Source organism: Pan paniscus, chromosome 1, assembly GCF_029289425.2.
Source record: "Pan paniscus chromosome 1, NHGRI_mPanPan1-v2.0_pri, whole genome shotgun sequence".
Lineage (NCBI taxonomy): Eukaryota > Metazoa > Chordata > Mammalia > Primates > Hominidae > Pan > Pan paniscus.
In genome coordinates this window covers 130,622,062-130,910,419 of record NC_073249.2, presented here as the reverse complement: position 1 = coordinate 130,910,419, position 288,358 = coordinate 130,622,062, and the positions used below count along the sequence as shown (strand labels likewise).

The 288,358-nt window shown below is 36.9% G+C and overlaps 1 long non-coding RNA gene, 1 other non-coding gene and 1 pseudogene across 2 annotated transcripts; 2 read left to right on the top strand and 1 right to left on the bottom strand.

Annotated features, from left to right (window-relative positions):
* The first annotated feature begins 118,140 nt into the window (after positions 1-118,140).
* Positions 118,141-118,300, top strand: LOC112438741 (U1 spliceosomal RNA). The gene has a single exon (XR_003027104.1). It is a non-coding gene; the product is annotated as a U1 spliceosomal RNA (small nuclear RNA).
* A 27,650-nt stretch (positions 118,301-145,950) lies between these two features.
* LOC130541707 (uncharacterized) lies at positions 145,951-265,918 on the bottom strand. The gene is made up of 6 exons (XR_008955800.2): positions 265,875-265,918; positions 247,037-247,078; positions 244,972-245,050; positions 196,190-196,255; positions 195,401-195,481; positions 145,951-147,625 (listed from the first exon to the last, which is right to left on the bottom strand). It is a non-coding gene; the product is annotated as an uncharacterized LOC130541707 (long non-coding RNA).
* Positions 265,919-277,303: 11,385 nt separating this feature from the next.
* LOC100987610 (secretory carrier-associated membrane protein 1-like) lies at positions 277,304-286,818 on the top strand (annotated as a pseudogene).
* The last annotated feature ends 1,540 nt before the right edge of the window (positions 286,819-288,358 follow it).

Sequence of the window (288,358 nt, the reverse complement as noted above, 5' to 3'; positions counted from 1 at the left end):
CCCACTGTTTCCTTATAACTGGCTTTGGGCATTTAGTCTTGCTCCTTGAATTTGGTGACCACAGAAACTTCCTTTGTATGTTTCCCACTCGAATGTGTTTTCTACACACTCTCTGACATTACCATCTACTCTCTGCAAAACTACATTTATCAGACTCAAGCCCACAGAGCTGGGGTCTCTATGCCTTCATGAACAGTTTTTGCTAACGGAGAAAAAATTTAGATGCCATATAAGGATGGTGATAAGGTAGTGGTAAGATTGAAGATAAATTTTCAAAAAAATTTGAGTGTGGGATACAGAATGGATTGTAGGGAGACAAATGTGGGCACAAAGAGACAAATTAAAAGGCTATCGTGGTAATGCAGGTGAAGAAATGGTCTTAGCTTGCGCCAGGGCAGTTCCAGTGAAGGCCATTGACTAAGAACACATACTGGAGCCAGACTGCCCACGTATGATTCCCTGCTTTGCCATTCTCTAACTACGGGACCTTGGGCAAGTTACTTAACTCCTCTGTGTGTCAGTTGTATCACTTGAAAATGGGGTTGATATGTTATAGTAACTGCTTCCTAAGGTTATGAATATTAAATGAATTGATATATTTAAGAGTGGCTAGCCTACAGTGAGTGCAATAAAGGTGTTAGTTATTGAAAGCAGTGGAAATGGAGTAGAGAGAGATAAGCTGTAAAGAGATAGAATATATAAGCCATTTAGTTGATCTGCTTTGGGGAAGAATAAGAGAGGTGTCTAGAATGATCCCTCGGTTTCTGCCTTGAAGCATTGCTTTCTGATGCTTCAGTCCCAATAGGTGCAATTTTGTAAGGCGGGAAGGTGAAGATGTGAAGATCTCTAGGAGTGGGCAGATTGGAAGCATGTGTTTACTCACTGATTAGCTAGACTCACTCACCAGTTAAGGTTCCTACAAGTTAAGACATGCCTGCGACCTTTGAGAGATTTCTCCCTCCTAACAGAGGCCATGAATGTTAAGTTTAAGGATTTTTTGTATTTACTGTATCATTTTCATCCTACAGCTAAGCAAGCTGAGAATAAGAGACATGACTTGCCACATTCAAGAAGCTGAAAGTGAAGTAACACACATTTACCTGATTCCAGAGCCTGTGTTGTTTCGCTGTGGCCCATTGCCCCACAAGCCTCCAGTGACACCCAGACCTAGAACTAGAGGCCTGGGAAAGTACCAGATTAGAATTTAGGGCTACAAGATGATAAATGATGGACTTAGTCCAGAGTGTGCATTTTAATGGGGTAACGCCTAAAGGATGAATTTGGTACTGTGATACTTAGGGTATTTGCTTATTTATTTATTTTGTTCTTACTCTTATGTGGCATAATTGCATTTATGAGATAAGACATTAAAAACTATTCTATCCTCAGAATGGTTTGTGTCATCTGCTCTTTGAGAGTTAATTTTTGTTCATGTGTTTGTTTAACTACATGGAATTTGAAGATAAATGTCAATGGTCAGATTTTCTTTTTTTTTTTTTTGGCAGTCTTACTTTGTCACCCAGGCTGGAGTGCAGTGGCACGATCTCAGCTCACTGCAGCCTCCACCTCCCGGGTTCAAGTGATTCTCCTGCCTCAGCTTCCCAAGTAGCTGGGATTACAGGCGCCCGCCACCATGTGTAGCTAATTTTTTTGTATTTTTAGTAGACACAGGGTTTCACCATGTTGGTTAGGCTGGTGTCAAACTCCTGACCTCAAGTGATTTGCCCACCTTGGCCTTCCAAAGGGTTGGCATTACAGGTGTGAGCCACTGTGGCCAAGGTCATATTTTTTTTCCACAAGTATGTAATAGAGATTTAGGAAAGCCATAGTTGGCTATATTCAAGGAAATTAAATTGTTTTTAAATAAAAATCCATGAAACTACAATGTGCAAAAGTTAGTAAGCATCATAAACATGAAGTAAATTAGAAGTATGTACTAGAGAGCATTATTCCTTATTAGGTGTTAAGAAAAGTTTTATTAATAACCTTAATTCTCTAGATAATCACTTTTTATATCCTTTCAAGATGTCTCTATCTTGAAACATTTATCTGCCACATTATAAAAATAGATATTATTTTATTCATTTATAGAATACTCACTGTGTTTAAGGCACTATTCTGGACATCGAGCTGCAATAGTGAACATAATCAAGTTTCTGCTCTCATTAAGCTTTGCTTCTAGTGAGGACACAAATAACAAATAACTAAACAAATGAGTAATCTAATATTTCTATATGTATTAGTTAGAGCTAAGTACCCCCTGCTCCTCCAAGCCTCCAAGCCTCCAAGCCTCCAAGCCTCCCTCCTCCAAAATGACTAAAATCATGTATTTTTCTTTCCACAGTCTTAAGGTGCCTGGTAGTGAGTAGCTCAATCCCTGTGCACATTAGAAAGAATTAGGATTCCTTCCAGGTATCTGCTGCACCATCTCCTATGGCATTGTTGGCTGATTAAGCTAGGTCACCATTACATACAGGTGACAGCTGCCAGGAGGATCTTAAGCTACCAGTGGCTTCCCCGCAGCACATTGTATTGGAGGGAACTTTGAAATGAAAGGAGGCCAATGAACATGTGGCTAGGTGACCATGTGGTCAGCTTCAATTCCATTACTTTGGAAGGAGAAGAGAGACTATTTTAATGGCTATCTAGTAGTCTCTGCATAATTTTGTACAGTTGTTTAACAACATAGGAGATGATTATGGAGATTATTATGGTAAATTGTCATAAAAATTTCTCTACAAGCATTGATTAACCATTCTGCTGGAGCATATAGTTTGTTTCCATTGTTTTATTACTATGGACAAGTTAAAATATTAGTGGTTCATGATTACATTTTTTATTATCTCCTTAAGGTATATTTATAGAAATAAACTTACTAGTAATATTTGGACAGCTTTACTTGTTGTTAATCATTTTCCAAAAGTATTATATACATTTTCATTTACCTATAGAATTTTTTTCACACTCTTGCTAGAAATGAACATGGATCTTGTTACTTATTAATATGAGAGACAAAACCACTATCTTGTTGAATTAAATATTTCTTTGATTACTATTTGTCTGATTTTTTCTTCAGTATTTTTTAGGTAATTACATTTCTTTCATGTACCTGTTGGGATATTTCAATTACATTGTATAAATTGTTATAGATTAAGTATTAATCCTTTGTTATATTTGTTACCAGTGTGTGTTTTTCTTAAGTACTTTTAAATATTGTACTTTTAAATGTTATATGGAAAATATACTTTTAAAATATACAATTATGTTCTAGTAATAACACTCATTAAAACTTCCAACATCTCCAGTCAATGGTATTCAGCAGTCACCTCTTTCGCTTGCATGTGGATCTTTCAGGCATACGACTCAACACAAACTGAGTATCTTCATAGGAGCCCTTCTCAGACTGAGTCATAGTTTGGAAAAGTGTTATCCAGTTTGGGAGAAGGTGCCTCCTGCTTTTTACTATTTCTTCAGAACATAACCTAAAGTATGTGATCTTAGATGACATTTGTCCATCTTTATTCACTTCATTTGTCCTTTGAGAGAAATTTGAAAGGAGAAGGTACAAGGTAGTGTGAGTTCTCTTCTCACGGTTGAGCTTCCTCCACACATTTGGTTGTCCCATTCATTCTCATCATAATATCCCAGGTGGCTCATTCTCAAACAACTTTCTTTTAACCAGTCCTAAGATTTTAGGATGTATTTTTAAAGAATGAATGACTTTATGAAGTTCACAGTCAACATTTAAGCATGAAAATACACAAAAATTCCCTTTCTCAAAAGTATATAATTGAAGTTTTGTAGGAATATTTTATGATTTCAAAATATACCAGTCAGCTTTTGCTAAGTTAGAAAGTGAAGTAAACATAATTTTAAGCCAGGCGGGGTGGCTCACACCTCTAATCCCAGCACTTTGGGAGGCAGGTGGATTGCTTGAGCCCAAGAGTTGGAGACCAGCCTAAACAACATGGCAAAATCCCATCTCTTAACAAAAATACAAAAAAGCCAGGTATGGTTGTGCATGCCTGCAGTCCCAGCTACTTGAGAGGTAGAGGTGGGAGGATCACTTGAGTCTGGGAGGTCGAGGCTGCAGTGAGCCACGATTGCACCACCGCACTCCAGCCTGGGACAAATTAAAATATTAGTGGTTCATGATTACATTTTTTATTATCTCCTTAAGATATATTTATAGAAATAAACTTACTAGTAATATTTGGAAAGTTATTTGTTGTTAATTATTTTCCAAAGGCATTATATACATTTTCATTTACCTATAGATTTTTTATGAGAAATTTTTATGACAAAATTTATGACAAAAGAAAACCAAAACAAAAACAACAAAAAAGATAATTTTTAAAGTAAGAGCTTTACCTTTCAATGGCACCTACTCTGACCATCCCATTTAAAAATGAAATCCTCATGACTCCATACCCACTGTTCTTTTCTGATTAATTTTTTCCTTATCATATTATTTCTGTCTAATACACTATATTATTTAGTTATGTCATTATCTGTGTCACTCTGATAGAACATAAGTTCCACAGGGGCAAGATTTTTGTCTACTTTGTTAACTGATGTAGCCCCAGAGTCACAGTAGGCACTAGAAAAATAATCATTAAATGAAGGGAAAAAAACTCAGTGGCTTACAATAGCAAATATTTTCCCTACTCATGTCACATGCCTTTCAAGGATTGGAGGCATCCCTGCTCCATGGCCTTCTCATCCTGATATCCAGTTCTCAAAAGAGCCAGAATCTTGGAAACATTGGCCTCATTGCAGAGAGAGAAAGAGATGATGGAACTCATGACAGCTTCAGCTGGAAGCACAGGTCGCTTTCACTCACATTCCCTTGGCCAAGGCAATTAATTTACCCAAACAGTATGTCAAAAGGGTGGTGATGAATAATCCTCTCACAGAGACAGACAATGAATATTTGAAACAATAATACAGGCTTCACACTAGTGTTCTCCTCATTTTCCTTCCTTATAACACATATGAAAAAAGTTAATGGAAAGCAGAGAAAAATCTTCATAGTGTATTTATGTTCTCCAAAAAGACCAAATGCAGTGCAAAACAAAGTGATAATGGGATCTAATCTATAGTGTGGGGGTAACTAGATAAGAATAATTGTTCTAAAAAAGATCCCAATTAGAAGTAAATTTGAGTTCTTATAGCTATGCATTCCCATGTGCTCTCTCTCTCTTCCTCTCATTATTATAAGGCATTCCATTCAAAGGTATTAACTTTTTGAAGATGCAATAACTATGATATTGCCTGTTTTAGATACTAAGCAGAATACTCAATGCAATATTCAAAGTAAGAACTGGTTATACATGTAACCATTCTATGAGTCTTAAGAAACCCCAAACCAAACATACTGCAAAACTTAATTGAAAAAAAAAAAACCAAAAAGTTTCACAGTGACAAAGGAAAAAACTATAAACCTGTGTGAACGTTCAGGGTCTTTACTCAAAATTACTTTAATTTTGAATATCAATAGAGAATACACGGCACAATTTCTCACCAAGTAGTTCAGATAGATTCTCTAGGGACTTTAAGATTTAAGTTAGTTATTGAGAAGAAAAGCAAACACATGTATCCAACCCAAAGCACAGATAGCAAACTCATCTTCACAACTTATTTGCACAAAATTGGTTTTGAGATTGTTGTATGGAAAGACAAAATATATACACATTGTCACTTTGGCCTGAGGGCTTCATATTAATAACAGTGGCTACAAATGCCCTTCCATAAACTTACTCCCTAACAATATTATTTGATAGACCACTTTGCCTTCTGACTTTCTCTTGTATTATTTTTCCTCTTCTTCTTTCCATCCAATTTGCCCTTATACATTAGGAAGTATGATTACTAATGATATATTCCCTGCCCATGAGGACTTCACAGTCTGATAAAACAAACAGGTGAGTAAATGAACAATTGAGATGAGAGTGATAAGAAAAAATGGAGCAATGACAGACACATCATCAAATGTCAAATAAGCATAGGAAAGCAGATATACAGATGTCAAATAAGCATACGAAAAAGATGCTCCACATCTTGTCATATGTCATCAGGAAAATGAAAATTAAAACATCAATAAAATACCACCACACACCTTCTAGAATGGCAAAGTCCAGAACACTGACAACGCCAAATGCTGGTGAGGATGTGAAACTACAGGAATGCTCATTCTTTGCTGGTGGGAATGCAAAATGGTATAGCCACTTTGAAAAACAGACAGTTGGGCAGTTTCTTATAAAACTAAACATATGCTTACCACACCATCCAGCAATCCAAATTCTTGGTATTTTCCCAAAGGATTTGAAAACATCTCTACACAAAAACATTCACACGGGTGTTTACAGCAGCTTTTTTGTGTGGCGTGTGGGGAGGGACAGGGTCTCACTCTGTTGCCCACGCTGGAGTGCAGTGGGATGATCTCAGTTCACCTCAATTTCTGCCTCCCAGGTTCAAGTGATTCTCGTGACTCAGGTTCCCAAGTAGCTGGGATTACAGGCCCCTGCCACCACGCCCAGCTATTTTTTGTATTTTTAGTAGAGACAGTGTTTCACAATGTTGGCCAGGCTGGTCTCAAACTCCTGGCCTCAAGCAATGCACCCACCTCTGCCTCCCAAAGTGTTGGGATTACAGGCATGAGCCACCATGTCTGGCCCTATAGCAGCTTTATTCATAATTGCCCAAACTTGGAAGCAACCAAGATGTCTTTCAGTAGGTAAATGCGTAAATGAACTTTGGTACATCCAGACAATGGAGTTCTGTTCAGCACTAAAAGCAAATGAGCTATCAAGCCAGGAAAAGACAAGGAAGAAACTTAAAGGCATATTACTAAGTGAAAGAAGTCAATCTGAAAAGGCTATATACTGTATGTTTCATACCATATGATATTCTGGAAAAGTCAGAACTATAGAGATAATGAGAAGATCAGTGGTTACTGAGAGGAGGCCAAATGGAGGAATGAATAAGCAGAGCACAAGGATTTTTAGGGTAGTGAAATTATTGCTGTTTCAGTAGTTTATATTTCTTAGTTTCACTACCCTAAAAATTATAGCTATAGATGCCATAATGGTGGATACATGTCATTATGTTTGTTCAAATGCATAGAATGTACCACACCAATAGTGAACACTAATGCAAAATATGGACTTTCAGTGATTATAATGTGTCAGCGTAGCTTCATCAATTTTAACAAATGTACCATGCTGGTGAGGATGTTGATAGTGGGGGAAGCTGTGTTGTGTGGTGGAAGCAGGTGTATGGGAAATCTCTGTACCTTCCACTCAATATTTCTGTGAACCTAAAACCGTTCTAAACATATCTAATTCTATCTAGGAATTTTTTTACTCTACAATGATCTTGACATATATTTGTTATTTATTTGGCTAAGAATTGTTGGGTAATACAATATCTATAATGGATCAAATCACTGATATTCCTCTGAATTTAAAAGATTACTTGAATTGGTTTTTTGGAATTCTAGATGAATAGTGGTGCTCTGTGGTGACACAGAGTAAAGCTACCAGGCTCAGTAGACTCTTTAGATTTTATCCCTCAATCTTCCTTTCCTAGCATTTCAAGTTGAATTCTCTCTTCCTCTCTGAAAGAAAAAAAAAAAGTCTTCTTTCCAGAAATACAAAAAATAGATGTCCACTTGATACGATTTGGCAGTGCCCTCACCCAAATCTCATCTTGAACTGTAGCTCCCACAATCCCCATGTGTCATGGGAGGGACCTGGTGGGAGGTAATTGAATCATGGGGGGGCAGATTTTTCACATACTATTCTCGTGGTAATGAAGAAGTCTCACGAGATGTGATGGTTTGATAAAGGGCAGTTCCCTTGCACATGATCTCTTGTCTGCTGCCATGTAAGAGGTGTCTTTGCTCCTCCTTCACCTTCCATCATGATTATGAGGCCTCCCCATCCATGTGTAACTATGAGTTCATTAAACCTCTTTTTCTTTATAAATTACCCAGTCTCGAGTATTTCTCATAGCAGTATAAAAATGGACTAATACACACTTTAGAGAGTCTTAATATCCCTGATCATTAAACTGCTCCTTGTCTCCCAACTGAAGCAAGTTATTGTTTTACTGTTTCTTTTGTAGGATTTTGTCTAAACTTATGATGCATATTGAACACATAAATTTAATAAATTAATTACATAAAATAATGAAAACCATTCTAATTACACCAGAGTACTGCATAAAACACAGTTGAACCACTCAAGTTTCACATGGTTTGGTCAATAAGTAAAACTAATCCAAGGTTCCCATGGTTACATAGGTCTAAGTTATATTATTATATGCAGGAATTATACTATGGTTATTATCTAATATATGAAACATGCATTATTATATTTAATTATATAATTTTACAACCACAGATTAAAGAAAGAAAGATAGCGAAAAAGGTCTTAGTATTAGAGTCTGCTTTCTGTTCATTGTTAGAACAATGAAGCTGGCATGTTTTAGGTCTTCTGAAATAATTCAATGGGGCCATCAATTTGTACATATGCCCTCTCTCTGCCTCAGCTATGATTTCCTTCTTTCATATTAAAACTCAAGACAGAGTAAGAAATGAACACAATTACATATGCAGCTTTCCAGTGTAATTTTCCCTTTCTAGTATAACGAAAATCCTGTTTTGCCAAACCTCCTATTGGAATGGGTTAAATTTACCCCCAATTGTTGTTTGTGGTTTGCCGATTAGTTTTGCTAATGAATTAACAAGTGCAACCGACCACTTGCAGAGCTATTCTCAGTATAATGAATGTAATTATTTAACACTAAACCAGGACAGCATCTTTCTTCTTCTGTGACAGGCATTATTCTTTATTCTCCCATTAGCCAGGTGCCCTGGTCTCTGTAAACTAGTTATTGACCTGCTCGTTTATGGAGCTTCACTCTAAATGCTCCTTCCCTTATTTAACTCAAGCAAGCTCCTATAATTTCTCCTCCCCATACAGGGTTAGCATGTAAAGAGTTCATTGTTCATTTATTGTAAGTAAAGCAAGGCGTCGGGGAGCTATTCTTAGATAGATGCTCACACTCCTGAGCCCTGCTTACTTGTCCCTGGTTAAAATGGATACAAAACCGTATGGGGCTGAGTGAGCATCATGTAAGCTCCATAGGAAATCTGAGGCAATGAATCATGGAGCTGGACTCCTGCTGAGGACTGTGTGTCTGAACAGACTACAAATAGACAGAAAAGCAGCTTAAGCAAGTAGCTTTCATATGACAGGAATGCATATATTAGACATAAGAGGAAACTATTTGGATAAGGATGTTTATATATAAAGGACAATAATAATTCTTCCAGCCAGACTCTGAGAGAGTAAACCGTTCGTGAAGAACAATGCCTCTTGGGCCCACATTGATGTGTTTCAGGCCTATCTTCTGCCACTACTTAATATCCTTTTTTAAAAAATGTCACACAATATTGGATCACCTTGACCATGATGTATTGTGTCAGGGCACATGCAATGAGACATAGTGAGATGTGACTGACGAAGCCTAAAGTAAAGATTAGATGTCACAAATTAAAGAAAAAGCCATTGCCATCATTCATGATTGAACTTCACTTTGAAACTGTGAAAAATTAAGAGTTTCAAAGTTGTGTGAATTATACAACTTTCTTATGTAATTTTGTAGTAATACATAAGAAATACTACAAAGAATATGTAGTATTCTTTCTCACATATTGCCTTTAAATAGCAAATGCTATATGTTATACTTGACCTCTAGCTGTAGACATGTAATTGTGCTGTTAAGAAAAAAGGAAACAATAAGCACCCCCACCTTGGGGAAACCTTGTTAACATTTTTATTAAATTTTTATGTTTGAATAATGATACTTTAATATCTTTTTCTTGGCTGCAATTCTCAGAGTCCTTTTAAGAGTAACTTGCCTTGACAGCCTAGGAATTTTGAGATAAAGAAAAGACAAATTAGGACTAGTTTTATAGGGGGAAACAAGATTATAGTGAAAAGTTTATGGTGTGATTAGTGCAGAAATGGGAGCTATTGCTTTCCTTTCAAGGCTGCTTATGTATACGTATGGTAAGTGAAAAAAGTCATACAACACATATACATACACAAGTTTACATTTGTCCCTGTGCATGCTCCCTGGGCTATTAAAGCAAAACATACATGTATAATAACCATGGATTGAAATAATCAGCTTCTCTCAGCATAACAAATATGACTTAAGCTGGGAATTCACTTAATGAATGAAATAAACTCTCAATTAAGAATATTACCAAGGAAGAGAATGAGCTAGGCCAAAAAAAAGGGGGTGGGGGTGGGGGAAGGGATAGAATTATAGCAAATTACAGTAGAGGTGTTTTGAATCTTTTGATAGAGCTGTTCTGAGTTTGGTGAGCATGTGACATTACTAGGCATTCAAAATAACACTTCTATCAAATAAAAGCTAGGTAGCATCTCATCACATTCTCAAGTCACAAATTGAACTCCAAAAAGAGCAGGGATCTGAAATCAAACTTTCTTGCTGAAGTCTTTAGAAAAGAATTTAAAGCTTCAAAAATAAAGTACATATCCTTGAGGATGTTAATTGTAACCACCAAAGGCCATGGCCTGGGTGAGGGAGGTACAAATAAGGTTTGTTAGTGCACTGCCATCTATGTGTCTCAGAGCCTTGGGCATAGAGCATGCTCAACAAATAATTTCAAATAGAATTTAAATAAAGTTATACAATGTATTAGCTATGTATGTTGTTGATTTCATAGTGAAAAAAATGAAAGCAGGAAGTTAAGATTTAGAAGTTCTCATGTAAATAGGGCAAACTAAGTATCATATTTTTCACTATGTTTTCAGTATCATATAATACATAGACACTTTTTAGTTTAGATGTGATGAATGTATCATTTATCTCCCTTAAAGGCTTATGCTTTTGTGTTTCATTCAAAGGTCATAAAGTTCTTTTCCTGTATTTTTTTTCTTTTTAAGATTACGCTTTTCACATTTAGACCTTAAATCCAGTTGGAATTACTTTTTTATAAGTTAAGTGAGGTAGGGATATAATTAAAGCATAATCTTCTTATTTGTGAAATTGTTAATTCCCTTCTGTTATGCAATATCATTTCTGGAATACACAGTATAATAACTTGCTATTACTATATTATTATTATAGTAAGTTGCAGTGGTCTGTTTTTAGGTAATCTATTCTTTTCCAAAAATATTTTTCTATACCAATATCATATATCACAATGTTTGATCATTGTAACTCTATGGAGCTTGATACAGCAAATGCTCCCACCTTGTACTTCCTCAAAGATGTTTGGCTAATATTGGTCTTGACATTTCCATATAATTTTAGAATGAGCTTGTCAAATTCCATTAAAAAATCTGTTTTTAAAATTAAGTTCATATTTAACTTATACATTGATTTGGGGAAACTAAATGTTTTAACAATGTTGAAGCTTTCCACCCACAAACACATTGAATTACTTCATTTCTTCGGCCTTCATTATGTCTTTCAATACTCTTTTATTATTTTCTACATAAAAGTTGAACATCTTTTGTGAAATGTGTTACTATGTTCGTTTCGGTTTTTGTGCCCTTTTTAAATGACAATTTTTAGCATTTCTAATTCCAAATTTTAGCATTTTCTAATTCATTTGTTAATATTGAATTTGTGTTCAGAATACCTGCTTAATGATCTTACTGATTGTAATAATTCATCTATACATTATTTTGGGTTTTCTATGCAGATAATCATATTGTCTCTGAAAAATGAAATTTTGATTTCTTCTTTTTCCACCCACATATATTTTATTTCTTTTTCCTATTTCTTTCCGTTAGGCTCTTTCAGACACTCTAATCCTCTAGGATTCAAAGCAATGATATTAAGACTCCTGTCTTGATCCTGACTTTAAAATAAAAAACTGCTTTTTCAGTATTTCACCATTATGTATGTTTGCTATAGTTTTAGTTAAAACCACTTCATTAAGTTAGAAATTATACTTCTATTTCTACTTTGATAATTATTATACTTTCATCATTAGTATATGTTGTATTTTCTGTATCTTGATTTGGCTATTTCTTTTTAAATCTTTCATTGTGAGAAATTGTCTAGTGTTAAACCATTCTTATCTTCCTTGGCACACCAATTTAAGTTAATCACTTGAACTCCTGGGTTCAAGTGGTCCTCCTTCCTCAGCCTCCTGCGCAGCTGGGACTACAAGCACATGCCACTGTGCCCAGCTTTTATTATTTCCTTTGTCATACTTCTGTGATTTACCTTCTCTTTTTATTTTTTAAATTGTTATGCTAATTGATTTTAAGTCAATCTTTTTCTTTTCTAACAAACATTAAAAGACAAAAATCACTCTCTTAATTACTTTAATGGTATCCTATAAGTATTGATATGTAATCTTTTTATTTTCAATCAATTTTAAAAAGGGTGAAAATGTATTATTATTATTATTTTTGGACTCATGGATTACTTAAACATTTGTGTTTGAATTTTCTTGAAATTGCTTCAGTGATCATTTTTATTGATTCAAATGGTGATGCAATGGTTTTGGTTATCTTTTTGTTATTGAGTTCATGGTGATGTAGTGATTCAATTGTGTTTTAATTAGAGAACATGGTCTATATTATATTGATTTTTGCTATCAGTTTGATTTGCTTTAAAGTGTATTACATCAATTTTCATGAATGTTATATTTGTGCTTGAGAATAATGCCCAGGATACATACAAATCTGTCAAGATATACTTGATAACTAGACTAGTCAGATATTCCATATAGTTACATATTTTCTGTGTAATCAACCAATTATTGAGAAAGTTTTGTTACACTCAGCCATTAAGATTGTAGACTAATCATCAATTCCTCCTTATAATTATATCAGTTTGTTTCTTGATATATTTCAAGGCTATCTTATTATGCACTAAAATGTTCAGAATTTCTCTATTTCCTTGGCAAATAATTTTGTTTTTTTTTTCTCATCTTGTGAAATTTTTATCCCAAAAAATGGTTTCAACTCTATTTGATATTAACAGAGCTGCCACAGTTTTTATTTTCATTAGAATTTGCCTGTTGTATTTTTGCCATCTTTTTACTTCAACTGTTTATGCTCATATGTTTTATACATGCCTTATGCAAATAACAAGAAAATATTTTAAACCAATCTCAAAAATCTCTCATTTTTAACTGTTAAATGTAGTTTATTCACATTTATTTGTTTACTGACCTGGTTAGACATATTTCTATTATACTATATTTTGCTTCCTATATATCATGTCTTTTTTAGGGGACAGAGATTGTTTTTTTCTTTCTTGAATTCTAGCTCTATAGATTTATGCTTTTACTTCTCCCTCCTTCCTCTATTGACTTACTGCTCATTTTATTTCTATTCATTGTGTGGCTATCCTTCAAATTTTATTATATCTTGATGAGCAATTATTCTAAATTGTATTATAATCCTTATCGATTCTCAATCAGGTCTTAAGGCATTAACTCTGAAACCCTTCAGTTTGACATGTATTGTTGCTTGAACTTTTATTTCCACAATGAATAGCTGTGCTTAACTTACTAGTTTTACACTATCAGGAATTATTTACATGTGCTTATGTTTTCTCAGTTTATTTACCTGCTATTATTTTCTGTGTGTGTGTCTCACTTCTTTCTTTCTAGAGTTTTTTCATTCTGTTTCTTGCATCTCACCCTTTCCTTTGTTAGTTTCTTCTTCCTGAATTTTTTTCATTTTGGATCTCTTTCTGTGAGGATCTATGAGTGAGATTAAACCTAACAATCTTGGTTCAGAAATATTTTATGCTACACCAATTCTTAGGTGAAAACTTATCTGTGTAAAATTTGTATTGACAGTTACTTCTATTTTTGCTTTTTATTTAATGCATTGCAGTTTTACTATGATGTACCTATAGCTACATGTCAATTTATTTATTCACTTATAAATGTATTTATTTAACTATACTCAGGACTTGTTCATCATATGTTTTACTAAATCTGAAATAGTCTTAGCTACTACCTCTTGTGGTAGGCTGAGTAATGGCCCCTAAAAGGATCCACATCCCTAATCTCTGGAACCTGTAAATGTTATGTTATGTGGCAGAAGGCATTTTCACCAGATCTATTTTCCATTTTTCTGCTCTTGTTCAGCAGTATGTAATATGCTCATTAACTCTCCCATCGAATTTCTGGTTTTACTGACTATATTTTTCTTTTCTAGTGGTTCTATTGGATCTTTTTAATGGTTGTTTTCCTTGTTGATACTGTCTTATTGGATGTTTATAAGTCCTTCTTTTACATTTCAATAAATTTTAAACATACTTACGTTAAAATTTCTTAGTTCTAAATCTGAAATTCATAGGGGTTTGATACTAATGTCTGCTATGCCTGCTGACTCCTCTCATAATGGATTATTTTCTTATATGTTTATAATGTTGAATTGTGAGGTTATATTCAGCTGGACTTTATCTGTGGGAGTCCTGTGTTGCATGGTTGAAATGACTTGAATGTGTGTATTACAGATGCTACAGAAGTGTCACCAGTCTGAAAATAATTTTGTATGACTTTTTTTTTAAGTTTGAAGATTTCTAGACTCCCAGACATAGCCTAAACTTAAATTCCAGACCATAAAGAAGGTAAATGTTCAGGTAAAAATCTCTGAGTAGACATTCTTTCTACCTAGATCCCAGGCCAAAATGGGCAAGTTTCAAGTTGCTTTACAGATTCCTTGTGCTGGCAGCAGATTTTCTTCCCCTTCCCTCCATTTTCTCATATTTTTTCATTAAGTACCTTCCAAGTCCTAAGTTTTAGAGTGGGTCTCAGTCCCCACTCTCCACACTGAATGGGTCCAGAATCTGGTCTCCTATTTCCACCCAGATGCTAACCCAAGAATTTGTAGATTACTCAGTAGAAAAATTCTCTTAGTGTGGCTTCAGCAACAGCTCATTTGCCTTCAGCTCTGGTGCTCATTTTTCTTCATTTCTTGTCCCAGAGATTTTCCCAGCTTTCTGACAAATTTAGCCTTTACAAGGATGATTGTTACATTTTATCATGAATTTGTGGGCTTTTGTGGTAATAAATAAGTTTATTTTATCTTGTTTAAAATTTTCCTAGAACTGAAAAGCCAGCATAAATTGTTAAGGTAATATTTTAAACCATGCACATCTTGAGACAAATCTTTTTTTTCTTGCCTACTTTGTGGGTAATCAAGCAGAGTGGGATGTGCCCTTGATGTCAATGCTTGGAAAGTTTCTCCTTTGGGGGGAAGATGGAGATTTCTTATAAAATCATCTGAAATCAAGCATTCCGTTTTTCATACTCAACCACAAACCCTAAAATTTCAGCTTGCTTTTACAAATGTTCTTGATTTAATTTTAAAGAAAAATTTTCTCTAATGAAAAAGATACCTTTTTTCTTTTCCCTTCTCCAAATTATTGGTAAGAGAAGATGCCTTTTAGCTATAATTTTCCTCTTACAGTGGTGTTAATATTTTGATAAGCATAGGTATATTATTTTAGAAATAACAATCTAAAATCTAGAGTTAGTAGCTCATGGATTGAATATAAATTAGATGATTGAAATATGATATTTAATGAAGCTTGATTCAGTCCGTGAGCTACATAAGCTTATCTTTTCCTCTGTTATTTTTGCTTCCTTTTTCCTAATAAAAGGATTAGAATGTTGATTATCATCCATGTGGATATGAAGGGAAAAGTGATAATAATCATATAATTTGCCACTGCCTATTAAGTGATTACCATGGCTAGACATTGGTATATATATTCCATGTATATTATCTAATTCAATCCTTAGAATATTCCTATAATACAGTATAATTTTACCTTTTTTTTTTAGATAAGATAACCAAGGTTTTATCAGCTGTCCAAGGTCACACTGCAGGTAAGCAATGGATCTAGGATTTGAATAAAGACCTATCTGTCTTTAAAACAGAAGATTTTAAGGTGCTCTGAATCTTCTAGAAACATACAGTATACAGAGAAAAGACATACAAACAAATAATTATTTATAGTAAATATGTAATTTGTATAGTAAAAAATTTAACCTTGTATAAAAGAAATGTGACTTTTGTCCTTGGCTTATGGGAGGTAGTCTCTAAGCCCTTGGAATGTCATGCCTGAGAGAAGTGTCTTTGCCTGAGGTCATACTGGATTGTGTGACAATATGATTTTGGGTAGAGGGTGGCCATACCAGATAGTATTTAGAGTAAGAGTTAACTTTGCCAGAAGAACAGCAATGTGATTTAGGGTAGGAGCTTTGGGTCAAAAGAGTATCAGTAGACCTGGAGACTGAGAGCCACCATAAAATAAATTAATCAATCAATCATGCTTACATTATGGGACTCCATTGAAAACTCTGGATGCCATAGCTCAGGGGAACTTCTTGAGCTGGTGATACTCCGTGCATATTGTCACATATTAATGCCAAGAAAGCAACATGCCCTGACTCCATGAGGAGGCATCACCAGAACCTCTATGTTTAGTACTTTGCTGGACTCTACCCTATACCCTTCTTTCCTTGCCTAATTTTAATCTGAATCTTTTTCTTGCAATAAACCATACTTACCAATGGTTACATTACAGCTTTCAGTGAGCTCTGAGAGTTCTTCTGGAGAATTATTGAAATTGGACCCCCTAGAACTTGCAGTTTGTGTCAGAAATGAGTGTCTTGTGTAGATTGTGTTTCCTCTACCTGAAAAGTTGGCTAACTCCAAGAAAATAGAGAGTTATAAAAAGTGAGCTGTTGAATCACAGGAAAGAGTAGAGGAAAATGCCTGAGAAAATCAGAAAAGCCTAAACTTTACCTAGAAGTTAAGAAAAAGAAGTTATTTTAGGAAAAATTAAAGCATATACAAAGACACGGAATCAGGAAGCAAATATTACATTTGATTTAGTCAAGTTTACCATATTTAAATGATACAAAAAACAAACATACAAACAAAACAAAGCTACAAATTAAACTAAGAAAGGCTATTAATTGTAGGACATATACTCATATTAGAGATGTGAAAAGTATCTTAAAGTCAATAAAAATATAAGGCAGACTAGTTAGGAACTGATGCTAAAACAAGCATGGTCCATATATTTGATACAGGCATTTCTCATTTTATTTTGCCTTGCTTTATTGTGCTTTGCAGATAATTGCATTTTTCACACATTGGAGGTTTTTGGCAATCCTGTCTCCAGCAAGTCTATCCAAGCCATTTTTCCAACAGCATGTGCTCACTTGGTGTGTATGTCACATTTTGGCATTTCTGGCAATACTTCAAATTTTTTCATTATTGTTTTATCTGTTATGATGATCTGTGATCAGTGATCTTCGATGGTACTATTGTAATTGTTTTGGGCCACTACAAACTGTGCCCATATGAGACAGCAAACTTAATAAACGTGTGTTCTGACTGCTCTACCCACCAGCCATTCCCCTGTCTCTTTTCACCTCCTTGGGCCTCTCTATTCCCTGAGATACAAAAATATTGATATTCGATCAGTTAATAAACCCAAAATGGCCTCCAAGTGTTCAAGTGAAAGGAAGTGTCTCATGTCTCTCACTTTAAATCAAAAGCTAGAAATGAGTAAGCTTAGTGAGGAAGGCATGTTGAAAGCTGAGATAAGTCAAAAGCTAGGCCTCTTTTGCCAAATAGTTAGCCAAGCTGTGAAATCAAAGAAAAGTTATTGAAGGAAATTAAAAGCTTTACTCCAGTGAACACACAAATGATATGAAAGCAAAACAGCCTTATTGCTGATATGGAGAAAGGGGTAGTGGTCTGGATAGAAGATCTAACCAACCACAAGATTCATTCTCTTAAACTGAAGCCTAATCCAGAGCAAGGCCATAACTTGTCAATTCTATGAAGTCTGAGAGAGGTGAGAGAAACTGCAGAAGAAAAGTTGGCAGCTAGCAAGTTTGGTTCATGAAGTTTAAGGGAAGAAGCCATCTCCATAATATAAAAGTGGAAGCTAAAGTAGTAAGTGCTGATGTAGAAGCTACAGCAAGTTGGCCAGGCATGGTGACTCATGCCTGTACTCCCAGCACTTTGGGAGGCCAAAGCAGGTGGATCACCTGAGGTCAGGAGATCGAGACCAGCCTGGCAAACATGGTGAAACCCCGTCTCTATTAAAAATACAAAAAATTTGCCGGATATGGTGGCACATGCCTGTAAAATTCCAGCTACTCAGGAGGCTGAGGGAGGAGAATTGCTTGAACCCGGGAGGCGCAGGGTACACTGAGCTGAGATCGCACCATTGCATTCCAGCCTGGGTGGCAAGACCAAGACTCCATCTCAAAAAAAAAAAAAAAAAAAAAACTATAGCAAGTTATCCAGAAGATCTAACTAAGAAATTGGTGCAAGTGGTTACACTAAACCCTCAATTTTCAAAGTAGATTAGACAGTCTTTCACTGGAAGAAGATGTCATCTAGGACTTGCATAGTGACAGAAGAGAAGTCAATTCCTGGTTTCAAAGCTTCAAAGGGCAGGCTGACTCTTTTGTTAGGGGCTAATGACTTTATTTGATCATGTAACATTCTGAAAATTTTAGGGCCCTTTAGAATTATGCTAAATCTACTCTGCCTGTGTTTTATAAATGGAACAACAAAGCCTGGATAACAGTACATCTGTTTAGAGCATGAATTACTAAATACTTTAAGCCCACTGTTGAGACTTATTGCTCAGAAAAAAAGATTCCTTTCAAAATATTACAGTTCATTGACAATTCACCTGATCACCCAAGATCCCTGAAGGAGATGTACAAGGAGATTAATGTTGTTTTCATGCCTGCTAACACAACATCCATTCTGCAGCCCATAAATCAAGGAGTAATTTTGACTTTCGAGTACTGTATTTCAGAAATACATTTAGAAATACATATAGGCTATAGCTGCTGTACATAGTGATTCCTTTGACGAATCTGGGCAAAGTAAACTGAAAATATTCTGGAAAGAATTCACCATTGTAGATGCCATTAAGAACATTTGTGATCCATGGGAGTGAGTCAGAATATCAGCATTAACAAGAGTTTGGAAGGCGTTGATTCCAAACCTCATTGATGATTTTGATAGGTTCAAGATTTTAGTGGAGGAAGTAACTGGTGAAAATAGCAAGTGAACTAGAATGAGGAGTGAAGCCTGAACATGTATTGCTGTAACCTTATAACAAAACTTGAACAGATGAGGAGTTGCTTCTTAAGGATGAGCAAAAAAAAAAAAACAAACTGGTTTTCTGAGATGGAATCTCCTGCTGGGTAAAGGTACTGTAAACATTGTTGAAATGATAAGAAAAGATTTAGACTATTACATAAACATAGATGAATAAGAAGCAGCAGAGTTTGAGAAAATTGACTAAAATTTTGAAAGAAGTTCACTGTGGGCAAAATGCTATAAAACAACATTGCATGCTACAAAGAAATCTTTGATAAAAGAAACTCAACTGATACAGCAAACTTCATAGATGTCTTATTTTCAGAAATTTCAACAGCCACTCTACCCTTCCACCATCTCCACCTTGGCCAGTCAGCTGCCATCAACATCAATGCAAGACCCTCTGCCAGCAAAAAGATTATGAGTCTGAAGCTGAGTGATTTTTCAGGACTCAGTTGGACTTACATGTGCTATTTTTACCCACCTGTCAGTCAGCTTCTGGTATTTTTCTGGCTGTCAGCTAGAGTTACATTGATAGCCTCAGAGGATCGTCAGCATTTTTTAGCAATAAAGTATCTTTAAATTAAAGCATATGCTCTTTTTTAGACATAATACTATTGCATATTTAATAGACTATGGTGTAGTGTAAGCATAACTGTTATATGCACTGAGAAACCAAAAAAATTGTGTGTGATTTGCTTTATTGCAATATTTGCTTTATTGTGTTTGTCTAGAACTGAACCCACAGTATGTCCAAGTTATACCTATATTTCAAGGGCAGGAGTGAAGGAAAAAATATTGATGGGAGGCATTAGCAAGGAATGGTATTGGAGAAGTAACCTAGAGCCAGAATGTGAAATTTAGGTTGAAATATGTTAAATAGCTACTATGTGCCAATGGTCCCTTTGATAAAAACATAAAGCACATCTTTCAACAGTCAGAGTGACTTGAAAGTGCATTATAGATATGGAGAAACTGAGGTTCACAGGGGCTACAAAGTTTCCCAAGGTCAGATACTGATTAATTTAGGAAGCTAAGATGTTAGAGCAGGCTTTTCTGATTTTAAAATCCATATAAAGTGTTTGGACTACCTGTAGCAGAAGCCTTAAGCAGGGAAATGGGGCCGGGCATGGTGACTCATGCCGGCAATCCCAACAGTTTGGGAGGCTGAAGTAAAAGGATTGCTTGAGCCCAGGAGTGTAAGACCAACCTGGGCAGCATAGTGAGATCCCATCTCTAATAAAAATTTAAAAGTAAAATGAAAAAGCATGGGAATGCCATGATAGTATTTCTCTTCAGGAATACAACTCTATTAGGTATGGGAAAACACTGGTAACAAAGAGACTGGTGGGCTTTTGCAATGATCTGAGCTGATGTTTTGTGGTCATAAGTTAAGGAAGGATGTCACTTTGGGTGTGGAAGGGAAGATCTAAAGAAGCAACAAGGATGACTCTGAAGTTCCTCAAATGGAAATTTATGACTATCAAAATTGCAAAACACTTGGAGGACAGGTGAATAGTGACTTAAAACTAAAATGTATTTTAAGTTTTGGGTGCTTGTTAGACATCCTGATTGTGCTGTTCCTTATATCTGATAGGGCTAATGTATACATGTTTAGGTGGCATCAGTATATATACAAAATGAGAAAACACAAGGGGTGGAAACCACTCAAGAACAGCATATAAAAGTAGAGAAAATAATTGAGTCCAGATTTCTAAGAAACTCCAACATCTAAGGACAATCAAAATAAATTATTGCTGTGCTTTAACACAACAACAATTTTGATTACTCACAATTCTGTGGGGTAGTAATTTAGGCCAGGCAGCTGTGTGATTTTTCAGGACTCAGTTGCACTTACACATGCTATTTTTACCCAGCTGTCAGTCAGCTTCTGGTATTTTTCTGGCTGTCGGCTGGAGTGACAGTGGTGACTGGGCCATGTGTCTCAGATCATCCAGCAGGCTAGTCCAAGCTTGCTCAGATGGCAGCTCTGCGGGGATCCAAGGAAGTGAGCAAAGCATGCAAGGACTCTTGAGATCTTGGTGTGGGGCTGGCACACTATCAGCACTGCTCCTCTCTAGTGGTCAAAGCCAATCTCAAGGGCAACAAGATTCAGGTGGAAGGAAAACGGACTTTACTTCTTTTTTTATTGAGACGGACTTTACTTCTTGATGGGAGGAATGGCCAGCATGTTGCAGGAGGATGCAGGAATAAAGAATTGTGACACTTTCACAATCTACCACAGACAAGGAGATGAGGAGGTGAAAACAGGCACTATTCCCTACCATTGTCAACAAAAAGGTGATGAGATGATAATGTTGACCCTCCATGTGAAAGGAAGGGTATGGCAGGCTCTTATTCCCATAAACAGGAGAATAAAGTTCACCTTAAGGTTCTTTGCATCTCCAATGTCTTTTGATGCTCATGCCCAACATCACATCAGCACTCAGCCTGCTTTCAGTTACAAGTCACCACAAACGTGATACATTCCCAAGTTTGGGGATGCCGGAACATGAATACTGATTTGAAGAGATGAATGAGAATACAGCATTTTATCTGATCTGGTAAGGTTTGTCTCTGTCAAATTCCATTTTCCAATTAGCCACTGAAATAATCTTTCTAAACTGCATTTTCTACTGTGTTGGTTCAGGTCCTTAGAGAAGCAGTCACCAAAACAGAATTATAAGTGCAAGATAATTCTCAGAGAAACTCTCACCTAGGATTTTCTACATATAATTTTAATTAATGATCACAGGTGCATAAATGGTGTTTTATCAGCCTTCAGCAACATTTTAATCTGATCAGTGTAGACATGTAAGCTAGCTGAATTGCACCAAAATCATCTAGTACATGTCTTGAATTTTTGAGAACACTATTCTGTGAACTGGCTAGTGATGCCGCATAGGAATCCTACAGCAACAAGGATCCAAGTCTTTTTTCACACCTCTAGTCAACATTCAAGTATAGGGTTGTATTTATGATGCCATTATTAAGCAGCATTTCTTATAGGACAATTTAATGATACTTGTTGGGAAGCAAATTTAATGATACTTACTGAGAACAGAGAAATCCGTATCTTCAAGCAGACAAGATCTCTCACACGGGCCACCACCGTGATCTAGCTAATAATAGTAACAACAAAGGGTAAACAGTTATACGTGAATGTGATGTTCTTTCCTTCAATACATCAAATACAAGGAAGAGTTGGTCTCAGCATGCTGTAAGATGATTATTAATATTTAATAGTGTTAATGTTTGTTAGTAACAGATGATTAGCTTTAAGTGTCTTATGAATAATAAATAAACTAGGTGGGTGTCTTGGTGTCTGTCACGAATGTGTATTCAAAGCCAACCAAGCTGCCCTTTATTTGGCTTTGGAGGCCTTGCATGCACAGGCGATAGCAGAATGTGCCTTCAGGAATTGAGGCCTTTTCACATTTTAGCACTAAAAACAGTAGGGGAATTCTTGGCACTTTCTCAAGCCTCTGAGATTCTACTGAAGTCCTGAGATGAAGGAAAGTTCATCTCAGATGTTTTAGCAAATAGAAAACTGCTGGAAAATGTTTCTCTTGTTCCCTGGCCCTGTTGAATTCATAACACTTAAACACCTGTGTCCATCAAATAGAACACACAGGATCACAGCTAGAGCTGTTCTTGACTTTGCAATTTCATTGACTGACAGTTTAATATCTATTTATTTTCACATCTGACACCAGTAAAGACAGGCTAGCATCATGAATGTCGAGGCATTATGCTGACAACTGTATTTTTTTTTCATCATTCGGGGGGTGGGGGTGGTAAAAGAAGGTTCAACATTCTCAAAAAAAAGTGTTCTTTTCAAGCAGTGCAGCTCCAATAAAGACCAAATTATAGTGCAGATATAATTGGCAGTAACTATTGATAGGTTACCTGTACATATTTATATAGGAACGGGTACATTCAATTTGAGATTTACTAGTAAACTAACTGTTACTGTTATACTCCAGAATGAAATGTGTAATTATACTATTTAAATAGCTGAAACAGCTGCCATTACTGTGGACTGTGTAAACAGTATTTTCCATGCTAAAATTGAATGTTTAGAATATGGTCCCTTATTTTCAGCAGCTCTTGTTTAGTCTCTGAAATACAAACAAGAGGTCTAGCCTTATCCCAGTTCCATAATATCAGAATAACATTCTAGATAAGAAGCATTCACACAGAGAAAGTGAGGTGGATTTTAAAAACCTTTCTCAAGATCACAGTGTTGCTCAAAATTAACCACCAAGATAGAGAACATAACATTCACATTAGGCTTCCTGCAAAATACATTTAGTTTCCATATGCTGAAGCAGATCAGCAGAAAAGTCGTTTGTCTCTCATTTACACCCACTATCTAAACAGAAAATAATTCAATTTTACTGTACCTCTATGTATGGCTGGAGAAATATTATTATGAGGCTGAGATCACTGAACTTTTCAGTCTGCTATCCTGAGAATTTTCTCATGGCTAGAGGTAAGGTCTGATAATTCACAGAACCAGTTTCACTGTGCAACCATTAAGGAGCTGCCTTATAATCAGGCAGCATTGAATGGACTGACTTTATTGCCTTTATAGTTGAGGAATGAAGTATACTATTACATCTTACACTTCTCCTCCCCAATGTCATTTTGCCAAGTACTCTAAGAATAAAATATGCTCTCTAAACTGGAATTTTGTTCAGAGTGCATTCATTCACAGAAATTAGGCCTGAGATTGATTGTGGATTTCTACAAAATCACATTAATTTCAGTTCTTGGCAATTACAGTATAATTAGTGTTATTGATGTAGCAGCCTCATAAATAAATATTTTGTAGCTATATGGGGTTTTTTTGTTTGTTTGTTGTTTTATTTGTTTGTTTAGGCTTCAATTGTGGCTGAAATTAGACCTGGGTGTCTAAGCTCTTTCTGTAGAGGAATCATTCAGCGAGGGAGTAAAGGGAAGAGATGAATCAGGACCCTTCCTGCAATTTACTGAGTCCATCTCAACGGCACACTCCTTCGAGCTGAATCCTGACTCTCCCTGTCTTGAGTTCTCCATCTCCCACACCTCCTCCTCCCTACAGTCAGTTTCCCTGTTTCTATCACCATCGACCTCCACTGTCTCCAGCAAAATGATGACCAAAGATGCAATGCTCTTTTTTTTTTTTTTTTTGGAGACAGAGTCTTGCTCTGTCGCCCAGGCTGGAGTGCAGTGGCACGATCTCCGCTCACTGCAAGCTCCGCCTCTCGGGTTCATGCCATTCTCCTGCCTCAGCCTCCCGAGTAGCTGGGACTACAGGCGCCTGCCACAAAGCCCAGCTAATTTTTTGTATTTTTAGTAGAGACGGGGTTTCACCATGTTAGCCAAGATGGTCTCGATCTCCTGACCTCGTGATCCGCCCGCCTCGGCCTCCCAAAGTGCTGGGATTACAGGCGTGGCGTGAGCCACCGCGCCCGGCCCCAAGATACAATGTTCTTAAGCCTTTCCTCCAATGATTCTAGTCATTTCCTATACGTGCTTTTGTTGTACGTCACCTCTTCTATTTTGCAAATCAAACTCTCTTAATTTGCCAGGTACACTATATTTGGAATTAGAAGCTCTGAGCTTGAATCCAGGCTCTGTCACTCATGTACATGTCGTTGAGCAAATATTCATTTATTCTAAAATGAGGATGGGCTGCGTGCAGTGGCTCATGCCTTGTAATCTCAACACTTTGGGAGGCTAAGGATGGTGGATGGCTTGTGCCCAGGAGTTTGAGACCAGCCTGGGCAACATGGCAAAACCCCATCTCTACAAAAAATAAAAGAATAGCCAGGCACAGTGGTGTGCACCTGTAGACCCAGCTACTCAGGAGGCTGAACTGGGAGGATCGCTTGAGCCTGGGAGGTCAAGGCCACAATGAGCTAAGATCACACCACTGTACTTCAGCCTGAGTGACAGAGTGAGACCCTGTCTCAAAAATTAAGTTAAATTAAATTAAAATTAAATAAAATGAGGATAATGCTAGTTTTTCCATTAGCCAAAGCTTTATTGAACAACTACTGTGTTCCAGGCATGATTTTAGGAACTACAGACAGAGCAATGAAAATAGAATCTCTCAAGGCTCCTCCCTCCTGGGTCTTACATTTTGTAATTACCTACCCTTAAAGGATTTAATAGAAAATATGTGTGAAAACTTGTTATAAACTACAACATGTATCTATAATGTATTTTATACCATTAATAAATCAGAAAACACTTGATTTTAGTTTTGTCTTACCTATTCCAGAAAGAATCAACTTGCCATCTTTCAAAGCCTAGCTTTCTAAAGTTGGTGAAAAGAGGTAAAGAAAATAGAAAATATTTGCAAGAGAGAGAGAGATCATGTAGTAGTGTCTTCATTTATAAATTGATAGAAATTTAATCTATGAATACTCAATTGTTGGATTTTTCTAGAAGGTATGTTTTTAATCTATGTATTTATAGTTTTCAACAACATTAGCTTTAAAGGAAACAACTCAAAACACTAAATTTCTGTAGTCACTAAATGCAATTCAAGATATTTTTATATATTAAACTGAAAGGTATCTTTTTTTTTTTTTTTTTTTTTTTTGAGGCAGAGTCTCTCTCTGTCCGCCAGGCTGGAGTGCAGTGGCGTCATCTTGGCTCACTGCAAGCTCCACCTTCCAGGTTCACGCCATTCTCCTGCCTCAGCCTCCCAGGTAGCTGGGACTACAGGTGCCTGCCACCAAACCCAGCTAATTTTTTTGTATTTTTTGAGTAGAGACGGGGTTTCACCGTGTTAGCCAGGATGGTCTCGATCTCTACTACTTTTGCCCAAGTAGTGAACATAGTAACCAATAGGTATTTTTTCAAGCCTTTCTCCCCTCTCTCACTCCCCACTTTTGGGATCCCCAGTGTCTATTGTTTCCATCTTTATGTACATGTTTACCCAATGTTTTGCTCCCACTTATAAGTGAGGACATGCAGTAGTATTTGGTTTTCTGTTTCTGCATTAGTTTGCTTAGGGCAATGGCCTCCAGCTGCATTCATGTTACTGCAAAGAATATGATTTCATTCTTTTCCATGGTTGTGTAGTGTTCCATGGTGTGTATGTACCACATTTTCTTTTCATTTTTTTGAGATGGAGTTTTGCTGTTGTTGCCCAGGCTGGAGTGCAATGGCTTGATCTCTGCTCACTGCAACCTCCACCTCCTGGGTTCAAGGGATTCTCCTGCAGCCACCTCTTGAGTAGCTGGGATTACAGGTGCCCGCCACCACACCCGGCTAATTTTTGTATTTTTAGTAGAGACAGGGTTTCACCATGTTGGCCAGGCTGGTTTGGAACTCCTGACCTCAGGCCACCCGCCTCGGCCTCCCAAAGTGCTGGGATTACAGGCTTGAGCCACCGCGCCCAGCCGAAAGGTATTCTTGATATATTTTTCCTGTTGTCTGAGAATATATATAACTTTAAGGTAAAGGGTAGTTTTTGATTTTCAGACAAATTTAATGGTGCATTTTTATAAATAAATAGGAAGAAACGGACTTTTATAAACTTAATTCTCTCCTGACTTCATCTTACATATACCCCCAAAAAACCCAAGATGATGAACAATTTTAATCTAATTTTGAATATGAGAAATTCTTGAATATGAGAAAACAACACATTCCATATATTTAAAAAATTAAGTAGATAAGTAACATTTTAAACCCTGTGGGGAAAATTCTTGCTTTTATTGAATGGCAGAGAACAGTCACGTATTTTATCAGTGACATGAAGTAATCAAAAACCAGCCCCACCACTGCTGTCTGCTCTCAGTGAATGGCAGCTGCTCCTGTTCCTTCCTGCAGGCAGTTTCCCAAACTTGCTCCCTTAGGTCACACTCTTGGGCCTCTAAGAGCCCTGAGCCCCGACGTGGTGCTGCCCCCGAGGCCAGCCTGACTCACCAGAGGGTGCCCTTGGTTAGAATGGAGAGACAAATGAGACTGTCACATGATCATAACGTCATTGTTTGTATCCCCATAAAAAGAAGAACAGAGTTTTAAGGGCTAATAAAATGTTCCATTGTAATGTCATCCTTAATAGCAATGCTATTTTGCTGAAGAGAGATAAGCAAACGGAATAGAAAATGATGTAAAGCCAAAAAGCAGGTGCTGTATTTGGGCACTTGGAAATACTACTGGGAAAAATTTACTAACTTTCAACAATTTCTTAAAAGGGCTACTACAAAGGGATGAAAGCTTGTAGAGTTTCTCACATAACTCTTTCTGCCACAATCAATGTCCAATATGAGCCATATAAGAGACAAAACTCAAACAGCAGCAAAAATTAATGAAAGGACCACCTCAGCATATGTTCTATGTGAAAAACCCACATTGCCCTTTTAATCAATAAGTCAGTAGAAATACACTCAAGGCATTCGTAAATTACCACCTCTGGTTTTAATTTGAAGGATGGAAAAGTAGCCACCAGGATTATCATTTTTTAAGTGACAACAATCACTAGGTCATATTTATTTAAGAGTATTTTATTTGTCTATACAAATATGAGTTAGTACTGTAATAATAAAACAACAGTATTTTTTCATTTATGAAGCACGTAAATGTCCAATGTACTTTTACTCATATGATGTATTATACTACATTCTGATGTAATATAACATAACATACTATGAAACTAGCAGTCTAATAATTAATACCTTAAACACAACCATTTGGAATGTGGAACGTTCTGAAATATCCCTATAAATTCAAAGTGGCTGATTTGCTAATCAAATGTCTCCAGTATGATCATTCCCAGAAAAAAGATAATGAAGACACTAGTAACTCTGAAAACCTATAGGAGAGATTCATCAGCTTTTCTTCTGAGAGGCTCCAAATTATTACTATTTAGCTCTCAAAAGTAATTACCAAAACACTGTGCCTCTTAAGTATTTTTACTTGTGATATGTCTCTGAGGGTGGCTTCTGATCTCAGGATTATGGAGTCCATTTGCGCTATTAATATGGTAGACATAGCAACAAATATTCTTTAGAACAAACGGGGTATTTGTCCTGTAATCAGCTTACAGATGACAAGTTCAAATAAAGAGGTAATCTGCTGATGGCTGAGCATCACCTCGACCTCAGTAATTTTTGGTATTAATTAAATTACATATTTAGCATGACTATCTCAAATAGTTTCTTTCTTTTCAGGCAACTTAATTAATATCATCACACTCCTTAGCTATACTGGTTTTTTGGGATCTAGCATTTCAATGCATTTCATTCATCTTCATAGTTACTTTAAAGGAATGTGAAAGGTAAGAAAGCATTTGTGTGTAATTTTAAACTTCCAACATACAGACAAGAATCTAGACTGTGGTGTGGCATCTGCTATTGGGTGTGAAAAGGGCCTGTTAACTACATAGATGTTTCAAAGCCTCCCTCCTGTAAAATATTTCACAAGGGAGAGCGTTTATCTTGGCTGGGTGAGGCAGCTCATGCCTGTAATCCCAGCATTTTGGGAGGCCGAAGCTGGAGGATCACTTGAGTCCAGGAGTTCAGGACTAGCATGAGCAACATAGTGAGACTGTTTCTAAAAAATAAATAAATAAATAAATAAATAAATAAATAAATAAATAAACAGAAAACAAGGAACATTATATTTTGAACTGATTTAAAAAGCAGGCATTTGAGGCCGGGTGCGGTGGCTCACGCCTGTAATCCCAGCACTTTGGGAGGCCGAGGTGGACAGATCATGAGGTCAGGGGATCGAGACCATCCTGGCCAACAAGATGAAACCCCATCTCCGCTAAAAATACAAAAATTAGCAGGGCATGGTGGCGTGTGCCTGTAATCCCAGCTACTTGGGAGGCTGAGGCAGGAGAATCGTTTGAACCTGGGAGGTGGAGGTTGCAGTGAGCTGAGATTGTGCCACTGCACTCCAGCCTGGGTGACAGAGCAAGACTCTGTCTCAAAAAAAGAAAAGAAAAAAAAAAAGCAGGCATTTGAAAATCATTTAAAAAGAAAACATTTAAAAGGAAGCCAGAAAGCAATGAGAATACTTGGCTATACACCAATCTTTGATCCTCTCATATACTACAATCCTTAATTGTTTTTAGGTGGGCACAATGTTGCCTTTGCAGGTTATGATCTCTGGTAGGAGATGTGGGTTGTCTCTTTCTTGGACAGCCAAGTGCAGAATATATGTATGGTGGTATAAAACCAAAGGCAGTTTGCCCCTTACGAAATAAGCAAATATACTTATCAAAATTGACCATCAAAAACATTGTTTGCCTGAGCTAGTGTTTTCATATTTTCACCTCTAAATAATAAAGAATAAAGTTACTTTTCTGAAAAAGAAAAGATAATGAAAGAACTTCAGTGATTTTACTTAAAAAAATGAATTTTTTCTCCAAATTTTACGTTCAGGTATTTGTTGGCTGCTATAAAGGATGTGTCAAAGACTAAGCATGTCTTTCTTTGCAAATGCCAAAGGGCTGAATTTTCAATTTGAGGGTTTCCTTCCGATCGTGTTCATGTATTATGTAGATTCTCAAAGTTGAAGAAGAAGAAGAAAAAAAAATCATAGAATCACAGAAAATAAGAGAGGTGGAAAATGTTCTGCGTCTTTTTTCCAGTTAAAAAAACTGGTCTCACATTGTTTGAATAACTCACCTGTAAGTCACCTAGAAAATTAGCAGCAGAATCACTAAAACATTGAGACCCTGGGCATCCTGAGTGACCGATTTGTATGTTTTCCATATGTCACTCTCTTATTAGAAAAGCTGCTTTAAAATAAAGCTTTATTTTTATGTCTATTAAATTAATACAAATATATCATTTAAAATGCAAGTAGAGGCAGGTAATCATTCCCCTTGCCTCAGTTGTCCTCACACCCAGCTCTGCTTTGCAGTCTCCATATATAACCATTTCTGAGTTTCATTTTGCTGATGTTTACACACTTTTCTCATCCCTCTAAATAGAACACTCATCCTGCCATTTTTTCACTTACCTGCTTTAAACATTGTCTTTTACCTCAGGCTATGATGGATAAGACTTTAATGTATTTATACCACTCCCCACTTTCCCTCTCCTCAATTCTGCAAAATGCTTAAAACATTATTCTGTTTCTCTACTTGCAATTTCAAATAGTATTTTTAACCTCTATTTCTTAACCCATAGCAGTAGCTCTACATTTTTTAATTTTTTTATTTGTATTTTTTTTGAGACGGAGTCTCACTCTGTCGCCCAGGCTGGAGTGCAGTGGCACGATCTGAGCTCACTGCAAGCTCCGCCTCCTGGGTTCATGCCATTCTCCTACCTCAGCCTCCCAATGATTCTACATTTTTAAAACAATGATATTAACCTTCCCACATTTTTCTACACCCCTCCTCCCAACTCCATTCCAAACATCTCTCACAATCTATCTTTACTTTCACAAAGTCTAAGCAGATTTCATTTAGATTCTGTTTTTAACCCATAAGAAAGTCTTTTGTTATTTGTCTGTGGATGGATCCTAATGAAAACCATTAATCACCATTTGTAACATTATAGCTATGTAAATATAGTTTATTTCAGAATCAAGGAGTTTGCAGCAATGATGTGTTCTTCACTACAGATTTAATGACACAACACTCTGTGTGAATTTTTCTGGAATCAAGTTGGAATGAATCCACCTTTTTTCTTTTTCTTTTTCTTTTTTTTAGGCAGGGTTACCCTCTGTCACCCAGGCTGGAGGGCAGTGGAACAATCATGGCTCACTGTAACCTTGAACTCCTGGGCTAAAGGGATCCTTTTGTCATAGCCTCCCAAGTAGCTGGGACTACAGATGTTACATTCAACTAATTATTTATTTATTTATTTATTTTTAATTTTTTTGTAGAAACAGTGTCTCACTATGTTACCCAGACTGGTCTCAAACTCCTGAGCTCAAGTGATCCTCCTGCCTTGGCCTCCTAAAGTGCTGGCATTACCGGTGTGAGCCACCATGCCCAGCCCTGAATTCTCCTTTTCTTACACTTTTGAAATGTCTTTACTTAATCTTTTATTTACTAATTTGATGAATATTTAGTGAGCCTCTGTTATAGGTGCTAGGGTCTCAACAATTAATAAAACAAAAGTCCCTGCTTTCATGGTGTTTATATTGTAGCTGGGGTACGGAAGACAAAAAACAAGTATACCGTAAGTATATCAGTATTAAGTGGTGATAAGTGTTGTGAAGAAAAAGAAAACAAGGATAAGAGAATAAGAACTGCTATTAAAGAGGGAGGTCAGGTAAGGCTTTCATGATAAAGTAATATTTGAAGCTAGATCTGTTGGAAGTGAAGGAAAATGTCATGTGAGTATTGATGGGAAGAGCAAAGGAAACAGCAAGTCCAGTGACCCTGAAATAACAATGTGATTTGTGTGCTCAAGAAACAGCAAGAAAGCCAGTTTGGCTGGAGAAGAATGAAGAGGGTAATAGTTGTAGGAACTGATGTCAGACATGTATCAAGAGGCTAGATCAAGTATTATCTGTGGACTTTGGGTTTCACTCTTAGTGAGATAAACCATGGGAAAATTTTGAACAAATGAGTAACATAATCTGATTTATATTCGGACAATATTGCAAAGGTTCAGGTGGGAGACTATAATGACTTTAATCAAGATAGATGCTGGATTTTTTTATGGTAGGGCCTATAAGATTTTCTGATGTATTAGAAGTGGTACGGAGGAAAAATCAGAGAAGTTGAGGCTAATTACAAAATATATGTGATTTTGGTAGAATACATAGACATGGGAAAGACTAGATAAAAAGCAGTGTTTGCTTTTAGTTGGTTTTTGTTTTGTGCTTGTGTTTCTGGGGCGATCTGCAGAGATCTGTGCTAGTTGATTTCCGCACCTTGTGTATGTTGTCATCTGAAACTTTTCTTCATTGTTTTACTAGATTGAGTTTGTTGTTTCTTACTTTCCATGGATTCTATTTTTTTCTTTTTTCTTTTTTCTTTTTTTGGTTGTATATTTGTAATTTTTGCTCCATCTATCAAGTACATTCCAAAGAATATAAGGGCTCAAATTTTCTATGTTCTTGCATGTTGAAAAATACCTTTATTTTTCTTACACACTTAAGTAATAGCTTGATCAGCTATGTGTAATTCTGGCTTAAGGAGAGGTAAACACAGTGACTCTTGTTTAATCCATTGTTATCTATTTGCTTTTGAGAAGCCTATTACCAATTTGATATTGAGAGGTGAAGCCGGCTGGGCTTCCGGGTCGGCTGGGGACTTGGAGAACTTAGTTCTGTCTATATAAAGGATTGTAAATGCACCAATCAGCACTCTGTGTCTAGCTAAAGGTTTGTAAATGCACCAATCAGCACTCTGTAAAAACGGACCAATCAGCACTCTGTAAAATGGACCAATCAGCGCTCTGTAAAATGGACCAATCAGCAGGACGTGGGCAAGGCCAAATAAGGGAATAAAAGCTGGCCCCCAAGCTAGCAGCGGCAACCGGCTGGGGTCCCCTTCCATGCTGTGGAAGCTTTGTTCTTTTGCTCTTTGCAATGAATCTTGCTGCTGCTCACTTTGGGTCTGCACTACCTTTATGAGCTGTAACGCTCACTGCGAAGGTCTGCGGCTTCACTCCTGAAGTCAGCAAGACCACAAACCCACCAGAAGGAAGAAACTCCAGACACATCTGAACATCTGAAGGAACGAACTCCGGACACACAATCTTTTTTTTTTTTTTTTAAATTATACCTTAAGTTTTAGGGTACATGTGCACAAGTGCAGGTTAGTTACATATGTATACATGTGCCATGCTGGTGCGCTGCACCCACTAACTCATCATCTAGCATTAGGTATATCTCCCAATGCTATCCCTCCCCCCTCCCCCCACCCCACAACAGTCCCCAGAGTGTGATGTTCCCCTTCCTGTGTCCATATGTTCTCATTGTTCGATTCCCACCTATGAGTGAGAATATGTGGTATTTGGTTTTTTGTTCTTGCGATAGTTTACTGAGAATGATGTTTTCCAATTTCATCCATGTCCCTACAAAGGACATGAACTCATCATTTTTCATAGCTGCATAGTATTCCATGGTGTATATGTGCCACATTTTCTTAATCCAGTCTATCATTGTTGGACATTTGGGTTGGTTCCAAGTCTTTGCTATTGTGAATAGTGCCACAATAAACATACGTGTGCATGTGTCTTTATAGCAGCATGATTTATAGTCCTTTGGGTATATACCCAGTAATGGGATGGCTGGGTCAAATGGTATTTCTAGTTCTAGATCCCTGAGGATTCGCCACACTGACTTCCACAATGGTTGAACTAGTTTACAGTCCCACCAACAGTGTAATAGTGTTCCTATTTCTCCACATCCTCTCCAGCACCTGTTGTTTCCTGACTTTTTAATGATTGCCATTCTAACTGGTGTGAGATGGTATCTCATTGTGGTTTTGATTTGCATTTCTCTGATGGCCAGTGATGATGAGCATTTTTTCATGGTTTTTGGCTGCATAAATGTCTTCTTTTCAGAATTGTCTGTTCATGTCCTTTGCCCACTTTTTGATGGGGTTGTTTGTTTTTTTCTTGTAAATTTGTTTGGGTTCATTGTAGATTCTGGATATTAGCCCTTTGTCAGATGAGTAGGTTGCAAAAATTTTCTCCCATTTTGTAGGTTGCCTGTTCACTCTGATGGTAGTTTCTTTTGCTGTGCAGAAGCTCTTTAGTTTAATTAGATCCCGTTTGTCAATTTTGGCTTTTGTTGCCATTGCTTTTGGTGTTTTAGACATGAAGTCCTTGCCCATGCCTATGTCCTGAATGGTAATGCCTAGGTTTTCTTCTAGGGTTTTTATGGTTTTAGGTCTAACATTTAAGTCTTTAATCCATCTTGAATAGATTTTTGTATAAGGTGTAAGGAAGGGATCCAGTTTCAGCTTTCCACATATGGCTACCCAGTTTTCCCAGCACCATTTATTAAATAGGGAATCCTTTCCCCATGGCTTGTTTTTCTCAGGTTTGTCAAAGATCAGATAGTTGTAGATATGCGGCGTTATTTCTGAGGGCTCTGTTCTGTTCCATTGATCTATATCTCTGTTTTGGTACCAGTACCATGCTGTTTTGCTTACGGTAGCCTTGTAGTATAGTTTGAAATCATGTAGTGTGATGCCTCCAGCTTTGTTCTTTTGGCTTAGGATTGACTTGGTGATGTGGGCTCTTTTTTGGTTCCATATGAACTTTGAAGTAGTTTTTTCCAATTCTGTGAAGAAAGTCATTGGTAGCTTGATGGGGATGGCATTGAATCTATAAATTACCTTGAGCAGTATGGCCATTTTCACGATATTGATTCTTCCTACCCATGAGCATGGAATGTTCTTCCATTTGTTTGTATCCTCTTTTATTTCATTGAGCAGTGGTTTGTAGTTATCCTTGAAGAGGTCCTTCACGTCCCTTGTAAGTTGGATTCCTAGGTATTTTATTCTCTTTGAAGCATTTGTGAATGGGAGTTCACTCATGATTTGGCTCTGTGTTTGTCTGTTATTGGTGTATAAGAATGCTTGTGATTTTTGTACATTGATTTTGTATCCTGAGACTTTGCTGAAGTTGCTTATCAGCTTAAGGAGATTTTGGGCTGAGACAATGGGGTTTTCTAGATATACAATCATGTCATCTGCAAACAGGGACAATTTGACTTCCTCTTTCCCTAATTGAATACCCTTTATTTCCTTCTCCTGCCTGATTGCCCTGGCCAGAACTTCCAACACTATGTTGAATAGGAGTGGTGAGAGAGGGCATCCCTGTCTTGTGCCAGTTTTCAAAGGGACACACCATCTTTAAGAGCTGTAACACTCACCACGAGGGTCTGCGGCTTCATTCTTGGTCAGTGAGACCAGGAGCCAACCGGAAGGAACCAATTCCAGACACAACATTATTCTTTGGTAGGTGATCTAATGGTTCCTTTTGGAAACTTTTAGAATCTCCTCTTTTTCATCATTGTTATGGAATTTCACAATGATGTGCTTGAGTGTAGGTCTTTCCACAGGGATTGTGCTGAGTAGTCAGTGTGTCCTTCTATGCTGAAAGCTCGTGGAAGTTTCCCTGTATTCTTGATAATTTTTCGTCCACCAATTACTCCATTCTCTCTGCAACTTCCGTTAATTGGATTGCTAAGCATATTACATTGATCTTCTATGTCTTTTGTCTTTTCACACATGTTTTATACCTCTTTTTTCCCATTCTATTTTCTGGGACAGTGGCATGTATTAAAATCCCAACACTTTCTTTGAATTTTGTATTTCAATGTCATAATTTTGTTTCATAAGAGACCTCTCATTCTTCATTTTTTCACCGACCATTTCATACCTTTTTAGAGAATTTATCAATTTCTTTTAAAATCTCTTTGGGTTCTAATTACAAAGATTATTTTGGGAAAGTTTTATTATCTTTTCTCCCGGAGGCTTTTTTTGTAGGTGTTTATTTTTGTCTTTCACTTTCATGCAACTTGATCTCCTAAAATAATGATCTTTGACTTCATACTGAACAGTGAGATTTTTAAATGCTACTTAAGAGCATGATGCACATGGTCAGGGTCTGATGACTGCCTGGCCCTCAAGTACCCTAGGAATTCCAAGTGCCAGGGCTTTTCTCTAGGATTCTAATGTTCACCTTAGACATACTAGTTCTTCTTAAATACATCATGTAATTTCTTCTCAGAAGAAACCTTCAGTCTTTTCCTTGGGCAAAACATCTAGCTATACCAGGCATTCCATGCATGGACATGGTGCTGGTGATTTCAAATGTTCTGTAGAAAGGCTTTTAATTAACCCACTGCTTTCTTGTTTCTTTCCCCTTCATAACTGGTCTTTCTGATTCTGGGCTCTTTGGGGATTTGTAGGGCAAGTAGGCCCCTCTCTGGACCAGTTGTCTCTCCTGTTATCATTTCTTCAACAGCTTTTGTTCTCCCAGAAATTGTGTTTTAGGCATTGCTCACCTGAGAATCTCTTTACAAATTTCAATGTCTATTATATCTTTTTCTATCATTTAATGAGATTTAACAAGAAAGAGCGACAGGAAGGAGAGGAAAAACTTGTGATAAATCCATCTCCTTGAACAAAAAGCTTTTGAAAATGCATTCTAATCCTAGGTGTCTCTCCCCAGAACACTCTCCCTTAAATAGTAGGCACTATAGACTACATAACTATTAAAGATAAATAAGTATAGGACTCAGCCAGTCATCTAGGATGTACTTCTTAAATGCATATAAACATTGCCATAAAAAGACTAATCTACCCACTAATCCCAATCAGCCACCCACTGCAAAGTGATGGAATAAAATGACAGGTATTTAATGCCACTAAAATAGCTAATCCTACAGTGTCTTGTTGGATAATGCTCTGCTCAAAGTAATTCTGATTATGCCTGTTGTTATTATGCTGTTAACACTACTAAATTTAATATCAATACCCACAGAGAGGCTATGGTTATTTTTCACGGAAACGCCATGGTTCCAATTTGTACCAATTGGATATTAAATAACTCACAAAAATAACTCATAACAAAGGACAGGAAGAAATAATTTCGGTGTCATAAATTGGATAGTATGTTACAATGAAAACTAAAAGCAATTGAATACGTTTAGTATTTATGAAGGAAAGCTGTGTCTTTGAATTCAACAAGTTTGACTAAATTTAGTTAAAAAAAAAAAAACAGAGGTAGAGACAAGGCAATGGGAATAAAACTAAGCACATTTCTAGTTGTCTGTCTCCAAATAGAAAGATTTGACTAAAGTAACTCTTTTCCAGCAGTTGTTTGTGTATCTAAAAATAATCTTACCTTAAAGGAGGCCTCCATCTATAGTTGATCTGTAGGAAGCCCTGGGGGTAAAGAGAAGACTTTTACTTAAGGAAAAGCTAGCCTGAAAATCGCCTCAAGGCAAAAACCATGATACACTCCTCTTCCATCCCTTAGATAAGCAAAAAGCAGAGCTTCCCACTGATACAAATCAGCCCGCAACTTGGCTCTCATTAGCTCTAAGTCTATGGAAATCTTCAGAATCTTGGATCACCCTACCGAGTTCATTAAGTGTTTAAAATTAGGCATTCTTCTCATGAGAAGCAACAGCAGTTCTTCCTGTAGCACAGATATATATATATATATATATATATATATATATATATATGGACCCCCGAGGCTTTGTTAGGTTAACAAAATGCGTTAAAAGTGTTCACTAGGCCTTCTTGGTACTTGTTAGCCCAGATTTCATACACAGCACTGAAATAGAGCAGTGATTGGTGTACCTAAATCCATTTAGATTCTAGAGACTAGATGTCTGGTCTTTTAAAAATATACTTTTAATTCTAAATCTACTTGTTTACTTTCTGTTTTTGAAAATATTTGGGGGGAAGGGCATTTGGTTATCAATGTCAAACATGCTAAAACCATGTTAAAAAAATTTTTTTCCAAGAAGTCAGGGATTCAAGAACACAATTCAGATTGAATTCTACTTTATAACAAGACCTAGATTATTCAACTTCCATGAGCCCAGAAAATAAAATTGCCTGGCTCTCTTTGATATAATTATAGCCACAAAGTGTCCAAAGTCTTTTTATTTATGTCAAATTAAAGCAGATATTCATGGCCCTGAAGCTCACTGAAATGTTTCTATTTAATGTGTTCCATGACTTGTGAGGTTCTGGGAAGCAAAGGGGGCAACTGGGGAGGTAGGTTGCATTCATGTGTAGTAAAAAGTCATTCTAAAGAAAAAATCTAGCTGGCAGACCCACAGCTCTGAATCATAGGTCAGCCAGCATCTGCAACCCAACAACTCTCCACTGCTTTGCTCCCACTATTTCCCAACTTATCAGGACAACATAGGAATGCAGTTCTTATTATAAAACAGTGCTGTGGGACATAAAATCTCAGCCTGCTGCCCCATTACCTCATGCCATACAGGTGTAAATCTTGAAGAGGGCATAAAGTACAACTTGCCTTCAGCATGGAAAAGAAGCAATTACTTAGCGGTTAAGAAAAATCCTAATATCATGATCAGATGACCACAATTACCACCTGATATCTGGCTATTATTTTAAATGGATTTAAAATACATTTTAAAATCTCAAATTCAAATCATATGGAAATAACATAAGTTATCATAAAGGTGTTTTGAGATAATTCTAAATGTCAATTTAGCATATTTTCATATATTGGTTGTCTAAAATGAATGAATAGCTTCTTTTATGAGGTAAATGTCATTTGGTCAAATGAAAAGGACAATCATATTTAAAGGTCAGTTAATATAGTGAGGTAGTTGTAGTTACTAGTGTTAAAAATCTCACTATATTATCTTTAAACAAGAGTACCCCACTATTTTGAGTATAATAAAATTATGTACAGTGGCCTGACTGCTTATCTTCTTTGTTCCCGTTTTTGCTACCATGTTGATCTTCTAGTATTTCTCTTTTAGCTCAAACCATTTTTTTTTCCAGTGGATCTCACTAGATCATTGCCTCTATTTTTGATACAGTAAGGCCTAACACCACATATATTTCAAAGGCATCGTGTGTGTGTGTGTGTGTGTGTGTGTGTGTGTGTGTGTGTGTAATTTGAAAGAACTAAATTACTTACTTGTCAAAAAATAAGAATTTTTTAGAGTCAGGGACTAAGTTTCTAAGAAGAAGCCACAGAGAATCTGAAAATTCAGACCTATGCACCCATTCCTAAGACTAAATTTCTCAAGCCATGTCCTGCGTGGTATGGGGGCCAAGGCCCTCAGTCCCCTAAAGGTTTGCTGAAAACTCACTGAAAGAATGGGGGGCTTAGATCCTGGCAAAACAGGTTATGGGAGAAAGAAAGGTAGACGAATTCTCTTGAGGGCAATAAAGAATTACTAGAGAGAATGAATGGCTCAGGGAACAATTGCTTAACTTGTAAATAGTTATCACTGATAGTGAAACTGATAGTTTGTTGAGATGTGGTTACATTCTTGGTCTTACAGGGAGAGGAAGAAAAAAACAATTGTTCTCCTTGGTGCATCTGGATCTTAGGTAGAGTAGAGCCTGTGCGTTGGGAGATATGATGGTGGCTGGGCAGGGAGATCAGAGAGACCTTGAAGCTTCTTCAGTTCAGCATGTCAAAATACCATGTTTTGGAGTATTGGTTTCTGACCTCCAGCACTGGAAACCCCATAACAACCATTTAACTGAGGAGTTTCTTGCTCACAAAACAATATGTTACTGCAATAAGAAGCAATTTGTCTTTTCTCCCCACTGTTCTCTTTGTGTGTGTGTGTGCACGTGTGTGTGTGTTTCAGACAGGGTCTTGCTGTGTCTCCCAGGCTGAAATGTAGTGGCACGAACTTGGCTCATTGCGAACTCCACCACTTGGACCCAAGGGATTCTCCCACCTCAGCCTCCTGAGCAGCTGGGACTATGAATGTATCCACCACACCTGGCTATTATTTGTATTTTTTTGTAGAGGTAGAGTTTTGCCATGTTGCCCAGGCAGGTCTTGAACTTCTGGTCTTAAGCAATCCTCCTGCCTCAGCCTCTCAAAGTGCTGGGATTATAGGCATGAGCCAGCACATTCAGCAGTCACTGTACTCTTAATACATGTGCAAGCATGTGCACGCACACACACACGCAAACATAGCCTGGACTACTTGACTCACTGTTATTCTCAACTGGCTACAAAACAACTGTGTGTGGATATTAAATTGTCTCTTTTGAAAAAAATTTTTCAATAATTCTAGTTTTTAAACTGGAATAAAAAATAATTATTTTCTACCTATTTTTACAACTAAAACTGAGAGGTGAAGCCAGCTGGACTTCCTGGGTCGAGTGGGGACTTGGAAAACTTTTCTGTTTAGCTAAAGGTTTGTAAATGCACCAATCAGCACTCTGTGTCTAGCTGAAGGTTTGTAAATGCACCAATCAGCACTCTGTAAAAACGCACCAATCAGTACTCTGTGTCTAGCTAAATGTTTGTAAACACACCAATCAGCCCTCTGTAAAAACGCACCAATCAGCACTCTGTAAAATGGACCAATCAGCAGGATGTGGGTGGGGCCAAATAAGGGAATAAAAGCTGGCCACCCCAGCCAGCAGCGGCAACCCTCTTGGGTCCCCTTCCATGCTGTAGAAGCTTTGTTCTTTCTCTCTTCCCAATAAATCTTGCTTCTGCTGACTCTTTGGGTCCACACTACCTTTATGAGCTGTAACACTCACCACGAGGGTCTGTGGCTTCATTTCTGAAGTCAGTGAGACCAAGAACCCACCAGGAGGAACAAACAACTCCGGACACGCCACCTTTAAGAGCTGTAACACTTACTGAGAAGGTCTGAGGCTTCACTCCTGTAGTCAGTGAGACCAGGAACCCACTGGAAGGAAGGAACTCCGAACACATCTGAACATCTGAAGGAACAAACTCCAGACACACTATCTTTAAAAACTGTAACACTCACTGTGAGGGTCCACGGCTTCATTCTTGAAGTCAGCAAGACCAAGAACTCACTGGAAGGAACCAATTTTGGACACATTTTGGCGACCGCAAAGGGACAATCACCAAGTGGTGAGTACCATCGGACCCCTTTTACTTGCTATTCTGTCCTATTTTTCCTTAGAATTCAGGGGCTAAATACCGGGCACCTGTTGGCCAGTTAAAAGCAACTAGTGTGGCTGCTGGACTAAAGACATTGGTGTCAGGCTTTCTGGGAAAGGACTCTCTAACAACCCCCGACTCTTCGGAGTTGGGAGCATTGGTTTGCCTGGAGCCAGCTTCCGCTTTTCCTGTACTTCTGGGCTGAGCTGAGGGTTGACAGAGAGGAAAGCCATTCAGCTCCGGGGTCCCAACAAGTTGGTTGATCCTGTGGCCATGAGTGGAAGTCTCAAAGTCACATTACCCAAGTAAGACTTACCCATCTATCCTACCTATCCTGACGTTACCTCCTGGGTCCTAATGCTTGTCAGACAAACTTCCTCTCACCTCTCTTCTCCGAGGCTAGTCCTGCTTCTAAAAACCACTCCCTGTCTCTGGTGCCTTTCTAGTTTTTCCTATAAGAATGATTTCTAGTATAAACTCCAGGACTCTGTTACCTGCTTTAGGCACCTGGGCTCACCAATCAGAAAGACATAATTTTTGCCCAAAGCCCAGTCATAGTGGGGACTATCTAGAATTTTACGATCCCTCCTCAGACAAGCAGGCCTAACAAAAGCTATTCCTGAAGCTAGGATATGGGGAGCCTCAGAATTTGTATCCTTCCTATTCATATAAGTGAGGACAAAAGGCATCACTCTTCCAACTCTGGAGATCCCTTCCCTCCCTCAGGGTATGGCCCTCCACTTCATTTTTGGGGTATAACATCTTTATAGGACACAAGTAAAGTCCCAATACTAACAGGAGAATGCTTAGGACTCTAACAGATTTTCGAGAATTCATCAGTAAGGGCCACTAAATACGATTTTTCTCAGTCCTCCTTGTGGTCTAGGAGGACAGGCAAGGGTGCAGGTTTTCGAGAACGTGTCGGTAAGGGCCACTAAATCTGATCTTCCTCAGTCCTCCTTGTGGTCTAGAAGGAAAACTAGTGTTTCTGCTGCTGTGTTGGTGAGCACAACTATTCCGATCAGCAGGGTCCAGGGACCGTTGTGAGTTCTTGGGCAAGAGGTGTTTCTGCTGCTGCTTTGGTGAGCGCAACTATTCCTATCAGCAGGGTCCATGGACTGTTGAGGGTTCTTGGGCAGGGTGAGAAACAGACAAACCAAAACCATAGGTGGTTTTACCTTTCAGATGGGAAACACTCAGGCATCAACAGGCTCACCCTTGAAATGCATCTTAAGCCATTGGGACCAATTTGACCTGCAAACCCTGAAAAAGAGGTGGCTCATTTTTTCCTGCACTATGGCCTGGCCCCAATATTCTCTCTCTGACGGGGAAAAATGACCCCCTGAGGGAAGTATAAATTACAATACTATCCTGCAGCTTGACTTTTTCTGTAAGAGGGAAGGCAAATGGAGTGAAATACCTTATGTCCAAACTTTCTTTTCATTGAAGGAGAATACACAACTATGCAAAGCTTGCAATTTACATCCCACAGGAGGACCTCTCAGCTTACCCCCATATCCTAGCCTCCCTATAGCTCCCCTTCCTATTAATGATAAGCCTCTTCTAATCTCCCTTGCCCAGAAGGAAATAAGCAAAGAAATCTCCAAAGGACCACAACAATCCCCTGGCTATAGTTATGTCCCCTTCAAGCTGTAGGGGGAGGGGAATTTGGCCCAACCGGGGAATATGTCCCTTTCTCCCTCTCTGATGTAAAGCAGATCAAGAAAGACCTGGGGAAGTTTTCAGATGATCCTGATAGGTACATAGATGTCCTACAGGGTCTAGGGTAAACCTTCAATCTCACTTGGAGAGATGTCATGCTATTGTTAGATGAAACCCTGGCCTTTAATGAAAAGAATGCGGCTTTAGCTGCAGCCTGAGAGTTTGGAGATAGCTGGTATCTTAGTCAAGTAAATGATAGAATGACAGCCAAAGAAAGGGAAAAATTCCCTACCGGCCAGCAAGCTGTCTCCAGTATAGGATCCCCACTGGGACCTCAACTCAGATCAGGGGCACTGCAGTCACAAACACAGGTTGACCTGTTTTCTAGAAAGACTAAGGAGAATTAGGAAAAAGCCCATGAATTATTCAATGATGTCCACCATAACTCAGGGAAAGGAAGAAAATCCTTCTGCCTTCCTCGAGCAGCTACAGGAGGCCTTAAGAAAATATACTCCCCTGTCACCCAGCTCACTCAAGGGTCAATTGATCCTAAAAGATAAGTTTATTACCCAATCAGCTGCAGATATCAGGAGAAAGCTCCAAAAGCGAGCCCTGGGCCCTGAACAAAATCTGGAGGAATTATTAAACCTGGCAACCTCGGTGTTCTATAATAAGGACCAAGAGGAACAGGCCCAAAAGGAAAAGCAACATCAGAGAAAGGCTGCAGCCTTAGTCATGACCCTCAGACAAACAAACCTTGGTGGTTCAGAGATGACAGAAAATGGAGCCGGCCAATCACCCGGTAGGGCTTTTTATCAGTGTGGTTTGCAAGGACACTTTAAAAAAGATTGTCCAATGAGAAACAAGCCACCCCCCCATCCATGTCCACTATGCCGAGGCAATCCCTGGAAGGCACACTGCCCCAGAGTGCAATGGTTCTCGGGGCCAGAAGCCCCCAACCAGATGATCCAACAACAGGACTGAGGATGCCCGTGGCAAGTGTCAGCTCATGTTGTCACATTCACTGAGCCCTGGGTACGTTTAACCACTGAGGGCCAGGAAATTGACTTCCTCCTGGACATTGGCACGGCCTTCTCAGTGTTAATCTCCTGTCCTGGACGACTGTCCCCGAGGTCCATTACCATCCGAGGAATCCTGGGACAGCCTGTAACCAGGTATTTTTTCCACCTCCTCAATTGTAAATGGGAGACTCTGCTACAGATAGTAAGTATGCTTATCTAATCCTACATGCCCATGCTGCAATATGGTAAAAAAAAGGAGTTTCTAACTTCTGGGTGATCCCCCATTGAATATCACAAGGAAACCATGGAGTTATTACATGCAGTGCAAAATCCCAAAGAGGTGGCAGTCTTACACTGCCAAAGCCATCAAAAAGGGAAGGAGAGCAGAGAACAGCAGCATAAGCGGCTGGCAGAGGCAGGGAAAGACCAGCAGAAAGGAAGGAGAGAAAGAGACAGAAAGTCAGAGAGAGGGAGAGAGAGAGGAAGAGACAGAGAAGGAGAAAGTCAAAGAAGGAAAGAAAGGAAGAGACAGACAAAGGGAGTCAGAGAGAAAGAGGAAGAGACGGAGACAAAGAGGGAGTCAGACAGAGAGAGAGAGAGAGACAAAAAGTCAAAGAGAAAAAAAGAGAAATGGAAGTAGTAAAGAAGAAACAGTGTACCCTATTCCTTTAAAAGCCAGTGTAAACTTAAAACCTATAATTGATAATTGAAGGTCTTCTCTGTAATCCTATAACACTCCAATACCACCTTGTTGTCAGTGTAAACAAGGGCGTGGCCTGAAAGCACTGAGGCCACTGACAACCCATAGCCTTCCTACAAAAATCCTTAACTGAGCAGGTTTCCTTACAGGGGACCTAAATCTTAATTAATTACCATGCAAAGGTCTGACCAGACCTAGGAGGAACTCCCTTAAGGACAAGAAGATAGATGGTTCCTCCCCTGTGATTAAGGGAAAAAGACACAATGGGTATTCAGTAAATGATAAGGAAACTCTTGTAGAAGCAGAGTTAGGAAAATTGCCTAATAATTGGTCTGCTCAAATGTGCAAGCTCTTTGCACTCAGCCAAACCTTAAAGTACTTATAGAATCAGGAAGGAGCCATCTATACCAATTCTAAGTTAATATGGACTGAACGAGGTTTTATTAATAGCAAAGAAAAATTAAAATCCCAAACTTTCAAGGTTTTCAGCAAAAGTAACATTTGCTAAAAAAGTTAACAGTGTATTATCCTACTACCACACACTCTCAAAGGATTTCTCAGTTTGCAAGAAATAACAAAATCTATCCTTACTCTACAATCCCAAATAGACTCTTTGGTAGCAGTGACTCTCCAAAACCACTGAGGCCTAGACCTCCTCACTGCTGAGAAAGGAGGACTCTGCCCCTTCTTAGAGGAAGAGTGTTGTTTTTACACTAACCAGTCAGGGATAGTACAAGATGCTGCCTGGCATTTACAGGAAAAGGCTTCTGAAATCAGACAACGCCTTTCAAATTATTATACCAACCCCTGGAGTTGGGAAACATGGCTTCTCTGCTTTTTAGGTCCTGTAACAGCCATCTTACTATTACTTGCCTTTGGGCCCTGTATTTTTAACCTCCTTGTCAAAATTGTTTCCTCTAGGATCGAGGCCATCAAGCTACAGATGGTCTTACAAATGGAACCCCAAATGAGCTTAACTAAGAACTTCTACCAAGGACCCCTGGACCAACCCACTGGCCTAAAGAGTTCCCCTCTGGTGGACACTACAACTGCAGGGCCCCTTCTTTGCACCTATCCAGCAGGAAGTAGCTAGAGTGGTCATCGCCCAATTCCCAACAGCAGTTGGGGTGTCCTGTTTAGAGGGGGGATTGAGAGGTGAAGCCAGTTGGACTTTCTGGGTTGAGTGGGGACTTGGAGAACTTTTCTGTCTAGCTAAAGCTTTGTAAATGCACCAATCAGCACTCTGTGAAAATGCACCAATCAGCACTCTGTGTCTAGCTAAAGGTCTGTAAATGCACCAGTCAGCACTCTGTAAAAATGCACCAATCAGCACTCTGTGTCTAGCTAAAGGTTTGTAAATGCATCAATCAGCACTCTGTAAAAAGGCACCAATCAGCGCTCTGTGTCTAGCTAAATGTTTGTAAATGCACCAATCAGCACTCTGTAAAAATGGACCAATCAGCACTCTGTAAAATAGACCAATCAGCAGGACATGGGCAGGGCCTAATATGGGAATAAAAGCTGGCCACCTGAGCCAGCAGTGGCAACCCACTTGGGTCCCCTTCCATGCTGTGGAAGCTTTGTTCTTTTGAGTTACCTAGACCTCATTTATGCCATGGATACTTGCATGACCTTTATCCATGAAATGGGAGTCTTGGTTTAATTGACAAGAATTAGTCATGTTCACCTATGCTGCACCTTTTAACTTCCATTATTGTCTGCCTCTGGATCCCTCAGATCCAGATTTCTTTCCTAGGGATTTGACCTGAAGCTTGGAATTGAGTTTGGGACAAAAATGTGTCTCCAGCAGGGGTGAGGGTGGGTTGTTGCATGGATTCCTTATCATAAGCCAAATGCTAAGGTGAAGCTGGAAAATTGAGTCCTCCTCCAACAAGGGAGATAAAAGGATGTCTTGTGACATGCCCAGATAACTGGTGGCTATAGTTGCTAAGCTATGCTAAGATTTGGGTGCATGGGGCTTGGCTTTGATTAGCTCCCTTGGTCTTATTTTTCCAAAAAGGAAACCTCTGGGTGATGGGCACCCAACTTATTCTCATCACCCAGCAGGATTCGCAGGATAATTGCTCAGAAATAGAGTGTTCATCCAGATTTTTACATGCCCATCCCCTTTTGTCCCTGCTGAGCTGCAATTGGAGATCACTGGTTGGTTCACAGAATAAGCAGAGTTAGTCTAAAATACAGGCAAAAGCTTAAAAAAAATAATGAGTCTAGAACTTAATGAGAAATGTATAATACATTTTGAAACATAATTTCTCTCTCTCCAGTCCTCATTTTTTATTAAAAACAAATCATGATAAGACTGCGATGTTTGCAAAATAGACTTTAGTCTTATACTTGGCCTGATTATTTGCATAAAGTGCAGCAAGAATAATTATTTTTAAATAGGCCTTTTAGATTGGCTTTGATGGGACTCTGTTCCACAAGGAATCTCAGGACTTTCCAAAGCTAAGTGCAGCCACTGGTTTGTACCCTTGAATACCTGTGAATTGGGTAAGCACTTCTATTCTTGAGGTCTCAAAGCATGGGCTTCCTCGGCCTGTTAGAAAGTGACATTCTTTACTTACCACCAGTTAAGAACCCTGTACAGGGACTATGTAGACAAAGTATGAAGCCAGTTTTCCCAAGTGGTTTTTATCAGCTCTGTAAGTTGAGCTTGACTCCTTTAAGGGAAGTATACCCAGCCAGTCAAAGCCTTGATAAAACAACCAGTTTCTTCAATTGAATCATGTTGCAAAATAAAATGGATTCTTATTGCACTGATGCAAACAACTATATTGCCATCAGTTAAGGATACTCACAACTAGTTTCCAAATTCTGGGGAAGCCAAGCAGAGAAAGAGAGAGAGATGAATATGCTCAAAATTTTGTTCACAGAAGCATATCTCAATTAATAAAGGCCATAAGTAGCTTAAAATAAGTTTCACTGACTCTGAAAAACAAAACAGAGATCAGCAATGTTCTAAGCAAAAGTCAAAATAATTACTTGTTTTCTATTAGTTCAATCCATTCATTTAACTCTTCTTTTGCTTGATATTCATAAACATTTCTGCTTTTCATGAGTCCTGTATGTTTTTCCTTTATACCAATGTCACAATCTCCAAAGCTATCAGAAACCTGCATTTGAGAACATCTATCAAAATTCTATAGCTGATTATATATCATCTTTCGAAGAGGATCAAAACAAGACAACAATTTTCTGTGAATAACAAAATGTCTAGGGTAGTTACAGTCAGAAACACAACTGATAAAGAAATTTGCTATCTCTGTGGTTTACAATAACTTAAAATAACAACCTTAATTGTGATTGATAGCATATACTCAGATATTAGAATTTTAGAAACCCCATACAATTTTGCAACATATATTCATATTATTCCCTAAAATATAACCTGAAGAAGATTAAACATCATTTTGGCAGTCCTATGTACCTAAACATGTCAAATAATCCTGTTTAATCTCTCTTCTGGGTGCTCCAGAGGTCCTCTGTAGCTTCCAAAAGCTAGGCATCAGCAAAGACAATTTTTGAAACTGAAGTTTGCTTTGGGGAAGCCTGTTAAATATGTTAGATGTTTAAAACACTTGATGTTATGAAATACAATTCCAGATTTCCGTAAGTTATTTGTTTTGCCAAAATGATGACTCAAAAATTTTAAAAAAAGCAAAAACCTTTCCTAACCCTTTACAAACTTTGCTAAAGAGCAGATTAGTGCCTTAGAGTACTTTGTTGCACTTTTATTTCAATGCTTAATTTACAGAAAAGCCATATAATACCCTTTTGAATGTAGTCAATATGTTTACACATGGAATTTCTTTTGCAAGATTAATTTTTACAGTCCTTCCATAACTTGTTTGAACTTTTAGCTTTATCTTACCTAATTCAAAACAATCCTTTAATCCTAGGCAAAAATTTACATTTTGACATCTGCATTTTACCAGTGATCTTTAAGGCTGTTTTTATTTCTCAAAAATTAAAGTCATGTGAACTAAAAGGTACCAGAGCTTTTATTTTTCCTTTAAAAATATTTGATACAAGTCTTTATCCTTCTTTAAGTCAATTAGAGTTCTTTTTTGTAGACCTCACACACACACAACACATATATAATTACACAGACAGACAGAAGATTTTTTGTTTGCCAGTCTTCCAGTTGGATTATTGGTCTCCTGGTGTATAGCCCTTAAGGCCAAGGCTAGGAAAGCATGCAGTTTCTAAGTCCTAATTAATAGGTATTGCTGGAAGACAAAAACAGATTTTGAGAGGGATCCATCCACCTCTAATTCCTGGGGCTCCATGAGGAAAACAGAGGTCTCTCCCAAAATGGCATCCATGGCACCTTTTCTGTTTTTCCCAAGGAGTCCCAGGCCATCAGAAAATATCTCCTATATGCATTAAGAGTGGCAATGCAAAATAGAGAAAAATAATTCAGTCAACTGAGAAGAAAATCTTTTTCCATGAAAACAAAATCCAGGAAGAGAAAAAAACAAAGGCTTTTAAAATATACCCATAATTTGGATACCTGCTTTTAATTAAGCTGAGTGCTCTTTAAGAAAATTCTTTTAAATCCCTTATTACCTGACTTTAGCCATGCCAAGTGGCCAATATTTCTGGCTTTTGAACTTTACCAAAGGTAACCTCTCAAGTGCTCAGAGAAAGGAAAAGTCAAGGTGGTTCTTAGAGGGGAAGATAATCAACAAATGGCAATGGTCATACAGATATCAAACCAGAAAGGACTTATTCCATAAGCCAGGATTGAACCTAGGCTGCCATTGTAAAATGAAGGCTAAAACAAAGCACTGCCATGTGGTTACAGGTCATGCTTCCAAGGATGTAAAATGAGATGGAGGCCTGCAGCAAAATTTTCCACCTACCAGTTTGCTGGGCTGGCTCAAACAGTGGGCTTATGGAGTCCTAGGCCTGCATCTCATCCTAAGATCCTCCTCTTTCTGACAGAACTGTACAGAGAGACATGCAAAGCACACCAGATTGGCTACAGCTTAAGACCAACCTCACAAATTCTTTTTCATAATTAAAACTTTACAGAGAAAATAAACAATGATAGTTGCAGTCCTGGCCTAATAAAACGTCTTTTAAAAGGAAAAAAAAAAGGATTTTGCATAAAAGTTAACTTCTGACCTGGTGGAGAAAAGAAAAAAAGCAGCATAAAGTGCAGGGCTATGTTAACTGCTGACAAGGTGGAGAAAAGAAAAGAAAAAACAGCTTAAAGTGCAGGACTGGAAAGATGCCTTGCAGAAGAACCTGTTATTCTTATGCAAATGGATTCCTCCAACATGGAGAGAAACTTTTAGTTACTGTTGGACAGAGCTGGACCCCTTGGTTGAGGGATGGGAAGACTCCATGGATGTGTGGCCGGGGACACTGGCCAGGCTGCCGCGTGGGGCCCTTGGGCCATGTGCCCCAGCCCCAGCTGGGAGGGGATGAGAGTGTGAAGGCACCACTCACCTGTCTGTCCTGCATGTGCCTGTGGCCATTGGGGTGGGGTAGTGCCATTACAGTCCCAATAAAGGAAGGAAAATTCCATAGAAAAGGCTAGGTTGGACTGATGCCAGTATTCCTCACCCCTGAGAGCAACGAGGGATGGGAGGCACAGTTTTCTCTACTCTCAGAATAAGTCCAAGGACAAAAAGGCTCAGAAGCAAGAGGGAAAAAGATTTTTTGGTCCGCATTTTACTCACTTTTCCTCATGTCCTCATATGAGCCGCCAATATGATGAAGGATCTTTTGCTTCTTAGTTTAGCTAAAATCCAGGTTCTTGTCAAATGACCAGGAAAAATTAGGCATATGGACACATTGAAAGGTGAGGAGAGTGGAATTTATTAGAAGAAAGCTCTCAGCAAAAAATAAATAAATAAAAGAGGAGAGGTCCAGCCAACAGGCTTCCACCTCACAGATTGAAGACCAGGCCACCACACACATGAGCTGAAGAGGCCAGGCTCCAATTATCAACAGTTACAAGCAGGTTTTTAAAGGAAAAGAGGCAGTTCTAAGTTGCTTACCAAGAATTTACATTAAAATAACAGATATTGTTGATTGGCTGTACATTAATCTTTCTTTGTATCACAAGTTCTAGGAACATGAAGATAATGAGTGAGGCAGCTAGTCAGGGACAGGATAACTTGAAACGATTGATCCCAGGCATGCGTGTGGGGGGCATGTCTGAAGACCTATACTCATGTCCCCCTGGGCTGCATTCCTCACAGAGCTCAGGCTTCTCTGAGCCATTTTTCTTCTCTCACACTTTATTCCTACCCTCACTAAAATGTTCACGAAAAAAGATTTCATGGTCAAATATTTTTGATAGATGTCATCTACAGCCCTGTGACCACAAACCACCTTCTCCACCAGCACCACCACTAGTATTGTCATTTTAAAATGTTGACAATATATGCCAAAGTTTCTCAGATACTCTGAAGTCATTAAACATACACACACACACACACACACACACACACACATACATTTGTTCCAAAAATTGGCCATCAAACTGTATCACAGAGATTAGCAGAACACACTTCAGAAAGCACTAGACAGAGGCTGGGCTAACTGGAAACCACTATGACGTAAGTGAGAGTTTTTCAGGAAAGTGGGTGCCTCAGGTGGAAAATGGCTCAAGTAGAGCCTATGATAGGAAATAGAAGGCATTTCATACAGCAGAGGATCTCATGGCCTGACCAGTCAAGTCACCTCCTTCAGAAGGGGTAATTATTTATGTGTAACCATTTCTTTATCTTTTTATTTTTTATTTTTTTCAGTTTCACCTCAGAGTGAGACTAGATGATCTAATGAATGTGAATTGGTACCAAAGAAGAAACCACACCAGTGGGGATGACAATATTGGCTCTTGTTTCAATATTGTTTTATCTTGACCCTGGACTAGCAAATCCATCCCTGAGTATAATAGTGAGATTTTTGACCTTCAGTGTCCTCAGACCTCACTTGTTTTCCACTGTCTCTCCCACCCCAGGTGAATAGTTATTATACTATCTTTAGATGCCATATTCTCCTATAGCTATTCCTATTTTTACAACTACTTTTTCCTTGGTAGGTCTTTTCCTTCATATTCTGTCTTCAACTTCTCTCTGTCCAAACTGGCCTATTATGTACTCCTGCTCTAAGCCAATCATTCTTATTAAAAAGGTGATTAGATATATTTGTTAATAGCCATTAGAAATTACTGTTGGCTACCCAGCCCCAAAGCAATAGTGAAAACAATTACAGTTTAGGTTCAAGTATAAAACCAAAGTAACCTTAGATAAAAAACTTAAATGTCACTATGAAAATGGAGGAAAAATGGACTCTCATAGGCCAAGCATCTCTCTTCCTATTCCTATTTCATTCATGTTTTCTCGTTACCTTCAACTGTTCCTTTTGCTCCACCATAATCATTACAATCAGCCACACCCCATAATGTATGCTCGAATGCAGCATGATCTCTCTGAATTTATCTAATCCCATAGTTTTCTGAGTCAGAGATTGTGGTTACCTAGTAGATTCACACTCATTGCAAGCACTGATGTCATTGTTGTGACCTTTCAGCTGAACAGTGGATAACCAGCCAATATGGATAATTAGTAATGAAAAGATGAAAGTACTCAAGTTCTACAGAGGACAGTTAGTTAAAGGACAGAACTGAACTTAGGCTCTCTGCTTTTGATCTACGTAATGCAGTTTTATTCAGTCAAACTGAATCAGGTGTCACAATATCGAACATCTCTTTAGTAGATACAAGTATTGTGCAATGTCAATAATTCTCTCTGGTTAAAAAGGGAAAGGGGACTTTTTCTGGTTAACTAAATGAATGGGCATTTGTTTGTGGTTAGCTAATCAAGCTTGCAAGCAATTTATTTAGCAAGTTTAGAGTGTAAAGACATTATGTGTAGTTGTCAGCAGGGCTGGGACCCAGGGCAAGGTAAGTGAAGTAAATCTGGCACTTACCTAGTGCAAAATTTAAGGAGGAAGGGTGCCGATAGTATAAACAAATGTATTTTGATGCTATACATTTAAAAATCCACTTTAAGGCAAAAAGTCATGATGAAGTATCAAAATGTTTAATAAAGACAGCATCAGTAACAGTGCTGTGCTGAGCTATGGTGGAGCCCAAGGCAAAAAAATAATTGTAATACTGATTTTGTCTTCATTTAAAATTTTTATATTTTGTTCACTGTGGACTTTTTCATCAATTTTGATTTTTTTAAGACCTAGGGTATCTGTGGAGTGAATTTTTAAATATCGCCTTAAAATAATATTTGTCTTGATTATTGAGTACTTAAATTTTATGCCCAAAGCAAATTCCTTGCTTGCCTCTCCCTAGAGCTGGTGCTGTTTTAGATCTATTGTTTTTTAATGTTCTAGTTATATCTGAAAATTCTTTTTCTTTTTAAAAAAATTATCATAATTTTGGGTCAAAAGCCCATACCATACATTTATGGCCAACTGATTTTCAGCAATGGTGCCAAGAATTTTCAATGGAGAAGAATAGTCTTTTCAACAAATAATGCTAGAACCATCAAATGTCCTCCTGTGAAAGACTAAAGTTGGACATCTTCCTATACCGCATACCAAAGTTAACACAAAATTGATCATAGTCCTAAGTTCAGAGCCAAAACTACAAAATTCTTAAGAAGAAAACATAGAAATAAATGTTTGTCGCCTGGGGTTAGGCAAAGCATTCTTAGATAACACACCAAAAACAAGTTTTGACCAAAAAAAAAAAAAAAAATAGAATAGACTTCATCAGAGTTAAAAATCTTTTGTGTTTCAAAGGACACTATGGAGAAAGTAAAAAAAGCAACCTACAAAATGGGAGAAAACACTTACAAATCATATATATATATATATAAAGGGACTAGCTTCCAGAATATATAAAGAATGTTTTACAACTCAACAATAAAAATATAAGTAATCCAATTAGAAAATCAGCAAAAGATTTGAATAGACATTTCTACAAAAAGGATATATAAACAGCCAATAAGCACATGAAAGAAAAAATGCTCGATACAGTTAGTGGTCAGAAAACTTTAAATTAAATCACAATAGGAGAGCACTTCACATTCACTAGGATTCTATAATTAAAAAGAAAATAAGTGCTGGCTTGGATGTATAGTAATTGAAACTCTCATACCTTGCTGGTGGGAATGTACAATGCTCTAGCCTTGTTGGAAACAGTTTGATAGTTTCTCAAAATGTTAAACGTAGAATTACCATATTACCTCATCAATTCTAAGAGAAATGAAAACATCCACACAAAAAGCTGTACACATATATTTCACAGCAGCACTATTCAAAATAGGCCAAAGATGAAAATAACCCAAATATCTATCAACTGATAAATGAATAAACAAAATGTAATGCTTTCATAAAACTGTACAACATGGATGAACCTTGAAAACAGTAGGTTAAGTGAAAAAAAGCCATTCAAAAAAGTCCACATTGTGTGATGCCCTTTACATAAAATCAAGTATTAATTCATTTACATGAAGTGAACAGAACAGGTAAGTCTAAATCTATTGAGAAAGAAATTAGGTTGGTGGTTGCCAGGTATTGAGATGAGGAAGGAATGGGGAATTACTGTTAATGGATACAAAGTTTCTTTTGGGGGTAATGAAAATTATCTAAAATCGATTGTGTTGAGGGTTGTGCAACTCTGTGAATATATTAAACACTATTGAATTGTATGCCTTACATGAGTAAATAGTACAGTATGTAAATTATATCTCAATAAAAGTCTTTGAATAATTTTTTCCAGAGATTAGGAGACATCCATTCCTGGCCTCCATTTTATTTTCTTTGGTTGCGCTCCCAGTAAAAGCTTTGGCAAAGAACTTTCTTCCCCAGAACAGCCTTTCTCAATGATTCCTCTGTTACTATAAAGTTAAATTTTGTTGCCAAATAGCAAATGAAAAACCATCATTAGGCAAAGTTTTACTTTATTTCAATAGAATTCTTCACACTTCCCCTTTTGCTTTGTTTTAACTGACAAATAAAAATTGTTTATACTTATCATGTACAATATGATGTTTTGAAATATGTATACAAAGAAGAACAGCTAACTGGAGCTAATCAACCTAAGTGTCCAACGAATGGATGAATAAAGACAATGTGGTATATATACACTATGGAATACTATTCAGCCTTTAAAAAGGAGAAAATCCTGTCATTTGCAACAACATGGATGAACCTGGAGGACATTGTAGTAAATGAAATAATCCATTCACATTTCTCTTTTGATTCATTTGACTTGTTGGGGTGATTTGAAGTAACTTGCATTTAGAAGCTCACCTATAACAAAGGGTGGGAGGTGCATAGAGTCCACAGGATTTCCTTGGTCACATGCTACAAACCATCCCATTCGACTTTTTTATATCTTATTTTTTTTAGTTTCAGGAAGTTAAGTATGGTGTTTGAGTAACTAAGGAAAATATTTTGCTTTATGGAAAGATTCTAGCCTCTGCCTTATTCTCAAAGTAGAATCTATTTTCTTAGGAGATCTCTTTTTCTCTTTTGACTTTAAGAAAGCAGACATTTTAATGGGCATGCCAGTCACTATTTCTTCATACATTCCAGCATGATACCCTAGTCCAGTTACAGATACTGAAAAAAAAACAAAAACAAAAACAAAAAAACACACACAAAAAAACCAGGAAGTACCTGATTGGAAGTATAAGGACTCTTCATATCACTCTCCCTGACTTCAGCATTCATTGATAACCATCCAAGACAGTTTACAGCATAAAGTGCTAGTATTACTATGGTAGGAGACCACTAAAGTGGTGTGATTTAAAAGAGACAATGTTCTCTAAACGTTTTCTCTCTTGTACTTCCTGAATATATTCAAGGCATGGAAAGGCTTATAAGCAATATTAAAAGATGAAAGCATTGAAGGAATGGGGAGATTTTGTACTGAAAATTCATTTGGGAAGTGAGCTTGTGGTTACTGCCTTCACAGATTGGAAGGTTGTAGGAGAGGGAGCTGAGTTTTCTTTGCAGCTGTAAAAGGTAAAACTGGCATCAAAGGATAGATATTTCCACTGACAGTTTTGACTTTACCTCATTATAAAGAACTCTTTTAGCAGTCAACACTGAAGGGAATAGAACCTCCTGAGGTTTCATATTCCCAGGCACTGGGATTGTTCACACCGAAACTGATAAACTTCTGTTTCTTAAATTACGTAGATGAACATTAAAATCTATTCCATCTGATATTCTCCAGTGCATTTTATCATGCAGTTTGGAATCACTCATTTAGTTTAATGAATATTCCTTTGTAAAGTACAAATAATTATAACCACCTCCCACTTATTAACACCATAGTATACGTTAGTTTTTGTTTTTTATTATTAATACCCAACTTAAACTACTCTGAAGTGTTAGGGTAGATTTTGTTTTGTTTGGTTTGGTTTGGTTTTCAGAGAATAGAGAAGGCGGCTGAAACATAAATTAGTTTAGATTAAGTTTAGAAGCCTGACTGGAGGAGTCTGGTCAATCAAAAAGCAGCATAAAACAGAGTCCTTAGAGGGTTGCCGAAGAGGGATGGTAACCAATCTTAAAAGTTGCATACCTTTCTCAGAGGGTAGGGATAAGATCCAAAAAAAAAAAAAAAAAAAATACAGAACATTCCTCCTCCCAGGATTATTTAGACTTAATGCATGTCGGCTGTGCCTCTCAGGTCTCAATACAATTTCCCCTAGGCAAGGACAGAGGTGTAGCTAGGCCCCATTAGCTCTATGCTGGAAACCATACACTTTTTAAAAAAGATCTGTATCAATCACTTTTTCAGTTAGGATACTAAGGAAGAAAAAGAATGAGACTTCAACTAATAAATTACACAATACACAATAAGTACCAAATATTATTCTAACTATTCAAATTCATTTTTTAAAATGCCCTCAGTAAGTAAGGAGGTTTTTAAATGGAGAAAGACTCGCCCCCATTCCCATAAGTTATGAAGAAAACAGCTGTGGGCAGGGCTGGGCTTGAATTTGAGACGTCGTTCAGCAAAAAGCAAAGTTCGCACATCAAAGTTCCAACAGGGTTGTTGCTTCTCAGTACGACGCAAGAGAAACAGAACTAAGTATCTGTATTCATTATCCCTTCAATAACTATCATGCCACATATTTCAAAATGGCTCCACAGAAAAGATGCCGAAGAAGACAGCTAAAACGTTCATGGGTAAGTTATTGTCTTTGTATAATATACATTTAAAGGGAGCTACAAATGTAAAGGCAGATGTGTAATATATGGCTGGCACCGTTTTTATTTTCTTATACATCTTGCTACTGTCTGGGGGCAATGCTCTAGCGACTACTGAAATATAATAGCTGCTTTCTCTCTCACTACACAATTTGACAGCATTTATTCTTTCCTTCAGTGAACATAATTACTTCACATATGGAACCTGTGATAGCCTACAGGCATCTGAAAGAAACCAGAATCATGCAATCTGTCCCCTTTGCGAGCTTAATTTACATTCACAAGTGTCATTTTATTAGGGCTGGCATCATGTAGAATAAAAATTACAGGTCAGCTATGGCATGTCACTGGGAAGTGTGCTGAAGTCAATAATGTGGTATTATTACATTTGGGATAATTTTACAAGGGAGATCTCACAGGAGGAATCTGACCCTTATTTCTTAGTTTTCAGCTTTACTATCAACCACAAGGTAATTCATTTAGAAATAAGTATTGTAACAAATAGTTTAGCCTCCTGCAAATATTTGTGCTGTGTCATACCCTTCAATATAACTTTGTAATGATATCTTGAATCTTAATGGACATGGAGAATTTACCTTGCTAGCTATTAAAAGTGGGCATGTTTGAATTTGTGTAATCAAAATGGCATCAGTGAGAGGCTTGTGCCCTTTATTTTGGCCAGGTTGAGAGTAGAATTTAAGAAGATTGTGTTACTGACCCTTTCCATTATAATTAAAACACATTGTTGATTTAGTAGATGTTCCCAGGGAATGGGAGGAGTGAGGGAAGCTTCAGGCATTACAACTCTTGATTGTTTCTCTGTTTGAACAGTGAGGTGATCTTGAAGTAGCCCTTCTTCCTATTTGGCTCCCTTCTCTCTTGATGATGTCAGAAATTATTTTAACATGAAAAGTTAGAGATGGCCAGTAAATTCTAAACCATGATTTCTTCATGATGCCATGTTCTTTAATTAAATATATTACCTAATAAATAATCAAACATAATTCTCAGATGGTAATGATGATGTGCACTGCACCCATCCCTGAAAGCCATGGGCCAAGCCAAGACATGCCTTCAGCACAGTTGATAAACACTCTTGGCTGCATCCCACTGGGGTGGCCACAAGTATGGAGATCACTGAAACAATGGAAAACCAAGCTGAGTCTAGGGAGTGGCAAAGGCAAGGACTAGGGTTCAGATGCTGAACTAAAAGCAGAATCATTGAAGTCTAGGCAGGCAAGAGAGAGAAAACATAGGAAGTATCTGAATAATTTTTAGGCACAGAAAGAGAGCTGTTTTGACTAGCATAAGCATTGGGATTAGATCTGTTTGCCAAATTCTTGTTTGTTTGGTTTTTCTTAAGACTTACTGAATCTTTAGAATTGCCTTACTTTAAGTTTCTTTAATTTTTAGAGTGTTTAAGTTTATCAAATAAGTACATAAACATGGTTAGAAAATCCAATGATAGAAAATAACTTGTTTTGAGAAGCTGTTATTCTATGTACCCTATGCCCACTGTCCCATACTCCAGAAGCAGTTTCTTTTACCCTTCAACTTTAGGTCTAGTCTTACTCTCCATATTACTTAAATTTATGCTTATGCTGACATTGGTAATCTGTCTGCTGTAGGAATTATCTCTTGGCTTACCACTTTGAATGAATATTTAGTTGTTTATAATTTGCTGCTGAAAATAACATACTATGAATGATCTTTATAATCATTAAAATTTCTTGGCCTGCCGTGGTGGCTCACACCTGTAATCCTAACACTTTGGAAGGCTGAGCTGGGAAGACTGCTTGAGCCAGGAGTTCAAGACAAGCCTGGGCAATATATAAGACCTTGTCTCTACAAAAAAATTTTAAAATAAATAAATTTAAAAATTAAAGACATTAAGTAACTAAAAAAATCTGAATCACAAGACAGGAAAAAAATTGTGATACGCTTTTATCAGATATCTCATACTTCTCCATGCAATAATATTTAAGACTTTGCAACCACTGTGCATTAGACTCTGGGAAAGAAGAAAGAGGTGTAGGATTCTTTCTCTCGTATTTTCATCCAAGATATAGACCACATATGCTAATTCTACAAAAATTCCTCCAGTTGCTGAGGAGGGTACCTGATAGTTTTCTTAGTATGATTCCTTCTTCATCCCCTGTAGTCGACCTTGATTAAGGTACTTTCCCTCTGGATTTTTTTCAGTGGCATGACCCAATCAATTCTCTTGAACATTTAAGTCCATTTCTTTGGAGATTTCTGTTGCTTTTAACCAGAGGCGTTTTAACTGATCCAATCAATTAAGAAAAACTATCGCATCCCTTAAGAAAAAGTCTAATTGAAAAAAATGTATATTTGTGGTTCACTATGTGCTACAGCTATTATCCAGATACAAAGAAAACTAAGTCAATACCACCCCTCAAGGGGATCATACTCTGTTTTTAAAAATACAATATAAATAGTTCAACAATGAAGAGACACTAATAAAGTACAGAGGATGGGGAGCAACTAATTCTTTCTGAGAGATAAAAGAATGGGAAGGATTAGAAAGACTTTTTTTTTTTTTGAGACGGAGTTTTGCTCTTGTCGCCCAGGCTGGAGTGCAATGGCGCGATCTCAGCTCACTTCAACCTCCGCCTCCTGTGTTCAAGTGATTCTCCTGCCTCAGCCTCCTGAGTAGTTGGGATTACAGGTGCCCGCCACCATGCCCAGCTAATTTTTGTATTTGTAGTAGAGATGGGGTTTCACCATGTTGGACAGGCTGGTCCTGAACTCCTGACCTCAGGTGATCCACCCACCTCGGCCTCCCAAAGTGCTAGGATTACAGGTGTGAGCCACCGCCCCAGTACAGGAAAGATTTTTAAAAGGAGAGAATATTTCGACTACATTTGAAAGGATGATTGTTTTAATAGGCTCTCATTTGCCTGTAAATGACAGAAACCTTCCTAAAAATGCTTTATACAAAAAAAAAAGTGCATAGTTTCGATGAATCAGAGTCACATTTGATCTAATCACTCAAGCAATGCCATCCAGAATCTAGTTTCCATTCCCATGTCTGATAGTAAGATGGTGCTGCCATATTCAGGCTTTATCCTACCATCTTACCATCCTCAGGAAAAAGAATAGAGGGCTTCTTTCCCGATGGTTTCAGCAACTTTTGCAAATGTTCTCCCACTATCTGCTGGCCTGCATTGTTTCTGATGATTCCTTTGTATCATTTCCTTCTATATACATGTTATTTTTTTCTGTCTTCAATTTAAAAAAAAATTTCAGCTGTTTGACTGTTATGGGCCTATATGAGATTTTCTTTGTATTGATTCTATCTGGGGTCCATTGAGTTTCTTGAATCTGTAAATTTATGTCACTCACTGAATTTGAAAAAAATGTAAGCCACCATTAAAAAAATGTTTGTATAACTCATGTTCTTTCTGCTCTCCCTTTGGGACTCCAATTATATGTACGTTAAATCTTTAAATATTGTCCTACAGCTCTCTGAGGATATTTTAATATTTTTCAATCTTTTCTTTGTTCTTCAGACTGGATAATTTCCATTGATTTATCTTTAAGTTCACTGACTGTGTTTCCTTGGTTATCTTCATTCTGCTATTTGTTCAATTCAACAAATTTGTTATTTTAGATGCTATATTTTTCAGTTCTAGAGTTTACATTTGATTCATTTTTTATAGTTTATTTTTCTCTGAACCAGCAGTGCTACTTAGCTGCTGTGAGGTAGAGGCAAGTCATTTAACTTTTCTGGGCCTTCCTTTCCTCATAAGTGAAAAACAATGATTGCTATTAGGCAAGCTAATTGTTAAGACCAAATGCAAGTAATATTTTCTACAGTGTTTTAAATCAATAGTAGCTATTATTATGGTGGATTATTATTTTGTTTTTTTGTTGTTGTTGTTTTTGTTGGTTTTTTTTTTTTTTTTTTTGCTTTTTAGAGACAAGATTTTGCTCTGTTACCCAGGCTGCAGTGCAGTGGCATGATTTCACTGCGGTCTTGACCTCCCAGACTCAGGTGATGATATTCCATGGTGTATTATTTTAATTGCCTCCTATTTTAATTGTCTTTACAGCCATTCCCATTTTAACCATTCTCCACTTTCATTTTATGTTAGAATCATCCTTACATAACATAAATTAGTTGACTCCCATCATTAAAGGATTTAATGATGGCTCAATACCTATAGTATAGTATTTCAATTTCTTTTCTCTTTCTTTCTTTTTTTAAGATGGAGTCTTGCTGTGTCACCCAGGCTGAAATGCAATGATCTTGGCTCACTGCAACGTCTGCCTCCCAGATTCAAGCAATTTTCCTGTCTCAGCCTCCCATTTTTATTTCTTTATTTGACTTCTATTACTTGTCATTACTTAGCTCCACTGTTTTACCAGACCCATCTCTCACTATTTCTGTGGACTCTGCACTGACATGTCCCATCACCTGCTCTTTCCCATCATGGCTATTACAGTATCAGTTCCACATTTGTACATGCTATTACCTGAGTCTAGCATTTCTCCACAACCTATCCCCTATCCTGCATGTACTTATCATCTTGTACAATCTGGCTTAGATGTATAATCCTTTGTGGATTTTTTTCTTATTTATTTTGAGAAGGATAGTCTCTCCTTCTATTGTGCTCCCATGACACTATATTTATTTCTCTGCTATTGTACTTCAATTTTATTGAAATTATTGTCTACTTATGTATCTCTATCCTTCCCAACCCCTTTCTCCCCTGACCAGACCAGACTATAAGATCCTTGATAGCATTAACTTGTCTTGTTCACTTTTGGCTCTTAAGTTCATAAGCACATAGCTATGACATAGTAAAAAGCTGAAAACAATATTTACATGATGATTAAATATATTCATAGCAAGAATTTATTTTACTTCTAATACTTTTAGATTACCAGGTATATTTTTGAAGGAAAACCAAGTACATTTTTGTGGAGGAACTTGTACACTTTTACAGATCTTAGAATACAAAATAAATGCTCATTTTAAATAATGACAGTATTAGCTAAATGTGGCTGCATAACAAATTACCCCAATATTTAGCAGCTTAAAATAATAATCTTTATTATATCCTAGTTTTTATGAGTCAAGATTCCTGGCAACAGCGAGATGCCATTGTCTCAGGATCTCTCTCAAGGCTGCTGGTCAGGGCTGTAGACATCTCAAGGTTCAAGCAGGGGAGACCCCATTTCCAAACTCGCTCACCATGGGGTCAGGTCCTTGATGGCTATTGTCTGGAGACATCAACTTCTTGCCATGTGGACCACTTCATAAGGAAGCTTTCAACATGGCAGCTGACTTCCTTCAGAGTAAGTGCACAAGAAAGCAGAAATAGGGCACCCTAGATGGAAGACACTGTTTTTTGTAATCTAATCACAGGATAACATTCCATCATTTTTTCCGTATTCTATTTATTATTTGCAAGTCACTAGGTCCAGCCTACACTCCTGGAGTGATTGCTCAAGGGCATGTGTATCAAAAGGTTAGGATTCACTGGATGCCACCTTAGAGGCTGTCTACCGCAACAACAATTAACAGTTTCAAACAAGTTTTTCTCTAATAATAAAAGTAAGAAATCTCATTACTGAAAATTTGGAAACAAATTTGTAAAAAAGAAGAAAAAGACATCTATAGTTCTACTATCTAGGAAACCCAGTTAATATTCTGAAGTATCACACTAATTTTTAAACCAAATTTTTATATAGTTGAAATAATAGCTGCATATCTTGTTTTCAATTATTATTATGTCTCTGAAAATGCCACATTATTGCAATATATGTATCATTGCTTATCCATTCTGTAATTGTTGAATATTTCGAATGTTTACTTTTTTAGAAGCAATACTGCCATTATTTTCTAAGACTGGATTCAGTTTTCTTTCTTTTAAGACAGAGTTTTGTTCTGTCACCCAGGCTGGAGTGCAGTGGCATGATGACAGCTCACTGCAGCCTCTACCTCCTGGGCCCAAGCAATCTTCCCACCTCAGCTTCCCGAGTAGCTGGGACTACAGGTGCACACCACCACACCCGAGTAACTTTTTTTTTTTACTTTTTGTAAAGACATGTCTCCCTGTGTTGCCCAGGATAGTCTTGAACTCCTGAGCCCAAGTGATCTTCCCACCTTGGCCTCCCAAAGTGCTAGGATTACAGGCATGAGCCATTACAGCAGGCCAATAAGCAGTTTTCAAATGAACAAGCATAACTTGAAGTTTTTTGATACTAAAAAAAGAAAATAATTTTTAAAATGGGGGCAGGTTACAGCTCCCATAACAGAAGAAACATATCTGCCCTGTGCCATTGTTAGAGTGCTGCTTTTTTATTTTTACACTGTCTATGTGCTCATTTAGGGGTTTTATTTGATGGTATTTACTTGGAACTAATCAGAAAACTCTTTTGTGTATGCTTCATTTAAATTCTTCCTCAGAGGTGGAAAAGACAGGCTTTATGAATAGATCATACTCCACAGGTTGACAAAATAGCCCTGTTGCAATTATTTTTTATTAGTAACAATAATAACCTTTGTTTAGTGTTTTACCTTGTGAAGAAGGTAAGACAGGTATTATTATCATCTACATATTTTGGAAATGTAGAGGACTTGCAGTCATTTGCCCCAGGTCATCCAACTATTGTGATTAAATATGCAAATTATATAATTGGCCACATTAGGCAAATTATACACAAATACACACACAAGCCAATTGACATACTTAACTATATTTCTAAATCAAGACTTCAAGTTTAAGTAAATTCAGTTTATGAAAAAGCCAACTGACATCCTATTCTATATCTTCAAAAAAGGATTTCAAATATATTTAAATTCAGTTTACTCAAAAGTAAACTAATATGCTGAACTACATCTTCAAATCAAAATTTCAGGTTTATATAATTTCAGGGTAGTTGATTCTACTCAAAGATCTGTAGATAGCACCTTTTGAAATTTTGACAGACTTCCATGGTTACCATGATAACATTTCTAAATGTTAGAAAGATAAATTTCCTAAGAAAAACTGATCTATAAAGTACATACAATATATTTGCTAAGAGAGACTATAATATGTAAAAATAGAAATATAATATCCATAATCTACTAAAAAACATACATTATAAAATTCTTCTAATATTATATTAAAAACCTGGGCAAGGTGCTACATACTTGTAGTCCCAGCTATTCTTGAAGCTGAAGCAGGAGGATTGCTTGAACTCAGAAGTTGGAGGCCAGCCTGGGGAACATAGTAAGATTTCATCTCTTTAAAATAATTGTATTAAAAGCATGCATTATAAAATTGCTAGGGAAAACTAAAGATATATATTTTTAAACCTCAAAAATAAGAATTATGACCATATACTTTTAGAGAAATGGTAAATACTTTGTGCATGCAGTTTTTTGTCTGTTTTGTTTTTATTTTTTAACACAGAATTGTCTTGAAGATTGGTTAAAGTTTGCTCATCTCTGAACCTTCAGAAAGGCTCTCTCCTACCCCCTTCTCCATTTGAGTGGATTTTTTAAAAAAATTTATTTTGAAATGATTATAGATTCACCAAAAGTTGTAAATGTAGTACTACAGAGAGATCTTGTATACCTAACTTTTCCTAATGGTTACATCTTATATTGCTATGATACAATATCAAACACTGATGTTGTTTGATATTGTATTGATATTGTAACATTGGGACAATGTGTGTAAATAGTTTGATGCCATTTCATCACATATGTAGACTCATGTAAACACCACTGCAATAAACATGTAGAGCGATCCCATCACTACAACAATGTGGCTCAAGCTGCCCCTTATAATCCTGTCCACTTCCCTCCCTGCCACCATCCTTGGTGGTAATTTGTTCTCCATCTCCATCTCCTAGCTAATTTGTTCTCCATCTCTATAATGTTTTCATTCCAAACATGATATATCAATGGAATCATATAGATTGTGATTTTTACATTGGCTTCCCCCACTCAGCATAATGCCCTTGAGATCCACTCAAGTTGTATGTATCAATAGGTCATTTTTATTGTTGAGTAGTACTGTCTGGTATAAATGCACCACAGTTTTAAAAAATCATTTGGGATGGATATTTTTAACTAAGAGTCTTAACTAGATTCAAAAGTGATCATGGAGAAGAATCTTATCTACCTAGAAGGCATTCTCCTGGTACTCAGAGATTTTCTTATCAAGGAAGTAATTGAAGAAAGGAAAAAAAATAAGTGTGATTAATGCAATTTTCAGGTTGAATAAAATAAATGCTGTAGAATAGGGATTTTTGGAAGATGGCTTAGGTCTTGATTTTTTGTTTAAATATCTTGTTTCTAGAAGTAAAACTTTACACAAGTACCAGTATGTATAGAGCCATTTAAGTAAACCAAGCAAGCAGAAAGACAAAGCAAAAACCAACTTAAGGATTTAAAGTCAAATCTAGTTTAAAAATCTTGGTAGTTTATCGTCAAATATTATGCTGTAATAAAGCTATCAGAATAATTTATTTTTAATCTATAATTTCTTCCTACCCCAATGTAATCTTGATCAGAAGTTGAAATAAAAACAAAATGAATTCCATCTACACAAATTTCTGGTTTTCACTCTTGTGCATGTCTTCAATGTGCTGTCAGTCATATTTCCCCAGTTTTGTATGAAATTTGGTGTGACAATTAAAAACCTAGTCACTGCTTTCCTGATGAAGCAAAGGCTCATCCTCTGATTTGCATTCTGATTGCTAGCCAGTTTATGGAGTGAATTGTCCTTTTTATTGTTATTTGTAACTTAAAAGACTGATATTAAAATCTCTAGTGGAGCAATTAAGATCTGTTTGTTCATGAGAATCATGAAATATATTTTAGTTTCACGTTGAATTTTTTCTATTCCTATAAATTATTTTAAAAATAATTTACTTGATGCGAATATCAAAATATATCCAGGTTATACTATGTCCATGGTGGGTAGAATTGCATTTTTGTGATTCTAAGTAAGAATTCACATTGACAAACCTGAGAAAAACAAGCCATGGGGAAAGGATTCCCTATTTAATAAATGGTGCTGGGAAAATTGGCTAGCCATATGTAGAAAGCTGAAACTGGATCCCTTCCTTACACCTTATACAAAAATCAATTCAAGATGGATTAAAGACTTAAACGTTAGACCTAAAACCATAAAAACCCTAGAAGAAAACCTAGGCATTACCATTCAGGACATAGGCATGGGCAAGGACTTCATGTCTAAAACACCAAAAGCAATGGCAACAAAAGACAAAATTGACAAATGGGATCTAATTAAACTAAAGAGCTTCTGCACAGCAAAAGAAACTACCATCAGAGTGAACAGGCAACCTACAAAATGGGAGAAAATTTTTGCAACCTACTCATCTGACAAAGGGCTAATATCCAGAATCTACAATGAACTCAAACAAATTTACAAGAAAAAAACAAACAACCCCATCAAAAAGTGGGCAAAGGACACGAACAGACACTTCTCAAAAGAAGACATTTATGCAGCCAAAAAACACATGAAAAAATGCTCATCATCACTGGCCATCGGAGAAATGCAAATCAAAACCACAATGACATACCATCTCACACCAGTTAGAATGGCAATCATTAAAAAGTCAGGAAACAACAGGTGCTGGAGAGGATGTGGAGAAATAGGAACACTTTACACTGTTGGTGGGACTGTAAACTAGTTCAACCATTGTGGAAGTCAGTGTGGCAATTCCACAGGGATCTAGAACTAGAAATACCATTTGACCCAGCCATCCCTTTACTGGGTATATACCCAAAGGACTATATATCATGCTGCTATAAAGACACATGCACACGTATGTTTATTGTGGCACTATTCACACTAGCAAAGACTTGGAACCAACCCAAATGTCCAACAATGATAGACTGGATTAAGAAAATGTGGCACATATACACCATGGAATACTATGCAGCTATGGAAAATGATGAGTTCATGTCCTTTGTAGGGACATGGATGAAGCTGGAAATCATCATTCTCAGTAAACTATCGCAAGAACAAAAAACCAAACACCGCATATTCTCACTCATAGGTGGGAATTGAACAATGAGATCAGATGGACACAGGAAGGGGAACATCACACTCTGGGGACTGTTGTGCGGTGCGGGGAAGGGGGGAGGGATAGCATTGGGAGATATACCTGATGCTAGATGACGAGTTAGTGGGTGCAATGCACCAGCGTGGCACATGTATACATATGTAACTAACCTGCACAATGTGCACATGTACCCTAAAACTTAAAGTATAATAATAAAAGAAAAAAAAAAGAATTCACATATAACGAATAAAGGCTTACTCTTTCTAACATTTAAAGAGCTCTTAGAAATCAATAAAACCCAAGTTCCCAAATAGGCACCTGCTTTACAAATTAAGAAATACAAATGGCTAATAAACATATGAAAAATGTTCAATCTCAGTGGTAATAAAGATGCTAGTCAAGATAACATTAAGATAATACATCACATTTCTTTTTTTCTTTTTTAGTTACTATATCCAGTGTTGGACAGGATTCAGGAAAATAGTCATTCATGCTCAGCTCCAAGGTGATTTAGCAATGTGTGTCAAAACCCTGAACATTTTGCAAACTCTTTACCCTACAATTCTATCATAAGGAAATGATAATGGATATGCTAAATGTTTATGTACAACATATCACTATATTTTTAATATAAAAATAGGAAAAAAATTACATGACCAAAGACTAGAGGTTGGTTACATAAATTATGGTATATTTGTGTATTAAAATTCTATCTGATAATTAACAACTATGTTCTGAAGGAAGCATAATTGATATGAAAATATTTATAATGTATTTTAAGTAAAAATAATTTATACAGGTGTTCAGTTTAGGGTGGCTCTATACGTGTGTGTTTGTTCATGCTGTGATTTCCTGCTGACTGTTCATCATTAGCTGAAAGAAAAAGAGTGATAAAATGACATAGAAAATAATAGCAGCCATGGTATTTCAAGTATTTTATTCTACTTGTTGGTATTTTTACAAATTAATATAGTCATTATGTATTACTATCATAATCAATATTGAAAAAGAGACAAAACAATAAGAGATTTTTTTTTAAAAAGCCAGAGAAAGGTATACCATTTCTCTAGGGAAATTTGGCAAGAATGATAGCTCTAAAATGAGAATTCAGAGACTCGTACTGCATATTATGATTCCTTATAAAGAGCGACTTAATTTTGCTAAAGAAAAATAACACTATTGATTCTGGAGTGGTGACTAGAAACGTAATGATTCATCTTCATTATGTATTCATTACTTCAAGCTCAAATTTGAAGATTTGGAGAATAATAGAGCTCTGTGGTTCTCAGACTTCTCAATTCCATTCGGGATGAACATCTCTCTCTCTCCTTTGTGTTCCATGTTCTACCCCGTGGTTCATTTCATCTGGCAGAGCATTTTACAACCAGTCAGGTCTTTCACTTAATAATTGATAAGCTGACCAACTGTACAGTGCCTTAGCAAATCTGTGTCTATCACTTCTGTTTATGGGAATTCCAAATCTCTTATCCTGCATTCTCTGGTGCTTCCAGAATGCATTTGTTCTCTGTACGCATTTGCCAAAGGGCCTTAGAAAACCTCGGAGTAAGAAGGCAACACAGAGGGAACCTTTCCTAGATAGCATCTCTGAGGCAGATTATTACATAATTTATTCTCAAAAACACTACACATTTATGAAAAGTGACTCCATTTTTAATATACCTGCATCCCTCCACACAAGCTGATCTTGGTTCTTAAATAACTCCATGCACTTTACCCCATCCATGTCTTTGTCCATGCTGGTTCTTCAGTCCACTGCATCCTTGCCTTTCACATCCTTCTGTTAAAATCCAGCTCATCCTAAGTGCTTAAGAAATAGTTCCATTATTTCATTATTGCCTTCTCCATTTTCAATATTACTCTTTCAGGGTAAATTCATTGCTCTTTTAGCCTCCATGAGGAATATGTCTTTTTCATTTTTTTATTCCCCACAGCATTGTAATTAAAGGCCTCTCACTCAGTAAACAGAAAATGTTTAGTGAACTAATACTGCCTAGTAGACTGACCCTACAGACGGTGTGGGGTTTAATAACTCTTTCAGATCTAGAATAGTCAGTCTAGATTGATGAGAGATGTCTGAATTCTAAAACACTTGTAAAAGAAAAGTCCTGTAATGCCGCGGTTCATATATTATCTTTGAGTTATGTTACACACAGATTTTTTTTGGTAACAGGGCATAATAATGTATTCAATGACTTCTAGGTAACTTTTCCCCCACACTCATGATTATTTCTGAAATGTTTGAAAGTAATTTTTGCTGCTATTGATAAACGATCTTCTTTTAGTCTTATTTATATTAATCATTTGCTTAGCAAATGTTCTTAACACAGCACAACAATAATAAATTCCCCAAAAGTGAGATAAACTCATTAAACATATATTCCCTGATCCTTGCTATGTGTGGGAATCAGACATTAAGAAAAATAAGTGAAATATACAGTATGTTAAAAGGTGACAAATAATATGAAGAAAAATAAAACAATGAAGGGGTATCAGAGTTGGGGGGCAAAATAAATCCAAATAAATTAAACTTTATTGTACTTCTCATTTTACAATTCTGTATGTACTTTGGCTCCTGTTTCTTGAGTCATACTAGAACCTCTTCATTTATTAAGTTGTAAGACAAAGCATAATGGACTTAATTGAACTGAAAACACAGGAATATATGTTTTAATGCTGCAATGTGGCCAAGACTATTTGAAGTGCTTGAAGAAATAATGAGGAATGCAGCACATATGTGTAAAGAAGTAAATTCACATAGTTCATTGAAGTCAATAAAGTAAAAGTCAGATAGCAATTATTTTTGTTAGTTTTCTTTTGACATGCCAACATTAAACATTTTAGGAATAGATATTTGAATCCAGTTCCATAACACCTGTATTACAATATCATTGGGATTAAATACTAATGAAATACATTAGTTTTATGGGGACAATTTTTTTCTACCATGGCAATCAGAGTTGCTTCTTTCCCTTTAAACTCTGATCTATCCTGTTATTAGCTGATACTGCATACTAGGTATGTAGAGGCACTCTGAATTTTGGAGTGAAATGCCACTTAAAATTTATTCGAGTAAATTGTGGATTCCTAAGAAATGTGATCCAGGCTTTGAATTAGGCATTTCTGGGGAAAGGAAGCAAGGGAGAAAAGGAAGGAAGGCAGGGAGGGATGGAGGGAGGGAGGAAGGAACGAAGGAAGGGGAAAAAGAAGGGAGAGAGGGAGGAAACGGAGAAAGGAGTGGAGAAGAAGGACAGAGGAGAGGAAGAAGGAGAAAAAAGAGAGGGACAGAAAGAAAAGGAGGAATAAGAAAAGAAAAAATAGGAAGTAGAAAGAGAAACAATGATAATAGAATTATGGCAAATGTTATAAAATAGCATATCTGGAAACAATATTATCAAGTGCTATGTAAATAGCTTGATTTTCTGGGTTTTTGCTTCAAGAAAATGCTTATTTTCTTAGTTACAAAGTTTCTAGTCACTTAAAATGCCCTGGATTTGAGTCTATATTTGATCTCTATAAGCCATCTGCCTCTTTGGCAATAGCTATTATATAAATGTTATCTAGATATTTATTTGTCTTCAAATTATTTTTTAATATACCCTAGCCTCTATAGTCTACTATTGTTTTTAGTTCTCTGGCTCTCATACTTTCTTTATAATAGATAAATATGTGGCATCCACTGAAATTCTTCAGTTCTAAAGGTCCTGAGATTTTATTAGTTTCTACAGCTCTCTGCTGAATATTTCAAAAACATTTACACAATAGTTTCTCCAACAGAGCCATAATATTCACATTTTATTTGTTTAGCAACTGATTATATGTGTGGTGAAACCTTTCTCAGTCAGTTTTGCGATCCATTGATGGCCGATTTATAATAAATAGGTTATTTTAACATTAGTAACTCTTATTTGACTTGTTTGCTCTGGTTTATACCTGTTATTGCAGAGCCCTCAAGTATCATTAACATTTTCCCCACCACCGAAGAATTTCTGGAACTCCCCCAGGGGTACCTCACATGTGCCTAGATATGAGATCCATCAAGTATGAGTTCCACTTGCACGGGTGCTGTCCCGCCCGCCACTATCCAGACCTGTCCAGCGTGGCTGTCTATGCCAGGCTTTCCTGCCTTGTCCTCTGGTACCATTACCACCCGTTTTGCTGGGGCTGCTCATGCATTGGAGTGTTTATGGAGCTGAAGCTCCAATGTATTCTGTGGCAAAATAAAGAATGCTTCTCTCTCTCTGTCTCTCTGTCATGTAATACCTTGTTGAAACAAGCTTCTAAGCTGTGCTGCTTATACCTTAATTTAAGAGTTTCTAGTGAACTACATTTTTCAGTTTTTATTCACAACCCTTCTTCCTCTGGGCCTTAGATATGCAACTAAATGAATGACAGAGACCCTGCTATAGGTAGAATCCCTCTGACAACTGATATACTGGTTATTGGGTAAAATCTAGACTGCTTTCTCTTCCCTAAGGTGGTATTGGTTCCTGACGGTCTCCACAGCCCCTTAAATAGGTAGAATCCTGGTATGCCTAACCCAAGCAGGTCAGGAGACATACCCATCAAGGCCTTGCTCCCAGTACTAGGCACTGTTTAGGCATAAATGAGGAGCACCATTCCACAAGATAAGCCAGGTCACTGTCTTCCCACTTTCTGTCTTTTGACTACTTCACTATTTTAGATTCTGACCACTTTATAAGTTAGATTATCGACTTTTTGTGACTCATATAGAAGATATTTTTTCAATGAAGTAACTTCATCATTTTTATTCAATTCCAAGAAAGATTTTGTTGAGTGAAGGAAAAAGATTATTCGAGGAATATCTACTAACATCAATAGCCCATGCTGCTTATTTCTTCCATTTCAAAGTTAATTGATGATGGATTCATTTGGCAATTAAATATGATTTATACTACTTGTTTACTATTTAATAATACCTTGTTTTGACTAGTTAATGTGTTTCCAAAATAGAGCATGCTATTACACCCAATCAGCTTTATTATTTTCAGACTTAAAAACAAATCATGACTAAGTAGACCATAGCTAAAAATGTGTTCATATGCTGATGTTTTTCTCTACTGATTCCCCATGGTCTAGAAGGGTGCCTAGAGCATGTACAAAACACACTGGATGCTTGAAGGAAGAATGAATGCATCTATCAGTCATTCAATCAAGTTTTTCTGGAGTACAGTATGATCTTGTTAATTCAGTGTTTATTCACCTCCATAATTTATTCAGATCTCTGCTAAGTTAACTAAATTCTACCAAAGGATTTCCCCCAGCAACTCTACCCCTCATTTAGGTATCCTAAGTAGAGATTAGCCTCCCTGGTCCTAGCCCCACTCTATCCTTGAAAGTGTCAGGCAGGCTTGGGGCTGCTTACAAGCCCTTTTGCAACCCACCTTCTCCTTTGCTCCCCTTTGCTCACTTTCCCCTCAACAACCATCACTAGTCTGGCCCTCCACTTCCTTCTTGGCCTCCCATATCCAGTTCTCATGGCCATTTACTGCTGTGGGCCTTCACTCTAGCTCCATTCTTTTGGATTTATCATATACATTCTCTCCTTTTGATGGGCTGTTTCCTCAGACACATCCAAACAAATCAGGTAAGTCTGAGATTGACTCTCTTGATCCACAGCCCCTGCCCAGCCAGCCTAGTCCCAGAAGCAGAGAGACGAAGTCCATGGAGCATTGTTTCTCATCTGGAAACCCATGAGCCTCCTGATTCAGAAATTACCTGCAGTGACTTAAAAATAAAGATTCCCAATTTCCTGCTTTCAAGAAGCACGTAACTGGAAAAATTGCGGACTGCATCTAAATGCATGAGAAAATGTTGTTCTTTATTTGAATTGTGCTTTCTCCCGATGATTCAAGTATAAAAATACCTCCTAAATTCCTTCAGATCTAGTAGTAATGGGGTTAATTTCAATTTTATTAAGAATTTTAACTTGCATGTAAGAAAGCACTCAAGCTGAAATAATTGGCTTACTTCTTTGTAAAATTCATCTTCACATTTGTGAATTCCTCTGAACAAAATGTGAGAATTCTGTATATGTGTTTTGTTGAGCATAGCTATGTATATGAACCATTCTTAAGTGATCAAAGAGCTCTATGGGTCAGAATTTTCTGTTAGGTTTATAAAAGATTCTCCCCTAAATATATTGAGGCAGCTTTTTTGCTAACACATTTTAGGACTCTTGGATTTAGTTTCCGATGTCACTGTATCTTTTAAATCAAGTCTTCCTTGGCATCCCTGATTGGGCATTTTCCAGCTCGAAACTCTGTAGCATCCTGTTTATACATCTCTAAGGGCACTTATCACACTGTATCTTGAATTGCATTTGTTTTCATTTATTTTATCTTGATGGCATTTCAGGGCACACCACTACCACCTGTCAGCACAATGTGAGGGTAATGAAGCTGAAAATCAGGGGAGGGTCACGAATTGGATACTAAAGAATTATCAAAATGCAAAACCACACTCATGCTGGTCGGTGGAAGCAAAGTTGAAGATGTGGCTAATGGAACAAGAAACATTAAATCCATATAGGGCATGTTTGAGCATAAAAGTCCATGGGGAAACATGAGATTGTGGTGAGAGGAATCTAATAAAAAGGCAAACCTGAGAAGTAATGGTAATATGCACTTGTTCTATTCAGATTTGTTTTCATGGCTGTACTCTTGTACCATTTTGAGTTCTCTTTTGAAGGCCCAGAGCTTCTCACATCTTTGTAAGCCTTAAAGAAGCAGTCAGTTCTATGTGACAAGCAAAGAATCCTATTTCCCATACTTCTATAACTTCAGTGACTATTGCTACCTTTTTTTCTCCGTAGCATTTAACAGTGACACAAATGTAAGTAATAAATCAAATTTGAATGAATAAATGAATGAAGTGTATGTGTGTTTTCACTTTTTTTTTTCTTTTTCTGAGACAGAGTCTTGCTCCGTTACCCAGGTTGGAGTGCAATGGCAGCCTCAACTTCCCATGCTCAAGCGACCCTCCCACCTCAGCCTCCAAAGTAGCTGAGACTATGGGGACTCGCTGCCACACCCAGCTAATTTTTGTATTTTCTGGAGAGATGAGGTCTCATCATGTTGCCCAGGCTGGACTCAAACTGTGTTTTTCACTTTTCAGAGTTAACTAAAAATTTTAACAGACACTGGTATTTGTTCGTGCATACTAGTATAATCTTCTGTGGTTGAGGTAGCAAGTTCTCCAATTATACTTTCTATTGCCTCATTAGTCTTCACCTATTAGCAAGTAAGTTTTCTTTAATGGCGTATTTAGGATCATTTTAGTGATGGTCATTTATAATAAAAAACAAAGACTACAGTACACTCATACACTGTGTGCTAATGTATTGTTTAATTCTACTCCATCTGCAAGTGTTTACTTTCTTTTATTAACTGCATTAGAAGAGGCTAATTTGTATAGTGTTTACATGTTATTTTCCCCAGTGAGGTGTCTGCTGTCATGCTTCTATGGCTCTATTATACCAGAAAATGATACCACATTGCTTTCGATTGCTTTAATATAAAAATCAATAAAAAGAATTATATGGGGGGAATCCTCTTATGACTGAAAATATGTAATAAACAAGAGTGAGAGTAAAATAAAAAAACATTCTTGAACAAGTTTGATCTTTTTTCCTCTCATCTCTTGCTTTTCTCCTTAAAAGTAAAAAGTCACCTCCTGTATCTCAGAGGTACAGCTGTATTATCCATTGCCGCTGCTGCATCATCTCTGTAGCAGCCACTGTGTGACAGTTATTTTGCACAGTGCAGGGTAGAAAAAGGAACCAGCAGAAACAGTCTACACCGTAATTAAGAAACACTCTTCTCATTCCACTGCTCCCCATTATCTTTTCTTCTCACCTTGGCCTGCGTTTTTCTTCTTCATGAAATGGTAGTAGTTTTCAGTCTTGTTGAGAAAATAACAATTCAGCGAACCCCAAATGATAGGAAAACTTGTGCACAGAGTCGCAGGTACATGCGGTGTCCAAGTGAGTAAACTAACCTAGTCATTTTCAGGCCAAATTTGAGGCAGATAAAGCAAAAATAGAAATATGGCAGAGGTCAGAAATTGCTAGCTGAATTTGTTAAAGAAACTGGATGTCATTGATTAGTTGGAGGCTTTTTAGTCCAAGAAATTTTTGTCACTGTCCTCAGAGATTTTGTCTTCTTAAGCCATTTTGTGTGTGTGTGTGTGTGTGTGTGTGTGTGTGTGTGTGTGTGTGTAGACAGAGTCTCACTCTGCTACCCTGGCTGTAGTGCAGGGATGTGACCACAGCTCACTGCAGCCTCAATCTCCTGGGCTCAAGGAATCCTTTTGCCTCAGCCTCCTGAAGTGCTGGGATTGCAGGCCTGAGTCACCATACCTGGTCCAAATTTTTGATAAAGCATTTCTGGTAGAGCATTTCTGGGGTAAAACTCACAACAAATAGTGACGACTCAAAGTGAGAACTGACCTAACTCAAACTCCACTTTGCTTCAAGGCCTAAAGACTGGCAATCAGTCAGATTACCACCATATGACAAATACTTTTTTGCTCAGATAGACAGGTGATAGATGATAGATAGATAGATAGATAGATAGATAGATAGATAGATAGATAGATAGATACACAGACTATCATTTAAACTATTCATTTACACAGTATAGGTAGTTTGAAAAATGTCTTCATGGGTATGGCTTCACATTATAGAGATGTCTTATGATAGAATCCCCAAGCATGCACACATCACCAAAATACTTTTCTATTTGTATTCTAGGTTCACTATTTAAAAGGAATCCTATAATATAATCCCCAATATATTACTAAATAGGTTTATTGTGTGTGTGTGTATATATATATGTGTGTGTGTATATATATATGTGTGTGTGTGTATATGTGTGTGTGTGTGTGTGTGTGTATATATATATATATATTTGGATGTGTCATCACAAAGATTCTTAAGACTGATTGATGTGACTTCGTTTGTTGTCCATAATGAATAGAATCATTTTAAAAGATAGATTTGAGGCCAGGCGTGGTGGCTCACACCTATAATCCTAGCATTTTGAAAGGCCAAGGCAGGCGGATTACTTGAGCTCAGGAGTTCAAGACCAGCCTGGACAACATGGTGAAACCCCATCTCTACAAAAAATACAAAAAAATTAGCTGGATGTGGTGGTGTGTACCTGTCATCCCAGATACGTGGGGGCTCTGAGACAGGAAGATCCCTTGAACCCGGGAGGTCAAGGCTTCAGTGAGCTGAGATCCTGCCACCGTACTCCAGCCTGAGTGACAAAGTGAGACACTGTTTCAAAAAAAAAAAAAAAAAAAAGGGGGAGGGCAGGGGGAAGAAGGGGAAGAAAGAGATAGAGAGAAGGTAGTAGAGAGATTTTTGTCTTACTCTAAATAAGGGTAAAATTCATGTTTATTTAAAAAGAATTAGGTTGGCTCAAAAAGAAAGGGTGGGGGAGGGAGTGTATGCTAAGGCCACTTGGGAGCTATTCTTGTGGGTGGTGGCCATTTACTCTTCAATAAAACACGTCTACTTACCATAGCAACCAGAGTAGTAGATAGTATATGTGCTGCCTCTGAGATACAGTGCTTAATAAAGAAATACTTGCAGTGAAGAATGAACAAACACATGGGCACTTTTTTACAATCTCATAATAGAAAACAATATCTTTTTCAAAAGCATTTATATTTTCCCAATTTTTAATACCCAGCTACTGTGTGATAATCAATACAATATGCCACAAGCCATTTGTCTTTCTTTGTGACTGGCTTGCCTTTGAAAGTGAAAATTTTTATTTGGGTGCTTGTTTCAACAGGATGAATGTTGCATTTCAGAAGGCATCAAGCTGTGATGGGGGGAAGGTAGCCTTTACTTTTCTAGAAAGGGGAGCACAAAACGACTCGGAGTCCCTGCCTAGTGAGCACACAGATCCATGTGAGTCTCTGAGGTATGCCCAGGTATATGGCTCGCAAATTATCTACTACTTTCTTTTGCACTTCATCCAGGGAGGAGGGGCTTGATGGTTTTACCGAATGTGAGAGCTAAGACACTGTGGTCTGCTGAAGAGGCTGTTTGTTGCTTTCAGCGGCAACTTATATCCTCCATGCTTTTTTCTAAGCTCATTTATACACTTTGCCTGCTAGGTTACTTTGCAACACCCTGAGCTTTGCATGTGAGGGTCTTGAATTATCTTGTAATACTGCTACTCCCTGTGAGTGGTTTCAAAATTTTACAATAATGTTTATTTTGCATGTGTGGGATTATTCATGTATAATTACTACAAGCAGGTATGTTCCATATGTTATAAAAGTTAAATTTTTACTTGGAAATCGTAGCCAAAGAACACTTTTTTTTCCCAATGAAAGTAATTTAAATTGAAGTAAGACCCTCTAATACCACCATCTGTACAAGTAAATTACTTTCAGAGTAATTAAATATGCATATCTGAGCCATGTACTGTACAGATGAACCAAGTTTTATTGAAGCAATATGCTTATAAATCCCTTAGGTGTTAAAGCTGAAGAACCAATGGCATTTTATATTCATGCAGATACAAACAAGCACAAAGAAATATATTTGACTAGTTTCATCTTTTTAAAAAAATACATTTTATCAACTTTTCCTAGTTAATATTTCTCACCAAATAGTATGATCAACACCTTTATTAGTCTAACATTCTGCATTGATTTAAAGCTTCACCAGTTATTTTCATGTTGTATGTATGTCTGGATTTATGATAGTGCCCAATCACTTATCTTCTGCAGGTTCCTGGGGAGCAGAGCAACGCAGTGAAACTGAAATTATTAAGTTGTCTGAATTCATAATAGTTGGACTTGCCCCTCCATGAAATAGCACTGCACAGCCAATTGGAATTCATGGCCCTAGCCCTTTATTGCATCATCATGGTTTATAGTCCATAACAAATACAAATACAGAAAGGAACCATAACAATATGATACATCTGACCTGCCAGCCTACCTTCTGGGGCTTTGCTTGATGAGCTTGCATTCTCAATGCATGGGACAAAAGCAAAGGGAACACTCTCTGTTTACCCCTTCTAAGGCCTGACCTTGGGCCCCTAGTCCGTATCTTTGACCCTGTCATCACCACCGCAGGCAGCCAGTCTCAACTGGGAAAAGCAGTGATTTATGTAAGTTTTCCCAGAAACAAGGCTTCGTGAAGGCTTCCTGATGTCAGTTTAAAAGTGGTTTCCCACTGTGGTGAGATACCCCAGTTGCTTTTATAAAGCATTAATGTCTTCCTTACTAGAGCTGAAGAGTGACCTGGGCTCTGGAAATGGTCTGATAAATTGAAAGCTACCAAAGGAAGGTTCTTTGTCAGGAACTTTTTCATCTCAGATTCATAAAAATGGAATGTTTTTCTCTGAGATTATTCTTAATCCTCAGGAATATAGTATCAATTTTTATTTCCTTCACATCAATTAATTCCCATGAAGGTAAAATTAAATGTTCATTGGAAAATGTTGGGACTTTTCCTTATTGCTAGCATCCTTTCATCTTTGTAACAAAAGTGGATAAAACCTGCAAGTGATATGAAACTTTAAAAAAAAATGCATACTTACTTGCCCTTTAACAAACAAACCAAATAAATAAATGCTTTCCATTTTGAGACAGGGTCTCACTTTGTTGCCCAGGCTGCAGTGCTGTGGCATGATCTCAGCTCACTGTAGCTTTGATCTCCTGGGCTCAAGTTATCCTTCTTCCTTGGCCTCTTGAGTAGCTGGGACTACAGGCATATACCACCGCACCTGGCTAATTTTTTTTAATATTATTTTTCATAGAGGTGGGGTCTTGTTATGTTTCCCAGGCTGGTCTTGAACTCCTGTGCTCAAGTGATCCTCCCACCTCAGACTTCCAAAGTGCTAGGATTATAGGCATGAGCCACTGCACCCCAAAACTTGCTTAAACAAAGGAAATTCCAAATCATTTTTGGAATAGAAGCACCAAGGAATGCTCTACATATCTTCTTTGGTGCATCTTACGTTTTCATTTGTTTATAATAAGTTAAAGGGAACACACAATGAAATACCTTTAAGAGTCAGATTAAGGTTGCATATCACATTATTGAAAATGCATTTAAGACTAGAAGGCTGGAATTGTCCTCTAAAAGCAATCTATTTTATTCCCCTTTCTTTTGGCAGGAACTTATTTAGACTATCCTATTCAGTGGATCCTCATTGGAAAAGCCACCTTCAAAAAGTGTCTTTCCATTGCTGATCCATGACTAGCCCCTGAACCCAAATTTTTAGCACTCTGCCACTAAAAGAAAAAATGGGAACAAGGTAATACAGGTTTCATAAAGTTAGGAATTTATGAAAATTATGAAAAATTTTCCTCTTTTTGATGGTTAAGAACATGAACTCCAGAATCAGACTATCAGAGTTTGACTACAGGCTGTCCTACTGGTGAGCTACAAAACCAGGACAAGTTAATTAATCTTCATATGCCTTTTAAGATTTTCACACTTTAAAATAGGGGTAATAACATTCCCACTTTCTAGAGTCTCTGTGGGAACCAGATGATGTTTTACATACATGCTTAGAACAGTGCCTGCCACAGAGTAAGTGCTCAATCACTCTTAGCCACGAGGATGTTGTCCATGTTTCTTTCCTTCATATTTAGTTTTTAAATGGCCAAATTAGACTCTTTTTATACAGCTACATATTCTTTATGGCACTAATCACAACTGTAGCTTTATGTTTATTTATGCATTTGGTTGATAATAATCCCCCATCGAAACTATAAGGACACGAGGAAACAGATTTACCACCACAGCCCCACATTTTATTTGGCACAGTGCCGGATTGAGAATAGATTTCCAATGTATATATTTGAATAAATAAATTTTTTTTAATTTAACATACCTACTTGGAAAAAATAAAGAGTTGGCAACTTTATGACAGGCCCCATATTTTCAAAATATTTCCTAGTGAATGAAGCCTGAATTGTTTTGGAAACATCATTGTATTAGAAGCTTTCACCACTGCCTTAAGAAGCCCAATTTAGCATTTGACTGCTTAGTCACAAAGGGTTTCTTTCTAATTCAAACCACTCCTGCTACAGAAGAAGTCCACTGTTTTTACTGTAAAGAGGAGGAAAGCTGCCCACCCATACTTCACAATAATTTTCTACCAGAGACTTAAATAGGATGATTTTCTCCTTCACAAGTGAACTGAAATGCGTTATCCAAAATTGACTACAGATTTCAAAGTCAAATAGTAATAACAAAACAGAGTCCAATATAGCTTAGAGAATTTTAATCACGGAATCTTGTAAAAATTTATACTCTATGACTTGTCTCCTTTCATCTAGTCTGGATAAATATGATTTTTTTTCAGACATGCACTTGGAACTCCAGAAACTGTTCACAAGGATCAAATCTGGTTTTACTAAGGACTGCCAGTGAGGTTCCAGGTTCACCCGGTCTGAAGTTCCAAGTCTCTCACTTCTGTTGAGTAATATTTCATTGCACAGATTCCCTAAAATCTAAAAGACTCCTGGAGAAGGAATAACTGGATAGTCTGTATACTGTTGTCTTAATTGGAAATAGTTGATTAGATGGGACAGGAAGAGGTGACCCTGGATTTTCATGTTTTCTTCATAATGTGCAATGATTGTATATTGCTTTTCAGGTAAAAACAAAATATAGTTTTAAAAATAGTTCACCTTGGCTTTAGTCTGACTCTCTGTGGTACAATTTTAGAACACTTAGGTACACCATAATTCAGATGATTAACTCTTCCTTATCCACCTACGAGTAAAAGATAATCACAGTGACAATCATTTTAATTACACAGTAAGTGGAGCCTCACACAGAGTTGATGTTTAGAGCTGTCTAGCAGTCTAGGACTGGGAGGATTAGTAGGGACTGGTAAGGGGATCGGAATGGAGTATCCGCTAGAAGAGATTATAAGACAAATTATTATAGGAGAGTCAGGGTAGTTGAAAGAAGCAGCAGATAAGCAGCTCTCTTAAAAATGTTTGCTTTTTGAAGGCATTTCAACCAAATATGAAAGCAGCTCATACTGCCTTTAGTCTCTAAATAGAGAGGAGTAAGAGAATGAATATATCTCTAGTTTGCACATTTTCTGCCATCACATTTCAAATTACCTCTCAGTAAAAATCTGACTAGTAGAAACTTTACCTGAAAATTTTGTCCCTTAAGAAAGTACACATTTTGTACACATTTTCTTATTATGGATTTCAAACAATGCACATTTATGTTTGCAAACCTGTATTTCCTTTGAGCACTCCTCTCACTCTACCAATCATTAAAAATAATAGCACGAGCCAAAAACTCATTAGTAATCAATATTACTATGAAACTTAGAATTACTATGGGTATCAAAAACACTTTATAATTTCATGTGGATAATTATCTCAGATTTCTAGACTGCTTATTTTCTCAGTATTCTGTTTTTTGTCTGTTTTGTTATAGTGGGTGGGTTTTTTGTTTTATTTATATCATCATCATCATCATCATCTTCATCATGATATGATGATGCTTTTACTGAGATATTGCTGGACCATGAATTATTGTTACCAAAGGGATCTGAGAGGATGAACCCAAAGGAATACGGGTCCCTTCAATGAGAGTGAACTTATGGTATCAAATCCGAGAAGCAGCCAAAAAATTTGCTTTCATCCTCCAACACAGATAAGGTTTTACATCTTCATTTTTGAATACTATTGATCGAATCTTAATATTTTCTATTTTGTTCAACTCTGGGAAATGAGCAGATATTGGAAATTTTTAGATATACGTTAGTTTTTAGTCTTGGAAAAGGATGGTAAGATGTGGGGGAGATTGAAAGCTTTTCCTTGTACTAAAATGGGTATATTTATACTTGCTCATGACCTTTGAAAGCAAAACTATGTACACTTTCTAAAATTATTTCAGAACCTAAAATAAAGGTTTCAAAAGCAGTACTTTCTAAATGCCAAGGAAAATAACAGAATGTTCTTATGTTTACAATTCTTCCTCAACTGTTTTATAGATAGAATTTTAAAATAGATTTTGTCTATGAAAGATAGTGTTCATTTAAATTGCACTAGCATGCAATTATGTCACAAGATGTTGTCATCTATTTAAAATAGCTTTTTGTCTCCTGAGATGTTTATTTCAAATAGTTACACTAAATTAGAGTTTCTACTAGAGAAAGATTAAAACTCTAGAATTTTTAAAAAATCTACATTCTGCAAGGCAAAAGAAAACTTATAAGTTTTGGGAAATAGCAAAGGCAGCATCTCCTCAGACACTGAGGCACCATTTGGTGCTTAAATTCCAGTACCAACTGTAGAGTTTTAATTGCATTTGCTTTCAGAACACTGGAAGAATACAATGAAGTCCAGATGTAAGATAGTATCTCACTTAATTCTTGAGTTTTTTTCATTCTGGAAGTTAAGAAATCAAGTAAAACTACTTGTAAGACAATATATAGACATCCAATTAAAAGAGAAGCTTAGAAATCAGCTAACACATACTCACATAAACATTATTTAGCTTCCCTAAAGAAAGGCCTTGTTAGCCTTAATCACAAATCCACTCAGGAAAAAAATATCTGGTAGAAACTCATTAGGATTTTCTGGCTGAAACTAAACTCTTTTGTTAAGAATTACCATCTAAACTATGGCTGAGTTGAAGAAACTATATATAAAATATCCATAAGAGCAACATCAATAAAACCAACAAAAATTACTTAAAAACTATACCAGGTGGTCTTCTACTTTTGGCCATGAGAGAATAAATGAGTCCAAACTTACCCTTTCATCATAAATATTTAGAAAATGGAACTAAATATATGATACAATAGATTTTAGAAAATGGACAGTCAGCATCACAGAATTATGATTCCTGAGAAGAAAGAAAAAATAAAAATAAAATGAACCTTGCAATCACTTCATATTTCTGCCTGGAGGCAGTTTCCAGGTTATGGTGCAGGGAGAGAGAACCCAAACAGACTTGTGGTCTTACCCAAATGAGAAAACAAACACCATAAAAGCTAGAATATTCAAGACAGAGTCCAAGAAAGAAGGGAGATGTATAGGAAGAGCTTCAGAAATATGCATAAAGTCTCCTTGAGTTTTTAAATGACTACTAATCTGCATACACCTATGTGGAAACTCCATGAAGTCAGGCAAAAAGCTACCTTTAGAAAAAGAAAAATTACTAGAGAACTACAAAACAAATAATTCCCAGAGCTCACACAAAGCAGGAAATCATTCAAATTCCCACCAGCCAGAGTGGAGAGATCTCATTGACTATATGGGACATTCATAAGAAAATTCAGAAGGGTTACAATTTATTTATAGGGCTAATGTTGGCCTAGAATAAACCTTATTCTAGACTTACCTTAAAATTCCGGAAACAAGCTTTGAAAGGATCAAACTAATTCTCAAGTAATTCAGCTGTTCTTAAAGAAATACAGCAATATCCAACCCTCAAATGTATAAGATTCACAATGTTTGGCATGCAGTCAAATATTCTTATGTGTAACAAATAACAGGAAAGTTTGACTCATAACCAGGAAAGAAATCATTTTATAGAAACATAGTCAAAAATGGCAGAGATAATGGAAGTAAGTAGGTGAGGATGGTAATCAGTATGCTCAAATGGTTAAAGGAAATGTGAATAAATATGGAGAAGAATATTTTTGCAAAGACCCAAATGAAACATCTAGGGATGGAATATAAAATATCTGAAGTGAAAATTTTGCTAAATAGTGTTAACAACATAATAGACATTTCAGGGAAAAAAATGCTAGTGAACTTGACAAAATAGCAATTTAAACCATTCAGAATGAGGCTGACAAAGAAAATATCTAGGAAAAAGCCAATCAAACAAACAAAGCAACATCTCAATAGCCTATATGGTAGTATCAAGTGCTCTAGCATATGTTTGAAAGTCTCTGCAAGAAAAGAAAGAGAATGTGGAAAAAAAATAGAAAAGAAATAATGGCTTTTTTTTTCAAACTTAATGACAAAATAAACCTAAAGATCCAAGAAACATACAGAATTCTAATAAAGATGAAGACAACCAAACACATATTAAGGTACATGTAATAAAATTTCTGAAAAGAATTCATAGGAAGAAACTCTTAATAATGGCCAATAAAAATATACATTATGTACACAGGGAAAAACATGATAAGAATGACAACAGACTTCTTATCAGAATCTTAGCAATCCAGAAGACAATGGAATGCCATCTTTAAAGTGCTTAAAAATGACCTGTAAATGTGTTATTCAATATATATTTAAATATTTCACAAATGAAGATGAAACAAGATTGTTTATTTTCTGGGAAAATAAAAGCAAGCAGAGTGATGTGGTTTGTACCTGTGTCCTTGCCAAAATTTCACGTTAAAATATAATATCCAATGGTGGAGGGGGGTCCTGGTGGGAGGTGATTGGATTATGGTGACAGATTTTCATGGTTTAGCACCATTTCCTCTTGGTACTGCGTAGTGATAGATTTCTCAGAAGATCTGGCTTAAAAGTGTGTAGCACCTCCCTGCTCTCTTCTTGCTGCTCCTGGCCATGTGAAGTGCCAGCTCCCCCTTTGCCTTCAGCCATGATTGTAAATTTCCTGAGGGTTCCCAAGAAGCTGAGCAGGTACACCATGCTTTTTGTACAGCCTCCAGAACTGTGAGCCAATTAAACCTCTTACCTTATAAATTGCCCCATCTCAAGTATTTCTTTATAGCAGTGCAAAACAGACTAATAAAGAAAACTGGTACTGAGAAGTGGGACATTGCTATAAAGATACCTGAAAATGTAGAAGCAGCATTGGAAGTGAGTGATGGGCAGAGGAACAGTTTAGAGGGCTCAGAAGAAGACAAGAAGATGAGGGAAATTTTGGAACTTCCTAGAGACTTGTTAAATTATTGTGACCAAAATGCTGATAATGATATGGACAGTGAAGGCCAGGCTGAGGAGGTCTCAGATGGAAATGAGACTTTCTGGGAACTTTCCAGTCTCTGGGAGACTTTCTGGGAAACTTTCTGGGAACTGAAGCAGTCACTTTTGTTATACTTTAGCAAAGAGCTTGGGTGCATTGTACCTCTGACCTAGGGATCTGTGGAACTTTGAACTTTAGAGTGATGACTTAGGGTATCTGGCAGAAGAATTTCTAAGCAGCAAAGTATTCAAGATGTGGCCAGGCTGCATCTAATGATCTAAGTTCATGTATGCGAGCAAAGAAATGACCTGAAACTGGAACTTATATTTAAAAGGGAAGCAGAGCATAAAAGTTTGAAAAATTTGCAGGCTGCCTACCTGGTAGAAAACAAAAGCCCATTTTCAGGGGAGGAATTCAAGCTGGCTGCAGAAATTTGCCTAACCAAAAGGAAGGCAAGTACGATTAGCCAAGACAACAATGGGAGACCTCCAATGCATTTCAGAGACCTTCACAGCAGCCCCTCCCATCACAGGCCCAGAGGCCTAGGAAGACTGAATGGTTTCATGGGCCAGGCCCAGGGCCCTCCTGCACAGTCTTAGGACACTGCTTTCCCATCCCAGCTGCTCTAGCTCCAGTTGTGGCTCAAAGGAGCTCAGGTTCAGCTCAGGCCAGTGCTTCAGTGGGAACAAACCATAAGGCTTGGCAGTTTCCATGTGGTGTTAAGCCAGTGGATGCAGAGTGCAATAGTTGAGATTTTAGAGGTAGCTAGTATGGAAAAGCCTAGATGTCCAAGAAGAAGCCTGCTTCAGGAGTGAATTCCTAATGGAGAATCTTTACCAGGGCAGTGTGGAAAGGAAATGTGGGGTTGGAGCCCTTACACAGAGTCCCCACTGGGCCACTGCCTAGTGGAGCTGTGAGAAGCCACCATCCTCCAGAACCCAGAACTGTAGATCCACTGACAGCTTGCACCATGCACCTGGAAAAATGGCAGGCACTCAAAGCCAGCCCATGAAAGCAGCAGTGGGGGCTGTACCTGGCAAAACCTCAGGGGCAGAACTGCCCAAGGCTTTGGGAGCCCATCCCTTGCACCAGTGTGCACTAGATGTAAGTCATGGAGTCAAAAGAAATTATTGTGTCACTTTAAGATTTAATGATTGCCCTGCTGGGCTTCAGACTTGTGTGACACCTCTAGCCTCTTTCTTTTGGCTTATTTCTCCCTTTAGGAATGAGAGTTTTTACCCTATGCCTATACCACCATTGAATCCGGGAAGTAACTAACTTGTTTTTTATTTCACAGGCTCCTAGGCAGAAGGGACTTGTCTTATCTCAGATGAGACTTTGGACTGTGGACTTTTGAGTTAATGTTGGAATGGGTTAAGACTATGGAGGACTATTGGGAAGGCATGATTGGATTTTGCAATGTGAGAAAGACAGGAGATTTAGGAGGGGCCAGGGCAAAATAATATGGTTTGTCTCTGTGTCCCCACCCAAATCTCATGTTGAAATATAATTCTTAATGCTGGAGGTGAGGCCTGGTGGGAGGTGATTTGATCATGGGGGCAGTTTCTCATGGTTTATCATCATCCCTCCTTGGTACTGCATAGTGACAGATTTCTCACAAGATTTGGTTGTTTAAAGGTGTGTAGTCCCTTTCTCCCACTTCTTCCTGCTTCTGGCATGTGAAGTGCCATCTCCCCCTTCACCTTCCACCATGACTTTAAGTTTCCTGAGGCCTCCCAAGAAGCTGAGCAGATGCCTCATGCTTTTTGTACAGCCTGCAGAACCATGAGCCAGTTAAACCCCTTATCTTTATAAATTACCCAATCTTTGGTATTTCTTCATAGCAGGGTAAGAACAAACTAATAATACATAGAAAGGATTTATTGCCAGCAGGTCTTCACTTCAAAAAATGTCATACGAGGTTCTTCAGACAGAAATAAATTATTAGCAGATGAAAACTTGGAGCAACACAGCAGAATGAAGAATATCAGAACATAGAAGACTTTATTTCCTCATTTTAAAAATATCTTCAAAAGATAATTGATTACTTAAAGCAGAAAACAATATTGTTATAAAATTTGTAACATGTCAAAAATAATATATGACAACAGCATAATGGATATAATGGGAAAACAATAGCAAACTGTTGTAAGACTTTTATATCCCATGTAATGAGGTGTAACACAATATGAAGGTTAACTGTGACAGGTTAAACATGCACCTTTTAAATCCTAGCACAATCACTGAAAGTATAAATCAAAGAGCAGGAGCTGATAAATCAATAGTGGAGGTAAAAGAAATTTATAAAAGTGCTCAAACCAAAACAAGAAAAGGAAATGAGGAAAACAGAGAAAAATATAGCTAGAACAAATAGAAAATAAGTATAAAGACTTCAGACTTAATACCAGCTGCACCAATCATATATCCACTAAAGGAAAAAGAAAACAATTTAATTAAAAGGAATAGACTGTTAAACTGGATAAAAAGAAAGCAAAATCCAACTATATGCTGTCTACAACAAACAACTTTAAAAATAAGTATAGTTTTATATATATGTGTAGACAGACATTGATGCAAAAAGCTATACTATGAAAATACTCATAATGAGAAAGCTAAAGTAGCTATATTAATATTAGACAAAGTAGCCTTCAGAAAGAGAAATAAAATTAGGAATAAAGAGAGACATTTCATAATCATAAAGAAAATATAACAATCATATATATTATATATACATTATATTATATATATAAATATAAAATATATATGCACCTCCCAATAAAGACCTTCAAATGCCTAAAAGAAAACCTGACAAAATTGAAAGAAGAAATAAATAAATCCACAATTGTAGTTGGACATTTCAACATTCCTCTCCCAAATGTTGATTTTTAAAAAATAGAAAATCAATAGTAATAATGATTTAAAACATTATCACCATCTTACCTAACTAACATTCATAGAACACTGCACCAACAACTGTAAAATACAGGGTTTTATTAAGTGCATGTGGAATATTCCCCAAGATAGGGCATATGCTGGAACATAAAACAAGCCTTAAATTTTAAAGGAATAAACTAATACAGAGTAGGTTCTTTTATCACAATGAAATTAATTTAGAAATTAATAACAGAAAGCTACATCTAAAATCCCCAAATATTTAGAAATTAAATGCCACAGTTGAATATTGTATCAGAAATCCTAGCTTATGAAACAAATAACAAATAATACATGCAGTAGAATAGAAGAAACCAAATTGTCATTATTTGTAAATGACTCCATACATAGCTCATTTGAGATAAATTAAACTAAGAATTTCATTTAAACTAGATAAACAGGAATTTCATGAAGATTCCTGCAAATAAGATCAAAATTCAAAAGCATTCCTATACATAGTCATGACTAATAATAAAAATTACTGGAAATAAAATATTTTATTCCAGTAGTAATAAAAATTATGAAGTATATAGAGATAACTGCAACAAAACCTATACACAGAAAAACATAGTAGACTAGAATAAGCAAAGAGACGTGCTAAGTTCATGAGTGAGATGGCCCAATATCCTAAAAATGTTAATTTAAAATGTTTCTAAAAAGAAGGAGATTCAAGAAGGGAAAGGGGAAGGGGAAAAAGAAGAAGAGGAAAGAGAAGGAGGAGGAAGAGGAAGAGGAGAAAGGAGGAAGAGGAAGAGGAGAGAGGAGGAGAAGGATAAAGAAGAGGAAAAGGAGAAGGAAGAAGAAATCAATACTTTCAAATCAATTTCCTGATAAGGAATCTTATGGAATTTGACAATTTATGCATAAGAGAAAAGGAACAAGAACAGCTAATACAATTTTAAGTAATAACAACTTCTGGGTAATTGCTCACCATAGCAAAACTTATACTTCTATCATAATTAAAACATCATAATACTGATGCAGTGCTAAATAAATAAACAAATTTAAAAAGATTAAAAGCCCAGAAACAGAGCAGTGTACATACAAAATTAATATATATCTCTGGTGACATTATAAGTAACAAAAGCACAGTCTATTAAATAAGTGATATAGGAAACATTGGTCAGATAGGCACAAAATAAAAATTGGATCTCTACATCACATTATACACAAAAAATTTAAGCAGAAATAAATTATTTCCTAATTTGTATTAAAACTGGCAAAATAGTATATATTTAAGAGGAGATAAGATTGGGTAGAATGTCTTTAAAATGATATAAAATCATACAAACCATAAAAAACATGTTACTAAATAGTGTCGGTTTTTAAGATGCTTACATTATAATACAAATTCTCAAGTAAAGTAAAATAAGATAGTAATAGACAAAGATGAAACAATTGAAAAACAAAATAAAGTAGTATCGGATTATAATCTAAAGTATAAAATAAATATTCATGACTCCATATTGATATAATTCAATGATTGAATAAATAAATGACAGAAAATAGACAAATCTCCCATGCAAAATAATTCCAAAAGAGATGGAAAATAATTTAAGTTTGGAATGTCTACTGTGACTTCTTTCCAAAGAGTTCAGTATGAAAAGGGAGGAAAAATGATTTGCTTTAGAGTGGAGAAATCCGACAAACTCAGCCAGGTGAAGGATGTTAATATTAACAGTTACAAGACATGTTGATAATAGGTATCATTCATATGATGTGATAAGAATGGTACTTTTCATCTGTGGCTTTCCTTCCCCAAACCCATAAACCCATTTCACCATGAGATAAATATCATGTGAATTTCAGTAAAAGAGCTTCCTACAAAATATTTGACTAGACTCCTCAAATTTGTTAAGGGCATCAAAAACAAAAACAAAAGAAAAGTCTGAGAAACTCACAGCTAAGAGGAGCCTAAGGAGACATCATGGCTAAATGTAGTGTGAGTGTGATCTATTGGATGGAATCCTGGTACAGAAAAAGAACATTAGGTAAGAAAATTTGAATGAAGTATGGACTTTACTTAATAATAATGTATAATATTTGTTCAATAATTGTGGCAAGTGTACCATACTAATGTAAGATATTAATAATAAGGAAAACTAAGTGTGAGTATGTAGGAATTTTCTGTACTATTGTCTTAGTCTATTCAGGCTGCTATCACAAAAATCATAGCTTTCATAGTTTATAAACAGCAGAAATGTATTCCTTACAGTTCTGGAAGCTGGAAATGTCAAGATCTAGGCACTGGCAGATTTGGTGTTTGGCGAGGGCCTGTTTTCTGGTTCATGGATGGCACATTTTTGCTATGTCCTCATGTAGTGGAAAAGGGACATGGCAGCTCTCTGGAGCCTCTTTTATAAAAACACTAGTTTTATTTATGAAGGCTTTGCCCTCATGACCTAATAAATTCCGAAAGGCCCCAACTCCTAATACCATCACATTGGTGATTAGGTTTCAACATATAAATATGAACACAAACATTCAGACCATAGCAACTATGTTTGTAATTTTTTTTTGTAACTCTAAAATTGTTCTAGCATTAAAGTTTTTCTTAAAAAGAGAAGGTAGCCATAGTGTGGAAGAAATTTTTTGCAATAGGTGTAACAGGTAAAGATTAGCATCTAGGATATGTAAAACAGTATAACAAATCAATAACTAAAAATCACATCATCTGAAAGAAAAATTGGCAAAAGCATATGAACCATCAATTAACAGAATAGGTACTCCTAATAGCAATAAAAATATGAAAAGTGTCTTAATCTCACAATTCATAAAGGCAATACAAATTTATATTACAATGTGATGAAACTACACATACATCATATGATTTAAAAATTTTTAAGTGTGACCATGTAGAAGGAGAGGTAGAACAATTACAATTCTCATGCTCTAATGATAGAATGAAAGGTCAAACATTCTAGAAAGTTGATTATATTTAATAGAGTTGAGGACAAAACACACTTTCAACTCAATAATTCAACCTCAGTGTATGTATATGATAGAGAAGTTTCTGTCCTACTGGTGATTTCATACAACTGAGGAATGTGCATCAACATTCTAGGGGATACACAGGTATGGTTCTATGGAACCATCTGATATAGTTTGGATTTGGGTCTCTGTCCAAATCTTGTGTTGAATAGGAGGAGGGGCTTAGTGGGAGGTGACTGGACCGTAGGTGCAGATTTTCCCCCTTGCTGTTCTCATGATAGTGAGTTCTCAAGAGATCTGATCTTTTAAAAGTGTGTGGCACTTCTCCCTGCTCTTTCTCTGTCTCTCCTGCTCCAACATGGTAAGACATGCTTGTTTCTCCTTTGCCTTCTGCTATAAGTTTCCTGAGGCCTCCCAGTCATGCTTCCTGTTAAGCCTGCAGAACTGTGAGTCAATTAAACCTCTTTTCTTCATAAATTACCCAGTCTCTGTCTCAGGTAGTTCTTCATAGGAGTGGGAGAACAGGCTAATACACTATCCTTTAGATATTCAACTTCATTTTAGAATTTTAGAAATGAGTCTTTAGAAAACAGGTTTGCCTATTTTTTTTCTTTTCTTTTCTTTTTTTTTTTTTTTTTTTTGAGACAGGGTCTTGCTCTGTACCCCAGGCTGTAGTCTCAACCTCCCAGCCTCAATTGATCCTCCCACCTCAGCCTCCCCAGTAGCTGGGACCACAGGCATGTGCCATCATGCCTGGCTAATTTTTTAATTTTTTGTAGAGACAGGGTTTTGCTATGTTGTTCAGGCAGGGTTCGAGCTCTTGGGCTCCAGTGAACCTCCCATCTCAGCCTCCCAAAGTGCTGGGATTATAACCATGAGCCACCATGCTCGACCTACCTATTTTATTTTCTTACCTACCTTACCTTCACAATCATTCTTTTTTTAAAAGAAAGGGAAACAGTTTCCCCCAATGAACCTTACTATGATGGCTTGGCCTAGGTCTAAAAAAATCTCTGCATGCCAAAGAGACATTTCAAGAATACATAGCCCGGCCGGGCGCAGTGGATCACGCCTATAATCCCAGCACTTTGGGAGGCCGAGGCGGGCAGATCACGAGGTCAGGAGATCCAGACCATCTTGGCTAACATGGTGAAACCCCGTCTCTACTAAACTACAATAAGAAATTAGCCAGGCGTGGTGGCAGGTGCCTGTAGTCCCAGCTACTTGGGAGGCTGAGGCAGGAGAATGGCGTGAACCCGGAAGGCAGAGCTTGCAGTGAGCCAAGATCGTGCCCACTGCACTCCAGCCTGGGTGACAGAGCTATACTCCATCTCAAAAAAAAAAAAAGAATACATAGCTCATGAACAAGAGTCCCAGGACGGCAAGCATTAAGCTTGGTTATGAAATATTGAAGGGCGGTGGTTACTTTCATCCAAGTGACTAGAAGAAAGGACCCTGTCTTTATCTTTTTAATTTATCCTTCTTTCTATCTTAGAAATAGAATTTAAAAATGAGATGGTTGTCATGGAGATGAGTATGAAAGCATATTTATTTGAATTGAAACATAAAGTCATATATTTCTGACAGAAAATAAGTCTGATAGCTGTTTGTTTTGACAATGAAGACTGGGTATCCATTTAAGTTAAATGATACATATTTTCTACAAATCAGATTCACCAAATCTGCTCCAAGGTTTTGACCAAAATATATTTAAAGCATGAATACAAAATATAATATGCTGAAACATGTATCTTTTGCAATTCTTAAATTTGAATTAAAAAATAGATGTTAACTTAAAAATGTGTAGGGTGACATATAGTATTCAAATAAACTAAATGTCTACCAAAAGGAAACTGAATTAATGAATTCTGGTATATTCAGAGAATGCAATAATACATATCGTCAGTTAAAATGAATAAATAGATTTACATATATCTTCAAAAACCTCAAAAATAAAGCAAGCTGCAGAATACATTTTTTGAGTATCCTGTCATCTAGTATTTATTGAGAAGCTATTATATACCAAGCATTATGTTAGGTGCTTGGGATACAGTAATCAACAAACAAAAACTTCTGCTCTTATGAGGCTCACATTTTCTCAGAGAAGAGAAACAAGCAATCTACAAACAAAACATCAACAAATACACATGATTCTAGAGCTATTTGTCAAATAATGATAAAAATGGGAAAGAAGATAGGGAATGCTAGCATAGGCAGTGTGGGATGAGGCACCAGGGGAGTTATAGTCTTAAAAAGGCTGGTGAAAGTCTGTCTCACTGAGAAGGCGACAATTGAGGAAAGACCTGAAATACAGGAGCCAGTGATCCATGTGGTCATCTGGAGGAAGTGAGTAATGGGGAAAAGGAACAGGAAGTGGAAAGGCCAAATATGGATGGTCTGAGGAACATTAAGAAGGGTATGTGGCTCATACAGAGTGAGCAAAGGAGGGAAGTAATCAAGGGTCTTGTAGAGGTAAGAGCTTCTAGATTGTGAATGAGATGAGAGTCATTGGAAGGTTAAAAAATTATCTAATTCCAGTTATTAAAAGATGACTTTTCTTTTTAAGTATCTTAAGTTTTTTTTAAAAAGCTGTAGATGTAGGGGTCAAAAGAAGGAGTACAATACTATGATTTGAATATGGCTAATGTGTAATGTACAAAACCTGTCATATGACATTTATTGATTTCCACTATCTAGAGAGACAGCCTTGAGTGGAGAGTGAGGAGATGGGAGTAACATGTCAACTATACCAACATTGAAGTGTATAATCATACCAGGCCAACTATGTGTGTGTGTGCCAGTGAGCTATGAAGACCAACTTTAAAAAGAGTGGCAAACAACACTATCTTACACAAACTCTTTCAGAATACAGAAGATACTCCCAGATAATTTTATGTAATCTTGATAACAAAATCTAGCAATATCATTACAAGAAAGAAAACTGCAGACCAATATCTTTAATAACATACTTGCAAAAAAATTATGAAGTAAATTGTTAGCAAATCAAATTCAATAATTTATTAAAAGGATTATACATCACAACCAGGGCTGTGTGTATTTAATATTAAAAATCCATAGATATAAGTTGCCTTATTAACAGCAAAGACAAAACAATCATGAACATTTTAACAGATACAGAAAAAGTGATAAAATTGAGTATTTATGGTTAAAAACAAAAACTTATTAAATTAAATAAATTCAAAATAGAATGGTACTCTTTTAGTCTAATAAATAGTATCTACAAAAACATCCTACATAAAACATTATATTTAATAATGAATTATTGGAAACTTTTCTCTTGAGAATAGTCATAAGGAAAAGAGGCTGAATATCATCATTCCTTTTCGATATCACACTGGAGACCCTAGTCAGTGAAATAAGACAAGAAAATTAAATAAAAGCCATTTAATTTAGAAAATAAAAAATAAAATTTTGTTGCTATTGGAGGATATGCTTGTGTATAAAGAAGATCCAAAAGAGTCTACAAACTGTAAGAAATGAATTCAACAATATCACTGGGCACAAGGCCAATAGACAAAAATTGTATCTCTATATGCTAGCCACTAGCAACAAACAATCATAAAATTAAGAAATTTAAATAATATAATTTTCAAAAGCACTGAAAGTCAGAAATGTAGAAATCAATCTAATAATTGATGTGCCAGACCTCTGCATATAGCACCATAAAATATTACTGAGGAAGGGTAAAGAAGACCTAAACATATAAAAGATAAAGCATATTCATGAAATGGATAACTGTTTTAGAGACAAGAGTTCTCTATTTAGTCAGTAGATTCATGACAAACCCAACCAAAATTTCAAAAGGTTGGTTTGTGAAAGTTGACAAGATGATTCTAATATTTATATGGACATACAAAGGTCTAAGAATAGCCAAGACATCTTGAAGAAGAGAAATGAAGGTGGAGAAGTTACGCTGTAAGATATCAAAACCAGCTGGGCATTGTGGCTCACGCCTGTAATCCCAGCACTTTGGGAGGCCACGGCGGGCAGATCACGAGGTCAGGAGATCAAGACCATCCTGGCTAACACAGTGAAACCCCGTCTCTACTAAAAATATTAGCCAGGCATGGTGGCGTGCACCTGTAGTTCCAGCTACTCAGGAGGCTGAGGCAGGAGAATGGCGTGAACCCGGGAGGTGGAGCTTGTAGTGAGCAGAGATCATGCCACTGCACTCCAGCCTGGGTGACAGAGTAAGACTCCGTCTCAAAACAAATAATAATAATAATAATAAAATAAAGATATCAAAACCATGAAGTTTTGGCATAAAAACAAACAAAAAAGCAGACAAAAATAACGGAATACAAATTCCAAAAAGAGATTTACACTGAATAGTAATAAAAGTGAAATAAAAATGATGTTACATTGCAGTGGGGATAGACATTGATAATTTTATAAATGATGGGCCAACTGGATATTCATTTGCGGCCCCTTCCTCACACCATACATAAAACCAAATCCAGTATGATTATAGATATAAGTAGGACAGGTAAAAATAAATTTAAAATAAATAAATAAGCTTTGAGAAGAAAATATAAAAGAACATCATAATGAGTTGGGTTAGCAAAATTTTCTTATACAGGATACAAAAATACGAAGTCAAAGTGGACAACATTAGAATTGAGAACTTTAAATGATCAAAAAATACTCCTAAGGAAAATAAAACAACAACCCACAAAATAGTAATAGTTATTTTCAATACATATACCCAACAAGGGAGTCCTATTCAGAACATATAAAGATCTTCTACAAATCAATAAAATAGAAATAGTCATTTTGTTAAATGTAGAAAACTTAAACATGCATGTCCCAAAATAAAATGACAAACTGAAACATGTTCAATTTTGATGACGGTCATCAGACAAATGCAAATTCAAACCACACTTAATACAGCTGTACAAACTAAGAATGGTTAAAATAAAAACGACTGTCAGTACCAAGTATTGGAGAGTTGGTATCATCTAGAACTTTCATACAATGTTAGTATAATTGTAAACTGGTAAAAACACTTTGGAAAACTGTTTAGAATAATTAACTAAAACTGAATATACATAGCTAATGACTCAGTAATTTTTGTGGCAGTGCTATTCAGACTATCTCTATAAATTGAAAGTAATCCCAAAGCCTATCAACTGTAGAATGAATAAATTAAGAAGTATTAATAAAATGAAATACTGTACTCCAATGAGAATAAATGAACTGGAGCCATATGCAATGTTATGCATATCTCACCGACACAATGCTGACCAAAAAATCTACACATAGGAGTACACACTCTGTGGTCCCACTCGTATAAAGTTCAAAAGTAGACAAATCTAACCTGTGGTATTAGAAATCAGATAATGATTATTTGCAGAAAAGAGGTCACAAGGAAGGCTCCTGAGTTCCTGAAGATATTCTGTTTCTGAATCCAGGTACTTGTTATTTAGACGTGTAGACTATTAAACTTCATTGAGCTGGTATATTCATGATCTGTACACTTTTCTATAGGTATGTAACACTTAAATATTATTACAAAAATGCCATGTACTTGAGGAAACTAGAGAAAAAAGGTTAAAAATGAATTTTTTATTTTCAAACTCTAATAAATAGAAAATAAAAATTTTAAGCAAATTTTTAAAAACTTAACAGCAGAGCCCCACACATAAAATGTACCAGAAAGAAGGAATTCAGTAAGAAAACTCAGAGCAGATCCAGTCCTGATTGTAAGTAGTGAGTAAAGCCCAGTACAGTAGGTTCAAAGAAACCTGTTCTATATTAACTCCCTGGCTGTGATATATCCCTTGTATTAGTCTGCTCCAGCTACCATTACAAAATATCACAGACTGGGTGGCTTAAACAACAGAAATTTATTTCTCACAGTTCTGTGGGCTGGAGGTCCAATATCAAATTGTCAACAGGTTTGTTTTCTTCAGAGGTTTCTCTCTTTGGCTTGCTGAAGGCCTCCTCCTCCTGAGTCCTCACATGGTTTTTCCTGTGTGTGTGTGCATCACAGGTGTCTGTGTGTCCAAATTTCCTTTGTTTCACAAGGGCACCAGTCAGATTGGATCAGAGCCCACCATAATAGCTTAATCTCCTCTTCAAAGGCCCTATCTCCAAATATCGTCACATTCTGAAGTAGTTAGGGGTTAGGGCTTTCATGTTTGAATTGTGGAAAGGGCCACAATTCAGCCCAATCACCCCATTGAAGTTGGAAAAATAGTTAATAATGGGACTAGAAAGAGCTACTGCAATCTACTCTATACTCTATTTTGGGGGCTCCAGGTACGTCACACTATGGGACTTCCCTCTGAGCATTATACATAGAGATAAAGCACTCCCCTCCCCCTCTTTAAAACTGACTTTGGCACTATAGTGATTTGGTGAGAATTGAAAGCATCAAAGATCAGCAGAGACAGTAGTAACATGACCTTATTGAGGGGTTTTGATCACAGGAGTTTTGAGAGGAAAAAAAGGACAGTCGGAAAAAGTTCCACACAGAACATGAATCTTGAATTGTGCGACTGGGGAAAGTTGGATTGGGCCAGGACAGAAGGGACAGTATTATAGGATACAGGTAAAAATAGGAGGAGGAGGAGAGGAGTGTGAGCAAAAATTAGTGTGTGTTTAATATCATGCTCTGGACAATTAAATTAAAACTATTTGTGGAGTTTAATGATTGTTCTTCAGTGATGCCTTGGACAATATTTTTGACTATATTAAATATTTGTTGAACAATGAATATTTGTTGAATAAATGAATTGAGCCATGAACATGTTAGTAATTAATTTTTGTTGCCAACAAATATCAGTAATAATTCTCAGGCTGTTGTTTATGTTCCTTGATTGGACATCATTCAAAAAGATCATTATTTTTCTGTCCCAATTGAAGAACTGTAAATAGGGTTGGACTAGCAATTTAGCATTTAGAAGACAGTTAATGAGAAAAGTTAACTACTACCAGAAATACAATGTACAGAACACAGAAGCTCTAACCAGATCAGTTCATATAAAACTAGAAATTGTCCCCTGGAGCTACTTTATATTTTTCAGTGTCCCATTTCCTTATTCCATGTCCGTATCTCTTTCCTTCTATTTCTGCTCCTTTCCTATCTGTACTGCCAATTACTTTCTTCTTCATTTTATATCTCTCATTGAGTGTCCTCATTGCTGTGGGGACATTTCTTCTTTCACTATTTCTTCCCCTTCCCTGGCTCTTTTCCTTTCTTTACTATTTTTCTACTTCATCATTTTTCAAAATCCACACCTTTTCCTATTTAAATCAGTCATTTGAAATCAGGTGTATTTAAAAACCATTATGCTATGTTTGTCAAATAAAATGTTAATTTTAAAACCAGTCCAAATATCACTTCATATGACCGATATGGTTAGGCTTTGTGTCTTCACCCAAATCTCATCCTGAATTGTAATTCCCATAATCCTTACGTGTCAAGGGAGATACCAGGTGGAGGTAATTGAATCATGGGGGTAGTTTCCCCCATGCTGTTCTCACGATAGTGAGTGAGTTCTCACAAGATCTGCTGGTTTATAAGTTCTTGGCAAGTTCCTCCTTCAGCCATTCTCTCTCCTCCCACCTTATGAAGACGGTGCCTGTCTCCATTTCGACTTCCACCATGATTGTAAGTTTCCTGAGGCCTCCCCAGCCATATCAAACCGTGGGTCAATTAAACCTCTTTTTGTTATAAATTACCCAGTCTTGGAAGGTTCTTTATAACAGTGTGATAACGGACTAATGCAATGACTCTAAGGGAAAGTACAAATCAGTTGTATTCCAATGGCAGAGGAAGGGCCTCCTCAATGTCTTAGAGTTTCTTCAGGAAATTCCCTGACCCCTAGATTGAGTTAACATTCTCTCCTCGCCTAGTATGTCCTTAAAAACATAATAAAATTCAACTATTGCTACTTTTGTTACACTGAATGACTTTTGTTTGGAAATGTCTAAAATCTGTGAAGTCAGAGATTAGTCAGTTTTGTCCATCCTGTAAGCCCTAGCACCTATGAGTGCCTGGAACATTCATTATTAAATGAATAAAGTAATGAGTAAAAAGTTTCAGTCTATTCTTGTTTTTATCTTGTCAAAAATAACTCTCCTTCCTCAGTCCATGTAAGCCATCTAAAACTTTTCTACTCATTCCACAGTTGCCTGAAAATGTGAAGACCAGAAATGGACTGAGGCAAAAGTGATAATGAAGACATTCTCATAGGCATTGGGTTCTGAGATCAATTCCTTAAATTTTAAAAGATTCTTGCTATGATCTCATCTTTAATCCATAATGTGCTATTCATTTCTCTATTTTTCCTTGATGCTCCAGAAGTATATTCTTTAATGTGGCTTTACACACCAAAGTAGACTAGATTTTCTGCCTGTTAATGATGATGGGCCTCTTACTTACAGTATAGTACTGAGTTGTGTTTCTTATTCCCATCCTGCAATGTGTGTATGTGTGTGTTTCCTGATAACACAGGTAAAGCACTGATAAATGAAGATAAATTGTTGGCTTTGTTCCAAAACAAGCTTGTTGTTCTAGGACCCCAAACTGTCTCAAACATCATTAAGAAGCAGCAGGCCACCTAAGGTTGTGCATCAATTAGCAATTAGGTCACACATTGGGTGGTTGCAGGCACTCAGCCTTTGGCCTTGTTCCTCGCAGCACACTCAAGCAGGGCACCAGTATCCAAACAATGCCCACCCTGTTGTATCTTGTTCCTTAATTGGGACAACTTAGAGATGCTAATGTGCACAGGCAGACTCTGTCCTCCAATTAGGCCTCATTAGTGACTCCGACAGTGGTGACCACTGCAAAGTGATATTTGCTCTTGGGAAGGCTTTGTGAGGTATTTTGAGATCCTGCAGGGGAGAAACAAGGCTGCATTTTACACTCTGCCCAGCAGCCAGCTCCTTCTCTCAATTTTCTACAGCTGCTGTCAGTTGGGGCTGGCTTTACCTTCCATGGCTCAGATACTATAACATGACTCCTGCTACCTGGGGTGGTCGTTTGGACATTCTTACAGATAGCCACATATAGAGGACTGGTTTCTGTCTCCCACTTTGGCCCTATCTCTCCCCTTTCTCTAATTTTACTTGAAATACAGAAAATGTTTTCAGAGACAGGCCTGTGGCACCGAAAGTTAATACCACCCTGAATTCTGTAGTGTCCCACAGTAATTTTCATCTAAAAGGCAACAAATTGATAGTAATAAACTTGAGAAATGCACAAGAAATAAAGAATGCAGTTATTTTTAATTTTTAAAACATGTTTCAAGGATACTTCAAAAAAACAAATTGAGAAGCCTGCTGTTGACTCTTCACAGTGAGAAACTGGTTGTTGTTCTAACTAAATTGTGAGAAAGGCACATATCCACACTAACAGAGCACTTTTTGTAGATATTCTAGTCTGTGTACACTTAGTTTAAAAGGAGACACAATGTAATGCATCATTACACTTCCTAACACAAATCCATCTGGGTTATACCACTGTTAGAATTTACCCCCACAGTCCTGGTGGAAAGAGCTCCTCCTTAGGCCAGGCTGGCATGGCAACATTTTCTTACATTGGGATGGGGCAGGACTGGAGGAATGTGATTAGAGCCTACTGCTGCTATTCTCTCTGTTCACTCAAAAGTCATAATCTTTGCCTTAATATTTTTATTTTTTTTCTTAAGCGTTGAGGGAGTTGAATAAATGTACTTTAATAAATAAGACTGGGGACAAATTGGGTGATCCATAATAGGGGACATTCAAAAATGGCAGATCTGAGTGTCATTTGCTTGTAATTGCTTTTCAAATTAGTTTGTTGTTTTTGTTTCATTTTTTTGTCATCATCCACATTCCAACAGCTGCCTAAACTACTGGCATTGCAGGATGTATCAAGACATTTGCCATTAGGAGAATAATAAGGGTAGGACTTTGTTGGCCATTTCCATCATGTGATTTTTTTTCCCCTAGTTACTTGCATCCTTCTTCCTACCCCCTTGACTTGTATGAGCAGTTGCTGCAGAGATGGCAGGATGTCAATGCCCCCAAAATTGAACCTGTGATTTGTTTTTCTTTGATTTATGTGCTTGTAGTCAATAAACTTTATAAAGGAAAGTATCAGACTGAACAATCAATCAAAGATAAACAGATTCCTGTCCTTTAAAAGCATTTCAGCCCAGTAGGTGAGTGTCTCATTCATCTTTTGCAGGCATGCTTTCGGCCTTTCCACTGAGACACAACCGACTGCTCACTACAGGCAGCTTTTCTACCAAAGGGCTGCTGCAGTTGAGCTGAGATTTATCAATTTCATGGCACCAGTGGTCCTGACATGGTATCATTTTCAGGATCTAAATGGTTAAGCATGCTGTTTGTATGCTGAGACCTGGGCTTTCCATATACCTGAAAAGAGAGAAAGGTGACTAGTTTTAAACACTTTATACTGTATAATTCTATAAAAATTCATATTGTCCATTTTTTTTTCTATTCTAAAAAGCCAAATCCCTTCCCTGCGAAAGAGAATTCCCTCTTCGTTCTATTAGTGGTTTCTGAATCTGCCTTCGAATAAGGCAAATGTCATCCTGCGTGTTTTGCTTCTCTGCAGCACAGATGGTGTGCATATGCAGATTGGTGATTTTCTAATCAATACAGTGGCACTTGGGAATATCTGTAAGTATTGTAATAATGCATTAGTCAGGAGTGATGTTGTAACACACTGAGATCATACACATAAATCTAAGACACCATGTCTAGACACTCCAGGGAAGATGGTATGGCATGGGTTAGAGCAGGCATTAAAGGAGGGCAATATTTCAAATATGACGGGAAAATAATGCAATTTGCAGACTTTAATAAAACCATTGGGGAATTAATTTCAGTAGGGGCACATTCTCTCCCCAAACATTCGCGTTCTTATGTTTGCTTCATGGACATTTGTAATGAGATACTTTTCACCTGTTATCTCAGGCATAAACACAGAATGGGATCTGTGAATTGAGCTGGTTTTTTAATGTGCTGAATATGAAAATAATCCCTTCATAGGTAGTGCTTTAGCTGTACAAAAGTGCATTATGCAAACAACACATAGACAGAATAAACCTTGGAGATTCAGAGTCAGAAGAGCTTATAAATTAATCTCCTAAGTACACCTTGAGCATGCTTAGAGAGTACGTTCAGTCATAAAAACTTGACCAACTGAACCTGCAAAGTTTTAATAGGGGCGAGTTTGATGATGAAAAATGAAAATGATGTTAAATGTATGCCCATTTTAACACTGCCCAAAGTTTCAGACTGGTTTCACTGTCTGCTGACTCCAATGCCATTTGCTGTCTAGCCCTTCATTTTCAATCAACCAAGCTTTCCTTAAATTCTGCAGGCTAAAAACTGTCCCAAAGTTAGGTATTCACTCTGACCCAAATGCTTTGATAAAAATGTTAAATTAAATGTAGCCAGAAATGAAACCTGGATTTCCTCGCAGGAAACAGATATAGAATGTATGGCTTCCTCCGTCAGTCCCTTTCCCAGTAAGTTTCAAGCATTTACACAACAGGCTCCTGGTCCAACAGACCGCTTAGTCTGTCTTCTGGTTGTCATTTTAGTCCACCTCTGCCTAACTGAAGTCTCCTCAAGTCTCAGGCCAGCTCTGTGCTTCCAACACTCTGGAGGCTTTTCAATTAAAATGTGAGAGAAGCAAAGGCTAGATGGAATCAACCCAATTATCTTTGTAGCCATAGAAATGCACATGATAAATGAACTCCAACCTTTTCCTTTCTGATGACAACTTGAGCTCTGAATAGAGGTGTGATTTATTTTTTTCATTTTTTGGTGAGTGTGAGAAAGAATGCGGTTTTCTATAGTGTAGAGTGAAACACCACTTACTTGGCAAAATATCTCAAGGCATAATGCTTCCGGCACCTGAACAATTTGGTTCCATGAAGGCTTAAGCTTAGATATATTTTTTTTTCCTCAGACTGCTGGTCCAGAGGGGAAATACATTGCAGCATCTCATTTGTCGATGTCTTTTCTTGCAATTGTAGTGATTCATTTCCTATTTTGATTTTTAAATTTGTGTTTCTAGATATTTTGCTCTGCATCTTTCCTTCAAATGTTGCTTTTAAAGGGGGAATAAGTACACATACCGAAATTTATTTAACCGTTTAAGCCCTTGACCGACTTCCCTGTTGGTGGAAGTTCATTTGATCTGCATTACTAACACTGGACACGCATTTTGAGAGAAAGGATAGGAAGCTCAGCAAGAGTAAAGATCAATCCACAATTTTCCATATCCCTCAGTTCTTAGATCATTGACACACACCCAGTGGTCACTTCGTAAATGCGTTTGTTTCAGGAAATGACCATGGACAGCCTCAAGAGCAGTAGCGTCCACTTAAAACAAGAAATAATTGCCTTCCCTTTCAAACTGAGGAAATACATAATATTTCAGTCCTATATTTCTTCTAGAGGTCTTATTCTACTCCATTATTTTCTTTTTAACTTCAACAATCTTTTTTGCCAAATGCAGAGTACATGAGTCAGTGTGTCCTTTTTTCTTCATTAGCCGGCCTACAGTTTGCAATATTGCTGGAGTTTATTCCAGCTGAAGTTTTAGTCACATAATAATCAAAACTTAAGCTGCATATTCCTTTTAAGTTTTATCCCTGTCCTATTTTAGGGTCATTTTAAGTTATTAGTTAGAAGTTTAAACATTTAATGACAGCTATCAAAGTATAGGTTTAAGAATATGTCCCTGCAAATACTAACAAACTCTTTCATTTGACTCACTTTTAATAATCCAATCCATGAAAATCTGATTACCCAATGTCAGTTTCTCCTGACTCCATAAAAGTTTGAAATGATAATGTAACCACAGAGATCATGTATATTCACTTTTGTTTAGCACTTTATAGTTTACAAAATGCATTTGGGAATATGAGAAAGAGTCTTGGTTGGGGATGAAGGAGAGAAAAAGCAGTGATTATCAAATAGCATTTATGCATGATACTTCTAATGGGACCATGCTCTGGGCCCCAGCTTGGAGAGGGAGGATGAGAGATCTTTGTGAAGGGTTGAGAATCGCATTATGAGAAGGAAGAGATCTCAAAAAAGAAACTTCCCCTCTGGGTTGGGGGCCAGTGAGGAAATTGTAACCATTTCAAGCAGATCACAAAAATAGAGAGTTCCTTATACTGTAGGCAAACAGAAAAAAAAATTATTTTTCACGGGACAAAATTTATTTCTACATTTAAAACTAGATGCATTATTGTGGGTAGTTGATCCCCAAACGCATCAAAGCTGCTTGACTTACATAATGACAACCTTTGAAGATTACACTTAACTATCTTTCTCAGCATAGGAAGATTAGTGTGATAAAAGTACAAAGGGAACAAAATAAACAAAAGACCCTGATTATTTTGGCTTAAGGCTTTGTCCCTGTTAAAATGCAAATGTCTCTATGGAAGATAACAGTTTATTAGTCATTTACACTTCAATAATAATGATATTATCAGATTCTCACCAGACAGATTTTAATCCACGTCTTAAGAGACCAATGACAGAGGGTACCTCAGAAGAATGAAGAGTGTGTCAACTAATTGGGGAGGGTGGGTAGGAAGCCCAGGCAGGGGAGTTATAATACAGGAAGCTGAATAAACTGAAAATTTGATTCTTTGCTTACCAATTATGCCCTGAGCTACCCTGCTTTTGCCATTGCATCCCCAGAAGTTGAGACTACAACACAGGTACTTCTAAAATAAATCTTTCTTTGTATACACTCCACTAAATTCAAAACTGAAAAAAAGCACTAACAGCTATTTTCCCAGGGTGGGACAATATGCACAGAAGGTATTGAGTCACACAGTGAAAATACAGATTTCCCATCTTGTGGTGCTTAACAGGAATGCTGGGTTCCCTCTGTCTCCTAGTTCTTATTTACCTCATGTGTTCTTCAGAAGAGCAATGCATCATCAGATGGCAGATTACTGATTAGATCAGTCTTAGACTCAGGAATATCCACACTAGGCCCTCTACATACAGAATCTGCGATTTCAAAGTCTATGTCTTTCTCTCCCCACCTCCCAAATCATTTTAAACAACTGACAATATAAAATGCTTAGAACAATGCTGAAATTCACTTGAATTACTCACAAAATGTCTCTATGTTGTTTTTCTGTTTTTATGCAACTCCCTTTTTTCACTAATTATGTATGCTAAATAAAAGGATAATTTTCTCCTTTATTTCTTTTCTAATATTTTGGAAGAGATAATGATTGTATACTATTCTATATCAATAATGCCACGCAAAAAGAAAATGTCGTTCAAAAGTATCTGTGTGAAATTAAATTGCCTAAACAGCTTGGTGAAGTGGATGTACAATGGACTTGTAAACCAAATCCGACCCAGTGAGGCTTCCTCTCCTGTAAGATAAAGGGGTTGAGCTATCAGCAACAACAAACTGATTCCGTCTTGCAGGTCAACTCAGACCAATTGCTAGTGCTACCTGAACTCCTGTGTCTTTTTGGGTTGGTTTGTTTTTGTTTTTGAGATGGGGTCTTGCTCTGTCTCCCAGCCTGGAGTTCAGTGGTGTGATCATGCTCACTGCAGCCTTGAACTCCTGGGCTCTAGCCATCCTCCCACCTCACCTTCCTGAGTAGCTACAGGCACATCCCCCACACCCAGCTAGTTTTTAAATTTTTTGTAGAGACAGGGTCTCACTATGTTGCCCAGGTTTGCACTGCTGTTTTAAAATGGACTGTGATTCTCAGTCTGTGCTCTGCAGAAAAAAATTTCCATTATTCAGCAACATCTGCCAGAGGCAAGGACCTGGACCAGCAGGACGTGGACCAGATTCTGCCACCCTAGAATGAGATGATGTTAAAATGCTCCTTTGAGTTTTGGAATCTTAATTCTCAGCCACAGAATAATTTGCATATATTATAAACACACACACACACACAACACTGAAAATTATCAATATATTTTAAGGAAAGCTGAAAATTATCAAGACTTATTTATATATTCAAAGTAAAATGAGTTAATAATGGGATCAGGTGAGGTTTACTGTGGCCTGTAGCACCTAGTTTATTTTATGTATTTTTAAATATCTGCAAGTTTTGCCCCATCATCTAAAACAAACATTTTGCCAATTCCTAGTGCTTGAAATCAAAAGCCACATAGTTCATTTCTATTTCTATGTGCTGATAGCACTTCGATGAAGTAATTCCACTCAAATAAAGATATTTATGAAGTTTTGGATAAACTCATGTGTTTTCAGATGAGCCATACTTTTCGCCTATATATTCACACCTATCGTCAGCAATTGTGACAACCAGTGTGTAAGTTCATTTTATACCAGCCCATTCAAATGTGTGATTGGTATTAAATTAGGAAATCCCATGTGATCACACTATATCACAAGTTGGGAATGACTTTGTGTTTGAGAGCTTAATTATCATTTTGTCACTTTTTAAAAGAAAAAGAAATCTTAATCAGCAATATACCCTGTAAATAACGTTGTTCTCTTCACACTGAAAACCATTTAATTCCCCATTATCTCACTTCATTAGCCAAATGTCCTGTTTAGGCAAACTCTGAATAAGAAGCATATTATAATGAAGTAGGAAAATAATATTTAGAAATAGCCTTGAACAGAAAAGAAAAACCCAGCAAAACAGAAGTCCATGTAGATCTATGTATTTGTCATACTCCAGGCTATTTCAGGAATCTAATTCTATTATGATTGACCTTGGAAATGCGAACAATTTTCACCCTTTGTACTAAGTAAATAATGAATTCTTGCAGACACAAAAGAATAAAGAAAGTTAGCAATTAGTTTTTTATGAAAGAATTTGAATATATGTAAGACTTTGGGCCAAACAAAGAAGGCTGTGGGAACCAGGAAAATCCTGTGTGTCACCAGCTCATCTCTCTATCTACCATCACCCTTTCCCCTAGAAAAATATCCTTTGACATGCAGTGAAACATGAACAAGGAGTGCATTTAATTGGAAAAATAGTTACAAAGAAGAGCCAGCTAATGAGTGTGTAAAGAAGGAAGGTGGCCCCCAAGGAGGAGGTCTGGAAGATGCCATGGGCCACAGGCAAACATGAACCCTTCAGAAATGGGTTAGCCTCTGCTAGCAAACTACTTTCTTCTCCCACTCAGATTTGCTTTCTCGGTCACTGCTCGCTCACCAGTATCAAGAGACTTGCCCTAAAATAATGAGACCTAAGGCAATCACTCTAACAGAAATGACCCCTCACTGTCAAACTAAAGTGGTCCCCTCAACTAGAACAGAGTTTCAGGAACTGCTGTTCCCTTGACAGCTCAGAGAATGAGAGGGTATAGATGTCAAGCGGCCCTTCCTGCTCCTGCTACTTCTTAACCCTAGTGGAAGGAGTTATTGTAGCTCCTTGATAGAGATGAAAGCAACCCCACCCCAATGTGTGCACGTGCACACACACTTACACACACATAGTATAAATGAGTGATATCCTTTGATATGGCTCCTCTTTTCCAGGCCTATCTCCAAGGGAGGATGATGCCTCTTACCCCAATAATACTAGTTTAATCATGTGCCTTGTTTGGCCAATGAGTGAGAAGAGTGGAAGTGTCAAATGCCACTTTTTTTTTTTGAGACAGGGTCTCACTCTGTCACCCAGGCTGGAGTGCAGTGGCACTATCTCGACTCACTGCAGCCTCTACCTCCCAGGTTTAAGTGATTCTCGTGCCTCAGCCTCCCGAGTAACTGGGATTACAGGCGTGCCACCACGCCTGGCTAATTTTTGTAATTTTTGTTAGAGATGGGATTTCACCATGTTGGCTAGGCTGGTCTCAAACTCCTGACCTCAAGTGACCTGCCCACCTTGGCCTCCCTAAAGTGCTGAGATTACAGGCAAGAGCCACTGCACCCACCAAATGACACTTCTGAGTAAAAGGCGTAAAAGCCTTCATGAGGTCACGTTTTTCATCTTTCATGAATCTGGCAAACGGTTGCCAGGAAAAAAAAAATACAGGGCACATGATTAAATCAGAATCAGATAAACAACAAATATTTTTTGGCATAAGTCTATCCCAAATATTGCAACGGCCATATTTCTGTACCCAAAAATCATTCACTATTTATCTCAAATCCAAATTTAATTGGATGTTTTGTATTTTCATATGCTAAATTTGGCAATCCAAGTTTGGCAGGATCCCAGATAATAGCTGCTGTATTGGCCAGTGTTCTAGAATAAAGAGAAAGTAAACAGGGCTTCAGCAGACCTACAGCCAACGTAAAATGTGATCAAGCCACTTAGAGTTGAGGGTCATTTGTTTCTGAAGTAAAATCTAGAAAAAGCTTACTGATAAAACTATCATTTTTCTTCATTAAGATTCTATTAAAGCCCATAGTAGGAGAAGTTAGGGAACACTCCTCTTTGGTACTAGTTTGAGTCTCTTCTACGTCCACTCTTCACATCAGTTTCTATGTCCTCTGCTCATCTACATTGGTCTAGTTCTATGTTGTTCAATGTTGCTTTGATCATTCCTTTTATTATCAGAGCCCCTCTGTTAATGACAGCTCTCAGTCTTCCAGCCTGCAACTAATGTGGCTTTAGCCTCCTTGGTACAGAGGTTTTTTCCCTGACTATACAAATTTCATCAGTAGTGTTTTTAATACTTTGCTTGTGTCAGTCAGTCCCTAGATGCCACTGCAGGAATTGGGTGCAAATTCTGCACTGCACCATCAAGTGCCTGTCACCTCTATAGACATACTTACTTTAAAATGTATTCTGGTTGTACAACCGTGGTTTATCATTCCAGAAGTGCTTACTGGATCCCTCTCGACTGAGAGTCAGGTATTGGCTTTACTGTGATGAGCAACGCAGATGGGATAATTGGCCTCATGGAGTTTACAGTCTACAAGGGGAGGGGATGCACAGACTTTACTTGATTTTTAAAAAAATAAGTATATTACAGGATTTGTATGTTTTCTCCTCTTTCACCATCATCCCTTCCAATTTACTCATGAGCTCTTTTCCTTTAAGTTATATTTCTGTTTTTCATTATCAAATGTCCCTCTATCAGCAGCAGCTGGTGGTTAAAACTTTTTTATCTTCTGCCAATGTGAGCTTTTTAATTTAACTTTTTAATTCTCCTTTAAACAAAATTTATAATTGGTTCCCTTAGGGAATATGCTATATTTTACTCTTGTATGTGTTAATTCAAATAAAATACACTCTACCAAATGCTCACTTTCAGTGGATTCGGGGAAGGGAGGAAGTGTTGTAAAAAGAAAGGCATGGTCTCTGCCCTCAAAGAGCTTAGGTATAATTTCCCAGCAGGGATTAAAACCAAGACCACTGAAATAGTTGACTAATTATATATGGTACAAGTAGTAAATGTTAAAGAAGTGGTTAAAATAACACGAGTTCTAAGATTTCAGAGAATGGAGATCCTTCTGTAGACTCAAGAACTCAAGAGGTAGAAACGAAAAAATGTGGCCCAGAAGAATGACAAATAAGAGTTTTATTGGGCATAGGGGAAGAGGCAGTCCTCTCAGTCAGGAAGCATGGCAAAAGAACTTAGCTGAGAACAGGTAGGGAGGAATTGTGTAGAAATGATGGCAAGTACTGCCACAGGTGGCTTAGAGGCTTCTGTTCAGAGACTTTGAACCCCAGACTCAAGAGTTTGCACTCTAATGATAATGGGATACAAGTAAATGTTTTGAACCAGATAATGACATGGCGAACTCTAATTTGCTTCTTCTTAATTATGCTGCTACTGTAGCCTTCATTTTTTGTAAGACAGAATCTAAACTTATATAGGCCTAGCTTTTAGCGTGTGTGTGCGTGTGCATCTGTGTTTGTATATGTGACTGTTTATTCATGGCCTTTAGACTGGTTTCTATTCAAAACTACAACATTTTCCTCTAATGGACTTGCAGGAGGCAAAATGTATTCATGATACATATTTTAGTTACAGGTGGCAGGAATCCAGCTTGAAAAGCTTTACTGAAATAGGAAAATTTATTGGGAGAATAATGAGATATCCCCGAGAATCCAGGGGAAATCTAAGCTATGGAAATGTCAATGATACAATTGGGCTCAGGAACTATCCGGGAATAGAAGAATGTCAGGATTCTCTTTATCTCTAGTCATTGTACCTTTTTATTCATCTGCTCCATTTTTCTTTCTCCTTGTGTAAATTAGTTGATTTACATTCTACGGCACAAAATTAATGTGAGGAACTCTCAGATTAATTTACAATTAACACCTTTAGTTTCAGGAGACAATGCCAGAACTCTCACTCTAAAATTCACAATCCCAGAGAAGGGGTTCAGTGGCCCAGATTGATTCAGGTTCTAACTTCTTAGAAGTCAACTGTGACCCTCTGTAGGGCAGAGTCATATTGTATAAAATCATTGCTCCTATGTTAAAAATGTGAATGCCAAGGGGAGATATTTCTAGAAAAGTTGAGGATGGACCACCAGAGAAGAAATGTGTCTTACACACAGAAGTGACCATCTCAACCATCTTTTAATAAGGCAATATATAATTTTTACTAGAAGGGCACTTATTACACATGAATGCTAAATCACCATCCAAAGCTTAGGCCACACTGAGGCCGCTTAGATAGGGTCTCAGAGCCTCACTGTTTCCTATATTTCTGCTCTATTATCTTACAAGTAAGTGTCTGGGTTCCATCTTTAACAGGAAGACAGAAAATGGCAACCAAGAAGATAGAACCCCGATGGAGAGGTGACTTGTGAATAAATATCCCTGAATAAAGAGACCACTCGGCCAATAGTTTCTACATTGCTGGAAGGTTCCTCCCAAAACTGCCTTAGCCAAGGATTCATTGGTCAGCTTGAGCATGTGATACAATGATTTATTTAATTGAAAGCAAGCAGAAACAGATGGGGACATCAGCTGCTACTGCACATTGGTTGCTACCACTGGAAAAATTGGTTGCTGTAACAAGCACACATGGGGAAAGAACAAAGTGTTGAGATTATCACAAATGGGATTATAAAGGTTAATACATGTGTATAGTTATTACTTTTCAAGCTATCATTAAGATTCATCTTTGAACTGGAAATCAGGATAAACATCTTAGAAATTTGAAATGGCAAGTGTCAAGTTTCTGTATTTACCTATTTGCATGTAAGTGTGCTCTTGCATTAAGCCTCTTAGTTTACTGCAATATGCATTTCAACTGAAATATAAACTCATAGAAGCAGGAAGCTCGTTTAAAATTTTTTTGGCTACAAATCCTCCTCTCCCCACCACTTCTACCCATCTTTTGTGTCTAAAGCATTAACTGGACCCAGGAATTGTTCAATGAATATTTACTTATTGGTGGATTTATGACATAAATATTTTAGTAAGAATCCTCAGATGGTGATATGCAAAGTGAGTTGGGTAGTAGATGGAGAAAAGACTAAATATGGCAAAATACATTTGTCTCAGCTTACTAGTCTGTAGACATACTGATAAGGATCTCTACAGTCCGATGGCAATGGAGCTGAAAAGAAATAATTGTTTTTCAAAAAAACAATGAATAAAAGGAATAATGGGATTTAGAAATTGTTTGGCTATTGTGTGTTCAGAAAAAAAAATTAGTAAAAGGCAATGTGAATTTTTAAACTAGGAGAATAATAGAGTTAGGGAAAACTAGAGGGAGATTTGAAGGAAGAATAAGTTTTAGGAGATTCAGAAATATTTAAGTGGAAATACCTAATAATATTTTATTATTATGACATAACATTTTCCAAAAGAAAGTGCCAAGATGCTTTAAAATGGATCTCAAGATGAACATGCCTACTACTAAATAAAAGCTGATGTCTGGAAAATTATTATCTGAGATGATAATGACAGCCATAATATTTGATTCTTAAAAATTTGAAGCAAATTTTAACTAGACTATTACCATGCTTTAAATTTACGTATATGAATGGGGCTGGAAAACATTCAATGAAAAACTTCAGTAAACTACCATACTAAATAGACCTATACTTTGATGTAGAAGAGAGAATCTGGATTTGGATTTCAAAGATTTGGATTCTTATCTCACCACTGCCACTAACTAGCTATGTAATGTTGGATAAGTCAGATACGCTGACTAGACTCAGTGGCCACCAGTAAAAACACAATGTTTGTATAGATGTTCTCCAAGATGCCTTCCAGCTCTGAAATTCTCAGATTCTACTCTCTGTATGGACTTGCAGACTTGACTTTCAAAGATGCTGTTCTGTGTTTTCACTTAATACAAGGCTAGTGATTCTGTTTGACACCCAGAGGTCTTATGGAACTAGGACTCAATTCATAAGAATAAACACATTTGATGAGATGATGCAGTAATTGTGTTTTTTGTTTTGTTTTGTTTTGTCTACAGTAATTCACAATGGCTACCTCAATTTAACCAGTCCCTCGTGGTTATAGTAATCGATGATTTTGCAATATTTTTGATGCTTTACTTACATATATTATAAGAATGTATCTTGGTATGAAAGTTTTGTCACCAATGGAACACTTGGCAATGTCGGGAGACACTTTCTGTTGTCACATCTACTAGGGTGGTATTACTGGCATTTTGTGGTCAGAGATCTGAAATGCTGTTAAACATTCTTCAATGCACAGGACAATTCCTCTCTCTTCTAACAAAGAATTCTCCGCTCAAGATATCAATAGTGTCGAGTTTGAAAAACAATTTTCCTTCCTCACCTTTCTTAAGTCCATAACAAATTAGCCTTAAAAACACCATACAATATAGCCATTTCATTACTGTCCTGCTCACTTAGTCTTCTCACATGTCCATCCTTGCAAAGTTGAATGGAGGGCACATGACCCTAGTTCTCCTGATTTCTGTGGGGAGAGGGGAGGAAAAAATGAGAACTGATTCTGCAGGATGACCTTAGAGTTGGGTCTAAACTCACAAACTAAGTGATTAAGTTTTCAAAAGGAATTCAGAGTCAGTAAAATAACAGGCTTTATTTTTTCTCCCTACTGTATTTTTCACTTTTGAGCAGGCAATTTTGGTGAATAGAAACTAAGACTTACAGGGGAAGCTAATGAGTTTATTCAGGAAGCACAATGTGAAATTAGTGACACAGTTTTGAAAAATTAACTCTCTCAGACAAAGCTTGTAAAAATTGATTAACAAGCTAGTAGTGGCTATTGACAGGACATGCTTTCACATCTTTTAGAAAACAACTTTCAATTATTATGAAAGTATATACATATTTGGAATTAACACACATTTATGTACTTAAGTGTTCTTTTTTCTCCTAATGTTCCATTTTCAGTTTCTGTAAATTTGTTTGCAATTATATTATCTGGAAAATAGGACTATGCAGAAGCAAACCTGGGCTAGTGATAAAGTGATCTGTGTCACCTGGCTCTATTAGTCTTTTCTTTTCTTCCCTTTTTGTTATTATTTATTGGCATTTCGCCTGCAGCAAAACATAAGTTTTAACTGTGGACTTTATGGTGTGTGTGAGTCAGTCTAGAGAGGGTAAAGTATTTCAAGAGCAGTACAAAATATAAGTATTCTTGAATTTTAATTTTAAGCAGTTTAACATAGGTATGTAATGAAGGTTTATTTATTGAATTTGAGAAATTAATTTCTTACAGCCTTGAGTGTATTTTGCTTTGTCTGCCCCTGGGTTTGTACATATTGGTGTTTTATTCTTCCTTTTTAATATTTCAACAGGTGAGGCTGGCAAGAAGGCTGATGATGCTGTTTTACACCTAGAGGTCTTATGGAACCAGGACTGCATTTGTACGCGGAACAAACAACTTTGGGGGATGGTTTAGTAATTGCCTTTGGTAGGGCTTGTCTCACATTCATTAAAAACTCCAGGCAAGGCTGCTTCCTTGATCTTCATTTCTTTTCAGTTGCCAAGCAAACAAACAAAACTCCCTTCCTGATAGTTACTTAGTTATCTAACCTAGAATGTCTTTGACTAAAGTCAACATTTAGAGGTTAGAGGTTGGCAGACATTTGGGTAATTGCTGGAATGGGTAACTAGTCTGCTTTTCTTGTTTTTAAAAACATTTGAGATACTATAGAATTTTAACCTTATACCACATTAAGGTTTCGTTGTTAAAAATATTTATTGTGTTCTCTCTTTGGTGAATGAAAAATATCATGTTGCCTAATTATCTTTGATGTAGGAAATGACTAGAGCATAATTAATATAAAAGATCATGATTTTATTATTTAGGAAATTATAAGGGAATACTAAATGTCTGTCTAGTTCATAATTACAGATATTGGAAACCATCTATCTTTTTTCCTCCTTTAGTTTTATAACTAGATCTGAATTAAGGCTTATAAAAGTGACATTATATATGAAGCCCACAGATATACACCTTGTATAGAATGTAGATGGCCAGTATTCACTTTTCTGTGTCAAAGGAATGCCCGTAAGAATTGTTGGTAGGCGTCTAAATGTGGAGGTAAGTAATAAGCAGGTATTGACTTCTGTTGAGATCAATATCAAGATTTGTTGACCCAAAGAGGTTAAAATTGACTGAAGAGTGGGACAATAAATCTTGTTATTGACTAGAAAGCAGAAGTCAATATATGTATTATTATAAACATTTTTCCTTTGGTGTAGATGATAGGAGTGGAGTCATTTTTAAGACCTTAAATGCATATGGCCATATGTTTTTTATATCATGGTGGTGGCCAATACAGGCTCCTTGGCTTATTAAAACAGTGGCTATTCACATGACATCAATCACATACCCGGTTCATCATTCGCCATTTCAACCATCTTTCTCCCTGCACTTTAGGCCCTCTTATCCTGATTAATTTCAAATTCAAATGTGGAATACACAAGCTTGTATGATAAAATTTTGTTTAAAAAAATAGAAAACACACTCATCATTTGTTTCTCTAGAAAGCAGTTGACATCTTCCCAACAGCCTTACATTTTCTGGCAATGGAAAGACTTCCTTCTAGGCTGCATATTGCAAGATGACTCTTCCCCTCAGATGAGCTATTGTATTTACTAGGTCATCTAAAAAGCATGTAACTTTTAAAGATTAAGACTTGGCTGGGCACGGTGGCTCATGCCTGTAATCCCAGCACTTTGGGAGGCCAAGGCAAGCGGATCACGAGGTCAGGAGATCGAGACCATCCTGGCTAATACAGTGAAACCTTGTCTCTACTAAAAATACAAAAAAATAGCTGGGCATGGTGGCAGGCGCCTGTAATCCCAGCTACTCGGGAGGCTGAGGGAGGAGAATGGCATGAACCCAGGAAGTGGAGCTTGCAGTGAGCCAAGATTGTGCCACTGCACTCCAGCCTGGGTGACAGAGCAAGACTCTGTCTCAAAAATAAATAAATTAATTAATTAATTAAAGATTAAGACTTTTTAAAAATGTGTATTTTAAATGAGGGGTTTTTTGAAACCATAAAATATATGCAAGCTAGGTCATTTCTAAGACTTTCTATTCATCACCAACCAGCCATTCACAGAAAGCCAAATTGAGATTTTATTTTCCTATAGTTGAGAGAAGTAGAAATGGAAAACAATTTCCCTTTGTTCCAAATAGCTCTCATGTTGATAAAAAATTAAATTCTGTACATCCAAGCTGAACAGAGCATGCAGGGCTATACTAAGTCTCTGTTCTGTAGTTTTGCCTGAACTGAGGTCTGCACACAGCATCATGAATGCATGAAATCCTAGAGAAAGAGTCAGCCAGAGCATCCATATTTCAGATTACCAGCCCAAAATTCTTTCACGCCATATGAATCCACACTCCTACCTCCATCCCTGGCTACATGATAATAATGAAGGAAAAACACAGAAGTTTCTTTCCTTTCTAGGCTCCTCCCAAAAGAGGGTACTTTAGAAGCAATATTCAAGTGCATAAATGCTCAGAAATCTGTTAGGGATGAAACATGAGAGATGCCTTGAACGTCTCACACTATGGGGTGTCTCCAATTCCTTAATATACCCCATTGTGCATCACGGCTGGAGAACGCACTGCACAACCCATTTCCTCCTTTAACTGTGAATTTCCTTGCTTTTATGGCTTTAGATTTTAATGGTTGAATTACATTTACATCTACTTGTGCATTTGCCATCAGCAGCCAGTTCCAGCCTTAAAGCCTTTATGAACTTTGAGAATAAGTTTCTCATAAACAACCTCATTTGGTTTATCCACATAAATTCACACAACAATTCATAGTGCTAAGAAGCTCCAGAGACACCTCTGTACTAAATGGCAGGTCTGTCTTTACTGGTTTTAAGTACTTTACAATGAATCATAGCTCAAGACAAATCAGTAATTAATTTGCAATAATTCCAAAGCCACTGGAAATGTGGCAAATGTTGGTTAGCCAGAGGCATTGATCACTTCAATTAAGTTTTAGAATCTGTGGTTTTTAGTGAGAAGGAAATAGTTCTACAATGGGAACACACCCAAATAGTACAGAAGAGCCATCTAATTGTGTCCGGAATTGGTGGGTTCTTGGTCTCACTGACTTCAAGAATGAAGCCGTGGACCCTCGCGGTGAGTGTTACAGCTCTTAAGGTGGCGTGTCTGGAGTCTGTCCCTTCTGATGTTCAGATGTGTTTGGAGTTTCTTCCTTCTGGTGGGTTCGCTGCAGACCTTCGCGGTGAATGTTACAGCTCTTAAGGCAGCATGTCTGGAGTTGTTTGTTCCTTCTGGCGGGCTCGTGGTCTCGCTGGGCTCAGGAGTGAAGCTGCAGATCTTCGCAATGAGTGCTACAGCTCATAAAAGCAGCGTGGACCCATAGAGTGAGCCGTAGCAAGATTTATTGCAAAGAGTGAGAGAACAAAGCTTCCACTGTGTGGAAGGGGACCCGAGCGGGTTGCCAAGGCTGGCTCGGGCAGCCTGCTTTTATTCTCTTATCTGGCCCCACCCACATCCTGCTGATTGGTAGAGCCGAGTGGCCTGTTTTGTCAGGGCACTGATTGGTGGGTTTACAATCCCTGAGCTAGATACAAAGGTTCTCCACCTCCCCATCAGATTAGTTAGATACAGAGTTTTGACACACAGGTTCTCCAAGGCCCCACCAGGGCAGCTAGATACAGAGTGTCGATTGGTGCATTCACAAACCTTGAGCTAAACACAGGGTGCTGATTGATGTGTTTACAAACCTTGAACTAGATAGAGTGCCAATTGGTGTATTTACAATCCCTGAGCTAGACATAAAGGTTTTCCAAGGCCCCACCAGAGCAGCTAGATACAGAGTGTCGATTGGTGCACTCACAAACCTTGAGCTAAACACAGGGTGCTGATTGGTGTATTTACAATCCCTGAGCTAGATATAAAGACTCTCCACATCCCCACCAGACTCAGGAGCCCAGCTGGCTTCACCTAGTGGATCCCACACCAGGGCTGCAGGTGGAGCTGCCTGCCAATCCCGTGCCATGCGCTCGCACTCCTCAGCCCTTGGGTGGTCGATGGGACTGGGCGCCGGGGAGCAGGGGGTGGTGCTTGTCGGGGAGGCTCGGGCAGCACAGGAGCCCATGGAGTGGGTGGGAGGCTCAGGCATGGCGGGCTGCAGGTCCCGAGCCCTGCCCCGCGGGAAGGCAGCTAAGGCTCAGTGAGAAATCGAGTGCAGCGCCGGTGGGCCGGCACTGCTGGGGGACCCAGTACACCCTCCGCAGCCACTGGCCTGGGTGCTAAGTCCCTCATTGCCTGGGGCCGGCAGGGCTGGCCGGCTGCTCCGAGTGCGGGGCCCGCCAAGCCCACGCCCAACCCGGAACTGCAGCTGGTCCACAAGCGCCTCACGCAGCCCTGGTTCCTGCTCGCGCCTCTCCCTCCACACCTCCCTGCAAGCTAAGGGAACTGGCTCTGGCCTTGGCCAGCCCAGAAAGGGGCTCCCACAGTGCAGTGGTGGGCTGAAGGGCTCCTCAAGTGCCACCAAAGTGGGAGCCCAGGCAGAGGAGGCACCGAGAGCGAGCGAGGGCTGTGAGGACTGCCAGCATGCTGTCACCTCTCATAATCATGCAACAGAATATTGATACTATTATAGATATGCATCCAGGTTTATACACCAAAACATCTGTGTTTTCATCATAAACACAGGAAAGTACATGAGGCAAGAATGTAGCTAGAGGACAGCTCTGGGATACCACTAAAAAAAATTGTTTTTAATCTTACCAACCCCATTACACAAATTAAATATATCTATCTTATCTGTTTATAGATTAAATTTTCTACAAAAACTGAAAAATTTTACTTTGACTTTTTACTACTTTTAATTATTGCTAAGATGTATAATCTTGCTCTTTCTTTCATGCGTATTCTTTAAGTAAAGACCAGAAAAGGATATAATCTAAGCCCTTTGACTTCTTATAATAGGAGAGTTGCACTCGAAACTTCTTATTTGTTCCGTAGTTCAGCTGGTCACAGTCTGTCACAGATGCCTACTGATGGGACTTCCACCATGGTTAAAAACCACAGGAGGCAGACCAGGACCATGTCCACAGATGTAAAAAAAGCTAACGTCACTCCACAGCTAACATTGCTCCATTCTGAAACTACACCTACTCATCAGAAAAGGCATTTCTTAAGATATATACCCAAGTAGGGGGTGACTTGGAGAGGGGACAACAGCAACAACATTTTCGAAGTTGGAAAACAAATGAACAATTGGTAAAGGAGTTTGCAGACCTGAAGAAGAATGGAATCATAAACTAGCAACAGAGAAAGCTAAAATCCAACATGTTTTGTGTTGCAGAATCGTCCAAAAGCCTCAATCTCTGTAGAAACAGGGAAGAGGCGAAGGAGACTCTGAGGAAGAGGATTGATTTTAAAAAGTCTAATAGTCGGAGCCCCTTCCCAACCTCACACAGCTGGGCATCTGCTCCTCTGTCAGTACAATGAAAAAATAAAGTCATATTCCCTGGAGTTAATAAAGCAGAGGGTCTCCGTACATGGAGTGAGTGTTAAGGTCAGGGGTTCTATACACTGAACTTAGAAAGCGTACGTGCGTATTTACCTGGCAGGGGAGACATCCTTATCACAAAGGTGGTTTTCCCAGGGTGAGGCTTAAATGCTGCATTTCAGATATGTTGACCCTATGATTTAACCACATTTGGGAAATTCGTCTGCATAATTTGTGGTAGTGGGAGACTGTGTTTGCTTCTCCCCTGGTTAAAAAAAAAAAGAAAAAAGAAAGCCTATGTGAATGTCTGCATATGATCCTTGAAATCGGGGATCCAATTACTTTTGTGATTCCCAGAACACAGGCAATCAGGCTTTCAGCCTAAGTAGAGGACTGGGGAATGGATTGCCCCCAAAGAGACAAAGAATACAACATTTGAGGTTCTTTAAATAAATGGCTTTGCCAGATCCCCTGCAGTAAATACTTCAGTCAGCTAATCTCACACCATGAACTTCCAACCAGCCTTTAAAAAAAATCGTTCTTAAATATGAGCCATCAAGGATCAGACAGTGGAAAATTATAAAATGAAGTCCAAAACAATCAAAAGTGAATACTACTTGGAGAACAGATAACGAAAAGAGAGAAGTTGAAAAGAAAAACACATCACTATGATTCATAATCATTAGCAATATAAGGAAACTACTATTACTACGAAACAAGAACAGAGGACTTGTTTTTAAGGAACACAGAGGAAACATGAGCCTTGAAAAGTAAAATTACAATAGAAAAAAATGTTTAAATTCAACAGAAGAGTTGAAAGAAAGGTGAGAAAATCTCCTGAAGATAGAAAAAAGGAAAACAAGAGAGGGAATAAAAGAAAAAGATAAATATCATTCACCAGTCCAGGATGCTTAATGCTCAAATAAAAAGTGGTACAGAAACTACTCGTATACATCATCTACAAGGAAAAAAATAAAGAAAATTTATATAATTTTTCCTTCATATACTAGACCTTGGCCGGTCCCTGTGACTGTGTAAGGGGTTACTCCTCAGAGCTCTGGCTGGCCAGGCCTCATAGACTTTTACTGAGAATTCTTCAGCAGGGAAACTGACCTTCTCTGCTCAGACACCTGTGCGAATTGAGATTCATGACTGCCACAGAATACCTTGACTTACACAATGCTTTAATCTTAAAATTTCTATAAGTATTTGATTAGTTTTTAAAATTAATTTTTTTCAAAAATAGCATTGTATTATAATTGACATATCAACTGCATATATTTTAATGTACATACTTTATATATTTAAAGTGTACAACTTGATCCATTTTGACATATGAATAGACCTGTGAAACCTTCACAAGATAATCAGCATATTCCTCACCCCTCCAAGTTTCCCTGTGCCCCTTTGTACTCCCTCACCCATCCCTTCCTCATTCCTGCCCTCCAAGAAACCACTGCTTTCCATCGCTACAGATGACTTTGCATTTACTTTCTACAGTTTTTTTTATTAAATAGATTCAGATAGTATATATTCTCTTGCTGACTTCTTTCATTCAGCACAGTTATTTTGAGATTCATCCATATTAGTGCAGGTACAAATAGTTCATTCTATTTATTGCGGAATTATACTTCATTGTGTGGATATACCATAATTTGTTTATCCTGTCCCTTGTTTAGTAACATTTGGGTTGTTTTCATTTGGGGGCTATTAGAAATAAGAATACTATAAACATTTGTTGGTAAGTCTTTTTACTAACATATGCTTCAACTTCTATTGGGTAAATATCTACAACTAGAATGACTAGATTCTATGGTAGGTATATATTTAGCTTTTTAAGAAACTTTCATATTTTTTCTAGAGTGGTTGTATCATTTTACATTCCTACCAGATTGTGAGAGTTCTAGCTGCTCTACACCCTTGCAACACTTGGTGTGGCCAGTCTTTTTAATAATCGTCGTGTATTAGATATTTTCTGAGTTTTGAAAAGAAATGCATTTTTCTTATAACATGCACAACTACTGATTGCCCACACAACTGTGATTTCCTGCATGTTCCTCTACGCCCATTACAGTGACTGATATTATTATAATTTCCCTAGGTTCCCTTGCAGCTAGAAAATTGACACATAATTCAAGACCAGAAAATGAGATCCGTGAGAGAATTTTCTGTGAAGCTTCTGAGAAAGTTTCAGTCTAAAATAATAATACTAACAAAGACACACCGAGAGAGACTCTCCTTCCTGTCCCTAGAAGTGGCTGTGTGAGGATACGATGCCTAGAGCATGACAGCGAAGCTGGATACCCTCTGTTTCACTCTCCAGATGCACTCCCCTCCCTTCTGCATTCTGCTCTCAGAGAAGGCTGACCTACATGGACAAGTTAAAGGGTTCCCTTTCTCTCTGAATTCCCATTGAGTTTAACCCATAAGGAGCTCTGGCAGGTGACTGGAAGAATAGAAAGTGAGAGAAGCAGTGATTCCTCTACCCCTCGCCCCGCAGTCTTCACAGATGATAGCTATTTCCTCGTACTGAAGGTCACAGTTCTTCTCAGTCAGTTGCTCTACATGCCTCCTCTTTCCGGGTTCTGGTAGCTATAGCTGCTCCCTCCTCTTGCCTTACCACGCTTGGGAATGGTGGCAGTCCTGCTGTTGTTACTGGCCTCTTGGGGAACAGCATTATCCCTTGTGGTTTCCTACACTCTGCCCATACTTTTTAATAAATAATCTTGAGCTTTCCTAATTTAAAGGTCAACTATTTTGCCTGGGACCCTTAATGATTCAGTAACTCTAGAGACGGTGAGGGACAAGCCTGAACATAAAGGCCAACAGCAAGTAAGAAAAAGCTGGAAAACACCTGAGCTATAGATAACGTTGTGTCTCTGAATTAACCAATGTTGGAACTTCTTGCATCCAAGCTACTTATTTGTTATATAGGACATAATAACATATCTCTATTGTGAAAAATTAAGTTATTGCCATAAGAGCCATCTGACTTAGTAAAGAGTCAGCCCATGATCCTGTAAGTTTTATCAGTCATGCTGAATTTTCCTCTTATTCTTATCACTCTTCCTAATTGGAAGAGTGAAATAACATTTTGTGACTTGGACACCTCACTCACCTAACTCTGGTCCCACCCAGTTTGCAGTGGTAGGTCTTCCATGCCTGATTTCCTCATTTCCCTCTATACCGGCCTCTTGGAACTGGAAGCCTGGATTCTGACCACTGAGTCATGAACTGTTCTAAAAGGACAGTGCTATCAGACTCCGCCCTAGTGAAAAGGAGCTCCTTGGGCTATTATAAAATCTCTAGCTTTATACTTTTCCTTTTTGGGAAGTCTCCAACTCGCAGCTGATAGCTACTTTTCTTCTCCCTTCTGGCATCCTGTGCTGTTACTTCTTGAACACTATCAACAATGACCAGTTAAATTGATACTTCTGTTTTGGGAGTGTAGCTACACACGTGCATGCCACACCTCCTCACAGTTTTGTTTCCATAAATAAAACATGAGTACGACTTAGGAGGAAATTTTTCTATAGGTCTGTAACCAAAATTAAATATTTTTAACAGTGTTTTGTAATAGCTCCCAGTAACAACAGCTGTTGTACTAGCAGAATTAGTAATAGTTACTAGTATTTACTAAGCACACTATATTTAGACACTGTAATATGAGTTTTGTGTGAGTTATTTAACTTAACAATCACTACCCTAAATGGAGTATGTTGGCTGGATGGTTTTGATGGCTGTGGCCCATTGTCAAGAAAAGGCATGAGAGATTGAATCGGTTCCTATTTTAATCTGTATAGTTAACAAGTAGAAAAAACACTAATCAATTCAGAATTCTGTCAAGTTGAAAAGTCTACAGAGCTAGGTGAAAAGATGTCCTAATAACTTAAGATCAAAAGAAATACAAAGCCACTCAAATGAAGTCGCAACTTAGGTGGGGGCAACAGAATTTCTTGAGCAGCTCAAGGTTAAGGGTACTTAGATTATGAGACCAAACTTTTTTTTTTTAATTTGGGTACCCATGAGATACAGTGACTATGAATAGGGCTCTATGGATCTCACTAGGTCACTAGAAATAATTCATTCACCACCCTATCCCCTATCTCTTGATATTCACTCTTGACTACTTAGGAAAACATGCCCCAACACTGCTTAGGATATTATAATTGTTTCCCTAGTAGATAATTATTTTCTTAGCTTGGAAGTTTTAATTATAGAACTAGTTAAGAAAATCAAACACAGTATTAATATGAGTATATATTAAGGAAGCATGCTTGACTTTGGGGTATTTATAATGTTTAAGATATTTTAGTCTATTAGAGAACAGGTAAATCGTGTGATTCAATTTAAAATGTGTAAATAGGTAATTGATTTAGGCCTGTGAATTGAAGTTGAAATTTTATGTAGTTTATATAGTCATTGCAGTAGCTTATATAGTATTAAAACATTTAAGAGAACTTAAGGTTCATAATATTTCCAGGTTTAATTTATTAGAAGCATTAGAGGTATTTTAAATGTTCTGGAAAATTTTACTTTTAAATCACACATTTGAAGTATCTAAATAGAAATCAAATACATTTAATTTATAAATTTGGTGTAAAATATTTAAAGGAGTTTAATTAACTAGTTTGTAAATGGAACTAAACATTAATCAAAGGCCTCATAAAAGTGATTGCTACATTTGCTAGACGTATAAATACAACATTATGGAACAGCTAAGCTTTCAAATTTTAAGTCAAATAATTCAAACATATTTTTAGCTAAACTAAAACTCTGAATAATCTTTCCTGCATGCAGAAATCTATCCTTGAAATTATTAACATTGAAAAACTTCATTGCCAAAGCAAAACAGATGATAAAGAAGCTTTAAATTATTGTGAAAGTAAAAACCTCCCCTCCTACAATTATTACATATTACAAATGTCTTCAAATACTTTCAACTTTAGGCATGTTTCATGGTACTGATACTGAGACGCAGAATGGGGTAGTATATTAGTCCATTTTCATAAAGCCATGAACAAATACCCGAGACTGGGTAATTTATAAAAGAAAGAGATTTGATGGACTCACAATTCCACATGGCTGAGAAGGCCTCACAATCATGGCGGAAGGCAAAGGAGAAGCAAAGGCACATCTTACACGGTGTCAGGCCAGAGAGCTTGTGTAGGGGAACTCTCACTTTTAAAACCATCAGATCTGGTGAGACCTATTCACTACAACAAGAACAGTACGGGGGAAACTGCCCCAATGATTCAATTATCTCCACCTGGCCCCACCCTTGACAGGTGGAGATTATTACAGTTCAGGGTGAGGGTTGGGTGAGGACACAGCCAAACCATATCAGGTAGTAATTGCCAATTTGGGCCCTGGAGTCAGATTTACGTGGTCAGTACCCCAGTTGCTTCATGTACTAGCTGTGAGATTCTGGGTAAGTGCTCAACTTTTTAAGATTCATTTTTTGTTTGTTTGTTTGAAAATGGTTTATACACATAAATTGTTAAGAGGTTTGAATGAAATAATGCCTACAAAGTATTTAGCAGATTACCTGGCACCAAAGTAAAGGCTAAATAAATGTTAATTAGTACTATTAAGAGGAGAAGGCTTCTACAGGAACAACTCTTATCCTGGTTTTCAAACAGATGCCCTTAGAAAGAAAACATGATAATTACAAAATTTAGTGAATAAAAGTTTTGCACCTGGTAGTGGATAGCAAGCGCGTAAAACAGCTTCGTTTTCTGGTATATAGAAACCACAATAATCAAGAATAATATAAGGTATTGTTTATCAACAATAAGCTCCTCTTATTTGTCTTCTGATAGAAACTTTTATATATTCATTCCTAGAGGAATTATAGTTTTACAATTGCACCCCCAAATTTTGTGACCTATTTAGTTTTAGACCCTGCCCAATTGTACTATTATAAAAGGAAATATGAAAAGAATGATAATATCCATCCCTAAAATTATCAGCTCTTTTTGTCTTGGTAAAAAGGAGAAAAAACTTAGGTGTTCCTTAGTTATACTATAGAAATGATGCTGTGAGCCTTCCAAAGCTAGGTCATAAAAGATAATCTTCTGCCTTGTTCTCATGGAATTACTCACCCTGGGGTAAGCCAACTGCCGTGTGGTAAGGACATTTAAGCAGTCCTATGCAGAGGCCAACATGTCAAGAAATGAAGGCCTCTTTTCTTGAACAGCAGAACTAAGAGGTCCAGCCAACAGCCATGCGAGAGAGCCATCTTGAGAGCAAATTCTCCAGCCTTCTTCAAGCCTTCAGATGACGGCATCCTCAGCCAACACCTTGACTGCAGCCTGATGAGAGACTCTAAGCTAGAACCACCCAGCTAAGCTTCTTCCAGATTCTTGATACTCAGAAACTATAAGATATAAATATTTGTCATTTTAAGCTCCAACACTGATACAATCAAGCGTACACTGCTATGGAAAAAGAATTATTTAAATATATTCATATAAATTTATAATGGATATGTAAATTTAACTGTTTAACAGTATAAAATATGTGAGATTTCAGAATAATGCATATAGTATGACTCAATTTTTGTTTAAAAAAATCTAAAATTATCATTTGTTTGTACATGTTTGTTTGAGTATGGAGGAAGGTGCCAAATGATTCATACCAGACTGTCACTTCGGTTACCTCAGGAGCATGGGAAAGATTGTAAACTTTTCCTCATCAACCAGTACCTAGTACTAGTAATAGACAACTAATACCTTAGTACTATTTGCATCATATGAAGAAGATGTGCTACTTTTACAATTTTAGAAAATATAGTAAACTAAAGAAAAGTGAGGACCGGACGCGGTGACTCACGCCTGTAATCCCAGCACTTTGGGAGGCCGAGGCGGGTGGATCACGAGGTCAGGAGATCGAGACCATCCTGGCTAACATGGTGAAACCCCGTCTCTACTAAAAATACAAAAAATTAGCCGGGTGTGGTGGTGGGCGCCTGTAGTCCCAGCTACTCGGGAGGCTGAGGCAGGAGAATGGCGTGAACCCAGGAGGCGGAGCTTGCAGTGAGCCAAGATCATGCCAGGGAACTCCAGCCTGGGCAACAGAGCCAGACTCCCCGTATCAAAAAAAAAAAAAAAAAAAGGCGGGGGGAGGATAAACATTACATTTTGATAATAAAATTTTAATTTTGTTCTTTCCACATCTCTTTAAATTTTGCAATGGCCATAGATAAATTAGATACTTTAGTTTAAAAAATGTTTAACTTCTGAAAATGGAAAGTAAACCATAAATGAACCTTTAGGATATAGATAAGGAACCGTTGTTCTCAACAGGACTTTACTCACCAATCTGATCATGAGGTTTGTTCAGAGGGCTGTTTAAAATGTGAAAAACACATGCTTTCCGTCAGAGTGCAGAGCATCTTTAGTCTATGAAATAATAAATATCTAAAGCATTCTTTATATTTGGGCAGGGCTTGATGGGAAAGATGGTCAAATGCTATCCCTGAGAACTTCAGTCACAGAAAGGTTAAAAAGACTCAGGCAATTATCCAACGAGTTCCTGGTTAAACTGGGAAGAGGGCTCAGCTCTCCAGTTCTGATCTGGTCAGCTGACATCTTATTTCTGAAATGCAAACTGGTAGAACTGAAAGAAATGTCTGTATATTGTACACATATCTGAGATAAAATGAACAAATACACACCAAATTTCATTGTACAGTCCCTTTATATCAGTATTTTTTTTTTGAATCGTGGTGGGACAAAGTGCAAAAGATCTTGTGAGCATCATTTTAACAATGGGCTAATGAGGGAGAGTTTTGCTGAACTTCCACTGACAAACTGCAGAGTTCCCTAGAAAACCACGTGACAGGACTTAGTTATCCCGTGTTTCTATATTCTCTTTGCCCTGGCAAAATTAGATTCCTCAAGTCAACTTGATGCACCAAACAGAACTTTAAAGACATAAGCATCTCTGCACCTTTTAAATGAAAAATGTTTTGAGGAAGGTGAAAGGAAAGAATCATTGACCTTGATCATTTCTGAGCCAAGATGTCTGATTCCCAGCAGAAGCTGTTCAAGTGAGAGGAAATGTATGAAGAAAAGGAAATACATACTTCCTAATTCTACTGTAAAGTTTGTCTCTAAGTATCATGTCCCTAACAGATAAATACACCTTTAATGAAATTTTTTAATTCATTTGTTTTTCTAAAGAGACAGAAAAAAGATCTGCTTCATTTTTCCCGTTTAAAACTTTCACCATTGGGACGAATTCAAACTTATATTCTTCTTAGGATTCAATTGGCAATGTCTGATATGCTTTAGTTGACAAATCACTTCCATCTTTGTGATCTGTTTAATTCTCACAAAAACCTTTTAAGTTTGTTATCAGCCCTCTTTAACGGACGCAACAGCTAAAGTGCAAAGAAACTGAGTGATTAATTCATAGCCACTCAGTGGCATAAGCCAGATTCAAAGTTAGGTCCTCTTTCTCTAAATTCTACATACTTTCTTCTCCTCTGCATTTGCCTCTCATGCTACTGTCTCTTTTACAGCCTTTGAATGCTTCACAAATATAGCTCAGCCCCACTTCATCTCTGAGCACCAGCCCAAAAGCCTAAAATGAAAAAGCAAACATGTCAGAATTAGAGATTCAAGTAAATGTTGAGCGATAGCACCAATTATTGGCAGCCCGCCCACACCTTTGAAATGCGAGCGATTCTTCAGTCTACACCCATGCCTCAGATAGGGGCTCTCGGGAAACTGGTGACTCATTCCATAATGAGTCTGGACAAATAGAAAGGCCCAGGAGGCACTTGCATATAATAATCAGGAGATATTGACTTCTTTTGAGGTCAAGAGCAAGATTTGTTAACCTAAGAGATAAATATTGACTGAAATTTTGGATAGTTCCTCTTTTTCTTCTCAGAAACCTGGTAAATTACTCAGACTGCCACTCAGACACTTGGAAACAGAATTTTCCTCCAGTTTTATGTCCGTCTTTAGTTATAGACCTCCTAAGGGAGGAAAATCTTTGTACTATATTTTAGAGAGATATTTAAAATCCTGCTAATTATTGCTTCATTTTTATCTATTCTAAGACTCGCTGGCCAGAAGCCTTTTATTATACAGTAATAGGTTTTCACGTCCTTGGGGCTTTTTTTCTATGGTCTTCAGTGTCTGGCTGTGAGTCCAAATTTCAATTCATCTCATGTGGTAGCCTCTATTCTTTTCCTCTCTAGTTTTCTCTCATCCTTAAGAAATAGTTTGCCTCCCATGGAAACCCCTCCCAGGCCTGCAAATTGTGCAAGTGGGCCTTAGGAAAGTTGTGTTCCAAAAGCCCCTCATTGTGACACACTTATCACTAAGTCACAGCAAACCCTTTTTTCTTCTGATAAGTTACTCACAGATGCCCCAGTCCAGAGGGTCTGTTCAAGTATCCAGGGGCCTCCCTGTCCCTTTGCCCTGTGGCTTGAAATGGTTTGAGTTTGTCTTCAGATGTTGGTCAGATTTATTTTCTTCTTTTTCTTGACGACACGGAACAATCACCCGAGATAACCTGCTTTCTTTTCAGACCTTTTTCCTTGATATTTCTTTTCCTGGAGTCATCTCCTTTCAGTAAAGTTGAAGGTATCTCCTCACATTATATTAAAAGCTTCAAAACTGTAAATCTGCGAGGCTTCAAGAATGTACTCTCTTCATTTAAACATACTCCTTTCTGATCAGAAAGATCAATACCTTCCACAGCATGTTTTTGCTAAGAATGAGTATGTTTAAGGCTCTTATCTCCTTGACTCGAATAAATTACTAAAAGTACTCATTCTAGTTACTTTGAAATACCATAGAAACATTTGTGGCATTAACACAGTGTATTACAGCTTTTGAAGTTTTATTACTTTTCAGTTCTTTTTTATTATATATTTAAACTCTAATCCCCTTTCTTTTCTTGAGATGATTGTGTTTGCCAAAGACCTGTATGGAAGAAGTTTGCCTTTCTTTAGAAGCATTTTCCTCCCACAGACTCTTTCCTTCTGAGGTTGTTATGAATTTTTAATCACAGAAGATGTTACTACTATTATTTTCTAATTCTGAGAGTCACCCCTATGCTTTGACACCACTGGAGCACCTGCAAGGCACCGAATCCAGCATGCTGCCTAGGTAGCAGGTGGGAGGTCTTGATAGAAATGCTTAATTGAGATTTGGCCATGACCCACTTTCTAGTGATAAGCAATATTTGAGTATGTGACAACTATGCAGTGTCCTAAGATAGGTTGTAGGTTGCTTTTAGCTGGTATTTGTATAGCACTCCTTCTGGCTTTAATACATTACATTGTGCTTTTAGCCACCAAGGAAATGGGAGGGTACTGGCCATCAGCAGTGATGTGCTTAATGTGTCATGCACAACTTGTGAATAGAGAACGACCCTGAGAATGAAAAGAGGCTGAATCTTAGGGATAAATTCACAAAGGAATTTTTGCCTCAGAAATGAACTGGAGATAATCAACAGCAAGAAAGTCCTTGAAATTCAACAGAGATCTAAAGAAGCTGAAAATTAATCAGCTGCCACAAGGTGGCGAAATCACATTGATGTCCTTCTTACTGCTCTATTTCCTCATAGAAACCTTTTAATGTCAACTATCTAAGGACAAAGGTGTCATTTCTACATTTACATAAAAACCACTTATCACCAAGATTTACAAACCATTTCAGTGCATTCAGACAGCTTTCTGGGTATACTGGATAGTGTGTGAATAAGTAAGGTGACACTGCCAAATATAAAAAGCTAAAAGTACATTTTGTTTTCTCATAGCTACCTGTGAGAACCTGTGTTCTCCCCATATTTGATGTCCATTTGCTAAAGATTAAGAACAGAAAGCATTTAGGATATATTTTAGAGCATGTTGCAGAAATTCTGTGAAGTGCAGTTTACTTTAGCTATAAGGTGGGTACATGAACAAAGATGCACATGCTATTGTAAACATTTCAAGTGCCATCACAGAGAAAAAGGACAGTGTCAGGATGCAGTGGCCCTGTATCCTGGGCTGCTGTTCACCAAAGCATGAACTCTGCTCTTATTGGTGTTTTCAAATCCCAACACATCCTTTTATATTTTTAGGGATTTTATTGAACACCAGCTGCCTCTTATTTTAACATATTTGATAACAATACTTCAAACTACTGTTGTGGTGATAAAATGAGTGAATTCATATAAACATAGCTGCTACTAGCCAGAAGCACATTTGGAAATTAGACAAAGGTGCCTCTCAGGGTGCACACCTCCCTTCTCTAGGAGACAGAACATGGCAAGCAAAGCTTCCGCTAGATCTCAGCTCACCTGTCCCCTTTCCTGGCCATCCTGTTGCAGGGATCACTCTGTGCAATCGTATGTCTAGGGTCTGCATGTAAAGTACTTAAAATAATGCCTGGCACAAAGAAGATGAACCCTCTAAAAATCATCATCATCTTCATCATCATCATCATCACCAGCACATCCCTAGTGGCCTTGTCATTGTAGCCTTACTATGTCTAGTTTATTCTACAGGTGTGTGAGAAATATATCTATAGATATGGTAGCAGGGAGATACAATGCAGATTAAATAACTTTATAAACAAATATGCTGACCTGATGGTGAAAAGTACAATAAAAAATTATGAGTCAGAGTGGTGTGAAATCAAGACCGTAAAAAAAATAGAGAAGGTGTAAAGGGTAAGACCTTTTTACAATGGTAGTTCCCCAGCCAACCCCCATTGTAACCCTCCCTTCCACCCTATCCCTACCTAGCCCAAGGCTTACTACAACTGGTACTAGGACTCAGCTACACATTTAAAGTAGGTCTTTTGCTTTATTTAGTGCTTTTTCAGACACCATTTCTGGGACCCAGTAGTACCACATGACTTCCTGGGTAATCGCCTTTCTGCAGGGCCTCATGTCATCTCACCCAGACATCAATTTACAGTGACTACTGTACTCACTGGTAGATGGCCACCAGGTATCCCTGACTGTCATTAGGAGTGCATAAAGGACGACGGGCAAGGAACCAGTTAACAGAACCAGGCTCTGACAAACCTCAGGGTCTCAAGGCACCTCTTTATCAAAAGAGCATCGCTATTTACCTTAACTGTGGCATTAGGAGCAGTGGCAACAGTTTGTATCGGAGCGAGTATGTAATATAGGTAAGGTGTCTGACCAGGACTCTTTCAGTCTAAATGAAACAAATACTAACACAGGAGAAGTGAAGAATGTGACAGTTTTGCTCTTACAGTTTACATCTTCTTCAGAAGACCTTGGCACACTTTTCAGAAGGTGAATAAAGGGTATTCATGCCATGTCATAGGCCACTCAACACAGAACTTCCATTTTACTGATTTATTCTCAGAATGCAGTTGCTGACAAAATGCACATTGATTATGAAAAATGAGGACTTCTAAAATATTGATAGAACTTTTTATGGGGGAGGGAATTAACTTAGAACTTAAAGCATGAATAATATGTTTTGATGATATAGCAATTAAGACAGTTTTATTGTTTTGGAACTGTTAATTTTCTACTCATTCAAGGGAAAAGGAGGCCTTTGTTTTCTGAAATAAAAATTTTCAACTGTCAGGTTTTGTACCACAGGCCACAAGCCCTTTTGACATCATCTTTTCGTGAGGCGCTTTTGAAGTAAATGTGTTAGTAGTACAAGAAAATCATGACTATTGTAAACAAACAATAACTATTAGTTTTTCCTGCGTGTGTTTGACACATGGTTATGGAGCTATTGTAGCACTAAGCCACTTGAAAAGTCATTGATCCAAAGCACAGCATTTTCAGGGCAGCTCTTGTAAATTCTTCCATAACAGAGTCATATTGGGTAGTTTATGACAAGCTCTGAAGCAGTCGCTGGTGGTAACTGGAAAACATACACCAGGGCAAAAGCAGGAACATTCATATAGGGCCCAGCAGAAGTCTGAGCCCCATTCACAGGGACAGCTTGGGATTAATATGATGCTGTGCAGGGCAACCTCCCATAGGCATTCTGGGACCCTCGTATCAGCCTAGGGAACAGCTGGGCATTGTTAATATGATACTCACTTGCCTTCCCTGGATGGAATAGCAGCTTGGAGAAGTTGATGGGATTGTAAAATTGGAGTGGGAGAGTCCCAGGATCTCTACTCCAACTTTAACAGCAGATCTGATCATCTGTTTTACACATGGGGCGTCTGAGAAAGACTATTTAAAGAAAGGGCCTCACTACTTTTTTAAAAAGCAACTTTTTTTAAAAAAATTGCTCTGATAGAAAGGGTTAGTGTTGGGAAACTGGAGAAAGGGAGATGAAGGAAGAATGAAACCAAGTTAAAACTAGAGGGTTGATTAATGCTGAGTCCTTTGGGCATCTTGCTGGAGAATAGGTGAGGGTGGGGATGTGAAAGCCGCATCCTGGCAGCTTTGCTGCACCGCAGGATGAAATTAATTTAGATGATGAGGAACAGGAGTAGAGAAACAAAGACAAAAATCTCTCTCCTGAATGGAACTTTTAATCTTAGATACAGCAAGATTAAAATGTGGATTATATATTTTATGTATTATTTTTTTCTTTGGTAGAGAAATTACTTTATTCCATTTGTTATGGCTAATTTTATGTGCCAAGGTAGCTAGGCTATGATGCCCAGCTGTTTGGCCGAATACTAGTCTAATGCTGTTCTGAAGGTATTTTTGTAAATGGGATTAACATTCACTACTGGTTGACATTCAGTGAAGCATATTACCCTCCATAAAGTAGGTAGGCTTCATCCAAGTTGTTGAAAGCCTTAAGAGCAAAAAACTGAGATTTCCAGAAGAAATTCTCCCTCATACTATAATATAGAAGTCTTGCCTGAGATTACATCCTGCTGGCCTGCCCTACTGATTTTGCATTTAAGATTGAAGCATCAACTCTTATCTGAATTTCCAGCCCACGGGTCCACTCTACAAATTTCACATTTGTCAGTCCCATAATTGGGTGGAAAAACTCCTTAGAATAAATCTCTTTCTCTGTACACACACAGACATACACATACAATATGTATATACATATAATTGCTTCTGTTTCTCTGGAGAATCCTGAATGACACACTAGTCATCCCAGACAGGTTCTGATTACACTCAGCCTTGTACTAAAAGGGCATGATGGCTTCAGGTACCACGTGGCCCAAGATTCAAACCCAGGCACTGCTGCTTATTAGTGAGGTCCTGTGTAAGTTATTTAATCTCTTTAAGTCCCAATTTTCTCAACTATAAAATTGGAGTAATATTATCTTCCTGGTATTTTTCTTTATGAGAATTAAATGGGAAAATGCACACAAAAGTATACGGTACAAAACTTGGCATATAGTAGCTGATCAAAAAGTAGCAAAGAATGTGGATTATCTATGTATTGTACTGAAGAACGTTCATATTATTTTACCAGCTATTCAAGTCTGTGAATTCAATATTATCTGTTTCTGTTTCTAGACATAGTCAATTAAAAATAGCCTTTAGTGTATATACAATTTCTTAATATGAATTTCATGAAACACTAGTGCCATGAAATTATTGAAGACAAAAAAGGTCTCAGATTGAAATAAGAGTGGCAGTCTGCCTAGTGTAACACCCTCTGGGAGAGTCACATTTTACTTTAATATATTAAAGACTCAGAAATTCTGCAGTTTCATTTACTTTTGAATAATCTAATTATGGTAGTCATTTGCCCTATTTACAAATATTCAATTTTCCTTTCCTCCATGAGGTGGTAAGTTTTACCTCCTCACTCTTTCAAATTAGATATGGTCATATGACTTGCTTTAGGGAAAAAAAGTGAATGAAGTGACATGTGACATTTCCTGGTGGAACCACTAGAACCACTTCCCTTTTCCTGTCTTGGACATTGCAGAAGCATAAGTTAGATGGATCTTCAATCAGTCTGGGTTGCTGACTGACAATATTGAGCAGTGTTTCCTCTCTACTGATCTGTTTTGCTTTTTGTTTTTTTTTTAAGTTGTTTTTATCTTTTATTATTATACTTTAAGTTTTAGGGTACATGTGCACATTGTGCAGGTTAGTTACATATGTATATATGTGCAATGCTGGTGCGCTGCACCCACTAACTTGTCATCTAGCATTAGGTATATCTCCCAATGCTATCCCTCCCCCCTCCCCCCACCACACAACAGTCCCCAGAGTGTGATGTTCCCCTTCCTGTGTCCATCTGATCTCATTGTTCAATTCCCACCTATGAGTGAGAATATGTGGTGTTTGGTTTTTTGTTCTTGGGATAGTTTACTGAGAATGATGATTTCCAATTTCATCCATGTCCCTACAAAGGACATGAACTCATCATTTTTTATGGCTGCATAGTATTCCATGGTGTATATGTGCCACATTTTCTTAATCCAGTCTATCATTGTTGGACATTTGGGTTGGTTCCAAGTCTTTGCTATTGTGAATAATGCCGCAATAAATATACGTGTGCATGTGTCGTTTTGGCAGCATGATTTATAGTCCTTTGGGTATATACCCAGTAATGGGATGGCTGGGTCAAATGGTATTTCTAGTTCTAGATCCCTGAGGAATCGCCACACTGACTTCCACAATGGTTGAACTAGTTTACAGTCCCACCAACAGTGTAAAAGTATTCCTATTTCTCCACATCCTCTCCAGCACCTGTTATTTCCTGACTTTTTAATGATTGCCATTCTAACTGGTGTGAGATGGTATCTCATTGTGGTTTTGATTTGCATTCCTCTGATGGCCAGTGATGATGAGCATTTTTTCATGTGTATTTTGGCTGCATAAATGTCTTCTTTTGAGAAGTGTCTGTTCATGTCCTTTGCCCACTTTTTGATGGGGTTGTTTGTTTTTTTCTTGTAAATTTGTTTGAGTTCATTGTAGATTCTGGATATTAGCCCTTTGTCAGATGAGTAGGTTGCAAAAATTTTCTCCCATTTTGTAGGTTGCCTGTTCACTCTGATGGTAGTTTCTTTTGCTGTGCAGAAGCTCTTTAGTTTAATGAGATCCCATTTGTCAATTTTGGCTTTTGTTGCCATTGCTTTTGGTGTTTTAGACATGAAGTCCTTGCCCATGCCTATGTCCTGAATGGTAATGCCTAGGTTTTCTTCTAGGGTTTTTATGGTTTTAGGTCTAACATTTAAGTCTTTAATCCATCTTGAATTGATTTTTGTATAAGGTGTAAGGAAGGGATCCAGTTTCAGCTTTCTACATATGGCTAGCCAATTTTCCCAGCACCATTTACTAAATAGGGAATCCTTTCCCCATTGCTTGTTTTTCTCAGGTTAGTCAAAGATCAGATAGTTGTAGATATGCAGCATTATTTCTGAGGGCTCTGTTCTGTTCCATTGATCTATATCTCTGTTTTGGTACCAGTACCATGCTGTTTTGGTTACTGTAGCCTTGTAGTATAGTTTGAAGTCAGGTAGTGTGATGCCTCCAGCTTTGTTCTTTTGGCTTAGGATTGACTTGGCGATGTGGGCTCTTTTTTGGTTCCATATGAACTTTCAAGTAGTTTTTTCCAATTCTGTGAAGAACGGCATTGGTAGCTTCATGGGGATGGCATTGAATCTGTAAATTACCTTGGGCAGTATGGCCATTTTCACGATATTGATTCTTCCTACCCATGAGCATGGAATGTTCTTCCATTTGTTTGTATCCTCTTTTATTTCCTTGAGCAGTGGTTTGTAGCTCTCCTTGAAGAGATCCTTCACTTCCCTCGTAAGTTGGATTCCTAGGTATTTTATTCTCTTTGAAGCAATTGTGAATGGGAGTTCACTCATGATTTGGCTCTCTGTTTGTCTGTTATTGGTGTATAAGAATGCTTGTGATTTTTGTACATTGATTTTGTATCCTGAGACTTTGCTGAAGTTGCTTATCAGCTTAAGAAGATTTTGGGCTGAGACAATGGGGTTTTCTAGATATACAATCATGTCATCTGCAAACAGGGACAATTTGACTTCCTCTTTTCCTAATTGAATACCCTTTATTTCCTTCTCCTGCCTGATTGCCCTGGCCAGAACTTCCAATACTATGTTGAATAGGAGTGGGGAGAGAGGGCACCCTTGTCTTGTGCCAGTTTTCAAAGGGAATGCTTCCAGCTTTTGCCCATTCAGTATGATATTGGCTGTGGGTTTGTCATAGACAGCTCTTATTGTTTTGAAATACGTCCCATCAATACCTAATTTATTGAGAGATTTTAGCATGAAGGGTTGTTGAATTTTGTCAAAGGCCTTTTCTGCATCTATTGAGATAATCATGTGGTTTTTGTCTTTGGCTCTGTTTATATGCTGGATTACATTTATTGATTTGCGTATATTGAACCAGCCTTGCATCCCAGGGATGAAGCCCACTTGATCATGGTGGATAAGCTTTTTGATGTGCTGCTGGATTCATTTTGCCAGTATTTTATTGAGGATTTTTGCATCAATGTTCATTAAGGATATTGGTCTAAAATTCTCTCTTTTGGTTGTGTCTCTGCCCGGCTTTGGTATCAGAATGATGCTGGCCTCATAAAATGAGTTAGGGAGGATTCCCTCTTTTTCTATTGATTGGAATAGTTTCAGAAGGAATGGTACCAGTTCCTCCTTGCACCTCTGGTAGAATTCAGCTGTGAATCCGTCTGGTCCTGGACTCTTTTTGATTGGTAAGCTGTTGATTATTGCCACAATTTCAGATCCTGTTATTGGTCTATTCAGAGATTCAACTTCTTCCTGGTTTAGTCTTGGGAGGGTGTATGTGTCAAAGAATTTATCCATTTCTTCTAGATTTTCTAGTTTATTTGCGTAGAGGTGTTTGTAGTATTCTCTGATGGTAGTTTGTATTTCTGTGGGATCGGTGGTGATATCCCCTTTATCATTTTTTATTGCGTCTATTTGGTTCTTCTCTCTTTTTTTCTTATTAGTCTTGCTAGCGGTCTATCTATTTTATTGATCCTTTCAAAGAACCAGCTCCTGGATTCATTAATTTTTTGAAGTGTTTTTTGTGTCTCTATTTCCTTCAGTTCTGCTCTGATTTTAGTTATTTCTTGCCTTCTGCTAGCTTTTGAATGTGTTTGCTCTTGCTTTTCTAGTTCCTTTAATTGTGATGTTAGGGTGTCTATTTTGGATCTTTCTTGCTTTCTCTTGTGGGCATTTAGTGCTATAAATTTCCCTCTACACACTGCTTTGAATGCGTCCCAGAGATTTTGGTATGTTGTGTCTTTGTTCTCGTTGGTTTCAAAGAACATCTTTATTTCTGCCTTCATTTCGTTATGTACCCAGTAGTCATTCAGGAGCAGGTTGTTCAGTTTCCATGTAGTTGAGCGGTTTTGAGTGAGATTCTTAATCCTGAGTTCTAGTTTGATTGCACTGTGGTCTGAGACACAGTTTTTTTATAATTTCTGTTCTTTTACATTTGCTGAGGAGAGCTTTACTTCCAAGTATGTGGTCAATTTTGGAATAGGTGTGGTGTGGTGCTGAAAAAAATGTATATTCTGTTGATTTGGGGTGGAGAGTTCTGTAGATGTCTATTAGGTCCGCTTGGTGCAGAGCTGAGTTCAAGTCCTGGATATCCTTGTTAACCTTCTGTCTCGTTGATCTGTCTAATGTTGACAGTGGGGTGTTAAAGTCTCCCATTAGTATTGTGTGGGAGTTTAAGTCTCTTTGTAGGTCTCTAAGGACTTGCTTTATGAATCTGGGTGCTCCTGTGTTGGGTGCATATATATTTAGGATAGTTAGCTCTTCTTGTTGAATTGATCCCTTTACCATTATGTAATGGCCTTCTTTGTCTCTTTTGATCTTTGTTGGTTTAAAGTCTGTTTTATCGAGACTAGGATTGCAACCCCTCCCTTTTTTTGTTTTCCATTTGCTTGGTAGATTTTCCTCTATCCTTTTATTTTGAGCCTATGTGTGTCTCTGCACGTGAGATGGGTTTCCTGAATACAGCACACTGATGGGTATTGACTCTTTATCCAATTTGCCAGTCTGTGTCTTTTAATTGGAGCATTTAGTCCATTTACATTTAAAGTTAATATTGTTATGTGTGAATTTGATCCTGTCATTATGATGTTAGCTGGTTATTTTGCTCGTTAGTTGATGCAGTTTCTTCCTAGTCTCGATGGTCTTTACATTTTGGCATGATTCTGCAGCGGCTGGTACCAGTTGTTCCTTTCCATGTTTAGCGCTTTCTTCAGGAGCTCTTTTAGGGCAAGCCTGGTGGTGACAAAATCTCTCAGCATTTGCTTGTCTGTAAAGTATTTTATTTCTCCTTCACTTATGAAGCTTAGTTTGGCTGGATATGAAATTCTGGGTTGAAAATTATTTTCTTTAAGAATGTTGAATATTGGCCCACACTCTCTTCTGGCTTGTAGGGTTTCTGCCGAGAAATCTGCTGTTAGTCTGATGGGCTTCCCTTTGAGGGTAACCTGACCTTTCTCTCTGCCTGCCCTTAACATTTTTTCCTTCATTTCAACTTTGGTGAATCTGACAATTATGTGTCTTGGAGTTGCTCTTCTCGAGGAGTATCTTTGTGGCGTTCTCTGTATTTCCTGAATCTGAACGTTGGCCTGCCTTGCTAGATTCGGGAAGTTCTCCTGGATAATATCCTGTAGAGTGTTTTCCAACTTGGTTCCATTCTCCCCATCACTTTCAGGTACACCAATCAGACATAGATTTGGTCTTTTCACATAGTCCCATATTTCTTGGAGGCTTTGCTCATTTCTTTTTATTCTTTTTTCTCTAAACTTCCCTTCTGGCTTCATTTCATTCATTTCATCTTCCATCGCTGATACGCTTTCTTCCAGTTGATCGCATTGGCTCCTGAGCCTTCTGCATTCTTCACATAGTTCTTGAGCCTTGGTTTTCAGCTCCATCAGCTCCTTTAAGCACTTCTCTGTATTGGTTATTCTAGTTATACATTCTTCTAAATTTTTTTCAAAGTTTTCAACTTCTTTGCCTTTGGTTTGAATGTCCTCCCGTAGCTCAGAGTAATTTGATCATCTGAAGCCTTCTTCTCTCAGCTCGTCAAAGTCATTCTCCGTCCAGCTTTGTTCCATTGCTGGTGAGGAACTGCGTTCCTTTGGAGGAGGAGAGGCGCTCTGCTTTTTAGAGTTTCCAGTTTTTCTGTTCTGTTTTTTCCCCATCTTTGTGGTTTTATCTACTTTTGGTCTTTGATGATGGTGAGGTACAGATGGGTTTTTGGTGTGGATGTCCTTTCTGTTTGTTAGTTTTCCTTCTAACAGACAGGACCCTCAGCTGCAGGTCTGTTGGAGTACCCTGCCATGTGAGGGGGTGCCTCCCAGTTAGGCTGCTCGGGGGTCAGGGGTCAGGCACCTACTTGAGGAGGCAGTCTGTCCCTTCTCAGATCTCCAGCTGCATACTGGGAGAACCACTGCTCTCTTCAAAGCTGTCAGACAGGGAGGGACATTTAAGTCTGCAGAGGTTACTGCTGTCTTTTTGTTTGTCTGTGCCCTGCCCTCAGAGGTGGAGCCTACAGAGGCAAGCAGGCCTCCTTGAGCTGTGGTGGGCTCCACCCAGTTGGAGCTTTCCTGCTGCTTTGTTTACCTAAGCAAGCCTGGGCAATGGCGGGCACCGCTCCCCCAGCCTCGCTGCCGCCTTGCAGTTTGATCTCAGACTGCTGTGCTAGCAATCAGCGAGACTCCGTGGGCATAGGACCCTCCGAGCCAGGTGCGGGATATAATCTCATGGTGCGCCGTTTTTTAAGCCCGTCGGAAAAGCGCAGTATTCGGGTGGGAGTGACCCGATTTTCCAGGTGCCGTCTGTCACCCCTTTCTTTGACTAGGAAAGGGAACTCCCTGACCCCTTGCGCTTCCCGAGTGAGGCAATGCCTCGCCCTGCTTCGGCTCGCGCACGGTGCGCGCACCCACTGACCTGCACCCACTGTCTGGCACTCCCTAGTGAGATGAACCCGGTACCTCAGATGGAAATGCAGAAATCACCCGTCTTCTGCGTCGCTCATGCTGGGTGCTGTAGACCAGAGCTGTTCCTATTCGGCCATCTTGACCTTGACAAAAATTACTGATCTGTTTTGATATGGTACTCATGATTGGGAAATCAATATTGTGTTATTGTATGCCAGATTTTGAGGCTGTTTGTTACTACAGCATAACTTATATTTTGTGTCACACAGGATTTTGAAAAGAAAAAAGTGAGGTTCTGGTATAACAATACCCTAAAATACGTAGCACGAGTTCCATGGTATGATGGTTAATATTGAGTGTCAACTTGATTGAGTTGAAGAATGCAAAGTATTGCTCCTGGGTGTGCCTGTGAGGATGCTGCCAAAGGAGATTAACATTTGAGTCTGTGGACTGGGAGAGGCAGGTCCACCTTCAATCTTGGTGGGCACCATCTAATCAGCTGCCAGAGTGGCTAGGATAAAAGCAGGCAGAGGAACGTGGAAGGACTAGACTGGCTAAGTCTTCTGGCCTCCATCTTTCTCCCATACTGGATGCTTCCTGCCCTCAGACATCAGACTTCAAGTTCTTCAGCTTTTGGACTCTTGAACTTACACCAATGATTTGCCAGGGGCTCTCAGGCCTTTGGCCACAGACTGAAGGATGTACTATCGGCTTCCCTACTTTTGAGGTTTTGGGACTGGGACTGGCTTCCTGACTCCTCCACTTGCAGATGGCCTATTGTGGGACTTCACCTTGATATTGTGTGAGTCAATCCTCCTAATAAATTCCCTTTCATATATTCATCTATCCTATTAGTTCTGTCCCTTTAGAGAACCCTGACTAATACACATGGTTAGGTTGCAAATATTGAGGAAACTGTTAACAGAACCTGAAAGAATAGCAAAATGTTTTAAAACATAAAAATATACATGACCACAAAATCATTTTTCCTGGAATCTCTGTTAGTCAACATACTTTTGAAAACATTGTTTCAGAATGTTCCTTGAAGCGCTTTCCTTTCTCTTTGCATGTGAATTATTACCAAAATAAATCAGTAACTAAAAGTGCAATAAAATATTTTATGAATGGGAAATTATTACCTAACATTTCTTGCATAGGCTGTGCATTTTATACTCCCTTCTGTTTGCTCAAACTGCAATGATTTTTCTCCCTCTTCATCTACTTCATCCCATGTTATTCTTCAAAGTTTACCTAAAATAATACCTCCTCAATAAAGCCTTACCAGATTTAACTGCTTGTGATTAATTGCTCAGTACCATTAATTTTGAATTTTAACTTATTTCTAGCATTTACTATCTTCTGCCTAATAGTATGATTAGTTTTTATATATATATCTCATCCCTACCAGGTTACAATCTCCTTTAAACTTGGAACCATCTCATTGGATCTTAGTATCTTCTACAGGGTTTTGCACAGGATTTTTCATTTATATTAAACTCAATGATCGTTCTTGGAATAGCATTATGCTAACGACTAATAATACAATTAATAATAATAACAATGACATAACTAAAAATTTTGAGCGCTTAGTAATGTGCCAGAAACTATAACAGATGTATATGATTATTTCTTTTATTCTTAATATTATACCTATGTGGTAGTTACTGTTATCTCCATTTTATAGGCAAGAAAACTGATGATGAGAGAGGTTAAGAAACTTGGCCAAATTCACACAGCTGATAAGCAACTACCATATTTTTGCAAATGCAAGCCTAGATATTGGTCTCAGGTGCAGAAAGATAGATTGTCACAGTTATACGTGTGGTATTGGCATGTGTTTGTATTTCTCTTTTCCAATTTAAGGTCGTCAACCCCAAAGTGTGGCAGAGTTAGCTTGGTACACACAAAAATGGGGTTTGGGCTGGCAGAAAAAGAAACAATGAGAGAGTGTAAAAGGCAGAAAGAGGCATACTTGGTAGAAACAGATAATAAGGCCATGACAGCCACCCCTCATCCTTCCCCTCTCATAAATATGGAGAAGTGGCAAAGAGCAACAGAAGAGGGAATAGAGGAGGAGGAGGAGGCGAGTCGGTTGTGCGTGCAGCACATTTTGCTGAGCCAGAAATGAGAGTGAAGCTCAGTGATGTCCTGGCTTCAGAACCTTAGGGATGCTGGTGGGGAAAATATTCAAATAGCATCATTGGATATTAGATGTTGAAAGAGCTAAGATAAGCTGCAGATTACTTTTTAATAAAAGTAGCTTTGGAAGTTGTCTTTGTCTCTTATCCTTCTTATTTGCTGTATTCATTGGAAACCCTGCCATTAGCATTAATTGAAAGAAAGCACCCAGTGTGCTTAAGTCTTTGTCAGAGGAAAAAAGACTCCTCCAGATCAAAGAACCAACATTATGCTCTGATGAAAAGATAATCCTATTTCATTGACACACCACAACTGATTTCTTTGTGGACCATCAGCAATCCATTTACATACGACAGTTGATGTTCAATGTAATCGTGGTTCAACAGGGGCTTAATGAATGCCTACTATGTGCTAGCCCAAGTTCAAGTGCCAGAGAGAATAAAAATGACCTCAGAAAAAGTGCCCCTCCCTTCTAAGAGCATGGAACACATTTGAGACAGTAAAATATTGTAGGATATATACATGGAATCTCAGGAGAAAACAGAGTAATGTGGTTCACAGTAATGTTGGCATAGTTAACAAAGGAAGGGCTAAAAGACCAAATACAAAACTGTAAACAAAGTATTGTCAATATGGGTAGAGAAACTTCAATTCATTAAAAAAAAAAATTTAACTACACATCATCCATATTAAAGTATGGAATACTGACTCTGTGTCAATGTCCAGAGCCTCCTCCTGTTTCACAAAGAAGACCTGAGAGGGAGCATAAATGTAAGAGGGAATACCAAAAGAGAATCCTAGCAGATGAGTAAGATAAGTATGGTATGCCTTATCTAAAGAGGTTGATAAATCTTATTTTATAGATAAAACTGAGACCCAAGGATATAAAGCAAGCTGTCACTTGTTGCACAGATGAACAAACTGAAATTCAAACACAGACCATCAGAATCCTAAAACCGTTTTTCTTTTGTTCTGTTTTTCTCCACATTATTCTGGTTTCCCTGCCATAACCAGGAATAGCTAAGATTGTGTCTGGGGAAGACAGGATAGTAGATATCTAGCAAGCTGCCTCACCTAACCATCCTCACATTCTCTAAGAATAGCCAGAAGAGCCTCCAAATCCACATAGTAACATTGGTGTGCTCCTGAGAGCAATTCTGTGATCCTTTCCTTATGACCAAGGTTGATTGGGCCAGAAGTGGTATATGACATGGTTGAGACAATTGATGACCTTTCTCCCTATTTCATTCTTTGACCCTAATTGTTTTTTTTTTTCAGGGATGATTGGTCCCTAAACCAAACAGAGTAAGGAAAAGAAATTCAGTCTCAGATGAAGTGGTGGGTTTTTATTAGGAAACTGGGAAATTTCAGCTCCATGTGTTCTGCAATATGCTCCAATCATTCAATCCAATCAAAGCTGGTCTGTAGAGAAAAAAAATATAGCCTGGAAAGAAGCAGACTCTGTCCCTTTTGGAGGCCCAGCTGCATCTCTGCCCCGGGCTCTGTGAAATACTCTGAGAGGAATTACCCTTTTCTGCTTAAGCCAACCTAGTGGATTTTAGTCACTTGCAGTGAAACGAATTTGACCCAAGAGGAAGTACGTGGATCTTAGTGGTGAAGTGAGGAAGCAATGTTAAGATAAGCAAAAAGGCTGAGAGGTTTAGAGAAACAGAAACAAATGATGAGATAGTGAAGAGGTACATGGTTTAGGAAGTTAGGGTCCAAACATGGAGTAACCATCCTTTTATGCTACACTTGCCATGTAGTGGCAGATTTTCTAAGCAGGCAGAGCCATTAGAAAATGTGATTATGAACTGGTCAATAGCAGATTTGTCATCTATGTTCACTGGAATCTCCCCTGGGTTCAGAATGAATTAGAATGGGTAAGATGTTTATCATTGTAGCCAATAGCAGCATAAATGGAAGCAGAATTTGAATCATAATTGAAAAAGGCATTCAGTGAAGTGAAATGGGAGTGATGTAACCTTATAAGGAAAAGATAGATATCAGACTTAAATTTGCAAGTGGAAAGACATGGGAATTCCTTATTCCAGTTTGTTACTGTTAACAATTCAAGTCTAATGGGATGGATGATAGCAGGTTGTAAAGCATGGAGACTGCAGTCAGGCTGCTAGGTTCAAATCCCAGATCTGCTACTTGTTAGCTTCGGAACCATGGGTTAGTTATTTTATACTTTGTAAATTTCTAAAAGAAGAATAGCTGACAACCTGCTATCTGTTGCTACGTAATATAACCAACCCAAAACTTGTTGCCCTAAAACAAAGAGCATTTATTCTTGTTCACAGTTACCTGGTTTCTTTAGATATTTTTTATGGTCTCAACTCAGGGATTCTTCTGGTCTCAGTTGGGCTTATTCGTGGGTCTACAGTCTGAGTACAGCATCCATGCTCTGAAACCACTATGCCATATGGCTTCACAAGCATAAATTATATCACCTGCTGCTCTTGGCTTGGTTCTCTTACATATTTTGAGGTTAACTGGATGGAAGCTACTCTAGATAGTTTGACTGCGACAGATCTCCTTTATGTGGTCTCTCAACTACCAGGAGGTTAGCTCAGGCTTATGGCAGGAGCCATCTGAGAGAGAGACAGCAGAAATATGCAAGTTGTGGCATGATCTCAGAACTGGTACAACATCACTTCCACTGCATTCTATTGGCCAATGCAAATCAGATCAACTCAAATTCAGAGTTTAGGAAAACAGACTTTACTGCTTGACAGAAGAGCCTACAATGTTATATTAAATGGGCAGTTATAGGACTATCTGGGTGAAAGGGTATTTTGCATTCAATTTATCACAATGGACATAATAATAGTACCTACTACCTAGTGTTATTTTGAGGATTAAACGTGTTATTGTATGCAAAGCCCTTAGCATAGTGTCTGACAGATGTGCAGTGTTATTTAAGAGTTTGTTTGTTTTTATTATCCTGATATCTTAATAGACCCAGACAGGACAACAATTTGTCACCTTCTTAGCATGGGGAACAATGTTATTATCATGATTTTTTAAGTCATATCTTAAAATTTGAGCCAAAGAGTGCACCCATTGTTACAACACATCATTGCTTTCCAGTATTTAAAACTGTAGGAGAGGCAAGAGTTCTAACCTCTAGCTTTATTTGTATCAGTGCATTGCTATGACTTCTGGCAAGATACCTGATATGCGCAGGCTTCTGCTTCCTCACTGTAAAGCAAGGTTTGGACTTCATGATCTTACGTGTCTCCTAACTGCTAACCACTAATGAATCCTGAGAAGAATATTCTCCCCAATTTTATTCCAACAGCTAATGGGAAAGGGTGAGTCTTCTTACTGCATTGACAAAAAATTGCTTTTAACGAAAAAGAATGCCAGATGGAACTGGGCTGCTGAGAATAACCAGGAACTTAAAGTGAATTGTCAAAAACAAGTTGACCTAAAACAATTTTCTCAAAGTCTAAGTGTTGGAAAGAATAAATTGGTCAAAAAAATCATCTAATACAGATTTTTCATTTTAGTAATTTTGATGCACTTGAAGAAGTTTTGTTAGCTTTCATGAGTAATTAAGCTTTTTTGTCATTTTATTCCCCACAATTTTCAGGGGAACAAAGGTTCCTTTTCTTTTTCGTTTCTAATTCATATAGTCAATTATGTCTGCTCTGCTCATTTGTCTTAAAGTTAATTATTCTAAAAATCAATGTTTCCAACTGCCAGTTAACATTATTTATAATTTTGAAATTTGTTATAATTCTTAGAACTTTTATCCATATTTTTTATGTTATACTTCTTACTACATAATTTCACTTTTTAAAATGTTTAGATTCATTTTCAGCCAGTGATGTTAACTTCATTTACTTAATCCTATTTTGTATTCCATTTTGGTTGCACATTTCTTTTTTACAGAGCAGCATTTTTACTACTCAAGGTTGCTGTCAGATTGAAGCTGTAATGAAAAACATGTAAAGTCTCAGTGTGGCTTCTCAGACTGCTATAAGCTTAGGCTAAAATTTGTTGACCTAACAATGAATAAATGTTTCATGGGTAAAACTCTTGATAGCAATTGGCTCTGGGCCCCTAGTAACTTCACGGAAGAAAGCTAGGAAAAGAAATATATGCTAGCTTTTCTGATCCAGTTAATCACTACATTAACTTTATAGTTGAAAGCCTTCATGACTGAAATGAAAAATGCAGAATGTTCTAAGTCAATGTGGTGATTAACACAACTTCAACGATATCCAGTAACTTTATTCTTCAGAATCATCTTTTGTCACATCACGTCTTTAATTCTGCAGATTCCTTGGAACGCACAATTGTTACAAAAGAGCAAATGACTAATTAAAACAGATTTAGACTAGGTCGGTTTGAGCAATTTGGTACAAAATCATAAAAGTATTGCTAAATCAGAAAAGCAAACATAATGGGATGAAAATGCATCATAAATTGAAAACAGAAGTTTAAAAAACTGGAGAAAAATCTTCTAAATCCTGAAAAAGGAAAAAACAAACCTTTACAATTCTCAACACCTTCCACATTATTTCCACATTAATAATACATGAATAACCAATTATAGAAGAATAGTCATGTTTTATCATTTTTTACTAGTTTGGTTTTAGGCAAATTGTTTTTGGCCAAATTGGCAGCTAACAAATAGAAGCAGTGATTTGAGCCAATACCCTTTAAATGTGCTAGGGTGATTCATGGTGCTATTTTAAACAGACAGAATTTGATCTGAGTTTATTGACACAATTTATCTCAAACTCTTCAACTTCTTGCTCTTTGGTTCTAGAATTTCTTTTCAGTTCTGACCTCCCCACATGTGTCTGATGTTGGAATTCTCATCGCTGGCCTCTGCTTTCATTTACATCTAGTGAGAACTAGACCAGGTTTTCAGCTTTCTGCTTTCATCATTCCTTTTGTTCATTAGGTCCTTTTTCTTTCTTTGGAACCAAAATGGTCCAGGATGCTCACCAAGGCTTCTCCCCCTTGTTATCTCTAGTAATCTTTAAGATGAGGCTGCCATCTCAGGGATTCCCACAGTTCTCTCTGACTGTTGTAACCAAGTCAGGGATTCAGGGACTCAGGGACTCCAAAATCTGCCTCCTAGCTTCTTATGGGGCAGACATTCTTATTTCTTCCCTCAGATCCACAAGGGTATACCAATTGGAAGCCATACTGGTATTATATGAACCACCCTTCCTGATCTTAAGGTAAGATCTTACCTATCTTTTATCTTACCTCCAATAAGGTAAGATAAAGGAGTAAACACACCTTAACAAACTGGGTCAGATTTTCTTTACCTAGTATTTGGAAGACTGTTGTTGATATGGTTTGGCTGTGTCCCCACTCAAATATCATCTTGAATTTCCACGTGTTGTGAGAGGGACCCAGTGGGAGGTAATTGAATCATGGGAGCAGGTCTTTTCCATGCTGCTCTCATGATAGTGAATAAGTCTCAAGAGATTTGATGGTTTTAAAAACAGGAGTTTCCCTACACAAGCTCTCTTCTCTCGTCTTCCACCATGTGAGATGTGCCTGAAATCTTGTCCTTCTGCCATTGAGTGGCTTCTCCAGCCACATGGAACTGTAAGTCCAATAAACCTCTTTCTTTTGTAAGTTGGCCGGTCTTAGGTATGTCTTTATCAGCAGCATGAAAGTGGACTAATACAGTTGTCATCTTTGTAAGTGACTAGAATATCATATAAGTCAGATGCTGAGGCTGGGAAGGCATTTTGCATCATGTCAACCAGTAAGTCAGAAAAAGCTAGTTGTTGCTTGTAACCTCAGAAAGATATTTTATTCTTTGTTAAGCAATATTCCTTCATGATTAATCAATGTTGAACAGTTTGACATTTATTGCTAGCCAACAGAGGCCAATTCTCATTGAACTGTAAACAATGTGTATATCCACAACTTAGTGACCTTTTCCTGTTTAGTATATTCATGTGCACAGTAACAAATTAAATACCTACAATTGTTTGTGTACTTTTAAAAAAACTGTGGTGAAGGCTGAAGAACTACCTATTCAGTACTATGCTGACTAATGGGGTGACAGGTTCAATCATACCTCAAACCTCAGCATCAAACAATATACTTTTGTAACAAACCTCTGTATGTTCCCCTTGATTCTAAAATAAAACTTGAAAGAGAAAAAAAATCAGTAAAATAACAGAATTTACTATCTTAACCATTTTTAAGCATATAGTTCATTACTAACAACCATTTTAAAGCACATAGTTCAGTAGTGTTCATATATTCACAATGTTATGCAAGCAATCTTCAAAATTGTTTTGATTTCACAAATTAAACAACAGCTCCCTAGTCTCTCTTTCCCCTCCCCTGAGAAACCACCATTCTACTTTCTGTCTTTATGAATGTGACTACTCTAAGTACCTGATATAAGTGGAATCATATGTCATATAGTATTTGTCTATTGTGATTTGCTTATTGCTTTTAACATAATGTCTTCAAAGTCCATTCATGTTGTAGCATGTGTCAGGATGTCCTTCATTGTTAAGGCTGAATAATATTCCGTTGTATGTATGTACCACATTTTCTTTATCCATCCATTTATCGATGGATACTGGATTGCTTCATTTCTTGGCTACTGTGATCAATGCTGCAATGAACATGGGCATACAGATAGAAGGTGAATGTTTAAATGGAAAGAAGATAAAAGGATACATGGAGGAAACTAGAGACAATAAACAGAGATTCCTGATCCCTTTCCTGCTCCTAGCTATCATCATCTATTGCGATCCACTTGCATTTCTGTTCTTGAGTTATGTGAGTCACCTCTGCATTTATATACAATAAATTCTCCTTTTTTGCCTAAGGTAGCTCAGACTGGTTTCTCTTATTTACAGCCAGAGTCTTGACTAATATGTGGTTAGGAGAAAATCTCTGCAAATAAAGACAAGTCCAACTCATGACAAATATTTCTTTTATTCTGTAAATAAGAAATAAGATAAAATTTCACTGTCAACAAAGAAATTACAAACTGCAAGAACCATCATAAGGTGGAACTTTTGCAACCTCCCAGACCTTTAATAAGAAGCTGAGAAAAGGAGGAAAAATTCCTTCATGAGACCCAAGAGGAAGGTTAATGACATTTTAGATTTGGTTATTCTTTTTGTTCTGCTTTTGCTTCAATTTTTTACTGTCTCCCTGCAAAACCAGAACTGTCCAACAGGGATTGAATTTCCTGTGGACAGTTTGTCTTTCATAAGCTTCACAGACAAAATTAACCAGCAACGGAAAAATAAGATGACATTACTATTTTTGCAAGTTTAAAATCATTCTGCCAAGTATCTATTGTATGTCTCATTTTTTTTTTTTTCTTAATCCCTTGGCTTCATCTTCTTTGAAATTACTGCTATAAGAGTTAAGATAATACATATTACTAGTATCCCGGCATCCAAACAGAAGAGTTTTTCTCATCCCACGTTTCATAGAAGCAGTTGAAACAAAAACAAATTGCCACATAGCCTCTCTCTTATCCCTGTCTTGTGGTTTTCATAAAGATGTTAGCTTGGAAATTTCATCAAGTCTGAAAGATACCAAGTGATCTTTTCTTCAAAAAAAAATTGGAAGTAAACCTCTCTTCAAAAAAAATTTAATTTCTATATTTATTTGACCCAGTCTTCTATCCATTTTCTCCAAAGTAATTTCAGTATTCAGACCTTGACTCCTAACTCCCACAAAATTCTTTGTGTTTCTGCCTCTTCCTTTCCCATCACTCCTCTCAATAATTTTCTCAAATAACCTGCTTCTTTTTCTCATCATACTTTGGCCTTGTATTTTTTTAACCTGCTTTCTCTTTTTTTCCACACTGTCTGGATAGTTTTATTTTAAAAACTTGATTTCTAAGGGATGGTGCTAAAGAGAAGATATGCGACAAAGACAGAGGGGAAAGGGATATATTTTTAAATGCTTCTAAGTACCCATGCTGGTGTTCTCCCTCTGTGCTAAGACACAGCAACCTGAATTTATGGCATGCTTAGAGTTTCGTACTGAAAAAGCATAAAGACCTATAGAAAACCCCTCCAAAAACCTCCTAAAAAAAATCTGCACATGTTGACATAGTTGAATGATGTCAGCAGCCAAATCATGCATTGGGAGAGAAATTAACATTTAAATAATATAAACATCCAGGAGAACTGTCCTCCTGCAAACTTTCTTTACATTGGAATCCTTGTCTGGCTAAACTTCTTATACTAAATCAATGTAAGAAAATATAACGTGGGATCAAATAACTTCTCTTAAATGACTTTTCCCCATGCTACTCACTGAGGAATTATTAAAGATTTAAAAGTTAAATTTACTTTTGGCTGTATACAGATTAATTTAATTCAACCATAAAATGTCCTAGTTATATTTTTGTATATATTCATGCTCTTTCAAGGTCAGAAAAAAATAAAAGTTTTGTGTGGCTTTTAAAAACAGCTGCCTAAATCATATAAAATTGCTTCAACTGATTTTAAAAAAAACATTCCATGCTGGAGCAGTGGCTCAGGCCTATAATCCCAGCACTTTGGGAGGCCAAGGCAGGAGGATTGCTTGAGTCTAGGAGTTTGAGACCAGCCTGTGCAACATGACAAGACCTTGTCTCTATACAAAATTGAAAACTAGTATTTTTTTAAAGAACCCATTTCGTGTCTGCAACTGATGACATATTGTCCAGTCAATAGTTCCCATTTAGCATGAACATTTAGAAGCAGATGCTGAATCTCAGCCATCATAGCCTCTGTCAAAGCTAAAATGTATAGTAAAACTATAAAATGTATTATTCAAATATTTATCAATGCCTGTTTTGTGCATTGTCACTAAAAACTGATAGGGAAGGAATCCATTCAAGACATAGACAACTTCTCCCAAGGAACTCATTAGCTTAGCTGGAGAGATTGAATATACATTCACAGAAGAATTATTAAAAATACAACATACAACCTGATAAGTGTAAAAATGCCAAATGAAAATTGCAAACAAAAATTCCTATTGAGATTCACACAAGGGAAACAGTCATTGACATGGGTGGACGGGAGAGTCCAGAGGAGGTGCAAGGCTGAGCTTGGAATAGTTTGCAGGGATCAGAGAAGCAGGAACTCAGAGCAGGGCATTACAGGTGCATGACTGTGGGATGGAGAATATGATCAGAGACAAAAACAAAATCATTCCCATCCTGCTTGAGGGGAGGGAAAAAAGAATAGAGCAGTGTGTCTAGACAGGAGAGTTATCAAGAGAAAAAAAAAACAACTCATCTGACTTCTCCAATAAGGATGAAAAAAAGCTTTTCAACTAGTGAACCAGCTGCAGAGACACTAGGGTTCTCATATGGTTATGTCTTACACAGAAAAAGAAATAGATATCTGCCTAACCAAAGCAACCCTTAATGACTTTCAACAAATATTACAGAAACTCGTATGTATATTCAGAGTTTCTAAGCTAAAGAGAGAGACATTTAACAGAAAATAAAAGTGAAATAAAGCAAATACCCCTGTAGTTTATCTGTGGCAATTTTCTTTAAGGAAATACACATACATTGAATATGTTTCTTTGACTATGCACAAACACACACACACGTCCAAGTAGAGTATAAATAAAGATTATACTGCTGGTATTTTACTTGTTATTTTGAAACATAAGATTGAGATTTGTGAGTAGAACTTTAAAGTTCAAAAATCAATGAGCAAAATTTAATCAGTAAGAGAGTTGAAAAATATTTTTTGTGCACCTTTATTAAAGATTAGGCTTAAGACTGCCCTCACAAAGCACAAAGAAGAGTATTTCCTAGACCTGATGCACTTTATTCTCATAAAGATCTTCTCAGATTAGATTATGCATGCACCTAAGGGGATGTGGTTGTGTGCTGGTGCAGGATGCCATGAGATAAATGCACCACATCTTCCTGGAGTTACAATTTTATCTAATGATTTGGAAGTAGGGCAAGTTAAGTAATTTAATAGTAAGTAATTGAAGACATAGTTTTTATATTAAAGCACATACAGAAAAATTATACTGCAGAATACAAAATGCTCCTGAAATTTCATGAGAAAATATGAGGCATCAAATAAATTTCCTACATGGTTGGTTGCAAGGAATTTCCCACATAGCAAGAGAAACAAAGAAGGCTACTTAACAGAGTTTCAAGCTAGTTTACTCTCCTTACTTTGGGAGAAATTTTTACAGTATAATTGCTCTAGTAGATTATTCCTTCCATACTTACGTAGCCTGCTTTTTAGTTAATCTTATTATTTAAATAGTTGAAAGATAATCGATCATGTAAGGTTGTTTTCCAGTTTTTAAGGACAAGTTTAGTAACCCATTCTAACTTTATGCGTGCCTCTGGGGCTTCAGGCTGGTGACAATACCTCCAATCCCATCTCCATCCCGTTGAGTTGGTCCTGAGTCCCAAACAATGCTTCCTAGGGCTGTGGGTAATGCCAGACAATCAGTTCAGTCTGCACCATTAACCTCCAGGGATTAGTAGCTCTCTGTGCAATTGAATGTTCCCAGATTAGTCCCTGTGGTGAGCCACCTGCCAGGACTCAGCACTTCACAGGCAAAGCTAAGAAGCTAGTAAAAGATTTAAAGCTCAAACTTGAGCTGAGCAATCAGGATATTTTTCTCCCACAATTTACAGCTACTGTGGCATGACCTAATTTCTTATTCCCCATTTTTTTTCTTTAAATTTTGAGGTTTGATTTACCTGATAGAATTTGTTTCACAAAAATTAATGGAAGAAACATCAATTTTCCTATCATAAAATTGGAAAGCATACTGCAATCCAACATAACCTTTAAGCTTTCGTTAAATTCCCATATGTTAACACTTGATACATATTAAAATAAGAGCTCTTAGAGTTTTGCAAGTAAGGGCTACCTTTCATTTGTTTGATGGAAACACCCAGCCAGTAGCAGAAAAGCATATGGGGAGATCCACACTCTACGTGGTGTGCACACAAAGTATACAGATCGTAAAACATAGGATTGACTCATTGTAAGTTGACATATTGATGTATAAAGTGGTATAAGGTTATCAATTTGAAAAGGGGATAAGTGTTTTGCTATAAAATGAGATAGAGTAGGAGGGAACAAATGGAACCTATTCATGCCTGAAACAACTAAAACAGACAAAATATACGATAAAACCATTTTGAAGACACTAGATATCTGGTAACTAAGGGCAATAAACCCAGAGAGATGAGAAGCAAGTGAGATGTGCTCTGATTTCCCCAGTGTAGTGGCTTAATTGTTTGGGGAAACCATGGTGCATGGAGAGTAACCTCGGGTAAAACCTGTCAACTCTCTGAGAAGACAGAGATGAAAATGTGAGGAAAACAAAGTGGCTAGATTTTGCCAGAGAGAATATTGGCAAAAAGAGAGCTACAGAGAGAAAAAACTCCAGACACCTTGAAGGGTCCTCCTCAAATATTCAGCAGAGTACCAGTCAGTGCACATGTATGAGGAAACTCCTCATGGATGGGTAGAATCATCCCAGAGGATTACAGAGAGCGATGTTCAGTGTTCACATAGACCAAGAACAGTTCCTGTTTCTGTCACCCAGACTGGAAAAACATAATTCATGGCACATCGGGTAGAGTGATTCAAAAGGGTCTTGCTTCAGTAATGGGAAATGATTATCCCTATGCTGAATGCTGACCTGCTCCTACATTTAGTAGATTATAAATCTTCTTTTTAAAATTCTTAAAAGAAAGACCTGGATGGATCAAACTATTTCTTAGTAACCAATTGTTTATAAGAATACAAAAATATCTTGCATTGAACAAAGTAATATTCACAATATCTTGCATCCAATCAAAGAGTAAGAGGCATACAAAGATGCAGGAAAATATAATCCATAATGAGGAGAAAAGCCAATTAAAACCAATCCAGAACTGACACAGATATTAGAACTAGCTAACAATGACATTAAAACAGTAATTATAACAGTATTATTGATGGTGATAAAAAAAGGCACAAATTGGACATCTAAGGGCAAAAACTACAAAATCTGAAATAAACAGTGCTCTGGATGGAATTAATGGTAGATCAGACGTCATAGAAAACTAATGAATTTGAAGGCATAGTAATAGAAACTATCCAAACTAAAACTAATAAAAATATAAAAGAACATTAATGATTTGTACAATTTCAGGCAGCCCAATGTTAAGGTTCCCTAAAACACAGTAAAAATATTTGAAGAACTAATGGCATAAAGATGTTCAAAAAAAATTTTTTAAAGAAAACTATAAGCACTTAGATTCAAGAAGTTCAATTCACTCCAAGCACAAGACATTTGAAGAAAACCATACCAAAGTACTTTATAGTCAAATTATTTTTAAAAACTTATGATAAAAAAATCTTAATAGCAACTGGAGAAAAAAATCCTTATATGCAGAGGAATAAAGATCAGAATAATAGCATATGTCTCATCAAAAACAATGCAAGAAAAAAGAGGGAAGTGAAAAATCATTAAAGTACTGATGGTAAAAGCAAATACAAAAAACCTACCAATCAAGGGTTCTACACTTAGAAAAAACACATTTCATGCAAATCAAAACCACAATGAGATACCATCTCACACCAGTTAGAATGGCGATCATTAAAAAGTCAGGAAACAACAGATGCTGGAGAGGATGTGGAGAAATAGGAACACTTTTACACTGTTGGCGGGACTGTAAACTAGTTCAGCCATTGTGGAAGTCAGTGTGGCGATTCCTCAGGGATCTAGAACTAGAAATACCATTTGACCCAGCAATCCCATTACTGGGCATATGCCCAAGGATTATAAATCATGCTGCTATAAAGACACAGGCACAGGTATGTTTATTGTGGCACTATTCACAGTAGCAAAGACTTGGAACCAACCCAAATGTCCAACAATGATAGACTGGATTAAGAAAATGTGGCATATATACACCATGGAATACTATGCAGCCATAAAAAATGATGAGTTCATGTTCTTTGTAGGGACATGGATCAAGCTGGAAACCATCATTCTCAGCAAACTATTGCAAGGACAAAAAAACCAAACACCGCATGTTCTCACTTATAGGTGGGAATTGAACAATGAGAACACATGGACACAGGAAGGGGAACATCACACACTGGGGCCTGTTGTGGGGTGGGGGGAAGGGGGAGGGATAGCATTAGGAGATATACCTAATGTTGCATGACGAGTTAATGGGTGCAGCACACCAGCATGGCACATGTATACATATGTAACTAACCTGCATGTTGTGCACATGTACCCTAAAACTTAAAGTATAATAATAAAAAAAAAAGAAAAAATACATTTCAAAAACAAATAAACATGATTTTTAAAATAAATCATGTTAAATAAACATTGATTTTTGGCTATACAAAAGCCGAAAGAATTCACCAGTAGATTTACACCAAATATATTTTAAATAAAGTACTCTAGGAAGAAGAAAAATAACATCAGTTAGAATAGTAACTACATGGGTAAATATAAAAAGTTTTAATATTTAAATTTCTTTAAAAGGTAATTGGCTATATCAACAAAAATAATAATATTGTATTGAGAGTTTATAACATGCATTAATGAAATATATAACAACAGTAGCATAGGGGAAATGTAACTACACTATTGAAAAATTATTCTACATGAAGTAATATAATCTCACTTGAAGGTACCCTATAATCAATGAAAGATATATAATATAAATCCTAAAGCATCAACTAAAATAGCAAAAAGTTATGGTTAATAAGCCAACAGAAGAGATAAAATAGAATGAAATATTCAATTACTCTAAAAGGAGGCTGAAATAGTGAATAAAGAACAAATGGAACAAATAGAAATGAAATAACAGGATGATAGATTTAACTCTAATGATGTCAATCATCATATTAAATTTAAATGTTCTTAACACTCAGATCAAAAGGCAGAGATTGTCAGATTGAAAAACTTGAAGAAGAGAGAGTACTTCCTAATTCACTTTATGAGGATAGCATTATCCAGATACCAAACTCAGACAAAGACATTGGGGAAAAAACTATAAACTAGTATTTCTTATGAAAAAAACATTGGTGAATCAAATTGTAAAGTATATAAAAAGTGATTATAGGCTTTATGCCAGGAAGGCAAGTTTGGCTTAACATTCAACAATCAATCAATGTAATTCTCCATGTTAACAAATTTAAAAAGTAAAGCCTGATCATTCAATAGACGCAGGAAAAACATTTGACATAATCCAGCATTCATGCCTGGTAAATATTCTCAAAAAACTAAGGATGGAAGACTTCATCAACTGTACAAAAGGTAAAAATCTACAGTTAACTTCATACTTTATGATGAAAGATGGAATGCTATCTTTTCCCCTAAAACAATGGACAAAATAAGGGTGTCTACTCTTCCATTCAGCATTGAATTAGAGAGTTGTAGCCTGTGGAATAATGCGAGAAAAAGAAATAAAAGCAGTGGAAAGTAACCTAGGAAAAGAAAATGAAATTTGTTTTGTTCATAGATGACATGATCACCTTGGAAAATGTGATGAAATCTACACATAAGCTACTAGAACTAGTAAGTGAATTTGGCAAGTTTGCAGGATGTAAGATTAAAGTAAAATATTAATTGTATTTCTAAGCATTCTGTTTGAATCAGAGGAGAATGTTTTGTAAAACATGACAAACTGATTCTAGAGTTCATATAGAAATACAAATAGCCTAGAACAGCCAAAACAACTTTGAAAAAGAACAAAGTTGACAAGCTAGAACTATCTGATTTCAAGACTTTATTATATGCTCCACTTATTTATTATGCTCCACCTCCTTGAGAGACAGTAGCTACATAAATAATTTGGAATTCTTCGAAGTCAGAGATTTGCTTCTTCTATCCACTAATTTATTTATTTATTCATATCTGTGTGGGTCCATTAATATTTATTTTATAGTCTGGGTTATAAACCAATACAACTTTATTTTGTTGCTCAAATTGTTCCAGCTTTGGTCATTGAGAGCTCTTTCAAGACTTTATTATATAATTTATTTCAAGACTTTATTATAAGTTTACAGTAATCTTAGCTGAGCATGGTGGCACATGCCTGTAGTCCTAGTTACTTGGGAGGCTGAGGCAGGAGGATTGCCTGAGCTCAGAATTTGAGACTGTAGTGAGCTATGATTGTACCATTGCACCCCAGACTGGGTGACAGAGACAGACCCCATCTCTAATGAATAAGTAGATGAATAAAAATTGCAGTAATTAAGACAATGTGTATATTAGTCTGTTTTCACACTGCTGATAAAGACGTACCTGAGACTCAGCAATTTACAAAAGAAAGAGGTTTAACTGGACTTACAGTTCCACATGGCTGGGGAAGCCTCATAGTCATAGCAGAAGGCAAGGAGGAGAAAGTCCCATCTTCCATGGATGGCAACAGGCAAAGAGAGAATGAGGAAGACACAAAAGCAGAAACCCCTGAAAAAACCATCAGATCTCGTGAGACTTTTTCACTACCATGAGAACAGTATGGGGGAAACCACCCCCTTGATTCAATTATCTCCCACTGGGTCCCTCCCACAACATGTGGGAATTATGGGAGTACAATTCAAGATGAGCTTTGGGTGAGGACACAGCTAAACAATATGAATGTGGTATCAATGTCATGACAGACAAATAGATAAAATGGGAAAGAATACAGGCCACAAATAGACCCACACATATATGGACTGCTTATTTTTGACGAAGGTGCAAAAAAAATTCAGTGGGGAAAGAATAGCTTTAAAAAATGCTGTTATAAAAACCTGCTATCCATATGCCAACATAAATAAATAAATACCAATGCATACACAATCTAATTTATATAAAAATTAATCCCAAATGGATCATAGACATAAATATAAAACCTAAAACTGTAAAACTTGTATAAGAAAACATACAAGAAAGCCTTTGTGACCTTGAGTTAGGCAAAGAAAAAAATTAAAAATTGATAAATTAGACTTTATCTAAATTTAAAACCTCTGTTCTTAAAGACATTGCTAATTGGATGAAAAGATAATTTTCTACTGGAACAAAATATTTGCAAGTGTATGTCTGATAATAGGCTTGCACCCAGCACATACAAAGAAATCTCAAAACTCAAAAGTAAGAAATCAACCCAATAAACAACTGAGCAAAAGATTTAAACAGACACTTGTCCAAAGAGTGCATGAAGAAAAATAATTTTAAGTAGGCACATAAAAATATATATAGCATTATATATATTTATATAATTTATATATATATTTTATATATATTATATACATATTAATTATATACATATTATCTATAATATATATAAATTATATATTATATATAATTTATATAATATATATAAAATATATTATATATAATTTATATAATATATGTAAAATATATTATATATAAAATGAATTATATATATTATATATAAAATGAATTATATATATTATATATAAAATGAATTATATATTATATATAATGAATTATATATTATATATAAAATGAATTATATATAATATATAATGAATTATATATAGTATATATAATGAATTATATATATTGTATATATAATGAATTATATATAGTATATATAATGAATTATATATAGTATATGTAATGAATTATATATTGTATATATAATGAATTATATATAGTATATATAATGAATTATATATTATATATAATGAATTATATATTATATATAATGAATTATATATTATATAATGAATTATATATATTATATATATAAAATGAATTATATATATTATATAATGAATTATATATAATATATATATAAAATGAAATATATATAAAATGAATTATGTATATTATATATAAAATGAATTATATATTATATATAATGAATTATTTATATTATATATATAAAATGAATTATATATATTATATATATAATGAGAGAAATTATTAGTCATTAGAGAAATGCAAATTAAACCACAAAGATATACCGTTATATACCTTTTGGAATGACTAAAATTAAAAGGACAGATCATAAACAGTGTTAATAAGGACTTGGAGAAACAAACTTCTATACACGGCTGGTAGGAATTTTACATAATATCACTACTTTGAAAAACAGTTTGTCCATTTCTAAAAAGAAAAAAATTAAACATACGACGACCGTATGGACTAGCTATTCCACTCCTAGGCAGTTACCCAAGAAGAAGGAAAGCCTATGTCCTTATAGAAAGTTGTACTTGAATAAAGACCCGAATACCCATCAACCGATGAATGGACAAACAAATCATGGAGTATATATCCATACAATGGAATATTACTCTATAATTAGGCTGACTGAAAGGAACCTTACTAAAAAAATACATACTATATGATTCCATTTCTTTAAAAGTATGGAAAATGTAAACTAATCTATACTGATAAATCAGTGGTTGTCTGAGGGAGGATGGGGTTGTCTGAGGGAGGTGGCAGGTGGAAGGGATTACAAAGGGCATAAGAAAACTCTTACAGATGAAGAACATGTTCATTATGTTATTGTGGTAATAGTTCCATAGGTTTCTACATATGTCAAAACTTATTAAATATGTTCAGTTGATTTTATCCCAATTATAAATCTTTTTTTATTAAGAGAGAATAAATCAACCCTACAGGGGTACAGTTCTACCTGTTAAAAATAGTTTTCTGTCCTTGGATGCTGTGAATCAGACATATCCATTTGGCTCTATCACTGTTGGCTTCCTAAAACCATGGTGCCCCTGTCCACATGGTGAAAGGATAGAGACAGAACAACCCTGCTCCATATGGATATTGTACAATTCTGAGTGGAATTGTAGAACTCTACTTTGTGGAATTTGTAAGCAAAAAACATATAGCACATTAGGAGTCATTAAATTCCACAGGTCTTTATTTTTCTTTTTTTTTTTGACTGAAAGTATTTTTATTTATTTTTTTCTTTTTATTATTATTTTTATTTTTATTATACTTTAAGTTTTAGGGTACATGTGCACAACGTGCAGGTTAGTTACATATGTATACATGTGCCATGTTGGTGTGCTGCACCCACTAACTCGTCATTTAACATTAGGTATATCTCCTAATGCTATACCTACCCCCTCCCCCCACCCCTATTTTTCAAAAGAAAATGTTTAGGACATAAGAGTAGCTGTTGCTTTATTTTAGTAGATTTTTAAATAAATACATGGCAGTAGCTCAGGGTAACACCTGCCAGTGTAGCAAAGACCAACAGCTTAATTTGAGTCACCAGAGTAGCACAAGCAATTTCAGTACTTTATCCTCAATGCAGAAGTCATTTATTGCCCTTTGCAGGGCAATAAATTGATTTTTCTACCTTTAAAAGATGTTTTACTTAAATTGTGCAAACGTGATTTACAACAATTAGCGACAGTGTAGTTCTTAGACATTGGAGCCAGCTCAATATGGGCAACACACAAACTACAATTTCTAACCCCACAGAAGAAAATGATTCCAAAATTTTATATCAACTTTTATATTTTTGATTTTCCTTCTAGTATATAATACAAAAGTATTTTTAATATAAAATATTTACAATTTTTCTAATATACGTGAAATGTATTTGAAAAAATAAATGTTGATATTTAATCCTGTTATTGTGGGTATCAATTTTAGCACATTTATTTTTTTCATCCTATTATTGCAACCCTAGAATGCTAACTGGCAAAGAGATACACTCCAACTCTTACGCTCTGGCATTGCAAAAGGCATTACCCAGAGTATCTTGCTGAATTATGGCACCTGTAATGTCAGCAGAAGATATCTAAAGACTCCATAATTTGGGACTTATTTTTAAAGATACCTCATAGATTGCTTTCTGCTTGTTAATGACATGCTGAGGACTATGACATGACATGATCATCACCATACAAACATGAAATTGCCTACTGCTGCTTGAAACTGCACAATAAAATTTTTTTCCTTGGATTAAACATTGAGCTCTCCGTAGGGTAAAATACTTTTAAACTTCATTTTAATCATTAAGGTTTTTAAGTTTATTTTAAAATTTATCCTTATGGGATTTTTAGTTTATTTTTATTTGGTTTACTATTTATTTTAGTTAATTTAGTTTTGTTTTATAGTTATAGAAAAATTGGAAGATAGAGTGCCCATATACCCACAAAGCAAGTTTCCCCCATTGTTAAATTAGCACCTTACATTAGTGAACAGATTGTACATTTGTTACAATTAATGAACCAATACTGATACATTACTATTAACTGAAGTCCATACTTTATTCATATAGCCTTAGATTTTACCAAATGTCCTGGTTCTGTTTCAGGATCCCATCCAGGATGCTACTTTGCATTCAACCATCTACCTCTTTAGGCTTCTGTTAGCTGTGACAGTTTCTTAGATTTACCTTGTTTTTTGGTATTTTACACGTTACTCCATTGGACTTCTTTGATGTTTTTCTAATTACACTGGAGTTACAGATTCTTTGGAGGATGACCCAGAGATAAAATGCCATTCTCATCACATCGTATCGTGGTTATGCGCTATCAACATAATTTACCACTCTTTTTTTTTTTTTTTTTTTTTTTTTTTTTTTGAGACGGAGTCTCTCTCTGTCTCCCAGGCTGGAGTGCAGTGGCGCGATCTCCGCTCACTGCAAGCTCCGCCTCCCGGGTTCCCGCCATTCTCCTGCCTCAGCCTCCGGAGTAGCTGGGACTACAGGCGCCCGCCACCACGCCTGGCCAATTTTTTTGTATTTTTTTAGTAGAGACGGGGTTTCACCGTGTTAGCCAGGATAGTCTTGATCTTCTGACCTCGTGAGCCGCCTGTCTCAGCCTTCCAAAGGGCTGGGATTACAGGCGTGAGCCACCGCGCCCGGCCGATTTACCACTCTTGATGTTCACCACCTGGCTGAGGTAGTGCTTGACAGTTTTTTCCGTTTTAAAGTTTAATCTTTTTTCCTCCTTTTCATAATGGAATGAAGAAAATTCAGTCACTGTGCACCTAATGAGTGGGGAGTTATGCTCCACCTCCTTGAGAGACAGTAGCTACATAAATAATTTGGAATTCTTTGAAGTCAGAGATTTGCTTCTATCCACTAATTTATTTATTTATTCATATCTGTGTGGGTCCATTAATATTTATTTTATAGTCTAGGTTATAAACCAATACAACTTTATTTTGTTGCTCAAATTGTTCCAGCTTTGGTCATTGAGAGCTCTTTCAGTTGGTCCTGTCTCACTTTAATATACTCCCATAATTATGGGTTTGTGGGGCTTTAAAAAAAAATCCTTAGTTTCTAGCACTATAAGATGCTCCAGGATTATCTTATATTTTTTTTGTTGTAGTCTGGAATCATTTCTTCATAATGACATTTTCTCCTTTTATCGGAGAATGTTAGAAACCAAGATCAAGAGCTTGATGTGCTTGTTGATACTGGAGTGTCATTGATTCTTGGCCCTGTCAACTGACCAGATCAAGGAACTACATGTGTATAAGCTAAGGTATGTATATGCACATATATAGATTTATATATATTGTGTATGTAACTATCTGTATCCGTATTAAGCTACACGTGAGTTCATTCTGATGTTCTCCACTCTGGCAACACACATCACTGTGGCCTCCCACCGTTGCTTATCTTTAGACTCCCATTACGGTGTCAAGTAACCTGGCTCACATCATACACCATCCACTTGGTTAGTTGCTTACTTTCAGTATATGTGAACAGTGGCATCAGAATTATTAACCTGTACCTTAGTTTCTTGTGCCTTCGGCCTTACTGACTTTTCTCATTTCCAAAGCTACTTAGGTAGGCACCGTTTCCTCCACCCCCTTCAGTAAGGTTGTTTCATATGTTTAGAATACAATTAGGTGGTTATCACATTCTGCATTCTATCTTGGGTTCCCCAAACCTCCTAAATTCATTTTCATATTTGCATACATCAGGGTTCACTCTTTGTGCTGTAAAGTACTTTGGATTTTGACAAATGCATTGTGTGACAGTATCCACCATTACAGTGTAGTATTCTACACCAGATATAATACTGTATAGTATAATATTGTATAATTTCTGTATTGTATAATATTCTGACCAGATATAATACTGCATAGTATAATATTGTACAGTATAATTATAATATAGTATAATACTGCATGGAATACTGGATAATACAGTATAGAATACTATGCTGTAATGGTGGATACATCACACTAAGCATTTGCACCACTGTAAAATCCTGTGTGCTTTAATTATTCATCCTTCCCTTCTCTCCTACCAAATAATCACTTGCAACCATTAATTTTTTTTGCTGTCTCTATAGTTTTGCTCTTTTCAGAATGTGACTTAATTGGAGTCATACAATAAGTTGCCTTTTCATACTGGCTTCTTTCACTTACAGTATGCATTTAAGATTCATATATGTCAAAAAAGAACGAGATCATGTCCTTTGCAGGGACATGGTTGGAGCTGGAGGCTATTATCCTTAGCAAGCTAACACAGGAACAAAAAACCAGATACCACATGTTCTCACTTATAAGTGAGAGATAAATGATGAGGACACATGAACACATAGAGAGGAACAACACACACTGGGGCCTATGGGAGGGTAGAGGTTGGGAAGGAGAAGATCAAGAAAAATAACTAACGGGTATGAGGTTTAGTACCTCGGATAATCTATATGACAAACCGCTGTCACATAAATTTACCTATGTAACAAACCTGCACATGTACATAAACTTAAAAGTTAAAAAATTTATATATGTCATTTGTGACTTGATAGCTCACTTCTTTTTATTTATAAGTAATATTTTATTGTATTCATGAATCACAGTTTGTTTATCCATTCACTTATTGAAAGATATCTTGGTTGCTTTCAGTTTGGGGAGATTGTAAATAAAGTTTTTATAAACTTTTATGTAGACATAATTGTTTTAATTAATTAAGTAAATACCTTGGAGTGTGATTGCTGGATTATGTGGTTAGAATGTGTTGTTTTTTAAAAAACAGCCAAATTGTCTTTGAAGTGGCTATATCATTTTCCATTCCTACCAACAATGAATGAGAGTTACTGTTGTGCTTCATTCTTACCATTAACTAGCATTGCTATTTTCATTTCTAGTTTAATTCCATTGTGGTCTGAGAAAGTAAGTTGTATGATTTCGATTCTTTTAAATTTGGGAAAGTGTGTTTTAGGATACAGAATGTTGTCTATCTTAGTGAATGTTTCATGTGAGCTTGAGAAAAATGTATAATCTATTGTTGTTGGAAAGAGTTGTCTATAAATACCAATCAGATCAAATTGATCAATAGTACTCTTCAGGTCAAAGCCACCCTTACTGATTTTCTGCATGCTTGACCTATCAATTACTTATAGAGTAGTGTTAAGGTCTCCAGCAATAACAATTAATTTGGCTATTTCTCCTATCAGTGTGATTAATTTTTGTCTCACATATTTTGACATTCTGTTGTTAGGTGTCTACCTATTTAGGATTGTTTTGTCTCTCAGAGAACTGATCACTTTATCATTATGTAATACCACACTTTATTCCTAATAATTACCTTTGTTTTGAAGTCTGCTTGTCTGAAATTAATATACATACTCCAATTTTTATTTGATTATTGTTACCATGGTTTATCTTTCTCCATCCCTTTACATTGAAGCTGTGTCTTGATAATTAAAGTGGATTTCTTGTAGACAACATATAGTTACAGATAAAATATAGTTGGATTATTTTTTCATCCACTCAGACAATCTGCATCTTTAATTAATGCATTTTGACCACTTACATTTAAAGTGATGATTGGTAGAGTTGGATTAATGTTTAACTTATTTGTAATTGTTTTCTAATGGTTGCATTTATTCTTTGTTTCTGTTTATCATCTTTTAATGCCTTTACTGGTTTTAATTAACAATTTTATATAATTCTATTTTATCTTCTCTCTTAGCACATCAGTTATCACTTTAAAAACATAGTAATTGCCCTGGAGTTTGCAATGTGCATTTTTTCCAGCTGCATTGATGTATATTGACAAATAAAAATTTTATGTACTAATGACATACAACAAAATGTTCAGATATATGTATAACATTGTGAGATGATTACCACAATCAAGCTAATGAACATATCCGTCACTTCACATAATTATCTTTTTTATTTTGTGGTGAGAATATTTCTACTTTCTTAGCAAATTTTAAGTGTAGAGTACAGTATCATTATAGTCACCATGATGTACAATCATTCTCAAGAACTTATTCATCCTATCTATCTGAAACCTTGTACCTTTTGACCAGCATCCCCCATTTTCCTTACTCCCCAGCCCCTGGCAACTATCATTCTACACTCTGCTTCTTTCAGTTCAACTGTTTTAGGTTTCAGGTTTAAGTGAGATCATGCAGTATTTGCCTTTATATACCTGGCTTATTTAACTTACCATAATATACTCCGGGTGCATCCAGGTTGTTGCAGTTACAAGATATACTTCTTGTGTGAATATTTTTTCATGTGGTAGAATATATATGTGTGTGTGTACATATGTATATATGTGTGTATATACATGCATATGTATATATGTATATATTTATATACATATATGCCATTTTCTTCATTCATCCATCCATCTATGGACACTTAAGTTGATTCCATATCTTGGCTATTGTGAATAATGATGCAGTGAACACAGTAGTGGAGACGTCTCTTCAACATACTGATTTTATTTCCTTTGGATATATACTCAAAAGTGGGATTGCTGAATTATATGATAGTTTTGTTGTGTATAATTTTTTGAGGCACCTCCACGCTGTTTTTGATAATGGCTGTACTAATTTACCTTCCCACTAATAGTGTGCAAGGGTTTTCTTTTCTACACATCTTCACCAACACTTATCATCTTTTGTCTTTTGATTAATAGCCATTCTAACCTGTGTGAGGTGGTATCTTATTATGGTTTTAATTTGCATTTCCCTGATGATTAGTTATATTGAGCATGTTTTCATATACTGTATTAGTCTGTTCTTGCACTGCTATAAAGAAATACCTGAGACTGGGTAATTTATAAAGAAAAGAGTTTTGATTGGCTTACAGTTCTGCAGGCTCTGCAGGAAGCAAGGCGGCATCAGCCTCTGGGGAGGCCTCAGAAAAAGCACAAAGAAGGGAGGTGCTACACACTTTTAAACAACCAGATCTCACAGTAACTCACTCACTGTCACGAGAACAGCACCAAGAGAATGGTGCTAAAACATTCATGAAAAACCACCCCACAATACAATCCTCCCACCAGGCCCCACCTCCAACACTGGGGATTACAATTGAACATGAGATGAGCTTTGGGTGAGGACACGAATCCAAATCATATCATACACCTATTGGCCATTGGTATGTATTCTTTTGAGAAATGTCTACTCAGATCCTTCATCCACTTTTTAATCAGGTTATTTGTTTTTTCACTATTGAGTTGTTTAGTTGCTTATGTATTTTAAATATTATCCCCTTATAAGATGTATGGCTTACAATTATTTTTCCTATTCTGTAGATTTTCTCTTCATTCTGTTGATTATTTCCTTTGCTGCACAGAGGTTTTTAGTTTGAAACGATCAGATTTATCTATTTTTGCTTTTAGGATCATATTCAAAACATCATTGCCCAGACCAATGTTATGTAGTTTTCCCCTCAATTTTTTTCCTAGTAGTTATAGAGTTTCAGTTTTTATGTTTAAGATTTTAATCCATTTTGAGTGGATTTTTTGTTTATGGTGTGAGATAAGGGTCCAAATTCATTCTTCTGTGGGTAGAAAACAAATTTTCCCATTGTTTATTAAAGAGACCATCTTTTCTCCATTGTATACTCTTGACATCTCTGTCAAAGATCAATTGGCCATAAATGCATGAATTCATTTCTGAGCTGCTCTATTCTGTTTCATTGTCTATATGCCCATTTTTATGTCAGTACCATGCTGTTTTGATTACTTTAGTTTTGTAGTATAATTTGAAATTGCAATACAATGTTATACTATACTACAGTACAGAACAAATACTGTAAGTATTATGATACATCTTGCTTTGTTCCTTTTGCTCAAGATTGCTTTGTCCACTCAGGGTCTTTTGTGGTTCTATATTAATTTTAGCATTGCTTTTTCTATTTTTGTGAAAAAATGACATTGGAATTTTGATATGGATTGCATTGAATCTCTATACATTGCTCTGGGTAATATGAGCATTTGAACAATATTAATACTTACAATCCATGAACACAGATATCTTTCCATTTATTTGTGTCTTCTTCAATTTCTCTCATATATGTTTTATAGTTTTCAATGTACACATCTTTTACCTTCTTGGTTAAACTTACTCTGAAATATTCTTTCTTGCTATTGTAGGTGGAATTTTTTTCTTGGTTTTATTTTCACATAGTTTATTGTTAGTTGATATGGTTTGTCTGTGTCCCCAACCAAATCTCATCTTGAATTATAGCTCCCATAATTCCCTCATGTTGTGGGAGGAGCCCAGTGGGTCCCAATTATTTTAAGATAATTGAATCATGTGGCCAATTTCCCCCACACTGTTCCTGTGGCAGTGAATAAGTCTCACGAGACCTCATGGTTTTATAAGGGGAAGCCCCTTTCACTTGGCTCTCATTCTATTCTTTTGTCTGCTGCCATGTGAGACGTGCCTTTAACCTTTTGCCATGATTGTGAGGCCTCCCCAGATACATGGAACTGTGAGTCCATTAAACCTCTTTCTTTTGTAAATTGCCCAGTCTCAGGTATGTCTTTATCAGCAGGAGGAAAACAGGCTAATACAACCAATACGGTAAATTGATGCCAGTAGAATGGGTTGCTGCTGAAAATATACCTGAAAATGTGGAAGCAGCTTTGGAACTTGGTAACAGGCAAAGGCTGGAACACTTCAGAGGGTTCAGAAGAAGATAGGAAAATGTGGGAAAGTTTGGAACTCCCTAGAGACTTGTTGAATGGCTTTGACCAAAATGCTGATAATGATATAGACAATGAAATCCAGGCTGAGGTTGTCTCAGATGGAAATGAGGAACTTTTTGGGAACTAGAGTAAAGGTGATTCTTGTTATGTTTTAGCAAAGAGACTGGCAGCATTTTGCCCCTGCCCTAGAGATTTGTGGAACTTTGAACTTCAGAGAGATGCTTTAGGGTATCTGGCAGAAGAAATTTCTAAGCAGCAAAGCATTCAAGGTATGACTCAGGTGCTGTTAAATGGTTTAAGTTTTAAAAGGGAAACAAAGCATTAAAGTTTGGAAATTTTGCAGCCTGACAGTGTGATAGAAAAGAAAATCCCATTTTCTGAGGAGAAATTCAAGCCAGCTGCAGAATTTGCATAAGTAATGAGGAACAGAATGTTAATCACCAAGACGGTGAGGAAAATGTCTCCAGGGCATGTCAGAGACCTTTGCAACAGCCCCTCCCATCACAGGTCTGGAGGCCTAGGAGGAACTGGCCAGAACCAGGGTCCCTCTGCTGTGTACAGTCTAGGAACTTGGTCCCCTGCATCCCAGCTGCTCCAGGTGTGAATAAAAAGGGCAAGGTAAAGCTTGGGCCATGGTGCAAGCCCCAAGTCTTGGCAGCTTCCATGTGGTGTTGAGCCTGCGGGGGCACAGAAGTCAAGAATTGAGGTTTGGGAAACTCCATCTAGATTTCAGAGGATGTATGGAAATACCTGGATGTCCAGGCAGTAGTTTGCTGCAAGGGTGTGGCTCTCATGGAGAACCTCTGCTAAGGCACTGCTGAAGGGAAATGTGGGATGGGTGCCCACACACAAAGTCCCCACTGGGGTGCTGCCCAGTGGCACTCTGAGAAGAGGGCCATTGTCCTTCAGACCCCAGAATGGTAGGTCCACAGACAGCTTGCACTGTGTGCCTGGAAAAGCCACAGACACTCAATGCCAGCCCATGAAAGCAGCCAGGAGGAAGGCTGTACCCCGCAAAGCCACAGGGACAGAGCTGCCCAACACCATGGGAACCCACCTCTTGCATCAGCATGACCCGGATGTGAGACATGGAGTCAAATTAGATCATTTTGGAGCTTTAAGATTTGACTGCCCTGCTAGATTTTGGACTTGCATGGGACATGTAGCCCCTTTGTATTGGCCAGTTTCTTCCATTGGGAAGAGCTGTATTTACCCAATGCCTGTATCCCCATTGTATCTAGGAAGTGACTAACTTGCTTTTGATTTTACAGGCTCATAGGTAGAAAGGACTTGCCTTGTCTTGTATGATATTTTGGACTGTGGACTTTTGAGTTAATGCTGAAATGAGTTAAGACTTTGAGGGACTGTTGGTAAGGCATAATTGGTTTTGAAATGTGAGGACATAAGATTGGGGCATGGCCAGGAGCAGAGTGATATGGTTTGGCTCTGTCCCCATCCAAATCTCATCTCGAATTGTAGTTCCCATAATTCTCTCATGTTGGGAGGGACCCAGTGGGAGAACCAGTCCCATGGTTCTGTTTTCCCCAATATTGTTCTTGTGGTGGTCAATAAGTCTCATGAGAGCTGATGATTTATAAGGGGAAACCCATTTCGTTTGGCTCTCATTCTCTTCTCTTGTCTGCTGCCATGTGAGACATGCTTTTCACCTTCCACCATGATTGTGAGACCTCCCCAGCCATGTGGAACTGTGAGTCCATTAAACCTCTTTCTTTTATAAATTGTCCATTCTTGGTTATGTCTTTATCAGCAGCATGAAAACAGACTAATATATTAGTGTATAGAAATGCTATTAAATTCTGTGTGTTGATTTTCTATCCTACAGCTTTACTGAATTCATTTATTAGTTCTAATAGTTTTTCAATGGAGTCATTAGTTTTCTGTTCTTATTTATTGAAATTTGCTTTTCCCTATTTCTCTTTCTTTGCTTCTTCTGAAACTCCTATAATGCATATATTGGTTCATTTGCTGGTGTCCCACAAGTTCTATAGGCTTTCTTCACTCTTTCATTCATTTTGTTGTTGTCATTTCTCTGAGTGAGTATTTTCAAATGACCTGTCCTCAGGCTCACTGATTCTTTCCACTGCTTGTTTGAGTCTGCTGTTGAAGCTATCTGTTGAATTCAGTTCAATCATTGTGTTCTTTGCCTCCAGAATTTCTGCTTGGTACTTAGGAAGTTTATCTCTTTGTCGAATTTCTCATTTTGTTCACATATTATTTTCCTGATTTCATTTGATATCTATCTGTATTCATTTGTAGTTCACTAAACTTCTTTAAAATAATTATTTTGAGTTCTATATCAAGCATTTTGTAGATCTTTATTTCTTTACAACCAGTTATCAGTAGGTACTGTGTTCCTTTGGTAGTGTTATGTTTCCCTGGTTATTAATGATGTTTGTGTCCTTGCATTGACGTCTGTGCATTTGAAGAAATGAACAACTTTGCCAGTCTTTACAGACTACTTTTGGCAGGAAAAGCCCTTCAACCAATCAGACAATCTATAGGTTCTGGGCAGGCTGCCTGGCAGGTTCCTTGGGCTGGCTTGCTGCTGGAATCTTTGGATGAGCTGACTTGGTGCTTGGGTCAGTTGGAAGGTGGGCCTGTACCTAGTTCCACAAGGGTGGCCCTAGGACCAGGGTCTGGATCCTGAGGCCATGGTAGCCAAGTAGGCCTGGATCCTGAGGCCATGGTAGCTTGCTTTGTACCAGGTCCACTTGTCGAGCCAGTCACCTCAATCCCCACAGACAGGCCTGAAGTCTGGATCCACAGGGTAGTAGGAAGAGGCCTGACACTATGTATGCAAGGATCATCCTGAAGTCTGTGTCCGCAAGAGTTAACCTGGCACTAGGATGTTTGTTGAACCTGAAGCTGCAAACGGCAGGCTGGAGCTTGAGAACACAGAGTTTTATAGATCCTTGATTTATAAGGCTATCCTGAAACCTGGGACTATGAGGGCTAACCTGGAACTAGGGCAGGCCTGGAGTCTGAGTCTCCAGGGGCAGACCTGAGTCCAGGGCTGTGAGGGTCAAGCTGGAAACTGGGGACTTGGGGGCTGGTCTGGAACCTGGGCTGGTCTGGCCTGATGCTAAGGCAGGTCTAAAGCCTAGAATCACAGAGTCAGGCCTGAGCCTGAGAACATAGGAGTTGGCCTGGTGATGGAGCAGGCTTGGAGTCTGGGACATCAGGAGTGGGCCTACAGCTTGCAACTATAGGACTGGCTGGGTGCTAGAGGGGAAAACTTCACACTGGGATTAACTGGAGTCGGCCTAGTCCTGAGATCCACAGTGAATCAGGTGCTCATTTTAGTCTCCTCCCCACAACCTAAAGGTTATCTCTCCCCGTGCTGTGCTGACTGGGCTTAGAAGAGGGGTGATGTGGGTCTTGTGAAACTGTCCTCCCTATCCTCTTCCATGTGACTTTTTCTATTTCTGTGCTATACTCAGGTGCTCTAATCTTTCACCTGGATTCCTTAGTCCTTGTGAAATATTTTTGTGCATGGATATTTGTTCAAATTGATGCTCCTGCAAGGGAAAGAGAGGTGGAAAGTTCTATTCTGCTATCTTCTTGATTTCAGTCTGTGGAATATATGTTTTTACTAATCTAAGTCTACTTTTTTTTTATTATACTTTGTTTTAGGGTACATGTACACAACGTGCAGGTTAGTTACATATGTATACATGTGCCATGTTGGTGTGCTGCACCCATTAACTCGTTATTTAACATTAGGTGTATCTCCTAATGCTATCCCTCCCTGCTCCCCCAACCCCACAACAGGCCCCAGTGTGTGATGTTCCCCTTCCTGTGTCCATGTGTTCTCATTGTTCAATTCCCACCTATGAGTGAGAACATGTGGTGTTTAGTTTTTTGTCCTTGAGACAGTTTGCTGAGAATGCTGGTTTCCAGCTTCATCCATGTCCATACAAAGGACATGAACTCATCATTTTTTAATGGCTGCATAGTATTCCATGGTGTATATGTGCCACATTTTCTTAATCCAGTCTATCATTGTTGGACATTTGGGTTGGTTCCAAGTCTTTGCTATTGTGAATAGTGCTGCAATAAACATACGTGTGCCTGTGTCTTTATAGCAGCATGATATATAATTCTTTGGGTATATGCCCAGTAATGGAATTGCTGGGTCAAATGGTATTTCTAGTTCTAGATCCCTGAGGATTTGCCACACTGACTTCCACAATGGCTGAACTAGTTTACAGTCCCACCAACAGTGTAAAAGTGTTCCTATTTCTCCACATCCTCTCCAGCACCTGCTGTTTCCTGACTTTTTAATGATCACCATTCTAACTGGTATGAGATGGTATCTCACTGTGGTTTTGATTTGCATTTCTCTGATGGCCAGTGATGATGAGCATTTTTTCATGTGTCTTTTGGCTGCATAAATGTCTTCTTTTGAGAACTGTCTGTTCATATCCTTCGCCCACTTTTTGATGGGGTTGTTTGTTTTTTTCTTGTAAATTTGTTTGAGTTCATTGTAGATTCTGGATATTAGCCCTTTGTCAGATGAGTAGATTGCAAAAATTTTCTCCCATTCTGTAGGTTGCCTGTTCACTCTGATGGTAGTTTCTTTTGCTGTGCAGAAGCTCTTTAGTTTACTTAGATCCCATTTCTACAACCATCTGATCTTTGACAAACCTGACAAAAACAAGAAATGGGGAAACGATTCCCTGTTTAATAAATGGTGCTGGGAAAACTGGCTAGCCATATGTAGAAAGCTGAAACTGGATCCCTTCCTTACACCTTATACAAAATTAATTCAAGATGGATTAAAGACTTAAATGTTAGACCTAAAACCATAAAAACCCTAGAAGAAAACCTAGGCAATACCATTCAGGACATAGGCATGGGCAAGGACTTCATGTCTCAAACACCAAAAGCAATTGGCAACAGAAGCCAAAATTGACAAATGGGATCTAATTAAACTAAGTCTACTTTTAAAGTAAACTATTTTATTCTAATGCAAGTACTTTATAGCAGAGTATTCCCAATTCTTACTTCTTATCTCTGATAATACTGTCATTTGTTTCATACACTTATATGCTACCATCACCCAATCCATTGTTACTATTATCATTATAAACAGTTATGTTTTAGATCAATTAAGAATAGAAAAAATAAAAATATATCTATTTTACCCTCATTTAGTTCTTCTCCAACACCTCCTTTCTTTATGTGGATCTGAGTTTCTGACCTATCATTTTTCTGTACCTGAAGAATTTCTTGCCAGATAGTCTACTGGTGATAAATTCCCTCAGGTTTGTTTTTCTGTGAAAGTTATATTTTTCCTTCACTTTTGAATGATGATTTTGCAGAATATAAGATACTAGGTTGATGTTTTTCTTCTTTCAACACTTTGCTTTATTCTCCTTTCTTCTTGGATGCATGATTTCTAAATAAAAGTCAGGTGTTCCTTGTTTTTCTACAGGTATAGTTTCTTGTTTTTTTGTTTTTTGTTTGTTTTTGCAATTTGAATATGATGTGGCCAGGTGTCATTTTTTTGGTGTTTATAGCTTCACATTATCTGAGATTCCTTGTGTTATAGTTTGGTGTCTGTCACTAATTTTGGAAAGTTCTGTGCCTTTATATTTCAAAGATTTTTATGCCTCATTCTTTCTCTCTTCTCTCTCTGATAATCCAATGATATGTAGGTTATACTTTCAGAAATTGTCCTACAGTTCTTGGATTTTTCTCTTCTGTTTAATTATTACTATTCTGTTTTTCTTTGTATTTTAATTTGGAAAAGTTCTACTGATATATATTCAAGCTCACTAATTCATTTCTTGGCCATGTTCGGTCAACTGATTAGTCCACCAAAGGCATTTTTCTAGTTGTAGCATTTTCTTAACATTCTTAGAGTTCTCATTTATCTGCTTTCATTCCAATTTGTTTTTGTACATTGTATATTTGTTATTAAAGCCTTTAATATATTAGTTATAATTATTTTAAATTCCTTATTTAATAATTCCAACATGTGTGTCATATTTGAGCCTGAACCAGATGTTTACTTTTCCTCTTCATACCTTGTATTGTCTTCCTTTTAGCATGCCATATAATTTTTGTTGAAAGTTGAGCATGACAAATGAATAATAAAAATGATTGCAAAAATAAAAGTAATAGGAACTAAGGTAAATATGTCTTTAGTGTGAGATTTTATCTTAATCTGGCTAGAGCTGTAGGTTCCAGAGGTTTTAAATTAATCTAATGCCCTTGTTTTTGTCTCCCCTCTTGACCTCAGTCTTCACTAAGTACTTCTCAGAGATAATCTGTGTCTTGCAGTTCTTCCATCTATAATCCACTGTTATGCTGGAGCCCATTGGTGTAATGGTAAAGTGTGGGGGAGGGGAAACATTCGATAATCTTATGATTAAATCTCAGCCTGAGTCCCTGGTCTGTGACTATTACAAGTGCTTCTTAGGTTTTTTGTGCCCCCACACCCCTTTTCACTGATGAGATGAGACAAGAAGGTTAAGGGGTGGGGATTGGCAGCTGGAACAAGAGAAATACATTTTCCTCAAGTAGGATAAGGCTCCTGTAAAGTCTTTTACTCTAAAAAGTATGTCTTTGTAATGGAGAACATGCTGGAGATATTTCACAATGGTTTCTCTAACTCTCCTTTTGCCAGTCATGAGATCTTTTTCAGAACTTCAATATGAGGACCTGACAGGGTTTTCAGAGTAAACCTGTAAAAATGTAGGCCTCCCCTGAGACTGTGGTCTGTAGCGCTTTCTCACTGTCATACTTACACACACTCAGCCTCCAATAATTCACCAAAATATGATTCCAATGGTTTCTCTGCTCAGTAAACAAATTTCATTTGTGACCTTAATTTCACATGTCTCCAGATTTCAGGGTAGTAGTGTGTCCTGTGACCTTATATCTCTGATGGGTCTAAGGAAAGTAATTAATTTGCAGTTCGATCAACTTTTTTTCCTTTGAATTATAGAGGATTGAATAATCAACTTCTTCTTTTAAGGATGATAGTGATGTTTTCCAAGCTTTTTTTTCATGCTGGATCTGATTTCAGAAGTCTATATAGGGTAATATTTGTAAAAGCAACATTCTAGAAGAAATAACATGATAAATCCTTACACTTAATATGTACTGGACACTGTACTATTTATATATGGTATATTATTTAAAAGATAAAACATATCTATAAGATAGTTGTCAGAAGACCTAGTATCCAATACTGTATGCTTTTTACTAAGTCATGCTGCCTCATGTTTGAGAAACTTTGATCTCATATTTAAATAGAAAGACTTACAACAAATATTTTTTTCAGCAGAAAATATTTTGGTCAGCAGGACTAAACTGTATTAATTACTGAAACATTGTTTGACAAGCAGACTCCATGTTGAGAAAAGACCTTGAGGCTTCTATCAAACTCTCTTTTTTCTTCTATTTGGTCTTTAAATGAGCTACATTTTGCTTATACACCTCCAGAATAAAACTGAAATTTTTTTTTTAATGAAATGACAGTTTATTTTTTAAAAAGATCAACTCTAAGCAACCGGGAAAATTTGCTCTTTAGAATATATTTCAAATAAAGAAAAATTTGAAAGGACAATTGCAGGACAGAGAAATCCTTACTAACGTAAGAGAATTGTACAAAAAAAAAGTCACAACATATGGCACTGTATTTTCTTCAGAAAAGCCAGCCTCCTGGGACCCAGTTCTTTGATACTAATCACAACAGTAATTAGAGATGATGTTGGCTAGTGTTCTTGAATGTTTTCTATGTTGAGTACAAATATACAACTAACCAAGGTGTCTTCCTTTTCCCACCCCGTTGGTGGCCTGACAAGTTCATCTCTAAGGTTGGTTTCACTATTGCTGATGCTAGAGACTTGTCACACACATTTCCAACAATGAAACTGGAAAACTATTTATTTGAAAGCCTTTCTTTAATTATAGTTGTTTGGTCTCTAAGTAATAGTTCTGAGGTTTGCAGAAAAGTGAAACAAATAGTAGGAGATTTTAAAGCAAACTCGAGCATGTAAATGTGGGTTTGGCAGGTAAGCATCCAAACAAAAGAACTACTCTATATTCAGAAACACTGGTGTTGAAATATTATGTGGATCAAATCTACATTGTGACCGAGTTGTTTTCAAGTGTCAATGGGAAGATTTTAACCAAGAGAGCATGGGCAGTATTGATGGCAGAATTTTGTGTTGTAAATATAGGAGCCAGTCTAAGCAGGATGGAACTATATGATATGGAAGCCAATTAGGAATAAAAAACAAAAGGGATGGATTTTTTTTCTGTTTTTTTAACTTTTATTTTAAGTTGAGGGGTACATGTGCAGTTTTGCTACATAGGTAAACTCGTGTCATTGGGGTTTGTTATACAGATTATTTCATCACCTAGGTACTAAGCCTATCACCCATTAGTTATTTTTCCTGTCCTCCTCTCCCTCCTCTTACCCTCCATCCTTTGTTAGGCCCCAGTGTGTTGTTTCCCTCTATGTGTTCATGTGTTCTATCATTTAGCTCCCACTTATAAGTGAGAACATGTGGTATTTGGTTTTCTGTTCCTGTGTTAGCTTGCTAAGAATAACAGCCTCCAGCTCCATCCGTGTCCCCTCAAAGAACATGGTCTCATTTGTTTTTATGGCTGCATAGTATGCATGGTGTATATATGTCACATTTTCATTATCCAGTCTATCACTGAAGGGCATTTAGGTTGATTCTATGTCTTTGATATTCTGAATAGTGCTGCAGTGAACATATGCATGCCTGTGTCTTTATAATAGAATGATTTACATTCTTTTGGGTATATACCCAGTAATGGGATTGTTGGGTCAAATGGTATTTCTATCTAGGTCTTTGAAGAATCATCACACTGTCTTCCAATGGTTGAACTAATTTACACTCCCACCAAAAGTATATAAGCATTCCTTTTTCTCCACAACCTCTCCAGCCTCTGCTATTTTTTGACTTTTTAGTAGTAGCCATTCTGACTGGTGTGAGATGGTATCTCATTGTGGTTTTGATTTGCATTTCTCTAGTGATCAATGATATTGAGCTTTTTTCATGATTCTTGGCCACATGTATGTCTTCTTTTGAAAAGTGTCTGTTCATGTCTTTTGCCCATTTTTTAATGGGGTCACTTGTTTTTCTCTTGTAGATTTCAGTTCCTTATAGATGTTTGATATTACACTTTTGTTCCAGATGCATAGTTTGCAAAAATTTTTTCCCATTCTGTAGGTTGTCTTTTTATTGTTTATAGTCTTTTGCTGTGCAGAAGCTGTTTAGTTCAATTAGATTCATTCATCAATTTTTGCTTTTGTTGCAATTGCTTTTGGTGTCTTCATCATGAAATGCTTGCCTGTGCCTATATCCTAAATAGTATTGCTTAGGTTGTCTTCCAGGGTTTTTGTTTGTTTGTTTGTTTTTTAGTTTTGGGTTTTACATTTAAGTCTTTGATCTATCTTGAGTTAATTTTCGTATATGGTGTAAGAAAGTGGTCCAGTTTCAATCATTTGCCTATGGCTAGTCTTTTATCCCAGCTCCATTTATTGAATAGGGATTCTTTCCCCGTTGCTTGTTTTTTGTCAGGTATGTCAAAGATCAGATAGTTCTAAGCATGTGTCCTTATTTCTGGGTTCTCTATTCTGTTCAATTCTCTATTATGTGTCTGTTTTTGTGCCAGTACCATGCTGTAGCCCTGTAATATAATTTGAAGTCGGTTAGTGTAATGCCTCCAGCTTTGTTCTTTTTGCTTAGGATTGCCTTGGGTATTCAGGCTCTTTTTTCGTTTCACATGAATTTTGAAATAGTTTTTTAACTATTTTACTATTTTAAAATAGGGTTTTTTTTTTTTTTTTTGCTTTTTGTTTGTTTGGTTGGTTTTAGTTCCGTGAAGAATTTCAATGGTAGTTTAATGGGAATAGCATTGAATTTATACATTGATTTGGGTGCTGTGGCCATATTAACAATATTGATTCTTCCTATCCATAGGCATGGAAGTTTTTGCATTTGTTTGTGTCATCTCTGATTTCTGATTTCTTTGAGCAGTGTTTTGTAACTCTCATTGTAGAGATTGTTTACCTCCCTAGCTAGCTGTATTCCTAAGTATTTTTTATGGCAATTGTGAATGGAATTACATTCCTGATTTAGCTCTCAGCTTGATGGTTGTTGGTATATAGAAATGCTACTGATTTCTGCACATTGAGTTTGTATCTTAAGACTTTGCTGAAGTTGTGTATCAGCTTAAGGAGCTTTTGGGCTGAGACTATGAGGTTTTCTAGATAGAAGCACATATTGTCTGCAAACAGGGATAATTTGACTTTCTCTCTTATTTGGATTCCCTTTATTTCTTTCTCTTGCCTGATTTCCCTGGCCAAGGCTTCCAATACTATGTTGAATAGGAGTGATAGAAGAGGGCATCCTTGTCTTGTGCCAGTCTTCAAGGAGAATGCTTCTAGCTTTTGCCCCTTCAATATAATGTTGGCTGTGGGTTTGTCATATATGGTTCTTATTGTTTTGAGGTATGTTTCTTCAATACCTAGTTTATTGAGAGTTTATAACATAAATTTTATATAAAACTTTTTTTTCTGTATCTATGGAGATGATCATGTGATTTTTGTTCTTAGTTCTGTTTATGTGATGAATCACATGTATTGATTCGTGTAGGTTGAACCAATTTTGTATCCCAGGGGTAAAGCCTACTTGATTGTGGTGGATAAGCTTTTTGATGCACTGCTGGATTTGATTTGCCAGTATTTTGTTGAGGATTTTTGCATCGATATTCATCAATGATATTAACCTAAAATTTTCTTTTTCCATTTGTCTCTGCCAGGTTTTGATATCAGGATGGTGCTGGCCTCACAGAATGAGTTGAGGAGGAGTCCCTCCTCCTCAACTTTTTGGAATATTTTCATAGGAATAGTGCCAGCTCTTCTTTGTACATCTGGTAGAATTCAGCTGTGAATCCATCTGGTACTGGGAATTTTTTTGGTTGGTAGGCCATTTATTACTGCCTCAGTTTCAGAGCCTATTTTTGGTCTGTTCAAGGATTGAATGTCTTACTGGTTCAGTCTTGAGAGGGTGTATGAGTCTAAAAATTTGTCCATTTCTTCTAGATTTTTGAGTTTATGTGCATAGGCATGTTCATAATATTCTATGATGGTTTTTTGTATTTCTGTGGGGTCAGTGATATATCCCCTTTGTCATTTCTAATTGTGTTTATTTGTATCTTCTCTCTTTTCTTCATTAGTCTACCTAGCAGTCTATCTATTTTACTAATTTTTTCAAAAAAAAACCAGCTCCTGGATTTGTTGATCTTTTGAATGTTCTTTTATGTCTCTATCTCCCTTAGCTCAACTTCAATTTTGGTTATTTCTTGTTTTCTGCTAGCTTTGGGGTTGATTTGCTCTTGGTTCTCTAGTTTTTTCAGTTGTAATGTTAAGTTGTTAACTTGAGATCTTTCTAGCTTTTTGATGTGAGCATTTAGTGCTATAAATTTCCCTCTTAATAGGAAATTTCTCTTAATTGCCTTAACTGTGTCCCAGAGATTCTGGTATGTTGTATCTTTGTTCTCATTGGTTTAAAAGAACTTCTTAATTTCTGCCTTAATTTCTTTTTTTACCCCAAAGTCATTCAGGAGCAGGTTATTTGATTTTCATGTAATTGTATGGTTTTGAGTGAATTTCTTAGTCTTGATTTCTGATTTAATTTCTCTGTGGGCCAAGAGATTGTTTGTTATAATTTTAGTTCTTTTGCATTTGCTGGGGAGTGTTGTGTGTACAAATATATGGTTGATTTTAGAATAAGTGCCGTGTGGCAATGAGAATGTATATTCTGTATTTTTAGGGTACAGAGTTCTTTAGATATCTATTGGGTACATTTGATCCAGTGCTGAGATCAGGCCCTGAATATCTTTGCTAATTTTCTGTCTCAATGATCTGTCTAATATTGTCAGTGGGGTGTTAAGGTCACCCACTGTAATTGTGTGGGAGTCTAAGTCTCTTTAAAGATCTCTAAGAACTTGCTTTATGAATCTGGGTGCTTCTGTGTTGGGTGCATATATACTTAGGATAGTTAGATCTTCTTGTTGAATTAACCCTATGCCATTATTTAATGTCCTTCTTTGTCTTTGTTGATCTTTGTTGCTTTAAAGTCTGTTTTGTCTGAAATTAGGATTGCAACCCCTGCTTTTTTCTGTTTTCCATTTTCTTGGTAGATTTTTTTCCCCATTCTTTTATTTTGAGCCTATGGGTGTCATTGCATGAGAGATGGATCTCTTGTAGACAACATAACATTGGGTCTTGATTCTTTATCCAGATTGCCACCATCTCTTTTAATTGAGGCATTTAGCTCATTTACATTTAAAGTTAGTATTGATATGTGTGGATTTGATCCTGTCATCATGATGTTAGCTGATTATTATGCAGACTCGTTTATGTGGTTGCTTTATAGTGTTATTGGTCTCTCTACTTCAGTGTATTTTTGTAGTGGCTGGCAATCAACTTTCCTTTCCATATTTAGTGCTTCCTTTAGGAACTCTTGTAAGGCAGCTCTGTTGGTAACAAATTCCCTCAGCATTTGCTTGTCTGGAAAGGATCTTATTTCCCTTTTGCTTACAAAGCTTAGTTTGGTCAGATATTAAATTCTTGGTTGGAATTTCTTTTCTTTAAGAATGTTGAATATTTGCCCCCAATCTCTTCTGACTTATAGGATTTCTGCTGAGTGGTCCATTGTTAGTCAGATGAGCTTCCCTTTGTAGGTCACCTGACCTTTCTCTCTTGCTGCCTTTAACATTTTGTCTTTCATTTTGACCTCGGGGTTTCTGATGATTATGTGTCTTGGGGCTGATTTGCTTGTGAATTATCTTACTGGAGTTCTCTGCATTTCCTGCATTTAAATGTTGGCCTCTCTAGCTAGCTTGGGAATGTTCTCATGGATAATATCCTAAAATACGTTTTCCAAATTGGTCCCCTTCTCCCCTTCTCTTTCAGAGATACCAAGCACATAGATTTGGTCTCTTTACATAATCCCATATTTCTCGGAGGTATGTTAGTTGATTTTCATTCTTTTTTTTTCTCTATTCTTGTCTGTTTGTCTTATTTCAGAAGGCAATCTTCAAACTCTGAGATTATTTCCTCCACTTGGTCTATCCTGCTATTAATACTTGCAATTGCATTATGAAATTCTTATAGTGTATTTTTCAGCTCTATCAGGTTGTTTATATTCTTTTCTATATGGGATATTTTGTCTGTCAGTTTCTGCACTGTTTTATCATTATTTTTAGCTTCGTTGCATTGGGTTTCAATATATCTTTGTAGCTCAATGATCTTCCTTTCTATCCATATTCTGAATTCTATTGCTCTCATTTCAGCCAGTTCATCCCAGTTTCCAAACCCTTGCTGGAGAGGTGATTTGCTGGTTTGCATGATAGAAGACACTCTATTTGAGCTTTTTGAGCTTTTGGCGTTCTTGCACTGATTCTTTCTCATCTTTGTGGGCTTACCTACCTTCAGTCTTTGAGATTGCTGACCTTTGGATAAGTTTTTTTTTTCTTTTATCCTATATGATGACCTTGGGGGTTTGATTGTGGTGCAATGTGGATTCAGTCAACTGGCTTTGCTTCTGGAAGATTTTTAGGAGTTCAATACTCAGCTTCCAGCTCCTGTACTGCATACTCTATCTCTGGCATGGGGGGACTTGCATTGAGCCCTGACTTTGTTCTCTGGCTCCTCAAGGTTTGGAGTCTGCTGCGCTGTGGTGGGCTGAAGTGCAGCAGCAGCAGCAGAGTGCTAGTGGATGCAGGGGTGCCTGCCTCCCTGTGGACTTTCACCACAGTGGTGGAGGCAACAGAACTGTGAGAGTGGGGCTGTAGGGGGCCCCTGTTGGAGACTGCATGAGCAGTTGCACTGGAGGTGGTGTTGGCTTGGGAACAGAGTACTGGTAGGTGCAGGTCTGGGTGCCTTCTCTGTGCTCTGCAAGCAGAAGTGATTGCTTAGGGTGTGGGAGGATCCACTCTTCTCTGCCTAGTGTTAGTGCAGAGTGGGGCACTGGTAGAGGCATGGCTTGCTGGGTCTGTGGCTACCAAAGCTCTTTCTGCAATGGCAGTCAGAAGGGGAATGGGGGGTAAACTGTACTCCCTCATGTTGGTAGGTAAAGAAAAACCTACTCATGCAGACATGTGCCCACAAAGTGATGTGGGGAGTTGCCATGGGCCCCGGCGGAAGCTGTAGTATGTGAAGGGAGCATGAGATCTGGTGCATGGCCATAGAAGCCACCTTGCTGGAGCTCTTCACAGGTCAGGCACAGTCCACCAGCACAGAAGCTATGATGTGGGACCCCAGGGCCCTTGAGACTGCCCTGTGAGCAGGCATGGCCCGGCTGGAGCCCCAGGAGTGGTCACCAGACCAAAGGATACATGGGTTGGACCAGCCCGATCTGATGTGCAAGACTGCTCTGCAGCAATCAGGTCCAATAATTCCCCTAGGGCTAAAGTCTCTTATAGGAGCAAGTTGAGCCCAGGGGGATGGCCTTTCCTGGCTGGTCTCTACTATAGATGCTCCAGCACCAAATCTTCTGGACTCTACATCAGCTGGCTTGCTGCTGCTACCATTTCTTTAAACAGCTCTCCCTGCCACCTAAAGTGTCCATGGTGGTCAAGAGGTCCCCTCTTGCTGGGTTTCCAGAGGCCTGTAGCAAGAGCAGGTTGCTCCTTGCCAGTTCAACTCACCCATTACCCTGGAGCTGTTGTGGTTCAAAAATGGGTCCCAGTGTGTGGTAGCCCATGCAGAGTTCCCAGCTTTCTCCTGCTTCAGCCCACTCTCTGTGTCTTCCCTCTGTCCACTCTTGGAACCTTCCCTCTGAACATCTGTTCAGAGTACACCAGTTGTCTCAGTCCTGTGTGGGAGCTGTTCCATTTGTCTGCATCTAGTGGCCATGTTGCTCTCTCTCCTTTTCTGATACTTCTTATGGAAGGCAGGAGCATGGAGAATAGCACGATTAGATGACAGAGGGCATTTTGCGAAAATTATAGTAGTAATTTCTTCTGAGAAGCCTAAAAGAATATTATTCTTTTTTACCAGTCATATTGGCCAGTGGGCAGGTTAATGTTATGTTAGAGGTTTACATGAAGGGTCAGCCTCATAAAGTTTCCCTGCTTACTGCAGTGCAATCCTCAGCAAGTCACTGGGAAACTCCCTAGTGGGGCTGCAGAGCAAACACATAGGCAGCACTCTGATCAATGGGTTGAGAAGCCTCCTAGGAACTGGGGGCCAAGAACACAGATGAAACAAAGCCCTGTTGGGTTGCCTGGTGTGCAGGCTGTAGTGTGGGCAGAATGAATATTTCAAACAAGGACAATGGAGCCTTATTATGGAAATGATGTACACTGAAACTTTTAAAGGTTGTCTGTAACGTTTTTCCCCTCTGAAGAAGTCATGCTTCTATAATAACATTTACAAAGTTTAACATTTTAACCTGGTTAAACACTCTTTGCCTTTTTCCTTTTTTTGCTGTCAATAAGCATCTATAACTAGCAACAAAATTAAGTAAGGTCACAAGAAATTTTCTGAAACTTCTCATATGATGAATGTTCCTCAGAATAATGATGATCATGAAGCTAGAAATGTACTCAAGTTGATTCTCAATTATATGCAGTAACAGAGAACAGCAATGGGGTAAACAATCCAAATTGAGAGAATGGTAAAAAAAATAATTTTTTTACTTTAGAAATATCTTCTATGATTTGTCTCCAGAGTATGTACTTTCATAATTTTGAATAATTTCTCTCCTTAAAAACTCTTCAACTGTTCCCGTCAACTATAGGATAAAGTCCAATAATTCTTAATGTGCCCCTTATGATCTGTGACCTATCTGTTTCCATAGGTCTTTGTCCTCCAGTCATACTAAATTATTTGTGGTTTGTTAAATCTATGCAGTTTTCAAATCCAGAAGCTAAAGTGTGGCTGATATTCCTTATTTCTCTTTTTCCACTTGGCAAGTTTTTACTCCCCTTCCATAATAAATTCAAACTCTCCTCTGGGAATATTTGTCCTCCCTGTAGCCTACTTACTGGGAGATACTAATGAGCTCTCCACTGTATTCTTTGAGAATTATTTTCCTACTTCTTTCTTGGAACTCACAGCACTATAGAACAACTGTCTACATGTGTCAGTTTTTCATCAAAAGTGTGAGCTACTTGAGGCCAGGGAACTGTTGGAATTCTCAGAGACCCCAAATAGCAGCATAATGAATGGTAAATGACCGAGGGGCTGAGTTATGAAAAGAAAGTACAGATTAGAACTCTGCAAGAAGAGAGATACTCTGGGATTTGTCTTTTATGTGAGAAAACCCACACAGTACATAAATCTCCCTGGAATAAATGCATAGTTAGAATTTTATATGTGCTTTTGCCTCCTAGATTATAGAGGCCACAGAGACCATTTGTATTTTATTCTTCCCAAACAAACAAACCTCAGTTTTTCTAACATACTTGACAAGTGACTTTCAGGGAGGAGGCATTCACTGTCTCAAAAGGAAGACCACTCCATTCTTGAATGCTTATAATTGTGAAAATATTATTGTTTGTTGTTTGTTGTAAATCAAACCAAAATCTTTTTCTCTGTTAATTCATCTTTTCTCCGCCAGTCTTGGAGTCAGAACATGCCCTGACAGGCTAAAGAATAAGGTTAACTTGATTTCGTAAAACAAATCATCAAATATTTGAAATCTGAGATCTGAGGTAAATTACCTCATTACTCAAAGACCCATTGGTTTTTGTTTCTTTTTTAAATCTTTCAATGGAACCATTCTTTCAGATCTTTAAATAGCACTAACCTCCCAGGGTTGTAATCATGATTAGATAAAATTAAACATGTAAAGAACCTAAAACAGTGCCAGGTAAATAGCACTAAAAAGAAAAAATCTAGTTAAACAACTCTTAGGTCTTTCAATAATTAATTACGTAAAATGTCCCCCTTTTTTTGTTTGTTTTTTTGAGACACAGTCTCGCTTTATAGCCCATGCTGAAGCGCAGTGGCACGATCTTGGCCCACTGCAACCTCCACCTCTTGGGTTCAAGGGATTCTCCTGCGTTCAAGGGATTCTCCTGCGTCAGCCTCCCACGTAGCTGAGATTACAGGCGTGCACCACTACATCTGGCTAATTTTTGTATTTTTAGTAGAGATGGGGTTCTGCCATGTTGGCCAGGCTGGTCTCAAACTCCTGACCTCAGGTGATCCACCCACTTTGGCCCCGCAAAGTGCTGGGATTAGAGGCATAAGCCACCGTGCCTGGCCTGTACAAAATTTTCTACAACATCCTGGCTACCCTCAAGTCCCTGCACTTCAGTTTATAACAGTCTCTCTAGTAACAGAGTGTCCAGAATGTTATGGGTCATAACAGATGTGGACAAAGTAGTGCAGATTCCAGTGGGATGATGTCCTTCCTTTATGAGGCACCAATCTTCCATTACAGCAACAACATTTACATTCATTTTTTGGCAGCTTCGTAACACTATTGATTTATATTGAGTTTATAGTTGACTAAAACCCCTAGGTCACCTGTGAATGAAGTTCTCTAATCCAGGTCTCTACCATTCTAATCTTGTACAGTTGGTCATTTTGAAGGAATGTGTAACATTTTCATTTTAATCCAATTATCCTTCTTCTTGGGTTTAGCTTTTTCTTAACTTTCTCAAAGTACAAGGTCAACAAGATATTGGCAATCATTTTGTGCTTTTGCTGAGTGCACAGAATATAAAATAAAGAAAATAAAATTTTGATCTGAACTGTGGAAAGGATTAAATAGCACAGCATTTATAAAATTCCAAGCACATTGCCTAGAATATAGGAAGTGTTTTATATTTAATACTTTTCCTTTATGTGATATTCAAGTATGATAATCAACACTTTATATATTTTAGGCTAGGACCAAAGCAGAGTAGTTCTCCGTAATAAAAATCAAGGAAACATCAATCAACTATTAATGTTGTTTATGAATGGCCTTATAATCATCTATGAATCCATTTAATTCTACTCTTAACTTGCATTTTCTGGTTACTTTATATTAATAACTAGCTTTGATTATGTTATCCTTTGCCAAAAAGGCCTACTAACACTGGGGTACTCATTGTACACCCTCTTGTTCTGGCTGATGATTGTGTGTGTGGGCAGTGGAGAGGGGTGTCCCTCCTGATGATTGCCCAGGGCTCAAGCATAAGGGAAGTGCTTTGTTGGAAAGAACTGTTTTCTTCAGGCTTCTCTCCTCTCTTCAGAGCCCTTGTTTTCTCCTAGGTGCTTACTCTGTACCCCTTATCTATAAGGCATTGCCTTGATCAACATATACTGATTCTGCTAAAACATTAGTAACAGATTCAGGTTTCAATTCTTGTGGATATATTTTCTTTTTATTGAAAAACCATTGAATCTTTCATGATTCAAAAAAAAGATTCCAGCTTACTTAATTTTAGCAAGCTTTCCTGGCCACATACAAAGTAGCACCATAGACTTAACAGTCTATTGAGAAAGGTGATAAATGATACTACATACCACATTAACTCGTGCATTCAACAGATGCTTACTGATCATTTATTATATGTGGAGGCACCAAAGATAGGTGATAAACAAGACAGAGATAATCCCTCCCCTCATAATGTTCCCAGTGTATTGAGGGAGATAGGCAATAAACAAATTAGCCCAAAAGAGGTGGTGATGAGACTTTGCAGGATAATATTTTAAGACACTAATTTAGTTTTTTAATGTTATATTTTCCCTTTTCTCATTAATGCCCTAGGAGAAGTTTGTGACAGGAAAAAATAGGCTAACATGAAGTTTCTTCCCTGGCTTTTGTTTCCAAATGCCATCGGTAATTGAGGAACTCACGCTAGGTGTTTAGAAGGAAAGAGGAAAGGATGTGCCTCTGGAAAGTCAGGGAAAATAGGCTTCCCTTGAGAATGAAAGAAGTTCCCTTAAGTTGGAACTTGGATTGACAGTTGTTGGTATATAGGAATGCTAGTGATTTTTGTACATTGATTTTTGTATCCTGAGACTTTGCTGAAATTGTTTGTTAACTTATGGAGCTTTTGTGTTGAGACTATGAAGTTTTCTAGCTATAGATCATGTGGTATACAAACAGGGATAGTCTGACTTCCTCTCTTCCTATTTAGATTCCCTTTATTTCTTTCTCTTGCCTGATTGCCCTGGCCGGGACTTCCAATACTATGTTGAATGGGAGTGGTGAGAGAGGGCATCCTTGCCTCGTACCATCTTTCAAGGGGATGCTTCCAGCTTTTGCCCGATCCCTATGATGTTGGCTGTGGTTTGTCATGGATGACTCCTATTATTTTGAGGTATGTTTCTTCAATACCCAGTTTATTGAGAGTTTTTAACAGGAAGGGGTTTGAATTTTATCAAAAGCCTTTTCTGCATCTATTGAGATGGTCATATAGTTTTTGTCTTTAGTTCTGTTTATGTGATGAATCACATTTATTGATTTGCATATGTTGAACCAAACTCGCATCTAAGAGATGAAGTCTACTTTATTGTGGTGGATTAGCTTTTTGATGTGCTGCTGGGCCAGGCGCGGTGGCTCATGCCTGTAATCCCAGCACTTTGGGAGGCCAAGGCGGTCGGATCACCTGAGGTCGGGAGTTCGAGCCCAGCCTGACCAACATGGAGAAACCCCGTCTCTACTAAAAATACAAAATTAGCCAGGCGTGGTGACACATGCCTGTAATCCCAGCTACTCAGGAGGCTGAGGCAGGAGAATTGCTTGAACCCGGGAGGCGGAGGTTGCGGTGAGCCAAGATCACACCACTGCACTCCAGCCTGGGCAACAACAGCAAAACTCCATCTCAAAAAAAAAAAAAAAAAGATGTGCTGCTGGATTCAGTTTGCCAGTATTTTGTTGGAGATTTTTGCATAGATGTTCTTCAAGAATATTGACCTGTGATTTTCGTTTTTTGTTTTATCTCCGCCAGGTTTTGGTATCAGGATGATGCTGGCCTCATAGAATGAGTTAAGGAGGAGTCCCTCCTCAAACTTTTGGAATAGTTTCAATAGGAATGGTACTAGCTCTTCTGTGTTCTCTGGTAGAATTTGGCTTTGAATCCATCTGGTCCTGTGCTTTTTTTTGGTTGGTAGGCTATTTATTACTGATTCAATTTTGTAGCTGATTATTAGTCTGTTTGGGGATTCAATCACTTTTAAGTTCAGTCCTGGGAGGGTGTATGTATCCAGAAATCTATATATTTCTTCTAGATTTGTGTGCTTATGAGCACACAAACTATAGGTGTTCATGATATTCTCTGATCGTTATTTGTTTTTCATAATATTCTCTGATGTTTATTTGTATTTCTGGGGGTCATTGATAATACCCGGTTCATCATTTCTAATTGTGTATATTTGTATCTTCTCTGTTTTCTTCTTTATTAGTCTACCTAACAGTCTATCTATTTTATTAAATTTTTCCCAAAAAATCCACTCATGGATTCATTGATCTTTTGAATGTTTTTTTGTTTCTCAGTCTCCTTCAGTTCAGCTCTGATTTTGGTTATTTCTTGTCTTCTGCTAGCTTTGATTTGCTCTTGGTTCTCTAGTTCTTTTAGTTGTAATGTTAGGTTGTTAACTTGATATCTTTCTAATTTTTTGATATGGACATTTAGTGCTGTATATTTCCCTCTTAACACTGCCTTAATTTTGTCCTAGAGATTCTCATATGTTGTATCTTTTTTTCTCATTAGTTTCAAAGAACTTCTTGATTTCTGCCTTAATTTCATTTTTTATCCAAAAGTCATTCAGGAGCAGATTATTCAATTTCCATGTAATTTTATGTTTTTCAGTGATTTCCTTAGTCTTGATTTCTAATTTTTTCCTCTGGAGTCAGAGTCATACTGGGTGTTATGATTTTAGTCCTTTTGAATTCACTGAGGAGTATTTTTGTTTCTGATTATGTGATTGATTTTAGAGTATGTGCCATGTAGCAATGAGAGGAATGTATATTCTGTAGTTTTGGGGTGGAGAGCTCTGTAGATATCCATTAGGTACATTTAATCCAGTGCTGAGTTCAGGCCCGGCATATCTTTGTTAATTTCCTGCCTCAGTGATCTGACTACTACTGTCAGTGGAGTGTTGAAGTTTCTCACTAATATTTTATGGGAGTCTGAGTCACTTTGAAGATCTCTAAGAACGTGCCTTATTAATATGAGTGTTTCTGTGTTGGGTGTATATATATTCAGGTTAGTTACGTCTTCATGTTGAATTGAACCCTTTACCATATGTAATGACCTTCTTTGTCTTTTATGACCTTTGTTTAAGTCTGTTTTGTCTAAAATTAGGATCGCAACCCCTGCTTTTTTTTGTTGTTTTCCATTTGTTTAGCAGATATTTCTCCATTCCTTTATTTTGAGTCAATGTGTGTCATTGCATGTGAGATTGGTCTCTTGACAGCATACCAATGGATCTTGATTATTTATCTAGCTTGCCACTCTGTCTTTTAACTGGGGGATTTAGCCCATTTACATTTAAGGTTAGTATTGATATGTGTGGATTTGATCCTGTCATCATGATGTTAGCTGGTTATTATGCAGATTTGTGTGGTTGCTTTATAGTGTCTCTGGTCTATGTACTTCAGTGTGTTTTTGTAGTGGCTGGTAATCGTCTTTCCATATTTAGTGCTTCCTTTAGGAGCTCTTGTAAGGAAGGTCTGGTGGTAACAAATTCTCTCAGCATTGCTGGTCTGAAAAGGATCTTATTTCTCCTTTGCTTATGAAGCTTAGTTTGGCCAGATATGAAATTCTTGGTTGGAATTTCTTTTCTTAATGAATGTTGAATATTGGCCTCTAATATCTTCAGGCTTGTAGGGTTTCTGCTGAGAGGTCCGCTGTTAGTCAGATGAGCTTCCCTTTTTAGGTGACCTGACTTTTCCCTCTAGCTGCCTTTAACATTTTCCCTCATTTCAACCTTGGAGAATCTGATGATTATGTGTCTTGGGGATGATCTTCTTGTGAAGTATCTTACTGGGGCTCTCTGCATTTCCTGAATTTGAATGTTGGCATCTCTAGCTATGTTGGGGAAGTTTTCATGAATATCTTGAAACATTATTTGTAATTTGCTTCCATTCTCCCCATCTTTCTCAGGCACAACAGTGAGTTGTAGATTTGGTCTTTTTACATAATATCATACTTCTTCGAGGTTTTGTTTGTTCCTTTTTTTCTATTACTGTCAGTCTGACTTATTTCAGAAAGCCAGTCTTCAAGCTCTGAAATTCTTTCCTCAGTCTGGTCTATTCTGCTATTAATACTTGCAATTGCGTTATGAAATTCTTCTGTGTTTTTCAGCTCTATCAGGTTGTTTATATTATTTTGTATACTGGCAATTTTGTGTGTCAGCTCCTATATCATTTTATTGTGATTCTTCACTTCCTTGCATTGGGTTTCAAAGTACTCCTTCATCTTGATGATCTTCATTTCTATCCATATTCTGAATTCTATTTCTGTCATTTCAGCCATCTCAGCTCAGTTCAGAACCCTTGCTAGAGAACTAGTGCAGTTGTTTGAAGGAATTAAGGCACTCTGGCTTTTTGAGTTGTCAGCGTTCATGGACTGGTTCTTTCTCATCTATATGGGCTGGTGTTCCTTCAGTCTTTGAAGCTGCTGTCCTTTGGATGGGTGTTTTTTACTTTTAGCCTACTTGATGATTTTGAGGATTCGATTGTGGTATAAGGTGGGTTCATTCAACTAGCTTTGTTTCTAGAAGATTTTAGGTGGCCAAGGCTCATCTCCCAACTCCTGGACTGTATGCTCTAACACTGGGGATCTTGTATCAGGCCTCAACTTAGCTCTCTGGCTCCCTGCAATTAGGAATCCATTGTGCTGAGGTGACCAAGGTGTTCCCAGACCACTGGTCACTACACTCCAATGAGTGGTGCAGCAGCAGCAGAGTAATGGGGTACGTGCTTGTCAGCTGCAGCAGGTGACAGCAAGGGCCAGGGTGCCTGCTTTTGTGTGGGCATTTACGGCAGTGGGGGAGGTAGCACAGTTTGCAGGGAAAGGGAGCCCTCGTTGGTGACTGCACATGGTCACACTGGTGATGTTATTAGCATGGAGGCATGGCCCTGGCGGGTGCAAGTCTGTGCTTTTTCTACCAAAAAATAACTGGTCTTCAAAAATGTAGGGTCATGAAAGACAAAGAAAGGAAGTACTATTTTAGATTAAAGGATACTAAAGGAACATGACAAAGAAATAAAATTAATTCTTGATCACAGCAATTTTTTTTCTTTTGTTATATAATGCTCTAGCAGAACAATTTGCAATATTTGAATAATAGGTATAGACTACATGGTAATATTATACCACTGTAAATTTTCTGAGTTTGATAATAGTGCTGTAGTTAAGACAATGTCCTTGTTTTTAGTGAAAACATACTGAATTATGTAGTGATAAAGAACTTTTTCTGCACAATATTCTCTCAGTATGTATGTATACATACTACATATGTATGTACATGAGAGAAGGAAGATAGAAAGCAAATGTGATAAAATTTTAACATTTGGGGAAATTAGGTGAAAAATATAATAAATTCTTTGTACTATTTCTGCATCTTTACTGAAAATCTGAAATTATTCCAAAAAATTAAAATTAAAAGAGTAAGTCGTAAACAGAGAAGATATTTATAATGCATGTATCTTACTAAGGACTTGAATCCAAATATAAAAAGATTTATATAACTCAAGAATAAAAAGATAAACCTATAAAAATAGAAAATATATGTGAATAGATAGTACACAAATATTTGCCTGTAGCCAAAAAAAATACATAAAAGATTCAATGTTACTCCTCATCAAATTAATACCATTCTTATCATTGTGTAGTTGTTTACTTTATTACTAATGACCCTTTTTCATTTATGGAGCATATTTCTAAAACTTTTATGGCTACCCTTCATTTCTTCAGGTTAGTGTTTGTGTTTCTCCTTTTTTTCCATTCATTTACTTTCATATTTTCTATAATTTTGTTTAGGTGTGTCTTTTAAAACATACCTTTAGCTAGATATTTTCTTAACTAGTCTGATGACTCTGTCTTTAGACTGATGAATTTAGTCATTTTACATTTATGTGATTAATAATATCTTTAGAATTAAGTTTGCCATCTTTTTTCAGCTTTATATTTCCCTTGTGTTTCCATGTTTCTTTTATCTAACTTTCCTGCATTCTTCAAATTGATGTTTCATTTTATTTTTAAAAATTATATTCTGTATTCATATTCTCTTACTTCTAAACCTTTAATATAGTATACTTAAAATCTACAGTTAACATTTCTACACTTCAGTATAATACACATATTTCAGAACTCTTTTAACTCCAGTAATTCCAACTTCGTATTGTCTGTCATGGGTAGTCAATATCATCTTTAGTCTCTATCATTTTACATAGAGATTAATATTACTGTTTACACAGCCAATATTTGTTAAGAATGATACATGTGATTTTTAAAGTTATTCACTCACCATGCTTTCTTATATCTCACATCATTATAACCTGATTATTTTCCTTTTTTCCTTAACTACCACCTTGAGAATTTCCTTAAGTCTATACTTGACAAATTCTCATCTGAAAATGTCTTTATTTTAACCATATCCCGGATTGATAATTTTACAGGGTAAAGAATTTTATGTTGACAGTCATTGTCCGTCAGCTATTATTCTTCTTTCTTGTGGTTTTTATCATTACTATGAGAAAGTCACCTTCTAGTATAGTTGATTGTTTATGGCTAAATTTAAGATTTTCTGGTTGTCTGGTCTCCTGCAGTCATCTACTGAGGTTTCATTTCTGCCTTTTGAATCTGATAATTCTTACACTTAATCAGTCTGGAATCTTCATTCTCTCTTATTGTTGTCTTGCCTCCATTCTCTCTATTTTTTCCCTTTAAAAATTTAATTAGGTGTGTCTTTGAATAACTATTCTTATCTTCAAATGTCTAATTTTCCATTTCCTTTATTTCTGTACTTCATTTGACAATTTCTTTTGATTAATCTACCACTTAACAAATTTACTCTTCAACCATGTGTATTCTTTTGTCTACAACATTGGTTTCAAATTCATTCCAATCATTCTATATATATTTCCATTTCTAGGAGTTACATGCAGTACTTTTTCTGAAGGTACTATCTAATCATTTTTATGGTCTTTTTTCATTACTTATGCTTTGAACACACATTTTGTCTCTTTAATCATTTTTAATATAGTCATTTTATATTCTTTGCTTAATTATTCTAAAATATAAAACTTTTGGAGGAGTTTAATTATTCTTTATATAATTTTTTTCTTCAATTCTTTCTCATACCTTATTTCTTCATGTGATTTTAATTTTGGTTTGTATGAGTAACTGAATCTGTGAAATATTTGGAGTATGAATTGAGGTATAGTGCTCTAAAGAGGCTGTGTGCTTGTTACTGCCAGGCATTCTGGGCATGAAAAATCTAATTCTACTTTAAAATAATGTTTTCACTTGAGATTTTTGTATCACTCAGGCACACCCACATAAGGATAGCACTATAGCTACAAATTCTCCATTACCTGAAGATATGGGCTTTCAGCCGGGTGCAGTGGCTCACGCCTGTAATCCCAGCACTTTGGGAGGCCAAGGTGGGCAGATCACGAGGTCAGGAGATCAAGAGCATCCTGGCCAACATGGTGAAGCCCCGTTTCTACTAAAAATACAAAAATTAGCTGGGCATGGTGGCATGCGCTTGTAATCTCAGCTACTTGAGAGGCTGAGGCAGGAGAATCGCTTGAACCCGGGAGGCAGAGGTTTCAGTGAGCCGAGATTGTGCCACTACACTCCAGCCTGGTGACGGAATGAGATACTGTCTCAAAACAACAACAACAACAAAAAAAAAAAAAAAACTGGATCCCTTCCTTACACCTTATTAAAAAATTAACTCAAGATGGATTAAAGACTTAAACGTAAGACCTAAAACCATAAAAACCCTGGAAGAAAACCTGGGCAATACCATTCAGGACATAGGCATAGGTGAAGACTTCATGACTAAAACACAAAGGGCAACGGCAACAAAAGCCAGAATTGACAAATGGGATCTAATTAAACTAAAGAGCTTCTGCACAGCAAAAGAAACTATCATCAGGTTGAACAGCCAACCTACAGAATGGGAGAAAATTTTTGCAATCTATTCATCTGACAAAGGGCTAATACCCAGAATCTACAAATAACTTAAATAAATTTACAAGAAAAAAAAACAACCCCATCAAGAAGAGGGCGAAGGATATGAACAGACACTTCTCAAAAGAAGACATTTATGCAGCCAACAAACATGAAAAAATGTTTATCATCACTGGTCATTAGAGAAATGCAAATCAAAACCACAATGCGATACCATCTCATACCAGTTAGAATGGTGATCACTAAAAAGTCAGGAAACAACAGATGCTGCAGAGGATGTGGAGAAATAGCAATGCTTTTACACTGTTGGTGGGAGTGTAAATTAGTTCAACCATTGTGGAAGACAGTATGGAGATTCCTCAAGGATCTAGAACTAGAAATACCATTTGATCCAGCAATCCCATTACTGGGTATATACCCAAAGGATTATAAATCATTCTACTATAAAGACACATGCACACTTACGTTTATTGCAGCATTGTTCACAATAGCAAAGACTTGGAACCAATGCGAATACCCATCAATGATAGACCGAATAAAGAAAATGTGGCATATATACACCATGGAATACTATGCAGCCATAAAAAAGGATGAGTTCATGTCCTTTGCAGGGACATGGATGAAGCTGGAAACCATAATTCTCAGCAAACTAACACAAGAACAGAAAACCAGACACCACATGTTCACACTCATAAGTGGGAGTTGAACAATAAGAACACATGGACACAGGAAGGGGAACATCACACACGGGGGCCTGTCAGGGGATGGGGGGCTAGGGGAGTGATAGCATTAGGAGAAATACCTAATGTAGATGACGGGTTGATTGGTGCAGCAAACCACCATGGCACATGTATACCTATGTAACAAACCTGCACATTCCGCACATGTACCCCAGAACTTAAAGTATAATTTAAAAAAAATAAATAAATTTAAAAAAGAAAAAAAAGATATGGGCTTTTTAATGATATTCTCAGTTCCAACACTACCTCAGGTGGGTCCAAGGCCTTGCCTGCTTCCCCATATAGCTATTACATTAAAAACAAAAACAAAAACAAAATGAAAAACAGGTTTCTGCTTCTCAAAGTAAGTTCAACATCAGTTTCTGTTTATCACATTGATAGACATGTCCTTCTTCAGTATTTTCCTACTTTTCTTTTCCTTGCAAATTCATCTAGGGTTTTGATTTTCAAGTTTGGCAATTTCAACTGTTTGGTAATAAAATTTTTTCTGAATATCTAGACTACCTATTTTCAGAAATCCAACTCATAGTTGTTTAAATTTCAGGGTTATATTTACATTAGTGGTGGAGAGTTTATTCACTTCAACTAGCTCATGATCAAATACCATCATTTTCCAATGAATGACCCTCATTTTGAGTTTCTTGTTTGTTTATTCTTTTTCATTTATTTATTATTTTGTTTGTTTAATTTATTTCTCTCCTCTTATTCTCGTTCTGCACTTCACTTTTCTTCTTTTCTAATGGTCATTTATTTGAAAGTGTTTAAGGTCTCTTCTTTCATTTTTAGGTTTCCCTGTAAAACATGCAATATTATTTTGCATGTGTATGCTTTACTTGACATTGATGTTATTACACTTTAAACTTTTGATTTTTACTCTCTCACTCAAGTTATGTTTCTGTGGTCTATCATTTTGGTCTATATATCTATACGCATCTGTTCCTTTGCCTTCAACTGCTTTACAGCATTTATAGTGAACACTCACTATTAGTGACAGTTACTTAAATTGCCCCCAACTTTCTTTTACTACAAATATTGTAGTGAATACTCTACTACATGTTTTCTAATGAGCACATAAAATTTTCCCTGAAACATGTAAGGAGGAGAGACATTCCTAGTTTGTATAATGCTTGTATTTTTAATTTGGCTGACTACTGACACAGTGCACTCTCAAATACCTGTACCAGTCTACACACCCCCACTGTGTGTCTTCACCCCTCCAATAGATTTGAAGGAAGCATCTTGTCCCATTCATCTTTCTATCTCTTACGATTTACTCAGCTCCTGGAACATAGTCATGGCTCAAAACATTCATAAACTTTAGCAGAAACTCAGTCTATGGAAATGCAAAAAAAAGTAATTTCTAAATATTTGAATGATCTGATACCTAAGTAACAATTTTCATAAAATGAGAACATAGTATAAGCAGTTTCTTTTTTACACTTAATCATTTTGTTTTAGCTCACATTCTAATACAGGGAAATTACTAAAACTATTGCTTTCTTTCCGCTAATGGATTACTCTAGGGTGAATTATTGACACAACAAATACCTAGTTCATGTTATATGCTGTTAAAAAAAGATCGTCTGAAGTTAATAATTCAGCTCACCTTTCAAAACACTCTTGCTTTCTGCTTATCATTTTGCTTCATTATGATGATTTAGTTATTCACAGAACTTTGTTTTCTTTCCTGAAACCAGGTATATTAAAGAGGAGGTTATGTTGTTGTATAACGAAAAATATTTTAAATTCAACCTATTTAAAATGCAACCTCTAGTCTTGACAGCATCTTTTAAAATGTTGTACTTTAACGAACTTGAGGTTTCTACTGAGAAAGTTAATTTCTTTCTCTGTGTTGGTATATGTCCTAGCTTTAGGGCAATAAACATAAATAAATACTACTTTTTCAAAGATCTTGTTGCTATTGAGAATTGATGTCTAATAGACATCCTAAATTCAAACACCTCATTTTATAAAGCTTGAGACCATAATGCTTCCTAACAATAGTTTGTGACTTTGAGGTGTGTAGAGATAATTTGTAGAAATAGCATTTAACATTCACTTCTATTTTCTTTATATATATATTTTTTCTTCTTTCTTTCTAGATAAATTTTCTCTGCATAATTCATTTTCTTAAGATATATACCTTGTGCTTTTATGTGTGTACCATTTTCAGAGCTTTTCATAAACCTGAACTAATATATATCCCTTTGTAACACAGTATACCAATAGTTGATTCTCATTCAAACTGTGGATTAAATATCTGTTAACAAAATATTTTTGTGGGTCATTGCTTTATCTCCAATTTCAAGTAATAAATAAGCATTTAAATAAAAGCAATAGGTCAAAATGTTGCTTGTAGTTATTCTTTTAAAATATCAGAGGGATTCATTCCTACCTTGTTGCAGGTGGAGTACATAATGATTTTATTGAAAAAGGCTTGCTGGATAGAGTATACATTCTTCTGAAACAGAAACCCAAAATAAAGTGACTTAATGTCATACAAGTTCACTTCTGTCACATGTAACAAACTAGATTGAAGTATCTCAGGCTGGTATGCAGGTTCTGCTGTGTCTAGGACTAGATTTCTTCTATCTTGTTACCATGCCATCCTTAGAAACTTGCTTTATATCCATTGATCCAAGAGGAATCACCACTATATCTATGTTCCAGTTGGCAGGAGGGAGAAAGGATAAGGGAATGGGTGGGGGAGAGACATGCATCCTTTGAAGGTCAGGATTCAGAAGTTGAAATTATCATTTCCAGTCAAACCCTTTTCACCACAATTTAGTCATGTGGCCACACATAACTGCAATAGAGACTTGAAATGTATAATCTTTATTCTGGGTGGTCATGTAAAATTCAGGAGCTCTATTAAAATAGAGAAAGGGAAGAGCAGATAATTGGAAAATTACCAGCCATATTCTGTATACATCCTCGCTGAATTTCAGCTTATATTTCCTATCCAGAATGGATAACATCTAAAAACGTGTGAGAACAATTTTAAGATTCCATGAACCAATGAGAAGGTGGTGAGCCTGAATAAATAATGACATTTCCACTTACGTGAAAAATCCATTTTGTTAAACACATACCTTCCAGATTTCCAAAGTAACCGTAAACAGAGGTGCAGGTTTCCCATCAGTGGAGAAACTATCCAAGTGGATTCAAAACTCTTTAACTTTTTATATTCAAGTATTATCTTTGCATTATCCAAAAGGAGACATGAACCTTTAAAATATAGTTGCTGTGCAACTCCTTACTAGTGGATAAAACAGATCGCACTTTGTGCCCAATGAACGTGATACAGAAAAGGAAGCGTAGGTGTTTCTAAATAAGTCTTAAGCAAGAGCAAAGCTCAGAAATTCAAATGAGGGGTAAGGGAGATGAGCTGATTTCTAGCTATATAACATAATACAGTCAAGATAATTAATAATTATTAATAATTAAAAATTACCTGGGTACTCACCCAGATTCCCTTTAGCAGCCTGTGAAGTCTATACCCCTACTTCTGCAGGCATTGGCTGCGAAGGATCATCACATCTGCACCTTCTGCCGAAAATTGCCCTTAGTTGATAGGCGCTGCCTTGCTGGAAGACGCCTGGGATTTACCCTGGCGCGTGACCACTGCTTGGCAGGGTCTTTAAAAGCCCATTTCCTGGCCTCTGGGTGGACCAAACTCTGTAATGTGATGTACTCTTCAGCACTTGCAGTGTGATCTGATTGAGTCTATACTTCTGCTAAAACTGTATCTTTGCTTAGTTTCTTCCTCTTTATCTTCATTCCCTTCAATAAATCCCTGGGAGTATTCCTTAATAAATCACTTTCATAAGAACCCTCATCTCAGGCACTGTTTCTAGAAATCCCAAACTAAGATATTTTTCCTTAAGTATGTTTACTATTCTGTTAACATGAGGCATAATTAGACACATCCTGATACAATGCTCAATCTATGTCATCATCAACAACTGCCATTTTGATTAGGGACATCGAAATATTTGCACTAATCATTTACTTTATGAGAAAACAATATATAATATGTAACCCTATCACAGAGAAATATAGCTTAGTTAATCTATCCAATAATGGCCTGGCACAGTAGCTCATGCTTATAATCCCAGCACTTTGGGAGGCCGAGGCAGGTAGATCACCTGAGGTTGGGAGTCCAAGACCAGCCTGGTCAACATGGTGAAGCCCTATCTCTACTAAAAATACAAAAATCAGCCAGGCTTGGTGTCAGGTGCCTGTAATCCCAGCGACTCAGGAGGCTGAGGAAGGAGAATCTCTTGAACCCAGGAGGCGGAGGTTGCAGTGAGCCGAGATCACGCCACTGCACTCTAGCCTGGGCAACAAAGCAAGACTCTGTCTCAAAAAACAAAACAAATAAACAATAATAAATATATTTTAGCCATAAATGATGCAGAATTGTAGGCCTAATGCTAGTCAATATATAATTTTGATAAATACATATAATTAAATTCTACCAGAATCGTTTTTGATTACAAAAAATTCAGGATCATGAAATCATGAGGCTAATGAAATGGCCTAGGTGAGCTTACTATGAAGAATAGGAGTCAAGCTCCAATTGTGCTACTGTATCTCCAAATTCATATTATGGCAAGGCTTATTATTGCAGGGTGTCATTCTACATGACTACTCAAACATTCTTAAAATTTGCAAGATACATTTAGCCCTGGAATATCACAATTCTGACTCTTCTTTACATCATGAATACTGCCAAATTTACCAGTTTTATAGTAAAAAAAAAAAATGTATTTTTCAAAAGCCCATGAGATGTAAAAGTTGCTTACAGTAACTTCACAATAATTCTAAGGCCAAAAACTTTGCAATAATTCTAAGAAATATATTTGTATTTATAAAATATCATCGCTTTTTAATGAATAGTTTTGGTTTTTAACAAAATCAGTTTTATTTGAAACTAGGTCACATTCATTAAACAGATACTTGTTAATTCTTGATATTTGCAGTCCAAAGGCAACCACAAGAATTTAAAATGATTCTTGCTCCTATTCATGTTTCCAAGGAGAGGGACTGCTTCTAGATTAACATTCCTGGTATCTTGTCTCATTTTCTTACTCATTGTTTCTTATGAAATAAAAGTGAAATTACTGACTCTTGTGTCCACATTGAATGATTGGGAAATCTATTAAAAAATGACCAATGATTTATTTCTATGTTTTCTTCCATCTCCAACCCTGACCGATGTAACTCAGCAATGAGTGTGTCACCTCTTCCATTCCACACGTTCCTTTAGGTGAGTGTCTAGACCACCAAGGACTGAGAGTGCTGCAGGACCATTGACCTACTGCGGGGCCATTACTGCCAATCAAATGTTTACCAATGATAAAGGTGTAAATTTTATCTCATTTTTGGTCAGTTATTTCTCATTGTTTTCAAAGCTAGAATACAGGAGAGAAGATGGTTATTCATTGACTCTCTAAAACCCCAAGAATTCTTTTCAAAATGTTTGTGCCTGTTGATGTGGTGACTGACTTCCCACCAAGCCGCCTGACGACCCCACAAAATGTATGATGCACTGATCACAGGGCACTTCAGAAAAGGCAAATGTGTTTTCTGTATTTGCAATCAAGCCAATGTGTATGCACATTTTGATCCTGAGTGAACTTTTTAAAATACTTTATTTTATTTTATTATTTTATAAGTTCCAGGATGCACGTGCAGGATATGCAGGTTTGTTACAGAGGTAAACATGTGCCGCGGTGTTTTGCTGCACCTATCAATAGCTAATGCATGCATTCGCTCTTTATCCTGATGCTCTCCCTCCCCCAAACTCCCATGACAGGCCCCAGTGTGTGTTGTTCACCTCCCTGTGTCCATGTGTTCTCATTGTTCAGCTCCCACTTTTAAGTGAGAACATGTAGTATTTGGTTTTGTGTGCCTCTGTTAGTTTGCTGAGGATAATGGCTTCCAGCTCCATCCATGTCCCTGCAAAGGACATGATCTTGTTCCATTTTATGAACCTGAGTGAACTTTTTTACTTAAATCAATAATATTCTTCATTCATATCTTTTAATGTACAGCTTATTTTTAAAACTTGAGTCGTCAGAAGTCTCTAATTAAAAAAATATATATTGCCTCAAGAAACTGCTCAGTATCTCCAAAAATATTCATAATAAAACCCTGAACTGAGTTTTTTTGTATCTTACACATTATATTAAAAGACATTGCCTGACCATCAAGAGGTTTCTCTTTTTTTTTTTTTTTGCAATTTCTTTTTTTGAGGTGTTGTCTCGCTCTGTTGCACAGGTTGGAGTGCAGTGGCACGATCTTGGCTGACTGCAACCTCCGCCTCCCAGGTTCAAGCAATTCTCCTGCCTCAGCCTCCTAGGTAGCTGGAATTACAGGCGCCCGCCACCACAACCGGCTAATTTTTTTGTATTTTTAGTAGAGACAAGGTTTTGCCATGTTGGCCAGGCTGGTCTCAAACTCCTGACCTCAGGTGATCCGCCTGCCTCAGCATCCCAAAGTGCTGGGATTACAGGCGTGAGCCACTGCGCCCGGACTTTTTGCATTTTAAAGGGTCATTTTTTGTCTATAACACATTTATTCAACCTGACAAGAAAAAGGGGAAGAGAAAAAACACACCACAAGTTCCTCAAAAGCGATCCACTGCTGAAATGTAGGAATTTCTCCCACCTCTTAAAAACAGTCTTTTCCTCTCACTATACCCTGGGCAATCTCATCTGCTTCATGACTTTGTACTTCATCCCTGTGTTTCTGACTTGTACCATTTGTACATCCTGTCTTGCCCGCAACGTTAACATATTTGCTCTATCCTATTATATATATAAAACATAATTTCAGAATTGCTACATCCATACCACTAGCAAAACAAACCTTGTCATAAAAGTCAGGAATTTCTTTGCATTTTTTTAGTCCTTAGAATATATCCCTCTGAGGCTGTATAGTCAGAATACAGCATTCCAAAATTACCTCGATTAATTCTTTTTTTCTTTTTTGTAGTTTTTTTTAGTGAGCTACAAAGTTCAGTTTATTTGTTTCTGCTTATCTCCAGTTTGAAATTTCTTTTCTTCATCTTTGTTGATTTAATTTTCTAAAATTTGTTTTAAAAAAAGCATAGTTCACAATGAAAACTATATCAAATATATATGCAAAAAAAATCACACTCACATCTATACCCCTTCCACCTAACTCACAACCCTGTAGGTAATCAATTTTATTACTTTCTAGTTCATTATTCCTGTATTTGTTTCAGTGAAATTAAACAAGTATAGACATACGTATTCTAATTTCCTCTTGCTTCTTACAAGAAAGGTAGCATATTATAGGTTTTTCATTTGCATCTTGCTTTTTTCATATAACAATGCATCCTAGAAATCACTCACATTAAAGAGATTTTTAATGTCAAATTAAATCTCTTTAATGTCATATTAAAGAGATTTTTTTATCATTGCTTGTACTGATTATTTTACTAACTAATATTTGGCAGCTACATAGTACTCCAATGTGTGAATGTGCCAGAGCGTATTTGACTTTCTATATGGTATTTAGGTTGCTTCCAATTTTTACTTGCGAGTAATCTTGTACCAATTTTTTTTTTTTTTTTTGTATCTTCAGACTAAAATCCTAGAAGTGGGATTGCTGAGTCATGTGGCAATGAATATATAATTTCCATATATATTACCAAGTTTACCTTTACTGTGGCTGTACCATTTTGCACCCCCACTAGGAGAGTGCCCATTCCCCCACCTCTGTTGAACAGCTTGTGGCCAATCTTCTGGCCAGTAATTTGACAGTTAAAAATAATACATTAGTGTACTTTTATCATTTTTTCTCTTATTATGAGTAACATTAAGCATTTCTTTTATATATTAAAAAGCCATTTGTGTATCATTTATTATAAACATTTCATGATTTTGTCCATTTTTCTTTTTTGTTATTGTTGTTGTCAGTTTTTAAGAGTTCTATATATATTGTCAGTTCTTCCTTTATGGTTGGTTTCTTTTCTCCTAGCCCTAGTCATAAAGATGGTATCTTATGTAAACCTCTGCTGATACTGTCCAACAGAACTTTCTACAGTGATGGACATGTTCCATATCTTTGTTGCTCAATGCAGTGCCTGCTAGCCACAGGATTGTGGCAAAAGCTAGCTATTGCACAATTGAAATGTGACTAATACAACTAAGGAACTGAATTTTTAATTGTTTTTAATTTTAATTAATTGAAATGTAAATTTAAATACCCATGTGACTAATGGCTACCTTATTGACTAGAGCAGCTTTATATAGATACTTTAATTTTTTTATCTTTTGAGTTTAAATCTATATGAGGAATTTATTTATAATTGGGAAGTGGCTGGCAGTTTTATTTTTTTAATATGGACACTAAATTTATCCAGCACCATGTCTTGAAAAGATTCTGTTCTGCAGGGTTATGTGTAATAAATCAAGCGACCATGTAGTTTCGTTTCTAAATTGTTCTGATCCACTAATCTGTTTTTCAGTCCTTAATTTCAATAACACTTGTGTAATCTCAATGGGCTTATAATGTTCATATGTGGTAATATGTTTTGCGACTTTATCATCTTAGAGAGGCTAGTTTGAGTCCTTTAATTTTCCATGTAATTTCTAGAATAATAATTTTACTTTACACAATTGGGGAATTTTAGTCTATATATCAATGTACAGAGAATTGACATCTTAAAATATTGGATCTTTCAATCTCTGAACATGGTATATCCTTTCCCAATAATAGCAACATTAACTGTGATCACTTGGTTAAACTGGGGTCTCCCAAGCTTTTCCACTGTAGACTTAACAATTTCTTGATTTTTTTATATTAAATGAAATTTGCATTTCTACAAAATGTTCAACATGGTGGTGATATATTATCCTTTATATGCATTGTTGAGTTTGGAATGCTAATATCACTTTAAGATATTTAATCAGTGTTCATAACAAAGATTGACCAGTAACTTATGTTTTTATCAAGTTTTGTATCATGTTATGCTGGCCTTAAAGATTAGTTGAAAATTGTTTTTCCTTTTGCACATTTTGAAAACAAATTACAGATATGATTCTCATTTATTTTATCTAAATTTTTAATTTTGAGGAAAAAAGGTGTTCATGATAGTCATTGAATATCTTTTAATGTTTCTAGGCTCTATCGTTATACCCCTTCTTTTATTACTTAGTATTGGTAATTTGTACCTTTTTGATCCACTGTCTTGGTTAGTCTTCATATGTATTTATCAAATTTTGGCTTTTGAAATGAACAACTTCTGATTTTGCTGATTTTCTCTATTGTGTGCTTGTTTTCTATTTTATTAAATTTGATTCCTTATTATTTTCTTCATTCCGCCTTATTTAGGTTTAAACTTATGCTCTTTTGCTAACATCTTCAAATGGATACACACAGGTCATCAATTTTCAGGTTTTTATCTTTAAATATATAATTTGCAGGCTATAAAATTTGCAAATATATAATTTATATATTTAATATTTCATATTAAATATATTTAATATAATTATATTTAATATTTTATATATTATATATTATATTTAATATTTTATATTAAAATAAAATTTGCAAATTATATAAAATATATAATTTGCAGGCTATAAAATGGCTGTAACGCCATACCACAAATTTTATATATTCTTTTTTGGTTATATTTTGATTCAAAATATTTTTTATTATTTTATTGATTCTTTAAAAAATTATGGATTATTTAATTTTCATACTTTAGGGGGTTCACCGTCACTAATTTCAAATTTAATTCCATAGTAGTAAAAAAACACACTTTGTATTATTTCAATTATTTGATATATGTTGAGATTTGCCTCATGTACATATATAGTCCAGGATATAAACATTTTGAGAAATATTGCATGTGTACTCCTGTATATTGTACAGTTGAATGCAGTGCTCTATATGATCATTAGGCCAATGCTTATTAATCTTACTTTTTGAGTATTCTATATTTTTACTGATTTTTTTACGTGCCTTATCCTACGACTTTTTGTGAATTTTGTGTTAAAAATCTTTCGCCGTATTTGCGTACTTATTTATTCATTAATTTTCTTCAGTTTTGATTTCTAAGGTATGTAATTAAGTGCATAAAAATTTTAAATTTTAAATTGATCTTTTTATCATTACAAAATATCCCGTCTTTACCTGCAATATACTTCCTGTCTTAAAGTCTACTATTTCTTATCTTAGCATAACTACATGTTTATTTTGATTATCCTTTGAATGTTATACCTTTTTTCTTTTATTTGACTTTACAATTTTTGTGTAGTTATTTAAGTTTTTATCTCTTTTAAAAACCACTGTATATAATTGGCAGTGGTTTTTATTCTGACAATCTTGACTATTAATTGGATAATTTAATAGAAATTTAATAACTATTATTAATTTAAGTAATTACTGATACATTTGGATTTAAATCAACCATCTTAATGCTGTATTTTATTTCTCCCACTTGGTCTAGACTTCTCTCCTTTTCTTTTTTTGGGTTTATCGAGTATTTTTTTGTTATCATATTTTCTCCTCTATTAAGTTTAAAGTTATATTAATTCACTTTTAAAATTTTATTTTATTTGTCCTTTTGGTGGCTCTCCTGTAGATCTCTCACTTCTAAATCTCATATAAATTAGCATCCCTAGGTAAGGCAAGGATGTTACAACACTTCAGTTACCCCTTTTCCATTTGTTATTTTGTCATGTGTTTTGATTAAATGTCACAATAGATTATTATTATTGTTGTCGTTTTATATATATTTTGTTTTTGTTTATAAGGAAATCTCTCTACTCTCATTTTTGAAGAATATTTACTCTGAGGAGAATTCTACTATAACAACTATTTTTTTTCAGCATTTTAAAGATGCCATGTCAGTCTTTTCTAACTGCTATTGTCTTTGTTGAGAAGCAAGTTAATAATTATAAAATTGTTTCTTTGAAAGTAATTTATCTTTTTATTAGATGTTTCTAAGATTTTGCTCTTTGTCATTAGTTTTCATTAACTTTACCATAATGTGCCTGAAAATGATTTCTTTGTTCTCATTCTGATTGGGCTTTATAGTGTTTCTTGAATATGTGGCTTAATGTCTTTAATCAGTTTTGGGTAATTTTTGCCCTTTATTCGGTCTCTTTTGCAGTCCTGAGAGTCTGTCACATATATGTATTTTCTATGTATTATACAAGTCATATTATCCTTTTTGTGTTTGCCATCCTATTTTGTATTTTTTTTTTACTAACATCTTTCAAAATCACTAATCCTCTGTCTTGCAACTCTCTGATAGCCAGTTAGTGTAAAAGTCAGTCACTTTAATACAATTAGATATTAAGCTATTAATAACTGGTTTTAGGCCTGGTCTTCTAATTTGCTATTATTTCTAGTATATGCTATTTTAGGAGAGTTAGAGAAATACCTAGAAAGTTTATTGTGGTTTTCCCCCTTTCTGGGCTTTGAACTTCATTTAAAAATCTCCAAACAGCACTGAAATTCTCTGCCTCTTAGCATCCATCTGCCTTCTTTTAGCTTCTGAGCCTTTCTACCCACATTGCATATGCACTAACTAATGACTCAAAGGGAAATGCTGCCAAGAAAAATACTCTTAGCAAATTTTCCTTCTCTCTGGAATCCTGGGTCTCCAAGTTTGGTTGCCTTGATTACTTTCTGGTGGGTTCAAACAGGTTTAATTTTTATCTAGCTTTTAGTTTTGCTCTCATTGAGAAGGTGGTCTGCTACGATCTATTTCTTTTTAGCTGGGAATATAAAGTTCAAGATACTTTTTATAATCCTATGTTAATAATAACTCCTCCATAAAGCTTTTTTTCTTATTCTTTCATCAGAAAAAATCACTATCTCAACTAAATTCTTATGAATGTAGTGATTAAGAGCACAGAATATGGAGCTTTTAGAATCAGCCTTCACCATGGCTTTAGATAAGTTACCTAACTTCGTTTTGCCTCAGTTTTCTTATAAGATTGAGATAATATTTGTACTTATGTCACAGTATTGATATAAAGATTAAATGAGATAATGGATATAAATCACATAAGCATTCCATAAGGGTTAGATATTTTTGGTAATAGTTTTAGTAATATTATGGCATTTTTTATTAAAAACTTTGTTATTTAAGCACATAAGTACCTGACTAGATTCCCTGATAGAGAGAAATGTCTTCCTCATCTTTATTCCCCAGCCTTGAGATATTCCCACACAAGGTATCTAATTGCATTGGTGGATAAATGCAAAATTAATTGCATACACCCAAAATTGTTAATTCAGTGAGATGAAATGAAAATTTATTTCCAAAGACCCATGGCAGGGGGAAGAAGTTAAGCTATTGCAAATGAGACCTGAATCTGTAGATTTTCCATATCCAGTTAATATGTTTTTAACTCCTTGAAACCAGTAATTTTTTGTTTTGTTCATCTCTTTATGTCAGCACCTAGCTCAGTTTTTGGTTAATAAGAGACAATCAGTGTTCGCTACATGACTAAATAAATAATTCATTTTTACCTTCTTTATTACTATTGATTATCTAATGTTGTCTTTTCACAAGTACTTCTTTATTCAGATTTCAACTTATCAAATCTTCAAAAATTAAAAAAAAATCCACTAGTTGTTTTAAGAGCCAGTTGTATTTCTATTTTTCAGTAAGCTGTGTTTGCCATTGAGTTTATTTTAGAAGCAGATTATAAATGATCTGTATCAGTCAGGTGTGTTTCTGCTATGCTGAACTCATAATACAAGTATCATCCAGGTGTCTGTAGACCAATAGACCAAACAATTTAAACACCTTCTCATATGCTACAGAAGGCAGTGAAAGTTTTTTCATATTTTTCTTTTAAGCCTAGATTGTCCTTTTAAACTTTTGATCCTAATCTTCATTTTTCATGACATTTGCCAAGGTCTCATGGATTTTATTTTCTGTGTTGCCTTCCCAGTTGTTCTTTGATGAAGAGAAGAAAATGTTCAAAGACTCTATCTGGACAGCAGAGCAGTGCACAGCTGTGATGTTTCTTTTTTCTCTGCCTTGACCTTACTCTGAAGAAAGTACTCCTTTAGGCTCAAACTCCTGAAATTGACTGAAGTATCTCTTAGGGAATGCTTTGGTCATAACAGATTTTTTAAAAAACTTATTTAAATTCCATTCCAGGTGCAGCCTCCCTTTACTTTATAGGTTAAAGCGGGAAATATCACTGGGAAAGGGAAAAGGATCATGAATATTTAAAGTTTATCATAAATGAGAAGTCTGTGAACAAAGCCTGCCCATGAGCCTGAGTTTTGTGTTACATCATCTCTTGAAATCCCTCTGAAAAAAGAGTATGCACTAGACAATTGCACCAACATAGGGAAAGCAAAGGCATGTCTCATTATCACCCTGAGAAATGCCAACACCTATGGTCTTGATCATTTTTCGACATTTTTCCTTTAAGTCACATAGGCCTTATGGTTCACACGACAGAGAAATTATTCTTAAGTCAATTATAATTGATTGTTGTTGTCATCTTTTTAAAGGAATTTTGAAATTAAGAAAATATATGAGAAAAATATTTGTTAGATGAAGAGAAGAAAAAGCAACTATCTGGCATAAAATGACTGACTTCCAAGGTTAATATTTCACTGGAAAAAACACCAGTAATCTTTGAATGAATGATGTGTATAATAACAGTATTAAATATTCACTTACCTATTGAACAAACATTAAAATGTGCTATATACAAGACACTGCAAAATGCCAAGTGAATTTACAAATTTGGCCCAAATTTGCTATAGACACAATGCCAACCACCAATCAGAATATAAACCGTAAAACAATGCTATTTGATGAAATTATATAAACCCTATCCTATAGCTTTAAATGTAAACAAAACAACTCCCTCCATTTTCAAGTATGTCTTAAACCTCCATTGCTTTTACCTGCTACATAACACACCAAATCATGGCGTACACTGGTGCATAAATGATATGTAGTCCATAGCCTTTACCATCATTGAAAAAATAGTGTCCCTCCACTAATTAATTCATTTATTATCAAACATTACGATTCTACTATATGCAAGGACGATCTATATAATACACACTAACTTCAGTGTATTCCATATTGTTGGGTTATTGAGTCTGAGGGATTAGCAGATTTATTTGTAAAGGACTAGGCAGTAAATATTTTAGACATTGGGGGCCACATATATATCTCTTGCTGCTGCTTTTTAAAATTTATATTATTTTTAACTGCCAAACCATAATATATTACATTTATGGAGTACAATGTGATATTTTGTTATGTATATGTAATGTGGAATGATTAAATCAAGCTAATTAATATATTCATCACCTACTTGTTTAACATTTTTTGTGATGACACATTTGATATTTACTCATGTATTTTGAAATATATAATACATTACTATTAACTATGGTCACCCTGTGTGACCAAAACTTAAAACATTCCTCTTGTCTAGCTGAAACTTTGTCCCCTTTGACCAGCAGTCCTCAAACCCATCTTGCCTTCCCACCCACCTCCCCACCCCCACACCAGGCTTCTGGTAACCATCATTCTACTCTCTATTTCTGTGAATTCAACTTTTTTGAGATTCCATATATGAGTGAGATCATCCAGTACAGCAGTCCGCCCTTATGCATAAAAGATATGTTTCAAGGCTCCCAGTTGATGCCTGAAACTGCAGATAGTGCTGAACCTTATGTGTACTAAGTTATTTAGGTCTAGTAACCAAAATGGCTACTAAGTGACTAACGGGCAAGTAGTGTATACAAAGTTAATTTGCTGGACAAAAGGATGGTTGATATCCCAGGTGGAACGAAGCAGGAAGATGAGATTTCATCATGTTACCCAGAATGGCATGCAATTTACAAATTATCAACTGTTTATTTCTGAAATTTTTCATTTAATATTTTTAGACCATGGTTGAGCCTAGATAACTGAAATTTTGAAAAGCAAAACTGGAGATAAGTGGAAAGTACATATTTGTCTTTCTGTGCCTGGTTTGTTCCAAATGACATGATTTTGTTCTTTTTGGAAAGGCTAAATAGTGTTCCATAGTGTATATATATTTTTTAAATATTTTCTTTATTCATCAGTTAGATGGACATTTAGGTTAATTCCATATCTTGCCTATTGTAAATAATGTTGTAATGTACATAAAAATTTACACATCCCTTCAACACATCTATTTCAATTCTTTGGATATATTCCCAGAAGTGAGATTGCTGGATCATATGGTAGTTCTACCCCCATATCGTTTTCCATAATGGCTGTACTACTTTACATTCCCACTAGTAGTATATAAGGATCCCCTTTTCTCCACATCCTTGCCAACACTTATTATATTTCATTTTTTAATAAAATCCATTCTAACAGGTGCAGATGATATTTTGTTGTGGTTTTAATTTGCATTTTCCTAATAATTAGGGATACTGAGCATTTTTTAATTAATCTATTGGTCATTTGTATGTCTTCTTTTAAGAAATGTCTGTTCAGGTCCTGTGCTCATTTTTTAAGCGAGTTGCTTTCTTGTTCTTGAGTTATTAAAATTCCTTATATATTTTGGATATTAGCTCCTTATCAGATGTATGGTTTGCAAATATTTTTTGTAATCTGTGGGTTTCTTCTTCTTCTCAATCCTTTAGAGATTTAAAAATTATTCATAGCTCATGAGCAATACAAAAACAGGCCTTGAGTTGGATTTGGCCAGCAAGACATAGTTTGACAATTCCTGGTCTTGAAGAATGTGTTTATCAGCATAGTACAAATTGAGCTCTAACACTCTCACTCTTATCCTCTTTAGAATCTCTGCCACCATGAGAGAAATATAAAATTCATGTTTTTTTCATCGTCAGGTTTCTGCCTAGGTTTGTAGATGGTAAGTGATTAAACACGGGTACACACGTATTTATGTTTAGAAACCATTTCTCTAGTGATACATAATCTCCATGGATGCAATTTCACTCAAACTGAAGACCACTTCAGTATTATCATGCAAAGCAGTTTTTTCACCATGGGGTTAAACCTCTGTAACAAAACATAGGATTGCAATTTTCTCTGCAGAAATAGTCTGTTAAGGTGATCTTTCATATCAAAGGAGTAGTGTGCTTTAAAATATAATTCTTAAGGAATAAAACTGCAGTTTAAAAATGTTAATGCTAATTTCTGGATTCTGTTATCCAGGATTTCAAAACAGTCTTGGGTACAGGCTTAGAAAATATAAATACAGTAACATACATACAGTGAGTCCCACACATGTTGTGAGAAAGAATAAATTGGATTCAATTTTATTTATGGTTTTTGGAATCAATACCATTTGTTCAGGGTTATATCTAATATGTGTATATATACATATACTACATTATAGTGGAATTAGTAATGCTAAGTGACTGTTAGTTATAATACATACTCATATGTAATAGATACCCAAAATAAAATGGGTTAAATAGGATAAACATCTATTTCTTTCTCACTTAAAAGTCTTGATGTAAATATTTCACCATTGGTATGGCAGCTCAATAGTCATATTGGACTCAGGCAACATTTGTGCTTCTGCTCTTCTATCTCTAGGACAGGTCTGACACAATAAATGGAATAAATAAACATCTTATTAAAGGCTATTAGGATGGAGTGACATCAGCAAGATGGAGAGGAAAGACTTTCTAGCACTCATCCCCTTGCAGAAACATAAATTCAAACAACTATCCATGCATGAAAATGCTTTCATAGTAGCTAAAGAATCCAGGTGAGAGGTTAGATTGTTTCAGTGGAGCACAGAAAAAAAAAAAAAAAAAAAGAGACGTTGATGGGAGTAAGAACAGTTTCACATTATCACATCACCAATTCCCTGAACCCAGGTAGCACAAGGAAGATACTCTTCACCTAGAAAAAAGAGAATGAAGTAAGAATGAAGTAAGTATCTAACTTCACTGTGGAACACCAGCAAAATTCAGCACTAGGCTAGTCCCCACAGCCTCAGGCTCCAGGTTAGCCCTTATATCTCCAGGCTGCAGGCCAGAACCCTTACTTATGGACTCAGGATCCAGGCTTGGCCCTATGGACCCCGGTCCCAATCTGGCACACTCACTGACCAAGACACTAGGTCAGCCTGCCTGAGGATTCCAGCAGCAATCCCATCAACAAACCCTTTCAGACAGGCTGCTGAGAATCTCTGGGCTGGCTGACTGTTGAGGGGATTTCCCCAATGAAGCCAGTTCATAAAACTAAAAGAGGTGTGTCTATATCTTAAAATTCGCAGACACTAACACAAGGCCACAAGGATCAGGAATAATCAGGGAAACATGACACAGCCAAAGGAACAAATAAAGCATCGGTAAGCAACCATAAAGGAAAGAATATCTACAAATCTAAAAAATAATTCAAAATAATTGTTTTTAAAACAGTGATATGCAGAAGAACACAGACAACAAAATGATATCAGGAAAACAATGTATGAACAAAATGAGAAGTTCAAAAATGATATCAGAGAATAAAAAAAAAAACAAACAGAAATTCTGAAGCTAAGAAACACAATAAACTGAACTGAACAGAAAAATTCCACAGAGAGCTCCAACAGCATACTCAATCAAGCAGAAGAAAGAACCTGCGAGCTAAAAGACAGCTGCTATAGTTTAAATGTCTCCTCCAAAAATCAAGTTGAAATTTAATTGCTATTGCAAACATTTTCAAGAGGTAAGACCATTAAAAGGTGATTAGATCATGAGAGATCCACCCTTATGGGTAGGCTGGATACTTTTTTAAAAAAAGAGTTTTTAGCAGTGGGTTCCCTCTCTTTGTCCTTCTGATCTTTTGCCATGTAAGGAACAGCGTTTCTCCCCTCTGGAAATTTCAGTGTTCAAGGTACCATCTTGGAAACAGAGATCAGATCTTTATCAGACACTAAACCTGCTGCCATCTTGATCTTGGACCTTCCAGCCTCCAGAACTGTAAGAAAAAATTTTTATTCTTTCTAAATTATCCAGGCTCAGGTATTCTGTTATAGCAGCACAAAAAAGAGAGACCATAGCTTCTTTAAAATTATCCTGTCTGAGGAACAAAAAGAAAAGTGAATTGAATGAAAAAGATTAAAGAAAGCCTATAGGACTTATGGGACACCATCAAGAAAACCAATATATTAAGTTAAAAAGTTCCAGAAGGAGCAGAGAAAGAGAAAGCGTGAGAAATCTTCTTTAAAGAAATAATGACAGAAAACTTGTCAAATCTGAATAAAAAAATGAAGATCCAGATCTATGAAATCCAAAGAACTCCAAATAGATTAAATATAAGAAAATTATTACTGAGACATATTATAATTAAATTATCAAGCATAAAAGAGAATTCTGAAAGCAGCAAGAGAAAAGCAACTCATTAACTGTAAGAGAACCCCCATTAGACTATCAGCAGATGTCACAGTGGAAAACTTGCAGACCAGAAGAGAGTGAAATAATACATTCAAAGTGATGAAAGAAAAAAAACCTGACAACAAAGATTACTATACCTGGCAAGTCTGTTCTTCAGAAATGAATGAGAGATAATGATTTTCCAGACAAACAAAGTTGTGGGAGTTTATCACCACTGTATCTCCTTTTTACAAAAAAAAAAAAATACTACACAGAGTTCTTTAAGTTGAAATAAAAGGATACTAATTAAAAACATGAAAAAATAAGAAAGTATAAAACATAAAACTCATTGTAAAGATAAAAATATAGTCAAATTCAGAATACTCTAATACTGTAATGGTGCATAAATAACTTTTAACTGTAGTATAAAAGTTAAAGAACAAAAGTATTAAAATAACTATAGCTACAGTAATTTAATGGATGCATGATATATAAAAGATATGAATTGCTACATCAATAATATGAAATATGGAGGGAAGAGAAGTTAAAGCACAGAGTTTTTGTATTCAAAGGTAAGTTGTTATCAGCTTAACATCGACTATTAATTATATTTACAAAATGTTTTAGGTAAGCCTCATGGTAAATGAACAAAAACAAAAGGCCTGTAGTAGGTAACACAAGGCCACGAGAATAAAGATAAAGAAAAAAAATAAAAGCATACAACTATAAAAATAATCAAATCATAAGGGAAGAGAGCAAAAGAAGAAGAATGGAATAAAGGAAATGAAAAAGAGAAAATAATTAACAACATGACAGTAGTAAGTCCTTATCTATCAAAAATGGCTTTGAATATAAATGATTAAATCATCCAATCAAAAGGCATACAGTGGCTGAATGGATTTTAAAAATCCAACTATATCCTGCCTATAAGGAACTCACTTTAGCTTGAAGAACACAGAGGCTAAATGTGAAGGGATGGAAAAAGATATTCCATAAAAATATAAACAAAAAGAGTAAGAGCAGCTGTAATTCTATCAGATGAAATAGATTTTAAGCCAAAAATGGCCACGAGACAAAGAAAGTCAACATATGATGACAAAAGGGTCAATTTTTCAAAAAGATATAACAATTGGAAATACATATTTCAGAACACTTAAAAATATAAAACAGATAGTAACAAAACTGAAAAGAGAAATAGAGAAAATATAATAACAGTAGGAAATTTTAATACCTCAATACAAATAATGCATAGATCATCCAGTCAGTCAGTTAATAAAGAAACAGCAGTTTGAACAACATGTTAGACCAAATGAACATAACAGACATATTGCATAGATCCTATCCAACAGCAGCAGAAAACATTGCTTTCAAGTGCACATAAATATTATCCAAGATATGTGATATGTTAAGCCCCAAACAAGTTTTTATGCATTTGAGTGCAATTATATCAAGTGTCTTTTCAGACAGCAGTGCTATAAAATTAGAAATCAGTAACAGAGGGGAAATTCACAAATATGTGGAGATTAAGCAACACACCAATGAAGAACCAATGAGTCAAAGAAGAAATCAAAAGAAAAATTTTAAAAATCTGATACAAATAAAGAAGGAAATACAACATACCAAAAATTGTGGGATCCAGCAAAAACAGTTTCAGAACGGAAGTTTATAGTAATGAATGCCTACCGTAAGAAAAAAAAAATTCAAATAAACAACTTAACTTTACACCTCAAGAAACTAGAACAAGAACAAATCAAGCCTAAAGTTATCAGAAGGAAGAAAATAATAAAGATCAGAAGAGAAATACATGAAATAGAGAAAAAAGCAAATAGAAAAGACCGACAAAACTAATCATTTCTTTTGAAAAAATAAACAAAATTGACAAACTTTAGCAAGAGTAGGAAAAAAGAAAAGACTCAAAATTGTAAGTGAAAGAAAAGACATTACAAGTGATACCATGGAAATACAAAAGATCATGAAGAATCATAAGCAACTACTATGAATAATTACATGCCAGTGAGTTAGATAACCAAGAAGAAATTGATAACTTCCTGGAAACATGCAACCTACCAGAACAGAATCATGAAGAAACAGAAAATATAAACAGACCAATGAGGAGTAAGGAGAGTGAATCAGTAGTTACAAACCTTCCGACAAGGAAAAACCCAGGACCTGATGGCTTCTCAAGTGAATTCTACCAAATATTTAAAGAATTACACGATTACTTCTCAAACTCTTCCAAAAAAATGAAGAAGTTTATTTTATGAGGCCAGAATTACTCTGATATCAAAGCCAGACAGGACTCTACAAGTTAAGAAAATACAAGTTAATATTGCTGATAAACATACATGCAAAAATTCTCAAGAAAATACTAGCAAATGGAATTCAATAGCACACTCAAAGTATCATACACCCTGATCAAGTAGGATTTATCCTTGGGATGCAAGGATAGTTCAACATACACAAATCAATAAATGTGACACATGATATTAATAGAAGGAAGGATAAAATTATACAATCATTACAATAGATGCAGAAAAGGAATTTAACAAAATTCCACATGATTTCATAATTTAAAAAAAAAGCTCAACAAATTAGGTATAGAAGGAATGTACTTCAACATGATAAAGCCCAAAGCTGATATATGACAAACCACCACTAATATTATATTCAGTAGTGAAAAGCTGAAAGCTATCCTCATGTGAACAGGAAGAAAACAACAAGAAGTGCCCACTCTTACCACTTCTTTTCAATACAGTACTGAAAATCTGAGCCAGAGCAATTAAACAAGAAAATAGAATAAAATGTATCCAAATAAGAAAGAAAGAAATGAAATTGGATCTGCTTTCTGACAACATGATCATAAAGCATCTACCAAAAATTGTTAGAAATAATAAATTTAGTAAAGTGGCAAAATCAACATAGAATCAGCAGTGTTTCCATACACTAACAACAACCTATCTGATAAAGAAAGCAAGAAAATAATCTCATCGTTTAACCTGATGAAGGATTAATATCAAAAATATATAAGGAATGCAAACAAATAATCTGATTTTTAAATAGTCAAAGAGGCTGGGCATGGTGGCTCATGCCTGTAATTTTGGGAAGCTGAGGTGGACAGATTCTTGAGCTCAGTAGTTCAAGACCAGCCTGAACAACATGGCGAAACCCCATCTCTATAAAAAATACAAAAATTATGCAGGCATAGTGGCATGCACCTGTAGTCCCAGCTTCCCAAGGGACTGAGGTGGGAGGATCACTCGAGCTTGGGAGGTTGAGGCTTCAGTGAGCCATGATCACACCATTGCACTCCAGCCTGGATGACAGAGTGAGACCCTGTCTCAAAAAATAAAAATAAAAATAAAAATAGGCAAAGAACCTGAGTAGACATTTCTCAGAGGAAGACATACAAATGGCCAAGTATATGAAAAAAATGTTCAATATTGCTAACCATGAGGCAAATAGCATTTTAAAAACAAAATACTTAGGAATAAATTTAACCAAGGAGATAAAAGACCTATACAATGAAAACTCTAAAACATTAGTGAAAGAAATTGAAGAAACACAAATAAATGGAAAAATGTCCTGTGTTAATGGACTGGAATAATTAATATTGTTTGTATATCCATAGTACCCAAAGTGATCTACAGATTCAATGCTATCCCTAAAGTTCCAATGGTATTTTTTAAATGAATAGAAAAATAATCATAAAATTTTTATGGAACCACAAACAACTTTGAATAGCCAAAGGAATCTTAGGGGAAAAAAAAAACACCAAAAAATCAAAACAAAACTAAGCTGGAGGCATCACACTACCAAATTTCAAAATATGCTACAAAACCATAGTAATAAAAATAGCATGGTATGGGCATAAAAACAGACACATCAACCAATGGAACAGGATTGATAGCCCAGATATAAATCCATGCATTTATGGTCAATTGATCTTCAGCAAAGGTGCCAAGAACACAAAATGAGAAAAGGATGGTCTCTTCCATAGATGATGGTGGGAAAACTGTATATCCACATGCAGAAGAATGAAATTGAACCCTTATTTCACACCATATACAAAAATCAACTAAAAATGAATTAAAGATTTAAACATAAGACCTGAAGCTATAAAAATACTAGAAAAAAATCATAGGGTGAAAGTTCCATGACATTGGTCTAGGCAATGATTCCTTGGATATGAACCCAAAAACACAGTAACCAAAAAAAAAAAAAAAAACAAATTCTAAAAAGTTTCTGCACAGCAAAGGAAACAGTCAACAGTGAAGACACTACCCATGGTTTGAGAAAAAAATGTTTTCAAACCATACACCTAAGTTATGGGGTTAAGTATCCAAAATATAGAAGGAATGCAAATGACTCAATAGCGAGAAAACAAATAATCTGATTTTAAAATAGGTAAAGAATCTGAGTAGACATTTCTCAAAGGAAGACATGCAAATGGCCAACAAGTATATGAAAAAATGTTCAACACCACTAACCATCAGGGACATGCAAATTAAAACCACAGTAAGTTATCATCTCACGCCTGTTAGAAAAGCTAATATCAAAAAAGAGATAAGTATTGGTGAGGATATGAAGAAAAGAGAACCCTTGTGCAATGTTGGTAGAGATATACATTATTACAGCCATTATGGAAAATAGTATAAAACTTCCCCCTAAAATTAGAAATAGAACTACCACATGATCCTGAATCTCACTTCTAGATATACAGCCAAAGGAAATAAAATCAGCTGTGGCCTATCTGTACTCTCATGTTCACTGCAGCATCCCTCACAATACCCAAGATATGGAATCAATCTAAGTGTCCATCAGTAGATAATGGATAAAGAAAATGTGGTATAGACACACGATAAAATATTATCCAGCCTTAAGAGTGAAGGAAATCCTGTCATCTGTGATAACATGCAGGAACCTGGAGAATATTAAGTGAAATAAGCTAGGTACAGAAAGACAAATACTGCAGGATCTCACTTATCTGTAGACTCTAAAAAAGTTGAACTCACAGAAGCAGAAATTAGAATGGTGATTGCCAGTGGCCGGTGTGGGGAGAAATGGAAAGATTTTGGTCAAAGGTACAAAGTTTCAATTAGGAAGAATAAATTCTAGAGATCTATTGTACAGCATGGTGATGATAGTTAATAATAATGTATTGTATACTTGAAAATGCTGAGATCAGAGCTTAAATGTTCTCCCCACACACATAAAAATAACAATGTGAAGTGAGAGACATGTTATTTAGCCTGATTGTGGTGATTATTTCACAATATATCAAAATATCATGCTGTATACCATAAATATTTACAATTTTTATTTGTCAAAAACATATGAAGATAATATTTTTGTAAAAAAAAAAAAGCTATTTGGAAGCATTCAGTAATGACCTAAAAACTTTAATTAGAAGACAGTGGTGAAATAAAATCAATATATTTTTTACATGTTTTTTACATCAACACTATTTGTGATATATTTAACTAGAGGAGACATCTGTAGCTTTGGAGAATCCCCCATCCATTCTCCTTTTTCTGGTTAGAAGCATCTTCAGTTTCCTTTGGAAGACTCACTTCTACTCCACTGTGTGCAGCCTTCGTGGAAATACCAATAGGTGCTCTACCTAATTGCCGGGCATGGGAACTAGGTTAAATAAATGAGATTCTCTCTAGAATTTGAAATTAAATCAAATGATACCAAGTTAGAAGGAAAAGTTGGAGTGATTCATTCCTATAGCCCGCTAGTGAGCTATAGACTCCATAGCTTCTTTGTTCCCCTTCTATCTGGATTCTACATCTATATACTCATTTCTTTATTTAAGTGAGCCACCCCAAATCAACTTAGTGAATTCTCTTTCTGCTTCTGTTAAAAAACATTATATCCTTTTACTTACAAACAAAAAAAAATAGCTTATATGCCAATAAGAAATTCTGTACTAGAGATGAGTATATTATACATGTACACATGCACACAAATATATATATGCGCACACACAGAACTCATGAAAAAGAGAACAGAATTTATTGCTTTTTCTCTTTCATGTCCTTTTGGTCTCTTTGTTTTTTCTGGATATATACACTGAAGATGAGATATCCTACTTTAATTGTATAAGAAACAATTGGAAGAAGTGTTGATAGCTAGAAGAGAAGCGATCTTCTCGCCTCAGCCACCCAAAGTGTTAGGAATACAGGTGTTAGCCACCAAACCCAGCCCAGATGGAATATTTTACCCCGGAGCATAATGATCTTAATAAAGTGATTTTTTAGCCAGGCACAGTGGCTCACACCTGCAATCCTAGCACTTTGGGAGGCCAAGGCGGGTGGATCACTTGAGCTCAGGAGTTCAAGACCAGCCTAGGCAGCATGGCAGAACCCCATCTCTACAAAAAAAAAAAAAAAAAAATTAGTCAGGTGTGGTGTTGCGTCCCTGTAGTCCCAGTTACTTGGGACGCTGAGGCAGGAGGATCACTTGAGTCCAGGAAGTCGAGGCTGCAGTGAGCTGAGATTGCACCTCTGTAATGAGCTGAGATTGCACCACTGCATTCCAGGCTGGGTAACAAAGTGAGACACTCCATTAATTTTAAAAAAGAGAAAGTGATTTTTCTGAGTTATATACAAGCCTAATATTTTTAGAGCTCTTTTTCCTAAGGATAAAATCATGCAATGCAGATGAAAACACAATGCATGTATTAAATGCCTCTGGTTGCATTAACACCGAGGGCTTTTATATATATGTCTTTATTATTGCTCTTCTATTGTCATTTTAGAAAAGAATTTCTAACAGAGCCCTTCTAAAGGATACTTTTGGCTTAATGGTTATAACATTTGTGAAAGTGTTCCCAGGGTCAAATTGATTCAATTATTTTCATTTGGATAAAAGGAACAAATACTTTTGAGAGTCTACTATGTTGGTTCTTAACCCAAGTTGAATATTAGATGTGCCAGGGAGCTTTTTAAAATACATATTTCCAGAGCATTTAAAGTGCCCCTCCCCATCGCTGTGATTTTGATGTGTCTAATAAGTACTAAAGATCATGCCATGTGCTTTGTATATGATATTGTACTGCTGTAACAAACAGGATAGTGCAGCAATTAACAGCCCAGGCTCTGAATCCAGACTTCATTTAAAAGCCGCTTCATCACAGATTAGCTAAGTAACCTGGAGCAATTTACTTAAGCACATTGTGTCTTCAGTTCCTCAGCTATAAAATAAGGACAGTATTAGTGCCTGCTTCATTCACTTGTGCCTTCTATGTAGTTAGCATTCATGATCGTGGACTATATAATAGCCAATTTTAAATCCTTATGGAAAACTGATTGTGATTACTATTATTTTCATTTGACATATGAAAAAACTGAGGTTTAAAGATGAGAAATAACTTTCCTAAGTTCATCTAGCTTGCCACCAAGCTAAGATTTGGTACATTAGCAATAATGGAGAACATATGATATAAAAAATGCATGGTGGATTTGAAATGGTGAAACAACTGAGTAAAGATGCCTAGTAATCAATTGCATCGTGTAGCTCTGGGTCTCCGCAGGGTGGCCAGTCACAGGAATATTCATTTGCAGTCTTTGACAAATAAATTGTGATGGAATCCTTGAGTGTGAGTGTGCTGATTAAGGAATCATGTCTAGAGGATAGCTGAGGGCTGAGGACCTAGCATTTGAGAGCTCCAACATTTTATAGGACAAGTCGTCAGTGTCAAAATTAAAAGACTAAGAAGCCAAAGGCAATAGTAAACTCTGAGAAAGTACTATCATAAAGATTTAGAGAGAAAGGGGTTTCAGAAGGTCACATGCTGACGGGGAAATGTCAGTAGAGAGAAGGAGAGATGAGGGAAAAGGGAAGAAATAATTAATGAAGTAAGATCTTTCGAAGTAGATATAGGAGGGTGATTCACAGAGTAAAGAAGAAAGAATTTATCTTTCACTGATTGGAGAAAAGAAGGAAAAAAGAATACGAATGGATATGCACTTGCAGATGGAAGAGCAGAAAGATAATAGACTTTTAGCTAAATGACCTCAGTTTTCTCTGACTAGCTCTTTCAAAGTGAACTATTTCCAAATGAGTATGCAGTACCTGTGTATAACTGTGTATGTGTTTGTGACACACAAAGAAGTCAGAGATGTAAATATATTGAGGGCTTTGCTTAATGGGCTTATAAAACTTACCCCCTTGAGTGAAAAAATGAGGCTATTAGTCAATGCTGAGATGGAGTATTTCATCTCTTTAAAATACTTAAGTGGTAGATGAAGAAAATGTAATATGTATATACAATGGCATACTATTCAGCCATAAAAAAGGAGGAGCTCCTATCATATGTGACATCAATGAACCTGGTAGACATTATGTTAAGTGAAATAAGCCAGACACAAAAATAAGCCAGACACAAAAAGACAGATAGATACCACATGGTCTCACTTACACATGGGATCTTTAACAAATGTTGATCTCATAGAAGTAGTGAGTAAAATGGTGGTTACCAGAGGCTGGGGAGGGGAGGGGGAATGGGAAGATTGAGAGAGATGAGTCAATGGGTACCAAGTGACAGTTAGATAGATGGAATAAGTTCTGGTGTTTTATTGCTCAGTAGGGTGGTTATAGTTAACAGTAATGTATTGTATACTTGAAAATGCTAAGAAATTAAATCTTAAATGTTCTCACCAAGCACAAAAAAAATGATAACTATCTGAAGTGATGGATATGTTAATACATTTGATTGTGGTAATCATTGAAAATGATGCAGATATCAACCCTATTACTAAGTTGCCAGGAGACAGTGGGTGGGGAAGCCTCTGGAACAACTTCACAAAACAGAAGCTGATTGCCACCCAAAATGAGATACACTGGAGAAGTTGCAAATTTAAAAAAGGAAGCCATCTACCAAAATGGATGTAACCACCTTTCATAGAACATATGTTTAAAATAAAACATTTTATGTAGAAATATCTGAATGATGTGAGCAAATATTTGTTAATGGCCTCCCACACAAGGACTCAGTACATGGAAGAAGAAAGATTTGAACTTCTGACATTTTTTCTTGAGTTGTGCGGTTAGCTCATTTATCTTCTGAGGGCAGGAAGTGACTCATTCTCATCTTTATATTCCCCGAAGTGTTTAGGAAGCCCCTTGCTAATATTCTAATACACATTTGTTATTTGAGAAAATGTGGGCTTTGTAAGCACACAGGCTTGAGGGCCTATGCTGATATCACTAAACACTAGACATATAAGTGTTTGCCACGTTACTTCAGCATTCTGATGTTGATTTCCTTCATTTCCAAATAACAATATATATGTTGAAAATTTGATGTAAGGAGCAAATAATATAACAATTGTGATATAATGCCTTAGCAGCTTTTAGCATAAAATCTAAGACGGATGGTACTGAATACACATTAGTTCTTTCTCTTTTTATCCCTTTGTGTGTGTGTGTGTGTGTGTGTTTTTTTATACTTAACACTTGCTTTGCTGTGATAACCCTGTAACTTGCATTAATGGCTTTCTTCTCTGACTCTGGCTCAGCGCATTCCTCCAGTATTCTCGATTTCCAGCTCCTGGTCCTGACCCTCACAGACTCCCTGTGCAGACATGATCCACTCTGACCCCCTTCTCCCCAGTCCCTCATTTCCAGGACCCCTCATTTCAGAAGTTCTTCCACCACATTATGCTAACTTGCCCCATGCTTTTCTCTAATTCTGACCTACCTGGCTACTGACACTAGCTCCAGGTCCTTGCTGTAACTTCTCATTTCTCATACTTCTTGATGCATTATCTCATATCATGGCCATCTTCCTGGAAATTTTTCTTCACCATTGATTCTATTCCACATCTATGACTTTTCTCAAAGTGCAGTTCAAATCCACTTCCATAAAAGGCTCCATTCTCTTAGAAACAAGGAACAAACTAATCTTAGGTTGTTACCTGGAAGGTAGTCCATTCTTCTCAAGTCTTGCATGTGTCGTTTTCACTTGTGTAAGCTGCAGTGCACTGAGAAGGCAGCATGACCCACTGAGTCCTATGTGGACTTTGAAGTCTGGAAGATTTGGGATTGAATCCTGGGTTGACAAACCTGTATAACATTGGGTTAGTTACTTCGCCTATTTGTGCCTCCGTTTCCCTATCACTAAAGTGGAGATAAAACCTCATAGAGTCTCTCTGAGGATTAAATGAGATGATGCAGTAAAACATTTAGCAAAGTTTCTGGGACATAATAAGGCTTAATGCAATGCTTATTTTTGTTAACAGGCTTGTTTGTGTGTGTTTGGGTGTGTGTGTGGCTATGGTATATTACTTCCCAAATTACCTTGCATTTAATTGTCCATGATATTTAATCAATGTTGAATTTGTCATAATTTTTCAAAGAATAAGATGTTTCTTATGTCACTTGTAAATTTAACTTATATCTCTTTGAGTAAATATCTAATATGGTGCCATGCATATATTAGAGCTGAATTATTCTCTGATAGGTAAAAGAATTATCCAGTCTATATATGAATGCTATTTTTATTTCATCATGTCTAACCACTACCACTTAGAGCTCATAAAATGTACAACTGTTAAAACCATACAGCTGAATCTTGGGACAAAATAAAAGTAGACTTTGGAAATAAGATTTAGTCACATCTGAATTTCATTTCATTTTGATAATGTCTATACTCATTTCACTATTATTTTATTTGCTATTGTTGACATTTTGCAATAGTTTGTAACAAATTTAACAACCAAATTTTTAAAGCTTATGAGTTAGCTAAGATATATGTATACATATATACATACACAAACATATACGTATATAAATATGTGTAAATATAGTTAAAATAATAATATCTAAAAATAACTTATAAACTTATTCACCTGAATCTGTGTTCATCCAAGCACCTGCTAAAAATGCAAGAGGACATTGCCATATACATGCATTATCATTGAGAGGTAAGTAGAAAAATGAAAGGAGTGTAATTTCCTACATATATACCACAGATTCCATCTATTATACCAATATTCTCACAAAAAAATGTGCCTTATTATTCAGGTGCTGGTGTTTTAGAAAGAAAAGTTATGTATTTCCTAATAAAGTAGAGAGAGTTTTCTATGCAATATCTATAGCTATATAGTATGTGTACCTTGGTTCCATTTTCTGTCGTTCTTGGGCTAGTTGTTAATGAATGAACATATGCTCCTAATCTATTTTTACTGCATCAATAATTCCTATTTTACACTTTGAACTCCTGGAGGTCACAGTATAGAACCTACATGACAGGTAGTAATCGAGTTCCATTTTTATGGTAGTAAAAAGAAAAGAAGGAAATGTGAAGGGAAATAAGATATACTGTAATTGTTTATTAAGTGAATCAAATGGCAGAAAAACGGATGTTAAAAAGTAATGAAGAGCAAGCAACCATAAGCATAGTTCTCACTAACCCTCAGAGCTACAAAAATTTGTAGGTCATATAATTCGGTTCATTTGATGGGGAATAGCCTGTCCTTGCAATTGAATTTCAAAATCGGTCTTGACTCCAAAGACATGATGGATATGACAGGTTCAAAATGAGAAAGCTAATCGTTCCTAAGCATACACAGAGTTAATCGGAGACCCAAACTTCCCTACCTAACACTGCCGCCTTTATCCCTCTTCTATTGCACCTCCCCTCACAGCTCATCCCTTTCTTTCCTGTTTTTGAATCTATTCCAGGAGATTCTGGGTTAAAAGCCCTTCCTACAGGTATTTTTCTCTTGTCACTTGTCTTATCAAAGGGAAGCTATCTGTAGTCTTTGTCTCCTGAGGAGTCTTAGACAGCAGGTCTTGTCACTTGAATATGATTATGCGTTTGTTGGGGTACCCAAGTGTCCCAATTGGTGGCTGTGTCTAAGGAAAAGTAATACTAATTATTGTAATTTATCCAAATGTCTTAGAATCTGTACCTAATCACTATGCAACACAATAACATTTATGCATATCTTTAAGCGTGTCAGATTAATTTCATAAGACATTTGGTTTACTTTTTATATTGAACACAGATCATGCTCATTTTGTTTTTATGGCTTGTACACACCTGGCTCTGCATGAAATTTGAAATAATTAAAGGGAAAAATAATCAGAAGCCGAGTCCTGCTCTGAACTTAGGTAGCTAGTGACCTTGGGCAAAGCATTCAATTTCTTTGAGCATCAGCTTCCACAGTTTTAAAAAATAAGGTCCACATAATTTGTAAGGCTATTATGAAGTAAAGTAAGAAAATAGATATCAAGCATTGTACAAAACACAAATTTATCTGCAAGTGGAAGACTCCTGTAATACAAAATATCTGGAACTTAGTATTCATTCTTTCATTTATTCGACAATTTGTTTTCTTTATTTTTAATCAACAAAGAAAAATAGTATATATTTATGGTGTAAAACATAATGTTTTGATACATGTATACATTATGGAATGGCTAAATCAAGCTATTTGACATATGCATTACCTTACCTCACATACTTATTTTTTGTGTTGAGAACACTTTCAATCCACTCTTAGCAATTTTTAAGTATACAATATATAGTTATTAACTATAGTCGCCACAATATACAATGAATCTCTTGAACTTATTCCTCCTTTCTAACTGAAATTTTGTACCATTTGCCCAACATCTCCTCAATCCTCTTCCTCCCAGCCTCTGCTAATCATAATTTTACTATTTCTATGGGTTCAACTTTATTAGCTCCCACATACAAGTAAGATCATGTGGTTTTGGCCTTTCTGTGCTTGGTTTCTTTCACATAACATAATGTCCTCCAAGTTCATCCATGTTGTTGCAAATGGCAGGACTTGTTTCTTTTTTTAAGGGTCAATAGTATTGTATATACATATCACATTTTTAAAATCTGTTCATCCGTTGATGGACACCTAAGTTGATTCTATATCTTGGCTGTTGTGAATAATCTTTAATGAATGTGGAAATGCAGGTATCTCTTTGATGTGCTGATTTCATTTCCTTTGGCTATATATCCAAAAGTGGGATTTCAGAAAAATATGGTAGTCTATTTTGAATTTTCTTAGGAATTTCCATGCTGTTTTCATAATGCTGGTAATAATTTATGTTCCCATCAACATGGAACAAGGATTCCCTTTTCTCCACATCCTTGTCAACACTTGTTATTCTTCATCTTTTGATAGTAGCTATTCTAACAGGTGTGAGGTAATATGTTATCATGGTTTTAATTTGCATTTCCCTGATAATCAATAATCATCAAATATTTGATCACCTCTTCTCTGATAGACTATGTGCTTGGATTATGACTTAACAAAAAAAGTCATTGCCACATCTTCATGAAACTTAAAACATATATTTAAAGATTTACATGTTAAGCTTAACATCTCATCTTTAATAAATGCCAGAAATAAAAGGTATAAGGTGATATGATAAACAATAGTAGAATCTGACTTAGGGAGATGCAAAATGTTCTCTGGAGAGGTGCTCATGGAAATAAGATCTAAAGGAAGATTAGAAGTCAACTGAAGAAAGAGTAGAACTTCCTAAACAAGGAAACAGGATATACAAACCCAGTGACTAATGAGAGAAAAATAAGTCTGAAGTATTGAAAATGAGGAGTATGGATGTAGAAATGAGCCTGGAGAAGAGGACGAAAACCAGACCTGCAAAATCAAAACAGTTTGGGATTTAATCTAAACGATCAATAAATACACACTTAGATATTTTAAGGAGGATGGCCAGTGGCATGATCAGAATTTTTTCTTTGAAGTTCATTCTAGCTGAATTTTGGAGAAATTCTAGAGGAAAACTATTGGTGGGCCATGATCGATGGCCTATATTAAGAAATGAGCCCACAGAAAATATTTGTTTGACGTAAAATAGTCAAAGTGGACAGAAGATCATAGTACAACCAAATGTTTGTATGTCCTCTTGGCCTTCTCCCAGCACAGCATTCATCCTACCACCTGTGACTGTGTAATAAAAGACAGAAAAAAATCAACTTTCACTTCTAGGGAAATATTTGTACCCTGCAGGTGTTAAATACAATTATTGTTGCATTCATTGGTGTAACGCTAGTGGCTATAAAAAATAAACTTCACTATTTCATTGTTTTATTTATTTATATTTTTTCAGACTGGGCCTCACCCTGTTACCCCGGCTAGAGTGTAATGGCATGATCTCGACTCACTGTAGCCTCAACCTCCCTGAGCTTAAGCGATCTTCCCACCTCAGCCTCTAGAGTAGCTGGGACTACAGGCACGTGCCAAAATGCCCAGCTAACTTTTTTAGTTTGTTTGTTTGTTTGTTTGCTTGCTTGCTTGCTTGTTTGTTTGTAGAAATAGGTTCTCTCCTATGTTGCCCAGGCTGGTCTGGAACTCTTGGCCTCAAGTGATCCTCCCATCTCAGCCTCCCAAAATGCTGAGATTACAGGTGTAAGCCACCGCACCTAGCCTATTTCATTGTTTTGAACAAAATAGGTTTATTTTTCCCTCACATAACACTTCGGTATAGGTGTCCTGAACTACAGGCATCTTTCCCCCATACTGTGATTCAAGACTTCAGGATTGTGCCATTCCTTTTTTTGCTGTGACTGTGTCATTCCCTAAGGTCTTATAGTCCTCTGATCCATACAGAAGTAAAATTGAAAACAGAGAAGGCACAATGACCAACTAAGTGCTTTGGTCTAGAGGTGACACACATTGCTTTCACTTACATCCAGAACCAACCACATTGCTCCAAATAGAAGCAGGGGTGTAGGTCCAGTGGGAGGGGACAGTGAGATCTTCCCTGGGCAGCTTCTTTCCAAGCCCAGCTATAATAGAAGAAACAGCACAAATTATTGGTGGACATTTAGCTATTTTTATCAAAACTAAAGTTTCATTGACCATAAAAGAAGGCAAAACCTGTCCCAATCAGATTGGAGGATCAGCAAACTATGCATGAGCCAAATACAGCCTGTTGTTTGTTTTTTATATGCGATGAGCTAAAGATGGTTTTTACATTTATAAATGGTGGGAAAAAGAAGAATATTTTCTGGCACATTAAAACTATATGAAGTTCAAATTTCAGGGGTTACAAATAAAGTTTTGTGGAGATACAGCTACACTCACTCATTTACATATTGTCTAGGACTATCTTCACGCTACAATGGCATAGTTGATTAGTTGTGACAGACAACATATGACCCACAAGCTCTTTACAGAAAAAGTTTTCTGACCTTTGTTTAGAACAATGCTTTAGTGCTAAAGAATTTATGTGCATTTAGCTAAAGCTCAACTTGTCAATGTTTTGAACCTCTAAAATATATTTAGTTGGAGTATTTTGCACAAAGCTTTTTTATTGCCACATCTTATTCTCCTATTGAATTATACTATACTGGACATTGTCTGCAGGTACTAATCACATATATGGAACTGTGCCACCATTAAATTATGCATGTAAGATGCTTCAACATTGTCAAAGGCTGACCATGGCTCTGTGGCATGGACAATAATATAATGTTAATCTTTTTGAAATATGTATGTCAGAACCACAAAAGAAAACTACTTCAAGTTAGGTCCTTATGAAATTAAAACTACAGAAGATACTGACATCATTGCATAACAGAGCCTCACAGACCAGATAACTCCCATTAGAGAAGCTGCATTCGGTGTTGGTATCAAATAACGTTGAAGTGTTACAATAATAACGATTTTTAAGATCTGGATGAATGTAATCAGGAAACCTCTATATTTTACACATGATAAATTATTTGGCTCTTAGTTTGATCCCACTAAGCTGATTCTTGTGAATCATGTTTCCCTCTTAAAGAATGTATTTTACTATTTGATAAAACAGAGGGCGTCATCTGAGAGGGATTCAATTTTCTACACATGTTGCTAAATTATCAACAAAAATTTTAAAAAATTGAGAAAAATATATCTACTCTTGGCATACAAATGTATAGTGATAATTGGCATATGCTTCAGTGAGACCATCCAGAAAAGAGGGGAAGATATGTGCTTCTAAAGAAAATTCCTTTTTTCAGTATACTGAAGGACTTCCACCATTTAACCCCTCTGAGCCTTTATTTTCCAATCTGTAAAATGGGAATAAAATCATCTATTTACTAGCTGTGGTCCTAAATTTAACCATGCAAAGTATTAAGCATCCTGTCTGGCAAATACTGTAATGTTTAATTGTTAGTTTCTTATTTAGTCCACATTTCTTTCTGGGTTCCCACGATGGGTCAAATTTCTGTCTTTCATCATTTCAGAAACATTTATTCATTTCTAGATGTGTTAATTAATTTGCCAAAAAATAAAATCACTTTATCAATACTTGTCTAGACTCTATGGAAAGTCAGATATATTACAATTCTGGGAAGAACTTAAAAATAAATGAGGACACAGAAATTGCTACAAAATTTTTTAGCAACCGTATGAGGTTGGGTATAAACTATACACACAGATTAAACATAATTTAGAAAGATTCAAACTTTACAAATTTCATAGATTTAAAAAAATGTCGTGGATTTGTAATTTACATGAATTTTATGGATTTCACATAAATCCCCAATGATTTACATTTCAGAAGTTGTTTTCTGGAAGAGATAATATTATTTATGAAGGTTGAGGCCACAGACCAATCCACATGGGTCTAATTATTTTATTCTTTTTTTTCAACAAACATTTAACAAGCATCCACTGTGTGTAAGACACCAACGTAGTCACTGCAATACAACTGAGAAAAACGTGAAATAAAAAAGTGAGTCATTCACTTTTCAGAAGAAGATATACATGCAGCCAACAAGCATATGAATAAAAGCTCAATATTGCTGATCATTAGAGAAATGCGAATCGAAGCCACAATGTGATACCCTCTTACACCAGTCACAGTGGTTATTATTAAAACGACAAAAAATAACAGGTGCTGGCAAGGTTGAAGAGAAAAGGGAACACTTTGTATACACTGTTGGGGGTAGTGTTAATTAGTTGAAGCATTGTGGAAAGCAGTGTGGCAATTCCCCAAAAAGCTAAAAACAGAGCTAACATTCAACCCACCAATTCCATTACTGGTTATATACCCAGAGGAATATAAATCATTCTACCATAAAGACACATGTATGTGAATGTTCATTGCAGCACTATTCACAATAGCAAAAATATGGTGTATTAGTCCATTTTTACACTGCTATAAAGATACAATCTGAGACTGGGTGATTTATGAACAAAAGAGGTTTAATTGACTCACAGTTCTGCATGGCTGGGGAGGCCTCAGGAAACTTACAATTATGGCAGAAGGTGAAGGGGAAGCAAGGCATGTCTTACATGGTGGCAGAAGAGAAAGAAGGTGAAGGGAAAACTGCCATTTTTAAAACCATCAGACCACTATCATAAGAACAGTGTCGGGGAAACTGCCTCCATGATCCAATCACCTCCCACCAGGTCCCTCCCTCAACATGTTGGAATTACAATTTGAGATGAGATTTGGGTGGGGACACAGAGCCAAATTATATCACATGGAGTCAACCTAAATGCCCATCGATGACAGATCGGATGAAGAAAATGTGGTACATACATAAGACAGAATACTATGCAGCCATAAAAAATGAGATAATGTCTTTTGTGGGAACATGGATGGAGCTTGAGGCCATTGTCCCTAGTAAACTAACACAGGAACAGAAAACCAAATACAACATGTTCTCACTCATAAGTCAGAGCTAAATGATGAGAACTCATCAACATAAAGAAGGAAACAACAGACACAGGGTCTACTTGAGGATGGAGGGTGAGAGGAGAGAGAGGATTCGAAAAAATAACTATTGGGTACTAGGCTTAGTACCCGAATGATGAAATAATCTGTACAACAAACCGCTGTGACACAGTTTGCCTATATAACAAACCTGTGCATGTACCCCTGAACCTAAAATAAAAGTTAAAAGAAGAGAGAAAGAAGTGTCATTATGTAAATTAACCTATAGACCCAACTAAATCATATATAGTTAGATAATGTAACAAGACCTAGAAAGATAAACAACGATGTCCTAAGAGTAAAGACAGCTGATGCACAATTTTGTATTTAGGGCTTTAGGAAAGCTATGAGAAAATAACATGTGAGCTAAGAAACAAAAGGTGAGTTGACTTAGCCAACTGAAGATTTGGATTGTAGATATTTTCTCTTTGTCTTACCAAATTCACCCTTCTCTCTGCTCTGTGCAGCAGAAAGCTGACTCACATGGACTTTGTTAACGGGGTTGCCTTTACCTCTGACTTCAGGTTGAATTTGGCCAATGGAAAAAGGATGTTATAGGATGGGAGAAAAATAAATTAGGTATTTATTTTCTGTTTTATTAAGGCGTGGGTTTGTGTCTTTCTACTAAAGGCTATAACTCCTGTCAGTTGCCTTTCTCTGTACAGTTGTTTTTTCTAATTGTAGTAAAAATTCCCTTATTACCCTTTTAGGCCGAGGAGTAGTAACAGCCTCCCCACCCTTACTAGTCCAGAGGGACTTTAATGATAGCATAAGAGGAAGTACCGCAGGAGAACAAGACACTGGGAGAACAAATGGCTATGTTAATTGATCACTGTGACAGCAATAATGATTATAGTGATTATGACATCAGCTGAATGTTTCAGATGATCCTACAGAGATTACCTAAGAAAAAATTGAAGGCTGTGAATTTCTAACTCAAGATCTGAGCTAAAAATCGTAAGCCTTAATGGCAGCTCTGAGAGACCTCTCATCTATTGTCATCACAGGGAAGATAACGGCTGCCAACCAAGCCCAAAACTTGATTGTTAAAGGGTTATATGATGGCAATACAGATTAGATGCTTAAATGCCCTGTGCTAAAATCAGGTTAGTAGTGGGAAGAAGGAGAACCGTTGAGTTAAATCTATTTTGATAGTGTCTCAGTCCATTCTGGTGGCTATAACAAAATATACTGGGTAATTTAAAAACTATTACCCAAGTTCTGGAGGCTGGGAAGTGCTAGATCCAGGCTCCAGCAGGTTCAGTACTTGGTGAGGGCTCACTCTGTTTCTAAGATGGTACTTTCTAGCTAGTCCTCGCATGGTGAAAAGGTAAAAGTGCTCCCTCACTCAGGCCTCTTTTATAAGGGCACTAATCCCATTCATGAGATCTCTGCTCTCATTACCTAATTACCTCCCAAAGGTTCCATCTCTTAATTCTATCACCTTGAGGGTTAGGTTTCAACATACAATTTTTGGGAACATTCAGATCAGGAAGGTTTGGAAACATAGCAGGTAGAAAATGTTACATGAAAACCCATAGAACTCTCCACCTTCCTCCTCTCTTTTCCTCTGTCAAGAAAAGTAAGCCAAATGCAATTTTGCATTCCTGGAGTAATTATAGAGGTTAGTAAAATCTTTAAATACTTTAAACATTCATATAAGATCTATAATATTCCAATTTCTCATAGTTGTATGTCTGGTTCACAAACCAAATGGGTCATGGAAAAATGAAAGTAGATTATTATAGACTTAATTAGGGGGAAATACCAATAACAAGTGAATTTTCTGCATGTGATGTCTTTAATGAAGCAAATCAGCCCAATCCCTGGCAGCTAGCATGCAGCTATTGACCTAATTAACCTGGAATTCTTTTTCTATACCTTTAAGCAAAGATAATCAAGAATTTGCCTTCACAGATACCACAGCATACATTTATGGTCTTGCCTCAAAGCTATGGCACCTCTCCCGTGGTGTCATAATATAGTCTTGAGGGCCCCTTGATCATCTTGGTATCCTACAGAACATAACCCTGGTCCATTACACTTGTGACATTTTGCTAACTGGATCTAATGAACAGGAAGGGCAAGCATTTTCGATGCCTTGATAAGACATGTGCATGCCAGAAAGTAGAAAATAAGGCCTATAAAAATTCAGGAGAATATGATATTCTGAAGATCTAATAGTCCAAGGACTGTCAGTATATCCTCTTCTTAGTAAAAGACAAGTTGCTATATATTGTACTGAGAGCACACACACACACACACACACACACACACACAAAAGTGCAATTCTTGGTAAGTTTCTCTGTGTTTGGGAAGCAACATAAACCATATATGTGAACCTGTACAGATTTCTAGTTTTTTTGTGTGCAAGCTTGCAAATTCACCACCCCTTCCTGCAATGACTGAACATAAGTCCCCTCCAAAGCTCATGTTGAAAATGAATCTCTAATGTGGCAGTATGGAGAGGTGGAGCCTTTAAAAGGCTATTAGTTCCATTAATCCATTAACCCATTCTTATAAAGTCCCCAGTCCCACTTCCATGATAACCCATTAATTCAAGAATTAAGTAGTTCATGGGAACTTCAGAAGAAGAAGAAAGACCTGAGTGACCATGCTTATCCCCCTCACCCCTCACATGATTCCCTGTGCCACTTCAGGATGATGCAGAAAGTTCTCAATAGCAACAAGGCTCTCACCAGATGTGCCCCCTTGACCTTGGACTTCTCATTTTCCAGAACTGTAAGAAATATATTTTGTTTCTTACAAATTACCCAGTTTCAGGTATTCTGTCATAAGCAGCAGAAAACAGACTATGACACTCCCACAACCCACACATGTGACCTCATGGGAATTCCCTGTGACCAATAAATGGGGAAAGAAAAGCAAGGCTATGGTTTATAGATAGACCTACTTAATATGCTCATTTAAATCAGAAATTGATAGTCACTGCAATGTAGTCCAACTCAGAGAAAGCCTTGAAATAAAATAGCGTGAGGAAATAGTTCCTGTGGTCAGAAATTGAGGTAGCACATCTGATTGCCTGTTTTACACAGAAAGATAGTCTCAGGTTCAGGACCATACTGATTTATAAATAGTGGCCACCAGGTTGTCTAAATGATTGGGAACATGGAAAGAATAAAATTTTAAGAGTGGTGTCTTCTGAGACAGCTTCAACAGAACTTCCTGGAAAGAGTACAAAGTGTGAAAATATTTTTTCCACATAAATGCCCACCAGAACAAATCCACTATAAAGAATGCTTTCAATAATCAGGTTGTCAAGGTGTTCTTTCCTGTGGCTATCTCAGTTAGCCTTGTTCTCCTGCTTCCCCAGTGGTTGCTAAAATGACCTACATACAGAGTATTTGTGGGGAGTAAAGTTGAAGGCTATTCACATGTTCAACACCTTCTATTTCCCCTCACAAAGACTGATTTTGCTGCCACCATGCCAAATGGCCAACCTGCCATGAGAAATCTGATATGACACCATTCTCCAGCAGAGACTGGCCTGCTACCTGGTGACAGTTGATTACAATAAACTTTTCTATCATGGAAGAGACAGTGATTTGTTCTCACAGAGATAGACACACATTTTGGATGCATAAGTACCTTAACTGTTGACAGCACTTTTGCCGATACCACCCTTCCAAATACCTTATCATCTTCAGCCATGGTATACCACAGAAATAACCTTATAATGGGCTACATATATTACAGAAAAGGATGTGTAACAATAGACTTCTGTTCACATAATTGACTGGCCCTTGCCATATGCCATCATCACCCAGAAAACAGATGGCTAAACAGAATGGTGAAATGTACTGCTGAAGCCACAATTTGGGCACTGAGTAGAAAACAACATCATGGGAAACCAGGGATCTAACTAAAAGGATAAAGTATATTCCTAAACCAGCAGTTGATAGTTAGTGCCACTACCCTATAGCCAGAATTAACAGGTCTGGGAATCAAGTTATAGAGCTGAGAATGATTCCTCTCATTATTACTCCAAATAAACTGTTAGAGAAAGCTTTTCCTCCCTTTCTTCAAACTTAGATTCAGTAGTTCGGGTGGTATTAGAGCCAGCTAGAAGAATTCTTCCACCAGAAAACAGAGTTAGAGCCTTTTAGAATTAAAGCTAAGATCACCTTCTGAACTTTTAGGGCTCTTTATGCCATGTAACAAACAGGCGAAAAGAGTGTCACTGCATTTGAATCTTATCTCAATAAAGCTCTTACATATTGGATAAAATTTCAGGGAATGCAATGACTCTAGGAATTTGCAGATTTCACGGAAAATTCAATAAAATAAATAATGAATAAGTTATGGAAGCAGCATGTGTAAATGTCCCAAGATGGGAGAGAATCTGGAATAGTTTCAGAATGATCAAATCATTCAGAATCTGTTAGGCCATGGCAAGAAGTTTCAACGATATTCTAAATATAATAGATACTTATTTAAAGGTGGTTGATTTATCCCTGGCTACAATGTGGAAAATGGACTGAAGGTAGAAATTAGAATAGAAAAGAGGCTATTGTAATAGACAAGGCTCAAGATGATTAGTATTATCCGGGGGTATTAGCAGTAGTGGCATAGAAATAGATTAATTTGAAAATTACTTTGGATGTAAAAAAGTACAGGGCTTGGTAATGTATTGAATGTGCTTAAAGCTGAGAGAAAGGTAAAATAAAAATAACTGAAAATCTTCTGTTTAGTGTAACGATGTATGGTTGCTCCAACATCAGATAAGAGAACACTGGAGATGTAGTTTGTGGTGGAAGATTTAGAGAAAGGAGATCATGGATATTCAGGTAGACCTATTGAATTCGAGCACCAAAGTTGGAGTAGACACGCCCAGAGAAAGGACATGAGTATGTGCACATGATGAAGAAGAAAGAAAGGGATAGGGATAGAGAGACAGAGAGAGACCGAAGCTTGAGATCCCATTAAATATGGCGAAAAGGTAGGTTTTTTGTTTGGTTGGTTGGTTTTTGCAGTTTGGTTCCATATGTCTACAAATCTTTCCAATAATTCTTATTCTCCAGTTCGTACCTTTCCATTACTTGCAACCAAAGAATCCTGGAATAACAATCAAGATGTCTTTCCCTCATTAGTTCCTCAAAGTCAAAATATTCATGTATCATTTGTAATAGGAATGTTTCAGTAACAAGTGACAAAAAATGAAATTAAGTTAAAAGTTCTAAAGTCAAAATGACTTTAAAATATAAAGGGAATATTAACCTATGTTACTGAAAAGTCAAAATGAGGCTTGATTTCCCACCTCAAATAAGATTTCCCAGGACCTTCTATCTCATGGTCATTCTACTCTGCTTCTGCATTAGCTGTATTACCACACTGCCCTGGTAGTCCCCTGAGAGTTCCAGAGTATTCCTGAATTTTTGCAAATGTTTGTAGCAACTCCAGATGTCAGACCCTCACAGAAAAGCTCTCAGGGAGGGAAGAGTCTCTTAACAGTAGTAGCTGCTGTATATGTCCTGGGAATCACTTCCTCTCATTGGCCTGAATTGGACCACAAGCCTTTGCTTGAAACAATAACTATGGCAACAAAGTTACAATACTCTGGACTGGCTTTAGGACAACAAATGCTCACCCCTATAGCAAGTCATATATTCAGTCTTTCCCAAATTGCTTGATTACAAAAGTGGAGGGAGCAAATTTCTCCCTCAAATATAAAGATATTATTGGCTAATTTACGTTCCCACCAACAGTATAAAAGCATTCCTGTTTCTCCACAGCCTCACCAGCATCTATTGTTTCTTGATTTTTTTAATAATCGCCATTCTGACTGGTGTGAGATGGTATTGCACTGTGGTTTTGATTTGCATTTCTCTAATGATCAGTGATGTTGAGCTTTTTTTCATATGTTTGTTGGCTGCATAAATGTCTTCTTTTGAGAAGTGTCTGTTCATATCCTTTGCCCACTTTTTGATGGGGTTGCTTTTCTTCTTGTAAATTTGTTTAATTTCCTTGTAGATTCTGGATATTAGACCTTTGTCAGATGGGTAGATTGCAAAAATTTTCTCCCATACTGTAGGTTGCCTGTTCATTATTATGATAGTTTCTTTTGCTGTGCAGAAAGCTCTTTAGTTTAATTAGATCCCATTTGTCAATTTTGGCTTTTGTTGCAATTGCTTTTGGTGTTTCCATCATGAAGTCTTTGCCCATGCCTATGTCCTGAATGGTATTGCCTAGGTTTTCTTCTAGGGTTTTTATGGTTTTGGGTTTTACATTTAAGTCTTTAATCCATCTTGAGTTAATTTTTGTATATGGGGTAAGGAAGGAGGAGTCTAGTTTCAATTTTCTGCATATGGCTAGCCAGTTTTCCCAGCACCATTTATTAAATAGGGAATCCTTTCCCCATTGCTTGTTTTTATCAGGTTTGTTGAAGATCAGATGGTTGTAGATGTGTGGTGTTATTTCCGAGGTCTCTGTTCTGTTCCATTGGTCTATATGTCTGTTTTGGTACCAGTACCATGCTGTTTTGGTTACTGTAGCCTTATAGTATAGTTTAAAGTCAGGTAGCATAATGCATCTAGCTTTGTTCATTTTGCTTAGGATTGCCTTGGCTATACGGGCTCTTTCAACCATTGTGGAAGACAGTGTGGCAATTCCTCAAGGACCTAGAATCAGAAATACCATTTGTCCCAGCAATCCCATTAGTGAGTGTATACCCAAAGGAATATAAATCCTTCTACTATAAAGACACATGTACACATATGTTAATTGCAGCACTGTTTACAATAGCAAAGACACAGAACCAACCCAAATGCCCATCAATGATAGACTGGATAAACAAAATGTAGTGCATATACGCCATGGAATACTATGCAGCCATAAAAAAGAATGAGATCATGTCCTTTGTAGGGACATGGATGAAGCTGGAAGCCATCATCCTCAGCAAACTAACACAAGAACAGAAAACCAAACACCACATGTTCTCACTCATAAGTGGGAGTTGAACAATGAGAACACATGGACACAGAAGGGGAACAACACACACCGGGGACCATTGTGGGGGGAGCAACGGGAGGGAGTGCATTAGGACAAACACCTAATGCATGAGGTGCTTAAATCCTAGATGACAGTTTGATAGGTGCAGCAAACCACCATGGCATATGTATACCTATGTAACAAACCTGCACATTCTGCCCATGCATCCTGGAACTTAAAGTAAAATAAAATAAAATAATAGTAATAATAAAAGATATTCTTGGCTTAAAAAAAATAGTAAGGGGAAGAGAGAATACATGCCAGAAAGGCAACAAAAAATACCCTTCAAAATGATTTCCAGGCACCATCCTATAATATGATATCAAAATCACTCTCTAAAGACCAGAAGTCTTATTGATTACCTTATATTATTTTCATCTTTGAATTAACAAAAAATAACAATAGAATATTTTTATTTCCCTATACTGCACAATGAATTAAAGGCTTGAAATTGTGATAATGAAAATTAGCATGCAAAGTCAGTGCACTGAATATATTGTCTGTTCCCATCTTTCATTCAAATTCCTTGCATATTTAGCAAGGGTCACTCAGAAGTACCCATGCTAATCAAAAAGAAAAAACTATGGTGTAGCATGCTATAGATGGCCCCTTTTCCTGGATGACTAAACAGCATTTAAAGTTACTTGACTTCTTTATTGCAGCCAAAACCCTGCAGATGTGTTAAAGGATTAGTGTTCCTAAGACAGCTACAGAAAAATATTAGTAAAAATTATGTTGATTTATCACACTCATCTATGAAAAATATAGTTTTCACATTTTTTTAATTAGTAGAATATTTGAAACTACTAATACTCCCAAATAAGTGCATTAACGAAATTGCTTTGTTTCTTAAAAGGGTGAAAGGAGGACTATTACAAATTGCACTCTTATCTTGGCTTTGTCTCTTTAAACGCACAAAGCATTCGCACTTGCTTCCTTTGCGCAGTCAGATTAACAGAAAACTGTAAAACCAGACTATATAAAAATAGATCTTACTTTTAAATCATGTTATAGTCAAGTTTGTCATTAACAATTTTATAAAAATATACGATCATCATGTTTCATTGGCAAAAGTATGATATAAAAAGCAATGTATGCCAATTTTCAAATTTGTATTTATAAGTGCTATACTAGATCAAAAAAGGATTAACAGTAATGTACATCACTATAAATATTCTGTAACACTCTGCTCCAAATAACTATACCACTGCAATGCAGACTTTATAAATATATTCTGGTTCATCATTCATATGATTTAGTCAATAAATTGCATTTTTAAAAATAAGTTTATTAAAAGCACAAATTTTGTTACTCTTCTAAAGTCAAAATTAAATGCTACAATATTTCCTCCTATTAGTTTAAGGTATATTTCTGACTCATATTTACCCTGCTTTAGAGGAAAACTTTAATATGTGAAGTTTAAAGAATTCTAACTATTTAAACTTTGCTGTCAAGTTACTTGGCTTGAACTATGAAATGTTACTGATTCTTCTAAACAATAACCACTCAAGGGAAGAATAAATGTGATCCACCAATGCTCTGTATATATAATATAGAACCAACCATGGCAGGAAAATAATAATGATAGTATTAAATTATTTCATTGGTCAAAATTACTAGGCAATCCTAATATTTGGATTCATATCACAAAGTAAACAGATGATTGACTAAAATATCTAACTTTCTCTATTCTGATGTCATAGTTTCCTGTAATTCCTTCAAAATATTTTAAACTGTTGCTATCACATTTCAATATTTAATCTACATAGAATTAATTATGGTGCTTGGTTGGGGACAGGGATTCACAATTTTTTCTTTCATATGTATAATCAAAGGTCTGAACACTGTTTGATCAGTGGCCTATCCTTCTCCACTGGTGGGCAATGTCTCCTTTGCCATATATCAAGTTTCCACCTGTGCATTGCCATATTTCATCTCCCTGTTCAGTTCCATAAGCTTAACTTTCCTAGAACAATGCACACTGTCTTTATTGTTTATGGGTTTATATCATTTATAGTTTATAATAAGTAGTTGTATATATTAGAGGAGCCTCCTTATATTGTATTTGTTTTTAAAAATTATCTTGACTATCTTAACCATTTGCACTTTCATATATTTTAAAATCATCTTGTCAAGTTACAAGGAGGAAAAAGAAAGTTGGGATTCTGATTGAAATTTTGCCCTATTTTGTCTTATTTTACTGGCTTAGATATCCAATTTTGAATGGGGGTTCGGGGAGTGAGATTTTTCACCATCATTTTGTTTTTTTTCATCACTAAGAATTAGGTTTGTAATTTCTTCTTGAGTCACCTAGCTATATGTCTCCAAAAAATTGAAAATTTTGCTTGTTTTCAATTTTAATGGCTTAAAATTGTTATATCTTCTTAAAAAAAAAACCTGCTTTTCTTTTTCTGGGGTTATGACACTACTCTTTTCACTGTTAGTATTCTTTAATGGATTCTCTTTTTCTTTGTTGTTCTTACTCAGACTTGCCAGAGGGTGTCTATTTTATTAAACTCTTCAAAAAGTGAGTGTTTGGCTTTGTGGACTCTCTTTATTTCTTGTTTTTTCCTATTTAATTAATTTCTTTTCTTATTGTTAGGATATCATTCTTTCTACTTAGAGTTTATTCTGTTGTTTTTCTAACTCCTCTAACTTTGGTACTTAGAATACCAGATTTCAAACTTTATTTATAATACAAATAATCAGGGTGTTAAAACTATCTTAAGTAATGGTTTACTTATATCCCCTACTGTTTAGAATGTAATGTTTTTGTGCATTTTCAGTTTAAAATATTTTCTAATGTCCATTATGGTTTTTTCTTAGGACCAGGAATGATTTGGAAGTGTATTTTATTATAATTTCTAAATAGATTTTAAGTTATCATTTTACATTTCTAAATTAAATACTTTTTTCATAAAGATAGGATCTCGCTTTGTTGCACAGGCTAGTGTCAAACTCCTGGCCTCAAGTGATCCTCTAGCCTCAGCTTCCCAAAGTGCTGGGATTACAGGCATGAGCCACTGCACCTGGCCTAAATACATTTTTAAAGAAAAGATAATATGTTTAACAAAAAATTGATATTTTTTGATACCTGACTTATGTTCTAGAATATACTCAGTTCTTACAAATGATCCATGTGTATTGTGAAGAATATACATTCTCTAATTGTTGGGCATAGAGTTGTAGGTGTCCATTAGATCTGACTTGTTAATTGTGTTGTTCAAATCCTCCATGTCCTTACTAATGTTTTTGTCTGCTTTCTCTATTACATATTAAGAATAAGTTAAAGATTTCTTATGAATGTTAATCCATTAATTTCTCCTCATAATTTCGTCCATTTTTTCTATATATATATATAGAAAATATATTACACCTACAACAAAACAGGTTTAAACTATATGGATCCACTTATACACAGATATTTTTTCAATAAATGCAGTTGAACTTCCTTAACTGTGGGTTCTGAATCAGCAACCAAATAATAATCAAAAATACAATATTTGTGGGTTATGAAACCCATGGATAGGAAGGCCCAACTTTTCCTTTATGCAGGTACTACAGGGCCAACTTCAGGACTTGATTATGCAAAGATTTTGGTATCTGCAAAGGTCCTGGAACCAAACCAATTTCCTGTGGATATTGAAGGAGAACTGTATATATAGATATAAAGACTGTGGTTTTAGGAACTTATAAATTTAGATTTTTTTTTGTATTTTCCTGTGAGAATTGTACCTTTCATCATTAAATATTGGCACTCTTTACCTCCCAAAAGAAAGTTTTTACTTTGAAGATAATTTTCTGTAATAGAGATCTATATATGTACATAGCTATTCCAGGTTATTTTGTTTAGTATTTGCCTAACATACTTAACCTTTAAGTTGGAACTTTTATGTGTCTAATGCCCAGGTATGTTTTAAAAATAGCATATACTTAGATTTTACTAATTATCTAAACTGAGAATATTTATATTTTGACCTGCATGTTTACTCCATTAACATTTATTGTGTTTAATAGTATATTTTGAGTTATTCCTACCACTTACTTGGTGCTTTATGTTTATCTGGCTATTTCTCTGCTTCTTTTTCTTTTCTCCTCTCCTGCTTGCTTTTGAATTTATCAGGCATTTTACATTCTATTTTCTCTCCACCAATGGCTAGGTAGTTATATAATACATGCATTTGGGTAGTATAAAACTAGCTTTTGTAACTAATCTTCATGTTTCAGTTGCTTAATACAATGTAAATGTGTTCCTTAGACACCTGTCAGCCCAATGCAAGTGTTCCTAATCAGCAAATGGCTTTTCTTTATAGGATAAAATAAGAATCAAGGTCCTTTTGCTCTTGTGCCTTCATCATCCCCAGGATGTAGGTGATCTCTTCATTTAACAGAGTAAGAAGACTGAGTCCCTTCTTAAGAGCCATGGCCACTGGGTGACCAACATCATTACCTTTTATATTTTACTGGATAGAATAATAGTCTTTGGTGGACAGCCATCCCTCCCAGCATCAACTCTATACTATGTCTGAGAACAAATTCTTGGTGGATAGCTAGCCATGTCTACAATAGCATATTTAACCAAATCCGAAGTTTTCAAATCTCTACCTCTACCCAAACATTATAAGGTTTTCAGAATGTTTTAACTTTGGTCATTGCCTCCATTTTTACAAATTATCACTTTTTTCAGTACTTTAGTTTTTTAAATTTTATCAAATCACTTATTATTATTGTGTATTTAGTTTTATACAAATAGACCCTGTTTATAGCATTTTATCAATATTAGGTCATTTAAGCCTCGTAGCCACCCCCTGAAGTTTTAGCACTTATGTAATAGGAACTATGTTCTCCTTATATTTTGGATATGAGAAGGTTGAAGTAGAAAGCAGTTAGTGAACTTGCCTTATGTCACCCAATTGTGACCACTTAATTAAGTGGTAAAGCCAGGATTCAAAGCCAGTCAACCTGGCTCCAGAGGCCGCTCATGACTCTGCTTTATGCTGTCAATGGTTGTTTATATTTATCCACATGTCACTGTTCCTTGTTTAACTACACAGAGATTTCCCATGGCAAAACTATTCTGTATAGGATCAGAGAGTAAATATTCAAGCTTTGCAGACCATATGGTCTCTGTCACAATCTACTGTACTCTGCCTTTGTAACACAAAAGCCGCCAGAGTCAATAGATATGAGACCAGCACTTTGGCAGGCCAAGATGGGTGGATCACCTGAGGTCGGGAGTTCGAGACCAGCCTCACCAATATGGTGAAACCCCGTCTCTACTAAAAATACAAAAATTAGCCAGGCATGGTGACATGTGACTGTAGTCCCAGCTACTATGGAGGCTGAGACAAGAGAATTGCTTGAATCCAGGAGGCGGAGGATGCAGTGAGCCGAGATCGTGCCATTGCATTCCAGCCTCGGCAACACAGCTCAAAAAAAAAAAAAAAAAAAAAAACAGAATGAGCATAACTCAAATAAACCTGCATTTGCTGATGCTGAAATTTACATTTCATGTAATATTCATGTACCACAAAATATTCATCTTTTGTTTTATTTCAACCATTTTAAAACATAAAAAACATAAAAAACATTCTTAGAGGACTTCTTATTTCAGATGAGACATATCAAGAGTTTTAAAGTCATCACTCCCAACCTCATAACAAGTTAAAAAACTGAATATCAACAACTCCTTTTAGATCCATCAGAGAATTGAGGACACAGAACATACCACCACCTGGAAAACTAGAGAGGGAGGACAATATAAGAATCACAACTTACCAGGAGCTGCAGCAGGTAACTGGTAGGAACACTTAAATGGTAATTGACGAATTGATGGAGGTTGAGTGTGGACTAGCTTGAGAGTTAAAAATTCCTGGGGATCCAGTCTTAGGGAGATCCCTATACCTTTGTGAGTTTTATTTTCAGGAGCCCAGACTGGAGGAAAATCCTCTCCCATTTTTTGGCAGGAGGAGAGAAAAAGTAAATATTTTGAAATATGCCCAGAGCATTTCATTTTTCTTAACAAAGCCCTGGCCTCAAGGGAAACTACTGTAACAGGAATAAAAAGGAACATTACACAGTGATAAAGGGGTCATTCTGCAAGAAGACATTAAAATCCATAATGTGTGTGTGTATTGGTAGAAGTATGTATATACATATGTGTGTATGTCTGTATGTACACACAGTAATGTGTATGAGTATGTGTATGTATAGATATATATATGTGTCTGTCAATATTGTTTCATCAGTTTTAACCAATGTACAACACGAATATAAGAACTAATAATAGAAGAAATTAGATCAGAGGTGGGAAAGCATATATATAGGAACCCACTGTACTATCTCTTTGATTTTTCTCTAAATCTAATATTGTTATAATATATAAAGTTATTTTTTTCAATATTCTTAGCTCACAGGAATTACAAAATCCATCTGTAGGTTGGATTCAATCTCTGAGCCATAGTTTCTTGACTTCTGATCTAAGAGATCTTCATTTCGAGGTCGGTTTTCATCTTTTTGAAGCATTTTGGAAATATCTGTGAGATATAGCACATTCTGTTGGTGGTAAACTCTATTTTTGTTTGTCTGAAAATTTTTCTATTTTATTCTTTCTTTGAATAAAGTTTAGCTAAGGAATTCAATTTTAGGTTGACAGCATGTTCTTTAAGTATTTTGAAGACACTATGCTCTGTCCTTCTTTTGTCTGTGAGAAATCTGCTGTAATTTGTCTTTTCTTTCTGACCACTTGTAATACCTCTTGTTTGTCTCTAATGTTCTATAGTCTCTGGGATAGGCCTGATTGTGTGTTCAAAAGGAGATTTCTTGTTATTCCTGTTTGAATTTTGGGAAGGATTCTTAACACTGAAGTTTTCTATCTTTTAATAATTTTATATATTTTAATAATATATATATATATAGCAGTGTTTATTTCTTTAAACATTCTTAGTTATCAAATCCTCATATTCTTGCTCCTAACCCTTTGACATTCACCCCTACATGCCAAAATCTGTTAGCTGGATCTTGCTATTCTCTGCCTGATTACTTTTTGCTTGATCCTAAGGACACACTCAGCCCAGGCACAAAGAAAATTCAAAGGGTGAATGACCTAATGTTTCCAGAAGCATCCTTTATTTAATGATGGATAAGAAATTGATAAATAAGCATCCCCAGCTTCCTTGTATCTTAGTTAGGATAACTCTGAAGCATGTTCCACCTCTGCTAGCAACATTCCCAGTGATACTGAGATTCAATTGTCCACAGTAGAAACTCACTTGATAATATATCATCTACTGACTTCTTTCTCTTTTCTATCTAATTTTCCCAATCGTTTACTGATATATTCTGGGACCATCTACCACATAAACTACTTGCATTTGAATCCTTCCCTTGCAGTTAGCTTCTGGAGGGAAACCAAAATTTTATTTTACATTCGCCATTTGATATTCCCTTTACATGATGCTCCTGAATGGTATATTTGCTGTGTTTTTTTTCCCTCTTGATTCATGCTTTTGTTGGCTTATTACTGTGTGTGTGTGTGTGTGTATGTGTGTGTTTCTTTTGTTGTTGTTTAATTGTGAATTTATGTTTTGCATAATTTATTTATGAGACTCTTGCAAGATTTGGGTTTTGAATTTATCTGGGTTCTCTTAAAAGAGATTTGTTCTTTGCTTTCATCAGGCTTGCCAGAGTGTTATGAACAAAATTATGTTAATTATTTTAACTTGAATTTCCCAAACAATTTGTCATAGTGTTTTATTTGAATCCAGAAGTGGTTAAGGGAGCCAAGTCTCCCTGGGTGCAATTGGTTGGGCCTGGTCTCCAGAGCTGCTACGGCTCCCATGGAAAGTGTAGTAATCATAACAGAGGCTGGCAGATAAGGTGGTGGCAGCTGTGCCTGGTACAGAGGCAGCAGCCAGGAGTCCCACGAGGAAGCAGCCACCAGGCTCTAGAGGTGAGAAAGATCAGCCAAATATGAGATTGTACATAAATTGTGTCCAGTGCATTGTGTCAAAGGTATGAATTGCAAGAGGGGAATTTTCTTCTATCTGGAGCCCAGGCTAATATAGACAACTCACCTTCCCCAACCCAGCCCCTTGGCCCCTAGCTCACCTTTTCTTTGAGGGAATAGGCTTTCAAGTGCCTGTCTTTTCCAGGGGGTCTCAGTTCCAAGCCTTCCTCTTCCACAGTCCTAGGACATTTTCTCCATTAGGCGTTGGGCCATTATCACCCAACCCTGGCCCCAGTGCATCCATAGTATTAACATAAGCCTAGAAATGTGTCTTTCAACTCTCTTTTCAGTTTGATTTCTGGCAATTTCTGCTGATTTCTCAGAAATTCCTCCTTGTATTTATTCAAAAGAGCTTTTTGATAGTAATTTCAGCTCTTGTACATGAGTCTTTTGGATTTCTATCACATTGTCAGGAAACAATAAATATCTCTTCTTTTGAAAATATTTATTGTTCTATAAATTTGTCTTAATTTTATAATTAGAAAAAATATTTAAAAGCATAAATAACTATACTAATACATACATATATGCCACCCAAGAACTATGAACCAAATTTACATGAATAGTGGTTAATTTGATCAGAAATGTTAACCTACAACCATGGTTCTTAACCTTGGCTGCACATTTAAATTGACTATAGGAACTATTAAGAAACCATAATGCCAGGATTTCACCCACAGGAGGTCTTATTTTACTGGTCTGAGGTGAAGCTCAAACACAGATATTTTCATGAACTACTCAGGTACTTCTGTAAGCATTTCTGGCTAAGAACCAGAAATAGTCTAGACCCATTAGAGAGACTCCTCTGTAAGGAAAGAGGAGTGATTAGACTTAGAAAGGACAGGTTCAAATAAGACACAGAACTTTACAACTCAGCATCAGCATGAGTGCCCTGAATGTGAGATCCAGTACTCTCTACAACTAGTGACTCTGATCTCCTAACTAGGACCTCCAGTCTAAGCTTTGGAATCAACCCAGTTCCAAATCAGGTTCCTTTCTTACTCCTATAACTAAGTCTCTTCCTTATCTTCTATTTAATAAAATGAGTTTCCGACACCTTCCCTTCAAAACAGTTTTCTGCTTCAACAACCTGTGTTATAATAACTATTCCAGCACCCTCTACAATTGGAGCTCTATTTGTATGCTTGTTGTATGCCCTACAGATTCCTACATTGTTGTCATTAAGAGTGCTCAGATTTGAAGTATGACCAACATGGGTTTAACTCCCAGTTCTGTCACATACTAATTCTGTGACCTTGGGTAACTAACCTGACTTCTGTATGTCTTTATCCATAAATGGCTATGGTAATACTGCCTGTATTATAGAGCTGATATAATAAGAAAATGTGATGCTGAGTGTAAGTTTTTTATTATAACACCTGGCAGATGGTAAACTCAAAATGTCATTGTTAATGTATTATTATTATTATTTAGTATCCCTTCCAAAAACCCAATTTCCCATGCTGCCTCATCTCATTCAGGGTAACTCTCAGGCTAGTCACTTCATAGTGCTTGACTCAGGACACCCTAACACCATCCTCCCTCTACTCCTACCTGCTCTGGCATCACCAGGTACTCCCTGACTTAGACCACCCATTCATTTATCCACTCAGTGTTTATTGAGAGTCTAATGTGTGCTAAGACCTTTGCCAGAGCTAGAAATACATTGAGGAGAAAAAACTGTCATAGCCTGGAATGTCACTTCCCACATCTTACCTTATGTCCTGCATGGAGAGACAGAAATGTGTGAATTTTTAAAATGTCCCCCTAGCTATTACTGAGTGATGCGTGCTCACCTCATCCCCCACCACACACACACACACACAAACACACACATACACACACGTACACCGATTATTGGTCCAGCTGAACATTTTCTCCCATGGTGAGATGCTGGTCTTACCATGCAAACAGGTCTTTCCTTATCATCCCCACTAAGTTCTTTTAAGATCTTCTAAAATTCTAGGCACATAGTTGGCATAATATAAAACATACTAAAATTTGCCCACATCATACAATAAATACATAGTATATAACTTTGTATAAGTTGGGCTAAGCTTCAGTGAAGCCAAAATTATTTTTTGAAGTCCCACACCTCACTGTAGCTCTTGAAATCTTGTACGCCCTTGACACTTTGCCTACATGCCATTACCTTTGCCCACTCACCTCATCACCATTTCAATTCTCCTTCTGCTCTGACTTAGTTTTCTGGAGAGAAAGGGGAAAAAAAGAAATGGGTAGATAAGTTGCTCATAGGAAAATTAGAAATATTCAAATTCTGCCTTCTTTGCAATTTTGTCCAAGTCTCAGATAGCAACTGATATCAAATGCATAAATAAAAATATGCACATATATTTAATAAAAGGGAAACCTACATTCCCTTGTCAGTCCAATCTAGTGGGAACAATTTTCAGCTTTTATATAGTGCTCAACATTGAAAAAGTATCTTCATTTACTTAACATTATAAACAAAATATAATTATAATCCCATATGATGGCAAAATTGAAAATCAGAGAAGGAATATATCTTGCCCAGGATAACACAGGCAGTAAAAGGAGAGCTATGATCTGACCGGTATGCAGATGTGATGTCTGGGAATCCCGATTCCTTATTCTGTGACCAACTTCCTGCATAATGCACAGTGATCCCAAATAGAACAGGGCACCTCCCTCGGAGGGAGCATATGCATATGTGTTCTTAAAGTACGTCTTCAGTCCTCTCAGAGCTTTGAGACTATATCCCTAAAATGCAAGCGTCTGCTGATTCTAAGCCCTGACTGAAGTGGAGCTGCACCCACATGTGCCTATTCAGCGCCAGGATGCTGTTTTACTGCTGCTCCCCTGTCTTTAGCAGCAATCTAAGAACAAGGACCTCTAATCCCATATCAAATTTGCACTGCATCAAGGTCAGTATCTCTTTTTACCAAAGTAGTGAATGCATTCTTCACAGTTTTAAACCAAATAATAACCATTCCATACAGACTGGGTCTGACTTCAACATTATTGCTTTTTTTTAAGGTCCATAACTGTCTTAAATTACTGTTCCTTCCAGCATCAGCCATGCTGTAAAATTTTCAGGGACAAGCCTTTACTGCCTCCCACCTCTTCCTGCTTTATTGTCAGTGGCAATTTTAATTCATTTCATTTCTGTGTCACTGTCACTCCAACTGCTGTCTTCAGCTCTGTGTGGTGTCCTGAAGTTCAGTGTTAATGCAGAAACCTTTGCTTTAATAGAAAAATCATGTTATTTGACTTTTTCTTTAACATTAATAGACAGTCAGCCAAGGCCAGCTCCAAAATTCCGCAAAATAAAATTATTTCCAAATGCTAAGGGACCTTTCACTGTCTTTGAAAGAGTGCTAGTGAGGCAAGAATTACCATGTACCTGAAACAAATAAGAAAACAAGATTTTAGGGAATAAATGGACTGGTTTTTCTGAGGCTGGCTTTAGTTTCTTGCTTTATCGCTGATTGGATGGACCTGTGATTTCAGAAGAACATCTTAATCTAAGGTTCTCCCTCTCTCCTTCTCGACCCCTTTGTAAAAATTGAGATACAGCTATTGCCAGTTATTTTCCACTCAGAGATGCTTTAAGTTTCAACTCAGTGGGGGGAAAAAAAACAAGGTACAAATTGTTACTGCTGACAATGGATCTGATCTTGTATTGAGCTAAGATGAACAAAATGCTCTCTGGGGAAGAGAAAGGTTCACCTATGTGAGGTAAATGAATTCTTCCACAGCTCTAGGGAACAGTGAGATTGCGGTATGGTATACTGATGCCCCAAAGAGTTTATTATCTTTATCCTGTTTGTGGATAACTTGCCCAGACTTGATATAGAACCCAGTCAATAATAATGTCTTTTTTGGATTTACACAGAAAAACTGGATACTATGTTTAGTACTTTTTTATTTTTGTATCAATAAGTACCTTGTAGCAGAGGCATAGAAAGAAGGGCAGCTATTTATCAGAGCCAACATCTGCCCCCTCCTTGTTCCCTACCACAGTCTAGGTTTGTGGGAAGATGGTTACCTGAGTTGGCACACAAAATTGAAAATAAGGAGTAAAGAGGAAAGAAACAGAATAAATGTTGATAGTAGCATTTTCCCATCCCCAGATATCTTTTCCTTATTTTCTGTCTCTGTATGACAAAGGCATTAGAAGGAAGGAAATGTACCTTCCCTAAGGAAGGTAGGGGATTTATGAAATTGTAATTATTTCTGGTCAACTGATAGAGTTTCTGGTAAAAAAAAAAAAAATGAAAGAGATGACTCATATGACTTATGGTCTTTACGTTCTGTGATACTTGAGTCACTGAAGTAGAACTGAATGAATTGATCCATATTAGAAATGGAGTCTTTCCTGGAAAATCCAGCTATATGACTCCTTTACCTCTGACCTGTATCTGAAATTGAAAACTTACCACTTCTGTCTTCGACCTCTCTTTTCTTGCTAGAAAATATGCTAAACAAATAATTACATCATGGTAACAATAGGCCAGGAAATTTCCAAGCATTTGGCAAATTGTAAATCAGTAACTGGTAGAATGGCTGATACTAAAGTTTTCCAGAGTCTCCAGGATAGTCTATCCTTTAACTCTGTAAGCAAATAGCTTTTCCTTTTCAGACTCCACAATTTCCACAGTAAAACTGAAATTCTAAGAAAAGCAAGGTAACATTTTTTCTGTAATCTTATAGATGTTATTTTTTTTGTTTGTTCTCTCAAGAAAAATTTAACCCCTATTAGACACATGTTGAAATTGTAGATTTCCCACTTCCTATCCCACTCATCTCGGAAGTGTGCCAATTCTCAGATGATACAAAAATTTGATACCACTGGAAGTCTTCACTTTAAAGAGATTCAAATGTTCTTTACTATTTTATGGCCTTAACTTGAAAATACAATGCAATAGAAAAAAATAGCAGCTACCGAACATTGAAAATAATTATTTTTCTGTTAGGAATTGTTTTTGCACTAAAAACAAATAAGTGTAAAGAGAGATTGGGATTAATCCCCCAACTAAAGTCATTTAAATCACAGAAAATAAATTATATCCCATAACAAAAGCTTGACAGCAGGAAATTCTGGACTTAATTCAGCAACTTAACAATGTCAGATTTCTCTATGATTTTCTCTTGGCTTTCACTCATGGTCACAAGGTGGCTCCAATGGCTCCAACTATCACTTCCATACACACAACATGTAAAGATAAAAAGCACAAGCTTTTATTAGGTGTCTCTTTTTAAGGGTAAAGAAAACCTTCTGAGGTACTCCCAGGAACCCTCTTTCTTTTATTTAACTGACCGCAGTGCAGCACATGACCATCTTTTGCTGACATGGGAATAAAATGATTATGATTGGCCTCAACATTTATTCCTCTAGTTTTGAGAGTGATCCAGGAAGCACTTAAGAACCCAATACTTGAATAAAATAAAGATTTTATTAAGAGGCCGGGCGTGGTGGCTCATGTCTGTGATCCCAGCACTTTGCGAGGCCGAGGTGGGTAGATCACCTGGGGTCAGGAGTTCGAGACCAGCCTGGCCAACATGGTGTAACCCTGTCTCTACTAAAAATACAAAAATTTGCTGGACGTGGTGGTACGTGCCTGTAATCCCATCTACTCAAGAGGCTGAGGCAGGAGAATTGCTTGAACTCGGGAGATGGAGGTTGCAATGAACCAAGATCACGCCACTGCACTCCAGCCTGGGTGACAGAGCAACACTCCATCTCGGGAAAAAAAAATATATATATATATTAAGAATAATGAGGATGGGAGCTATTTACCAAAGGAGGAAAACAACAAAGGATGGGGTAATACTCTAGAGCTGGTAACCACAGGAGGTGTCACCACATCTAAGGCATGAAGAGGCAGGAAAAGAAGAGAAAAGACCATGAAGCATGGGCCATCCAGCAAAAGCTGTAGCCTGCCACAGAGTGAGGCAGCCACATGTGACTCCACAGGGAGCAGCCAGGAGAATGAATTCCTCAACCTAACTGTACTCCCTGTCTCTCATCCCCCCATAGACAGAGCCTAACCAGAAGCCAGAGAACATGGGAACTCAATGATGCATCCTGTATGTCAGCTTCCTGGGCACAGAGCAGGATTGTAAAGCTTGAGGAAGCTGGAAGATGGCTCAGGAGAGACAGCAGCTCTCCATCACATTCATAGAGCACTTACCTCGTGTTAGGAAGTATGATAAGTGATCTATATGCATAAAACAGGGATTTCACATGACAACTTCAACTGGGTAAATATGCTATTCACCACGCCCCCAGGAAAGAAATAGCAACATTGTTTTTAAAGATCCTTTGAGGAGAAATTGCATGGGAAATGCCAAGGCTGAGTGGAGAAAGTATGTAAGCAGCGAGGCCAAATATTCTGAACCTGAAAGACGGGGAGATACCCCAAACCTGGGAAGGGGTGGGGGTTTTGACTGGTTTTGCAGGTAGTGAAGATCCACACCTAATTCAGTTTCTGCTCTCTCAGAAGATACAAGGCCTTGGAGTGAATGGCTGTGTGCTGTGCTAGGGGCACTAAAAGCTGAACCTCCCAGTCTTAGCAAAGGCCCCTACACCCAAGGTTGACACAGAACTAGCAGAGCCTCTGCTATTAGAGTTGAACTATAAGCATCTAATAGCAACTACCATGGGTTGAGGAGTTGAGAATTGTTTTCCTTCAAGACACAATATAAGACTCCTAGATTCTTTGGAAACAACTATCTGTGGCTAGAGGCAAAGAACAAATATGAATGATAATAGCTGTCTGACTATCCTGGTGAATGGCTGCTCATAGTGAGATTTAGTTTTTATTTAGAAGAATCATATGACATTTCTTACACCCAAGTGTGATAGGATAAAATCAATATCCTCAATACTTGTATCATCTGCTTTATCCCATAAAATTTGTGAAATAAGAATTACTTTCTCTATTTTATTGATAGTGAAAGAAAGATTTAAAGAGTCCAAATAACTTGTGTATGATCATTCCACTGAAAAGTGGCTGACTGGGACTTCCATTTGCCACAGTGTGCTCCGGAGCCTCTGTTCTCAATCACTATTCTATTATTACACAAAACTGACTGGTATGGAAATGTGGTCATCTTCTCCAGGCATCATGGAGCATTCTGTACAACATACCAGGTAATTTCATTGGATAATATTTGCTGCTACTGTACTTTAAGTAAATAGCAACACATTGAATCATTGTAAACATTATCCTACTTGATCCTTACATTTGATTCCTGCCAAGTAGCCAAAATGTTACAACCACCACCACAATTCATCACCATTTTACAGATGATGAAACCAAAGTTTTAAAAAATAAGGAAGGGAAAAAAGGAAGGAAGGAAGTAGAAAGAAAAAAAAGGAAAGGCTACCTAACTTGAGCAACTAGGAAAAGAACCAAAATCTTTTGACTCCTAGTTCTGTACTCTAATGCCTCTCTGCTTTAAGCACCACAAATTTTAAAAAGCAAAAACAAAAACATTGGTTTCTCCTTCCTACAGCACAGACAGTGATTCAGTGTTTGTGCAATGAGACTGAAAAGGCAAAGAGCTCTGTATATATCAGTGCGAGAATGCCAACAGACTGCTAATGGAAGTTAGAGAATGGGTAAATGTCAGACAAGGATCAGTGACTCTTTGAGGATCACTTACCTTTTCAATACAGATCAAAATCCTTAGTACAAACTACTAATATGCCACATGTGTCAGATTACCCCTCCATTCCATCAACAATATCAATGGGGTGGCCTATGTTCCTGTCCTGGTAGCACTACAACCCCAACCTTAAATACTGTATCTACGATGTAAGACTTTTCTTCTGGGCTGTGTTAGTGAAGTATGGCAAACATCTTTCTCTCTTCTTCTCTATTCCTTCTCTTCTTGGATTAATTATCTCAATTGATGCCATATTAAGTCTCACAATTTTCCAAGAGTAAAATTTGGTTAATCACCCTTGAAACTTATTTTCCATAATCCCTCTCAGCCAGTATCAAGTCTATGCTCTCTCTGAAATGCACCTGAAATCAGATCCTTCTTATTCTTTCCCCACTACCATTATGGCTATCCCCTTAGTCCATGTTTCTATTTTTCTCCTGCCTGACCCTGGTAATAGACCCCTCTCTGATCTCTCTACCAGTAATCTCTCCCACACTAATTTATTATATATGCTCCTACCAGAGTTATATTTATAAAAGAATGTTTTGATGACATCTGTCTCTTGCTTAAAAATGCATTCAGTGACATTCCCCTATTCATTAAATCTCAGTTCCTTGTCAGGGCCCACAAGGCCTAAGTGACCTGGTTCCAACTTCCCTTACCAGCCCTTTCTCCCTCCTCTTGTACTCTAACACTACTAAATTCCTCTTAAGAACCTGATTGTATAATTTCTATGTCTTTACATATATACGTCATTTTTTTTTTTGCTTTCACTTCCCTCTCTGCCTTACATTCTTCAACTTACCCCTTGAAATGAGCTTAAATATTCTGTCCTCCATGAATCCTTTCCTAACCACTTAGGCATGGTTAATTAGTCCTGTGTCAGGATTATAATATCACTTTGGCATTGGACTGGGGATAGCAGCTGGAGCTTAAGCTGTGTTCATGGTGGGATCCAGCTATATCCAGGCAAGGCTGGCAGCCTGGAGCGGAAAGATCTGTAGAAGCTATTTGCACTAGGAACGAGGGGCCTTGAAAGTATCAGGCCCAGACACTGACCAGAACCAGTTTTGTTAGAAGAAACGTTTTATGCACAAATGGGGTCTGTTCCTCAAATATTTCCCCGGGTCCACAATAGCCCTAAACTCCTATCTGAATCCTTGGGAAAGAGGACTGCAAAAAATATATATACTAAAAAACTATCTCATTGGGAGCTCAGTGGGCCACTAAAAACAGGAGCACAGATTGTTTGGGCACAGCCGTGAAAAGCAAAAGGCACTTTCCTTAGGTTCATATAGAAGTAGTTTCATTACTGTTTGGATTCATTGAACTAGCTCTAGAAAGCTTGATGCAGCTTTAGAAATGGTCATGCTAGAAATGTTCATTGTCTGCCCCTCTGTGGGGGAAGTGAGGAGGGAAGAAGGGTTAGACTGCAGAAACTCATCCCTGTGGCTATGGGACAAGAAGAGGTTTTAGCAGCAGGTATCCCAAAAGGGAAATAAAGCAAGATAAAAAAAAAATGTGGAGATTGCCACATTTTAGTTCAAAAAACCATATTAATGAACCCAAATGAAATACACCTTAGAGACCTTCATCCATTCATTTACCACTTGTTCATGAGGGTCTACTCAGTGACTACATCCTACCAGGTGCCAAGAACATGGCAGAGAATAAGACAGACATAGGAAGGTGAAGGTAGATCATAAACCAGCCCACAAATAAAAACCAAAGGGCGTTTTAGGTATCCATGAGTTTAACAAAAAATTAAACACGTTGATGTGATTGAGAGCTGGAGTCAGTGTAGGTCTCACTGAGAAGATGCCACTAGAGCTGAGATTTGAAAAGCAAAAAAGAATCAGCCTTATGAAGATCCTGAGGGAAGAACATTCCAGGTAGCATTAACAGCAAGGGCACAGGCCTGAAGATCATAATAAGCTTGGCATTTCAAAAACCCAAGAGAAGGTCATAGGGGAAACCACAGTGTGTGAGCAAGTGAAAGAGTGGTAGAGGGTGATTCATGAAGATGAGTAGGCATTGAGTCATGGAGAAACTGTTAAACCACATCAGGCATTTGGACTTTATTCTGTGTGCAGTAGGAAACTACTAGAAGGTTTTAGCTAGGAATTGCCATGATCTGAATTTTGTTTTTGTGGCTTCACCATAGTTGCTCTGTAGAGCCTGGAATGTGGAGGGAAGTGGCAGCAGAAGGGGAAGTGGAGAGATCAGTCTAGAGACTATGGCAGCATTTCAGGAAAATGATGGTGGGTGCTAAGACAAAGATAGCAGCACTGGAAACAGAAAAATACTTAGTTGACTTGGGACATACTTTGCAAATAACAGTAGACAGGATTTGCTGACATGTTGGATGTTGGGGTGGAGAAAAGAACAGAATTAAAAAGACTGCATGGGGCCAGGCACAATGGCTCACACCTGTAATCCCAGCACTTTGGGAGGCTGAGGTGGGCAGATCACTTGAGATCAGGAGTTTAAGACCAGCCTGGCTAACATAGTGAAACCCCATCTCTACTAAAAATACAAAACTTAGCTAGGTATAGTGACTGGAACCTGTAATCCCAGCTACTCGGGAGGTTGAGGCAGGAGAATCACTTGAACCTGGGAGGCGGAGGTTGCAGTGAGCCGAGATTGTGCCATTGCACTCCAGCTTGGGTGACAGAATCCATCTCAAAAGAAAAAACAAAACAAAACAGAAACAGAAACAAACAAAAACAAATGAACAAACAAAACACTGCATGGTTTCTAGCTGAAGCAACTCTTAGAGAAATGGCTAATTATTGAAAAGGGGAGAGAACTGGGAATAGGTTCAGGGAGAGGGCCATTTATTTTGTGACCTTTCAGAAATTCAGAGGAGATGTCAGGTAGGCAATTGGATTAAAAAACAGTCTGGAGGTCAGGAGAGAGGTCATGGCTACAGAGTTAGGTTCAGAAGCCATCAGAATATCAGTAATGGAAACAGTCCCAGAAATAAGTGAGGGAGATCTGGAGAAGCAAAGTAAGGTTTCACAACCTCACGGAGTGTTATTTGCAAGATAATATTAATGATTTTTAGAGAGACTTAAGGGGATGCTTATCAAGAATGGCGTGAACTGTATAAGACACCGAGCTTAAATAACAGAGATCTAAAGCCAGAAAAAAACTTGTCAAATCTGCACTTATCTTTTTTCTTCCTATAACTTCTCTAACCTGTGATTTTATAACTCCTGAATATCCTCCATGCCTTTCCTTGAAGATGCTGCTGTCATCTGCATTCCCTTTCACTTTCAGACTTCTGTGGCATCTCCTTTTGTGATTACAGTAATATCATCAGGATAGAGTTGAAAAAACTAGAATTTATTTATTTAATGAGTAATATTTGTGTGATTTGAGAAAGATATATGTAAAATGACAAAGTGTCATATTAGTGAGCTATTAGGTTGCTTCAAAACTAATTGCAGTTTTTGCCATTACTTTCAATGTGGAATTGGACAATAAGCAATTAAAAGTAATGGCAAAAACTGCAATTACTTTTGTGCCAGCCTAGTTTCTAGAATTAAAAAAAAGGTAAGGAAAAATTTTAGTAATCAAAAATTATCCTTGGAAATCTTCCAAATTGTCCATCTAAAGCAGAATCCTTTGTATATCAACCCTATACAGATACAAATTTCTCAAGAAGTCCAAAGAAGACTGATTTTGCTCCAGCATTAATACAAACTACTTCTGTGGTCGAGTACCAGATAAAAGCTGTGGTTGTACCAAAGAATACTAGCAGGTAGAATTGAATTCATGAATGTTCTGAGTATGTATGAAATGAGTTCACATTATAACTAATACTAGTCTAAGCTTCTTTCTAGCCAGATATGTAGATTCTAAAGGGGGGTCTTCCAGTGGTAATGGAGGGGAGCTTTGTGCACTAGGTATCAAGGGTCCTAAGAACACAGAAATGAGACTGCTGAGAACATATGTTCCTGATTCAGGAGCAAAGAATGCATTTGCTTATTATGGAATATGAGTGGGGTAGTGTGTAAGAATTTGCAAGCCACAACACAGGATTAATGTCAACTTTACTTATAATTTCCTAAAACAAATTATATGTGTTTTGAGTTCCTATTCCAAAAAGCTGGCAAGAAATTCAATCTTTGTTATCACTGAGTTTGCTACACAGACTCTAAGATCTGCTACACAGACTTTGAGATCCCCAGAGCCAAGCCCAGTGTCTGGGAAGGGCCTTCTGGTTTCCTGTTCATGAAGTTCATTGCCTGTATGCTCACTGTTCAAGTCAGCAGGTGCTCTTTAAGAATGGGGACTCCAATATGTCTTTGTCAAGATCAAAGTATCCAAAATTTCCACTTGCACCACAGATCTCATCAGAGATTCCACAGCCACCCCAAGCAGATAAAATGTGCAATTCTTTTAGAAACTGTAAAGCCCAGGGCTGGCCTCCCCTTTGCCCCCACCCCTCTCCATAATGATGTTTCAACCTCCAAGCTTTGGCCTTGACTTCGCCTGCATTATGGCTCCTTGCAGCAAAGATCCAGTACAATATTGAGGTTGGGCTTTTAAAAACAAAACTAGTTTGTTTCTTTTGGCCCACAGTACAAAAGACTCCCAGACAAGGAATCACGAAGACTTGGTATATAGGAAGGAAAATACATGCAAAAGAAAGAAGGTTACAGTAAAAATTAATATTTTTATAGATTATCCTGCTTCCATTTCTATGGTAGAGGGAAATGGCTTTATTGGATGGGGATTGCAAAGTATTCTGCAAATATGGAAAATAGATATAATCCATTAAAACCACAAACACGTACAGATCCAATGACTTGCTGCAAATTTAGTTCTTCAAGTCAGTCTTGAGTTGTCACATTGCTTATTCCCATTTCTAAAGGACACCGAATTCAAAAAGTCTTCTTAAACAAGTTAGAGGACATTGTTCTTACTACATTATCCAAGAATACAAGAGGCTACAGCTACCAAAAGACAGTACTGGGACTGGCAAGAAGTTAACCACATTTTCATGCTGAATTTGATGGAAAATTGGATGCATTCCAGTCTGTTTACAGTTTGGGTGGGAGGGACAGATTTGCCAATAGCACATTTAGCATGTTGCAGCATAGTTTATCTGTCTGCAAATCTGTCCATCCCACCAGACTATCTCTGCCTTGAGAAGTGGAATCCTGACACACTCATTTCCACAATTCCAGCAAGTCTTATGGTCTGGCATACAAAGGGCACTCAGTAAGTGAAGCCCACTACCATGATTGGGAAAAGGCTTTTTCCACTTAGTTTTCTGTTTGTCATGACACCCCTTCTGCAATTAAGGCCGTCATTTATTGCTTATACTCTACAATCCATTGACTCACTAGACTGGGGCCAATTTTTGGGAGCTCTTCATGACAAAGTCAGCCATGCTTCAGCCCCTTGGCTGTTCTCCCTGCAGAGCTATTCCAGAAGCTATAGAGGATGCTTTTTTATTTCAGACCTTCTGTTGCTCTCTGGTTGTCTCTGGTTAAAGAATTCTTCTATAATCCCATTAGGATCAGCTTTTCTCCGTCTGTTCCTTATCACGAATCATTATTAGATGAAAGACAAAAATCCTATCACTTTAGTTAACTGGGTCACTAAGAACCATATGAGTCCTGTGTTCCTGTTCTGAAAGCATAATTAAAGCCCTGACTAATTAGTATTAAAGTAACCTTAATTAACTAACCTAACTTACCACTAATCAAGGGAATGGGTCTTCCGAGAGATCGTGGATCATTTTCTAGTCAGTACACAATATAAGTTAATATACATACATACCCCTACGGATGCACTCATTAAAAAAAAAATTAAAACTCTTCATTGTTGGGAGTATAAGTTGGAAGTTACTTGCTTACTTGCTTATTTATTTATACTCTGCCTCTTCCCACAAAGGATTGGACTCAAAGGACATTATCTTGCATTTGTACTGCAGAGCTCTTGCCATGATTATGAAACAAGAAGGTATTTAGCATGCTCTTTACTTGCTCTGGGTTATTAGTAAGCCCATGATAATTATGTTACCAAAGTAATGTAGAGGCTGCTGTATCTGATTTCCACATTACAGATAGTCCCTAGTCATCTGTGTGACTTAGCACGCATCACTTTACCTCCCTGGAACCCAGCTTCCTCATCTATATAATGAGGCCAGTTCAGTCATGCACCCCATAATGACATTTTGGTCAACAACAGACCACTTTTATGACAGTAATCCCGTAAGATTATAATGGAGCTGAAAAATTTCTATCGTCATGGTGATGCTGGTGTAAAGAAATGTACTGTGCTGCCAGCCAAAAATATAGGTTAGTACATACTACTTGATAATGATGATAAGCAACTGTGTTACTGGTTTATGTGTTTACTGTACTATACTTTTCATCATTATTTTAGCGTATACTCCTACTACGTATTTTTTAAAAAGATAACTGCGAAAGAGCCTCAGGCAGATCCTTCAGCAGGTGTTCCAGAAGAGGGCTTTTTTTTATAAGGGATGACAGCTCCATGCATGTTATTGCCCCTGAAGATCTTCCAGTGGAATAAGACATGGAAGTGAAAGACAGTGATAATCATGATCCTGACCCTGTATACTCCTAGGTTGATGTGTGTATCTGTGTCTTAGTTTTCAACAACAAAAAAAAAGCTTAAAAAGTATACAAAAAAAACCTTTGAAAATAGAAAAAAGCTTAAAAAATAGGGATATAAAGAAATTTTTCCTTTTTTGTGAGACAGAGTCTGGTTCTGTTGCCCAGGCTAGAGTGCAGTGGTGCAATCTTGGCTCACTGCAACCTCCACCTCCTGGGTTCAAGTGATTCTCGTGCCTCAGCCTCCAGAGTAGCTGGGATTACAGGCGTGTGCCACCATGCCCAGCTAATTTTTTTTATTTTTAATAGAGACAGGGTTTCACTGTGTTTGTCAGGCTGGTATGGAACTCCTGGCCTCCAGTGATCTGCCCACCTCAGCCTCACAAAGTGCTGGGATTACAGGCATGAGGTTCCTCGCCAAGCCAGAAAATATTTTTGTACAGCTGTATAACGTGTTTGTGTTTTAAACTAAGTGTTATTACCAGAGTCAAAATGTTTTTAAAAAAGTAAAAGTTGATAAAGTTTAAAAGTTACAGTAAGCAAAAGTTCATGTATTATTAAAAAAGAATTTTGTAAATTTAGTGTCGCCTAAGTGTACAGTGTTTATAAAGCCCACAGTAGTGTTTAGTAATGCCCTAGGCTTTCACATTCACTCACCACTCACTCACTGATTCACCCAGAGCAACTTCCAGTCCCACAAACTCCATTCATGGTAAATGCCCCATACAGATGTATCATATTTTGTTTTTCATATTGCCTTTTAGTTGTTTGTTTGTTTGTTTGTTTTTGTTTAGACAGAGTCTATCTCTGTTGCCCAGGCTGGAGTGCAGTGACGCAATTATAACTCACTGTAGCCTCGCATTCCTGGGCTCAAGTGATCCTCCTATCTCAGCCTTCCAAGTAGCTAAGACTACAGGTACATGCCACTATGCCCAGCTAAGTTTTTTTTTTTTTTTAATTATGTTTTGTAGAGATACAGCCCCACTATGTTGTCCAGGCTGGCCTCAAACTCCTGGCCTCAAGCTATCTTCCCACCTTGGCCTCCCAAAGTGCTGGGATGGCAGGTGTGGTCCACCACGCCCGGCCAATATACCATCTTTTAACTGGACCTTTTCTATGTTTATATGTGTTTAGGCACACAAATACTTACCAATGTGTTACAATTGCCTACAGTATTCAGTACAGTAACATGCTATACAGGCTTGTAGCTTAACAGCAATAGGCTATATGTTATATAGCCTCATTATGAAGCAGTCTATACAATCTAGGTTTGTGTCAGTACACTCTATGATGTTCATGATGAAATTGTCTAACAATGCATTTCTCAGATAATTTCTTTGCATGATTGTATATTAAGGCCCCTCCCAACTTTTAGCATGCTCAGTTATTCTCTGAAAGTAAAATTTCTCTTGATCTCTAAGTCCTCTATCTTGCAAACCTAACAGATGTGATATCTATTATCTAATACAGAGTCATTTTTTGTGACTGCTCTTAACTATCGGCCCTTTTGAGAGTTTATATCATACAGTCTCCACGACTGTCTAATGAGAAAGCAGAATAACAAAATGCTTTTTGCAACTAATTTCAGAAACACGGGAGAGGATCCAACAAAGTACCAATCTTATGCAGCTCTGATATTGTCACAGTAGTTTGCTAATCAAACATGAGCAGGGCAGGAGAGGGCCTACCTGCCCCGCACCAGGAATGTCAATCACCATCAGGTGATGGTCAGGCAGTTGTTAAACTATCTCTCTAAAATAAGAATGAACCTCAGCCAGTGCCAAGGAAAAGCAGTCCCCCAATAGAAAAACCTGAGGCCAGGCATGGTGGCTTAAGCCTATAATCCCAGCACTTTGGGAGACTGAGGCAGGTGGATCACCTGAGGTCAGGAGTTCAAGACCAGCCTGGCCAACATGGTGAAACACCGTCTCCACTAAAAATACAAAATTAGCCGGGTGTGGTGGTGCATGCCTGTAATCCCAGCTACTTGGGAGGCTGAGGCAGGAGAATCACTTGAACCCAGGAGGTGGAAGTTCCAGTGAGCCAAGATTGCGCCGTTGCTCTGCAGCCTGTGCAACAAGAGCGAAACTCCATCTCAAAAAAAAAAGAAAAAAGAAAAAACTGAAACTATTGATCAGCTTTCCAATAAGATCTCAGGAGTTGGGTGAGTGGGCTCAAGCTTGTGCACTAAGGCAAAATGGTAGAGTTTAACTGATACATGTAACCTTACAGGAACACTTGACTGGTAAGAGGAAGAAAAGCCTCAAGAGAACATGCATACGACTCCAGTAAATGCCTGTGCATATGCCCCCACAATAAGCACTAGCAGGCCACTGTGCATGAGGACAGCCCATCCCAAGGGAAGAATTGGAAGAAGTAACACAAGACCCCTGAAGCATGCCAAACCCTAAGGGAAAGTCAACCTGTGCACTTGATCTTTCAAGTTGCCTGCTTGGCCCTCTTCGAAGTGCACTTTACTTCCTTTCATTTGTGAACCCCCAAGTATCTGAGACAGGTCTCGGTTAATTTAGAAAGTTTATTTTGACAAGGTTGAGGGTGTGCGCCCATTACACAGCCTCAGGAGGTCCTGACGACATGTGCCCAAGCGGGTCAGAACACAGTTTGGTTTTTATACATTTTAGGGAGACATGAGACATCAATCCACATATGTAAGATGAATATTGGTTCTATCCAGAAAAAGCGGGACAATTCAACGCAAAGGCGGGACTACTTGAAGCGGGAAGGGGCTTCCAGGTCATAGGTAGATAAGAGAAAATTGTATTCTTTTGAGTTTCTGATTAGCCTTTCCAAAGGAGGCAATCAGATATGCATTTATCTCAGTGAGTAGAGGGGTGACTTTGAATAGAACGGGAGGCAGGTTGGCTCTAAGCAGTTCCCAGCTTGACTTTTCCCTTTAGCTTAGTGATTTGGGGGGCCCCAAGATTCATTTTCCTTTCACACATTCCTGTTCTAAAGCTTTTTAATAAACCTTCACTTCTGCTCTAAAACTTGCCTCCATCTCTCACTCTGTCTTATGGCCCTCGGTCAAATTCTTTCTTCTGAGGAGGCAAGAATTGAGGTGATTGCAGACCCGTGCAGATTCACTGCCACTAACAGTATCTGAAGAACCACACTTCAGTTCTACAGTGTAAGATATTGTGCATTTATCTATCATTTGCCATTGATGTGAATGAGTTTTCAAGAACATATCCTTAGCAGGGATTGGGAGTTATAGGGAACCAAAGAAAACATTATGATACTGATGTGGACATACCACTGAAGGAGACCAAAGTAAAAACAAAGTGAACCAGCTTGATCAGCCTCTTAATAATTCTCATATTTCTCAGGGCAGGATGGGCTGTACAGCATCCCCCCACCCCCCACTTCCTTGCATTTTCCATGATAAAGAATCTTTATCTGTTTTAACTCAGGAACTTGTATTGAAGGAAGTGGTATTATTCGCACCAGAACTAATGTTTGAAGGAGGCTATAAAATTTCCCATCCTAAAGAGGTTTAAGGATAAGTTAGTTTTGTTTTAGTCTGGGATTGTTTAAAAGAAATCTGCAAAAAGCCTGGGAGTGGGGATGCCTGTAGGCAGTTCTTCCAGCGCAGTGTTCCTCTGTTTCCTGATTGCAGGGAGCATTGAGTCATCATCTGACAGGCATAAATAATACTTGAGAAACATATCCCGTCTTTGAAAATAGATTCCATGAATTCTTCAAGTTGTGTTTTTGCATTTTTTTTTCTTTTTTTTTTGAGAAGGAGTCTTGCTCTGTCACCCAGGCTGGAGCGCAGTGGCGCAGTCTTGGCTCACTGCAAGCTCCACCTCCCGGGTTCACACCATTCTCCTGCCTCAGCCTCCCGAGTAGCTGGGACTACAGGCGCCTGGCACCACGCCCGGCTAATTTTTTGTATTTTTAGTGGAGATGGGGTTTCACCTTGTTAGCCAGGATAGTCTTGATCTCCTGACCTTGTGATCCACCCACCTTGGCCTCCCAAAGTGCTGGGATAACAGGCGTAAGCCACCACGCCCGGCCTGCATTTTTACATTTTACATTTTATACTTTATCTTTCGTCATCTATGAATAGTCAATAAATGTTTGAACAAAAAAGTGAGTGAGTAAATAAATGAACAGGTAAATTAAAGCATTTTCTTTATTTCCACCTAACTAAATACATCCATTTTACTGTTTTACTCATCTGTGTAACAAATGTGAAAAATACACAAGGAAGGGTTTTTTTTTTCCAGCATAGGCAATTCTTCAACTTTTATGTCCATAAGAATCACTCAGTAAACTTACTAAATGTGAAGATTCATGAGCCCCCTACCTAAAGATTCTGATTTAATAGATCAGCACTTTGGGAGGCCAAGGCGGGTGGATCACAAGGTCAAGAGATCGAGACCTACCTGGCTAACACGGTGAAACCCCGTCTCTACTAAAAATACAAAAAATTAACCAGGAGTGGTGGTGGGTGCCTGTAGTCCCAGCTACTCGGGAGGCTGAGGCAGGAGAATGGCGTGAACCCGGGAGGCGAAGCTTGCAGTGAGCCGAGATCGCCCCACTGCACTCCAGCCTGGGCGACAGAGTGAGACTCCATCTCAACAACAACAACAACAACAAAATAAATCAGGCATAAATACACAGGAATGTAAATGGTAATATCATACACACAAACTTCAAAAGTTATGTCTGATGTGAGGGGTCCACAGGCCACACTTTGAGAAATATTGCTATCTAAGGGCTGTTGATTCTCTGGTCTATCATTCTGATATCAGAATCTTAAAAAATTGTGAGTTGCAATCATCCCACCTTTGGACCAGAGTCAGCCAAGTGGAAGCAAGCATTATCAAGTAAGAGAATTTCAGAGATTCACCAAAGTGAGAAGGGACATTGCAATATCAAGACTTACTATAAAAATGTAGTAATCAAGACAGCATGATATTGACACAAAGGTTAATCGAACAATGGAAAAGAATGGAGGGTCAAGAAATAGATCGATACATGAGCAATTGATTTTTAACCAAGGTGTAAAACAATTTTCATTGGAGAATAGTCTTTTCAAAAAATGGTGCCAGAACAATTGGATATCCTTATACCAAGTAAGTACTCCTATCCACAATATTGAAAAAGTAACTCAAAATGAATAATATACCTAAATGTTAAACCGAAAGCTATAGAACTTCAAGAAGAAAAGATAAAAGAAAATCTCTGTGATAGTATTTTAGAAAAAGAATTCCTAAATACAATACCAAAGTCACAATCCAAAAAACAAAAAGTGGTACATTGGATTTTATGAAAATTAAAAACTTCCCCTCTTCGAAAAACACTATTAAGAAAGTAAAAAAGACAAGCCACAGACCAAAAGATAATGTTTGTAAATCACAAACAAAGTGACTTGCAAATTACTTATCTGATAAAGGATGTGTATCTACAATATGTAAATAACTCTCAAGACGTAATTTGAAAAAAATCATTTAAAAAATGGACAAAAGATTTAAGTAGACACTTCATCAGCAAACATATATGGATAGCAAATAAGCACATAGAAAGATATTCAACATCATTTGTCACTAGGAAAATAAAAATTAATCACATTGAGATACTACTACATACCTATTAAAATGGTTACAATTTAAAAGACTGACCAAATATTCACAAGGACAGAAAAACTAGAATACTACTACACAATAAAAGTAATAAACTATTAATACATGCAACATGGATGAGTCACAAAATAACTACGCTGAATGAAAACAGCTGGACAAAAAAAGAGTACACATTGTAAAGTTCTATTATACAAATTCTAGCAAATAAAATCCAATCCGTAGTGACAGAAACTAGATTAGTAGTTTCCTGAAAATGGAAGAAGGTAGGAATAAAAAGGAAGAAGGCATTAAAAAGAGTCCCAAGCAATCCTTGGAGGTTGATGCCAATGGTCATTATCTTTCTGGTGGTAATAATTTCATATGTGTAGGATACATATGACAAAACTTATCAACTTTATTTGAAAATTATTGTATGTCAATTATATCTTAACATTGTTTAAACATTGATAGCTATTTAAGAAGATAAGAAAAAAAGAAAAATTCAGGAAATAGTAAACTCCAAAAAATTCAAAAAGTAATACAAGAAAGAAGCTATTATCACAGTACACTATTTGATTCACCAATGAATATTTCAATAACTATGGAAATATAAATCTGAATATTTATTTAACCCAAATTATGATAGGGCTTTTCTAGAAAAAGGAAAAGGGAGACTTGGAACACGGATGGGGTGGAGGAACATCTAAGAGAGTTAATTATCTTAATAGACTATAACAAGAAGTCAAAAGATAACCATAAAACTACAAAATCAAGAAATATATGATATGCAGATTATTTAGAGACATAGCGGTAAGAATCAGAAGCAATGACTGAAAGAGTTGAAGCCATTTACTTCTTGAGAGGACTGGGGAATAGAAGTAATAAGGAAAAGGACCACTGATTTTAGCACACACTCATATACACACAGGCACACACGTACATGTGTATATAACCTATGGTGCCATTTCATTTGACTTAACAAATAGATCATAGGCAATGCTGCGTGAATATTTTTCTATTTCTGTATAACCCAGACTTCATGATTGAATGGTAAACATGCCTTGGAAGTTAGAGAACACAAATTGCTCTGGATACAGTTTAGAGATATATCTCTCCTGGAGCCATTTGCTTACATCCCAAGGGTAATAAACAGAAACAACTTACCCCTTTCTTCCAGAGATATTTGCTTACAATCCAGAGTAATTCTCTCCCTTCTGCTGAGATTTGTTTACAGAGTAAAGTTTTGTCTCTCTTTCTAGTGGGAGAAGGGGTACATGTACCAGCTGCCCAATATACCACTAAGTCTCATGATTTCAGGGTTTTTCTCCTGTGTGCCAAACCCTAGCACATGCACATAAACATCTGGGCCTCATCGAGTTCCTTTGTGGAGAATTGGGGCACAGATAACCTTAAAACCACACAAGCGTATTATCTCACAGTTTCTATGAATCAGAGGTTTGAGTATGGGTTGGTTGGATTCTCTGCTAGGGTCTCACCAGGCTGAAATCAAATGGTTACAATTTAAAAGACTGACCAAATCAAATTCACAAGCACAGAAAAACTAGAATACTACTACACAATAAAAGTAATAAACTATTAATACATGCAACACAGATGAGTCATAAAATAACTATGCTGAATGAAAACAGCCAGAAAAAAAGAGTATAGATTGTAAAGTTCTATTATACAAATTATAGCAAATAAAATCCAATCTGTAGTGACAGAAAGTAGATTAGATGTAAGGTTTCAAGATCACTTTTAAGATAACTGGTTGTTGACAGTACTGAATTCCTTGCAGTTGTATGACTGAGTTCTTATTTTCTTTTTGGTTGCTGAACAAGAACCTCTCTCAGCTTCTAGAGACCACTCTCAGGTCTTTGCCACACAGCCCCCTCCATAAGCAGTTAATGAGGTAATTTGCTTCTTAAAAGCCAGCAAGGAAAATCTCCCTCATGCTTCTGATCTCTTTTTTTAAGAAGGGTCCAGTTCCTTGTAAGTACTTGCCTGAATAAGTCAGGTCCACCCAGAATAATGTCTCTTTTGATTAAATCAAACTCGACTAATTTTGGATGTTAATTACATCTGAAACTCATTTCATCTTTGTCTTATAATGTATTCTAACCATGGGAGTGAAATCCTTTATAGTCACAGTCTCAGTCACACTAAAGGGGAGAGGTTGATGCAGGCTGTGTACACTAGAGTACAAGGAATTGTGGGAGCCATCTTAGAGTTCTGGGTGCCACATTCTACGATTCAGCATACCTATAGACACAGGTCCAAAGAGGCAAGTACAAGGATGCTAATCACAACCTTGTTGGTAACATAAAAACTCATTACCTCCTGATATGTTCTGAATGTTTGTATCCCCACAGAATTTATATATTGAAACCGAATGCCAGTATGATAGCATTAAGAGATAGACATTTGGGAGGTGAATAAGTCATGAGGCCAAAGCTCTCATGAATGGGGATTGTGCCCTTATAGAAGCGGTTTGAGGGAGTTTGTTCTCCCCTTCCGCCATGTGAGGATAGAGCAAGAAGGTGTCTGCCATCTTTGAAGCAGAGACTAGGCCCTCACCAGTACCCCCAATCTGTTGGAGCCTTTATCCTGGATTTCCCAGCCTCCAGAACTATAAGCAATAAATTTCCATTGTTATAAATTACCCAGTCTAAGGTATTTACTATAGCAGCCTTAAAGGAGTAAGAAAGCTGTCATCCAAACGTTCAAAATAAGAAACATATAAATAAAATGAGAAATATTTTTATGTTGGAACATGACATAAAAGTTCAGCAGGAAAAATAAATAGGTAGGTAAATTATATGCATCTTAACATGCATATTTCTTGTTTCACTGAATATGGCAGTGAATGAAATAATAAAGTTAGGGGAATTTGGAGGAATTATGGTGGATGGGAGGCAGGACTAGACTGCAGCTCTCATGCAAACAGAGCAGTGTGTGGAAACTCACATCATGAACTTTTGCTCCAGAACTACTGCAGGAATAAACCAGAAAAGCTGAGAGAACTCACAGACCCTATGAAGGAAGTAGATTGCTCCTGCAGGACCCAGGAGACATCTCAAATATTGTGGGTGCCCAAGCTGTGGAAATAGGAAAGAGGAATTGTCCATCCCTGAACACACACCCTCACTGGGGAACCTGAAGGTCTAGATCATGGGAAAAGATTCTGGCCTTACCTGGACCTGAGTCAATTTAGAGAGCCAAGGGAAATACAGGGTTAACGAAGCAGTGGGAAACGTCCTGTGGACTCTCTGGGTCTCCTGGGAAGCCATTTCTGCCTTGTCTCACAGGGGTCCCTAGGGAGAGCTGCCAGAGGAACTGGGAAAGGTTGACAGGGAAAAGACAATCTCCACCTGAACTTTGTAACAATTCCACCCAAACACGAAGTCTCTTGGCCTGAGCTTGGGGGAGGGTGTGACTCTGGTGTGCAGACTCCACAGGTGGGGAAGCATGAAAGCCCTGCTTGCTTTTGCAGCTGGGAGACTGGTAGCCTGGGCAAATTCTCAGCCCTGCTCACGCACTGCCTGGAAACAGACTTGGTGCTATTGGTGGGGGCACTGTGGGAGTGAGACCGGCCTTTTGCATTGTGTGGGAGCTGGGTGAGGCCTGTGACTGCCGGCTTTTTCCCACTTTTCTGTCAACCTGCATGACAAAGCAAAGGCAGCCATAGTCATCCTGAAAACATAACTCCTTTGACCTGGGAACCACATCCCCATCCCCCACAGCAGCTGTGGCAAGACCCACTCAAGCGGAGAGTCTGAGCTCAGACACGCCTAGCTCTGCCCCCACCTAATGGTCCTTCCCTACCCACCCTGGTAGCTGAAGACAAAGGGCATATACTCTTGGGAGTTCTAGGGCCCTACCCACTGCCTGACCCTCCCTATACTACCACAGCTGATGTTTTCTTGAAAGCACCACCTTCTAGCAGGAGGCCAACCAGCACAAATATAGTGCATTAAACAACAAAAGCTAAGGACCCTCGTAGAGTTCATTTTGTCCCTGACACCTGCAGATGGTACACATCACAGGACTCTGTGCAGACAACCCGCAGTACCAGCCCAGAGCCTGGTAGACCTGCTAGGTGACTAGATCCAGAAAAAAGATAACAATCACTACAGCTCAGCTCTCAGAAAGCCACATTCCTAGGAAAGCCAGGAGAGTACTACATCAAGGGAACACCTGTGGGACAAAAGAGTCAGAACAGCAGCCTTGAGCCCTAGACCTTCCCTCTGACAGAGCCTACCCAAATGAGAAGGACCCACAAAAACAATTCTGGTAACATGACAAAACAAGGTTCTTTAACAGCCCCCTAAAAAAATCACACTAGCTCACCAGCAATGGATCCAAACCAAGAAGAAATCCCTGATTTACCTGAAAAACAATCCAGAAGGTCAGTTATTAAGCTAATCAAGGAGGCACCAGAGAAAGGTAAAGTCTAATTTAAGGAAATCAAAAAAAATGATACAAGAAATGAGGGAAGAAATCTTCAGTGAAATAGATAGCATAAATTAAAAACAATTAAAACTTCAGGAAATATTGACATTCTTAGAGAAATGCGAAATGTTCTGAAAAGTCTCAACAATAGAATCGAATAAGCAGGAGAAAGAGCTTCAGAGCTTGAAGACAAGGTTTTTGAATTAACTCAATCCAACAAAGTCAAAGATAAAGGAATAAGGCAAATGAAAAAAGCTTCCAAGAAGTTTGGGACTATGTTAAATGACCAAACCTAAGAATAACTGGCATTCCTGAGGAAGAAGAGAAATCTAAAAGTTTGGAAAACATCTTTGGGGGATTAATCAAGGAAAATTTCCCCAGTCTAGCTAGAGATCTAGACATCCAAAAACAAGAGGCTCAAAGAACACCTGGGAAATTCACCACAAAAAATCATCACCTAGGTACATTGTCATCAGGTTATCTAAAGTTAAGACAAAGGAAATAATATTAAGAGCTGTGAGGCAAAAGCATCAGGTAACCAAGGAAAACCTAACAGATTAACAGCAGATTTCTCAGCAGAAACCTTACAAGCTAGATTGGGGCCCTATCTTCAGCCTCCTTAAGCAGAACAATTATGAGCCAACAATTTTGTATTCAGCAAAACTAAGCTTCATAAATGAAGGAAAGATAACAGTCTTTTTCAGACAAACAAATGCTGAGAGAATTTGCTACTACCAATCCATCACTACAAGAACTGCTAAAAGGAGCTCTAAATCTTGAAACAAATTCTGGAAACACATCAAAATAGAACCTCTTTGAAGCATAAATCTCACAGAACCTACAAAACAAAAATACAATTAAAAAAAAACCTAAGGTATACAGGCAACAAATAGCATGATGAATGGAATAGTACCTCACATCTCAATACTAACACTGAATGTAAATAGCCTAAATGTTCCATTTAAAACATACGGAATGGCAAAATGTATAAGAATTCACCAACCAAACTATCTGCTGCATTCAAGTGACTCATCTAACACATAAGGACGCAAATAAACTTAAGGTAGAAGAGTGGAAAAAGACATTCCATGCAAATGGACACCAAAAGCAAGCAGAGGTAGCTATTCTTATATCAGACAAAACAAACCTTAAAGCAACAGCAGTTAAAAAGAACAAAGAGGGACATTATATAATGATAAAAGACCTTGTCCAACAGGAAAATATCACAGTCCTAAATATATATGCATCTAACACTGGAGATCCCAAATTTATAAAACAATTACTACTAGACCTAAGAAATGAGACAGACACCAACACAGTAATAGTGGGGGACTTTAATACTGCACTGACAGCACTAAATAGGTCATCAAGACAGAAAGTCAATAAAGAAACAATGGATTTAAAGTACACCCTGGAACAAATGGACTTAACAGATATTTACAGAATATTTTACACAACAACCACAGAATATACATTCTATCATCAGCACAAGGAACTTTCTCCAAGATAGACCATATGATAGGCCACAAAACCAGCCTCAATAAATTTTTTAAAAATTGAAACTACATCAAGTACTCTCAGACCATGGTAGAATAAAACTGGAAATCAACTCCAAAGGAACCTTCAAAACCATGTAAATACATGGAAATTAAATAACCTGATCTTGAATGATCATTTCATCAACAATGAAATCAAGATGGAAATTTAAAAATTCTTCGAACTGAACATCAATAGTGACACAACCTATGTAAACCTCTGGGATACAGCAAAGGTGGTGCTAAGAGGAAAGTTCCTATCCCTAAATGCCTATATTAAAAAGTCTGAAAGAGCACAAATAGACAATGTAAGGTCACATCTCAAGGAACTAGAGAAACAAGAACCAACCAAACCCAAACCCACCAGAAAAAAAGAAATAACCAAGATCAGAGCAGAACTAAGTGAAATTGAAACAAACAAACAAAATACAAAAGATAAATGAAACAAAAAGCAGATTCTTTGAAAAGATAAAAAACTGTCATAGATAGCTCTTATTATTTGGAGATACGTCCCATCAATGCCTAATTTATTAAGAGTTTTTAGCATGAAGCATTGTTGAATTTTGTCAAAGGCCTTTTCTGCATCTATTGAGATAATCATGTGGTTTTTGTCTTTGGTTCTGTTTATATGCTGGATTACATTTATTGATTTGCGTATATTGAACCAGCCTTGCATCCCAGGGATGAATCCCACTTGATCATGGTGGATAAGCTTTTTGATGTGCTGTTGGATTCGGTTTGCCAGTATTTTATTGAGGATTTTTGCATCAATGTTCATCAAGGATATTGGTCTAAAATTCTCTTTTTTGGTTGTGTCTCTGCCCGGCTTTGGTATCAGGATGATGCTGGCCTCATAAAATGAGTTAGGGAGGATTCCCTGTTTTTCTATTGATTGGAATAGTTTCAGAAGGAATGGTACCAGTTCCTCCTTGTACCTCTGGTAGAATTCGGCTGTGAATCCATCTGGTCCCGGACTCTTTTTGGTTGGTAAGCTATTGATTATTGCTACAATTTCAGATCCTGTTATTGGTCTATTCAGAGAGTCAACTTCTTCCTGGTTTAGTCTTGGGAGGGTGTATGTGTCGAGGAATTTATCCATTTCATCTAGATTTTCTAGTTTATTTGCGTAGAGGTGTTTGTAGTATTCTCTGATGGAAGTTTGTATTTCTGTGGGATCGGTGGTGATATCCCCTTTATCATTTTTTATTGCGTCTATTTGATTCTTCTCTCTTTTCTTTGAATGGGCAAAAACTGGAAGCATTCCCTTTGAAAACTGGCACAAGACAGGGATGCCCTCTCTCACCACTCCTATTCAACATAGTGTTGGAAATTCTGGCCAGGGCAATCAGGCAGGAGAAGGAAATAAAGGGTATTCAATTAGGAAAAGAGGAAGTCAAATTGTCCCTGTTTGCAGATGACATGATTGTATATCTAGAAAACCCCATTGTCTCAGCCCAAAATCTCCTTAAGCTGATAAGCAACTTCAACAAAGTCTCAGGATACAAAATCAATGTACAAAAATCACAAGCATTCTTATACACCAACAACAGACAAACAGAGAGCCAAATCATGAGTGAACTCCCATTCACAATTGCTTCAAAGAGAATAAAATACCTAGGAATCCAACTTACAAGGGATGTGAAGGACCTCTTCAAGGAGAACTACAAACCACTGCTCAAGGAAATAAAAGAGGATACAAACAAATGGAAGAACATTCCATGCTCATGGGTAGGAAGAATCAATATCATGAAAATGGCCATACTGCCCAAGGTAATTTACAGATTCAATGCCATCCTCATCAAGCTACCAATGCCTTTCTTCACAGAATTGGAAAAAACTACTTGAAAGTTCATATGGAACCAAAAAAGAGCCCGCATCGCCAAGTCAATCCTAAGCCAAAAGAACAAAGCTGGAGGCATCACACTACCTGACTTCAAACTATACTACAAGGCTACAGTAACCAAAACAGCATGGTACTGGTACCAAAACAGAGATATAGATCAATGGAACAGAACAGAGCCCTCAGAAATAACGCTGAATATCTACAGCTATCTGATCTTTGACAAACCTGAGAAAAACAAGCAATGGGGAAAGGATTCCCTATTTAATAAATGGTGCTGGGAAAACTGGCTAGCCATATGTAGAAAGCTGAAACTGGATCCCTTCCTTACACCTTATACAAAAATTAATTCAAGATGGATTAAAGACTTAAACGTTAGAACTAAAACCATAACAACCCTAGAAGAAAACCTAGGCATTACCATTCAGGACATAGGCATGGGCAAGGACTTCATGTCTAAAACACCAAAAGCAATGGCAACAAAAGCCAAAATTGACAAATGGGATCTAATTAAACTAAAGAGCTTCTGCACAGCAAAAGAAACTATCATCAGAGTGAACAGGCAACCTACAAAATGGGAGAAAATTTTCACAACCTACTCATCTGACAAACGGCTAATATCCAGAATCTACAATGAACTCAAACAAATTTACAAGAAGAAAACAAACAACCCCATCAAAAAGTGGGTGAAGGACATGAACAGACATTTCTCAAAAGAAGACATTTATGCAGCCAAAAAACACATGAAAAAATGCTCATCATCACTGGCCATCAGAAAAATGCAAATCAAAACCACAATGACATACCATCTCACACCAGTTAGAATGGCAATCATTAAAAAGTCAGGAAACAACAGGTGCTGGAGAGGATGTGGAGAAATAGGAACACTTTTACACTGTTGGTGGGACTGTAAACTAGTTCAACCATTGTGGAAGTCAGTGTGGCGATTCCTCAGGGATCTAGAACTAGAAATACCATTTGACCCAGCCATCCCATTACTGAGTATATAGCCAAAGGATTATAAATCATACTGCTATAAAGACACATGCACACATATGTTTATTGCGGCACTATTCACAATAGCAAAGACTTGGAACCAACCCAAATGTCCAACAATGATAGACTGGATTAAGCAAATGTGGCACATATACACCATGGAATACTATGCAGCCATAAAAAATTATGAGTTCATGTCCTTTGTAGGGACATGGATGAAATTGGAAATCATCATTCTCAGTAAACTGTCGCAAGAACAAAAAACCAAACACTGCATATTCTCACTCATAGGTGGGAACTGAACAATGAGAACACATGGACACAAGAAGGGGAACATCACACTCTGGGGACTGTTGTAGGGTGGGGGGAGGGGGGAGGGCTAGCTTTAGGAGATATTCCTAATGCTAAATGATGAGTTAATGGGTGCAGCACACCAGCATGGCACATGTATACATATGTAACTAAACTGCACATTGTGCACATGTACCCTAAAACTTAAAGTATAATAATAATAAAATAAAATAAAAGATAAAAAACTGATAGATCATTACCAAGATTAATCAAGAAGAGAGAAATTCCAAATAAGCTGAATTAGAAACAAAAGGGAAGACATTAAAACTGAAGCCACAGATATACAAAAGATCATTCAAGGTTACCATGAACACCTATACATGCATAAACTAGAAAACCTGGAGGAGATGAATAAATTCCTGAAAAGTTACAACCCTTCTAGCTTAAATCAGGAAGAATTAGATACCCTGAACAGACCAATAACAAGCAGCAAGTTTGAAATGGTAATAAAAAAATTACCAATAAAAAAAAAGTCCAGGACCAGACAAATTCACAGCTAAATTATGTCAGACATTCAAAGAAGAATTCGTCCCAATCCTATTGACACTATTCCGCAAGATAGAGAAAGGGAATCCTCCCCAAATCATTCTATGAAGCCAGTATTACCCTAATACCAAAACCAGGAAAGGACAAAACCAAAAAAGAAAACTACAGACCAATATCCCTGATGAACATACATGCAAAAATTCTTTAAAAAATACTAGCTAACTGAATCCAGCAACATATTAAAAAGGTAAACCACCATGATCAACTGGGTTTCATAACAGGAATGCAGGGATGGTTTAACATATGCAAGTCACTAAATGTGATACACCACATAAAGAGAATTATAAACAAAAATTACATGATCATCTCAATAAATACAGAAAAAGCATTTGACAAAATCCAGCATCTCTTTATGATTAAAATTTTCAGCAAAATCGGCATACAAGAGACATATCTCAATATAATAAAAGCCATCTATGACAAACCCACAGCCAACATAATACTGAATGGGGAAATGTTGATAGCATTCCTTCTGAGAACTGAAAGAAGACAAGGATGCCCATTCTCACCACTTCTATTCAACATAGTACTGGAAGACCTAGCCAAAGCTATTAGACAAGAGGAAGGAATAAAGGGCATCCAAATCAGTAAAGAGTAAGTCAAACTGTCACTATTTGCTGTTGATTTGATTATATACCTAGAAAACCCTAAAGATTCATTCAAAAAGCTGCTAGAACTAATAAAAGAATTCAGCAAAGTTTCAGTATACCAAATTAATGTACACAAATCAGTAACTCCTATACATCAACAGCAACAAAGCTGAGAATCAAATCAAGAACTCAACTGCTTTTACAATAGCTGCAAAAATAAAATAAATATTTAGGAATATACCTAATCAAGGACATGAAAGACCTATGCAAGGAAAACTACAAAAAACTACTGAAAGAAATCACAGAGGACAGAACGAAATGGAAACTCATCCCATGCTCATGGTTGGGTAGAATCAATATTGTGAAAATGGCCATACTGCCAAAAGCAATCTACAAATTCAGGCAATTCTCATCAAAATAACACCATCATTCATCATAGAACTAGAAAAAACAATCCTAAAATGTATATGGAACCAAAAAAGAGCCCTCATAGCGAAAGCGAGACTAAGCAAAAAGAACAAATCTGGAGGCATCACAGTGCCTGATTTCAGACTATACTACAAGGCCATAGCCACTATAACAACATGGTACTGGTATAAAAAGAGGCCCATAGACCAATGGAACAGAATAGAGAACCCAGAAATAAAGCCAAATACTTACAGCCAACTGATCTTTGACAAAGCAAACAAAAACATAAAGTGGGGAAAGAACACCCTATTCAACCAGTGGTGCTAGTATAATTGGCAAGCCACGTGTAGGAGAATGAAACTGGATCCTCATCTCTCACCTTATATAAAAATCAACTTAAGATGGATTAAGGACTTAAATCTAAGATGTGAAACTATAACAATTCTAGAAGATGACATTGGAAAAACCCTTCTAGAGCCTGGCTTAGGCAAGGATTTTATGACCAAGAACCCATAAGCAAATGCAATAAAAACAAGGATAAATAGATGGGACTAGCTGGGACTTAATTTAACTGAAGAGCTTTTGCACGGCAAAAGGAACAGTCAGCAGAGTAAACAGACAACCCACAGAGTCGAAGAAATCTTCACAATCTATACATCCAACAAAGGACTAATATCCAGAATCTACAAGGAACTCTAACAAATCAGCAAGAAAAAAACAATCCCTCAAAAAGGGGGCTAAGGACATGAGTAGACAATTCTCAAAAGAAGATATACAAACGACCAACAAGCACATAAAAAATGCTCAATATCACTAATGATCAGGGAAATGCAAATTAAAACCACAATGCACTACCAACTTACTCCTACAAGAATGGCCATAATCCAAAAATAAAAAAATAATGAATATTGTCATGGATGCATTGAAAAGGGAACATTTCTACACTGCTGGTAGGAATGTAAACTAGTACAACCACTACGGAAAACAGTGTGATGATTCCTTAAAGAACTGTAAGTAGAACTACCATTTGATCCAGCAATCCCACTACTGAGTATCTCCCAGAGGAAAAAGAGTCATTATATGAAAGACAGTTGTGCATGTATGTTTATAGCAGCACAATTTGCAATTGCAAAACTGTGGAACCAACCAAAATGCCCATCAATCAACAAGTGGATAAAGAAACTGTGGTAAATATATATGATGAAATTTTACTGAGTCATAAAAATGAATGAATTAGTGGCATTCACAGCAACCTTGTTGGGATTGGAGACTACTACTCTAAGTGAAGTAATTCCAGGAATGGAAACCCAAACATTGTATGTTCCAGATACCTCTGTTTCCCTAAAAACCTATGGAAATAAAAAATTTCTTAAAAAACATACTGTTTTTACCTTTGAATTAAACAAAAAGAAAAAGGTATATAAGGTTTTAAAATGCACACAACGCAAGAACAAATTGGGAAGACTGACACTACTCAACCTCAAAGCTTACTATGAAGCTAAAGTAATCAAGACAGTTTAGTACTGGCTAAAGACTAGACAAATAAATCAATGGGAAAGAATAGAGTCCAGAAATAGGCCCATACAAATATAGTCAACTGATTTTGACAAAGGAGTAAAGGCAATACAATGGAGCAAAGAGTAATTTTCAACAAATGGTGCTGAAACAATTGGACATCCACATGCAGAAAGAAAAAAAATGAATCTAGACACAGACCTTACACCCTTTACAAAAATTAACTCTAAATGCATCATAGACCTAAATGTAAAGTATAAAATTATAAAACTCTCAGAAGACAATGTAGGAGACTTTGATGACGTTAGGTATGGCAATAACTTTTTATATATTGTACCGAAGGCACAATTCATGAAAGAAATGATTAATAAGCTAGACCTCACTAAAATTAAAAACTTCTGCTCCGCAAAAGACAATGTTAAGAGACTAAGAAGACAAGCCACAGACTGGAAGGAATATCTGCAAAAGACACATCTGGTAAGACTGTTAACCAAAAAACACAAAAGACTCATTAAATTCAACAATAAGAAAGAAAAGAAACAACACAATTAAAAATGGGCCAAAGACCTGAACAGACACCTCATTAAAGAAAATATACAGATGCTAAATAGCATCTCAAAAGATGATTTACACCCCATGTCACCAGGGAAATGCAAATTATAACAGCAATAAAATACCACTACACACCTATTCAAATGTAAAAAATATAGAACACTGACAACAACAAAGGCTGGTGAGGATATGGATCAACAGGAGCTCTCCTTCATTGCTAGTGGGAATATAAAATGGTACAGCTACTTTGGATAGCATTCTGGTGGTTTCTAACAAAATTAAGTATACGGTTACTAGACAATCAATAATCACACTCCTTAGTACTTGCCCAAAGAAGTTGAAAACTTATGCCTACACAAAAACCTGCACACAAATGTTTATTGAAGCTTTATTCATCATTGCCAAAACTTGGAAGCAATCAAAAGGTTTTTAAAAAGGTGAATGGATAAAAAGATGGTATATCCAGACAATGAAATATTATCTGCACTAAAAGAAAACAAGTTATCAAGCCATGAAAACACAGAAGAATCTTAAAAGCATATTACAAAGTGAAAAAAGCCAAAGTGAAAAGGGTATATATTGTGTAATTCCTACTACATGACATTCTGGAAAAGAGAAAATTACGAGACAATAAAAAGATCAGTGGTTGTTAGGGGATTGAGGCAGAGAGGGAGAGACGAATAGGCAGAGCACAGAGGATTTTTAGGAAAGTGCAACTATTCTGTATGATACTACAATGGTGGAAACATCATGATATATTTGTTCAAACCCATGGAATGTACAATACCAAGAGGGAACTCTAATGTCAACTACACACTTTGGAAGATAATGATGTGTCAATGTAGGTTCACCAATTGTAACAAACATACCACTCTCATAGGGGATGTTAATAATGTGGAAGGTGATGCACCTGTAGAGGACAGAAGGTATATGGGAAGTCTCTATACCTACCACTCAATTTTCTGTGAGCCTGAAACTTCTCTAAAAATAGTCTATTAAAAATTCATGGAATGTAATACCTTATTTATAGATATGCAATGTTGTAGTAATCCTTTTTTTTATTTTCTATATTTCTGATGCTATGACATGACGGGGGCTCTGCTGACCCCGAAGAAACTGGCCCTCCTAGGGCTAGCTAGTTGCTAGAGACAGTAAAAGACTTTCCTGTGAGTGTACTTTTCCTTTGCAAACCAACCAATCCAGAGCCCAGACCCCCCACCATCACCTCCTTTATATGGCCCCCATAGGGCTCTTTCACTCAGGGCCACCATTCCCCTGCCCTAATCACCCCAGGGCCTACCAGACAACTGAGACAACCCCTATACCCTTGAGCCAGCTGAAATTATTCAAATTAGTCAATGTTAAACCTATTCACCCTGCCTCACCTGTTTCTTTCTGCAGAACCCACAGTAAAGACTTTGCCCATGTTTTCCCCTAGCTCTCTCTGACTTCTGACTGACCTTGGTGCTTCCCCTTGTGGCCCCTGCATGGTGAGGTATAGCCCTCCCCTTGGGAACTGTAATAAACTATCCTTTCAATGGCAGTTGGGTCCTGATCTGTTGGCCTCACCATACCCAAATAATAATAAAACCTACATTTTAAAATAATTATTTATAAACATAGTATGTTAATGTATTTTTATAATGCATTGGCAGGATTTACACTAAATCTTTCAAATGGCTGACTCCAGGAATGAGAAGGGTTATGAGACTGGGGAGTTGGGAGATTAGAGGGTCACAATTTTACATGTAGGAGTATGCTGTCGTAAAACAGGAGAGTTGAAGAAAATATAACAAAATGTTAAGAACTACTCATTCTGTGTGGTGAGACAGAAGTGCTTATTATATGATTTTAAAATATTTATTTTTGAAAATAAAAATTATTTTTAAAAGAGCAATGTTACCTACAACATTCAAAAGATGTGGTAAAGATAATACTAAATAAAGAGCAAAGAGTATTCAGGAGATTCATATACAAGTTAGGATGCAATTTTCAAAACAAGTCGAGGCAAGAAATGCAGAGAAGAGACACAATAGCAGTAATGGTATTCCAGACACTCCAATTTATTCACAACTTGTTCAACACCCCTTCTCAGCTGGGTTGGTGTATCAGTTATCTGTTACCACAGTAATGCCGTGTAACAACCATGACAGAAAACACAAAATCCCCCTGGCATATGGCAATAAACTCTTCTTACTCACAAGTCTTTAGGTTGACTAAGCATTTTGTTGATCGAAGCTGAGCTCATCAAGACTTAGTTATGTGTCTATTGCCAGCTGTAGGGCAATTAAACAGTCAACCCTGGATGAACTTGCTCACAAGCCTGTGCCATCTTGCTCTATTCCACATGACTGCTCACCAGCAGGCTCATCCAGCCTTATTCTCAAGGCAAAGTGAGAGCAGCAAGAGGCAACAAGAAGAAAAACACAGGGCCTCTAAAGACCTGGGCTCAGAACTGGCACACTGTTGGTTCCACACATGATTTATGCCAAGGCTAGTATAGACTCAGTGTCTTTAATGGAAGGAGTAAACAAATCGAGACCATTGCCACCATCAATCCCACCTCAGTTAGACAAAAACTATCTTGGTGGATACTTTTTCCAGTTTACTTACTTCATTCACTGTGAGAATTAAGAAGCCAGACAGAGCAGGGATTAGCTCTATTTAGGGTTTGTTTGTTTGCTTTAAATAGGTCCTTATGTGTTCCTGCTTGAGATCATTCCCTGATATGGCAGCATCCTTATCAGTTGACCTAGACCTTCCTAGACTATTGTAACCTAAGAAAGGTAGGGCCCATATTCTTCAGAAATGCAGTCTGAAAAAAGCTAATGTCTCTGATTATTTACCTAAGAGAGGACAGAATTATATGCTGGGAAGGTTAAAGTCAGTGACAGGCCACCTTCCAGTCATGATGTCAATTATATTCTTGCCAGAATGCCTGTAAAGCCTTCTCAAAGGAGATCTTGAAAAACAAGGTGAAGAAATAACACATATGACTATATTCCCGTTTTTGGGAAGTCACAATACACCTTAGTTTTATACACTGTTGGTTGGCAGACCAATACCCATTCCCTCTTCCTTTCTTAACTAAAAGATCCTTGATTTTGCTTTAGGACAGCAATGCATCATTAAAAATATTCCTTATTCCAGACTCACTTACAGCTAGTGATAGCTGCATGACCTATTATTTCCTGGCAGTGAGACATAAGCACAAGTTAACTAAGCGGACAACTGAGAAAAATATATTTCTTTCCAGAAATAAAGGGACATATTTCCTGTTCTCCACTTTCTACCCTGGACTCTTTCAGGTGTTTCCTGCCTAGAAGTGCAGCAGCCACCGTATGAGCATGAGAAAGAAATCCCCACACTATGCCAGGGAGGCTGCAGGAGAATTCAGAAAGGAGACTGCGTACTGGAGGCATCCTGGAACTGACATTCCATTCTGGATGACTATGTCTGCATTTATTTTTCTACATAAGAAAAATAAACTCCTACTTGTTTATATCTTTGCAATCAGATCCCTGTCGCATGCAGCCAAATGCAAATCTAAATAATTTGTGAGTTCTAAGAATTTCTGCACTGAAAGAAAAACCTTCCTAGCTAGATTTAGTCATTCCACAACATATGTATATTGTACACCATAAATATACACAATTTTATCTATCAATTTAAAAATAATATTAATAAAATAATAAAGATGTGAAAGACCTAAATAAATAAGGGGCAAAAAAGCTCAGTCCTTCCCAAACTTATTTGCACACAGCACTTTTTTTAAAAGTAATTTATTTTTACCTTCTATAGTATATGAACAATGCTTCACAGAATATCTGTTTGGAAAATTCCATTTTCTTTTGTGTTATACAACTTTTACCTTGAATGGCCTGTTTCCTGGTTAAAGTACTGCATTAATGAAATCAATGTGTGAAACAGATCTTTATATGGACAAATCATCTTGTAACACCAGCTATCTCAGAATAGACATCATTTGCTTATCCATGATCCCGTTCATCAAAAAAATATTTATTGGTCACCTAATAGGTTCCGAACTTTGCTAAGTCCTGGGGATAGAAAGATAACTTAATCCAGTTCTCAAATCTCTGTTAGCTTAAGGTTAGTGTGACAAGACAATTATTTGTAATGCAATGTATCTAAAATTCTCTGTTACCACAATTTAAGGACATTCCAAGCATCCAGGGCACACCATCATGATTCTCCTGATTCATGAATATTAACCTAACACTGTCAGGTTCATGGGGAAAAAAACTGGATACTCAAGAAGGATTTGAGCCAACTATCCAACATTTACATATTTTTAAAAATTATTTTTTATTGAGACATAATTGATGTACATATTTTCAGGGTACATGTGATAATCTGATACATTCATATAATCAAATCAGGGTAATTAGGATATCCATCACATTAAATGTTTAGCTTTTCTTTATGCTAGGAACATTCAAATTATTCTCTTCTAGCTATTTTGAAATGTTTAATAGACTAATGTTAACTATAGTCACCCTTCTGATCTATCAAACACCAGGTCTTATTTCTTCTATCTATTAGTAACTGTATAATTGTACCCATTAATAATCTCTCTTTATTCCCTCCTTTCCCACCCTTCCTGGCCTCTGGAAATCTATCTATCTCCATGAGCTCCACATTTTTAGTTCACACGTAAGAGTGAGAACATGCTATATTTGTCTTTCTGTGCTTGGTGTATTTCACTTAACATAATGCCCTCCACTTCCATTCATGTTGCTGCAAATAACAGGATTTTATTCTTTTTATGGCTAGATAATATTGTTTATATACCACATTTTACTTATTCATTTATCCATTGATTGGCACTTAGGTTGATTCTATATTTTGGGTATTGTGAATAGTGCTGTAGTAAACATAGAGGTGCAGACATCTCTTTGATATATTGATTTCCTTTCTTTTGGACCGGCTCTCAACAATCCCTTCAAGCCTCCACCAGGCAGTGTGAGGATGCCTAACGTACCCAATACACAACCAGCAATAATGAAACCAACAGAGAAACATCCAGTTTATACACTGATTGCAAAAAAACATGCATTGGCCCAAGCTGAACTTCTTAAACACCAGGAAGAAGTAGAAAGAAAAGATGCAGAATTAGTCATCGGGAATGAGAAATGCAAAACCTCACTCAACATGGTATAAAAAATAATTGGCCACTTCTTCTTAGCAATTTTCCTATAGAACCTTGTTTCTATCAGGATTTTTCTGTTGACATTCCTATAGAATTCCAAAAGACAGTAAAGCTTATATACTACTTGTGGATGTTCCATGCTGTAACACTGTTTCTAAATATCTTCAGATGCTTGTCTTGGTTTTGTGTTGATTTTGCAAGAGTGATTGATTTTAGTTTGAGTATCCTGTGGTTCTTGCTTTTTACTCCTTGTTCATTTGTCTGTTGGTACAGACCACTTTATGGAGCTTTCAGGAGTGACAGTTCATTCAGACTCTTTGTATTCTTCTTCGTCTATATTTGTTAGTTTGCTGTACATGCATTCCAGGCATACGAAATTGGGGTAATTGTGGTTGAGTTTCAACCCTTACTGTTCTCAACCAAAATATTCCTATTGGAATCAGGATGATAATCACAGCAGCACTTTTCGCAGCATCAGCAGCCATCTCACTAGTTATGTTTTTAAAAGATGATGGCCTCCAGCTGCATCTATGTTGCTACAAAGGACATAATTTCATTTTGGGGGCTGTGTAATATTCCATGGTGTATGCATACCACATTTTCTTTATCCAGTCTACCATTGATGGACATTTAGGTTGATTCCATGACTTTTCTATAGTGAGTAGTGCTGCAAGAAACATACAAGTGCAGATGTCTTTTTGAAAAAAGAAGGTACTAATTAACATTCCCACTAATGGTGTACAAGGGTTTCCCTTTGTCTACATTCTCACCAGTATCTGCTATTCTCTGTCTTTTTTGTAAAAGTCATTCTAACTGGAGTGAGATGATATCTCATTGTGGTTTTGATTTGCAGTTCTCTGATAATTAGTGGTGGTGACCATTTTTTTCATATATCTGTTAGCCATTTGTATGTCTTCTTTTGAGAAATGTGTTCAGATCTTTTGCCCATTTTTTATTCAATTATTTGGTTTTTACTATTGAGTTGTTTGAGTGCCTTATATATTTTGGTTATTAATTCCTTGTCAGATGGATAGTTTGCAAACATTTTCTCTCATTCTGTAGGTTGTCTTTTCAGTTTTTGATTGTTTTCTTTGTTGTGCAGAAGCTTTTGAGCTTTATGTAATCCCATTTTAGTTTTGATTTTATTTCGTGTGCTTTTGAGGCTTACTCAAAATATCTTTGCCCAGATCAATGTTCTGGAGCATTTCTCCAGTGTTTTGTTCTAGTAGCTTCATAGCTTTTTTGTCTAGTAGTAGCTTTATTTTTAAATAAAAATATATTCTATGCCCATGGGTTGGAAGAATCAATATTGTTAAAATGACCATACTACCCAAAGTGATTTACAGATTCAGTGCAATCCCTACAAAAATACCAACGACATTCCTCACAGAAATAGAAAAAAAAGTACTAAAATTAATATGAAACCACAAAAGACCCCAAATAGCCAAAGACATCTTGAACGAAAAGAACAAAACTGGAGGCCTCACACTACCTGATAACAAATCAGCTGGTACTGCATAAAAACAATGGAACAGAATAGAGAGCCCAAATATCAATCCACACACTTACAGCCAACCCATTTTGGAAGAAAATACAATAAGGAGAGAGTAGCCTCTTCTATAAATGATGCTGAGAAAACTGGATAACCATATGCAGAAGAATAAAACTAGACTCTATGTCTCACCATATAGAAAAATCAAATCAAAATGAATCAATATTTACATCTTAACTCAGTCTTGATTTTCTTTAATTGCCCTCTACACGCAATGATTCATGTCAAAAGACAACAGCGGCAATTCTTTATGAAAACCCTAAGCAGTTAATGCCCTTGATAGAAGTGAAGAGACCTAATATATAAAGAATAAGAGAAAGATGTAATTATGACTAAACAGAGGTTCAAGTTCAAGGAAAGGATAACTTTAGTATTTTGAATAGGAGAGGGATAAGAAAGGGACATAAGAGCGACGTGTTGTCAGAATGCAGGGGAGTTTTTAATGGAAAGGCAGAAGATTAAAATACCAAAAAGAGTGGTTGGTTGATAGAGCAAAGTCTCAGAACACATAGAAGGCATTGGAATAAAGAACAAAAACATGAAATTAACCTGAACAGAAAGAAGGCATCATCCTCCGATACAAGAGAAGGAGTGAAATGAGAGCGGATGTGGGTCGTGTGTGGTTGGAGGAGAGATTTATATGGGTTGAATTGTGTTCCCCCAAAATATATATTCAAGTCCTAGCCCCACTCCCTCAGAATGTGACCTATTCAGAAATCAGGCTGCTTCAGACGTAATTAGTGAAGATGATGTACTGGAGTATGGTGAGCCCCTAATCCAGTACAACTGCAATCTTTATAAAAGAGGGAAATTTGGACACACACACACACACACACACACACACACACACACACACACGGAGGACAATGTGAAGACACATGAGGGATGATGGCCATGACAACTGAGGCAGAGATTGGAATGTTGCATTTGCAAACTAAAGAATGACCATGGATTGCCAAGAGCTTCCAGAAGCTAGGAAGAGGCAAGACAGAATTCTCCTCTACAAGTTTTAGAAGGAGCATGGCCCTGCTCATACCTTCATTTCAAGCTTCTAACCCCTAGAACTGTGACAGCATAAATTTCTGTTGTCATAGCCACCAAGGTTTTGGTTCTTGGTTATGGCAGCCTTAGGAAATGAGTACAAAGGTGTTGCAGAGATCACACTGTGGCCTTTATCTTACTGATGATGAAGTTAAAGGACTAGCACCAAGATTAAAAGGGAGCGTTGACTGTAGTGAAGCTCCAAACTAATACCTGAGGAGAATAAAAGTGGAAGCCAAGCATGAAGATATACAAATAAGTAATAAGGACTTGGCTGAAGTCAGTGACTATGAATTTATTACAACACTAATCTGATAAAAATTCCAGACACAAATATGAATTTAGTACATGATAAAGATATTTCAAATCAATGCATATATGATGGATTGGTTATTCAATAGAATATGATTAACAATTTGGGGATAGAAAAATAAATATCTACAGGTGGAACTAACTGTCCCCTTGAATTAAAAATAATGTTAAAGAGTTGTTTATAATAATTGTTTTAAAAAGGGAAACAGCCTAAATACCAAATAAGGGAAAATATCATATAAATAACATCTGGTTGTTAACAAATTTTACACCATAATAATATGTTCTTATTTTAAAACTGGAAAATGTCAATACATGCTATTGTCAACTATTATAATTTTATAAAATATATGTATATACATACACACATATACATAATGTGTCTATACACCTCTAAAGAAAATAAATGGTTATTGACTACTATCTCCATATGATAGAATTACAGGTATTCTTTCTATATGATTTTCTTTCAAATTATATACTTAATATTTGGCTTTAATTATTTATGGCTTTATTTAGAAAAGTACTGTAACAATGGTGGTTCTAGAATTTGAGGATCCTATGTAAGTTGTCAAAACAGCCCAATGTTTCAACTCTCTTTTTTCAAGAATCAAAAACAATTCCTGAGATGGAGATCAGAAGAGCCATGTTTAAAAGAATGGATGAAAACCAGATACCCAAGGAAACTACAGCAGGGAAATACATACCTGGGACCACGTGTATATACTAGACATCTGGTGCATCAGTTAGGAGCATTGCAAAGATAAATGCAATTTGGGGAGTAAATTGCCCATGAAAAATTTAGGCCATGTGAGGAATTTAAGATTTTGTGGTACAATTTGGTTTTGGTTTTAAACTTAGAGACTGGCCGTGACCTGTTTTATGCCATGTGAGTTTGGTTTTTACCTGCTGTGGTCTGAGTGAATGACCTTAAACTGTAGGTCATTTGGGATTTTGACCTTGTTCATTTCACATCTGCTTATGGTAGCACTATGCAGAGGTAAGAAGCTGTTACACAGACAGGGACTCCAGGCATCAGCCTATGTGCCAGGGAGAGGAAGGTGGGGAGAGGGGGCAAATTCAACGTACAGAAGTTGGCCACAATAGTCTCGTTTGATACAGGCCTTCTAGATGATAGGGATTTAAACTTATTTTTTAGTTTTTCTGTGTTTTGCAGTCAGGCTTGCAGTCCAGGATTATGAACTGATGCTAAGTTCTGTGGGAGCTTTAGTGTATGCAAGCTTCTAGCTTTAAAAGTGTGTGCCAGGCATAGGAGACAATGTGGATAAGCTGCCTAAAATTCTATTTATTTTGTTCATCATTCAAGGCCAAGGGTGGTGCTGTGGAGGGAATAGGCTCTTGGACCCATGAAGCATATATCCATAATCTCATAAGAATTACTCCCAACACATGGCTTCAGGTTAATTCTGGATTTGTTATTTTGCATAGACTCTGATCACGGCTATAGCTTTAGATTTCAGAGACCCAATCTGAATGCAGGGTTCAAATAGTTTGTTCACATTCTCCTCTCTGAGTAGAACAATCCCACTCAAGTGATTGTCCCCTATCAATCAGGACTCATTCTCTTCTATTCCTGCCTGGTTCCCCATAATATGCCTCATTATTGCTATGTCTTCCCTTAGAAGTCTATTCCATTTATTTATCCAGCATGAAGTTCACCCAAAACTGTCATATTGATACTTCCCTTGTAATTCTTCCAGTATTTTCTACTGATCTTCCTACTCTTCTCTATAATCTGTCCAGAATCTTTGTAACTACTCAAAATAGCAGTCTCAGTCCTTAAGATAGTGGGTTCCCAATTGTCTATATTATGAATTTTTCACATTCAGCTTTAAGAGCTACTTCTCAACAGTTTTTTTGGATCCTGCTTCTCAGCATGGTCTACAGACAATTCAGTCTGCTCTCACATATCTTCCCCTCTCTTTCTACCCAAGATTTATTTGGACCTCTGCCACAGTTTCTGATCTAATAACAACAAAGCATCTTCCCCTTTTCTAATTCCTTTGTTAAGTATAGTTAGATTTGGGTATATATTATTTTCCCAGTTGTCTTTCCTGGTTGTAATATCTGCTTTTCCCCTTTAACTCTGTCCAGTATTCTGATTTCTGCAATCTCAACTTTTGTTTTTAGGGAATTAGTTTCTTCCTATAGATAATTGTTTTTCAAGGAGGGTATAATTGATAACAGTGCAGGATAACTCCATTTCATCTATTATTTTGGTGAAACTCTCCTATATATTGCAAATGGTTTAGTATACCTGGCCCCTGCTCACTAAATACCAGGAGCACTTTCTCAAATTCCACTATGGAAATCAAGAGTCCACAGCTATGTCTACATCATGATTTTGTTGTTGTTGTTGTGGTTGTTGGGGGGGTTTTTTGAAACAGGGTCTCGCTCTGTTGCCCAGGCTGGACTGCAGTGGCGCGATCTCGGCTCACTGCAACCTCCGCCTCCTGGATGGTTTCAAGCGATTCTCCTGCCTCCGCCTCCTGAGTAGCTAGGATTACAGGCACGTGCCACCACGCCCAGCTAATTTTTGTATTTTTAGTAGAGACGGGGTTTCACCATGTTGGCCAGGCTGGTGATGAATTTTTGGTGAGTGGGTTCAAATGTGCCTGACCAGTGTGACACGGCCTGCTAATTCTGCCTGCTCCCAGCCCTAGAGAGTCCCAGGAGAGGTTGTGGAACACTGGAAAAGTGTTAACTGGCTCTACGCTTGCTCTGGAAAGGAAGAAGTAGGAGATCTAGAAAAACTGCTTCTGTAGCA